This window comes from Salmo salar, chromosome 24 (assembly GCF_965601325.2).
Source record: "Salmo salar chromosome 24, fSalSal1, whole genome shotgun sequence".
In the NCBI taxonomy this organism is placed as follows: domain Eukaryota; kingdom Metazoa; phylum Chordata; class Actinopteri; order Salmoniformes; family Salmonidae; genus Salmo; species Salmo salar.
Genome location: NC_138314.1, coordinates 4,720,805 through 5,009,162, shown reverse-complemented (window position 1 = coordinate 5,009,162; position 288,358 = coordinate 4,720,805). Strand labels below are relative to the sequence as shown.

General features: G+C 42.4%; 1 protein-coding gene across 2 annotated transcripts; it reads right to left on the bottom strand.

Moving 5' to 3' along the window:
• Positions 1-85,790: 85,790 nt before the first annotated feature.
• Positions 85,791-208,621, bottom strand: LOC106585228 (reticulon-4 receptor). 2 transcript variants are annotated; one of them, XM_082968436.1, is made up of 3 exons: positions 208,062-208,621; positions 188,096-188,218; positions 85,791-87,932 (listed from the first exon to the last, which is right to left on the bottom strand). In XM_082968436.1, the coding sequence occupies exons 1-3, from the start codon at positions 208,081-208,083 to the stop codon at positions 86,518-86,520; spliced, it is 1,560 nt and encodes a 519-aa protein (XP_082824562.1). In that variant the 5' UTR covers positions 208,084-208,621; the 3' UTR covers positions 85,791-86,517. The 2 variants fall into 2 exon arrangements, with proteins under 2 accessions (XP_082824562.1, XP_082824563.1); XM_082968437.1 differs by lacking the exon at positions 188,096-188,218.
• Positions 208,622-288,358: the final 79,737 nt, after the last annotated feature.

Sequence of the window (288,358 nt, the reverse complement as noted above, 5' to 3'; positions counted from 1 at the left end):
AAGAAACAAGAATAGCAAAGAGCAATTGCTCAAGCAAGAACTTTGCTAAGACTGTCTGGGAGTGGCCTGAGTGAGGAGTGGAAAACTAAAGACTTGCTGTAATTGGTAACTCTCTTTCTTATTGGTCTATTAACTAATTAACTGCCTTGTGATGTCACCAGGTAGGACAAAAGTCCATCCCAATAAAACAGGATGAAATTTCAGGCAGTCGTTTCAAACAGCTTTTACACTAAAACGGCATTATCATCATTTTCATAATTTCACAGTATTATTCCAACCTCGTGGTGTGGAAATATATACAGTGCGTTCGGAAACTATTTAGACCCCTTGACTTTTACCACATTTTGTTACGTTACAGCCTTATTCTAAAATTGATTAAATGTTTTTTTCCTCATCAATCTACACACAACACCCCATGATGACAAACAAAAACAGGTTCAGATTTTTTTGCAAAATGTATATAAAAAGAAAAACAGAAATACTTTCTTTACATAAGTATTCAGACCCTTTGCTATAAGACTCGAAATTGAGCACAGGTGCATCCTGTTTGCATTGATCATCCTAACGATGTTTCTACAACTTCATTGGAGACAGTGAATGTGAGAGTAAAAACCAAGCTATGAGGTCGAAGGAATTGTCCGTAGAGCTCTGAGATAGGATTGTGTAGAGGCACAGATCTGTGGAAGGGTACCAAAACATTTCTTAGGCATTGAAGGTCCCCAATAACACTGTGGCCTCAATCGTTCTTAAATGGAAGCAGTGTGGAACCACCAAGACTGGCCACCTGGCCAAACTGAGCAATCGGGGGAGAAGGGCCTTGGTCAGGGAGCAGACCATTAATAGAGTTGACAGAGCTCCAGAGTTCCTCTGTGGAGATGGGAGAACATTCCAGAAAGACAACCATCTCTGCAGCACTGCACCAATCAGGCCTTCATGGTAGAGTGGCCAGACGGAAGCTACTCCTCAGTAAAAGGCACATGACAGCCCGCTTCAAGTTTGCCAAAAGGCACCTAAAGGACTCTCAGAACATGAGAAACAAGATTCTTTGGTCTGATGAAACCAAGATTGAACTCTTTGACCTGAATGCCAAGCGTCATGTATGGAGGAAACCTGGCACCATCCCTACGGTGAAGCATGGTGGTGGCAGCATCATGCTGTAGGGAAGTTTGCCAGCGGCAGGGACTGGGAGACTAGTCGGGATCGAGGGAAAGATGAAAGGAGCAAAGTACAACGAGATAATTGATGGGAAACTTGCTCCAGAGCGCTCAGGACCTCAGACTGGGCCAAAGGATCACCTTCCAACTGGACAACGATCATAAGCACACAGCCAAAACAATGCAGGAGTGGCTTCGGGACAAGTCTCTGAATGTTCTTGAGTGGCCCATCCAGAGCCCAGACTTGAATCTGATTGAAAATCTCTGGAGAGACCTGAAAATAGCTGTGCAGCAAAGCTCCCCATCAAACCTGGCAGAACTTGAGAGGATCTGCAGAGAAGAATGGGAGGAACTCCCCAAATATAATTGTGCCATGCGTGTAGTATCATACCCAAGAAGTCCTGAGACTGTAATCACTACCAAAGGTGCTTCAACAAAGTACTGAATAAAGGGTCTGAATACTTATGTAAATGTGATATTTCCTTTTTTTTGCTTTGTCGTTATGGGGTATTGTGCATAGATTGATGAGGGGAAAAAACAATTTAATCTCATTTAGAATAAGGCTGTAACATAATGTGGAAAAAGTCAAGGGGTCTGAATACTTTCCAAATGCACTCTATATAAAACACAGGGAAATATAGTTTTTAACTACACTGGGCCTTTAAGAGGAAAGCTTCTGCATGTTTCTATCTAGATTTAGAGAGTTTCATGGGTGCATCCGTTCAATATTCCAGTAACTGAATAACAGATTGGGGCCCCATGTTCATGGATCTTAGTTTCAACAGTGGGGGAAAAGTGTGTGAGACTTATATTACTTCTCTGGCAATCTAAGAGCAAGACAGTGGTGCAGGGTAATTGAACCATTAATTATGCCTGGTCACAGTGATAATGGCAGTTCAGATAGAAAGGAAGGTTCAGCCAACAGCAGCATGTACTATATCAAAGGGAATAATAGCATTGCATCCACTTGTGCTGCCACCACAGTGAGACAGACAGACGGTTGTGTTGGCAGGCTGTGCGTGGTTAATATTTCACTCAGAACAGCACCACTGTAATTTCGATGAATTATCTCTGCAATGGGAAAACAATAATTAAACTGCCAATGATACCTATTGGGCTGAGAAAATGACGGCGGGCGGGTTGCAGCTTCTGCTTTTGTTGGATTGCCTTTTAATTTCTCTCAACTCTAGCTCTCTAACATGTCACAGGTGTGACAAAAGCCCTATAATTACTGTTAATTGAGAAATTTGATTGACTGCCATTGTGATTGACTCCCTTTTTAAACGTTTTTGAGGGTCGCCCAGGGGAAGGTGCAGGTGGTAGAGAAGTGACGTGTGTGCACTGAAGCGTGTGCACTGAAGCCTGTTTTTGTTTGATTTTAATTGTTTGTGCTGTATCCTCCCTCCATTTTGTGTTGTGCTTAAGCTAATGCTAACGTGGTTCTTGAAAACTGAGAAAATAAATGAAGTTGTCAACTGTCTCTGACCCTCCCATGCTCTTCCACTCAATCCAAAACTAAAATAACATGTTTTGCCTATGGTAGAGCTGTTATTCAGAGCTCCCTATGCTCTTGGTGTAACCCGAGGCCGGCGTAGTCGGATCTATGGTACCAGGTGAGTTTAGTCACAGCCCCTTTCGGCCAGGGTGTGACACACACACAAGTTTATTTATGGATGCTGTTGTAGGCTACAACCACCCAATGAGTGTCAAATAGATACCCATACGTATGTCTATCAATGGGATGTAAGGTCATGTTTGTGTCCCAGGTCTTCCTTGGGGAAGAGGTCTTCTGACCTAAATGCAATTGGTTCAGTAATGGTAAATAAAGGATGGCAGATCAGCTCACAGTCAGATCTTGATTGCTGTCAGGGCTTTCAGTTTGCATGCACTGTCCTTTTTAGGATAGGACAGGACATGGTAGGATGTAGGAGATGATTAGACAGAAGTAGTTTCTTCCAATTTTGAAGCTTGGTAGAGAGGATGTTTCTCCCTCCCTCTCGCTATCTCCACTCATCTCTCAGGATTATAGTGTTTGAACCATGACCCGGTCGCCTGGGGATGATGAGAACACTTAAAATCTCTTCCACTATGTTCTCTTTTAGACTTAATGATCCTTGCATCACAGCATCTCCACGGCACATGTTGTCCATCAGGAGGACTTATAGTTAGGGACGGACAGTTTTTTTTTCAATTCCGTAAGTAACCTAGATATTGGACTGACTCAACACCACAGATATTGATTATGACATGGCAAATATATTTTTTTCCTGGTCAGGAAAACTATTGACCCTATGACTAGGGCCCATAATTTTCCATGGTAAGAACATACTGTATGGTCAGAACTCCTAGTGTCAGGAACTAAAAGCAGCAGGAGGGGTGAAGTCAGGCGCAGGAGACCAAGGTCCGTGAACACACGTTTTAATAGGCAACAGTCCAAAACCGCCAACAACATGTAAGGCAGGGCGAAAATACAATAACAGTAAGAGCCCGGAAACAGAGTAGGGGCGCAGCCCAGAAGAACTCGTATGCCTTAACGCACAAAAATGCAGAGGGAATGCCCAAACCTAACCAAACCAGACAAAAACAATCCCGCACAATCCCCAAACCTAAACAGACAGATTAAATAACCCCCCCACTAACGATCTAACACAATACAGGTGCACACATAAACCAGACCTCACCAAAAGAAAATGAAAAGAGGATCGGTGGCAGCTAGTAGGCCGGCGACGACGACCGTCGAGCGCCGCCCGAACGAGGAGAGGCGCCACCTTCAGTCGACGTTGTGACACCTAGCCCTAAAGAAAAGGCTATAACTACGGGACTAGAGTTTTTCCTGATCAGGAATAACTACTGTCCCATTATACAAAATGGAATAACAAAGTACATCAAATCTTATCGGTAGGAGACAAATGAGTTGTCAGCACCAGCTAAGTAGGACATGGCATGGCCTTTATTGAGCTTCCTCGCCTTCTCAGATGCTCTTCTCATGTAAACAAAAAGGTGCATGCTGCTGCCTCTCCTCCTCAGAGGTGTGTTTTGATGTTGTGTATAGTTATCACTATCTACTGTCTCGTGTGAGCACAGCACTCAAATGCCACTGTCATCTCAGGCCATTTGCTTGGGGTGTGTAGTAATATAATATTATGATATGATGACATTGAACTTTGCTGAGTGTAATGGGTACTTAATAATAGGCAAATCCCTCAATTGACTAACATTTGTACAGTAATTTGGGTTAAGATCTCATGTCTTACCAGCTGTAAGCTTGCCAGAGCTTGTTTGATAAAACAGCCTTGGCAGAAAATGTGCCCGGAGAATTATACAGTACTGTATGAGATACAGTTTTAGTGCTGTGGTGTTTTATCTTAATACTGCCATCTGTTAAGTATAAACTGTAGATCCACATCACAAGTATCTCTTGACAACAAATGAGGATGTTAAAACTTTGGTGTGACTATATAATATCTTTGTGACTGTATGTTATTAGTGCCTTTGCTGCATTATATATTCTCCATGTGTCCAAAGTCCTTCATGGTCGGTGGTTTCCAGGAAACTATCTCCGAGGCAAAAAGTGATTTAATACTTCAGTGGTTTGACATTACTACCTCCTTGCCTTCACAAACCTATATACATCAGGCCTTCCTTTAGCAATTCACTGTGTACAAAAATGTGCCAGTCGCACTGATACTTTTATTCTTATGTTTCCACATCTCATATGAAGAAATAAAAAAATAGCAATTGTCACTTTCATTCGTTTCAAGGACCTGTATTCAGTAAGATGTAGTCCTGTTACATGGTGGTACAATATAATGAAGACATATGTTTTATAGTACTTAGTCTCCAGTTTGTATGGCAACATCCTTTTACCTGACCGTGAAATATTTTCTGAACAACACAACCTTTATTATGTGTGTATTTTCAGTGCCTTCAGAAAATATTGAACCCCATGACTTACTCCACATTTTGTGTTACAGCCTAAATTCAAAATATTTGTTTTTTGTATTTATGTTTGTCAATGTACTGAAAATGAAATGCAGAAATAGCTCATTTACAGTTGAAGTCGGAAGTTTACAAACACTTAGGTTGAAGTTATTATAACTCGTTTTTCAACCACTTCACAAATTTCTTGTTAACAAACTATAGTTTTGGCAAGTCGGTTAGGACATCTACTTTGTACATGACAAGTAATTTTTCCAATAATTGTTTACAGACAGATTATTTTACTTATAATTCACTGAATCACAATTCCAGTGGGTCAGAAGTTTACATAAACTAAGTTGACTTTGCCTTTAAACAGCTTGGAAAATTCCAGAAAATGATGTCATGGCTTTAGAAGCTTCTGATAGGCTAATTCACATAATTTGAGTCAATTGGAGGTGTACCTGTGGATGTATTTCAAGGCCTACCTTCAAACTCAGTGCCTCTTTGCTTGACATCATGGGAAAATCAAAAGAAATCAGCCAAGACCTCAGAAAAAAATGGTAAACCTGCATAAGTCTGGTTCATCCTTGGGAGCAATTTCCAAATGCCTGAAGGTAACACGTTCATCTGTACAAACAACAGTACGCAAGTATAAACACAATGGGACCACGCAGCCGTCATACCGCTCAGGAAGGAGACGCGTTCTGTCTCCTAGAGATGAACGTACTTTGGTGCGAAATGTGCAAATCAATCCCAGAACAACAGCGAAGGACCTTGTGAAGATGCTGTAGGAAACAGGTACAAAAGTATCTATATCCACAGTAAAATGAGTCCTATATCGACATAACCTGAAAGGACGCTCAGCAAGGAAGAAGCCACTGCTCCAAAACCGCCATAAAAAAGCCAGACTACGGTTTGCAACTGCACATGGGGACAAAGATTGTACTTTTGGGAGAAATGTCCTCTGGTCTGATGAAACAAAAATAGAACTGTTTGGCCATAATGACCATCGTTATGTTTGGAGGAAAAAGGGGGACGCTTGCAAGCCGAAGAACACCATCCCAACCGTGAAGCATGGGGGGGCAGCATCATGTTGTGGGGGTGCTTTGCTGCAGAAGGGACTGGTGCACTTCACAAAATAGATGGCATCATGAGGGAGGAAAATTAGGTAGATCTATTGAAGCAACATCTGAAGACATCAGCCAGGAAGTTAAAGCTTCGTCGCAAATGGGAGTTCCAAATGGACAATGACCCCAAGCATACTTTCAAAGTTGTGGCAAAATGGCTTAAGGACAACAAAGTCAAGGTATTGGAGTGGGCATCACAAAGCCCTGACCTCAATCCTATAGAACATTTGTGGGCAGAACTGAAAAAGCATGTGTGAGCAAGGAGGCCTACAAACCTGACTCAGTTACAACAGCTCTGTCAGGAGGAATGGACCAAAATTCACCCAACTTATTGTGGGAAGCTTGTGGAAGGCTACCCAAAACGTTTGACCCAAGTAAAACAATTTTAAAGACAATGCTACCAAATACTAATTGAGTGTATGTGAACTTCTGACCCACTGGGAATGTGATGAAAGAAATAAAAGCTGAAATAAATCATTCTCTCTACTATTATTCTGACATTTCACATTCTTAAAATAAAGTGGTGATCCTAACTGACCTAAGACAGGGAATTTTTACTTGGATTAAATGTCTGAAATTGTGAAAAACTGAGTTTAAATGTATTTGGCTAAGGTGTATGTAAACTTCCGACTTCAACTGTACATTCTGTAGGTATTCACACTCCTGAATCAAAACATGTTAGAAGCACATTTGGCACCGATTATAGCTGTGAGTCTTTCTGGGTAAGTCTCTAAGAGCTTTGCACACCTGGATTGTACAATATTTGCACATTATTCTTTGCAAGTGTGTTGTTGATCATTGCTAGACAGCCATTCTCAAATCTTACCATAGATTTTCGAAGCTGATTTTAGTCAACTCTAACTAGGCCACTCAGGAACATTGTCACGTGTGCTCCCTCTCCGGCCTCTAGGTCACCAGGCTGCTCGTTAGGGCGTACACCTGTCACCAACATTACGTGCATAATGACACTCACTTGGACTCCATCACCTCCTTGATTACCTGCCCTTTATATGTCACTCCCTTTGGTTTCTTCCCCAGTCGTCATTGTTGCTGTTTCATGTCGGTGCGCTGTTTGTGTTTCTTGTTTTGTTCTGTTCATTTATTTATTAAACATATTCACTCCCTGAACTTGCTTCCCGACTCTCAGTGTACATCGTTACAAACATTTTATTGTTGTTTTGGTACAGTAAGCAACTCCAGTGTATATTTGGCTTTGTGTTTTTGGTTATTATCCTCTTGAAAGGTGAATTTGTCTCCCAGTGTCTTTTGGAAAGCAGACTGAACCAGGTTTTCCGCTATGATTGTGCCTGTGCACAGCTCTATCCAGTTTCTTTTTATCCTAAACGGTCCCTAGTCCTTGCCCATGACAAGCATACACATAACATGATGCAGCCACCACCATGCTTGAAAATATGAAGTGGTACTCAGTGATATGTTGTGTTGGATTTGCCCAAAACATAAGACTTTGTATTCAGGACATAAAGTTTATTTATTTGACAAATGTTTTGCAGTTTTCCTTTAGTTCCTTAATGCAAACAGGATGCATGTTTTGAAATATTGGGATTCTGTACAGGCATCTTTTTACTCTGTAATGTAGGTTAGGTTATTGTGGAGTAACTACATTGTTGTTGATCCAGCCTCAGTGTTCTCATATCACCGCCATTAAACTCTGTAACTGTTTTAAAGTCATAATTGGCCTCATGGTGAAATGAAATACATGAGTGGTTTCCTTCCTCTCCGGCAATGGAGTTAGAAAGGACGCCTCTATTTGTAGTGACTGGGTGTATTGATACACCATCTAAAGTGTAATGGAATAACTTCACCATGCTCAAAGTGATATTCAATGTCTTATTTATTTTATTTGAATCCATCTTCTGTATTTCATTTGAAATACATTTGTTTTCACAGAGGGGCACCGTTTAGCTCGCTCGGATGCTCTCTCTGGTGAGATTGAGTCTTGCTGTTGGTGCGTGTCCTGGTCCAAATAATCAATATCTATTCAGAGACTACCTATCATATCTCAAAATGTATGGTGGGGCCACTGGGGTGGCACATCAGATTTTAGGGGGGCTGTGGCCACCCTGTGCCTCCCCCTGGACATGCCACTGCCCATGACGGAGCAGCTCTAGCTGGATGGGTTTCAACTACTCTCGGGGATGTCTGAGATGAGTGATATTTTCACTGCTAACTGGGAAAAGACCGAGAGGGAGGGGATGCATTCAGCAAGAGTTTTTATTGGAAGCAGGCCATACATCTTTTTTTACGGCAAGTTTATATTTATAAGTACTACCTTAATCCCCTTTTGAATAGAAAAATAATAGCAACTATATATCAAGACACACATTACATACAGTACATCTACATCACTGCAGGGCATTTACAGTTGAAGTTGCCTTTAAACAGCTTGGAAAATTCCAGAAAAGTATACATTGGCTTTAGAAGCATCTGATAAATGTATTTGGCTAAGGTGTATGTAAACTTCCGACTTCAACTGTACATCTTACCTTTACAATGCTTATTTGTCTTGTGTGAAACCTAGACACCAGTGTTTTTCAGTTTTTTAAAAATATATTTACAACCCTGAGTCCCAAGGCCGTAGCATGGAGTCAACATTGGGGGGAACCAGATCTGCCAAGGGGTCTGGGCCCCCCCCCCCACAGAATTTTTAAATGTTTTATTTGAAAACAAATTTCCTGCCGTTCTAAAATATTTTGAAATTCACTAACACATGGAATTAACTTTTTATTCGTTTTTTACAATAATGTCTAATAGTGTATTGTTTTACATTGCTCTGTTTTTTATTAAAAACCTTTTTTTTTACCTTTTCTTGTTTCATTGTATGTAATGGCAGAGATTAGGGATTAATAAAGTACAACCATAACCATAATCATATATACAGAAATATATGTATTGTTATATGAAGACAAGTCCAGATATTGTGGCCAAGGTTGATCAAATTGTTGTTTTTATTTACAAGTAAACTTGGGTGGGCAGCAGGGGCATTTGCTCTGCTCTGCTTTCCTCTCGTCCTCTCACCTCCTCTCCTCTGGTCCTATATTCTCCTCCCCTCTCCAGTCATCTCTTATCCTCTCCTCTCCCCTGCTCTCCGGTCATCTCGTCTCCTTTCCTCTCATCTCCTCTCCAGGCAATGACATGTGTTTTGACTTGCCATTCTTCAAGCAAAAGATCCAAAGGCCTCTTTGCGCTTTTCATTGACACCGATAAAACACTGGCATATTCCTTCAAGGTCCAGTCTGTCCAGTTTCTCCTGGTGCATGTGACACATGGCCACATTATTCAGCCTTGTTTGACTCATCAATGATCTAAGCCATGTCGTAAGCCTCCTCAGGGCACTAAAACTCCTCTCAGCCTCTACAGAGGAGGCAGGCCTTACTGAAGCTTCCACCTGACTGAAGACATCTCCCACCTCTGGCACCATTTCCTGAATAATGCTAGCAATATCTGAGCTTGTTTGATATGTGTAATTAGCCCCAAACATTGCCAGCTGCATCTGCAGTAGTCTTGAATTCAATTCAGGATACTCGTCTACCACCTTGTCCATGTCTCTGTGTAGCAGCACATTTTCAAGCTGCTGCAGCTTGTGGAATCCAGCTTGATCAAACCTCTCTATGAATTGAGTAGTCACTGTGTCCAAGGCGTTGTAGAATTTGGCTCTGTACAAAGACTGGGCATCCGGATGGATATGGACTGACCGATGTAACGCTTTGTAGGTTTGCGGATATGAGACATCTGAATAGGTTGTAGATCCAACATTGTTGCCATAGCAGTTGCTGTTGTGAACAAGACATCAAGGTGCTCCTCCATTCTTTTGTCTTGCATGCTTGTTTTATAATGGTCCACAGCCTCCAACATGCCTGAAATGGTATGTTTCCTAAGCTGCAGGGAGGTGTTCAGGCACTCCAAATCAGTTCAGGCACTCCAAACCCCCATCAGGTCTTCAGCTATTACAAGGCATTACAAGGCATTACAACACTAGCACAGTGTTCCCTTTTAGAAATGTTCCACGAAGACCATTAGCCTTAGTTGAAGTGTCAGATGAGCTGCATGATGCCATTTCTTCAAGGGCTGTCAGCACTGACTCATACTGGCTGAGAACTGAGGGGATGGCAGGGGTGCGAACAGTTCACCTATTGGGACAGAGATGTTTCAACCAGGTGAATCCATGCTTTGATTTTGCGATTTCCTAGAAAATCACCTTGAACTTTCCAGATTGATTAAAGAAGCCCCCCTATTCAAGCACCAGACCCATTGAATCTCTTACTAGTGGAGAGGCTACACAGGCAGCCTGCGTAACTAAGTTCATGCTGTGTGGACCACAGTGACAATACATAGCCAGCAGTTGTTCTTTCCTTAAAATGGCTTGCACCCCCTGCAATCGTCCAGCCATGTGTCATGCCCTGACCTGAGAGAGACGTTTTTCTCTGTTTGGTTAGCTCAGGGTGTGACATGGGGTGAGCATTCTATGTGTTGTATGTCTATGTTTTTTTTTTTCTTTGATTGGCCGAGTATGGTTTCCAATCAGAGGCAGCTGTCATTCATTGTCTCTGCTTGGGAATCATACTTAGGCAGCCCTTTTTCTCAACTTCAGTTGTGGGATCTTGTTTTTGTATTGCTGTTAGTAGCCTGCAAGACTTTGTTCGTTGTGTTGTTTATTGTTTTGTTTTTTGCTGGTTCACCGTCAAATAAAATATGATGAACCCAACACACGCTGCGCCTTGGTCTCCTCCTAACGACGAACGTCACACCATGTTTGCGGCACGGTCATAGGGTTGTCCTCGTAGTTGAAACAGAGGAAGGCCTAGACGCATCACATCACATGCCATCTTGGCAATATTTTTCCCTGTCGTTGATGACACTTCGTAGAGTCCCAGGAATTCTTCCTTTGGTTGTAGATCTGCATCTACAAAGTGCAAACATATTGACTCCTGCTCAACTCCTGATATATCCTGGGTGCCATCAATGATAAGTGCGAACTGGAACACTGCCATTGATGTTTTTCCCGACGCAATTTCTTTGACGATTGTATTGCCCACCAGCTTCCAAATTTCGTTTTGCATTTGGGGACTGGGGAAGTCAAAGTGACCTTTCAGCCAGGTGGTCAGCTCTGCATCGCCCTTTGCCTTGTACTTTAGAAGCTGGCTGAAATTCCCACTCTCCTTATCAACGCCTCGAAAAGCCTGACCTTGTCATGCCAAGTACTTCACACGCCCAACAATCTTCATAAGATTTCTCCTCGCTTGTTGCTGCTGTCTTTCAAGCTCACGTGAAAGTTGCACATTAACAGGCTTTGGCTCCTGAATCCGAGACATCAGAGCTAATTTGTAACACTGGCTGTCTTTATGCGCATTAACATTTCTCCAGTGCCTTCTAATTTTGAGATTCCACAGCCCCGTGTGTCACGCCCTGACCATAGAGAGCCTTTTATTCTCTATGTTGGTTTGGTCGGGGTGTGACTAGGGTGGGTAATCTAGGTTGTTCTAGTTCTATGTTGGCCTGGTATGGTTCCCAATCAGAGACAGCTGTTTATCATTGTGTCTGATTGGGGATCATATTTAGGCAGCCATTTCCCCACTGTGTTTTGTGGGATCTTGTTTTGTTTTTGTGTAGTTGCCTGTGAGCACTCCAGAACATCACGTTTCGTTTGTTCGTTTATTGTTTTGTATTTGCTGAGTTTCACTTTATAATAAAGATGTGGAACGCTACGTACGCTGCGCCTTGGTCCAGTTCTTACGACGACCGTGACAGAAGATCCCACCACAACGAGACCAAGCAGCGTGCCCAGGAGGAGAAGGTATCCTGGGCTTGGGAGGAGATCAAGGAGGAGAAGACATCCTGGACATGAGGACATCATGGAGGGACACAAAAGCCTTCCTTGGAAGCAGACGCACGGAGATAAGGGAGGACAGCGAGGACGCCGGGGTTCATGGCCACAAGGAAAGCCCAAAGGACAGCCCACACAGGGTGGTTGGCGAAGCCGAGGAGGGAACCAGAGCCAATCTGGGAGAAGAGGGAGAAATTGGAGGAGAGTGAATGGAGAGAGTCAGAGACCGTCAGTGAGTTGATGGAGAAATTGGAGGAGAGAGAAATGAGAGATTTGTTGTGTTGGTGTATGATGCACGACATTCGCCCTAAGGAGCGTGTTATCTGTTTGATGCCACCTGAGTCAGCTCTCCGTACTCGTCCTGAGGAGCGTGCTAGCAGTCTGGTAAAAACTGTGCCAGCTCCACGCACCAGGTCTCCAGTACACCTCCACAGCCCTGTACATCCTGTGCCAGCTCTCCGCACTCGCCTTGAGGAGCGTATCATTTGTCCGGTACCATATGTGCCGGCTCTACACACCAAGTCTCCAGTGCGCCTCCACAGCCCAGTATGTCCTGTGCCAGCTCCCCGCACTCGCTGTGCGAAGTGTGCCATCGTTCCGGTACGATTTGTGCCGGCCTTACGCACCAGGTCTCCAGTGCGCCTCCACAGCCCAGTACGTCCTGTCCCAGCTCCTCGCACTCGCCCTGAAGAGCGTGTCACCAGTCCGGTGCAACCTGTGCCGGTCCCACGCATCAGGTCTCCAGTGCGCCCCACCAGTCCGGCATGTCCAGTGCCTGCTCCTCACACTCGCCCTGAAGAGCATGTCACCAGTCCGGTGCAACCTGTGCCGGTCCCACGCATCAGGCCTCCAGTGCACCTCCCCAGTCTGGCATGTCCTGTGCCACGGACATACAAATCATTAAAATCCAGACGGAAAATATTTACAAAGGAAGCACCCTAATATCACACAGTCAAACTCTCAGTGATTTAGTAAGTTCACCATTCTGCCATTCTCATTGCACTTGTGAAGGTGGTAAAGTACCTTTTAATGATGTCAGACCGAGGCTCTGCATCTGTCCTCGTGCTCCTAGATCTTAGTGCTGCGTTTGATACCATCGATCACCACATTCTTTTGGAGAGATTGGAAACCCAAATTGGTCTCTACACGGACAAGTTCTGGCCTGGTTTAGATCTTATCTGTCAGAAAGATATCAGTTTGTCTCTGTGAATGGTTTGTCCTCTGACAAATCAACTGTAAATTTCGGTGTTCCTCAAGGTTCCGTTTTAGGACCACTATTGTTTTCACTATATATTTTACCTCTTGGGCATGTCATTAGAAAACATAACGTTAAATTTCACTGCTATGCGGATGACACACAGCTGTACATTTCAATGAAACATGGTGAATCCCCAAAATTGCCCTCGCTAGAAGCCTCTGTTTCAGACATAAGGAAGTGGATGGCTGCAAACTTTCTACTTTTAAACTTGGACAAAACAGAGATGCTTGTTCTAGGTCCCAAGAAACAAAGATCTTCTGTTAAATCTGACAATTCATCTTGATGGTTGTGCAGTCGTCTCAAATAAAACTGTGAAGGACCTCGGCGTTACTCTGGACCCTGATCTCTCTTTTGAAGAACATATCAAGACTGTTTCAAGTGCAGCTTTTTTCCATCTACGTAACATTGCAAAAATCAGAAGCTTTCTGTCCACAAATGATGCAGAAAAATTAATCCATGCCTTTGTTACTTCTAGGTTGGACTACTGCAATGCTCTAGTTTCCGGCTACCCGGATAAAGCACTAAATAAACTTCAGTTAGTGCTAAATACGGCTGCTAGAATCCTGACTAGAACCAAGAAATTTGATCATATTACTCCAGTGTTAGCCTCCCTACACTGGTTTCCTGTTAAGGCAAGGGCTGATTTCAAGGTTTTACTGCTAACCTACCAAGCATTACATGGGCTTGCTCCTTCCTATCTTTCCGATTTGGTCCTGCCATACATACCTACACGTACGCTACGGTCACAAGACGCAGGCCTCCTAATTGTCCCTAGAATTTCTAAGCAAACAGCTGGAGGCAGGGCTTTCTCCTATAGAGCTCAATTTTATGGAAAAGTCTGCCTACCCATGTGAGACATGCAGACTCGGTCTCAACCTTTAAGTCTTTACTGAAGACTCATCTCTACAGTGGGTCCTATGATTGAGTGTCGTCTGGCCCAGGAGTGTGAAGGTGAACGGAAAGGCACTGGAGCAACGAACCGCCCTTGCTGTCTCTGCCTGGCCGGTTCCCCGCTCTCCACTGGGATTCTCTGCCTCTAACCCTATTACAGGGGCTGAGTCACTGGCTTATTGGTGTTCTTCCATGCCGTCCCTAGGAGGGGTGCGTCACTTGAGTGGGTTGAGTCACTGACGTGGTCTTCCTGTCTGGGTTTGGCGCCCCCCAATGGGTTGTGCCGTGGCGGAGATCTTTGTGGGCTATACTCGGCCTTGTCTCAGGATGGTAAGTTGGGGGTTGAAGATATCCCTCTAGTGGTGTGGGGGCTGTGCTTTGGCAAAGTGGGTGGGGTTATATCCTTCCTGTTTGGCCCTGTCCGGGGGTATCGTTGGGTGGGGCCACAGTGTCTCCTGACCCCTCCTGTCTCAGCCTCCAGTGTTTATGTGTCGGGGCGCTAGGGTCAGTCTGTTATATCTGGAGTATTTCTCCTGTCTTATCCGGTGTTCTGTGTGAATTTAAGTATGCTCTCTCTAATTCTTTCTTTCTCTCTTTCTTTCTTTCTTTCTTTCTTTCTCTCTCTCTCTCAGAGGACCTGAGCCCTAGGACCATGCCTCAGGACTACCTGAGCCCTAGGACCATGCCTCAGGACTACCTGACTGACTCCTTGCTGTCCCCAGTCCACCTGGCTGTGCTGCTGCTCCAGTTTCAACTGTTCTGCCTGCGGCTATGGAACCCTGACCTGTTCACCGGACGTGCTACCTGTCCCAGACCTGCTGTTTTCAACTCTCTAGAGACAGCAGGAGTGGTAGAGATACTCTCAATGATCGGCTATGAAAAGCCAACTGACATTTACTCTTGAGGTGCTGACTTGTTGCACCCTTGACAACTGTGATTATTATTATTTGACCATGCTGGTCATTTATGAACATTTGAACATCTTGGCCATGTTCTGTTATAATCTCCACCCGGCACAGCCAGAAGAGGACTGGCCACCCCTCATAGCCTGGTTCCTCTCTAGGTTTCTTCTTAGGTTTTGGCCTTTCTAGGGAGTTTTTCCTAGCCACTGTGCTGCTACACCTGCATTGCTTGCTGTTTGGAGTTTTAGGCTGGGTTTCTGTACAGCACTTTGAGATATCAGCTGATGTAAGAAGGGCTATATAAATACATTTGATTTGATTTGATCCCCTCACTCACCCTGAAGTGTGTGTCACCAGTCCGGTTCCACCTGTACCGGCTCCACGCACTAGGCCTCCAGTGCACATCAACAGGTGGCACCGGACTGGTGACACGCACTTCAGGGTGTGTGCGGGGAGCAAATCAAATCAAATCTATTTATATAGCCCTTCTTACGATGAAGTGGTGACATGCACTTCAGGGTGAGTGTGGGGAGCAAATCAAATCAAATGTATTTATATAGCCCTTCTTACGACGGTCCACAGTCCGGAACCTCCTACGACGGTCCACAGGCCGGAGCCCTCCTTTGCGCCGGTGCCCAGTCCAGGCATGGCGTCCAATCCAGCTCCAAGGCCGGAGCCTTCCTCTGCGCCGGTGTCCAGTCCAGGCACGGCGTCCAGTCCCGCTCCATGGCAGGAGCCTTCCTCTGTGCTGATGTCCAGGCACGGTGTCCAGTCCCGCTCAAAGGCCGGAGCCTTCCTTTTTACGCCGGTGCCCATTCCGGGTGCGGCGTTCAACCCAGCTCCATGGCTGGAGCCTTCCTCTGCGCCGATGCCCAGTCCAGGCACGGCGTCCAACCCAGCTCCATGGCCGGAGCCCTCTTCTGCACTGGTGCCCAGTCCAGGCACGACATTCAGCCCGGCGCCATGGCCGGATCCGGGGTCTGGGCGTGAGTTACGACCTGCACCGGAGCCGCCACCAACGCTAGATGCCCACCCAGACCCTCCCCTATTGAGTCAGGTTTTTCAGAAGGAGTTCGCACCTTTGGGGGGGGGTACTGTCATGCCCGGACCATAGAGCTTTTTATTCTCTATGTTGGTTTGGTCGGTGTGACTGTGGTGGGTAATATAGGTTGTTCTAGTTCTCAATTAGAGGCAGCTGTTTATCGTTGTCTCTGATTGGGGATCATATTTAGGCAGCCATTTCCCCACTGTGTTTTGTGGGATCTTGTTTTGTTTCTGTGTAGTTGCCTGTGAGCACGTCACGTTTCGTTTGTTCGTTTATTGTTTTGTATTTGCTGAGTATCACTTTATAATAAAGATGTGGAACGCTACGTACGCTGCGCCTTGGTCCAGTTCTTACGACGACCGTGACACAGTAGCTGAGTTTCACATCATAATCACATGTGCCTGCCTGTACACAAAAATTAAGAGGAAAATAAGCTATAATTTACCAAAATTATTGCAGAAATGTGTCAGTTGTCTTCCTGCGATATCACAGCATCATCAATCAGAGCAACACAAAAGAGACTTTCCTTCAGGATGAACACATGGTAACTGTGTACCTCTCAGAGAGAGAAAGAGGTAAACAATAATATCAAAAGTTAATGTGAATATAAAACACAACATAAGATCTGAGTGGAACTCTACTCTCTTTCGTGAGTGCCACATTCACTAGAACAGGTAGCACCTTGACATAGCGCAGTGTAGTAATAGTTACAAGTGATTCTGTTATTTTACGATTTTAAAAAGTTAAAGGCTTTCTCCATGAAAGTGAACTTTGTAACATAAGCACAATTCCATCAATGGTAGTTTAAGGAGTCCCCCACGACCAATAGACGGATTGGTTGGCTTACATTGATGCGGTTGGCTTACATTGTTGACAACATGTAAGATGTATTTCATCTCCAATGTTTATTGAAAACAAATACATTTGCACAATGAGCACTTGTTGTCTCAAATACATTGTTACAGTTTTTGGTTAGCTAGCTAGCCAATTTTTGCCAAATTAGCATTGACATGAAATCAGTCAAAACACCTCAAAACGAGACATTGTATCAAGAACAAGCATGAAACGAGCTGAAATGAGCAACTTACGATTCCCCAGATGGCAATTTCTAGTCATTCTTGCTAGCAATCTGGCCATCCAGAATCCCAGTGACTTCTGCCCCATGGAAGCGCACACATCGTTTTTGTCCCTTTGCTGTTCATTTTTGCAGTTTTACCTTATCTTGCTATCTGGTGTGCTATTGTGATCAACACACACAGTTCCTGAGCCTGTTAAATATAGCTGACAGATTTGGCAGTGCAGGATTCAGTCTCTCTCTCTGTGTCTCTCTCTCTCTCTCAGTACTGTACAATAAGTGACTTTTGTTAAACTCAGTTATCATTTATTCATCTGAGAAAAAGCTAAAACATTGAGACACAAAGCCAAATACAATAAGTGACAAAGGAACCGCTGAGCAGACTTGACAAAGTCATTGTACACTTGCAGGAAATCTGCTAAAGTGAATAAAGACAGTCTAAACATCAGTTTGATTTTGACTCAGCGGAAGACTGGGAAAGCAGCTCATCTAACTAGTGATTAAAGGGATTTACTTTTTAATATGATGCAGAATGTATCTCTGCCAGACCAAAGATGATTAGTCAACTCAACATTTAATCGACTGATTTCCATAAGTCTTGCTATCGAAGGCCAAATTTCTATAGATCTGAATTACTTTACCTCCCCTCGGCATTTACTGGTGTCCAATGTTATCAACTGGCCCTCAAAAGTCTAGAAAATAAATGCTTAATTCTTAGGAAACAAGCTTAGTAGTGAGGAAAGTTGGATAATCAGATGCTGAACTGATTTAATCCGTTTGAAAGCACCCCTTTCAAGTCCTTTAGTACTTTGATAACCCCCGCCTTTGCCTACTCTATCCCTCCCTTCCTCCTGAAATTCATGTCAGTGTTAATCAACAAGTGTGTGCCCCTGTTAGAGGATTCAGTGGGTAATGGAACTGGTAACTCCTGACAGCTTCTGTGTGTTCACAGAGCAAAAATGAATACAGGGAGTACATGCAGAAGGGCAAGCTATTAACCCTGGATGTACGAGGCAGCTAGCTGCCTGCGCATGTCTCCCGATCCAGGCTTCCCTCATTCCCTGACTGAAATGAAACCTCCATAACGAGCGACAGGTGTAATGTTCATGCTTCAATTGTCACTCAAGTCGTAGGGGCCGACCTTCATTGTTTAGTCTCTTTTTGTTTTTTAATGATACCAGTAAAGCAAATGTTTATGCAGCTTCAAAAGATTTATGTCAAATATTGGAACGAGGTCTTCTTAATGCGTGGCTTTCTCATCTCATCAAAGCCTGCTGTGAACACTTTTCAATCTCAACATGTGTGCTATACTATACTAAAGCATGTTTGCAGTAGCGTCTGTAATCCACTCTGATACACAGTGCCTTCGGAAAGTATTCATAACCCCTTGACTTTTTCCAAATTGTGTTACGTTACAGCCTTATTCTAAAATGGATTAAGTTAAAAAAATCGTCAGCAATCTACACACAATACCCCATAATGACAGAGCAAAAACAGGTTTAGACATTTTTGCAAATGTATAAAAATTTATAAAAAAACAGAAATACCTTTAACTATTCAGACCCTTTGCTATGAGACACGAAATTGAGCTCAGGTTCATCCTGTTTCCATTGATCATCCTTGAGATGTTTCTACAACTTGATTGGAGTCCACCTGTGTCGAGGCACAGATCTGGGGAAGGGTACCAAACAATTCTGCAGCATTGAAGGTCCCCTAGAACACATTGGCCTCCATCATTCTTCAATGGAAGAAGTTTGGAACCAGCAAGTCTCTTCCTGGAGCTGGCTGCCTTGCCAAACTGAGCAATCGGGGGAGAAGGGCCTTGGTCATGGACATGAACAAGAACACAATGGTCACTCTGACAGAGCTCTAGAGTTCCTCTATGGAGGTGGGAGAACCCTCCAGAAGGACAACCATCTCTGCAGCACTCTACCAATAAGGCCTTTATGGTAGAGTGGCCAGATGGAAGCCAGCCTCAGTAAAAAGGCACATGACAGCCTGTTTGGAGTTTGCCAAAAGGAACCTAAAGACTCTCAGACCATGAGAAACAAGATAATCTGGTCTGATGAAACCAAGATTGAACTCTTTGGCCTGAATGCAAAGCGCCACGTCTGTAAGAAACCTGGCACCATCTTTACGGTGAAGCATGGTGGTGGCAGCATCATGCTGTGGGGATGTTTTTCAGCAGCAGGGACTGGGAGACTAGTCAGGATTGAGGCAAAGATGAATGGAGCAAAGAACAGAGAGATCCTTGATGAAAACCATCAGGACCCCAGACTGGGGTTTAGGTTCACCTTCCAACAGGACAACAACCCTAAGCACACAGCAAAGACAACACAGGAGTGGCTTCGGGACAAGTCTCTGAAAATCCTTGAACCCGACCGAACATCTCTGGAGAGACCTGAAAATAGCTGTGCACCAATGCTCCGCATCCAACTTGACAGAGCTTGAGACGATCTGCACAGAAGAATGGGAGAAACTCCCCAAATACAGGTGTGCCAAAACTGCATCGTCATACCCAAGAAGACTCAAGGCTGTAATCACTGCCAAAGGTGCTTCAACAAAGTCCTGAGTAAAGGATCGGAATACTTATGTAAATGTGATATTTAATTTTTTTAATTTTTATGTATAAGCACAAATTTTGAAACTTCTTTTTGCTTTGTCGTTATGGGGTATTGTGTGTAGATTGATGAGGGGGGAAAACAATTTAAGCAATTTTAGAATAAGGCTGTAACCTAACAAAATGTGGAAAAAGTAAAGGGGTCTGAATACTTTCCTAATGCACTGTGCACAGTGCACTGTCAGTTATGGATTGTCATATTGCAATGTATGTATGGACTGCAATGTTTAATGGAGTGATGGTAGCTATAATTTCCAATGGGAATCTGCATCTATTGGCTTCAATGCACCAGATTTCGGTCTGGTATTAACTATTCTAATCTACACAGTAGGAGTCAATGTACAGTACTGACCTGAGATGAACCCAGTCAGGATGCAGTCAGCTGCTAATTCAGCTGTGGTCGCTTCTAATTCAGCTGTGGTCACCCCCATTGGTTAGACATGGAACGTGAACATAATGGACATCATTATACATCCAACGCTTATGCAATGAAACTACACTAAACATAAATATAAATGCAACATGCAACAATTTCAAAGATCTTACTGAGCTCCAGTTCATATAAGGAAATCAGTCAATTGGGATAAAAAATAATAATTAGGCCCTAATCTATGGATTTCACATGACTGGGAATACAGATATGCATCTGTTGGTCACAGATACCTTAAAAAAAGGTAGGGGTTTGGATCGGAAAACCAGTCGGTATCTGGTGTGACCACACTTTGCCTCATGCAGTGCTACACATCTCCTTTACATAGAGTTGATTAGGCTGTTAATTGTGGCCTGTGGAATGTTGTTCTTCAATGGCTATGTGAAGTTTCTGGATATTGGCGGGAACTGGAACACGCTGTCGTACACGTCAATCCAGAGCATTGCAAACAGGCTCAATGGGTGACATGTCTGGTGAGTATGTAGGCAATGGAAGAACTGGAAAATGTTCATGAATTGTGTACAGATCCTTGCAACATGGGGCTGTGCATTATCATGCTGAAACATGAGGTGATGGCGGCGGATGAATGGCATGACAATGGGCCTCAGTATCTCATCACGGTATCTCTGTGCATTCAAATTGCTATCGGAAAAATGTAATTGTTTTCATTGTCCGTAGCTTATTCCTGCCCATGACATAACCCGACACCATGGGGCACTCTGTTTACAACGTTTACATCAGCAAATTGCTCGCCCACACAATGCAATACACGCTGTCTGCAATCTGCCCGGTACAGTTGAAACCAGGATTCATCTGTGAAGAGCACACTTCTCCAGCATGCCAGTGGCCATCGAAGGTGAGCATTTGCACACTGAAGTCAGTTACGATCCCAAACTGCAGTCAGGTCAAGACCCTGGTGAGGTGACGAGCACGCAGATGAGCTTCCCTGAGATGGTTTCTGACAGTTTGTGCAGAAACTCTATGGTTGTGCAAACCCACAGTTTCATCAGCTGTCGTAGTGGTTCATCTTAGATCATCCCGCAGGTGAAGAAGCTGGACATGGAGGTCTTGAGCTGTTGTGGTTACACGTGGTCTGCAGTTGTGAGGCCGGTTGGATGTAATGCCAAATTCTCTAAGGTGACTTATGGTAGAGAAATTAACATTAAATTCTCTGGCAACAGCTTTGGTGGACATTCCTACAGTCAGCATGCCCATTGCATGCTCCCTCAAAACTAAAGATATCTGTGACATTGTTTGGTGTGACAAAACTGCCCATTTTAGAGTGGCCTTTTATTGTCCCCAGCACAAGGTGGACCTGTGTAATGATCATGTGGTTTAATCAGCTTCTTGATATGCCACACCTGTCAGGTTTATGGATTATCTTGGCCAAGTAGAAATGCTCACAAACAGGGACATTTGTGCACAACATTTGAGAGAAATAAGCTTTTTGTGCATATAGAACATTTTGGGGATCTTTTATTTCAGCTCTTAAAACATGGGACCGCACTTTGTATGTTGGTTTATATTTTTGTTCAGTACCTATATGGGTCTTTAACATTCATTAGACACCATAGTATTGTTTTCAAAGGGCCACATGACCTCAAAAAGAAAAATATGTGGTTAAGATTGTGGTCCTGCCACTAGACAGAAACCCTCTAAAAAGCATAACTTCATGTAGACACCTGCTCATCCTCCTTCCCCCCCCCCACACCTATCCCACTCCATTGTTTGCCACAGACCTGTTTGCAGCTCCTCTGTGGCGGGTGAATGGGCCAGTTTGCAGCTCTTCTGTGGCGGGTGAATGGGCCAGTTTGCAGCTCTTCTGTGATGGGTGGTGAGTGGGCTAATGCTCCTCATTAGAGAGGTGAATTTTCCTGAAATTGCAACTGCGCTCTCTCCTCACAACACCCCAATTACCTCTGTTACTGCAGCTCAAATCAAATACCCCCGTTGACTCGCTGGTTGTAGCTCTCATAGACAAGAAAATAAAAAACTTTCATTGATGCTTCTCCTGGCACGCTGCCTGGCAATGTGTGTGTGTTGGGTGGGGTTAGAGGGGTGTGTGTGTGTGTGCGTGCATTCATATGTGTGGATGGCTGATAGTGTTGGCAGTACTGGGAGGTAATCATTCTACAGTACATAATAGACCTGGACTGCATGGAGTATTTTTGTTCTACTACTGGATGTACTTAAGCACTTTAAATTAGATCGGATCATTAGCGGTTCCCAAGCACCAAAAGGTGAAGAAGTCATTGGACATTTTTTAACACTCAAAGCACCGGAATTCCATAACTACTAGAATGGCTGTGACATCATTCTGACCGTTGCTATTTAAATTGTATAAATATTCCATAAAAAATTGCCAAATGAATAGGTCATAAGAAACCACAGGGCAACAAATGCTAATTCTAATCAGTCAGACAATGTATTGATTGATCCAGAAGCGCAGACTGTAAATAATAAAATGAGAGCATATTTTCTGTCTGTAAGACAACAGTTGCCCGCCCAACTGGCCCATCCAAACTACACATATACTATATTGAAATGAATTTCACACATATAAATAAAAATAATAATAGATGTGGCCTAATAATTATATTGACAATAGTCTGATAGGTGACAATATTATCAATTGTTGAATAGAGAATGAAGAGACTGATGACCTGCTCAGCGTGCATTGACAAATAAGCAAGGAGTCTACCAGATAGCACTTCATCCATATCATCCTAAAGAGGTCCATGCAAGCCAGACATTTTGATTGCTATACCCTATCAGGGTTGATTGATTGACTCTGTCAATCACCACATTCTTATCGGCAGACTCAACAGCCTTGGTTTCTCAAATGATTGCCTCGCCTGGTTCGCCAACTACTTCTCTGATAGAGTTCAGTGTGTCAAATTGGAGGGCCTGTTGTCCGAAACCTCTGGCAGTCTCTATGGGGGTGCCACAGGGTTCAATTCTCAGGCCGACTCTCTTCTCTGTATACATCAATGATGTCGCTCTTGCTACTGGTGATTCTCTGATCCGCCACTACGCAGACAACAACATTCTGTATACCTCTGGCCCTTCTTTGGACACTGTGTTAACTAACCTCCGGACGAGCTTCAATGCCATACAACTCTCCTTCCGTGGCCTCCAACTGCAAGTAAAACTAAATGCATGCCCTTCAACAGATCGCTGTCCACACCTGCCCGCCCGTCCAGCATCACTACTCTGGACGGTTCTGACTTAGAATACGTGGACAACTACAAATACCTAGGTGTCTGGTTAGACTGTAAACTCTCCTTCCAGACTCACATTAAGCATCTCCAATCCAAAATTAAATCTAGAATCGGCTTCCTATTTCGCAACAAAGCATCCTTCACTCGAGCTGCCAAACATACCCTCGTAAAACTGATCATCCTACCGATCCTTGACTTCAGTAATGTCACTTACAAAATAGCCTCCAACACTCTACTCAACAAATTGGATGCAGTCTATCACAGTGCCATCCGTTTTGTCACCAAAGCCCTATATACTACCCACCTCTGCGACCTGTACGCTCTCGTTGGCTGGCCCTCGCTTCATACTCGTCGCCAAACCCACTGGCTCCAGGTCATCTACAAGTCTCTGCTAGGTAAAGTCCCGCCTTATCTCAGCTCACTGGTCACCATAGCAGCACCCACCCGTAGCACGCGCTCCAGCAGATATATCTTACTGGTCACCCCCAAAGCCAATTCTTCCTGTGGCCGCCTTTCCTTCCAGTTCTCTGCTGCCAATGACTGGAACGAACTGCAAAAAGCACTGAGGCTGGAGACTCATATCTCCCTCTCTAGCTTTAAGCACCAGCTGTCAGAGCAGCTCACAGATCACTGCACCTGTATATAGCCCATCTGTAAATAGCCCATCGAACTACCGCATCCCCATACTGTATTTGTTTATTTATCTTGCTCCTTTGCACCCCAGTATCTCTACTTGCATATTCATCTTCTGCACATCTAGCATTCCAGTGTTTAATTGCTATATTGTAATTACTTCGCCACCATGGCCTATTTATTGCCTTACCTCCCTTATCCTACCTCACTTGCACATACTGTATATAGACTTTCTCTACTGTATTATTGACTGTATGTTTGTTTATTCCATGTGTAACTCTGTGTTGTTGTATGTGTTGAACTGCTTTGCTTTATCTTGGCCAGGTCGCAGTTGCAAATGAGAACTTATTCTGAACTAGCCTACCTGGTTAAATAAAGGTGAAATAAAACATTTACATCAGAAAGAGCAGATTCCAAGGTTTCTAATAAACATATTTTTGGATGGTCTGTTTTTAACATGTAACTTCTTCCTAGAATAACCATGGTTCCATCCTCATTTGAGTAGGCTACTGGTGACAATCAACAATAGCCATTAGGATATTCCATTATAGTCTTACTGTTAAATATGTGTATTGACTGTGGAAGTACAGGGCCTGTGATGTCTGCTAGACATGTTGCAGCCATAGCCTTGGCTACGAAGCACGGCTAAATACAACTCAAAACATGCTATTCTGTTCTTTTGAAATAAATTTCCTTGAATAATTTTTTTCATGACCTCCCTAAATGAAATATTAATGGATTTATTTGTGATTGTGTATATTAACACGAAAAGGCAGAGAGCATCATAATTATCAAAAACTAATTTAAATGTTTAATTACTCTGCCATTTTTAAAGTCATGTCCCCCTTGTCCTTGACTTTTCTTGAATAAGTCTATTTAACAAATTGTCTTTGTTAGAATCTTAATAATATCACAAAAATAACTGGAGCTATAACCAGTTTTAGGAGGGCATGTACCTTTTTTATAATGGTTTTCCCCGGCCTGCTCTGCTCCTTCTCAGAGAGTTTGTGCCATGCCCAGTTGATAAATTCCTAGAAACTGAACCTGAACTATACCAAAACTAATTTCACACATATAACATATTAAATAAACAAAGTATAGTATGATGGGGAAGGAAAGGGGAGAATGGGTGAGCTGATGAGTGAGGGGAAGTGAACGATGCATAATTATGTAATTACCAATTGTGAATAAAGAACAGGCCGGGCAATTCTATTGTATTAATCTATTCTATTTATAATCTCAAAACGGTGTACCCTATATCAGTACACCGAATCTAAGCAGTTTTATTAGTCTACTCTAGGCCTACTTGGAATAAGCTACACAGTGAGAGCATGCACAATTTACAATGGCAAGAGCAAGCGGAATGGATGCACATGCTTTGTTAAGGTGTCAGCATGCTTCAGTTTGGCTGGTGGCTAGACGAACCGAATGAGTGTGCTCACATACTCAGCTTGAAAAATGAGAATAGTACGTCCAATCAAAGCTACTGTAGATATAACGTGATTTGACGTGATTTTGTCTGTGGCCAATGACCTTTGAGCCTTCTTGGAAGGGCACTTCAAATGTAACTTTATGGCAGCACCCAAAGGCCTCACATTCTTGATGTCTACCCTTACAAAAGGCGGGTGACGTAGTGACCCCATGAGTGACAGAACACAGCCAATCACGGTGCAATGCTCCTATTTTCTGCCCGCCTGCGCCAGCACCACAGAAAGCACTGAGCTAGGCTGAAACACCTACATTTTGGAGCTGGCTGAAGGTATGCGGCTTCATTAAGTCAAAGATGTGTATTTTTTTCATTGTTTGTAAACTAATGTAAGGGCTACAGGTTAGCATTGAACCACGAGACGGGATTGCTAACAAGGCTGGAAATTCAAAACATCAAAAATCTAATAATTTCAATTTCTCAAACAATCAACTATTTTACACAATTTAAAAGATAAACATCTCCTTAATCTAACCACATTGTTCGATTTTCAAAGAGGCTTTACGGCAAAAGCATAAAGTTAGATTATGTTAGGACAGTACATAGCCACAAAAGTACAAACATCCATTTTCAATTCAAGGTCAGGCGTCACCAAAAGCAGAAACCAGCTAGAATTATGCACTAACCTTTGACAATCTTCCTCAGATGACACTCCTAAGACATTATGTTATACAATACATGCATTTTTTGTTCCATCAAGTTCATATTTATATCCAAAAACAGCATTTTATGTAGGCGGGGAAATTCAGATTTTTTTTCTTCTCTCAAATGCTTCCGGTGAACAACGTTACAAATTACAAAATTACTATTCGAAAACATTGGTAAATTATAATATTGTCATTCAAATAATTATATTTTAACATTTCGTAAATGCTACTGCATTGCCATATTTCAAAATAACTTTACTGGGAAATCACAATTTGCAATAAACCGGGTGCTGTGCTAAGAACAATAGGCTAGGCTATACAGGTTAGCACCATCTTGTAACCATGTAATATCAAAATTACTATTGTCAATATTCCCTTAACTTTGATTATCTTCATCCATTGGCACTTCCAGGAATCCCAGGTCCACTACAAATGTGGTTTCTTTTGACAAAGTTCATAATTGATGTCCAAATAACTCCAAGTTGTTCCATGTTGTTAGCGCTTCGGTGGCTACTCAAAAGTAGCGCGGGCGGGGGGGAGGGAAGTCACGGCGAAAAGTTAAAAAAATAATCTATTTACGTTCGTTCAAACACGTCAAACGTTGTTTAGCATCAATCTTTAGAGCCATTTTTAACGTGAAACATCAGTACTGTTTCAACCCGACCTCTCCTCTGTCTTGAAAAATGTATTTTTAAATTGTCTCACATCACATGATTGAGCAGGTGCAGGCAATAATGGAAGTGACGACATCCCAGGGAAGTCAACTTCCCTTCCTTGTCATCCGGTCTCTGTTGATCATAGACGCTTCAAACAACTTTATAAAGATCGCTGACATCTAGTGGAAGCCGTAGGAGTTGCGAAATGAATCCTTTCTCACTGTGTTATCTATAAAACAATGATTTAAAAAAATAGTACAGCCACAAAATTCTTTTTTTCTCTCAGGTTTTCTCAGGTTTTTGCCTACCATATGAGTTTTGTTATACTTACAGACACCATTCAAACAGTTTTAGAAAATTCAGAGTGTTTTCTATCCAAATCTGGTAATAATATGCATATCCTAGCTTCTGAGTTGGTGTAGGTGGCAGTTAAAAATGGGCACATATTTTTTTCAAAATTCTCAATACTGCCCCCTAGCCCCAACAGGTTAATGCCAAAATAACGTGCAAAACAGGCAAGCCCCACCCCCCCAAAAAATAAATATATACATTTAAATTACATTTTTGCAAAACATTTGTGGCTCAAAACAGGATAACAGATCGCCACTGTTCACGACATCTCTGATGATTATTATTCTGATTCAGGTTGAACGGCTTTCCATATCTTGGAAAGGATCCATATCGGGCAGCAAGTGTTGGATAACATTTCGTATCAGATGGCACGCCTTTACTAGGTGAAAGGAGGAACACTCCGCTGGCCTGCTGCTGTGTTCAACAACATGCTTGAACTTGACTACAATCAACGTACACATGTTGTTCAAGCAGTGCATGAACAACACGAGTAGGACTTCATAATGAGTCTGGCACACGGACTATGTGAGAAAGATATCAGGTACAAGACAGCAGCAAAGATTCACGGGAGCCATTGCGCGAGCCAAATTGCGTACAGCTCCTGGGGAGGAGAAATTGCAAGGTGGGCAGATGCAGAACAGAACCCATGATACCTGTTTCAACTGCAAGCAACTTTTTTGTAGGAAGTGTTGCAATCAAGTGAAAATGACGAAGATTTGTGACGACAGGACAAAGGATAACAGCTAAATGAGAGCCAAAATTTTCCAATGTTCTCACAAAAATGTGCATTTTATATTCTAAAGTTACCTAACACTGTCAAACTCAACTAAGTGACGTTGGCACAAAGGGGGGTCCAATGAGGCCAGGCTTTTCTAATTCAATTGATTTATTAGACTGGTGGCTATTGGTACTCGTTGAGGCCCGGCATTATACTGTTAAATATACATATGGTTATTTTGACCATCATGGTGCTTTGAGGTTGAAATGCTCAGTATTTATTTCATGACATTTCAGACGTTTAAAAATGTTAAATTGTGTTTTTTACATTGGATAAAATTGTATATCATACACTACAGTTGAGGAACAATGGGAAAGTAATTCTGGTTTGAAAGTTGATACACTTTTGAGAAAAAGGTCATTGAATGTTTTGGTACCTACTGGAGAGCTCTTCTTTGTCTACACCCACTCAACATCATTCACACCCACTTAAGCTTTAGCCCCACCCATCTCTTTAAGGATACACATGTGAGGCTATTGTCACGTCCTGACCAGTAGAGGGTGTAGTTGGGTCAGGACGAGGTAGAAGGGAGTGTGTGTTTTTTATTGTTTCATTGATTTTGGCCGTGTGACTTCCAATCAAGCACAGCTGTAGAGGGTTGTGGTTGATTGGGAGTCACACATAAGTTGCCTACGTTTCCTTTGTGTTTCGTGGGTAATTGTGCTTGTCAATGTGGTTGCACCTGACAGGACTGTGTTGGCTGTCAGTTTTTGTTGTTTTTGTAAATGCATAGTGTTCGTGACATTAAATATGACGAACCCTAACTCCGCCGCATTTTGGTCCACTTCTTCCATAGACAGCCGTTACAGAATTACCCACCAAACCCGGACCAAGCGGCGGAAGAGGAAGGAGTAGCAGGAGTATAGCGTTATGGACCAATGGACTTGGGAACAGATCCTGGACGGAGAGGGACCATGGACTCAGGCTGGGGAATATCGCCTCCCTCAGTGGGAGATTGAAGCGGCGAGAGCGGAGAGGCGCTATTACGAGGAGAGAGAGCGCAACGAGCGTGAGAGGCAGCCCCAATAATTTTTTTGGGGGGGGCACACGGGACAGTCGGTGGAGCTGAGTGCGGAACCAGAGCCAGTCGGGATGACATTGGAGGTGAGCGAGGGATATGAGACAGAGACTGTGACGGGATTAATGGGGAAATTAGGAGAGAGAGAGATGAGAGAGCTGCTAGTATGGTGCATTAAGTACGGCATTTGCCCTAATGAGCTTGTCGTGGGAATGATGTCACCTGAGGCAGCTCTCCATACTCGTCCTGAGGTGCGTGCTGGTTGTCTGGTAAAGACTGTGCCTGCGCCCAGAAACAGGCCTCCTGTATGTCTTCCCAGCCCTGCACGTCCTGTGCCTACGCCCAGAACCAAGCCTCCTGCATGTCTTCCTATCCTGGTCAAGCCCGTGTCTCCTCCACGGACCAGTACTCCAATGGGTCTCCCTATCCTGGTCAAGCCCGTGTCTCCTCCACTGACCAGTCCTCCAGTGGGTCTCCCTATCTTGGTCAAGCCCGTGCCTCCTCCACGGACCAGTACTCCAATGGGTCTCCCTATCCTGGTCAAGCCCGTGTCTCCTCCACAGACCAGTCCTCCAGTGGGTCTCTCCACCCTGGTCTCTCCTGTGCCACCTCCTCAAACCAGGCCTCCAGCGGGTCTTCCCAGACTGGTGAGTCCAGGGCCTGCGCCCAGAGCCAGGTCTCCGTTATGCCTCCCCAGCCTGGTGAATCCTGAGCCGGAACTGCCAGAGTGGCCAGACTGCCCGGAACTGCCACAGTCACCAGAGCTGCCCGCCAGTCAACAGTCGTCAGAGCTGCCCGCCAGTCAACAGTCGTCAGAGCTGCCCGCCAGTCAACAGTCAGACTGCCCTGAACTGCCGGAGTGGCCAGACTGCCCTGAACTGCCGGAGTGGCCAGACTGCCCTGAACTGCCCGAGTGGCCAGACTGCCCTGAACTGCCCGAGTGGCCAGACTGCCCTGAACTGCCCGAGTGGCCAGACTGCCCTGAACTGCCCGAGTGGCCAGACTGCCCTGAACTGCCCGAGTGGCCAGACTGCCCTGAACTGCCCGAGTGGCCAGACTGCCCTGAACTGCCCGAGTGGCCAGACTGCCCGGAGCTGCCCGAGTGGCCAGACTGCCCGGAGCTGCCCGAGTGGCCAGACTGCCCGGAGCTGCCCGAGTGGCCAGACTGCCCGGAGCTGCCCGAGTGGCCAGACTGCCCGGAGCTGCCCGAGTGGCCAGACTGCCCGGAGCTGCCGGAGTGGCCAGACTGCCCGGAGCTGCCGGAGTGGCCAGACTGCCCGGAGCTGCCAGAGGTGCCCGCCTGCCAGGATCTGCCAGGGTGCCCTGCCTGTCCTCCGGCCCAGCCCGAGTGGCCCTCCTGCCCTCCGGTACAGCCCGAGGGGCCCTCCTGCCCTCCGGCCCAGCCCGAGTGGCCCTCCTGCTCTCCGGCCCAGCCCGAGTGGCCCTCCTGCCCTCCGGTACAGCCCGAGGGGCCCTCCTGCCCTCCGGCCCAGCCCGAGGGGCCCTCCTGCCCTCCGGCCCAGCCCGAGGGGCCCTCCTGCCCTCCGGCCCAGCCCGAGGGGCCCTCCTGCTCTCCGGCCCAGCCCGAGGGGCCCTCCTGCTCTCCGGCCCAGCCCGAGGGGCCCTCCTGCCCTCCGGCCCAGCCCGAAGGGCCCTCCTGTCCTCCGGCCCAGCCCGAGTGGCCCTCCAGTCCTCCGGCCCAGCCCGAGTGGTCTGTCTGCCAGGGTCAGCCCGAGTGGCCCGTCTGCCCGGCGCAGCTATCGGCGCAACCAAAATGGGCGACGCCGAAGGTGGAGCGAGGTCCACGTCCTGCACCTGAGCCACCTCCAGGATAGGTGGGTTGGGGAGGGAGGGTGTAGCACAGTGCCGTCGGTGACGGCAGCCACCCTCCCTTCCCTCCCTTATTGTTTAGGTGTTCCTTTTTGTTGGGGATTTTCTTGTGTGTTCTTTTTTTAGGTGCATCCCGGGGTCTGCACCTTGAGGGGGGGGTACTGTCACATCCTGACCAGTAGAGGGTGTAGTTGGGTCAGGACGTGGCAGAAGGGAGTGTGTGTTTTTTATTGTTTCATTGATTTTGGCTGTGTGACTTCCAATCAAGCACAGCTGTAGAGGGTTGTGGTTGATTGGGAGTCACACATAAGTTGCCTACGTTTCCTTTGTGTTTCGTGGGTAATTGTGCTTGTCAATGTGGTTGCACCTGACAGGACTGTGTTGGCTGTCAGTTTTTGTTGTTTTTGTAAATGCATAGTGTTCGTGACATTAAATATGACGAACCCTAACTCCGCCGCATTTTGGTCCACTTCTTCCATAGACAGCCGTTACAGCTATGTACTGAACAACCAAAGTTTTCAAGACTAAAGGCTGTCTTATACTACAGGTGAGGAGTAGGGTTGAGCCGAGCGTTCTGACCTCACAACTGCACCCAAGCTAACTGGCTAACATTGGCAAGCTATTTCCAGAGACAAATGAGAGAACAGCTCACTCTGACCATTTTACTCCCCAAGCTGGTTAGGTTATTTTTATTTTATCTGTGTCACGACTTCTGCAGAAGTCGATTCCTCTCCTTGTTCGAGCGGTGTTAGGCGGTCGACGTCACCAGTCTTCTAGCCATATATTTTCCCTCTGTTTCCCCCATGTCCTTGTCGGGAATTGTTTATTTTGTAAGAGTTTGTGCTATGTGTTACTGGTGCGCTACGGGTTTTGTACCCATATGTTTGTTGTTTTGTATGCCGTTAGTTTTATATATTAAACTGCTCCGGCTATTCACCAAGTTCTGTACTCCTGCGTTTGACTTCCCTGCCACCAGTTACGCACCCCTTACAATCTGGAGCTTTGGTGACTGCAACGGTGAGGCAGGCAAAAATAATTTCTGCCAACGTATACTGACACTGGCCATACTTAATGGGTGTTGAGCGTTGGTAAATTTGTCAGTTATTCTGCGCTCTGGCACACTCAAACGAGAGATCTGAAATCGGAGTAGATAGCCAGAGCGAATGTAATAGTTACGTCTATTGACAGTTGTCACAGTGACATCAAACATTCTATTCAATAATAATATTTCTACACAGATCATATACTTAACCTCTATGGGCTAGGTGGGACGCTAGCGTGCCACCCGTGGTGCACTCCATCAACAGCAGGTGCATTTCAAGAGCGGCAAATTTGAATCCAAATAAATGTCAAAATTCAAATTTTTCAAACATACAACTATTTTACACCCTTTGAAAGATAAACATCTCCTTAATCTAACCACGTTTTACGATTTCAAAAAGGTTTTACGGCGAAAGCATAAATTTAGAGTATGTTAGGACAGTACATTTACAAGAGTTGTGTGTAATGTTTTGTCAAGTCAAAGACAGGGTCACCAAAACCATAAAACCAGCTAAAATGATGCACTAACCTTTTACAATCTCCATCAGATGACACTCCTAGGACATTATGTTAGACAATGCATGCATTTTTAGTTCTATCAAGTTCATATTTATATCCAAAAACAGCGTTTTACTATGGCATTGATGTTGAGGAAATCGTTTCCCTCCAATAACCGGCAGTCAAGTCAGCGTCACAAATTAAATAATTAAAATTAGAAAACATTGGTAAAATATTATATTGTCATTTAAAGAATTATAGATTTACATCTCTTGAACGCAATCAACTTGCCAGATTTAAAAATAACCTTACTGGGAAATCACACTTTGCAATAATCTGAGCACTGCGCCCAGAAAAATACGCGTTGCGATACAGACTAGACGTCATGTTGGGGAGATCTAAAATCGAAAATAATATGTAAATAATCCATTACCTTTGATTCTCTTCATCAGATGTCACTTCCAGGTATCACAGGTCCATAACGAATGTAGTTTTGTTCAAAAAAGCTCATCATTTATGTCCAAAAATCTCCGTCTTGTTAGCACATGATCTAAGCCAGCCGGACTTCTCGTCATGAACGAGGGGAAAAAATATATTTCCGTTCGTTCAAACATGTCAAACGTTGTATAGCATAAATCATTAAGGCCTTTTTTAACCAGAACATGAATAATATTCAAGGTGGACGAATGCATACTCTTTTATAACGTATTGGAACGAGGGTACCCAACATGAACTCGCGCGCCAGGTGTCTAATGGGACATCATCGTTCCATGGCTCTTGTTCGGTCAGATCTCCCTCCAGAAGACTCAAAACACTTTGTAAAGGCTGGTGACATCTAGTGGAAGCAATAGGAAGTGCCAAAATATTCCTCAGCCCCTGTGTTTTTCAATGGGATAGGTTTAAAGTCAATACAACACATCAGGTATCCACTTCCTGTCAGAAAATGTCTCAGGGTTTTGCCTGCCAAATGAGTTCTGTTATACTCACAGACACCATTCAAACAGTTTTAGAAACTTTAGAGTGTTTTCTATCCATATATAATAAGTATATGCATATTCTAGTTACTGGGTAGGATTAGTAACCAGATTAAATCGGGTACATTTTTTTTATCCAGACGTGCAAATGCTGCCCCCTAGCCCTAACAGGTTAACATTAGCTAGCTAGCCAGCCAGCTAATGTTAGCTAGCTAGTTAACTTTAACTTGAAATGAAAACGACTTTCTGACAAAATTAGCTAGCTAGACTCAACCGTATACATGGGTGGACACTTCTCCCTCTGTCACAGATGCCATGGTTGCCCTTAGTTTGAAGATGTAATCCGGAGACAGGTGTTTTATACAACAGCCTTCTGGGTGTTCTTTTTTTTTACTCCGTCTGCATATTTGCAATCAAACGCCAGAATTTCTTCATCTCCTTAGCTGTTATACTCTAATTCCACTGATTTCAAAACTCAGTCCTCCAGAAAGTGAAGAGCAACACTTATGTAGTTCTACCACGTGATGTCTTTCAAAAAAGCTGTGTTAGAAAGGATTACCTACACATACTGACCAGCCCATACTATAGACAGAAGCATGCTACATATCAGACCAATCCAAACTCATCTCTCGGCATGTTCAGCCCACTCATTGGCTGAGATAATCATGTCTAACGGGAAGGTTGATGACTTTTTCCGTGGCTAAACCAACGGGCAGTGGTGAAAAAAGTACCCAATTGTCAGATTAAAAGTAAATATACCTTAATAGAAAATGACTCAAAAGTGAAAGTCACCCAGTAAAATACTACTTCAGTAGAAGTCTAAAAGTATTTTGTTTTAAATATACTTAAGTATCAAAAGTAAATGTAATTGCTAAAATATACTTAAAGTATCAAAAGTAAAAGTATAAATAATTTCAAATTCCATATGTTAAGCAAACCAGGCGGCATCATCTTCTTGTATTTTTTACATTTACGAATAGCCAGGCGCATGCTCCAACACTCAGACATCATTTACAAACAAAGCATGTGTTTAGTGAGTCTGCCAAATCAGAGGCAGTAGGGATGACCAGGGATGTTAACTTGATAAGTGTGTGAATTCGGCATTTTCCTGTCCTGCTAAGCATTCACAATGTAACAAGTACTTTTGGGGGTCAGGAAAAATGTATGGAGTAAAAAGTACAGTTTTCTATTGGAATGTAGTGAAGTAAAAGTTGTCAAAAATATAAATATTAAAGTAAAATACAGATACCCCAAAAAACTACTTAAGTAGTACTTTCAAGTACTTTTACTTAATTACTTTATACCACTGCTAACTAGGCTCGTAATTTGACAATTTCATTTGTATTTACAGATCCTAAGATGGCACTTGAGGGGATGGCTGCAGTTTTATGGGCTCTTCGTTTTTTGTAACTTATTTTGTACATAATGTTGCTGCTACAGTCTATGACCAAAAATAGCTTCTGGAAATCAGAACAGCGATTACTCAACTTGAACTGGACAAAGAATATCTTGTTAATGAGTCGGACGAGAGGGATTTACTCCAGACACCCCAACAGGCCCTCATCCCCGTCATTCGCAGGAGAAATAGACAGAAGAGGTATCCCGGAAAGAAATTGTGGTGCCTTGTGAGGATCCACTGACGAGTGGCAAATCTGCCTTTGCCATCCATACTATTGGCGAACGTACAATCGCTGGATAATAAATTGGACGAACTAAAAGCACGCACATCATACCAACGGGACATTAACATCTGTAGTCTCTTATGTTTTCTACCAGTGTGTTAAATGTGCAACCAGAGGGAAAGAAACTCTGGACCACCTTTACTCCACACACAGAGACACGTACAAAGCTCTCCCTCGCCCTCCATTTGGTAAATCTGACTATCCTCCTGGTTCCTGCTTACAAGCTAAAATTAAAGTGGGAAGCACCATCGACTCGGTCAATAAAAAAAGTGGTCAGATGAAGCAGAAGCTAAGCTACAGGACTGTTTTGCTAGCAGAGGCTGGAATATGTTCCGGGATTCTTCCGATAGCATTGAGGAGTACACCACATCAGTCACTGACTTCATCAATAAGTGCATTGATGACATCATCCCCACAGTGACACTACGTACATACCCCAACCAGAAGCCATGGATTACAGGCAACCTCCACACTAAGCTAAAGTGTAGAGCTGCCGCTTTCAAAGAGCTGGACTCTAACCAGGAAGCATATAAGAAATCCTGCTATGCCCTCTGACGAACCATCAAATAGGAAAAGCATTAATACAGGACTAAGATCGAATCGTACTACAACGGCTCCGACGCTCGATGTGACAGGGCATGCAAACTATTACAGACTACAAAGGGAAGCACATCCGAGAGGTGCCTAGTAACATAAGCCTTCCAGACGAGCTAAATTACTTCTATGCTCGCCTTGAGGCAAGTAACACCGAAACATGCATGAGAGCATCATCTGTTCCAGACGACTGTCTGATCACGCTCTCAGTAGCCAATGTGAGTAAGACCTTTAAAACTTCGGGATCAGTGTCTCTTCCACGGGACGGTTGAGCTAACATAGGCTAATGCGATTAGCATGAGGTTGTAAGCAACAAGAACATTCCCCAGGACATGGACATATCTGATATTGGCAGAAAGCTTAAATTCTTGTTAATCTAACTGCACTGTCCAATTTACAGTAGCTATTACAGTGAAAGAATACCATGCTATTGTTTGGGGAGAGTGCACAGTCTTGACCAAGTAATTAATTAACAGATTAGGCACATTTGGGCAGACTTGATACAACATTTTAATCAGAAATACAATGGTTAATTGCATCAGTCTTAAACTTTCTACATCAACTGCTGCCATCTAGTGGCCAAAATCTAAATTGCAGCTGGGCTGGAATAATACATTATGGCCTTTCTCTTGCATTTCAAAGATGATGGTACAAATAAAATACAAAAGAACGGTTGTTTTTTTCTTTGTATTATCTTTTACCAGATCCCTTGTGTTATATTCTACTACATTCCTTTCACATTTCAATAAACTTCAAAGTGTTTCCTTTCAAATGGTACCAAGAATATGCATATCCTTGTTTCAGGGCCTGAGCTACAGGCAGTTAGATTTGGGGATGTCATTTCAGGCGAAAATTGGGAAAAAAGGGCGAAACAGGTCAACATTCACAAGGCCGCAGGGCCAGACGGATTACCAGGATGTGTACTCCGAGCATGAGCTGACCAACTGGCATGTGTCTGCAATTACGTTTTAAATCTCTCCCTGTCTCAGTCTGTAATACCAACATGTTTCAAGCAGACCACCATAGTCCCTGTGCCCAAGAACACTAACCTGCCTAAATGACTGCCTAAATGACTAACCTGCCTAAATGACCACTGACCCGTAAGCACTCACGCCTGTAGCCATGAAGTTCTTTGAAAGACTGTTCATGGCTCACAGCAACACCACTATCCCAGAAACCCTTGACCCACCCTAATTTGCATGCCGCCCCAACAGATCCATAGATGATGCAATCTCTATTGCACTCCACACTGCCCTTTCACAGCTGGACAAAAGGAACACCTATGTGAGAATGCTATTCATTGACTACGGCTCATCGTTCAACACCATAGTGCCCTCAACGCTCATCTCTAAGCTAAGGACCCTGGAACTAAACACCTCCCTCTGCAACTGGATCCTGGACTTCCTGACAGGCCACCCCCAGGTGGTAAGGATAGGTAACAACACATCTGCCACGCTGATCCTCAACACAGGGGCCCCTCAGGAGTGCGTGCTCAGTCCCCTCCTGTACTCCCTGTTCACTCATGACTGCACGGCCAGGCACAACTCCAACACCATCATTAAGTTTGCCGATGACACAACAGTGGTAGGCCTGATCTCCGACAACAGTGAGACAGCCTATAGGGAGGTCAGAGACCAGGCCGTGTGGTACCAGGACAACAACCTCTCCCTCTACGTGATCAAGAACAAAGGAGATAATTCTGGACTAAAGGAAAAGGAGGAGCGAGCACGCCCCCATTCTCATCGACATGGCTGTAGTGGAGCAGGTTCAGAGCTTCAAATTCCTTGGTGTCCACATCACCAACAAACTATCATGGTCCAAACGCACTAAGACAGTCGTGAAGAGGCCACGACAAAACCTATTCCCCCTCAGGAGACTAAAAAGATTTGGCATGGGTCCTCAGATCCTCAAAAGGTTCTACAGCCGCACCATTGAGAGCATCCTGACTGGTTGCATGCCTGCCTGGTATGGCAACTGCCTGGCCTCCGACCGCAAGGCACTATAGAAGGTAGTGCGTACGGCCCAGTACATCACTAGGGCCAAGCTTACTGCCATCCAGGACCTCTTTACCAGGCAGTGTCAGAGGAAGGCCCTAAACATTTTCATGCAGGGGCGAAAATCTGATATCAACTTTGGAGGGGACAATTACATGAAATTTTCTCAAGAGCAATTCCTGAGGGGGACACCAAAAGTAATGCTGTAACACATAGCCTACGTTGTAATATGGTAAATGTATATTGAGGAACCAAAGAAATAAGGTGTTTGCCGTACTCCTAACTACCGGTACCCAAAACTACACAACTAATCACAACAGCAATACCATTGCCTTTAACAAATCTTAGTTCAGTCACCAGTTTAAGTTGAGAGTGGGGGTATCCATGGCATTTTCCAATTATGTTCCTATTTTACAAGTCAAAAAATTGAGAACCTTTCATAATGTTGCCAAACAAAGACTCAACAAACTTACCTGAGACTCCCTGTCTCTGCCAGTCTGTCCCTGCATATCTGTCCCCAGCTCTGCTGTCTGTGTGCCATCTGTTGCCTGCTCTGCCTAATGACATCATTGTGAAACATTTCCATTAGTATTTCACTTCTTTCTTATGAACATTTTATCAACTAGTCTTTGAGATATTAGGCTACTAGGGTTCTTACTTTGCGTTTTGGTGTACTGAAAAATACTCTGATGTCCGTCTTTTTTCTGCCATTTTTCTACCTGGCTGGCTACACACACACACACACACACACACACACACACACACACACACACACACACACACACACACACACACACACACACCGTGTGCAGGTTATTTACAGTAGGAGATGGGCTTCTACCATCTTATCTTCTATCATTCTATATGGGCTTCGATCTAAAAGGTAGCTAGCAAATGTGAAACGGATTGCAGTGACAAGAGTTGACAGCTGTATGAGTTCACCATTTACACAACATATGCTGCAACCTTTTGTCATTTTAATCGTTTGTTTCATATTGGCTAGCTTCCAACAATAGCTGAATTTGTCAAAGCTAGCGAGCACCAATTCCGTTTCAGTGGTGTTTGCTATAATCTTTGCTACCCGGGTTAAATAAAGGTGAAATAAAATAAATAAATAAAAGTTCCCTTGCGACAAGTTAGCTTTTGCAACGAGACCATTAAATATATTTAAGACAATGGTAGAACAGAGTGTAGTTCTGTTCAGTTTGGACTTCAGTTTATCACTAACCTTATCACAGCGACTTTGAAGCACTAATTTACAGTAGATACGAACCCTCTGTTACCTTGCCAACTAAGGAACTGGCAGTGGATCAAATCATTGTGAGGCAAAGGGTGGGGGGGCGCAATATTTTGAAACTTAAAAACGAGCTATTAAGTGTCTATAATCAGCACAATTGCTTTCATTGCATATTAGTAATATTATTTAAATGACATAGTTATGTTTACAGTGATATATTGGGGGGGACAACTCATATTTTTCCCAGGATGGGGGGGTCGTGTCCCCCCCGTACCCCCTGGGATTTCCGCCCCTGTTTTCATGTACATATTATCTCAATTACCTCGAGTAACCGGTGCCCCCCAGGCGACCGCCTCCCTGTATATAGCCTCGCTGTTATTTTACTGCTGCTGTTGAATAATTTATTACTTAACACATATTTTTCTTAAAACTTCTTAACCTGATATGGCTAGGGGGCAGTATTTTCACGGCTGGATAAAAAACGTACCCGATTTAATCTGGTTACTACTCCTGCCCAGTAACTAGAATATGCATATAATTATTGGCTTTGGATAGAAAACACTCCAAAGTTTCTAAAACTGTTTGAATGGTGTCTGTGAGTATAACAGAACTCAAATGGCAGGTCAAAACCTGAGAGATTCCTTTACAGGAAGTGGCCTGTCTGACCATTTCTTGAACTTCTTTGCCATCTCTATCTTTTACAAAGGATCTCTGCTCTAACGTGACACTTCCTACGTCTTCCATGGGCGCTCAGAGCCCGGGAAAAACCTGAATGTCGTCATCCCAGCCCCAGGCTGAAACACATTATCGCCTTTCTCAAATGGCCGGTCAAGGGACTGTGGGCTTAGGCGCGTGCCCTGGCTGACCCCGTCTTTGTGATTTTTCCTATGTTTGCCGAAAAGGAGATTCCCGGTCGGAATATTATCGCTTTTTTACGAGATTAATTGCATAAAAATTGATTTTGAACAGCGGTTGACATGCTTCGAAGTACGGTATTGGAATATTTCGATTTTTTTTGTCACGAATTGCGCCATGCGCACGACCCTGATTTACCATTTCGGATAGTGTCTGGGACGCACGAACAAAACGCCACTATTCGGATATAACGATGGATTATTTTGGACCAAACCAACATTTGTTATTGAAGTAGCAGTCCTGGGAGTGCATTCTGATGAAGACAACAAAAGGTAATCAAACTTTTATAATAGTAAATCTGATTTTGGTGAAGGCTAAACTTGCCGGGTGTCTAAATAGCTAGCCCGTGATGGCTGGGCTATGTACTTAGAATATTACAAAATGTGCTTTCACCAAAAAGCTATTTTAAAATCGGACATATCGAGTGCATAGAGGAGTTCTGTATCTATAATTCTTAAAATAATTGTTATGCTTTTTGTGAACGTTTATCGTGAGTAATTTAGTAAATTCACCGGAGGTTTGCGGGGGTATGCTAGTTCTGAACGTCACATGCTAATGTAAAAAGCTGTTTTTTGATATAAATATGAACTTGATTGAACAAAACATGCATGTATTGTATAACATAATGTCATAGGTGTGTCATCTGATGAAGATCATCAAAGGTTAGTGCTGCATTTAGCTGTCTTCTGGGTTTTTGTGACATTATATGCTAGCTTGAAAAATGGGTGTCTGATTATTTCTGGCTGGGTACTCTGCTGACATAATCTAATGTTTTGCTTTCGCTGTAAAGCCTTTTTGAAATCGGACAGTGTGGTTAGATAAAGGAGAGTCTTGTCTTTAAAATGCTGTGAAATAGTCATATGTTTGAAAAATTGAAGTTTTTGTATTTTTGAGGAATTTGTAATTCGCGCCACGCCTATCATTGGATATTGGAGCAGGTGTTCCGCTAGCGGAACGTCTAGATGTAAGATTAACCTGTTAGGGCTAGGGGGCAGTATTGACATGGCCGGATAAAAAACGTACCCGATTTAATCTGGTTACTACTCCTGCCCAGTAACTAGAATATGCATATCATTATTGGCTTTGGATAGAAAACACCCTAAAGTTTCTAAAACTGTTTGAATGGTGTCTGTGAGTATAACAGAACTCATATGGCAGGCCAAAACCTGAGAAGATTCCATGCAGGAAGTGGCCTGTCTGACAAGTTGTGTTTCATCTTGGCTCTTTTTATTGAAGACTGAGGATCTTTGCTATAACGTGACACTTCCTACGGCTCCCATAGGCTCTCAGAGCCCGGGAAAAAGCTGAACGATATCGAGGCAGCCTCTGGCTGAAACACTTTATCGCGTTTGGCAAGTGGCCGATCAGAGTACTATGGGCTTAGGCGCGTGCCCGAGTCGACCCCATGCTTTATTTTCTTTCGTCTGTGTACCTAAACGCAGATTCCCGGTCGGAATATTATCGCTTTTTTATGAGAAAAATGGCATAAAAATAGATTTTAAACAGCTGTTGACATGCTTCGAAGTACGGTAATGGAATATTTAGAATTTTTTTGTCACGAATTGCGCCATGCTCGTCACCCTTATTTACCCTTTCGGATAGTGTCTTGAACGCACGAACAAAACGCCGCTATTTGGATATAACTATGGATTATTTTGAACCAAACCAACATTTGTTATTGAAGTAGCCCATATTATAGCCCATATTATAGCCCACATGGGTTTTCCTAACATTTTTCTTATAGTAAATCTGACTTTGGTGAGTGCTAAACTTGCTGGGTGTCTAAATAGCTAGCCCTGTGATGCCGGGCTATCTACTGAGAATATTGCAAAATGTGCTTTCACCGAAAAGCTATTTTAAAATCGGACATATCGAGTGCATAGAGGAGTTCTGTATCTATAATTCTTAAAATAATTGTTATGCTTTTTGTGAATGTTTATCGTGAGTAATTTAGTAAATTCACCGGCAGTGTTCGGTGGGAATGCTAGTCACATGCTAGTCACATGCTAATGTAAAAAGCTGGTTTTTGATATAAATATGAACTTGATTGAACAAAACATGCATGTATTGTATAACATAATGTCCTAGGGTTGTCATCTGATGAAGATCATCAAAGGTTAGTGCTACATTTAGCTGTGGTTTGGGTTTATGTGACATTATATGCTAGCTTGAAAAATGGGTGTCTGATTATTTCTGGCTGGGTACTCTGCTGACATAATCTAATGTTTTGCTTTCGTTGTAAAGCCTTTTTGAAATCGGACAGTGTGGTTAGATTAACGAGAGTCTTGACTTTAAAATGGTGTAAAATAGTCATATGTTTGAAAAATTGAAGTTTTTGCATTTTTGATGAATTTGAATAACGCGCCACGGGATTACACTGGCTGTTGAGTAGGTGGTACGCAAGCGTCCCACCTAGCCCATAGAGGTTAAAGCATTGTTGGTTAAGGGCTTGTAAGTAAGCATTTCACTGTAAGGTGAAATACAGTGAAATACCGAATACCTGTTGTATTCGGTGCATGTGACAAATAACATTTTATTTGATCAAACACAAAACTTAGGAGTGAACCCAGCCAACATTTCCATGTGGGGCCCATATGGGTTAATGAAGGGCTGTTCCACGGGCCCCATGAGGGAATCTCAACAAGGACCAAGAAAGTTGTCCTCAGCATCCATGCTGTGTCACACCCTGATCTGTTCCACCTGTCTTTGTGCTTGTACCACCCCCCTCCACGTGTCGTCATCTTCCCCATTATCCCCAGTGTGTTTATACCTGTGTTCTCGGTTTGGCTGTTGCCAGTTCGTCTTGTCAAGTCTACTAGCGTGTTTTCCATGCTCCTGTTTTTCCTAGTCTCTGTTTTCTAGCCCTCCCTGTTCCGACTGGTTCTGCCTGCCCTGACCTCGAGCCTTCCTGCCCCCCCTGTACCTTTTAGACTCTGACCTGGTTAATGAACTTCTGCCTGTCCTCGACCTGCCTATTGCCTGCCCCTTGTAATCTAATAAATATCAGAGACTCAAACCATCTGCCTCCTGTGTCTCGCCCTGTGTCGTTAAATGCTGGCCCCACATGTGGTTACCATGTTGAAAACTTGATTGCTAACATTCACAAAACACTACAAGAATGTTTTTTAGTAAAAAAAATCCTTTCATAGCACTTACCACTCATATCACCTCCACATCCTGGACAGTATTCATATGGATATCAGCCTCGGGTAGTGTTGCTGTGTCACCACTGTCAGGTCCTGACTCGTCTTCATCCATGTCTGAGCGTCTGCAGATCAGAAGTCTACCCTGCCTTTTTAAGTTTAATCTGGGCCTGTTCATAGGTAGCTGTGAAAAGAACACATCAAGTATTTAGGCTACTGATCTAGTGCAACATTTCAGACTTCATCCAAGGGCTCTAAAAACTAATTTAGCTGGTACCTAGTTGGGTTAATCTCTTGGGCCAGACATTAACAAACCTAACAGACCAGCTCTTTTGCCAGATTAACAGTTATAGCCCTCAAGGGTTTACCCATGTGTGACCCAGGTAGTAAGCCCGACTTGGTCCCAGAGACAGTCCCGGACCCTATTCACACCAGGTAGCCCACTTACAGCCCATAAAAACATTGGTAAAGGGCCCAATTGGGAACCATATTATAGCCCACATGGGTTTTCCTGTTTGTGACCTAAATGGTTAACACGATTGGGTCCCAATCATTATTCCTGAAAAAAATATCAGATTGCCCATTTACAGCCCATGAAAAAAATTATCAAGGGCCCATTTGGGGCCCACATGGGTTTGTCCATGTCCGGTCCAAATGTTAACTCAACTGGCACCAGCTAAGAACCATTTAGAGCCCTTACCCAGTTGAAACCCAATAAGCCCAGTTGCGGCCCAGTTATCATCCATTTTGTGTTTTCATAGCTTGTTACGGGCCTGGTTTTCTTTTGGACAGATCTGGATAAAGTTTTGGCCAATCATAACTTTCCTGACATATGGTATTATTTGAGCTTATAAAAAGCCCCCAAATCTGCTTTCAGAGTGGAGACTCATCCCTCTTTAATGTTGCCTATTCCAAGTAGAGTTCTTGGGCTCATCCTTTCGAGCTGACTTTCCATGAATTATAAATATAGGCTCTAAAGCAGCACTTTAGTATCCCTGCAGCAAGAACAGCAGGCAGCTGTCTTATTGAAAAGACATGTTCTGTCAGAGCAGAGTAGACCTATCCTCCATTTGTTTTTTATCTCAATATCAAATCATGTCTGGGTATCAATAAATTACCTCGCTGTGATTTTTTAAAATTAAAATGGTAAAAAAGAAACAAAAATGGCTTCTTAGCAAAGAGCAATTTCTCAAGCATCAATTTAGCTCTGTCTGGGAGTGGTCTGAGTGGGGAGGGGAAAACTGGCTATTATTGGCAGAGAAGTATGGAACTCTCTTTCTTATTGATCTATCAACTGATTTTCTTGCAGCTTTACTTGTGTAGTTACAGGAATACAATTCTAGGTAGGCACAATGAGACCATAACACCACCTAGAAACAACAAATCATCTACAGTGCCTTCAGAAAGTATTCAGACCCCTTGACTTTTCACATTTTGTTACGTTACAGCCTTATTCTAAAATAGATTTGAGCATTGTTGGTCTCAGGTGGTTTGTCCAACTGCAACTCTGGGGAACGTTACATTTCTTTGGAAAACGCTCCGTTTCTTTGGAAGATAGCTTGTGCAGATGACACCCCGAAAGGTAAGTGTTTTTAGGTAAACATCCCTCTGTGGGTGTTTATGGTCAAGTACTTCTGTGAAGCTTTGCCCATTAGCACTTGCTGATATGCGTGACTCGTCCAGTTTTGTGAACTGTTTCCCTCCAGGTAACGTTGAAAGCAAATCCTCCACTTTGGGTATGGGGTACTGCTCCAGAGAGGAAACAATTTACAGTCAGCTTATAGTCACTGCATAATCTGATTGAACCATCTGGTTTTGGTATGGGAACAACTGGTGCTGCCCACTCAGAGAACTTGACAGGTATAATTATATCCTCTGCTAAGAGTCTGTCAATTTCCACATCCACTTTAGGCTTCATGGCATATGGAACTTATCTTGGCCTACAGAATCTGAGAGTAGCATCAGCAGCAATATGGATGTTAGCTGGGACCCCTTTTAATGTCCCTAGCCCATCTTCGAAAACACACTCATGCTTTGAAAGCACCTGCTGCAGTGTCAATGTCTCTGTGGTGACATGTTCGATTTCATCCCAGTTCAAATTTATTTCCTCCAACCACCCTCTCCCTAGTAAACTGGGGACAGTACCTTCCACTACTAAGAGAGGCAGACTTTTCTTTTGTCCTTGATATTCCACTGCAGCGCGTGGCTTTTTTTATTGCTGCACACCCTTGCAATGTGGCCTATTATACCAAATGCATAACACTTTTCATGTTTGAATTTACAGTCAAATGCTGCGTGTTTGCCTTTCCAACAATAACAGTCTCTATTAGCTTTCTATTCGCGGACTCCATGACCTGGGCCAGTTTGAGTGCATTCTCAAACATGAGATTGGGCTCTGATAACAAGCGTATTTGTATCCGGTCATCATTAATCCCACACACCAGCCGATCGTATAGCATTTGCGATAATGTATTCCCATAGTTACAATCCATTGCTAGTTCTCAACTCAGCCACATATTCGCCCACTGATTCGGTAGGTTCTCTCATGCGTGAGTCAAATGTGAATCTCACTGGGTTTGGGGATGAAGTGATTTTTTTTTATAGATCGACTAGATCTATGAATGACTTTTCTCCTGGTTTATCTGGGCTCAACAGGTTTCTCATTAAGCTGTACGTCTGTGCACCGACAACGTTTATGAGTATGGATTTCTTTATAGCGGCATCAGTTATTTCATTAGCAGCAAAGAAATGTTCCATTATTTCACAGTACTCCTCCCATTCCTGATTTTTAGGATCATATGGTGGTGGCGAGCTTATTGTTGCCAGAGCCATCTTTTCCGATTCTCTCTCCTCACACAGTCAATAATTTGTCCTACCCGTAACCAGGGAATCAAGCCTTCAGAATCTTCCACCGCTCACTTGAGTCTCACGTCAGGCATCACACGCCAAACACACACTCGTTGAATTCATGGCAAAAAAAATCCAACGCAGTCCTCCATAATTATCCTCATCGCCAAATATGTAGTATCCTTAGAGGCTCCTTAGATTGATGACTCATAACACGTAAGTATGGGTTAGTATTTAATTGTAACTTAGAATAACATTCTCTAATGCACCTGGCTTAAGCTACCTGAAGCTTTCTTAAATCACGGTTAAATAGGCAGACATAGGATACAGCTACGGATAGAGGAAAGCAAACCCCGTCTTGAGTCAATACCGCCATCTATTGGTAAACATAAATATCCCAGGTTACTACATTTTTTAAATGTCAATACTCAGCAATCTACACACAATACACCATAATGACAAAGTGAAAACAGTTTTTTATAAATGTTTGCAAATGTATTACAAATGAAAAACAGAAATACCTTATTTACATATATATTCAGACCTTTTGCTATGAGACTTGAAATTTTGCTCAGGGGAATTTTGCTTCCATTGATCATCCTTGAGATGTTTCTACAACTTGATTGGAGTCCACCTGTGGTAAATTCAATTGATTTAACATGATTTAGAAAGGCACATACTTGTTTATATAAGGTCCCACAGTTGACAGTGCATGTCAGAGCAAAAACCAAGCTATGAGGTCGAAGGAATTTTCCCTATCGCTCAGACAGGATTGTGTCAAGGCACAGATCTGGGAAAGGGTACCAAAACATTTCTGCAGTATTGAAGGTCCCCAAGAACACAGTGACCTCCATCATTCTTAAATGGAAGAAGTTTGGAAACGCCAAGACTCTTTCTAGAGCTGGCCAAACTGAGCAATCGGGGAGAAGGGCCTTGGTCAGGGAGGTGACCAAGAACCCGATGGTCACTCTGACAGAGCTCCAGAGTTCCTCTGTGGAGATGGGAGAACCTTCCAGAAGGATAACCATCTCTGCAGCACTCCACCAATAAAGCCTTTATGGTGGAGTGGCCAGATGGAAGCCACTCCTTAGCTTGGAGTTTGCCAAAAGGCACCTAAATGACTCAGACCATGAGAAATTGGTCTGATGAAGCCAAGATTGAACTCTTTGGCCTAAATGCCAAGCGTCACACAAATCCTAATTTTGGTGGGCATAGAAAGTAGTCATGAGTGCATTCAGATGCATAGACAAACATAGGCTCATTCTGTTCAGAACAACCCATGTCATCTTGTAACTCTACATAAAACAGTGCTAAAAAAAACGTTGACACTGTATATGACATGAGTTTTATGATATGGAAATGTGAAGTTCACATTTGGACTCACATTTGGCTTGCTTGTATGACATCAAAGCAGTATTTACTATAATCCTCAACGTCTCTTCTTTCTAAATACGTAGAGTCCTCCTGATGTACAGCATTTCCCTCACTCAGACGTCAAAACACTTGCAAAAGTTGCCTAATTAGTGGGAGAGATGGGGGCAACTTCTTGTAACGCGAGTTGCTCAAGTTCAAAACGGCTGTCAGTCAAAACCTATACAGCGCTGTGAAGTGCAGAGAAGGAGCTCTGACATAATGTATTGCATGTTACTGTATAGAAACTGTTTCAATCAAAGAGTTTTTCAGTGAAATTTTCAACCCATATACGGATACAAGTGTAAATGTGGTTGCATAAAAACCTGAGAGATTTTACCGTAATTCCATTACCAAAGTTTGAATCTACACAGTTCTTCCACTAAATTTGTTTTTGTACATTTTTCTGTGGAATTTGTTAGAAGTAGTCCTTGTGCATAGAGTTGTATGGTTTGTAAAACTTTTAAATCAATGTTTTTTGTTTGGCATACATTTTAAAGTAAAAAATAAAACGTAACTAAAAAATGTAAACCGTAATTACGTTACCGTGGAATTGCTCTTATGATTTTGATGCGCCCCCTGAGTGAAGCCAACCAGAGCACGCCATTTGAATAGGCCTACGTCAAGTAGCATCCATAGGCCTAGCGTTGGAAAGTGTAACGCCCTGGCCATAGAGAGGGGTTTTTGTTCTTTATTTTGGTTAGGCCAGGGTGTTACATTGGGTGGGCGTTCTATGTTCCTTTTTCTATGTTTTTGTATTTCTTTGTTTTGGGCCATGTGTGGCTCCCAATCAGGCACAGCTGAAGCTCGTTGTTGCTGATTGGGAGTCACACATAAGGAGCATGTTTTTCCTTTGGGTTTTGTGGGTAATTGTTTCTGTTCAGTGTGTTTCCTGTCAGTACTGTTTGGCTGTCAGTTTTCCTGTTTTTTTGTATAGTGTTCTCTTTGTTTGAATTAAATGTCAAGATGAACACTAACTCCGCTGCACCTTGGTCTTCTTCCGACGACAGCCCTTACAGAAAGTTTTTTTTTTACTGAACGTTTAGTCAATTAGCGTAAATCATTATCTAGCAACATGATAATATTTAGAGTTAGCAATCTAGCTAAGTGTTTTGAGTTCCTGTGATGCACGCAAATGATGGTCATAATTATAATCAAGACATGGGTGGAATAAATCATGCTTATATTGAACAAATATATATGAAACAAGGTTTTCATCACTGTTGATGCTTATTGATTTGAACTGAACAAATTGGAAGGACAAATGTGACCCGTTTAAATAACTAGGCGTATGTTGCGGGTCACTACTTCACAGGAGAGCCATTTGAATGTGATTTTTTTTATTTTTATCAAAATGCTTTTTTTGGACAGAAATGCCTTCTCGAACATGTGAACTTCCATGTGCCTTAATAACAAACTTGTATGCCATCTGTAAATACGAATAAAACATTTTAATTACGAGCCTAGTTGGTTTAGCCACAGAAAAAGGGGGAAACCTTCCCGCTAGCCATGACTGGCTGAGATAATGACATGCTGAGAGATGAGTTGGGATTGGTCTGCCATATATGACACTTCTGTCTATTTGAGCTGGTCAGTATGTCTAGGTTATCCTGTCTAGCGCGGCTTTTTTAAATGTATTGTGTATTAAAACTGCATAAGTGTTGCTCTTCACTTTCTGGAGGACTGAGTTTTGAAATCAGTGGAATTCGAGTATGATAGCTATGGAGATTGAGAAAACATTTTCTCGGATTACATCTTCAAACTAGGGGCAGTCATGGCATCCAACATGAGATGCGTGCAACCACAAATGATGTCTAGCTAGCGACATTTTCAGATATGACACCTTTCTAATTTTGAACCTGGTTGTTTAGCTACCTCCAGATTCATGTAGAATAGTGATGACATGAGTTGTGATTATGGTTAATTGTTTACCTAGCTCGAGGGCTAAGGTTAGCTGGCTGGCTCGCTAGCTAACATTATGTGTATGACCTTATTATTCGTACCTCAGAGATATTTGTTTGGCTAGTTATAGCCTAATGTAATCTAGCTAACATTGAACCTGGTTGTTAGCTACCTGCAGAGCTAGCTAGCTACATGTCTTTAGAAAATACTCCACTATGCAAGAAACCATTTAAGGGTGCGTTCGTAAAATTTCGTCTGGCCATCTATTCTGATTTCAGAGCACTCTCGCCTGACTGTGCCAAAGAGTGCAGAATAACTGATGAATTTACAAACGCTCAACACCCGTTGAAAATAGCTGGTGTCAGTAAACATTGGCAACAAAGAATAATTAAAATGTTGCCAGCAGCACAGTTACTGTCACCAACGGTCTAGATAACATGACAACTGCTTAACCAGCTCTGCTAGGGCGAGTAAAATTGTCGGAGTGGGGTGTTCGCTCATTATGCGTATTGAAGTAGCTAGCAAGCCAGCCAATGTTAGCCAGTTAGCTCGGGTGCTTGCCTGCCGTTGTGAGGTCAGAACATTCAGATTAACCCTACTAATCGGCCAGAGCATCCGGTGTGAGCTCTGAACGCGAAATAATGTTAATAATGGCGAGTAATGTTCAGTGAGCTGTTATCTCTCACTTAGATGCCTGGAAGTAGCTAGCAAGTTAGCTTGGGGGCTTAAATGCTGTTAGTACATTCAGATCAACCCTTAAAGAGATGGGCGCGGCTAAAGCTTAAGAGGGTGTGAACAATGCTGACTGGGTGTAGACAAAGAAGGGCTCTCCAATAGTAGTACCAAAACATTCAAAGACCATTTTCTCAAAAGTGTGTTTGCAAGTTTATTAACTTTCAAAGCAAAATTACTTTCCCATTGTTCTTCAACTGTAGTGTATGACAAAACATTTTGTAGTCTCTACTTCTATGCAATGTAAAAAACGCAATTTCAAATTTTGCTACAAGTTTACATACACTTAGTAATTAAAACATCTACTTTGTGCATGACACAAGTAATTTTTCAAACAATTGTTTACAGACAGATTAATTCACTGTATCACAATTCCAGTGGGTCAGAAGTTTACATACACTAAGTTGACTGTGCCTTTAAACAGCTTGGAAAATTCCAGAAAATGATGTCATGGCTTTAGAAGCTTCTGATAGGCTAATTGACATAATTTGAGTCAATTGGAGGTGTGCCTGCGGATGTATTTCAAGGCCTACCTTCAAACTCAGTGCTTCCTTGCTTGACATAATGGGAAAATCAAAAGAAATCAGCCAAGACCTCAGATAAAAAATAGTAGACCTCCACAAGTCTGGTTCATTCATGTGTACAAACAATAGTACCTAAGTATAAACACCATGGGACCATGCAGCCATCACACCGCTCATCTACGAAGTAGATGTCTGCTAGAGATGAACGTACTTTGTAGCGAAAAGTGCAAAGCAATCCCAGAACAACAGCAAAGGACCTTGTGAAGATGCTGGAGGAAACGGGTACAGAAGTATCTATATCCACAGTAAAACGAGTCCTATATCGACATAACCTGAAAGGACGCTCAGCAAGGAAGAAGCCACTGTTCCAAAACCTCCATAAAAAAGCCAGACTACGGTTTGCAACTGCACATGGGGACAAAGATGGTACTTTTTGGAGAAATGTCCTCTGGTCTGATTAAACAAAAATAGTACTGTTTGGCCATAATGACCATCGTTATGTTTGGAGGAAAAAGGGGGATGCTTGCAAGCCGAAGAACACCATCCCAACCGTGAAGCACAGGGGTGGCAGCATCATGTTGTGGGGGTGCTTTGCTGCAGGAGGGACTGGTGCACTTCACAAAATAGATGGCATAATGAGGTAGGAAAATTATATGGACATATTGAAGCAACATCTCAAGACATCAGTCAGGAAGTTAAAGCTTGGTTGCAAATGGGTTTTCCAAATGGACAATGACCCAAAGCATACTCCCAAAATTGTGGCAAAATGGCTTAAGGACAACAAAGTCAAGGTATTGGAGTGGCCATCACAAAGCCCTTACATCAACCCTATAGAAAATGTGTGGGTGGAACTGAAAAACCGTGTTGAGCAAGGAGGCCTACAAACCTGATTCAGTTACAACAGCTCTGTCAGGAGGAATGGGCCAAAATTCACCCAACTTATTATGGGAAGCTTGTGGAAAGCTACCCGAAATGTTTGACCCAAGTTAAACAATTTATAGGCATTGCTACCAAATACTAATTGAGTGTATGTGAACTTCTGACCCACTGGGAATGTGATGAAAGAAATAAAAGCTGAAATAAATCATTCTCTCTACTATTATTCTGACATTTCACATTCTTTAAAATAAAGTGGTGATCCTAACTGACCTAAGACAGGGAATTTTTACTTGGATTAAATATCAGGAATTGTGAAAAACTGTGTTTAAATGTATTTTGCTAAGGTGTATGTAAACTTCCGACTTCAACTGTATATGTTACACTGTCTGGTGGTTAATTTCTTTACTATCAAATGAGGTGAGACAAACTTATCACACAAGTCAGAGTTATACTTAAACTAAATCTTTACTCACTTATTAATAAAGGAGTAGGTCACTACAACACACACATATGAAGTGAATTGATTGAGTGCTATACGTTAATAATGGCTGGTCGACAAATCACTCTCAGACAAACGTACAAAGGTATTTTATAAACAAGATACACCCCCTTCAGGCTACAACAGATGTATGGAATGGGTCACAAGGTTAAGACTAGTATGAAAGATACTTATAATTCACAGCAGACAGAATATCATTGTGTGTAGACCAGGGTCTGGCCCTGGAGTCATCTCTCCCTGCTACCTTATAGAACAGAAACATTAACTCATGCTCTGGAATGCAGTATCACCCAAAGACATTGTAAATCTACCAGAGGCCCATCCTCAATCGAACACTCACAGATAAGCATTCTAACAACCCCTTATTCTGTTGCATAAAACAACCATTTGATGCAATAACAGCATTATAACATAATCTTGTCATTTCTGTTCTGACAACTGACTACCTAAGTGTTACTCAAATTGTGTACTACTGTGCTTGGGATTTAAAAGTTAATATTGGTAGAAAATGTGTAGGTTTCATTGCCAGGCTATAGAATAGCATTGTTCAGGGTTATCATTAACTTTTGGTCATAGAACAGGTATCCTCACACATGGGTTCTCAACGCCTGTTTAGAAATTGCAGATATTTTGACAATAACGTTATAATGTATGTAATAGAACTGCCTAGTAGGTAATTACTAGTTTGTATGTATGAGAAAGGGATAGTAAATCAAATCAAATTTAATTTGTCACATGCGCCGAATACAACAGGTTCACCTTACAGTGAAATGCTTACTTACAAGCCCTTAACCAGCAATGCTTTAAAAATAAGTGTTAATAATGATCTGACCCTTTTTTTAATTTTCACCTAAAATTACAAACCCAAATCTAACTGCCTGTAGCTTATGACCTGAAGCAAGGAAATGCATATTCTTGATACCATTTGAAAGGAAACACTTTGAAGTTTGTGGAAATGTGAAATGAATGTAGGAGAATATAACACATTAGATCTGATAAAAGATAATACAAAGAAAAAAAGCTTATTTTTTCATCATCTTTGAAATGCAAGAGAAAAGCCACACTATTATTCCAGCTTAGGCACAATTTATATGTTGGCCACTAAATGGCAGCAGTTTATGTGCAACGTTTTAGACTGATCCAAAGAACCACTGCATATCTGTTCAAAATGTTGTATCAATTCTGCCCAAATGTGCGTAATTGGTTTATTAATACATTTTCAAGTTCATAACTGTTCAAGTTCAACAAACAAGTTCAAACAATAGCATGGTATTCTTTCACTGTAATAGCTACTGTAAATTGGACTGTGCAGTTAGATTAACAAGAATTTAAGCTTTCTGCCCATATTGTCTATGTCCTGGGAAATGTTCTTGTTACTTACAACCTCATGCGAATCACATTAGCGCATGTTAGCTCAACCATCCTGTGGGTGGGGGGTGGGGGGTAACTGATCCCGTTGAGGTTTAAGTAAGAAGTAGATAAATAAAAAATAGAAAGTAATTGAGGTAATATGTACATGTAGGTAGAGTTAAAGTGACTATGCATAGATAATAAACAGAGAGTAGCAGCTTGGGGCGATATGTTAATAAACAGAGAGTAGCAGCTGTTTGGGCGGTATGCAAATTAGAGTGGGTCTCGGGTTTCTGAGATAATGGTGTTGATGTGAGCCATAACCTGCCTTTCAAAGCACTTCATGGCTAGTAATTGACAATCGTAATGTATTTTTGTATTGTTGAGATACTGGTCTATATGTGAGCCACCACCTGAATTCGGTCCTATGTAGCAACATTTAAAAACTTTTTTTTTTTTACATTGGGTAAAAGTTGAGGAACAATGGGAAAGTAGTTCTGCTTTGAAAGTTGATAAACTTGTAACCCCACTTTTGGGAAAATGGCCCGTGAATATTTTGGTACACCTACTGGAGAGCTCTTCTTTGACTACACCCATTCAGCATCGCTCACACCCTTTTAAGCCTCACGCATCTCTTCTGTTTGGGCAAGGCATCCCGCTAGCAGGACAACTTCCGGTGAAGCTGGAGGGCGCGCTATTCAAATAAATAATAATGAAAATGATGGATATGAAACATTTAGGTACATACAAGTGTCTTATATCGGTTGAAAGATTAAATTCTTGTTAACTTCTCTAGGGCCAGTGGGACGATTTCGTCCCACCTACGTAACAGCCAGTGGAATCCCGTGGCGTGTTATTCAAATACCTTAGAAATGCTGTTACTTCAATTTCTCAAACATATGACTATTTTACACCATTTTAAAGACAAGACTCTCGTTAATCTAACCACACTGTCCAATTTCAAAAAGGCTTTACAACGAAAGCAAAACATTAGATTATGTCAGCAGAGTACTCAGCCAGAAATAATCAGACACCAATTTTGCAAGCTAGCATATAATGTCACATAAACCCAAACCACAGCTAAATGCAGCACTAACCTTTGATGATCTTCATCAGATGACAATCTTAGGACATTATGTTATACAATACATGCATGTTTTGTTCAATCAAGTTCATATTTATATCAAAAAACAGCTTTTTACATTAGCATGTGACGTTCAGAACTAGCAAACTTCCGGTGAATTTACAAAATTACTCACGATAAACGTTCACAAAAAACATAACAATTATTTTAAGAATTATAGATACAGAACTCCTCTATGCACTCGCTATGTCCGATTTTAAAATAGCTTTTCGGTGAAAGCACATTTTGCAATATTCTAAGTAGATAGCCCGGCATCACAGGGCTAGCTATTTAGACACCCACCAAGTTTAGCCCTCACCAAAGTCAGATTTACTATAAGAAAAATGTTATTACCTTTGCTGTTCTTCGTCAGAATGCACTCCCAGGACTTCTACTTCAAAACAAATGTTGGTTTGGTTCAAAATAATCCATAGTTATGTTCAAATATCCTCTGTTTTGTTAGTGCGTTCAAGACACTATCCGAAGTGTAAAGAAGGGTGACGCGCACGACGCGTTTCGTGACAAAAAAATTCTAAATATTCCATTACCGTACTTCGAAGCATGTCAACCGCTGTTTAAAATCAATTTTTATGCCATTTTTCTCGTAAAAAAGCGATAATATTCCAACCGGGAAAGCGTGTTTACGTTCAAAGAGAGAGAAAATAAAAATATGGGGTCACCTCGTGCACGCGCCTCAATCAGATTGTCCTCTGATAGACCACTTACCAAAGGCGCTAATGTTTTTCAGCCAGGGGCTGGAATTACATCATTCAGCTTTTTCCCGGGTTCTGAGAGCCTATGGGATCCGTAGGAAGTGTCACGTTACAGCAAAGATCCTCAGTTTTCAATAAAGAGAGTCAAGAAGAACAAGAACTTGTCAGACAGGCCACTTCCTGTAAGGAATCTTCTCAGGTTTTTGCCTGCCATATGAGTTCTGTTATACACAGACACCATTCAAACAGTTTTAGAAACTTTAGGGTGTTTTCTATCCAAAGCCAATAATTATATGCATATTCTAGTTTCTGGGCAGTAGTAATAACCCAATTAAATCGGGTACGTTTTTTATCCGGCCGTGTAAATACTGCCCCCTAGCCCTAACAGGTTAATCTAACTGCCCTGTCCGATTTACAGTAGCCATTACAGCAAAAGCATACCATGCGATTGTTTGAGGATGGCGCCCCACATCAAAATATTTTTCCACCGGCACAGGTTTCATAAATTCACAAATAGCGATTAAATATTCACTTACTTTTTGAAAATCTTCCTCTGATTTGTCATCCAAAGGGTGCCAGCTATAACATGTAGTGTCGTTTTGTTAGAAAAAATCCTTCTTTATATCGCAAAAAGTCTTAGTTGGCGCGTAATCCACTTATTCAACATACAGAGAAAGGACTCCAAAAATCTACCGCTAAACTTTGTTTCAACTTGTCAAAATATGTTTCTATTGACTCCTCAGATACCCTTAAACGTAATCAAACTATAATATTTCTTACGGAAAGAAGTATGTTCAATAGGAAACCGATTTTAGCAGGTGCGTCTTGTCTTCATCATGCACCCAAACACGAATTTCCAAGACTGTGTCCCTGTACTAAAATTCATATTTCTTATTCGTGCTGGAAGTTACAAGCCTGACACCTTGAACATAGACTGCTGACACACTGTGGAAACCATACGAATTGTATCCTGGGAGCTAGAATTCAGTATGCCCCTACACTTTCCATTGTAAGATCATGGGCTCTCCCCAAAAAAATTCAGGTTGGTTTTTCTTTGGATTTTCTCCTACCATATCTATTGTGTTATAGTCTCCTACATTATTTTAATGTTTCTACAAACGTCAAAGTGTTTTCTTTCCAATGGTACTAATTATTTGCATATCCTGGCTTCAGGGACTGAGCAACAGGCAGTTTAATTTGGGCACGTCAGTCAGGCGGAAATTAAGAAAAAAGGGGCCTAGCCCTAAGACGTTTTAAGGATTCACAGTGTAGTAAACAACCATAGATTTCAAGACTAAAAGTGGTGAAAGTAGTAGCAAAAAGCATTAGTAAAAATATACTTTATCTAGTCCTTGGCCTATATCCTAATCAGACTTTGGTGCAGATCATGTTGTTCTTCACATTACCGTCTCTGGTAAACACACACACTATATCAAATAAAATCTATTATAAGTATTTGTCATATGCACAGGATACAGAAGGTGTAAACGATACAGTGAAATGGCTACTTGCATAGTGAAGTCTTTTGTTTAGACATATAGCTCGTTAGCTAAACAATTAACCATAATAACAACTCCAAAGCCGCGTTCAAAACATCTAGGGACTCGGAAATCTTCGTCTTCCTAGCGTTCAAAACAATTGGGAACTCAGGAAGAAAATGAACTCCAACTCTGAAAAATCGATTTGAACGGTCATTCAACACGAAATTCCAACTTAGGAACTCGTGCCTCTTACTAGAGCAGACTTTCCAACCTGAAGATCTTTGACGTCATGATTTGACCTCGTATTTTTCTGAGTTCCCAGTCATTTTGAACGCGGCAATACTACCATTCATGAATCTGCATGTAGCTAAACCTAACCAGCTAGGTTCAGCATTAGCTATCTAGCTATCATTAGGCTATACCTAGCAATGCAAATGGGTTTCTGAGATACAAATAATATTACTACACAGATCATACACGTAATGTTAGCTAGCGAGGCAGCCAGCTAAAGTTAGTTAGCTAGCTAACAGTACGCTTTAACTTGCAATGAAAATGACTTTCTGACTAAATTAGAAACATATATCTGAAAGTGTAGCTAAACTCTTACCTGTATACATGAATGAACACTTTTTTCTCTCTGTCATGGATGCCATGTTTGCCCATAGTTTGAAGTTGTAATCCGGAGACAGGTGTTTTATAGAACAGCCTTCTTTCTGTGTTCTCAACAACCTTATTCTGAAATGGATTAAATAGTTATTTTCTCCTCATCAATCTACACACAATACCCCATAATGAATTTTTGCACATTTCTGAAAATATTTAAAGTTTGTTTTAGTTTGTTTTAGGGTTAATAGTAATGACACCTCAGTTCAAAGTTTCTCATTATGAGTGGATAATTGTCCGGAACTTTGCACTAGCAACAGGGGTACATTGACCAGCCAATAGACAATGGATGTACAGGCTTCTTCTTACAGGCTTCTATTTAACTTCTCAGGGATAGGATTCCCGTCAGTGGGACACCTGTCGACAATTGGAGGGTTGCTCCAATTGTGGTGCTATTGGAGGGTGCGCAATTCAAATAAATAATTGTAATATTAAACAGTAAAAAGCTTAAATTCTTGTTCATCTAACTGCATTGTCCAATTTACAATAGGCTTTACAGTGAAAGCATACCATGTGATTGTTTGAGGACGGCGCCCCACATCAACATGCATAGTCGTTTTGTTAGATAAAATCCTTCTTTATATCCCAAAAAGTCTGTTTAGTTGGCGCCATTGATTTCAGTAATCCACTCGTTCAACATGCAGACAAAGGATTCCAAAAAGCTACGCTAAACTTTAAAACAAGTCAAATATTTTTCTACTTAATCCTCAGGTACCCTAAGACGTAATTAAACTATAATATTTCATATGGAAAGAAGTATGTTCAATAGAAAAGTAAAATTAGCAAGTGCGCGTCCTCTTCGTCTCGTGCTTAGACTGATTTCCAACTGTGACTCTCAGTACCAAAACTCAAAATTCTTCCTTGTTTTGGAAGAAACAAGCCTGAAACCTTTTACAAAGACTGACATCTAGTGGAAGCCATAGGAATTGCAATCTGGGATCTGGAATTGCATAGGACCCATAGCTTTCCATTGAAAGAGCATGGGATCTCAAAGAAAAAATGTACAGTTGATTTTTCTTTGGATTTTCTCCTACCATATCAAATTGTGTTATAGTCTCACACATTATTTTAACATTTCTACAAATTTCAAGAGTGTTTTCTATCCAAATCTACCAATTATATGCATATCCTGGCTTCTGGGCCTGAGTAACAGGCAGTTTACTTCGGGCACGTCAGTCAGGTGGAAATTCTGAAAAAGGACCCTAGCCAACTTGATTGCACAAGTTTAGTTTACTTATCTTAATTTCACAAAGTCTATAATTTGACAGGGAATAGTATTTGTAGTATCTCAAGCTTATCCTCTCCAACGCTGCATTTTGGTCTGATTTCTCTTCCCCTTCATCCGAGGACGACGAAGACCTTTACAGATCTACCCACCATAAGAGAACCAAGCAGCGTGGGAACAAGGAGCAGAGGATTCAGGATTCATGGACTTGGGAGGAAATTCTGGACGGAAAGGGACCATGGAGACAAGCTGGGGAATATCACCGCCCGAAAGAGGAACTGGAGGCAGCGAAAGCTGAGAGGCGGCGGTATGAGGCAAGGGAGCGCAGCAGGCACGAGAGGCAGCCCCAAAAAATGTTTTGGGGGGGCACACGAGAAGGTGGCAGGAAGGAATTCTGAACCAACTTCCCGTGCTTACAGGAGACAGCGTAGTACTGGTCAGGCACCGTGTTATGCGGCAGAGCACACGGTGCGCTACATCCCAGCTCCTAACATCTGCCAGGCGAGAGTGGGCATTGAGCCGGGGCGGAGTGTTCCAGCTCAGCGCATCTGGTCGCCGGTGCGCTGTCTCGGTCCAGGGTATCCTGCACCGGCGCTGCGTACAATGTCTCCGGAGCGCTGGGAGGAATCAGTTCGTCCTGTGCCTGCGCTCCACCCGCGCCGGGCTAGGTTGGTTATTCAGCCTGGAAGATGGGTAACAAGCCTACGCACCAGATCTCCAGTGCGACCTCACAGTCCAGTATGCCCTGTTCCTGCTCCTCGCACTAGCCCTGAGGTGCCACCAGTCCGGAGCCGCCAGGGCCACCCGCCAGTCCGGGGCCCGCTGCGAGGGTCCCCAGTCCGGTGTCGGCGGCAGGAGATCACGCTCTGGGGGAGCCATTGAAGTGGGGTGAGCCAGTGGTGGAGCGGGGTCTGTGTCCCGCTCCAGAGCCTCCACCACGGAGAAATGCCCACCCAGACCCTCCCCCATAAGTTCAGGTTTTGCGGCCGGAGTCCGCACCTTTGGGGGGGGGGGGGGGGTACTGTCACTCCCTGACCTGAGAGAGCCTTTTTATGTCTCTATTTAGGTTTGGTCAGGATGTGATTTGGGTGGGCATTCTATGTCCTTTTTTCTGTTTTTGTATTTCTTTGTTTTGGCCTAGTATGACTCTCAATCAGGGACAGCTGTACATCGTTGTCGCTGATTGGGAGTCATACTTAGGCAGCCTGTTTTTCCTTTGGGTTTTGTGGGTAGATATTTTATGTTTAGTGTTTTGCACCTGACGGAACTGTTCGGTTGTTCTTTTGTTTTGCTTGTTGCTTTAGTGTTCAGTTGTACATTAAAATGACGAACACTTACCATGCTGCATTTTGGTCTGATTTCTCTTCCCCTTCATCCGAGGACGACGAAGACCGTTACAGTTGATTATTATGCTTACAACTCCAAGACTTATGGTCTCTGTTCTATAATCACACTGTGCACACTCTTATTTCCATTTCTCGTCAGATAACTGAGAATGACATTTCAGCTGGGGCTTTTGACTTTCTCCATTTCCTCCTTCTGGTTCCCAACAGAGTGATAGCACATGACTTAAAAAGCATAGAGAAACACAAAGCATAGCAAATATGAATAATGTGTTTAACTATGCATCATTATATATGCAAAGGAAAAACAAAGTTTGATAACATGATGATTCCCACTCTCTCTTCGCCTGACTCAATGGCTTCAGGAAACTTTTCTGCTGGGTTCCAAAAAAACGAAGGCCCTAAAAAAAAAACTCCTCATGCTTTCACCCAGTCTTCTCCTGTCCGGCCACAGGTTTCAAGAGGTGTTCCTATGCCATGTCATTTTCACTTTGATCCCCATCTCCTTACTCCTCCATGGCCACCCGATAAATACATGCGTGGCTTTAATCAACTTTACCTCATCTTGAAGTAACTCAGCACTGTATATACACGTTTCAACATCAATGGTCTCAGAATATGATATCCCAACAATGTTATCGAAGTAACCCCTGCTACTACTAACACTGCCCATGACGCATACTTCACAACACCCCTCATTTGTGTGCAGTTAATTTCTGTGCTTTTACTATAGCATCCTTCAGTTACTGTCCCTACATCAACTGTCGTGAGAATAACTATTGCATGGAGTCTGTCTCCTGTGCTCCTATTATTTTCATGGTTCACTGATAGATCTAGGACTGAACCTTTCAGATACTCCCTACCTATGTCCCAACTCATACCCAGTCCCCTAGCCATCAACATCTCCAATGACTTCCTGTGTTCTCCTACAGTCTGTATCTGTGGATAATACTTTCTTGTGCTCAGATTAGGTCGTTCCCAATCTTCTGGGAGATATGTCAAGCATTTGCTGGCTGTTAGAAATGGGGAAGAGATTAGTGGGGTTGAAAGAGTATACAACCTAACAAAACTCTGAGTCACATGTTTTTTAATCACACTCTGCAGGAGATGTGATGTTATTATTACAGCAAACCACCCTTCCGGTGATGTGGCCTCCTGTAAACATGAATCTGTGGCTATCCTTTCAAGCGTTGTACCTCATTGAAAGTTGACAATAGTGTCTGAAATGATAACACTATCTCTGCTACTCTTACCATGATCTGGGTATGTGTGATGTTCAATGTATCTTCCTAAGAGTCTCTATATTGTGCACAGTTAGCTGTACTCCCTCTATTACAAACTATCTCCTGTAACAATATACATAGAGGAGTGGTATCATTCCCCATAGGCTATCACCCCTTCCTTAATTTATGAGCCTCACAGATCTCTGCCTCAGTCACATTCCATCCCGCTCCAGTCACATTCCATCTAACCCATAACACATTAGTCACTACTACTAATCCACTTCTATAGTTATAAACATACTAAAACATTCTCAAGACAATTAGTAAATTCCCACCAATCCCTCAGATTCCGATGACATTGTAAAATGAAACTCCTCAACCTCATGATTGGCCCAAGCTATCATCTAGTGGGTTCTCTAATAACCTCCCTCTCAGAGGACACTTAAGGATAAGGTTTCTAGGGAGAAAAACCCTCCCTAGACCCAATACATTTGTGCAGTGCAGCCTCCCCTCACTTTGTGCTCTCCTCACAGCTGAGGGCAGCAAGCGACACAGGGGAACGAAGCGGAGCGACACAGGGGAACCCAAGACTAGACTCAGATCAGGAAACAGGGATGAATGAACCAAAGTATTTATTGTTACACAGAGATATGGGGTGCAGATCTGGGGAAGCTCGGAGGAGTTGCAGAAAAAACAGATGTGGAGACTGAGGTTGGAGTTATCTGAGTAGAACAGGGTAAACAGGTCCTGAGGGTAATCCAAGGTAGTGGTGGTGAGTAAAATCCAGAGCAAGGTAGTTGGGTGGTGAGATGTGGAACAGGAGACCAGAGACAGAGACAGAGAGGAAATGAGCAGAGATTACGATCTGCCAGAGTGGAAGTGGCAGGACTGAATATTTGTAGAGGTCTTGATTATGGAACGAGTTGCAGCTGGTAGGGATCTGCTCTGACTCCAGCACACCTGTCTCCAACCACACAATCACACAGAGAGGGAGAGAGAGAGAGAACGAGAGTGTACAGGGGGAGTAACTGCAGGTCAAGAAGACACCGGATGAACACCAGAGGGCGTTGCAGGAGCAGATGTGACAAGCACTCTCTCTCTTATCTCCTTTCTGAATCATAATTAAAACATTTGATAAATTATCCCACCCAAATATAGAATGACAGACTTTAGACTCAGCTTGAAGTACTATCACTCAAATTCGAGCCCCTCAATCTAGCACACATCGTCACGGTTAGAATGTACATTTATAAACGGGTCCATATATTACCTGTATTAACTTTTCTCACTACAACCCCCGTTTGTCCCTGTTTTACTGTCGCGAGTGGCAAATTAATGGCTTCCTTGCTGAGCGGCCTTTCAGGTTATGTCGATATAGGACTTGTTATACTGTTGATATAGATACTTTTGTACCTGTTTCCTCCAGCATCTTCACAAGGTCCTTTGCTGTTGTTCTGGGATTGATTTGGACTTTTCGCAACAAAGTACGCTCATCTCTAAGAGACAGAACGCATCTCCATCCTGAGCGGTATGAAGGCTGCGTGGTCCCATGGTGTTTATACTTGCATGCTATTGTTTGTACAGATGAACACGGTACCTTCAGCCGTTTGGAATTTGCTCCCAAGGATGAACCAGACTTGTGGAGGTCTACAATTATTTTTCTGAGGTTTTGGCTGATTTCTTTTGATTTTGCCATGATGTCAAGCAAAGAGGCACTGAGTTTGAAGATAGTCCTTACATTTTCCAAGCTATGTAAAGGCACAGTCAACTTAGTGTATGTAAACTTCTGACCCACTGGAATTGTGATACAGTGACTTATAAGTGAAATAATCTGTCTGTAAACAATTGTTGGAAAAATTACTTGTGTCATGCACAAAGTACATGTCCTAACCGACTTGTCAAAACTATAGCTTGTCAACAAGAAATTTGTGGAGTGGTTGAAAAACAAGTTTTAATGACTCAAACTTAAGTGTATGTAAACTTCCGACAACTGTATCTACAGCATAACACAATCATCCAACTGGAAAAATGTAGGCTACATTTGTCCTAGCGGTAACTGATTGACATAACACAAGCGGTCAAATTTGTATAACTCTCGGCTGAAAATCTACAATATGATTTAGCTAATAGAAATTACTATTTATAATTAATCACATTCCGGGTGAGCTCACCATTGATCGAAATAATTGAGTAAAACACTCTCTAGAACGAAATAATTGAGTAAAACACTCTCTATAAATAGAAAATAATCTGACGATGGGTAGTTTCTCCGCGCTGCCATGCTTTTTTCCCTCACAGAAACCAAAGATAATAAGAGAAGACAAGACGAGTTTGGTCTGTTTATAGTATGCATGTTCAAGGGGGTGTGTCGTCAACCATCGATCACATCCCACAATTAATTTCCGGAAGTTCTCAAAAAACAAGTAAACCCTTACTCACCTCGTTTTGTTATAACGTCTTTGGTCCACCAGATGATTACGTGAAACCCAGAATGCATTGTATGGCTTCACACACAGCTGGAATTAGCTTAGCTCATCATAATCAGTACAATCTTCAAAAAAGTATTTTACACACATAGTATGTGCCCATTACAATCTATGCAAGAATCGGAATGCATGATATGTCACAGGTAATTGAAAACATATGCATAAAACAGTAAATATATAAATAATTACCACACAAAACATTTTCTGATAGTGATTTATTGATACAAGTGGCATGTGCCGGCAGTCAATCACGTAACCTCTCACTCCCACTGTGAGCCATTCAGTGTTGTTGTTTATGTATGTAGCTAGTGAGCTAAGTTGTAGCAATAGCAATGTCTTTCAAAAGGTGACAACTGACGAATGCAGAAATTCTGTAGATTTTTTTAAAATTCTGACAATGAGTCTTAGTATGAAAGTCAGGAATCAGATTCTAACAGCGACAGTGAGTAGCTGAACCGCAACCTTGTAGCCATTGAGAACCCTGAATCTGAGGACCCCTTGTCCACTGACGAAGTCCCAGGTCCCTTTGAAGATGCTGGTGGTGATGGAGGTAGACAGACAGTGGATAAAGTACAGGAGTTCTGTGGTAGCTGGAAGGCCGCCAGCCATTTCACCCCTCCTGGCCCTGCTGTTTGCTTTGATGAGTCCCAGTCTGGAGTGCAACGCCCCTTGCCATTTCCATCTGAGGCAGAGTGTTTCAAGTTGTTTCTAACAGAGTAGCTGGTGGGAGACATAGTAGAGGAGACCAATCGCTATGCCTTGGAACTACAAGAGAATAGAGAGCCAGGAGTGGGGGACGGGACGGGACGGGACTCGCTAAATGGATGAAAACCGCAATTTGTGAAATGTATACCTTCCTGGTGACAGTCCTTCTCATGGGGATAGTAAAGAAGAACTCCCTAAGAGAATACAGGAGCACAGATCCTATGTTTGCAACTCTTCTTTGCCACCCTCTTTTCCCAAGTCCACTTCCTAGTTCTGCTGTGATGCCTGCATTTTGTCAACAATACTAATTACATCCTAAATGACCAATTATGCAAAATAAGAAATGTTCTTACCAGCCTGACATCAGCATTTGGTCGGGATCTTTGTGCCATACAAGGACCTATGCATTGATGAGTCCGTGATGTTATGGAAAGGTAGGCTGGCGTTCCGTCAATATATTCCCTCCAAAAGGCACAGGTTTGGGGTCAAGGTCTTTGTCATGTGCGGCATGAAGACAGGATTTGTCCAGGATATTATAGTTTACACAGGGTCCACCACTGACATCCAACATTATGAGGGGCTTGGGGTGTCCGGGTCCGTGGTGATGACCATGCTGGCTCATCATCTCAGCAAGGGATACACTTGTATGTGGACAATTGGTACAGCAGTCTCACACTCTTCCAGCATCTGATCTCCAACAGCACAGGGGCCGGTGGCACAGTCAGGTCAAACAGGAAGGGGATGCCGGCATTTGGATGCAGGAAGATGCAGAGAGGGGAGGTGGAGTTCAAGGAGAATGGTCAACAGCTGGCAGTAAAGTGGCATGCCAAATGAGATGTCCATGTCCTCTCCACTATCCAGACAGCAACCATGTCGGCCACATGGAAGGTGGACCACCTGACGGGAGAGAGAAAAATCAAACCAGACTGTGTGCTAGACTATAACCTCAAAAGGGGGACAGTGGATAAGGCGGACATGATAAACAGCTTTGAGGAATGCACTTGGAAAACGACCAAGTGGTCTAAGAAGATATTTAACCTCATGAGAGAGCTGCTGGAGAAGCACCACACTCCTCGGCGCCCATCCACTGGGGGTCGTCCTGCTGTGGACAATCCCCTACTCCTCACTGCACTGCATTTTCCCTGCAAAGTCACTCAAACTGCTGCTCAAGGTGGTCGCACAGAGGCACTGCAAAGTCTGCCTGTCTGGCACCAGGAGAAGTAAGCAGAGGAAGTTGACAAAATACAAGTGTTTAGCTTGTGATACAGCTCTATGTATTTCACCGTGCTTTCATATGCTCAAGCACAATTGAGCACTTCTGCAGCAATTAGTGACTGACTGACCTGACAGGTGACTTGACAAGTGACCTGCCATGATACTATGCCTTTAGAGGTGGGGGGTGGAAATGCAGTTGTTGTTCAGTCACTGCATAAATTTTAAATATGGGTTATGCATATTCAGTTTTTTTCCCTCTAGTAAAACAAGTAGTTGTTGTTGTTCAACCAACTACCACCAATACTGCAACAAAATAGACAACTATTACATATTGGCCTATGTGTTTTCTTGCTGTGTTTTCATCCAGTAAAACTGATCAGGAGTGTACGCTAGTATACAAAAGCTGGCCTCAATCTTCAGCTCAAAAGATGTCCAGCTCCAGTTCCAGTTATGATATTGTCAAATACTGTTTGTGGTTTCTGAAAGTACAGAATAAAGAGGAATTAATAAGTAGAATACAATATAAGGATATAGCAATAAAACAATATTACAAAGAAGTACCAGAATAAACACTACGACAAAAATAGTATATTGGATTGACAAAATCACAAATTTGAGTTATAACAGTAAGAAACTAACTTTTGAGCTCCACAAGCTTTTATATTTTTCTTAACCTCAACTTCAACATACTCTACTGCAACCCGCCTCACCCAATGTTGTATGGATCTGCTATTTTCTTTACTTTAGAACCGGAACCCCCAACAGAAGCTAGCCAGCTAACTAGCTATTAGCTAGTAGTCAGCTAGCCACTGCTAGCGGTCATCAGCTAACCTTTAGCCTGGACAACTCCTGCCAGTCTGCACAGCGCATATCAGACTTCTTCTTCTCCATATCTCTGCAAGCTCTGCAAGCTCTGAACCTTTTCACCTGGATCATCGCAGCTAGCTAGCTGTTATCCGAGTGGCTACTTCTGGCTAACGTCTCTGTCCCGAAGCAAGCACCAATTAGCCTGGAGCTAGCCTATGCTAGGCCCATCTCCCGGATAGCTGAAGAGGTCCATCAGCCACTCCTTGGGCTACAATACCTATTTTGCCAATTGGCCTGGACCCCTTTTACTGCCGATACAGAGCCCCGCCGATTCATCACTGCTAGCCGTGGCCCGCTAGCTGTCTAGAGCATATCAGACTGTTAGCTGAAGAGGTCCATCAGCCAATTTCTTGGGCTACTATACCTATTTTGCCAATTGGCCTGGACCCTTTACTACACGGAGCCCTGCTGATCCATCACGACTGGTCTGCCAACGTCCCTCTAAGGCCCTTCTGCCAGCCTGCTAGTTCTGGCCTGCTAGCTGTCTGAATCGCCTTGTCTCCAGGCCACCTAGCTACTCACTGGACCTCTATGATCACTCGGCTATGCATGCCTCTCCCTAATGTCAATATGCCTTGTCCATTGCTGTTTTGGTTAGTGATTATTGTCTTATTTCACTGTAGCACCTCCAGCCCTGCTCATTATATCTTAGCTAACCCTTTTGTTCCACCTGCCACACATGCGGTGACCTCACCTGGTTTAAATGGTGTCTCTAGAGACAATACCTCTTTCATCGTCAATCAATGCATAGGTTTACCTCCACTGTATTCACATCCTACCATACCTTTGTCTGTATATTATGCCTTGAATCTGTTCTACCGCGCCCAGAAACCTGGTCCTTTTACTCTGTTCTGAACGCACTAGACGACCAGTTCTTATAGCCTTTAGCCGTACCCTTATCCTACTCCTCTGTTCCTCTGGTGATGTAGAGGTTAATCCATTTGTTGCTCTCATTTGTTGACTTCTGTAACCGTAAAAGCCTTGCTTTCATGCATGTTAACATTAGAAGCCTCGTGTCCGCGGTTATAAGGAATATACACAAATATGTTATGCTCCATACATACAGTAAGCTACAGTAGAAACGACATACAGAAACTATTATAATGTAATAAGGCAGTTACTTTGATAGAAATGCACACATTTCCAAAGTTATTATTAGTAACAAAAACAACAATGACTGCGATGCGGGCAACAGACGGAAAATGTGAACGCGTGTGTGCAGATCCTGTTCTGATGGGAGATGCGCAAATGTCTGCAGACTTGAACTGCACAAACAATTGGGAAGTGCTTGGGGAATTTTGTCTGGGTCAGAAATGTCAAAAAAATGTATTGTCCGCAAAAGTAAAAATGACTATTTTTACGTGAATGAATGAGGAGGCGGAACACACCTCAATTCAAACTGTTCTTAGAAAACAAAAACTTGTTAGAAAATCATTTGAAATTCTAGTTGAAACAGCCTATAAATAAAAACAGGCTAAGTGCCTTGGTTTGAGGGCAGCGCAAATTAAATGTACTGTTGCGTAACAATCACATTCTGGAGTGGAGAGAATGTTCTAACATCACGTGTATAAAAAACCTCACGCTGGGGCAACCGTTAGAGATATTTGGAACTCACGCATGAAAGGGTTAATCCCGTATTGTCGCTTTGCCTGTTTGATGGTTCATCTGAGGGTGTAGCGGGATTTCTTAAAAGTGTACGGATTAGTGTCCCGCTCTTTGAAAGCGGCAGCTCTAGCCTTTAGCTCAATGCTCAATGGCTTCTGGTTGGGATATGTACAAACGGTCACTGTGGGGATGACGTCATTAATGCACTTATTGATGAAGCCGATGACTGAGGTCATACACTCCTCAATGCCATTGGATGAATCCCGGAACATATTCCAATCTGTGCTAGCAAAACAGTCCTATAGCGTAGCATCCGCGTCATATGACAACTTCTATATTGATCGAGTCACTGGTACTTCCTGCTTTAGTTTTTTCTTGTAAGCAGGAATCGGAAGGATATAATTATGGTCAGATTTGCCAAATGGAGGGCGAGGGAGAGCTTTGTATGCGTCTCTGTGTGTGAACTAAAGTGGTGGTCGAGAATTTTTTTTCCTCTGGTTGCACATGTGATATGCTGGTAGAAATTAGGTAAAAATGGATTTAAGTTTTCCTGCACTGAAGTTCCCCGGCCACTAGGAGTGCCGCTTCTGGATGAGCATTATCTTGTTTGCTTATGGCCTTATACAGCTGGTTGAGTGTGGTCTTTGTGCCAGCATCGGTTTGTGGTGGTAAATAGACAGCTGCAAATAATATAGATGAGAACTCTCTTGGTAGATAGTGTGGTCTACAGCTTATCATAAGGCACTCTACCTCCAGTTAGCAATACCTCGAGACTTCTTTAATATTAGACATTGCGCACTAGCTGTTATTGACAAATAGACACACACCCCCGCCCCTCGTCTTACCAGACGTGGCTTCTCTGTCCTGCCGAAGAATGACAAATTCCGCCAGCTCTATATTATCCGTGTCATCGTTCAGCCACAACTCGGTGAAACATAAGATATTACAGTTTTTAATGTCCCGTTGGTAGGATAGTCTTGATCGTATGTCATCCATTTTGTTTTCCAAGGATTGCACGTTGGCCAATAGAACGGATGGTAGTGGAGGTTTACTCACTCTAATTCTCAGAAGGCAGCCCAACCTCCGCCCCCTTTTTCTCCATATTTTCTTCACGCAAATGACCAGGATTTGGGCCCGTTCCCGAGAAAGCAGTATATCATTTGCGTCGGACTCGTTAATTAAAAAATCTTCGTCCAGTTCGAGGAGACTAACCGCTGTTCTGATGTCCTGAAGTTCTTTTCGGTCATAAGAGACGGTAGCAGCAACATTATGTACAAAATAAGTAAAAAAAAGAAGTTACAAAGAACGTGAAAAAACAAACAAAATAACACAGTTGGTTAGGAGCCCATAAAACGGCGCCATTTTCACACTTTTGGAGTTAACTTCCAAACAACAACGTGGAGTTTTGAAGAGTGCACATTCACAAGTACGTAATTAGAGCCTAGTGAGCCTCCAACATTTCTAATCTTGGACACCCAGCGCATCTGTCCACAAGAAATTATATCCTTGTGACAGTTGTTACTCAATCGGATAGAGCTAAGATGAAACAAAACAATAAACGTGTGAATTTAGTGGAAACTTGCCCATTTGTAACAAGCATGGTAACAAGCATTTGTTCTTACACCTCTGTAATTGACACATGTTGTTGTTAAGGTGTAAGTGTGAGTTATTACACTGTAACAAGTACTGTAGTTAATTGTAATTACACATGTAAATGCACTGTCATAAGGACTCCTTAAAATGAAGTGTTACCCATTTTATAACAGTTTTTCTCCTTTATTGGAAACAGTTCTGTTAGTTTCAATTAAAGTTTACATTATAGGGACTATGGTACAAATTTACCTGTCTAGCTTAGCTGGTCACATTTGCGCCTTAGCATTGTCAAGTTGTTGACTTTTGTACATTGTCCCTGTCAAAATACAAGTACATAAACATTTATGTTGGTGAGAATGAATGTCGTTGTTGGTACATTAAGCATGCATGGTGTTATGGTTTCTGTCATGCCCTCAGACGTTCTATCGGGCATCTGGTTTAGAGCAGATTTGAGTGCTGCCTGGTTACTGACTGTGTGCTGCCGGCCTGCCTCATCAGGATTTACAGCTGTGAGATTGAGAGCTTTCCAGTTGCACTGAGCCCTCTGCCCTCTGGCAGGTACACAGTCAGAGAGGGTGTGTGTGTGTGTTTTTCCACATGTGCACGTGTATGTGTGCACATGCATGTGTGTGTGTGCGTTCGTTCGTGCGTGCGTGTGTCTGTCCGTTTAAGAGTGTGCGCATGTGTGTATGATTTATTATTTTTAATCATTCTCAAATGGATCATTAGATGTACCAGTTTTACAGTGGCCAAATCCTTTTGGATATCAGCCTAATATAGCGCAAATGCTTTGCATCCTCATAGTGTAGCTTTTCAGTGGTTGCTCTGTTCCTAACTAGTAGGAATGGCTCTAAAATAGTCTATTAATGTAGGGAATTGGGATAGAGAACAAATTGCCACTCTACATTCCAAAATCCTAACTGATTGAGAAATGATGAGCAGCTCATCTCTCTATAAATGGTTCATGGTATTATCCCTGTTGGATACTACACATCCCCTGTCCAATGAGTGGAATAATGTTGTTTCATAACGTACATAGATACCATATGCAGATAAAGGCTGTCATACCAGATCTAGCCTAAGCTACTAACGTTAGCCATCAAGCTAACGAAGTTAGTCCTCGATGAGTATTCCAATGGAGCCCTCTTTGTCTGGAGAGGTAAATGAACGGTTCCAGTGCTGTAAGAGCTGTATCTACTATGCCTTGTTTTTGGGACAAACTGGATCACACAGAGTTCCAATGCGGCAATTGTTTGCTTGCCGAAGATTATAGACTTGAGGTGGCTTCCTTGATCACGCAGGTAGGAAGCCTACATAAGAAACTGGGGAAAACGCAGAGTGGAATGTTGACCATTTCTACGCCGGTTGCTGGATGTCATTCGCACATGTTGAATACATCTCTGTCTTGTCGGTTGTTGTTATCCGACTGGCCGGTGTTGTCCGTAGTTCATTTGCCTGGGGAGCCATCTCTTGCCTCTTGTCCCCCATCTGATAGGGGAGTCGAAGGAGCACAGCAAGAGGAGCATGGCGATCAACGATGATCGCATGTCATGAGCCATGCAAGCCGAAGACAGCGGCCTGTCGCAAAGCAGCTTACACTCCCAATGAGATGTTCGGAGCGGAAACAAACAACGAATAGTTTAGCTTCCCTAGAGCCTGATCTTCCTGCACCTTTGTCGCTGGGGGTACCTGTGTCTGCGGCCGCTGTGCCTACTCCTACTCCTTCCCCTACGGATCCATCCCTGCTCTGGATCGAGCGGGGCTTCTCCATCTGTCGGAGGCCTGCACCATCCTGTGAAGCGTGGGAGAGGATTTCCTCGTCCTTTTTGCAAGCCGTGATTTTGGGTAGCTCCATGGTAAGAAATGTGACTGTTCCTGGTGCAAAAACGATGTCCTATCCCGGAGCTCGAGTAAATTACATTACTAAACTGCTTCCGAATGTACTACGCCTGGATATGGATATTGATTCTATCGTAGGCCACGTGGGTTTTAATGACATTATGAAGGGCAGCTCTGAACAGTTGAAACTGGATTTCAAAGAGCTGATTGACGATCTGCTAGACACTAATAAAAAAAACATTGTATGAGGCCCTGTGCCCTCTCGGAATCGTGACATTGAACACTTTAGCAGGATTATTTATCTTCACAACTGGCTATGTGATTATTGCAGCTCAAGTTGACAATTTTGGGACCTTTTGGAAGCAAAACACGTTTTATAAGGAGGATTGGATCTACCCAAATCATTTGGGTTCCTGGATCCTTTCACAGCATTATACGGCTGCGTTGAGACAATGACTTATCAATGACCCAAGTCCAGCTCAGTTAATCCCTACCATTGTGTCGCTAAGTCATCATACTGCTTTAGCAAATGTACATTATACCAGGGGCATTGGTCGACACAATGTAAGTAACCTAAATGATGTCCCTCTAACTGCCCTAAATGCCTCTGCTAATCCTACAGCTATTGTTTGCTGCAATCATGTGTCTGTGAACCAGATTTATGCTGTTAGCACTGAGGTGGTGTGCCCTAGTAGGAAGTCCACTGTATGCAGCTCACCCTGCACTAACATAAATAACATGAGAATATCTACTTCTGCTACGCTTCCCAGTAAAGCAATGAAAACAAGCAAGCATCCCAGAAAAGTGCTCAAAACAGCCCACGTTAATGTATGTAGCTTCAGAAACAAGGTTCATGAAATTAATAACTTGCTAGTAACAGATGACATTCATATTCTGATTATCTCTGAAACTCACTTAGAGAATACCTTTGATGATACTGTGGTAGCAATACAAGGTTATAATATTTACAGGAAAGACAGAAATGCCAGTGGTGGAGGTGTTGCTGTTTATATTCAGAACCACATTCCTGTAAAGATTAGAGAGGATCTCATGTTAAATACTGTTGAAGTAATATGGCTACAGGTTCATCTGCCTCACCTAAAGCCCATTCTTGTGGGAAGCTGCTATAGACCACCAAGTGCTTACAGACAGTATCTGGATGACATGTGAATGCTTGATAATGTATATGATATCAACAGAGAGGTATATTTTCTGGGTGATTTCAATATCGACTGGCTTTCATCAAGCTGCCCACTCAGATAAATCTTCAAACTGTAACCAGTGCCTGCCGCCTGGTTCAGGTTTTCAGTCAACCTAGTAGGGTAGTTACAAACAGCACAGGAATGAAATCATCAACATGTATTAATCACATCTTTACTAGTGCTGCAGAAATGTGCTTGAAAGAAGTATCCAGATCCATCGGATGTAGTGATCACAATATTGTAGCCATATCTAAGAAAACCAAAGTTCCAAAAGCTGGGCCTAATATAGTGTATAAGAGGTTATACAATCCGTTTTGTAGTGATGTTGATGTAAAGAATATTTGTTGGTCCGTGGTGTGTAAAGAGGAACAAACAGACACTGCACTTGACACATTTATGAAATTGCTTATTCCAGTTACTAATAAGCATGCACCCATTAAGAAAGTGACTGTAAAAACGGTTAAATCCCTGTGGATTGATGAGGAAAATAAAAATAAATGGCAATTAAGTCTGACTGCACATATGACTGGGAAAGTTACTGCAAATTGAGAAATCATTTGACTAAACTGAATAAAGATAAGTGACATAAATAATTATTTTAAAAAGCTTTGGAGCACCTTCAATGACATTCTATTACCAACCCTTAGTAAAGTTTGGGGAAAAAAATGTGTTTGATCAGATATAACAGTAAATGAATTGACAACTGAATTTAAGCCCACTTTTTAGGGAAGGATATTCAACAAGCACAGCACCTACACAAATGACTGATGACTGGCTGAGAGAAATTGATAATAAAAAGATTGTGGGGGCTGTTTTGTTAGACTTCAGTGTGGCTTTTGACATTATCGATCATAGTCTGCTGCTGGAAAACGTATGCGTTATGGCTTTACACCCCCTGCTATATTGTGGATAAAGAGTTACCTGTCTAACAGAAGACAGAGGGTGTTCTTTAATGGAAGTCTCTCCAACATAATCCAGGTAGAATCAGGAATTCCCCAGGGCAGCTATCTAGGTCCCTTACTTTTTCAATCTTTACTAACGTGGATGACTCAACCCTATACACGTCTGCTACTATAGCGACTGAAATGACTGCAACACTAAACTAAGAGCTGCAGTTAGTTTCAGAATGGGTGGCAAGGAATAAGTTAGTCCTAAATATTTCAAAAACTAAAAGCATTGTATTTGGGACAAATCATTCACTAAACCCTAAACCTGAACTAAATCTTGTAATAAATCATGTGGAAATTGAGCAAGTTGAGGTGCTTGGACTAACTGCTTGGAGTAACCCTGGATTGTAAGCTGTCATGGTCAAAACATATTGATACAACAGTAGCTAAGATGGGGAGAAGTCTGTCTATAATAACGCGTTACTCTACCTTCTTAACAGCACTATCAACAAGGAAGGTCCTACAGGCTCTAGTTTTGTCACACCTGGACTACTGTTCAGTCATGTGGTCAGGTGCCACAAAAAGGGACTTAGGAAAATTGCAATTGGCTCAGAACAGGGCAGCACGGCTGGCCCTTGGATGTACACAGAGAGCAAACATGAATAATATGCATATCAATCTCTCCTGGCTCAAAGTAGAGGAGAGATTGACTTCACTATTTGTATTTGTTAGAGGTTGACATGTTGAAAGCACCAAGCTGTCTGTTTAAAAGACTAGCATACAGCTCAGACACCCATGCATACCCCACAAGACATGCCACCAGAGGTCTCTTCACAGTCCCTAAGCCCAGAACAGACTATGGGAGGCGCACAGTACTACATGGACCCATGACTAAACATAACTCTATTCCACATCAGGTAACTAATGCAAGCAGTAGAATCAGATTTTAAAAAATGATAAAAATGCACCTTATGTAACAGTGGGGACTGTGAAGCAACACAAACATAGGCACAGACACATGCATACACACACATGACAACATACGCACTATACACACACGTGCACATAGATTTTGTGTTGTAGATATGTGGTAGTGGAGTATGGGCCTGAGGGCACACAGGTAGTGTGTGTTGTGAATTCTGTAATGAATGTATTGTAATGTTTTTGAAATTGTATAACTGCCTTAATTTTGCCTGGACCACAGGAAGAGTAGCTGCTGCCTTGGCAGCAATGGGGATCCATAATAAATACAAATACAAAAAGGTAAAGACTGGTTTGAGATATGTATTGGATGTTTGTTATCCTTAGGTGGCACCAACATATGTAGGGTTAGGTTAGGATTTGCTTTCTGTTTCTGTAAACGCACCTGGATGTCTCCTATATTGTTCTACAGCAACAGAAGCCATATAGTTGTTGTTGTTGTTCTTACTGTCTTACCTGTAAGTCCCATTGTGAAGGAGATGGTGGAGAGATGGTCTCTGATGGTACAACCTCTAAAATATGCTTTGGTGCAATTTTCACAGGTATGTGGTACATTTTGACTACCTTCATGTACAAAACTTAAAACAGATCATCAAAAAGGCAGTTGTTTCACATACTGTAATATATACCATTTACATTGCAGACGCTTATATCCAATATGACAGCATATTTTTGTATATGACCCCACTGGACATCGAACCCACAACTCTGGTGTTGCTAGTGCCATGCTTTTATTAAATGAGCCATGTACAGGACTACTACAATAGATAAGTACAATATAATACTGTAAAATACAATACATGATTACAATACAGGTGGAATATGTATGATTGCCATCCCCATGAGTGTACCACTCTCCTTCAGGCCATGAAAAAGGCATGCAATGACCTCCATCCAGACCTACACTGAGTATACCAAACATTAGGAAAGCATTCCACAGGGATGCTGGCCCATGTTGACTCCAATGCTTCCCACATTTGTGTCAAGTTGTCTGGATGTCATTTGGGTGGTGAAACATTCTTGATACACACAGGAAATGTGAAAAATGTGTTGAATGTGAAAAACCCAGCAACATTGCAGTTCTTGACACAAACCGGTGTGCCTGGAACCTATTACCATACCCCACTCATCTTTTTGTCTTGCCCATTCACTCTCTGAATGGCACATACACAAGTCTACATTGTCTCAAGGCTTAAAAATACTTATTAAACCTTTCTCCTCCCCTTCATCTACACTGACTGAAGTGGATTTAACAAGTGACATCAATAAGGGAATCAAAGCTTTCACCTGGATTCACCTGGTCAGTCTATGTCATGGAAACATAGACTGAAATGAAAGAGCAGGTGTCCTTAACGTTTTGTATACTCAGTGTATGTCGGCTTGGATTCGGTTTTTCCCCAGGTGCATGAACAATGAGGACATTTACTGCGATGTCGATGTATTTTTTGCTATTGGATTACCTGTTTGTTAAAATAACTAAATTGAGAAGATATCATTATGTCTTGTTTTGGTATTTAAATCAATGTTCTCATGGTATTTCACAGTGGGTGACAGGTAGACTAGTGGTTAGAGCGTTGTGCCAGTAACCCGAAAGGTTGCTAGATCAAGTCCCTGAGCTGATAAGGTAAAAATCTGTCGTTCTGCCCCTGAACAAGGCAGTTAACCCATTGTTCCTAGGCTGTCATTGAAAATAAGAATTTGTTCTTAACTGACTTGCCTAGTTAAATAAAGGAAAAATTGAAAACATATACTTTGGATCAATGGTTGTGTGGCAAAAGATGTCTTCAAACAAAATGAATACACAATAAAGCATTTTGAATATGAGACTTGCTGTGTTACAAGTGTTACCAGTTTGGAGTTTTGTACTAAGAGTTTAGAAAATTCACCACATCCTTGTGAAAATAGCACCAAAAAAACGAACACTATATTCCAGACTGAGAACCGCCGAAGGTCACTGGATTTCCCGATTGATTCTAGCAAATGTTCACAAATGTGTGAAATGCTCACAAAGTATTTAAATTAGGCTACATATTCCACTGTGCCGCGCCGTGTGACCGTCAGAGAGGAGAAGGGTGACATTGATGAACCATCTGCTAGCCAAGCATCACCGTAGGCAGCTGTACTGATGGACAGAGCCCTATGCTTTCTGACACTCTGCACTAGAAAATGCCAGCTCAGCAAATTTGGCGTAATAATTATGTACCAACTCCAGTGAACCAGAATCATCAGAGTACAGTGTGCCCTCTCCTCTCTCTGGATTACATAAAGAAAGGCAGAAAGAACATTTTCGGAAGTCTGAGTGATAAAAATTGCTTGTGAAGGCTGGATTTTTTTTTTTTTTTGCACTGGTTTATGACATCACTGAACCTTTCAGGGCCTTTCCTAAAGGATGAATGTGTGTTTGTGTATGTGCGTGTGTGTGTGCGTGCGCATGAGTGTGTGCTGTACGTGCACATGTATGTGGGTGTGCATGTACTGTAGGTGCGTTTGTCAGAGAAAGATTGTTAATATGCAGACCGAAAAGCAAGCAACTATTTTAGCCTTCTTTATATGTCTGAGGTCCTTCAGTGGTGAGCAGTGAGCAGCATAAACCTTCTCATATAGCCTTCCCTGTAGCTCAGTTGGTAGAGCATGGTGTTTGCAACACCAGGGTTGTGGGTTCGATTCCCACGGGGGGCCAGCAAAAACAATTATGAAATTGTATGAAATGTATGCATTCACTACTGTAAGTCGCTCTGGATAAGAGCGTCTGCTAAATGACTAAAAATGTAAAATGTAATATATGCCTACGCTGAGAGAAATGTCTTATTACTCATGATCAAAGGGTGCTGTTCTGTTAAGGAGATGTGGAGAGTCAAACAGAATATGCATGAAGAAATGTAGGCAGGTCACTTTTATAGAATCTTGGAGAATTTTCTGTCTGGACTGCGGACATTTATTCTTTGTCATTGTGACTGCTTGTTACTGTGTCTTTGAAGCAAACTGGATTAAATGAAAATATGTTAAAATATCACCAAATTAGGAAATATAAACATCAAATAACAGCTAAAATTATTTCTACTAAAAATGCAATGCCAAATGTGACTGAATTCAGGAAGGTGAGCTTTGTTTTATATTTTTATTTTTTTACAGGTATATCACACTGCAGTTGGAGGAAACATGGGAAAGTTATGCTTCTTTGAAATGTGATAAACTTGTTATGCCACTTCGCAGACAAGTAGGAGGAAAATGCCCTTGATTGATTTTCACGCTTTCTAGAGAGCTCTTCTTTATTTAGGCGTATTCAACATTGTTCACGCCCTCTTAAGCCTTAAACCATCTCTTCAAGAATTCACATGTACTAAACAATAATATAAACGCAACATGTAAAGTGTTGGTCCCATGTGTCATGAGCTGAAATAAAAGATCCCAGAAATGTTCCATCTGCACAAAAAGCATATTTCTCTCAAATGTTGTGCACAAATTTGTTTACATCCCTGTTAGTGAGCATTTCTCCTTTGCCAAGATCCACCTAACAGGTGTGGCAAATCAAGAAGCTGATTAAACATCATGATCATTATACAGGTGCACCTTGTTCTGGGGACAAAAAAATGCCACTCTAAAATGTAAAGTTTTGTCACTCAACACAATGCAACAGAAATCTTATGTTTTGAGGGAGCATGCAATTGGCATGCTGACTGCAGGAATGTCCACCAGAGCTGTTGCCAGAGTACTGCATGTTAATTTCTCTTCCATAAGCCGCCTCCAACGTCGTTTTAGAGAATTTGGCAGTACTTCCAAGTCGTTAGTATCACCTTCTCAAAGTTTTTCCATTACATTTGTAATTAGTCAGATTTTCTAATCCTCTCTTTTGCTTCCGGGTGAGGTAGATCCAGGATTGGCGACAAGTTCTTCATTTAATTTGGCACAGATTATATGCCCTCGGGGGTATTTTGCTAGAGGCTAGAGGCTGTTTTCCTTGTCAAAGTACTCTGGGATGAGTCCATGGATGACATTCAAATTCCACATCACTGTACATACACTTTATGTGCATTTTACATACACTTTATGTGCATTTTTGGATGTGTAACGATTACTGTACATAACCACTGTCAAGATTAAAATAGCTATGTGGGTGTCATTACTTTGAATATTCGGCCAATTTATCATATACACTGAAATCATTAGCAATATAGAATTCATGGATTGCAATATACAGTGCACTCTGAAAGTATTCAGACCCCTTGACTTTTTCCACATTTTGTTATTGTCATGGGCGTTGTAAGGATTGGACCAAGGCGCAGCGGGTAAAGTGCTCATCTTCTTAATTTATTTAAAGAAAACACTTAAACAAAATAAACAAATGTTGAGAATAAACAAATTAACAGTTCCATAAGGCTCCCAGGCTATACAGAAAATAACCACCCACAAAACACAAGTGAAACAAACACAACTAAATATGGCCTCCAATTAGAGACAACGACAACCAGCTGCCTCTAATTGGAGGTCATTGCCAAAAACCCAACATAGAAAACTAGATATAAACATAGAAATAGAGAACATCGAACCTAAACCCAAAAACACCGAAACACACAAAACAAACACCCCCTGCCACGCCCTGACTAAACTACAATGACAAATAACCCCTTTTACTGGTCAGGATGTGACAGTACCGGAGGTGGCTCTGGCTCTGGGCGTAGCTCCCGTTCAGAAGACTCTGGGCTGCGTGGCATCGCTGGAGGCCCCTGGCTGAGAGGCGTCGCTGGAGGCCCCGGGCTGAGAGGTGTCGCTGGTGGCTCAGGGCTGTGCTGGGGAATGAGGGCTGCCGTGCGTAGAGCAGGCGCAAGGTAAACTGGGCCGAGGAGATGCACTGGAGACCAGATCCGTTGTGCCGGCACACTTCTTCCTGGCTGTCGGCCAACTCTTGCCCGGCAACGCTGTGGAGCCCTTACTGGCCGCACCGGACAGTGCGTGCGTATGGGCGATACCGTGCGCATTTCTGCGTAACAAGGTGCTTGCTTGATCCGTCGCTCCCCATAATAAGCACGGGGAGTTGGCTCAGGACTCTACCCTGACTCTACCCAACTCCCCGTGTGCCCCCCCAAATTATTTTGGGGGGGATGCCTCTCGGCCTCATGTAGCTCCCTTAATTTTCTCTCCCAGAAACATCGTTCTGCCTCCCACGTCCATCCTTCTCCTCGGTGCTCCAATCCCCGCTGCTTGGTCCTTGTTTGGTGGGTGGTTCTGTCATGGGCGTCGTAAGGATTGGACCAAGGTGCAGCGGGTAAAGTGCTCATCTTCTTAATTTATTTAAAGAAAACACTTAAACAAAATAAACAAACGACGATAACAGTTCCATAAGGCTCCCAGGCTATACAGAAAATAACCACCCACAAAACACAAGTGAAACAAACACAACTAAATATGGCGTCCAATTAGAGACAATGACAACCAGCTGCCTCTAATTGGAGGTCATTGCCAAAAACCCAACATAGAAATAGAAAACTATATATAAACATAGAAATAGAGAACATAGAACCTAAACCCCAAAACACCGAAACACACACCCCCTGCCATGCCCTGACTAAACTACAATGACAAATAACCCCTTTTACTGGTCAGGACGTGACAGTTATGTTACAGCCTTATTCTAAAATTGATTAAATTGCTGTTTTTTTCCAATACAATCTACACACAATACCCCATAATGACAAAGCAAAAACTGTTTTTTTAGAAATGTTTGCTAATGTATATATAAAAAAATGAAATATGATGTTTACATAAGTATTCAGACCCTTTACTCAGTACTTTGTTGAAGCATCTTTGGCAGTGATGACAGCCTCGAGTCTTCTTGGGTATGACACTACAAGTTTGGCACACCTGTATTTGGGGAGTTTCTCCCATTCTTCTCTGCAGATGTTTTTTTTTCACCTTTATTTAACCAGTTGAGAACACGTACACATTTACAACTGTGACCTCGCCAAGATAAAGCAAAGCAGTGCAACAAAAACAACAACACAGAGTTACACAGGGGATAAACAAACGTACAGTCAATAACACAATAGTAACATCTGTATACAGTGTGTACAAAATTAAGTAAGGAGGTAAGGCAATAAATAGGCCAATAGTGGCGAAGTAATTACAATTTAGCAATTTACACTGGAGTGATATATATGCAGATGAGGATGTGCAAGTAGAAAATACTGGTGTACAAAAGAGCAGAAAAACAAAAACAAATATGGGGATGAGGTAGGTAGTTGGTTGGATAGAATATTTACAGATGGGCTATGTACAGCTGCAGCGAACGGTAAGATGCTCTGACAGCTGACGCTTAAAGTTTGTGAAGGAGATATAAGTCTCCAGCTTCAGTAATTTTTGCAATTCGTTCCAGTCATTGGCAGCAGAGAACTGGAAGGAAAGGTGGCCAAAGAAGGTGTTGGCTTTGGGGATGACCAGTGAAATATACCTGCTGGAGCACGTGCTACGGGTGGGTGTTGCTATGGTGAGCTGCTATTGTGAGCTGAGATAAGGCGGAGCTTTACCTAGCAAAGACTTATAGATGACTTAGAGCCAGAGGGTTTGACAACAAATATGCAGCCAATGAGAGCATACAGGTCGCAGTGGTGGGTAGTATATGGGGATTTGGTGACAAAACGGATGGTACTGTGATAGACTGCATCAATTTGCTGAGTAGAGTGTTGGAGGCTATTTTGTAAATTACATCACCGAAGTCAAGGATCGGTAGGATAGTCAGTTTTGTGAGAGTATGTTTGGTAGCATGAGTGAAGGCTTTGTTGCGAAATAGGAAGTGGATTCTAGATTTAACTTTGGATTGGGGATGCTTAATGTGAGTCTGGAAGGAGAGTTTACAGTCTAGCCAGACACCTATGTATTTGTAGTTGTCCACATATTCATAAGTCAGAACCGTCCAGAGTAGTGATGCTAGTTGGGGGGGCGGGTGCAGGCAGCGATCGGTTGAAGAGCATGCATTTAATTTTACTAGCAATTAAGAGCAGTTGGAGGCCACGGAAGGAGTGTTGTTTGGCGTTGAAGCTCGTTTGGAGGTTTGTTAACACAGTGTCCAGAGAAGGGCCAGTTGTATACAGAATGGTGTCGTCTGCATAGAGATCAAAGAATAACCCGCAGCAAGAGCGACATTGATATATACAGAGAAAAGAGTCGGCCCGAGAATTGAACCCTGTGGCACCCCCATAGAGACTGCCAGAGGTCCGGACAACAGGCCCGCCGATTTGACACACTGAACTCTATCTGAGGAGTAGTTGGTGAACCAAGCGAGGCAGTCATTTGAGAAACCAAGGCTATTGAGTCTGCCGATAAGAATGCAATGATTGACAGAGTCGAAAGCCTTGGCCAGGTCGATGAAGACGGCTGTCTTTTATTGATGGCGGTTATGATATTGTTTAGGACCTTGAGCATGGCTGAGGTGCACCAGTGAGCAGCTCGGAAACCAGATTGCACAGCAGAGAAGGTACGGTGGAATTTGAAATGGTCGGTGATCTGTTTGTTCAATTGGCTTTCGAAGACTTTAGAAAGGCAGGGCAGGATGGATATAGGTCTGTAACAGTTTGGGTCTAGAGTGTCTCCCCCTTTGAAGAGGGGCCACTTTCCAATCTTTAGGAATCTCAGACGATACAAAAGAGAGGTTGAACAGACTAGTGACAGGGGTTGCAACAATATCCCTGGATGATTTTAGGGAGAGAGGGTCCAGACATGTCTAGCCCAGCTGATCTGAAAGAACATCAGCTGTCTGGATTTGGGTGAAGGAGAAGCGGGGGGGGCTTTGTTGGCCAGGGTTGGGGTAGCCAGGTGGAAAGCATGGCCAGCCATAGAGAATTATTGAAATTCTCGATTATCGTGGATTTATCAGTGGTGACAGTGTTTCCCTGGGAGGAGGTACTCTTATTCTCCATGGACTTTACGGTGTCCCAAAACTTTTTGGAATTAGTGCTGCATGATCTTGAAAGGTGAACTTTCACTCCAGTCTGAGGTCCTGAGTGCTCTGGAACAGGTTTTCATAAAGGATCTCTCTGTACTTTGCTCCTTTCATCTTTCCCTCGATCCTGACTAGTCTCCCAGTCCCTGCCGCTGAAAAATATCCCCACAGCCTGATGCTACCACCACCATGCTTCACAGTGGGGATGGTACCAGGTTTCCTCTAGATGTGACGCTTGGCATTCAGGCCAAAGAGTTCAATCTTTGTTTCCTCAGACCAGAGAATCTTGTTTCTCATTGTCTGGAGTCCTTTAGGTGCCTTTTGGCTAACTCCAAGCGGGATGTCATGTGCTTTTTACTGAGGAGTGGCTTCCGTCTGGCCACTCTACCATAAAGGCCTGATTGGTGGAGTGCTGCAGAGATGGTTGTCCTTCTGGAAGGTTTTCCCATCTCCACAGAGGAACTCTGGAGCTCTGTCAAAGTGACCATTCAGTTCTTGGTCAACTCCCTGACCAAGGCCCCTCTCCCCCGATTGCTCAGTTTGGCAAGGCGGCCAGCTCTAGGAAGAGTCTTGGCGGTTCCAAATTTCTTCCATTTAGGAATGATAAAGGCCACTCTGTTCTTGGTGACCTCCAATGACCTCAAGGCTTGGTTTTTGCTCTGGCACGCACTGTCAACTGTGGGTCCTTATATAGATAGGTGTGTACCGTTCCAAATCATGTTCAATTAATTGAATTTACCACAGCTGAACTCCAATCAAATTGTAGAAACATTTCAAGGATGATCAATGTAAACAGGATGCACTTGAGCTCAATTTCGAGTCTCATAGCAAAAGGTCTCCTTGTCATTATGGGGAATTTTGTATAGATTGATGAGGGAAAAAAAATGTTTAATCCATTTTAGAATAAGACTGTAACGTAACAAAATGTGGAAAAAGGGAAGGGGTTTGAATACTTTCCGAATGCACTGTACATAAATCTTATTTTAGCTTCCTGTCAGTTGCCCCAAGGCATTTAATGCAAGTGGCATACTGTGTCTGCAGTTAATGCTCAAGCAAGATCTTGACACATGCAGGGCATATGAACAAAGAAACAGTGGTATAGCTATTCCAAATGGGCTTTTATGACCTATTATTCTGTGTAGAGCTTTTTCAAATAGCTTTTAGAGGTCACACCAAAAGCATATTTTGAGAAAAGTGCTAAGGGTAGGCCTACTCTTTACAGACATATCAACTTTGATGACATTAGACCAGATAAACTTAGACCCCCCACAATGTTAAAAAGCTGAGAATAAAATAGCTTTTAGAGATCATAATAAAAGCATGTAGGGCAGGCCTATTGACGAAAGGTGTATGGGCACTCACTTTAGACATAGCAGTGTTGGTGACATTAGACCTTTAGCCCCCCACAGAGTAGAGAAAGAAAAAATAAAAAACAATGTAAAAGACAGAAAAAGAGTGAAAGGTGAAAAGTATGACATGTGGTCTCCAGGCTATGACCCCCCCCCCCCCCCACACACACACACACACACACACACACACACACAAACACAGTGGAGCCAGCATGTCACTCATCCGGCGGCGGACGCCAGTATCCCGTAGAGGACTGAGAGGAGAAAGAACTAAATGTGGAGTACTACAATACTGGGGCTTGAGATCAGGCCACCTTTGACAAAGCACTCTGTAATCAGCCACAAACAATGAGCCTGCCTTGCCACAGAAGGTCTGGGCCAGAAACGGACTGGCAATAGAGCTGGTCCATCTTTACGCAGTGGGCCTTTCTAAGTTGGGGCTCTTGCACAGAACGATCATTGTTTGGCTAATAATGGGGGCCTCAAGGAAGAAAATGGGCCAGAGTGTGGGCCTGCCATCTGTTTAGAAGGAACTGAGGGAGAGATTACAGATGAACTGAGGGAGAGATTATGGTCTATTTACTGTACACATAGGTGAAGGGTAATGTGAGGTTTCACTAGCTGTTGTTCACTATAGATCTGAGGGAAGTTTTTGCATATACAGTATTACATTACATTCGTAAGCATTAGTCTGCGGAAGCAATATAAACTCAGCAAAAAAATAAACGTCCCTTTTCAGGACCCTGTCTTTCAAAGATAATTTGTAAAAATCCAAATAACTTCAGAGATCTTCATTGTAAAGGGCTTAAACACTGTTTCCCATGCTTGTTCAATGAACCATAAACAATTAATGAACATGCACCTGTGGAACGGTCGTTAAGGTACTAACAGCTTACAGACAGTAGGCAATTAAGGTCACAGTTATAAAAACGTAGGACACTAAAGAGGCCTTTCTACTGACTCTGAAAAACACCAAAAGAAAGATTCCCAGGGTCCCTGCTCATCTGCGTGAACTTGCCTAAAGGCAATAAATTGCAATGTCCGTACTGTGAGACCCCTAAGACAGCGCTACAGGGAGACAGGACGGACAGCTGATCGTCCTCGCACTGGCAGACCACGTGTAACAAAACCTGCACAGGATCGGTACATCCGAACATCACACCTGCGGGACAGGTACAGGATGGCAACAACTGCCAGAGTTACACCAGGAACGCACAATCCCTCTATCAGTGCTCAGACTGTCCGCAATAGGCTGAGAGAGGGTGGACTGAGGGCTTGTAGGCCTGTTGTAAGGCAGGTCCTCACCAGACATCACCTGCAACAACGTGGCCTATGGGCACAAACCCACCGTCGCTGGACCAGACAGGACTGGCAAAAAGTGCACTTCACTGACGAGTCGCGGTTATGTCTCAACAGTGGTGATGGTTGGATTCGCGTTTATCGTCGAAGGAATGAGCGTTACACCGAGGCCTGTACTCTGGAGCAGGATTGATTTGGAGGTGGATGGTCCGTCATGGTCTGGGGCGGTGTGTCACAGCATCATCGGACTGAGCTTGTTGTCATTGCAAGCAATCTCAATGCTGTGCGTTACAGTGAAGACATCCTCCTCCCTCATGTGGTACCCTTCCTGCAGGCTCATCCTGACATGACCCTCCAGCATGATAATGCCACCAGCCGTACTGTTTGTTCTGTGCGTGATTTCCTACAAGACAGGAATGTCAGTGTTCTGCCATGGCCAGCGAAGAGCCCAGATCTCAATCCCATTGAGCACGTCTGGGACCGGTTGAATCAGAGGATGAGGGCTAGGGCCATTCCCCCCAGAAATGTCCGGGAACTTGCAGGTAGGTGCCTTGGTGGAAGAGTGGGGTAACATATCACAGAAAGAATTGGCAAATCTGGTGCAGTCTATGAGGAGGTGGCCACACCAGATACTGACTGTTACTTTTTATTTTGACCCCCCCCTTTGTTCAGGGACACATTATTCCATTTCTGTTAGTCACATGTCTGTGGAACTTGTTCAGCCTATGTCTCAGTTGTTGAATCTTGTTGTGTTCATACAAATATTTACACATGTTAAGTTTTCTGAAAGTAAACGCAGTTGACAGTGAGAGGACGTTTCTTTTTGTGCTGAGTTTATGATTGAGTAGTCATGAGTGATTATGTTAAATGCTGTTGAATTCTGTGTGATTATTAGTTATACTTGAGAGCTATCCTACAGTGCCTAAAAATAACACATCAATAACCAACCAGCTATATGAAAGGATAACTTTTATTCATAATATATTCATACTTGTACACAAGTAAAATAAAATGCATATCTATGATTCCATTGCAATCTCTGTGAAACATTTAGACAGCATTATTTTAGCCAACGCTACCCGTACCCATACTGTGATGAAAACATAACTCAAACTGGGGAGAGAATAAACATTTGTCTTTACTTATAAACATAAAAAACATAACAGTACCTGACAAATGCAACACTTTTTGAATAAATAATGGGGAGTGAAAATCTATTTTTCAACAAACAGACCCTAAACTTTCTTTGTGTGCGTTCAGACCCTCTGAATTAATGTTATTTTTTATTCATTTTTTGTGGTCTGTCTAAGCAGTCACTGTCTCAGCAGTAAAAGCTTTTGAGACAGAAAAAGGAATAAGGAGAGTCTCCAAAGTGGTGTAGCTTAGACACGGTACAGTACATACAGAACGAACAATTTTGGGCACTGATTTGTTATATACATTAGATCTGACATGTTCTGCAAAGGCATCCTTTTTTGTTAACTTCTTTATTATCATAAGTCCTTGTTACGCTGGCGATGCGTCCAAACCTGACTTCCTGGGTTATCAGTCTCTGGGCTATTAGTGGAGGTCAGAGATCACTGCAGATATATTCTGTATCATTGTCATGAGCATTAATAACAATCTGTGAGTCCCAACAATGTTTATTTAGCATGAATCCCATCCCAGGCCCTAAGGTCCTAAGACATGACCAACGAGAACCAGAACCAGATTATGGACATGAAGAGAAAACTCAGCTCCGCCTGCATTGTAGATCCATGGCCTTTGAGACATTGTGCATCGGATTTGGGTTTTTTAGTGCACTTCTTTTTCTTCCTGGTTGGGGCTGTAGAAGGTTCCAGATCTTGCAGTTGGACTAAGGACTGGTCAAGGTTGTTGGACAGAGTCCCCAGAGGCCCGTCGTTGAGACTCTGCTTATTCCGGATGGTCTCATTTTTTGTTCGCTCCTGCTCTCTGAATTTGGTCTTTGATATGTTCTCCTTCTCCTTGAGGGGGTTATTGGTGATCTGGCGGCTGTTGTAGGATGAAGGGTCAGGGATGGTTTTCCCGGAGATGATAGAGGACTTATCATTATCTGGAAGACAACACTTGGGAATTCCATTTCCCAGAGGATTTTCCGTGGAGGCAAATTTTCCAGACCACGGCTTGGAGCTGAAGAACTGGGTTTGGATCTGAGGAGTTTCCACACACCCTTCCAGATCATCACTCTTCAGCCGTTTCAGGTCCTTCCCAAACAACTCCAGTGGGACGTTACACTCAAGCTCTGAGCTGGAGCCCTTGAAGCGTTTGAACCAGTCCCACAGGGTCCTGGCCCGACAGTCACAGACCCACTGGTTCCCGTTGAGACGCAAGTACTGGAGGGACCCCAGTGGGTCCATGGTCTCCCCAGTCAGCATGGTCAGGTTGTTGTAGAACAGGAAAAGTGTGGTCAGTTTTCCTAGGTCACTGAATGCTCTTGGTTGGACGTAGATCACCCGGTTCTGATGCAGCAACAGGCGGTCGAGGTTAATGAGGCCACGCAGCATGTGGTCCGATACGGTCTTGATCTTGTTGTTGTGCAGGAAGAGATAGGTGAGGTTGGCCAGGTCCAGGAAAGTGTCGTCGTGCAGGGCCAGTAGGTTATTGTCCTGCAGGTAAAGGTACTGCAGGGAGCACAGTCCCTGGAACGCTCCGACAGGTAACTCCGACAGGCCGCACCTGTGCAGGTGGAGGGTGTGGAGCTTGGACAGGCCCCTGAAGGCCGTGGGGCTGATGATTCTCAGGTTACTGTTGTCCCCAATGTCCAGCTCCTCCAGCCGCTCCAGACCATAGAAGGCCCCGGCTTCGATGTGGCTGATGTTGTTGGAGTACATCCAGAGGACGGTGAGGTTGTGCACAGAGCTGAAGCTGGTGGAGCGGACAACGGTCAGCTTGTTGCTCTGGAGAAATATCCGCTGGCTCTGCACAGGGATCTCATTGGGGATGGAGAACAGTCCTTGTTGCTGGCATGCCACGGTGGGCCGTGGCTCACTGTAACACACACATTTGACCGGGCAGCCCTCTGCTCCTCGAGGCACCAGGTTTAACCACAACACAAGGAACAGGAGTCGGCCCCCTGGAGAGAGAGAGGAGAGAGAAGAAGAGATGAGTGGGTCAGTTCTACAAGTACATAAAAATACTTAATCTTAATTTCAATGTACATGTGGTTTGTAAATGTGAACATCTCTGCCTATCTCTTGATTGGTTTTTGATTTTGCTTTCCTCTAAAGCAAAACAAAAACTTTACAATATTGTTCCCTGATTTTTGTAATTAGACACTGGCCTAATATTGAACTTCAATACATATACCTTCTATCCAATCACCATTACAGCACTTTCCTTTACATTTACAGTAAGTAATCACCGAATATTCTGCAGCATAAAAAGGCAGTGGAACACCCTCTAGGCCATGGCTCTCCAACCCTGTTCCTGGAGAGCTACTGTACTGAAGGTTTTCAGTCCAACCCTAATCTAGAACACCTGATTCTAATAATTAGCTGGTTTATAAACTGAACCAGTTTAGTTACAACTGGGGTAGGAGCGAAAACCTACAGGACGGTAGCTCTCCAGGAACAGGGTTGGAGAACCCTGCTCTAGGCTCTCACCTAGTCCTCTCCTAACTAGTGATGCAGTGTGTCTTTAAAGAGAAAACCGTCAGTGATTATTTGCCCCTGGGGACCCATTTCCTCCTTACTGCTAACGCAAGCATGAAGACCCGGACGATTGAGGAGAGGGGTCCCGAGAAGCTGATTCATTAAATATGGGTGTGTAGCTTTTAAGCAGAATTAACCAACGCTAATAGGGCAGATGGAACTAATGTTTGACATTTAGCCTGTCACGTAAAGATAAGTGTAGTGGGAGCCTGGACCCTTTCGTGCCTGGCTGAGAGGCTGAGATCTTGATGCTAGTTTTCAGGGTGGAGAGCAGAACTGGGTTCAAATAGTATTTGAGATCACTTAAAATAAGTTATCTGTGATAACTGTTGTGTTTCTAATTGTTTCCAGAAGTAATTCATTTCCGCTTGAGTTATAGGAATGCAATGTGTTATCGCTAACCTAACACCGAAACATGCAGATACAGCACAGATACAAGTATAGCGATTTCACTAACTCATCAAATGCAGATCAAGATTTCAAAGTGTGACAGCAGGAGATGCCAAATCCAATATGTCATGTCAGGTGTCAGGTGTTATTGGCAGATATTGTCCAAATCTCAGTGAATCCAGCCCTAGCTCCTGTCCTAAGTGAGGATTTCCATCCCCAGCTGTCACAGCCATCACTGGAATCCCAGGCTCTGCCGTGACAGGTAGTGAAGTACTGGAAAATGCATGAGCTTTACCCTCCTTCACTCACTCCCTCCCTCTCTCCACCACTCTCCACCACTCCTGTTTTTCCTCCCCTGCCTCCCTCCCTATCTCACTCCATCTCGCTTTCTTCCTCCTCCCCTCCCTCCCTCCCTCCCTCCCTCCCTCCCTCCCTCCCTCCCTCCCTCCCTCCCTCCCTCCCTCCCTCCCTCCCTCCCTCCCTCCCTCCCTCCGTCCCTCTCTTCCTCCCTCCTCCCTCTCCATCGCTTTTAATCCATCCCTCCCTCACTTCATCCCCCTCCCTCATCCCTCCCTGTTCTTCATGCAGCAGTTGTAGCAGCCCATCCCTGGCCATTGTTAAGCGGGGGCTGTGGTGTGGCTTGACAGCAGCCCCCTGCTGCACTTTCCCTGCACTTTCCCTCCAATCTCCCTCTTCAGCCTTCAGCCAGACACACTATACCACCAGAAAGCTGTTACGTTTCCTTCCACTACTCTGTATTTCTGCATCACAACACTTTTCCCTCCCAGTTCCCAGCCACCTGCTTCTCTAACAATAGCAATATATTTTTTTTGTAACTGCAGCATCTCTGCTCAATGTCTTATTTCCACCCATGCGTTGTATGTTGGAGACCTGGTTCTCTCAGCTTCCGGTATAATGTTCTATAATGGTTTTCATTAGCATCTTTTGAATGACAGCATAGTCTAAGCCAATCAGGTGTTATCAGTTTTTTATACAAATTTTTTTATACTAATTATTGCCTGCTGACTAGTTTCTTTATATACCGATGTAGGATAATAATTAGACAGTTTGCTACAGCAGGAAAATAATCATTCAGAAATAGGAAATGTGAATTATTATTATGTGGATTATTATTAGTGGACAATTTTGTAAGGGTTGATACATGTTTCAAGTCTGAAATGTAAAGGTGGAAATTGCAAAACTCAGAAGCCTTTTAAAAACCTCATACACTACAAGTTTTACATTTCCTGCATTGCGTATAGTTGTCCTGCAACAGGGTGATCAAATTAAGATCCTACATCTATAGGACTGTGTCAATTGCCTTGCCATTAGTGTTGTCAAACAGAATTAAGAAATCCAAAGCCGTTTTTGCCCTCATCACGTTGAGCCCTTGCACCTTGTTTTTACTGTGCTTACACTTCCGTGATGAATAACTGTGTAATAATAACAACACAACATAGTTACATATGTTTTACTATGTAATTACATGGTAATAGGGTTGTTGAGGAATCAGTTACACAATTTAAACAAGGAATGAGTAATTTACACCATTCACTTGATGAAGGTTATCCCACATGTGTAACTACTGATGTTATTACACATTTTCTTGTTCCACTATGTAATTGTTTTGTAATTACACATTTGAACATCACCTGTGAATTACCATGTTAATAACTGAAACCAAAATTGGACCTTGTTACATGTAACAACAATTGTAACAAGACACTCCCTGTCATTAACTACTGGCTATTTTTCAATTAGTTTATTTCTGTTTTGGAAAAAGCAACAATATAAAGTGAAGGGACATTTGAATTGCTTTGTAGTTACAATGTAACAACCTTTGCAGACAATAGGCTAACCAAGGGAAATAAGGAGAGAGGAAAATGTTTTTACAGTTTGACTTTTCTTGAATGGATTTGACAAAGATTCATATTCAAACAATTTAACCATTTCAGACTCAAAGCAATAACTATTTTAGTTAGTAAAAATACAGGGTGGTAAAGCTAGCTAGCTAGCATTTCCCCATAATTCACTAATGTAGCTAGCTAGCTAGGCACTGGCAGCCTAATGTCAACACGTTTTCCAACTCAGTTAATAAACTTTACTAAATCATCATAAAACTCATAAAACATTTAGTTTTCAATGTTATTTCACTATTTTGGAGACTTACATTGGACTTTGCACATTAAAAACCTTTAAAAACATGACCAATTAAGAGACAGAAATAACATGTAACTTCCACTTGGCTGCATAGGAGAGTTGTGAGAGGTCAGTGTGATGTTAGTGTTCTTCTGGCTTCTTTTTTATTTATTTATTTATTTAATGTTCTTTTGAATGTACAAACATGTAAATAAATAGTGAACAAAAAGGTTAAAAGGACAAGACCCTTTTTTAATAAAAATGTTGCCCAAAATGACATACCCAAATCCTGTAGCTCAGGACCTGAAGCAAGGATATGCATATTCTTGATACCATTTAACAGCTTCTACCCCCAAGCCATAAGACTCCTGAACAGTTAATCAAAGGGCTACCCAGACCCCTCTTTTACGCTGCTGCTACTCTCTGTTTATTATTTATGCATGGTCACTTTAACGCTACCTACATGTACATACTACATCAATTAACTCGACCAACTGGTTCCCTCACACATTGTATTTTCTTAACTTGTCTATTTTTTACTTAACACGTTTTTCTTCTTAAAATATTGAATTTGTTTTTTAAAACAATTTTGTATGAGTTCACCAGGAAATTATGTCACACTGACCTATCACCTCTCAAACTGTCCTCTGCAGACAAAATGGAAGTCACATACTATTTCTGTCTCTTAATTTGTCATTGGCATTTCATTGAATGTCCTCCTGTCTCCAAATTTCTCCTGGATAGCCTTTGATCTGCAAATGTTGTTTCATTGTAAATACAAAGGTTGTTACATTGTAACAAAGTCATTATAAAGCTTATACACTACTGGGTTTCACTTTACGTTAAGTTAGGTACATGATAATGACAAGTATATCCTATGTAACTACATTGTTCTTACAATACATTTGATTCGGAAAAGCCTTTGAGCCAGGTCATGGCACACATGCGGAATAACCTTCAGCAAGTGAATGTGTAATTACACATTCCTTGTTCCAATTGTTTAATAACTGATTCCGCAACAACCCTATTGCCATGTAGTTACATAGGTTTTACTATGTAACTACTATGTTAACACAATTATGAATGTGCTAGTTACATAGTAATAGGGGCAACTTAATGTAAAGTGTTACCTGAATACATACAGTATATAACATTGTTATTGTTTTGGTGCCAACCTTCATATCAAACAATCACAAAATGTAGCATAAATCCACCAAAAAAAATGTATTTTGCTTTGCCAGCTTTGGTTTCAACATTGAATCTCCCCTATTTGGTGTGTCGAAACACAGCCCAACACAGCACAATGTCACACATCCACATCTCCAGAAACTGGTGTTTCAGAAACTGGCATCCCACGAGAAAAGTCCATTATGGTCCAACAGCAATCTTAACTCTGTCTAAGATGAGCCAAGAACCTCTTTGTCTTATGGCGACGATACAAAGTCAAACATCCTCCCAAGCTCTTAGTAAACTGAAGCTCATTGACTCAGGCTCGCTTCCGTGTTTGAGAAGCAATTGTCCTCACAAAAGGACAAAGTGAGTCCCAAGTGGCACCCTATTCCCTATATAGTGCACTACTTTTGACCAAAGCACTATGCCATTTGTGACACAGGCAGAGAGGCGGACAGGGAGACAGTGGTGGAGATATGCCCAGACAGTTAACAACCCGGTAATGAACGGCAGACATCAAGCATAATCCTCACTTGTCTAATTGTATTATTTGCCAAAACAAAACAAAAGACTATGAACAATGTGGGAGAACAGAGAACACTCCAGATAATAGCGAGGGGTGAGGAGGGGTAAGGAGGACATAAGTGGGAGCAGCCAGAGAGCGCTGTTTACTTAGCGCAGCAGTGCATGTCAAGCCTGACACCCTCCAGCTCATTTGCATACATCCCTGACTGTGTGTGTATGTGTGAACTACTTCACTACTCTAGCCCCATCCGTGGCTTTCTCTCAGCATGATAAAGGCATCCAATCCCAACCCTGGCAGCACCTAGAGAGCACACAGGGCATGCAAACAGGGGATTCAGGGGTTCTGCAATCCATCATTCTGGCTTCACTCTGAAGAGGCTTGGATTGGGCCCGGATGGGTAACATGACAGTATTATCCTTCAGCTGAGAGGAGAGGAGTGTGGAAAGGAAGGGAAGAGAAGTGATGTCTCTCTCTGAGATAGATGGCACAGAGCATCTCAAGGGATGCAATGGCCTCTTTCTTTACTCACACAACATTAGTGATTGTTGTTTCTATGTGGATTTCAACATGTTCTTAATATATTCAAGATGTTTGTACGTTAGGCTGTTTGTTGTAAATGCATTCATGCATACAAATGCAGCCTTATATCATGTAGAAATGAATAACTTAGATCTGTCATATCAGGTGATGTGGTGTTATTTTCCCAAAACGCTGTCACAAAGTGGTTGTAAACCCAAGTGATTGTGTATGGTGATAGATTGCATTAAAACCTCTTCCCTACTATCATCTAAGGACCTACATTTTGACTTAAAGGTGACTGGATTTGAAAAGTTGGTACCAGTCCTAAATGCTTCCCCCCAGGAACATACAGGCATGGAACTACTTTTCCTAAATGTTTTCCCCAAATAACATTATGCAGGGATGAAACAGATGCTCTCTTGTAACAGTAAATAAAGATGTGTTCATCCTGATCAAACCCGGGTGTTTAGGACAAGATGCCACATAACTAGCATTGGAGTCACTACCTGGTCCCCGCCTGCTCTGTGTGTGTTTGTGTGTGCATATGTGAAAGTGTGTGTGTGCATTTGCATTTGTGTGTGCATGTGTGTGTGTGTGTGTGTGTGTGTGTGTGTGTGTGTGTGTGTGTGTGTGTTTCTGGGGGACACCATGGTCTAGCATGCAGACGAGGACACAATTAGCGGGAGGGGCAGAGGGACAGATCAAGTTCTGTCTGCCACACATCTGAAAGAAAGAAAGAAAGAAGAAGCAACAGTGTGTGTGGCTGGGTGTGTGTGTGAGGGGAGGGGGGGCGTTATGTGTGGGAGAAGTGAAAATATGTAAACAATACCAGATTGTGAACTACTTCTGGCCTCAAAGCACTGTATTTTCAGATGCACGACTCTTCACTTGTAAAATGGGAAACATTACAAGAAAAAAAGAATACAACACTGACACAATATAATCTAGCAAGTCACTGGGTGAAGGCCTCAAAGCTCAGCATGTTTAGAATGCTTGTCATCATTTCTAAAATGGTCAACACAATGCCGAGACCAACTTAAAAAAACGGTGACATAATTTATTCCAGCAAATCACTTAAAGTCTGGGACGAAGTTATGAAAACCTGAGACCACTTGTCCTGTTTTGTAGTTGGAATCCAACCAACATGCCCTCAATACAACCTCATGTCATCATGGTAAAATGGGAAGATTGTAATAGATGTCATTGAAGTCCCTGTGGGAGGTTTTTAGAGGTTTCTTCCATACAGTTATCTCTCTGCACCCCCAAACCCAAAGCCCTTGCCACTTAGCACATTCAATTGTGTGGAATGTTTTATGCAAGTAATGTAAGCTGAAAATAATGTAGGCCTCAGCTGAGAAAGTGTGTGTGGGAGCCATATCTGTCACGTCCTGGCCAGTATAAGGGTTAATTGTCATTGTAGTTTGGTCAGGACGTGGCAGAGGGTATTTGTTTTATGTGGTTCGGGGTGGTGTTTTGGTAAAAGGGCATTTGATTTAGTATTTCCGGGTTTTGGTTTATGGTCTATGTTTATGTATTTCTATGTATAGTCTAGTGAGTGTGTTTCTATGGTTGATTAATTGGGGTTGGGACTCTCAATTGAAGGCAGGTGTTTTCTCTTTGCCTTTGATTGAGAGTCCCATATATTAGGGTGTGTTTGTGTTTTATCATTTGTGGGAGATTGTTCTTTGTCTAGCATGTATGAGCCTGAGAAGACTGTCAGTATATCGTGAGTTTGTGTTGTTGTTTTTGGTAATCATTTTGAGTTAATAAATGTTCAAAATGAACAAAACCAGTCCTGCTGCATATTGGTCCTCCTTTTCCGACGATGATTTCGCCATATCGTCTGACGACGACGAAATCCCTGACAATATCAGATGAGTTGGCCTACTTTGTGTTTTACCATATGGTTCGTCCATATCCTTTATGGCCCATAGCATAGCACATCTATGTACTGTAACAGCAAGCGTCATTCTGCATGGGCATATTTTCTTCAGCTAAAGTAACTTAATTATGCCATGTAGAAGCACATAAGTATAACGTAGATATGCCAATCGGAATAAGTAGCACAAATGCTACTGTATATAGTGCGGTTGCCATCTTTCAGATGTGACGTGACACCAGGTAGCTCATTACGGTGATACTAAGCACAGGTGTTTGTCCATCTAAGAGCATCATTCTGCATAGGTGTAGTTATTTTCTGCATACAATTACACCATAGTACAAAAGTATGTGGACACACCTGAAATTAGTGGATTCGCAATTTCAACCACACCTGTTGCTGACAGGTGTATAAAATCGAGCATTGGCAGTAGAATGGCAGTAGAATGGCCTTACTGAAGAGCTCAGTGATTTTCAACGTGGCACCGTCATAGGATTCCACCTTTCCAACAAGTCTGTTTGTCAAATTTCTGCCCAGCTAGAGCTGCCCCGGTCAACTGTGAAGTGGAAACGTCTAGGAGCAACCATGGCACACACTACCGAGCTCCAAACTGCCTCTGGAAGCAATGTCAGCACAATAACTGTTCGTCTGGAGCTTCATGAAATGGGTTTCCATGGCAGAGCAGCTGCACACCAGTCTAAACTCACCATGTGCAATGCAAAGCACTGGCTGGAGTGGTGTAAAGCTCTCCATCATTGGAGTCTGGAGCAGTGGAGTGATGAATCACGCTTCAACATCTGGCAGTCCGATGGACAAATCTGGCTTTGGCGAATGCCAGGAAAACGCTACCTGCCTCAATGTAGTGTCAACTTTAAAGTTTGGTGGAGGAGGAATAATGGTCTGGGGCTGTTTTTCATGGTTCGGGCTAGGCCCCTAAGTTCCAGTGAACGCTATACATAGCGTTACATTACATAGCGTTTCAGTGAACGCTATATAATTCATACAATGAATTACATTCTGGACGATTCTGTGCTTCCAACTTTGTGGGAACAGTTTAGGGAAGGCCCTTTCCTGTTTCAGCTTGACAATGCCCCTGTGCATACAGAAATACAGAAATGGTTGGTCAAGATTGGTGTGGAAGAACTTGACTGGCCTGCACAGAGCCCTGACCTCAACCCAATCGAACACCTTTGGGATGAATTGGAAAGCCAACTGCGAGACAGGCCTAATTGCCCAACGTCAGTGACCGACCTCACTAATGCTCTTGTGGCTGAATGGAAGCAATTTCCTGCAGCAATGTTCCAACATCTAGTGGGAAGCCTTCCCAGAAGAGTGGATGCTGTATAAGCAGCAAAGGGGAGACCAACTACTTTTTAATGCTCATGATTTTGGAATGAGATGTTCATGTAGTGTACTTCAATATATCACTGAACTGTATAGAAGCTATCGTATTTAGATTAGTGTTGCCAGATGCTTAAAATTATTCACTAGGTAACTTAACATAACATAATGGACTAGGCACAAATGTTGGTCCTTTTTTATCATGGAACCTCCGTTAATCCGAATTTAGATGAAGCCATCATAACTAAACTGTTTAAAAACCATGCCCCTCCTTCCCGTCAGAAATGTCATCACTGTCTCGCATTTGGGCCTTTTATTAGCAATAAAGCTTAAATTTGAAATCTGTGAAGTTACCATCACTGCAGGGTTGAGAGAATGCATTACCCTGAAATAAAAGAGAATGAGGACTAATGATTCACCACTGTATTATCAGACTGCTGTGCCACACCGTTAGTGTTGGATTAGAGCTGTGATAGGATAGGATGCTTTCTACCCAGACCTAAACAACCAAGCAGCCCCAATTACAGTGGTTATTCATGCTAAAAGGAACCATGTCAGACCTCTAACGTTATCTACTCTGTACACAATCGCAACATCAGTCTGACAGGTTCATAATATTACATTTGAGTGTTTTGCAGCAGACTGTTTCAGACTGGTACTTGTTTAATTGTTGTCAGTTAGAGCCATTTTTTTTGTGTGCCCTAAACAACCCAGTGGCCCGCATTATCTACTCTCCTGGCAATCTCTGCATCCCCATAACAGTTTCATTATGGTACAATTGTAGTGTTTGACACCATTTTAGACTGGCACTTGTTCTTTGCTTTTTTGTCTTGGCCATAGTTACGCAGTCAGTTTGGCTATTTAGAAATTGTTTAAGCCCCAGCAGCTCAATAAAACAGTCGTTTGTACTTAAAAGGCACTACAGTCGGACTACAGTCGGACTACATGTACTCCATCCACATCACTTGGACAGGATCATTACGGAAAAATTCTAGTCTTAGGCGTTTGGCATCTAGACGTTTAAGAATGGCAATTGTTTTCTGCTCGTCAACAACAGAGGCAAGTTGTGATGAACTCTTTGCAAAGGGGGTTACAATTGGAGGAAAACAAATCAAACAAGGTTCTCTCTTACTCTCGACCTCTAGAATAAATCCCATCCACTTCTTAAATTATCCATTTACAGAGCATTGTGAGCGATAGACGGTGGTAGAAATCGCCTGGTAGCAAGCTGCTGCAAAGGGGGAACTTATAGGGGATTTCGATTTTCTTCTAACGCCTCTGGGTTTTGAACTATTTATGTTGAGCTCAACGTGACCTTCCAACTACTTTAAAAGCATGCACCATTTGCCATTGTCAAAGTTTCTTGCATAGTCTTCTGTATCATGCTTTTCAATGTGACTACAGTAGGGTTACAAAGCCACCGGTAATTTACCAAAGTCAGCAGAATTTTCAGTAATTTTAGTAATTAAGAAGTAATCTATGGCAATGTATGGTCACTCTGGTAATTTATACTCGAATAACTTAAAGAAATAAAAAATAATTATGGTTAGAGCGTTGGTCCAGAAATCCGAAAGGTTGCTAGATCGAATCCCCGAGCTGACAAAGTCATAATACCTATACAACCTAGCGGTCAAACAGGGAAATGGTTCCAATCGTATTTCCACCATACATTTTTCCCATAGGGGATTTTAGAAACTGTCCGAGACAGATTTACAGTGGGAAAAAAGTATTTGATCCCCTGCTGATTTTGTATGTTTGCCCACTTACAAAGAAATGATCAGTCTATAATTTTAATAGTAGGTTTATTTGAACAGTGAGAGACAGAATAACAACAACAAAAATCCAGAAAAACACATGTAAAAAATGTTATAAAATGATTTGCATTTTAATGAGGGAAATAAGTATTTGACCCCTCTGCAAAACATGACTTAGTACTTGGTGGAAAAACTCTTGTTGGCAATCACAGAGGTCAGACGTTTCTTGTAGTTGGCCACCAGGTTTGCACACATCTCAGGAGGGATTTTGTCCCACTCCTCTTTGCAGATCTTCTCCAAGACATTAAGGTTTCGAGGCTGACGTTTGGCAACTCGAACCTTCAGCTCCCTCCACAGATTTTCTACGGGATTAAGGTCTGGAGACTGGCTAGGCCACTCCAGGACCTTAATGTGCTTCTTCTTGAGCCACTCCTTTGTTGCCTTGGCTGTGTGTTTTGGGTCATTGTCATGCTGGAATACCCATCCACGAAGCCATTTTCAATGCCCTGGCTGAGGGAAGGAGGTTCTCACCCAAGATTTGACGGTACATGGCCCCATCCATCGTCCCTTTGATGCGGTGAAGTTGTCCTGTCCCCTTAGCAGAAAAACACCCCCAAAGCATAATGTTTACACCTCCATGTTTGACGGTGGAGATGGTGTTCTTGGGGTCATAGTGTCACGTCCTGGCCAGTATAAGGGTTAATTGTTATTGTAGTTTGGTCAGGACATGGCAGAGGGTATTTGTTTTATGTGGTTCGGGGTGGTGTTTTGGTAAAAGGGTGTTTGATTTAGTATTCCGGGTTTTTGGTTTATGGTCTATGTTTATGTATTTCTATGTGTAGTCTAGTAAGTGTGTTTCTATGTAGAGTTAATTGGGGTGGACTTCCAATTGAAGGCAGCTGTGTGGTGTTGCCTTTGATTGGAAGTCCTATATTAGTTGGGTGTGTTTGTCTGTGTGTTTGTGGGAGATTGTTCTGTGTTTAGCCTTGTCAGACTGTCTGTATATCGTTCGTTCACTTGTTTTGTTATTTTGGTGTTCATTTTGGGAAGTAAATAAACCTCAAGATGAGCTTACACATACCTGCTGCGTTTTGGTCCTCCATTACCGACGAAAACCGTGACACATAGGCAGTATTCCTCCTCCTCCAAACACGGCGAGTTGAGTTGATGTCAAAGAGCTCCATTTTTGTCTCATCTGACCACAACACTTTCACCAGTTGTCCTCTGAGTCATTCAGATGTTCATTGGCAAACTTCAGATGGGCATGTATATGTATTCTTGAGCAGGGGGACCTTGCGGGCGCTGCAGGATTTCAGTCCTTCACGGCGTAGTGTATTACCAATTGTTTTCTTGGTGACTATGGTCCCAGCTGCCTTGAGATCATTGACAAGATCCTCCCGTGTAGTTCTTGGCTGATTCCTCACCGTTCTCATCATCATTGCAACTCCACGAGGTGAGATCTTGCATAGAGCTCCAGGCTGAGGGATATTGACAGTTCTTTTGTGTTTCTTCCATTTGCGAATAATCGCACCAAATGTTGTCACCTTCTCACCAAGCTGCTTGGCGATGGTCTTGTAGTCCATTCCATTCTTGTGTAGGTCTACAATCTTGTCCCTGACATCCTTGGAGAGCTCCTTGGTCTTGGCCATGGTGGAGAGTTTGTAATCCGATTGATTGATTGCTTCTGTGGACAGGTGTCTTTTTTACAGGTAACAAGCTGTGGTTAGGAGCACTCCCTTTAAGAGTGTGCTCCTAATCTCAGCTCGTTACCTGTATAAGTAACCTGGGAGCCAGAAAACTTTCTGATTGAGAGGGGGTCAAATACTTATTTCCCTCATTAAAATGCAAATCAATTTATAACAGTTTTGACATGCGTTTTTCTGGATATTTTTGTTGTTATTCTGTCTCTCACTGTTCAAATAAACCTACCATTCAAATTATAGACTGATCCTTTCTTTGTCAGTGGGCAAACGTACAAAATCAGCAGGGGATCAAATACTTTTTCCCCCCACTGTACATGGTTATCAAAATGTCATGCCAGAGTAAGCCTACACGAAACACAGCCCTTATTTAAAGTGTTTTCCCCCATGGGAGAAATGTATTCTGGAAAAATGATTGGAACCATTTCCCTGTTTGATCGCTAAGTTTTATGGGTATTTTGATACCCCCACTATGGGGTTCTATTGTCCATGAGTTTCTAGTGCATAGACCATATGTTTAAAGAGGAAATAGCCTAATTAAAGAGATTCTCCTGAACTTTTGTATACTTTTTAGCCAGTAATTTTGAAGTAGCACTCAAGCAACAAAACGGGTCCCCGGAAATTCTGTACAATGTCATCACGTCATTGTTCTTGAGCCTCTGTAGTGTGCACAAAGAGTATACAAATAATAATTGTGGTGTGCATGTGGGGTGAGCATGTTGATCTCACCCTGCAACATCATTGAACAATACTGTGCTGACCTGATCCCACCTCACACTTTAATTCTTAAGAGTCGATTGATCCATGTGTCAATCTAATTAACATAACACACCCCCATCAAAATCTTGGTAGCCCTTTCTGGAAAGTAAAATAACCAAATCACGCTCTAGTGGCCTCATTCAGTGGAATGTTATTAATATTTGTCATAATTAATAAACATATACACTGCTCAAAAAAATAAAGGGAACACTTAAACAACACAATGTAACTCCAAGTCAATCACACTTCTGTGAAATCAAACTGTCCACTTAGGAAGCAACACTGATTGACAATAAATTTCACATGCTGTTGTACAAATGGAATAGACAACAGGTGGAAATTATAGGCAATTAGCAAGACACCCCCAATAAAGGAGTGGTTCTGCAGGTGGGGACCACAGACCACTTCTCAGTTCCTATGCTTCCTGGCTGATGTTTTGGTCACTTTTGAATGCTGGCGGTGCTTTCACTCTAGTGGTAGCATGAGACGGAGTCTACAACCCACACAAGTGGCTCAGGTAGTGCAGCTCATCTAGGATGGCACATCAATGCGAGCTGTGGCAAGAAGGTTTGCTGTGTCTGTCAGCGTAGTGTCCAGAGCATGGAGGCGCTACCAGGAGACAGGCCAGTACATCAGGACACGTGGAGGAGGCCGTAGGAGGGCAACAACCCAGCAGCAGGACCGCTACCTCCGCCTTTGTGCAAGGAGGAGCAGGAGGAGCACTGCCAGAGCCCTGCAAAATGACCTCCAGCAGGCCACAAATGTGCATGTGTCTGCTCAAACGGTCAGAAACAGACTCCATGAGGGTGGTATGAGGGCCCGAAGTCCACAGGTGGGGGTTGTGCTTACAGCCCAACACCGTGCAGGACATTTGGCATTTGCCAGAGAACACCAAGATTGGCAAATTTGCCACTGGCGCCCTGTGCTCTTCACAGATGAAAGCAGGTTCACACTGAGCATGTGACAGACGTGACAGAGTCTGGAGACGCCGTGGAGAACGTTCTGCTGCCTGCAACATCCTCCAGCATGACCGGTTTGGTGGTGGGTCAGTCATGGTGTGGGGTGGCATTTCTTTGGGGGGCCGCACAGCCCTCCATGTGCTCGCCAGAGGTAGCCTGACTGCCGTTAGGTACCGAGATGAGATCCTCAGACCCCTTGTGAGACCATATGCTGGTGCGGTTGGCCCTGGGTTCCTCCTAATGCAAGACAATGCTAGACCTCATGTGGCTGGAGTGTGTCAGCAGTTCCTGCAAGAGGAAGGCATTGATGCTATGGACTGGCCCTCCCGTTCCCCAGACCTGAATCCAATTGAGCACATCTGGGACATCATGTCTCGCTCCATCCACCAACGCCACGTTGCACCACAGACTGTCCAGGAGTTGGCGGATGCTTTAGTCCAGGTCTGGGAGGAGATCCCTCAGGAGACCATCCGCCACCTCATCAGGAGCATGCCCAGGCGTTGTAGGGAGGTCATAAGGGCACGTGGAGGCCACACACACTACTGAGCCTCATTTTGACTTGTTTTAAGGACATTACATCAAAGTTGGATCAGCCTGTAGTGTGGTTTTCCACTTTAATTTTGAGTGTGACTCCAAATCCAGACCTCCATGGGTTGATAAATTGGATTTCGTTGTCAGCACATTCAACTATGTAAAGAAAAAAGTATTTAATAAGATTATTTCTTTCATTCAGATCTAGGATGTGTTGTTAAAGTGTTCCCTTTATTTTTTTGAGCAGTATATTTTTTTAAAACCTTGAAAATCCTGTTTCTATGTCAAACATTTTTGTTATATTTCAAACTTATGTGATGTATATAAAGTGTAATATTGAGATGCAAACTCAAAATGTAATACATTTGAACTCTATATCTGACATGGTATAGGTGTCTTCTTTTTTAAGGCCATAACTATGTGTGTGAGGTGTATACTTTTGTTTCAAAGTAGATTTGTTTAAGACTACCAAGAAATACTCTGTGAGACCCTGATTTAACCCACTACAAGGAATGTGCAAAGCTGTCATCAAGGCAAAGGGTGGCTACTTTGAAGAATCTAAAATATAAGGTATATTTTGATTTGTTTAACACTTTCTTTGCTTACTACATGATTATATATGTGTTATTTTATAGTTTGTCTTCACTATTATTCTACAATGTAGAAAATAGTAAAAAAAAAAAAAAAAAAAATTGAAAGAGTAGGTGTGTCCAAACTTTTGACTGGTACTGTATATTAATTAGTATATGTAAAGACAAGATTAAATTAAGAATAGTCTGATGGGTGACAATATTAACCTATCACTTGTGAATGAGGCCCAGCATAAGAAACAACACCTTTTTTTGCTAATTTTTCTAATCATAGACGCACACCTCATGTAGCCTAGCCCATAGGCCTTTATATTTTAATAAGGTTTGTATCACAACTAAAGTAGCCAAATATCTTCTTAAAATTAAGCACATTAATCCAGTTTACAAGGGGTGTAGAGCCTAACTGGCATATATAAGTAGTGTGTGAGTTTCAAATTTGGGGAAGATAATTTTCACCATAAAAATGCATCTTTATAATAAAAGAATTACATGCGTAAATGCATTTGTGGTCACTTTTGATAATGGTGTTTTACGCTAATGGAACATTGGCGCTTATAGCCTACTACCATGTGCGTATTGCTGCGCTTATAATGTTAAGAAATAGCCTAATAGTTTATCAACATTATAAGCTAAACATTCTGATCTGTTGCATCAGCCACATTGCATAAAACAGTTTCTTTGATGCTAGTGGTTGAATTAATTTGGGATCTATCTCATCCCACAACTGTCCCAGACTATGTTTGGAATATTTATTTCTTGCACAAAATAGAATAGGTCGACTTTTGTACTATGGGGGATAGTAGATTGACATAGGCTAGTGTTTTTGCTGTTCATTAGGCCGACCTATCTTGTTAGCTAACGAAAAGTAAATGTGGGCATTTCTTCCAATATCTTCAATATGTACCTCGGAATTGGATAACGGCGCGTGCAGTTGTGACCCCGATGTGTCTGTCTTCACTTGTAGCCCGTGAGAAAGACTCGATTACGTGACGGAGAGCCATGTGAGTGAGAGGCGCTTCGGATTGCGCACAAAAGGCATGGATTTATTTGGGTGCATTATGGCTACCAAGTGGATGCCGCCGTGAAATTTGAGGCATTATCAAGTGCTTGTCAAATTGTGAATGACAGACTACTGGAGTGTGTACAGCCTGTGCAAAGAACAAAGCAGAGCCATGCCTTTCAAGCAACTTTTTTCAAATCATCATTAAAGTCTCATCATGCAGACTTACAATGTATTATAAATCAAAACATATGCTTGTAGAACAACAAAAGTTACAATTAAAACTCGAAATTAAGCATATAGGAGTACCAATTTCTTTGTTAACAGCTTAACACAGAATAGTCGCATGTGCACACTCCCTCAAATCGTTTGGAGAAAATATTTTTTATTTTATTCAGCTTAGTATTCTTCATACTATAAAATAATATAAAATAATGCCATGGAATTATAAGCAAATCTTGTCTACTAAAAATTAACTAGTGTAGCCCGCACTCATTGGGCATAACCACATCAGGACCTAACATAAGGACAACTCAGAGTATGCCATAATTTTCTTCTGAAACGGACTACATTTTCATCATATCATGCTTCTTTAGACCTGTCTAAAATAAATAATGGATTTATTGGGAAGGTGTAGGCTATATTACATGGATTTATTCAACTTTTTAAAATAGCTTGTAGGCTTTGTGTGGAAGACATTACCATGAGACAGACAGTTATTTGCTTGACAATCACTGGCTGACAATTGTTTTTAATTTTGAATAAACTGAGATGATCCAAGATGGCGTAGCAGTCGGATGTATGTTTTTGTCTTGTCCTGTCCCATGTATATATCGTTTTCTTCGTATATATTTCGTACATATTTTAATCTCACTTTCCATCTATGTACTGAACATACCCTCCTGCAACCCGCCTCACCCAATGTGGTACGGATCTGCTAGTTTTATACTTTAGAACCGGAAACCCAATCAGAAGCTAGCCAGCTAACTAGCTACTAGTCAGTTAGCCACTGCTAGCCGTCCTCACCGTTAACTCGGACATCAGCCAGCCTCAACCCGGTCAATTCCTGCCAGCCTGCACGATATCAACCCAGAGCATATTGGACTGCTTTTTCTCTACCACATCTCCGGATTCCTACTCTGAACCTTTACACCGGATCATCGCAGCTAGCTAGCTGCTATCCGAGTGGCTACTCCTGCCTAACGTATCTGTCCCGAAGCAAGCACCAGTTAGCCTGGAACTAGCCTTGAGCTAGGCCCATCTCCCGGCTAGCCAAAGAGGTCCACCAGCCAATTCTTGGGCTACAATACCTCTTTTGCGAATTGGCCTGGACCCTTTACTGCCGACAGGGACCCCCGCCGATCCATCACGACTGGTCTGCCGACGTAACTGTCCGAGGTGGTTTCAACAGGTTCTTCTGTTGCGACGTCGTCAGATGCCCATCTGCTAGCCCCGGCCCGCTAACTGTCTGAATTGCCGTGTTTCCAGCTCGCCTAGCGTAGCAGCGACTTTGGAATTGGCTCCCTGACTCATCTAGTCCTACTCATTGGACCCTATGATCACTCAGCTACACATGCCTCTCCCTAATGTCAATATGCCTTGTCTATTACTGTTTTGGTTAGTGATTATTGTCTTATTTCACTGTAGAGCCCCTAGCCCTGCCCAATATGCCTTAGATATCCCTTTTGTTCCACCTGCCACACATGTGGTGACCTCACCTGGCTTAACTGGTGCCTCTAGAGACAATACCTCTCTCATCGTCACTCAATGCCTAGGTTTACCTCCACTGTACTCATATCCTACCATACCCTTGTCTGTACATTATGCCTTGAATCTATTCTGTTCCTCTGGTGATGTAGAGGTTAACCCAGGCCCTGCAGCTCCCAACACCACTCCCATTCCCCAGGCGCTCTCATTTGTTGACTTCTGTAACCGTAAAAGCCTTGGTTTCATGCATGTTAATATTAGAAGCCTCCTCCCTAAGTTTGTTTATTCACTGCTTTAGCACACTACGCCAACCCTGATGTCCTAGCCGTGTCTGAATCATGGCTTAGGAAGGCCACCAAAAATCCTGAAATGTCCATCCCCAACTATAACATCTTCTGACAAGATAGAACTGCCAAAGAGGGCGGTGTTGCAATCTACTGCAGAGATAGCCTGCAGAGTTCTGTCATACTATCCAGGTCTGTGCCCAAACAAGAGCTTCTACTTTTAAAAATCCACCTTTCCAAAAACAACTCTTTCACCATTGCCGCTTGTTATAGACCCCCTTCAGCCCCCAGCTGTGCCCTGGACACCATATGTGAATTGATTGTCCCCCATCTATCTTCAGAGTTCATACTGTCAGGTGCCCTAAACTGGGTATGCTTACCTGTCCTACAATCTAAGCTAGATGCCCTCAATCTCACACAAATTATTAAGGAACCTACCAGGTACAACATTAAATCCATAACCATGGGCACCCTATTAGATATCATCCTGACCAATTTGCCCTTTAAATACACCTCTGCTGTCTTCAACCAGGATCTCAGCGATCACTGCCTCATTGCCTGCGTGCGTGATGGGTCCGCTGTCAAACGACCACCCCTCATCACTGTCAAACGCTTCCTAAAACACTTCAGCGAGCAGGCCTTTCTAATTGACCTGGCCAGGGTATCCTGGAAGAATATTGACCTTCATCCCGTCAGTAGAGGATGCCTGGTTGCTCTTTAAAATTGCTTTCCTCACCTTCTTAAATAAGCATGACCCATTCAAAAGATGTAGAACTAAGAACAGATATAGCCCTTGGTTCACTCCAGACCTGACTGCCCTTGACCAGCACAAAAACATCCTGTGGCGTTCTGCATTAGCATGAAATAGTCCCCTCGTTACGCAACTTTTCAGGGAAGTCAGGAACCAATATACACAGTCACTTAGGAAAGAAAAGACTAGCTTTATCAAACAGAAATTTGCATCCTGTAGCACTAATTCCCAAAAGTTTTGGGACACTGTAAAGTCCATGGAGAATAAGAGCACCTCCTCCCAGCTGCCCACTGCACTGAGGCTAGGAAACACTGTCACCACCGATAAATCTACAATAATCGAGAATTTAAATAAGCACTTTTCTATGGCTGGCCATACTTTCCACCTGGCTACCCCTACCCTGGCCAACAGCTCAGCACCCCCTGCGACAACTTGCCCAAGCACCCCCCGCTTCTCCTTCACCCAAATCCAGACAGCTGATGTTCTGAAAGAGCTGGAAAACCTGGATCCCTACAATTCAGCTGGGCTAGACAATCTGGATCCTCGCTTTCTAAAATGATCCACCAAAATTGTTGCAACCCCTATTACTAGCCTGTTTAACCTCTTTCGTATCGTCTGAGATCCCTAAAGATTGGAAAGCTGCCGCGGTCATCCTCCTCTTCAAAGGGGGAGACACTCTAGACACAAACTGTTATAGACCTATATCCATCCTGCCCTGCCATTCTAAAATCTTTGAAAGCCAAGTTAACAAACAGATCACCGATCATTTCGAATCCCACCGTACCTTCTCCACTATGCAATCTGGTTTCTGAGCTGGTCATGGGTGCACCTCAGCCACACTCAAGGTCTTAAACGATATCATAACCGCCATCAATAAAAGACAGTACTGTGCAGCCGTCTTCATCAACCTGGCCAAGTGTTTCGACTCTGTCAATCACCGCATTCTTATCGGCAGACTCAATAGCCTTGGTTTCTCAAATGACTGCCTCGCTTGGTTCACCAACTACTTCTCAGATTGAGTTCAGTGTGTAAAATCGGAGGGCCTGTTGTCCGGACCTCTGGCAGTCTCTATGGGGGTGTCACAGGGTTCAATTCTCGGGCTGACTTTTTTCTCTGTATATATCAATGATGTCGCTCTTGCTGCTGGTAATTCTCTGATCCACCTCTACGCAGACGACACCATTCTGTATACATCTGGCCCTTCTTTGGACACTGTGTTAACAAACCTCCAAACGAGCTTCAATTCCATACAACACTCCTTCCGTGGCCTCCAACTGCTTTTAAATGCTACTAAAACTAAATGCATGCTCTTCAACCGATTGTTGCCCGCACCCGCCCGCCCGACTAGCATCACTACTCTGGGCGGTTCTAACTTAGAATATGTGGACAACTACAAATACATAGGTGTCTGGCTAGACTGCAAACATTCCTTCCAGACTCACATTAATTATTTCCAATCCAAAATTAAATCTAGAATCGGCTTCCTATTTCGCAACAAAGCCTCCTTCACTCATGCTGCCAAACATACCCTCGTAAAACTGACTATCCTACCAATCCTTGACTTCAGCGATGTCATTTACAAAATGGCCTCCAACACTCTACTCAGCAAACTGGATGTAGTCTATCAAAGTGCCATCCGTTTTGTCACCAAAGCCCCATATACTACCCACCACTACAACCTGTATGCTCTCGTTGGCTGGCCCTCACTACATATTCGTCACCAAACCCACTGGCTCCAGGTCATCTATAAGTCTTTGCTAGGTAAAGCCCCGCCTTATCTCAGGTCACTGGTCACCATAGCAACACCCACCTGTAGCTCGCGCTCCAGAAGGTATATTTCACTGGTCATCCCTAAAGCTAACATTTCATTTGGCCGCCTTTCCTTCCAATTCTCTGCTGCGAATGACTGGAACGAATTGCAAAAATCACTGAAGCTGGAGTCTTATACCTCCCTCTCTAACTTTAAGCATCAGCTGTCAGAGCAGCTTACCGATCACTGTACCTGTACACAGCCAATCTGTAAATAGCACACCCAACTACCTCATCCACATATTGTTATTTATCCTCTTGCTCTTTTGCACCCCAGTATCTCTACTTGCACATCATCATCTGTACATCTATCACTCCAGTGTTAATGCTAACTTGTAATTATTTCGCCTCTGACCTATTTATTGCCCTACCTCCCTACTCTTCTACGTTTGCACACACTGTACATTGTTTTTTCTATTGTGTTATTGTCTGTACGTTTGTTTATGTGTACCTCTGTGATGTTGTTTTTGTCGCAATGCTTTGCTTTATCTTGACCAGGTCGCAGTTGTAAATGAGAACTTGTTCTCAACTGGCCTACCTGGTTAATTTCTGCAACAATTTCTAAACACTTGTTTTTGTTTTGTCATTATGGGATATTGTGTGTAGATTGATGCATTGGACATTTCTCGAGTGCATCAAAGTTGTGTGTTGTGTCGCGATTGAACAGGATAAATGGATGAACACATGCCTTGTAAAAACCTAATAGCGTATGGCACAATATATTCAAAAATTCTAACAAAATACACCAGCGGCACCATTTAGAAGATACAGGTTGTGAGCATAGTGTTTCTGATCGGGTTGACGATCATCTTTGAATGCATTGGTGTGGCTACAATGCCATCTTTAGCACACAACATTTTCTGGTTTGCAGACAAATACAATAAAAAAGATCAATTTACTACTACAGAGGTCTAATGGATCTAACTTCTACTTTCAAATATTTTTTCTAAGTTATGATGCATGGGTTTGATCAATTTATTTTTCTGTTGTCAAAACAACCTACTGGTAAGCCACTCATCCCACTTGCTCAGCAACTCTTCCAACTGTTGACTTTTTAGACAACTGCCACTAGTTCGGCACCAAAACATTTACAACAAAGACATATTGACAAAGCAAAATAAAAAAAGTGTGAAAAAAATGGTTTTGAGCAAAGGAGTAGGGCATTCAAAGAGTTGGTCTGATCGTCAGATGTGATGTCATCAGCCTCCCTCCCTCTACTAGTTTACTAGTTTGTAGGCCAATGCTTGGATGCTACAGACGTTTTTCATGGGTCTGGGTCTGCCAACCACCGCTGTAGCTTGGCCACCTTCCACCGCAGATGGTGTTGGATATAAGAGCAACGTCAACTTACCAACATTACGACCAGCAATACGACTTTCCCGAAGCGGATCCAGGACAATGGTGCTAATACCAGTAGGCGATCCAAAACAACAACGTCGCAGAAGGGGCAGATGAAGTGGCCACCTGGCCAGGCTCCGTACATCGCACACCGCTCCCAAGTATACTACTAGACAATGTCCAGTCTCTTGACAACAAGGTAGAAGAAATTCGAGCAAGGGTTGCCTTCCAGAGAGACATCAGCGATTGTATCATTCTGTTTCACGGAAACATGGCTCTCTTGGGATATGTTGTCGGAATCGGTTCACCTACCGGGCTTCTCCATGCATCGCGCCGACAGAGATAAATACCTCTCTGGGAGAAGAAAGGGCGGGGGTGTATACTTTACGATTAACGACTCATGGTGTAACCATAACAACACACAGGAATTCAAGTCCTTCTCCTCACCCGATCTAGAATTCCTTACAATCAACCATTTTACCTACCAAGAGAATTCTCGTCAGATATAGTCAAAGCTGTGTACATTCCCCCTCAAGCAGACAGCAAGACGGCCATCAAGGAACTTCACTGGACGATATGCAAACTGGAAACCATATATCTTGAGGCTGCATTTATTGTAGCTGGGGATTTTAACCAAGCGAATTTGAGAACAAGTCTACCTAAATTATTTCAGCATATTGATTGCCCTATGCGTATGCGCAACACCCTCGACCGCTGCTACTCTAACTTCCACGATGCATACAAAGCCCTCCCCTGCCCTCCCTTTGGCAAATCCGACCACGACGCTATCTTGCTCCATCCATATTATAGGCAAAAACTGAAACAGGATGTACCAGTGACGAGAACCATTCAACGCTGGTTAGACCAATCGGAAGCCATGCTTCAAGATTGTTTTGATCACGCGGACTGAAATATGATCCAAACAGCCTCAGAGAACAACATCGACCTATACGCTGACTCTGTCAGTACATTTATAAAGAAGTGCATTGGAGATGTTGTACCCACTGTGACTATTGAAATCTACCCTAACCATTCGCGCAAAACTGAAAGCGCAATCCACCGCATTTAACCATGGAAAGAGGTCTGGGAATGTCTGAATATTAACAGTGTAGCTATTCCCTCCGCAAGGCAATCAAACAAGCGAAATACCAGTACAGGGACAAAGTGGAGTCGCAATTCAGCAGCTCAGACACAAGACAGATGTGGCAGGGTCTACAGGAAATCACAGACTACAAAAAGAAATCCAGCCACATCACGGACACTGACGTCACGCTTCCAGACAAACTAAACACCTTCTTTACCCGCTTTGAGGATAATACAGTGCCACCGTCGCAGCCCGCTAACAAGGACTGTGGGCCCTCCCTCTCCTTCTCTGTGGCTGACGTGAGTAAAACCCTCACAAGACTGCTGGCCCAGACGGCATCCCTAGCCGCGACCTCAAAGCATGCGCAGACCAGTTGGCTGGTGTGTTTACGGACATATTCAACCGCTCCCTATCAAGTCTGTTGTCCCCACATGCTTCAAGATGGCTACCATTCTTCCTGTACCCAAGAAGGCAAAGATAACTGAAATAAATGACCACCGCCCCGTAGCACTCACTTCTGTCATCATGAAGTGCTTCGAGAGACTAGTCAAGGATCATATCACCTCCACCTTACCGGCCACCTTAGACCCACTTCAGTTTGCCTTCCGCCCCAAAAGGTCCATGGACGACGCAATCGCCATCACACTGCACACTGCCCTATCCCATCTGGAGAAAAGAATGCATATGTAAGAATGCTGTTCATTGACTACAACACCATAGTACCCTCTAAGCTCATCTTCAAGCTGGAGGCCCTGGCTCTCAACCCCACCCTGTGCAATTGGGTCCTGGACTTTCTGACTGGCCGCCCCAGGTGGTGAAGGTAGGAAACAACATCTCCACTTCACTGAACCTCAACACTGGGGCCCCTCAAGGGTACGTGCTTAGCCCCCTCCTGTACTCCCTGTTCGCACACCTCCAACTCAATCATCAAGTTTGCAGACGACACAACAGTAGTGGGCTTGATTACCAACAACGACGAGTCAGCCTACAGGGAGGAGGTGAGAGCACTCAGAGTAGGGTGTCAGGAAAACAACCTCTCACTCAATGTCAACAAAACAAAGGAGATGATCGTGGACTTCAGGAAACAGCAGAGGGAGCACCCCCCTATCCACATCAAAGGTACAGCAGTGGAGGAGGTGGAAAGTTGCCTCGGTGTACACATCACAGACAAACTGAAATGGTCCTCTCACACAGACAGTGTGGTGAAGAATGCGCAACAGCAACTCTTCAACCTCAGGAGGCTGAAGAAATTTGGCTTGTCACCCAAAACCCAGACAAACGTTTGCAGATGTACAATCGAGAGCATCCTGTCGGGCTGCATCACAGCCTGGTACGGCAACTGCACCGCCCTCAACCGCAAGGCTCTCCAGAGGGTGGTGCGCTCTGCACAACGCATCACTGGGGGCAAACTACCTGCCCTCCATGACACCTAAAGCACCCGATGTCACAGGAAGGCCAAAAGATCAATGACATCAACCACCCGAGCCACTGCCTGTTCACACCGTTACCATCCAGAAGGCGAGGTCAGTACAGGTGCATCAAAGCTGGGACCGAGACTGAAAAACAGCTTCTATCTCAAGGCCATCAGACTGCTAAACAGCAATCACTAACGCAGAGAGGCTGTTGCCTACATTGAGACCCAATCACCGGCCACTTCAATAAATGGATCACCAATCACTTTATAGAATGCACTCTAAATAATGCCACTTTAATAATGTTTACATTACTCATATCACATGTATTGTAACGGCTGTCAAAAGGAGTAGACCAAGGTGCAACATGGTACGTGTTCATCTAGAATTTATTGTAACTCAGAACACTTCAACAAAAGAATAAACATTGACAAACGACCGTCACGTCTTGCAGGCTACAACGAGCAGTACAAAAATAAGATCCCACAACTACAGGTGGGGAAAGGCTGCCTAAGTATGATTCCTAATCAGAGACAACGATAGACAGCTGCCTCTGATTAGGAACCATACTCGGCTCAACACAAAGAAATAGACACCATAGAATGTCCACCCCACACCCTGACCTAACCACATAGAGAAACAAACCGTCTCTCTCAGGTCAGGGCGTCACATGTATATACTGTATTCTATACCATCTACTGCACCTTGCCTATGCCGCTCGGCCATCGCTAATCCATATACTTACATGTACATATTCTCATTCACCCCTTTATATTTGTGTGTATCAGGTAGTTGTTGGGGGAATTGTTAGATTACTTGTTAGATATTATTGCACTGTCGGAACTAGAAGCACAAGCATTTCGCTACACTCGCATTAACATCTGCTAACCATGTGTATGAAAATAACATTTGATTTGATTTGACATAGGCGGATGCGTCGGATTTGAGACGCAGCCCAGATATCTCAGCTTAAATTGACGGATTTTGATGGGGATTTTTATATCATGTTACTTAGATTGACGCGCTGGTCTCCAATCTTCTTATTGGATTATTTTATATATTTTACATGAGATAAAACCACACAGAGGGCCAAAGATACTTACAGACCCCTGTGATAATCTGAAGTACCCAAAAAGGCCAGTAGATTTCATCTGATAGAATTCCCTCCCAAACTGAAAGTTAACAAAATTCTGGTAGTTTACTGGTAAACTTAAAAATGTCTAGTAATATACTCTCCCTTTGAAATCCTAAATGTGACAGACAGACAGAGCTTTTGCAGTCGGGTAGAAATCTGAACTGTGAACGGTTTGAGAGACAAACCACTATAGACCCCTCTCTTATCTCTTGAATATGTCATGTAACCTCACGCTATCTGCTCTGGTTCTGCAGTCTCTGTACTTTGGTGGAGGGCTGTGCTCTCTCGCTGTCTACGCAGGCAGTCGACAAATGTGTCATCCACAATCATCTCAGGCTTAGCTTGATTGGGTGAGGGCCAAAGGGTGTGCTTCAATTGATAAACCAAAGTACGTCAGCAAGTCTAACAAACAGAATGGGCTAATCCTTCAGTGATGCGTTATAGTGTTGTGCTGGAGTTCAACTTAGAAGCCACATGAATGACTTGAAAGCACAAATAGAATCAACATGCACATTCACACACACACACACACAGAGAGAGAGAGAGAGTTCCATATGGGTTAGCATTCTGTAGCTTCCACAAGCATCTGCTATTCCAACCTCCATATGCAAGGCAGCAAATTAATGATCAAATCAAATCCCATTTTATTTGTCACATGCACCGAATACAAGTGAAAAGTGAAATGCTTACTTACCAAGGGCCTTCCTTGGACACCGCCTGGTAAATGAAATGCTTGTAATTATACTTCAGTATTCCATAGTAACATCTGACAAAAATATCTAAAGACACTGAAGCAGCAGACTTTGTGAAAATGTATATTTGTGTCATTCTCAAAACTTTTGGCCACGACTGTACACCATTATAATCAACAAGGCTCGGATCACACAACATATTTGTTTACTCAAGTAGCATCTCAAGTGACATCCATTAGCTACCCATTAACTCACCTAATGAGTTCTAATCTGAATGCAAAGCACACCTGGACTCATAGCATAACTCATCACTAAAGGGGAATTGGGTAGAGAAAACTATGCAACTCTGTGATTTGTAGGCTACATCCATTTTTGGTATTTAAAAAAATATATATATATCTATTGATTCTTGAAATGGATCATCTCATAAATGCCTCATGAGCTAAGGCCAACACCAGTCGACTGCAAACACGCCTGGACAATCATAATAGAGACATGAAGATGGAGGAGTGATTCACACAAGGCTTAGCCCATAAGGATACAGTAAGCTCCCATCACAGAGCAGTCTCTACTAATAACCAAGCTTTTTGCAGATCCATCTATTTTCGATGCTTAGGCACCCTTGAGGAACGTTGACCTGAAAAAGACAAACCCTCTCTCTACTTTCATCTCTGAAATCTAACGCATTAGGGCCACTGCCCAGTGTGCCTTATTTCTCTCCTGTGATTCTGCCCAGTAATAAGAGGAGAGCTCTTTTCTACTCTCCTCTTCTGTGCTGTTCGGTATAAGATATTTCCACCCAAGAGAATTTGTGAAATTTTAACCCACATTTCTACAAATAGAATGTCAGGCCATATAGGCCACACATAGGCCACACATTTTTATTCTGAAACTAAGTTCACCTTTTCATCTTGTTCTATTCTGTGATTCTGACCAGTTCAAGAAGGGCGCTGTAACTTCTACTCTCTGTTACTGCGGTGTTTTCAGTCAGTTTCTCTTTTCAAAAAAGCTATGTCAAAGAGATACATTTACTGCTTAGTGACTGTAAATCCCATTTGCTTTGCCTCCATACTGAGCTGTGTGTGTGTGGGTGGAGAGCTGAAATCACGGGGGCATGCAGTCTCATATCTTACTTTTATGCTTCCACATATCGCAAAGTATAGGTAACTCATTCTACTCTAAACCCTTCGCATATCCTGGACTCCATTGCACAATGTGAAATACAGTACTCAATTCTTTACAGTCTTTATCCTAAAACTCTGGGTTCATCGTTACCATGCTGAAACTATTTTGAGGAAGTCATAAAAAGGACCACCTAGTGAATCAGATGATAACATCTTTATTAATTTATGATGTACACACTTCAGAGTGATGATAAAGAGGGATTTTGCTGGCGAGAAAGAGAAGGGGAGCAAAAGACAGAAGAGTCATGGCATTGGGCAGAAATCCCCCTCTTCGTGCAGAGAGAGATACTGTATGACATGCAGGCAGGCAGAGGGTTTGAGTCCCAAACTTTGAATTCAATCAGGCCTGCTCTGCTCTGAATCCCTTCCAGAGAAAGTTGCCTGCATGCCTTCATGGACGTACGTCACATTCCCCATCTGCTCCTCTGCTTGATGTTTGCTGCTGTCAACACTGTAAGCCAGCAATTACACAGCAAAGAACCAAGTTGGCCTACAGTGGTTCTTCCTTTAAAAGTTGCGTCATACTGCAGCACAGCTTGCGGGCTGCCGCAGAATTCTATGGCACGTTATTTGTCAGCCATTGTTGCCATTAATGGTAGTTAGTGCTAGTTTGACCACCAGAGGGTGAACCACTGATCTTTGAGAAGCATTTGACTGTTTTTAATATTGGCTGTACTAGAGAATTTAAAACTTTTTTTTGTAAGGACATAGTATATAGGGTTGATTTTATGAAATGCAGCTTAATTAATTTGATTCATATTATGGTGTTTCTATTCCAAGAAAAATGTAAAAACAAAACCCTCAGGGTTTCCGTTAATAAAATATGGCGCTGTACAACATGACTGGTCGGGAGTAGGCTACTAGTGCGAGAGAAGAGAGACTCTCAGACTGAAAACGGCTCCATTAATTTACGAAAATAATGTTAATTTGTGACACAGTTTAGACAATTGATAGATCAGCATTCTAACTCCCCCTTGTGATATTGTGGTGCAATGACAGAATGCTGCCATCTACCACTAACGGTCATGGCATAAGCTCGTAACTTTTAAAGGAAGAACCACTGTAGCTAGCCTATGATCTGGGAAGAAGACCCTATTTGCACCGGGATGGACAAAGGCTGAGTTCTGGGGTCTCTTCTGTGCTGCATTCACAACATCTCCGCAGTCCATTACAGTAGGGACACAGGGGGGCCCTTAGGAGGCAAAATGGGTCCGGAATGTACAGCACTCTGAACCACAGATTCTGATGGGGGAAAAAAGTGAGGGGTGTACACACTAAAAAGGGTAATTTGGCTCGTAACGATAGCGGATCCCTCTATGGTGCTATATAGAACCCTTTTTCAAAGGTGCTATAAAGAACCATGCTCATATGGTTCTAAATGAAACCTTTATTGTGCTATAAAGAAGGGTTTCCCAAACTCAGTCCTAGTTAGGCATATTATATTGTTAAAATTCCATAGGTTTTATTATTATGTTAATTGACAAGTTGAATCAGGTGTGCTAGACGTGGAATAGCTAGGTGTCCTTGAGGAGAGGTTTGAGAATCACATATTTAGACATATACGTTTTCTTAATTGTCACAATGCCTTTCACAAGACACTTTCACTGGCCATAGTCATATTTAACATGTAATGGCATAACACAACAGATTAGATAAACTGGAATGACACTCTTCACCCCTTTTTCTCCCCAATTTCGTGGTATTCAATTGGTAGTTACAGTCTTGTCTCATCGCTGCAACTCCCTTACGGACTCGGGAGAGGCGAAGGTCGAGAGTCATGCATCCTCCGAAACACAACCCAGCCAAGCCACACTGCTTCTTGACACAATGTCCGCTTAACCCGGAAGCCAGCCGCACCAATGTGTCAGAGAAAACACGCCCCATGGGTCTTCCGGTCGCGGCTGGCAGCGACAGAGCCTGGACCCGAACCAGATCTCTAGTGGCACAGCTAGCACTGCGATGCAGTGCCTTAGATCACTGCGCCACTCGGGAGGCCTGGAATGACAGTCTTACTCACAGTTGCACAAAAAGAGCTGAGCGCAAAGCATTCCCATAAATGTTCTGAGCCGTTGTCCCTACATTTTAATTATCACTAAAAGAGCAAAGAACCCTTTTATGTACTGCAAAGAAAGATTGAACATCTCAAAGGGTTATTTTAATCATTATTGATCCACATAGAACCATAACGCTTCCAAAGAACCCTTGAAAAATATTTTTTTCTTAGTGTGTGTTTAATGGCCTCCTTTGGCACACATGCTGTGTGCAACTTGGATTATTTTGCTACCCTACAAAACAAAAAGAGGAGGAGAGCGAGAGTGAGAGAAAGAGATGGAGAGGGAAAGACAGGGCAAGAGAGAGTGAGTGAGTATGTGTGAGAGAGACAGAGAGAGAGATTTAAAAAATTGGAGGCCCCTCACCGTTCAATGATGCCACACTAAATGATTTGCTCAGAGAATAAAAAAGTTCGTAACGGACATTAAAATCAACTCGAATCAAAGTTTATTTGTCACGTGCGCCGAATACAACAGGTGTAGACCTTACAGTGAAATGCTTACTTACAGGCTCTAACCAATAGTGCAAAAAAGGTATTAGATGAACAATAGGTAGGTAAAGAAATAAAACAACAGTAAAAAGACAGGCTATATAGAGTAGCGAGGCTATAAAAGTAGAGAGGCTACATACAGACACCGGTTAGTCAGGTTGATTGAGGTAGTATGTACATGTAGATATGATTAAAGTGACTATGCATATATTATGAACAGAGAGTAGCAGTAGCGTAACAGAGGGGGTTGGCGGGTGGTGGGTGGGACACAATGCAGATAGCCCGGTTAGCCAATGTGCGAGAGCACTGGTTGGTCGGCCCAATTGAGGTAGTATGTACATTAATGTATAGTTAAAGTGACTATGCATATACGATAAACAAAGAGTAGCAGCAGCGTACAAGAGGGTTGGAGGGGGCACACAATGCAAATAGTCCGGGTAGTCATTTGATTACCTGTTCAGGAGTCTTATGGCTTGGGGGTAAAAACTGTTGAGGAGCCTTTTGTCCTAGACTTCCCACTCCGGTACCGCTTGCCATGCGGTAGTAGAGAGAACAGTCTATGACTGGGGTGGCTGGGGTCTTTGACAATTTTTAGGGCCTTCCTCTGACACCGCCTGGTGTAGAGGTCCTGGATGGCAGGCAGCTTAGCCCCAGTGATGTACTGGGCCGTACGCACTACCCTCTGTAGTGCCTTGCGGTCAGAACCTTTTGAGGATCTCAGGACCCATGCCAAATCTTTTGTGTTTGGACCATTCTAGTTTGTTGTTGATGTGGACACCAAGGAACTTGAAGCCCTCAACTTGCTCCTCTACAGCCCCGTCGATGAGAATGGTGGCGTCCTCCTTTTCCTGTTGTCTACAATCATCTCCTTAGTCTTGGTTGTGTTGAGGGATAGGTTGTTATTCTGGCACCACCTGGCCAGGTCTCTGACCTCCTCCCTATAGGCTGTCTCGTCGTTGTCGGTGATCAGGCCTACCACTGTTGTGTCGTCTGCAAACTTAATGAGGGTGTTGGAGTCGTGCCTGGCCATGCAGTCGTGGGTGAACATGGAGTACAAGAGGGGACTGAGCATTCACCCCTGGGGAGCTCCAGTGTTGAGGATCAGCGTGGCAGATGTGTTGCTACCTACCCTCATCACCTGGGGGCGTCCTGTCAAGAAGTTCAGGACCCAGTTGCAGAGGGAGGTGTTTAGTCCCAGGATCCTTAGCTTAGTGATGAGCTTTGAGGGTACTATGGTGTTGAACGCTGAGCTGTGGTCAATGAATAGCATTCTCACATAAGTGTTCCATTTGTCCAGGTGGGAAAGGGCAGTGTGGAGTGCAATAGAGATTGCATCATCTGTGGATCTGTTTGGGCGGTATGCAAATTGGAGTGGGTCTAGGGTTTCTGGGATAATAGTGTTGATGTGAGCTATCACCAACCTTCCAAAGAACTTCATGGCTACGGACGTGAGTGCTACGGGTCTGTAGTCATTTAGGCAGGTTGCCTTTGTGTTCTTGGGCACAAGGACTGTGGTGGTCTGCTTGAAACATGTTGGTATTACAGACTCAATCAGTGACATGTTGAAAATATCAGTGAAGACACCTGCCAGTTGGTCAGCACATGCCCGGAGCACACGTCCCGGTAATCCATCTGGCCCCGCAGCCTTGTGTATGTTGACCTGTTTAAAGGTCTTACTCACGTCAGTTACGGAGAGCGTGATCACACAGTCGTCCGGAACAGCTGATGCTCTCATGCATGCCTCAGTGTTGCTTGCCTTGAAGCGAGTATAGAAGTGATTTAGCTCGTCTGGTAGGCTTGTGTCACTGGGCAGCTCGCGGCTGTGCTTCCCTTTGTAGTCTGTAATAGTTTGCAAGCCCTGGCACATAAGACGAGCATTATTCATCACGATCAGACAGGATTCTTAATAGGAAAATAATCTCAGCAAAAAAAGAAACGTCCCTTTTTCAGGACCCTGTCTTTCAAAGATAATTTATACAAATCCAAATAACTTCACAGATCTTCATTGTAAAGGGTTTAAACACTGTTTCCCATGCTTGTTCAATGAACCACAAACAATTAATGAACATACACCTGTGGAATGGTCGTTAAGACACTAACAGCTTACAGACGGTAGGCAATTAAGGTCACAGTTAGGAAAACTTAGGACACTAAAGAGGCCTTTCTACTGACTCTGAAAAACACCAAAAGAAAGATGCCCAGGGTCCGTGCTCATTTGCGTGAACATGCCTTAGGCATGCTGCAAGGAGGCATGAGGACTGCAGCTGTGAATAGGGCAATAAATTGCAATGTCCGTACTGTGAGAAGCCTAAAACAGTGCTACAGGGATACAGGACGGACAGCTGATAGTCCTCGCAGTGGCAGACCACGTGTAACAGCACCTGCGCAGGATCGGTACATCCGAACATCACACCTGCGGGACAGGTACAGGATGGCAACAACAACTACCCGAGTTACACCAGGAACGTACAATCCCTCCATCAGTGCTTAGACTGTCCACAATAGGCTGAGAGAGGCTGGACTGAGGGCTTGTAGGCCTGTTGTAAGGCAGGTCCTCACCAGACATCACCGGCAACACCGTCGCTGGACCAGACAGGACTGTCAAAATGTGCTCTTTACTGACGAGTCGCGGTTTTATCTCACCTGAGGGGATGTTCGGATTCGCGTTTATCGTGGAAGGAATGAGCGTTACACCGATGCCTGTACTCTGGAGTGGGATCGATTTGGAGGTGGAGGGTCCGTCATGGTCTGGGGTGGTGTGTCACAGCATTATCAGACTAAGCTTGTTGTCATTGCAGGCAATCTCAATGCTGTGCGTTACAGGGAAGACATCCTCCTCCCTCATGTGGTACCCTTCCTGCAGGCTCATCCTGACATGATCATCCAGCATGACAATGCCACCAGCTATACTGCTCATTCTGTGTGTGATATCCTGCAAGACAGGAATGTCAGTGTTCTGTCATGGCCAGCGAAGAGCCCGGATCTCAATCCCCTTGAACCCATCTGGGACCTATTGGATCGGAGGGTGAGGGCTTGGGCCATTCCCCTCAGAAATGTCCGGGAACTTGCAGGTGCCTTGGTGGAAGAGTAGGGTAACATCTCACCGCAAGAACTGGCAAATCTGGTGCAGTCCATGAGGAGGAGATGCACTGCAGTACTTAATGCAGCTGGTGGCTACACCAGATACTGACTGTTACTTTTGACCCCCCCTTTGTTCAGGGACACATTATTCCATTTATGTTAGTCACATGTCTGTGGAACTTGTTCAGTTTATGTCTCAGTTGTTGAATCTTATGTTCATACAAATATTTACACTTGTTACGTTTGCTGAAAATAAATGCAGTTGACAGTGAGAGGACATTTTTTGGCTGAGTTTATATTGAAGACAACAGACAACTAACTACAAAGAAGAAAATGTGGGTTCCTCAATGGTTCTTTGGGAAGGGTGATGGTTCGATGGGTTCGATAGGGAACCATACTGACCCAAAGAACAAAGAACACTTTGAACTCTTCAAAACGGGTTCTTTCCTCTTTTAGTGATCATTAAAATATAGGGGCGGCGGCTCATTAGAATATTTCTGGGCAAAGTTTGCTCACAGATTGTGAAAGAATCGTATGACTTTGTATCAATATAGAACGGTTGACTAAGTCAGTAGTTCTCCATTTTGGTACTATACAGAACCTTTTGAATGGTTATTTATATAATCTTAGGAAGGGGTTCTTTATAGCACCTTTCAGGTATTGTACATCAATCCTTTATGTAAAATAAAACATAATGGTTACTTCTATGAGACCTTTGAATTGTCAAGAGGCGAAAAACAAAGTTGCCCTCCATCACCATACCTATTTATAATGGATATTAAAAAAATCAGATCTAATGACAACATTAAGGCAAAACATTTATGAGGACCTGGATAATTTCTCCAGTTTCTCTGGACTAAAACCCAACTATGATAAGTGTACTATATTACGGATTGGGTCTTAAAAAAGAAACAAACTTTAAATTGCCATGTGGTCTCCTGATTAAATGGGTGGATGGTGAAGTCGATGTGCTTGGTGTACATATCTTGGAAAAGTTGAGCGATCTTGCAGCTATTAATTTCGATAGAAAACCTAGCAAAATATTATGAATCTTGAAGCCTTCGAGCGGGAAACACCTATCCATTTACGGGACCCTGATTAATTCTCTAGTGATATCGCCGTTTACATATTTATTCACGGCTCAACCGACTCCAGGAGAATCCTTAAAAAAAGTTAAATGACCATATTTATATAATGAACATGTGTTATAATAAACCACTCTTTCTAAGGCTTCATTGTACTGAAATTGAATCTATATCCACACTGGTTTTCTAGCTACTAAGAGTGGACCATCCTATGTTTAAGAGTGGGCTCTTTGCCTTTTTGCAGATTAAAACCTTACATTTTCAGTGGATTGACAATGGATCCGTGTTTAAAGTATCCTCCTTTATAAATGAAGTCATACACAGTTGGCTACATTTTAAATTTCATCCTCCAGAAAATGCAGATCTAACATTACAGCAAACAATACAATGTACTGATAGAGAAAAAATATATATTTTCTTTGTAAAAATTTATAAGAAGGGTATAATATTAATGAAGGACTTTGTAAACAAGGACGGTAAAATTTAATACAAGCAACTAACAATAGTGTATGGAGGTGTATTCTTGATACAAACACGGCTCTGCCCAAAAAATTGGAACAGACAATTACTTGAAGAAGAAATTAAAGAATGAGTCTGTCTGCCACCCATTATAATAATTGGCTTAAAATGGTTAGTATAAATCAAAAAATTCTATCAGTTTCACTTAAAGTCAAAAGGGTTGACAGCAATTGCCTATCAAATTCAAGTCAGTTGGGAACAGGTCTTTGATATGAACTGAAATATAAAACAATAATTGACACATCTATCCATTCATTCCAATTTAAGATATTATATAAAATACTTTCTACAAAAATAATTCTCAATACAGTATATGAGGAATTGAACAGTCAGCCTTGTGCAGACCATATTTTCTGGTACTGGTGGCTTGCTTTTGGAGTCAGGTCCAGGAATGGTTGTTATGTTATAATATCAGGATTCAAATGGACCTGCAAATTGTATTGTTAGGGGATCTGAAAACCACAATCAGACAATTTCATTATACTCTTGAGTAAAGTATTTATTTTTAGGGGAATATCATTTTCACAAATGGGAAGATTAAAAAACCTCTTAAAACATCACAGTAAAATGGAGGGACATTAAGTGGGAACTACATGTACCGTACATGTGAGCGAAAATAGCTGTAAGTCGCAGTAGAAGTACTGATGTTTGTTAGTTTAAATCAATCAGGGGATGAATGGTAGGGTTGGGAGGAAAAATTATAAAGAAAAATAATATTAAGGGGGGAAAGAAATGATGCAAACAATTCAATTGATAGAACCCAAAATCTATCTGCAATATAAAAAAAAATATTCTGGTCCATTTTCTCAGTTGCACGAATCGACTGATGTCAGTGGGGAAGCCCAGTTGATTGCATTTGTGCGATACACAGACATTTGGGAAATAAATAAGCACATTCTGTTCTGCAAGAAGCTAACGGTGAGAACTACTGTTGAGGAAACGTTTCACATTATTGACAGCTTTTTCTCAGAGCACAATCTGGATTGGAAATCCTGTGTTCATGTGTGTACGGATCGTGCTACATCAATGCCTAGGAGAGTGAAAGGATTAATTGCCCACATAAAGAAGGTCAATCCCACTGTATCATTCAAAGAGAGGCATTGGCCAGCAAGAGAATGAGTCCTAAGTTACATGATGTTTTGAATGATGCAGTGAAAGTGATTAACTTTATCCATCCAGTCCAGGCCTCTGAATCACTGACTGTTTGAAAGGCTCTGTGATGACAGTTGGACTGAGCACCAGCAGCTACTGCTTCACACCAACATCTGTTGGCTATCCAGAGGGAAAACGCTACAGAGGCTTTTTGAGCTGCACGCCGAAGTAAGTGATTTTCTGTCTGAGCACTCACACCCCCTTCTGGCTGTGTTCGAGGACACAGACTGGGGAGCCCGCCTTGCCTATCTTGCTGATGTGTTCAGCAAACTGATCATCCTGAATCTAACTCTGCAAGGTAAAGACACACACATTCTAAACATGTATGACAAAGTGTGTGGATTCCTGAAGAAGATCAAACAGGAAATGTGAAGATGGGGATATAAGTCGTTTCCAGCAGCTTGACACCTACCTTTCTACAGGTGATGTTCACAGAGCTCCTAGGGTGCTCTATAACCTGCTAATATCATATCATATTCCTTGCAACTGTGATATATAGGCCTACAGGCCGAGACAAAGGAAGACACAGTGGCAGAATAAATTCAACCACACCTTTGTTTTATAACCAAGCCGGATAGCAACCTCTGTCTAGTGAAGTCCACATTGCATATTGCATGTACATTAACAGACAGTTGCATGGTCAAGCAAATTAATGTTTCTGACATTTTCGGACCACTAAACAACTACTGATTTACAACCACAGAGAGTTACCGCAAGTTATTAAAAAAAAACAGAAGCTGCCTGCACTATTCCAGCATAATTTCAACATCACCAAATCCCCACTACTTAGTCTAATACAGTGACAACTAAAACACTTTAGTCCAATCAACGTAAGCTAAATATGATGTGGCTGTCCATGGTTCTGATTTAAGTGTGTGTGTGTGCTGTGTGTGTGTATGTTGACGAAATGGTCTATAATTCTGTCATAGAACACACGCTTTCATTTTTTGTTGTCCTAGGCTACCTGGATGAAATGCTTACTCAGTAACCTAACTTCCATTCATGGGCAACGTAAGCTAGTTAACATTAGCCTTCTACATCTATCTACAACATAATGCATTTCCATCCTACCAGGCTAGGGGCACAACAATGTATGAATTAATGGTTGGATCAGTTATATATACTGCTCAAAAAAATAAAGGGAACACTAAAATAACACATCCTAGATCTGAATGAATGAAATAATCTTATTAAATACTTTTTTCTTTACATAGTTGAATGTGCTGACAACAAAATCACACAAAAATAATCAATGGAAATCCAATTTATCAACCCGTGGAGGTCTGGATTTGGAGTCACACTCAAAATTAAAGTGGAAAACCACACTACAGGCTGATCCAACTTTGATGTAATGTCCTTAAAACAAGTCAAAATGAGGCTCAGTAGTGTGTGTGGCCTCCACGTGCCTGTATGACCTCCCTACAACACCTGGGCATGCTCCTGATGAGGTGGCGGATGGTCTCCTGAGGGATCTCCTCCCAGATCTGGACTAAAGCATCCGCCAACTCCTGGACAGTCTGTGGTGCAACGTGGCGTTGGTGGATGGAGCGAGACATGATGTCCCAGATGTGCTCAATTGGATTCAGGTCTGGGGAACGGGCGGGCCAGTCCATAGCATCAATGCCTTCCTCTTGCAGGAACTGCTGACACACTCCAGCCACATGAGGTCTAGCATTGTCTTGCATTAGGAGGAACCCAGGGCCAACCGCACCAGCATATGGTCTCACAAGGGGTCTGAGGATCGCATCTCGGTACCTAATGGCAGTCAGGCTACCTCTGGCGAGCACATGGAGGGCTGTGCGGCCCCCCAAAGAAATGCCACCCCACACCATGACTGACCCACCGCCAAACCGGTCATGCTGGAGGATGTTGCAGGCAGCAGAACGTTCTCCACAGCGTCTCCAGACTGTGTCACGTCTGTCACATGTGCTCAGTGTGAACCTGCTTTCATCTGTGAAGAGCACAGGGCGCCAGTGGCGAATTTGCCAATCTTGGTGTTCTCTGGCAAATGCCAAACGTCCTGCACGGTGTTGGGCTGTAGTAAGCACAACCCCCACCTGTGGACGTCGGGCCCTCATACCACCCTCATGGAGTCTGTTTCTGACCGTTTGAGCAGACACATGCACATTTGTGGCCTGCTGGAGGTCATTTTGCAGGGCTCTGGCAGTGCTCCTCCTGCTCCTCCTTGCACAAAGGTGGAGGTAGCTGTCCTGCTGCTGGGTTGTTGCCCTCCTACGGCCTCCTCCACGTCTCCTGATGTACTGGCCTGTCTCCTGGTAGTGCCTCCATGCTCTGGACACTACGCTGACAGACACAGCAAACCTTCTTGCCACAGCTCGCATTGATGTGCCATCCTGGATGAGCTGCACTACCTGAGCCACTTGTGTGGGTTGTAGACTCCGTCTCATGCTACCACTAGAGTGAAAGCACCGCCAGCATTCAAAAGTGACCAAAAACATCAGCCAGGAAGCATAGGAACTGAGAAGTGGTCTGTGTTCACCACCTGCAGAACCACTCCTTTATTGGGGGTGTCTTGCTAATTGCCTATAATTTCCACCTGTTGTCTATTCCATTTGCACAACAGCATGTGAAATTTATTGTCAATCAGTGTTGCTTCCTAAGTGGACAGTTTGATTTCACAGAAGTGTGATTGACTTGGAGTTACATTGTGTTGTTTAAGTGTTCCCTTTATTTTTTTGAGCAGTGTATAACCAATTAATGGTTATAATCATTGGCTAGTACGGAGAATTAAGTAAAACCACAAGTCCAAATCCCTATATCAATCCATGTATGTAGGTAAGGGACAATTTTAGCTAGATGGTTAGCTAGCCAGTGGAGGACAACAACACGAGATGCAACAATTCAAGTTTTTCTGTCAATGACGTATGCTCCCAATGGGATTTGATAAGAGTGACACCAAATCCAAGCTGGCTTCCCTTGACACTTTATTTGGTGCACCAGGACCAATCACAGTTGAGCTCGCTCAGTTTAGCTCAAAGCTTTTTTATCAAGGGAGGCTGGCTTCCCTTGCCTTCAATGCTACGGGCGGCAACAATGTCATACTTGTTTGGACCAGACAGCATCACATAAGGCCTACACGTAGAGACAGAGGGGCACTGTTTTGGTCGCTCGGATGCTTTCTCCTGTGAAATAAATTCAGCCAATTGTGAATTGAAGGAAAATTATGAAACACAGAGAGACGAAAGATACATCATTTTTTGTTTTTATTTAATTTTATTGGTCAATCCATGAATACACACCACTGCTTCCCTGACACTGAAAAGAAGTCTGCCAAACTTGACTGGGTGCGTAAACCACATTTTTGTCAAATGTACACCTAATCTAGGAATCACGCTGGTCGCACACACACTTCAGGCAGGTCAAAGTGTTTTAGGGGTACAGTACCCAAAAAAGGTTGGGAACCACTGTCGTTGCAAGCCGAGCTGAGCAGTTGTTCTCCTTTAGAGGAATGAAGAGAGAAAGGCCTGTGCATTATTTAACAGATGTATCACTGTACCCTGTGCAGACAAAGAGCCCTGCAGCAGGAAAATTGATTTTCTGCAGAGGAGACGCCGTGATAAGGAGGAAAAGAAGGAGAGAGCGACAGAGAGACAGAGTCTTACTTCCACCTACACCAATATACTATTCTGCGCTCGGCTATCTCCTCTGCCTCCTCCCTGTCTCCTGATAAGGCCGATAAATGTGTTCTTTACATTAGAGCCCTCCATGGATCAGTCACCTTTTTCATTCCAAAGTTTGAGCCCTGGCCCACTGCATGTCCACACTGGGAAGCTATCATCCCTCTTCTCTTTATCTCCAGCGTAAAGGATGAGCCCAGACCCAGGGAAACGCCACATCACCTCCTCTGTCCTATGGAGTGATTTCAGCGCCAACAGAAACTGTATTTGAATTCAATATTTCTGTAATGCACACATTGAATTCATAAATGTTAATTGTATTTCATGATTTGAAACTGAATTGAATGACTATTGCATTCAACTTAGAATTCAATTAAAATGTACAGTTGAAGTCGGAAGTTTACATACACCTTAGCCAAATACATTTAAACTCAGTTTTTCACAATTCATGACATTCAATCCTAGTAAAAATTCCCTGTCTTAGGTCAGTTAGGATTACCACTTTATTTTAAGAATGTAAAATGTCAGAATAATAGTAGAGAGAATGATTTATTTCAGCCTTTATTTCTTTCATCACATTCCCAGTGGGTCAGAAGTTTACATACACTCAATTAGTATTTGGTAGGATTGCCTTTAAATTGTTTAACTTGGGTCAAATGTTTCAGGTAGCCTTCCACAAGCTTCCAACAATAAATTGGGTGAATTTTGTCCCATTCCTCCTGACAGAGCTGGTGTAACTGAGTCAGGTTTGTAGGACTCCTTGCTCGCACACACTTTTTCAGTCCTGCCCACAAATTTTCTATGGGATTGAGGTCAGGGCTTTGTGATGACCACTCCAATACCTTGACTTTGTTGTCCTTAAGCCATTTAGCCACAACTTCAGAAGTATGCTTGGGGTCATTGTCCATTCTGAAGACCCATTTGCGACCAAACTTTAATTTCCTGACTTATGTCTTGAGCTGTTGCTTCCATATATCCACATAATTTACCTCCCTCATGATGCCATCTATTATGTGAAGTGCACCAGTCTCTCCTGCAGCAAAGCACCCCCAAAACATGATGCTGCCACCTCCGTGCTTCACGGTTGGCATGGTGTTCTTTGGCTTGCAAGCCTCCCCATTTTTCCTCCAAACATAACGATGGTCATTATGGCCAAACAGTTCTATTTTTATTTCATCAAACCAGAGAACATTTCTCCAAAAAGTACGATCTTTGGACCCACGTGCAGTTATAAACCGTAGTCTGGCTTTTTTATGGCGGTTTTGGAGCAGTGGCTTTTTCCTTGCCCAGCGGCCTTTCAGGTTATGTCAATATTGGACTCGTTTTACTGTGGATATAGATACTTTTGTATCTGTTTCCTCCAGCATCTTCACAAGGTCCTTTGCTGTTGTTCTGGGATTGATTTGCACTTTTCACACCAAAGTACGTTCATCTCTAGGAGTCAGAACGCGTCTCCTTCCTGAGCGGTTTGACGGCTGCATGGTCCTATGGTGTATATACTTGCATATAATTGTTTGTACAGATGAACGTGGTATCTTCAGGATGAACCAGACTTATTTTTCTAAGGTCTTGGCTGATTTCTTTTGATTTTCCCATGATGTCAAGCAAAGAGGCACTGAGTTTGAAGGTAGGATTTGAAATACATCCACAAGTACACCTCCAATTGATTCAAATGGTGTCAATTAGCCTATCAGAAGCTTCTAAAGCCATGACATAATTTTCTGGAATTTTTAAAGCTGTTTAAAGGCACAGTCAACTTAGTGTATGTAAACTTCTGACCCACTAGAATTGTGATACAGTGAATTATAAGTGAAATAATCTGTCTGTAAACAATTGTTGGAACAATTACTTGTGTCATGCACAAAGTAGATGTCCTAACGGACTTCCAAAACTATAGTTTGTTAATAATACATTTGTGGAGTGGTTAAAACAAGTTTTAATGACAACAACCTAAGTGTACGTAAACTTCCGACTTCAACTGTAATTAAATATTCAAATTCAATATTTATATATTAAGTTTCAAGATGGTAGATATTGCATTCATTCTCTGTGTATCAAGTTAACCTCTTTGGGCTGGGGGGCAGTATTTCCACGTTCGGATGAAAAGCGTGCCCAGAGTAAACTGCCTGCTACTCAGGCCCAGAAGCTAAGATAGGCAAATAGTAGATTTGGATAGAAGACACTCTGAAGTTTCTAAAACTGTTTGAATGATGTCTGGGAGTTTAACAGAACTCACATTGCAGGCAAAAGCCTGAGAAAAATCCAACCAGGAAGTGGGAAATCTGAGGTTTGTAGTTTTTCAAGAGATTGCCAATCCAATATACAGTGTAAATTAGGTCAGATTGCACTTCCTAAGGCTTCCACTAGATGTCAACAGTCTTTAGAAGTTGTTTCAGGCTTCTATTGTGAAAGGGGAGTGAATAAGAGCACTCTAAGCAGATGGCCCATGTGAAAGCCTTTAGTTTAGTCACGCGCACGTCCATGGGCACGAGCTCCGTTCCCTTTCATTTCTAAAGACAAAGGAATTGTCCGGTTGGAATATTATTGAAGATTTATGATAAAAACATCCTAAAGATTGATTCTATACATCGTTTGACATGTTTCTACAAACTGTAATGGAACTTTTTTGACATTCCGTCTGGACTTAGTGCCGCGCCTTGTGCATTTGGATTAGTGTAATAAACGCGCGAACAAAAAGGAGGTATTTGGACATAAATTATGGACTTTATCGAATAAAACTAACATTTATTTTGGAACTGGGATTCCTGAGAGTGCATTCCGATGAAGACCATCAAAGGTAAGTGAATATTTATAATGCTATTTCTGACTTCTGTTGACTTCTGTTGACACAACATGGCGGGTATCTGTATGGCTTGTTTTGGTGGCTGAGCGCTGTACTCAGACTATTGCATGGTTTGCTTTCGCTGTAAAGCTTTTTTGAAATCTGACACAGCGGTTGCATTAAAGAGAAGTATATCTTTAATTCTATGCATAACACTTGTATCTTTCATCAACGTTTATGATGAGTATTTCTGTAAATTGATGTGGCTCTCTGCAAAATCACCGGTTGTTTTGGAAGAAAAACATTACTGAACATAACGCTCCAATGTAAACAGATTTTTGGATAAAAATGAACTTTATTGAACAACAAATACAGTGGGGGGGGAAAAGTATTTGATCCCCTGCTGAGTTTGTATGTTTTCCCACTTACAAAGAAATGATCAGTCTAGAATTTTAATAGTAGGTTTATTTGAACAGTGAGATACAGAAAAACGCACGTCAAAAATGTTATAAAATTATTTGCATTTTAATGAGGGAAATAAGTATTTTGACCTCTCTGCAAAAATATGACTTAGTACTTGGTGGCAAAACCCGTGTTGGCAATCACAGAGGTCAGACATTTCTTGTAGTTGGCCACCAGGTTTGCACACATCTCAGGAGGGATTTTGTCCCACTCCTCTTTGCAGATCTTCTCCAAGTCATTAAGGTTTCGAGGCTGACGTTTGGCAACTCGAACCTTCAGCTCCCTCCACAGATTTTTTATGGGATTAAGGTCTGGAGACTGGCTTGGCCACTCCAGGACCTTAATGTGCTTCTTCTTGAGCCACTCCTTTGTTGCCTTGGCCGTGTATTTTGGGTCATTGTCATGCTGGAATACCCATCCAGGACCCATTTACAATGCCCTGACTGAAGGAAGGAGGTTCTCACCAAAGATTTGACGGTACATGGGCCCCGTACATCATCCCTTTGATGCAGTGAAGTTGTCCTGTCCCCTTAGCAGAAAAACACCCCCAAAGCATGTTTCCACCTCCATGTTTGACGGTGGAGATGGTGTTCTTGGGGTCATAGGCAGCATTCCTCATCCTCCAAACATGGCTGTCACGTCCTGACCAGTATAGAGGATATTTTGTTATTGTAGTTTGGTCAGGACGTGGCAGAGGGTAGTTTATTTATGTATTACGGGGTTTTTTGGTCACTGGTTTATGTTTGTATTTCTATGGGTATGTTCTAGGTTAGTTTTCTATGTGTAGGTTGGGTGCTGGACTCTCAATTGGAGGCAGGTGTTTCTAGTTGCCTCTGATTGGGAGTCCTATAAGTAGGTGTGTGTTTTGTTTGTTCACTGGTGGGTAGTTGTTTGAGAGCACTGATTCTGTTGAGCCTACTTCTCTGTTCCTGGTGGGAGATTGTTTCTTGTTTAGCTGTTTTTGCCTGACAAGACTGTCGTTCATCATTGTTGTTATTTTTGTATACGTGTTGTTTTGGTTTTCCTTCTTTCTCCGATTAAAAGAAGATGAGTATACAACTCGCTGCGTATTGGTCTGACAGTGATTTCTCCTTGTCGTCAGACGATGAGGACTGTGACAATGGCGAGTTGAGTTGATGTCAAAGAGCTCCATTTTTGTCTCATTTGACCACAACACTTTCACCAGTTGTCCTCCGAGTCATTCAGATGTTCATTGGCAAACTTCAGACGGGCATGTATATGTATTCTTGAGCAGGGGGACCTTGCGGGCGCTGTAGGATTTCAGTCCTTCACGGCGTAGTGTGTTACCAATTGTTTTCTTGGTGACTATGGTCCCAGCTGCCTTGAGATCATTGACAAGATCCTCCCGTGTAGTTCTAGGCTGATTCCTCACCATTCTCATGATCATTGCAACTCCACGATGTGAGATCTTGCATGGAGCCCCAGGCTGAGGGATATTGACAGTTCTTTTGTGTTTCTTCCATTTGCGAATAATCGCACCAAATGTTGTCACCTTCTCGCCAAGCTGCTTGGCGAAGGTCTTGTAGCCCATTCCAGCCTTGTGTAGGTCTACAATCTTGTCCCTGACATCCTTGGAGAGCTCTTTGGTCTTGGCCATGGTGGAGAGTTTGGAATCTGATTGATTGATTGCTTCTGTGGACAGGTGTATTTTTTACAGGTAACAAGCTGCGGTTAGGAGCACTCCCTTTAAGAGTGTGCTCCTAATCTCAGCTCGTTACCTGTATAAAAGACACCTGGGAGCCAGAAATCTTTCTGATTGAGAGGGAGTCAAATACTTATTTCCCTCATTAAAATGCAAATCAATTTCTAACATTTTTGACATGTGTGTTTCTGGATTTTTTTGTTGTTATTCTGTCTCTCACTGTTCAAATAAACCTACCATTAAAATGATAGACTGATCATTTCTTTGTCAGTGGGCAAACGTACAAAATCAGCAGGGGATCAAATACTTTTTTCCCCCACTGTACATGTATTGTGTAACCTGAAGTCCTATGCGTGCCATCTGATGAAGATCATGAAAGGTTAGTGATTAATTTTATCTTTATTTCTGCTTTTTGTGACTCCTCTCTTTGGCTTGAAAATGGTTGTATGTTTTTTTGTTACTAGGCGCTGACCTAACATAATCGCATGGTATGCTTTCACCGTAAAGCCTTTTTGAAATCGGACACTGTGGTGGGATTAACAAGAAGTTTATCTTTAAAATGGTATATAATACTTGTATGTTTGAGGAATTTTAATTATGAGATTTCTGTTGTTTGAATTTGGCGCCCTGCACTTTCACTGGCTGTTGTCAAATCGATCCCGTTAACAGGATTTGATCTCTAAGAAGTTTTAATAAGTTGAAAGGACTCACTCTGTGCAACAATAGTGTTTAACCTCTCTAGGCTAGGCGGGACGAATTCGTCCCACCTACGTAACAGCCACTTGCAGCCTGTGGCGTGATTTTCAAAACATTAAAAATCCTATTACTTCAATTTCTCAAACATATGACTATTTTACAGCTATTTAAAGACAAGACTCTCGTTAATCTAACCACACTGTCCGATTTCAAAAAGGCTTTACAACGAAAGCAAAACATTAGATTATGTCAGCAGAGTACCAAGCCAGAAATAATCAGACACCCATTTTTCAAGCCAGCATATGTCACCAAAACCCAGAAGACAGCTAAATGCAGCACTCACCTTTGATGATCTTCATCAGATGACAACCCTAGGACATTATGTTATACAATACATGCATGTTTTGTTCAATCAAGTTCATATTTATATCAAAAACCAGCTTTTTACATTAGCATGTGACGTTCAGAACTAGCATACCCCCCGCAAACTTCCGGGGAATTCGCTAACATTTTACTAAATTACTCACGATAAACGTTCACAAAAAGCATAACAATTATTTTAAGAATTATAGATACAGACCTCCTCTATGCACTCGATATGTCCGATTTTAAAATAGCTTTTTGGTGAAAGCACATTTTGCAATATTCTAAGTACATAGCCCAGGCATCACGGGCTCGCTATTTAGACACACGGCAAGTTTAGCACTCACCATAATCATATTTACTATTATAAAAGTTTGATTACCTTTTGTTGTCTTCGTCAGAATGCACACCCAGGACTGCTACTTCAATAACAAATGTTGGTTTGGTCCAAAATAATCCATCGTTATATCCGAATAGCGGCGTTTTGTTCGTGCGTTCCAGACACTATCCGAAATAGTAAAGAAGTGTCGCGCGCATGGCGCAATTCGTGACAATAAAATTCTAAATATTCCATTACCGTACTTCGAAGCATGTCAACCGCTGTTTAAAATCAATTTTTACGCCATTTTTCTCGTAGAAAAGCGATAATATTCCGACAGGGAATCTCCTTTTCGGCAAACAGAGGAAAAAATCCCAAAGGCGGGGGCGGTCGGGTCACGCGCCTAAGCCCAGTGTCCCTTGATCGGCCACTTGAGAAAGGCGATAATGTGTTTCAGCCTGGGGCTGGAATGACGACATTATATTTTTTCCCGGGCTCTGAGCGCCTATGGACGACGTGGGAAGTGTCACGTTAGAGCAGAGATCCTTAGTAAATGATAGAGATGGAAAAGAAGTTCAAGAAATGGTCAGACAGGCCACTTCCTGTAAAGGAATCTCTCAGGTTTTGACCTGCCATTTGAGTTCTGTTATACTCACAGACACCATTCAAACAGTTTTAGAAAATTTAGGGTGTTTTCTATCCATATGTAATAAGTATATGCATATTCTAGTTACTGGGTAGGAGTGGTAACCAGATTAAATCGGGTATGTTTTTTATCCAGCCGTGTCAATACTGCCCCCTAGCCCTAACAGGATAACATGATTTGTTGATGACTACCTCATCTTTGTACCCCACACATACAATTATCTGTAAGGTCCCTCGGTCGAGCAGGGGATTTCAAACACAGATTCAACCACATAGACCAGGGAGGTTTTCCTATGCCTCGCAAAGAATTTCTCTTTGAGCATGGTGAAGTTATTAATTACATTTTGGATAGTGTATCAATATACCCTTGAGCCCAACGGTGACTTTAAAACAGTGTTTAATGGCTGTGATAGAAGAAAACTGAGGATGGAACAACAACATTGTAGTTACTCCACAATACTAACCTAAATGACAAAGTGAATAGAACGAAGCCTGTAAAAAAGAAAAAAAATAACCAAAACATGCATCCTGATTGAAATAAGGCCCTTAAGTAAAATGTACTTTATATCCTGAGTAAAAAGCATATTTGGGACAAATGGAACAGAACACATCACTGAGTACCACTCTTCCTTTTTTCGAGCATGGTGTTGGCTGCATCATGTCATGGGTAGGCTTGTTATCGGCAAGGACTAGGGAGTTTTCTTTGATAAAAATAAACGTAATAGAGCTAAGCACAGGCAAAATCCTAGAGGAAAATCTGGTTCAGTCTACTTTCCAACAGACACTGGGGGACAAATTCACCTTTCAGCAGGACAATAACCTAAAACACAAGGTCAAATATGTGACTCAACACCTGGATTCGGTCTTACGTTGCAAAATGTGAAACTGTGTTTTTTTTAAATGGATAAACATAGAGACTCAGTGCAACTACATGGTATATCATACACTGCATTTTAGGAACAATGGGAAAGTAATTCTGTTTTGAAAGTTGATCAACTTGGAAACTCACTTTTGAGAAAATCGCCTTTGAATGTTTTGCTATCTAGTGAATAGTTCTTCTTTGTCTAGACCCATTCAGCATCGTTCACACACTCTTAAGCTTTAGCCCCACCCAACGTTAGCTAGTTAAACAACAATAAAGTACAAACCATAACATTGTTTTCCACTGACCGCATTAACAAAGCTATGTCAACCACTTTTGAGATATGGAAAATGGCTGCTCCAAAATTTCTGAACTCTTGGTGTGAGGAAAAAAATGCTATCTTAGTGTTGATAGGCAATCAATTTTATGGTTTGTACTTATTGTAATCTATTTATTGATTGTATTGTATTTGATCTAATAAAAATATATTCTTTACAAAAAAAGAAAAGTTGCATTGTATGGATCACAGGAGACCTGGGTTAGAAGCCCATTAATCAAACTAAGGCATGTCTTCAGGTCTTAGGCAAGGTTTCTCATCACTGTCACGTCCTGACCAGTATAGGGGTTATTTGTATTTGTAGGTTGGTCAGGACGTGGCAGAGGGTATTTGTTTTATGTGGTTCGGGGGTTATGTGTATTGTAGAAGGGTGTTTTATTTATGTATTACGGGGTTTTGGTGTATGTTCTGGGTTTTGTATTCTAGGTTGGTTTTCTAGTTTGTTTATTTTCTGTGTGGTCTGTGTGGCTCCCGATCAGGAACAGCTGTACGTCGTTGTTCCTGATTGGGAGTCATATATTAGTTGCGTGTTTTCACCTGGGGATTTGTGGGTCGTTGTATTTCGCACTGCTAGTGATTATTGTAGCCTGTGAAACTGTCACCTGTCGTTCTTTGTTTATTGTTTTGTTTCGCGTTATCTTTATTCATTAAATATAATGATGAACATGCAACCCGCTGCGCCTTGGTCCTCTCTCCTACGACAGCCGTGACAATCACACTGATCACCAAACCACCTCCATTGAAATATCTTAAATGGGGTGCACAGATCCTTTTGTTTTTGTTTGCCACACTTTCTGAAAAAAACAAACAGCACAGACCATCATATGCTGGTGACTAATGCTGTTTTTGCTAGTGAACAGTCCTTTGATGCTGGTATTCTGGTGACCAGCTTATGCTGGTGATGCTGATATGATGGTGCAATACAATACATTACATATATACAGTATCAAGGGCTTACTTTGATGGCCAAATGTTTCCCCTAATACAGTTGCCACATCAGGCCTGCAGGTCACATTATGTACGCTTGCAAAGTTATGTTCAATTTCTATTGGAATCCAACCAGAGAGGGGATATCCAATCATTTGAATTTGGTCAACCAGCATAACCAGCTAGACCATTCTGGTCAGACCAGCTTGACCAGCTAGACCATGCTGGTCAGACCAGCTTGACAACCGTCAGAGCAGCACTGACCGGCATACACCAGCATGGATCAGAATGAAAGTTATACTGGCTGTGCTGTTTTTTTTCAACATGGACATAAAGTGTTGTTGTTGTGCAGTTGGCCTGAGTTCGAACAGAGTCAGCCCACCAAGGCCAGCCCCTTCCCAGGTTGACTTCAAAGTGCCAATGGAAACAAAGCTTAGGGCACTTTTCAACCTCATATTAATCATCTCCAGAACCAAACAAGTGTCTATGTCTATATTCATCTGATCTGTGGTTAAAAAAAGATAAGAAGAAAGTTCCTTAAAAAATTACATCACAGGGTGGGATTAAAAGTAAAAACTGTAACAATCTTGCTCTCCATGTCACCGCAAATCTCATAGCGTTTGAAAATCATTGTTTTTAATGTCTTAACTTTTGATGATGTCATCAGGTATAACTTTTTAACTTAATATTTTTTTCTACAAAACTTAAAAATGCATCATTTTCACATATGTTGACCCTGGTATTCTTCTGGAGATAATGAACACGAAGTTGCCCTTTAAGTGCCTAGGACATAACGTCAGCGCATTTAGAGTGCTGATAATGGAGGTCAAGTGGGTCACCTCGGGTATGGAGTAAGTTGAGCCCTGTTGGGGTAAGTGGGTGCTGGTGTCCTGTGACAGTGGGTGATGGCGCTGGTAGGTCAACGTTTAATGATGATGTCTGCCCTGTAACAATAAAAATGCACTTGAGTTCATACGCATGACACATTGTAAAAGTACTATACATATTATGCATAAAACTGACATAATGTAATCATAATTTGTATGTGGTGGTGACCATTGGCTCAACTTACCCCATGGCCATTTCCTCAACTTACACCAACATTTGATGCACTTTCATGCTAGGTTTATGACCACATATTGTAGCTTATAGAGACCTCAACGGATGCATAAAACAATCATACATCTATCTACTTTGGTTTAGATACAAGCATCATGAAACCTATAACACAAAAAATGTATTTGACTCTTTGAAAATCATTGAAAATCGTTTTTTACATAACTTGTGTTTCTTCCTTCACCCCTTGTTTCTGGGAAACCATACACAAAATGAATCAGGTGACTAAATATTTAGGAAGCGGTCATAATTTCATAGAGTCTGTGAAGGAAGAAACCACAGACTATGAAATTATGACCACTTCCTAAATATTTAGTCACTTGATTCATTTTGTGTATGGTTTCCCAGAAACAAGGGGTGGTGTCTCAACTAATCATTTTGCTCAACTTACCCCACTCTCCCCTACAGTAAAGATGGATGAGCTACAGTACTGTTCCTAAGCAGTACTTTAATGTGCAGAGGGGCATGTGAATCCAATTCCAAAGTCATTAGAACTGTCATCTAACCTCTGAATTCAATACTTTGAAGTTAATTGCACCCCCTGCTTGGCAACCATCAGCACTTGACATTGTTTGATTGTGTGTGCATCAATGAGATATTAAAAAAGATATATATTTAACTAGGCAAGTCAGTTAAGAACAAATTCTTATTTACAATGACAGCCTACAGGGAACAGTGGGTTAACTGCCTTGTTCAGGGGTAGAACGACATATTTTTACCTTGTCAGCTCAGGGATTTGATCCAGCAACCTTTCAGTTACTGGCCCAACACTCCAACCACCAGGCTACCCGCCGCCCCTATGAAGCCAGCAGCAGAGACACACAGAGCGACTAAGCCCACTTGATCTCCCCTCTGCTGAGAATTCTGCTTACAAAGACGGTCTGCCTGACCGCCTCATCACCTGAGCAGACATCACCTGTAGGGCTAAACTCATTTAGTCAACTGGTCGATTGTTTGGTCGATAGACTGTTGGTCAACCGAGATTTCATTAGAAGAGTATTAGCAAAACAATAATAATAATAATAATAATAAATATATATATATATATATCATGGTGTACAAGACACCTGTCTGATTCGCGTGGACTGATCCATTGTGGACGCCGTGGGAATGGCACAGTCCATCAGTCTAAGACATGTGCTACTGAAATTGTATATGGTTATATTACATAAGAACAATGGTACAACACTAATAAAAATAATATTATTTTATAACAAATGCGCTTTCTCCTTCGTTGGATAGCGGCCGCTGTCCACGGTTCTGAGCCAAATCAGTACGCTGTTTAATTGGCCTTTTCCTAGACCATGTTGCTGTATGCATAATAGCAAAGTTAACCAGCATATTGGTGTTGAGAACAATGCCTCGAAGGCAGCAGCAGAATAAGGAGATGAGAAAACAGACATTGCCTTAAAGGAAACCTCAATTTAATTAGGTCTATAATCAAAAGCCTAACTGTTAAATGCACCTGGCTTTATAAATCATCAATATATCTACAGAAATAAGACAGATCCTGCTTCTGTTGCCAGTTTGAGTGTTGGATTAATAGCCTACTGATTCTGTGTGCACCAAACCTCACGCAACGACATGTCAAGTAAACAATTTCACTAATTAGGCTTTGCTGTAATAAAGGCTTGACCCTTTTTTTCATTAGTACAGCCTCGCTGGCATGGGTGCAACTTTGGTTTTAGAAGTGGGTGGGACATTATTATATTTTAATCAGTCGGATAAAAACTTCAAACAGCCTAACCGACCGCTCGGAGGCGTTTGCATGGTCCTAAAGCACACCATTGCATCATTTTGTATCACATTAAAATTATAAAACGGGGGGGCATATCCCCACCGTCCCCAGTGAAAGTTGCGCCCCTGCTCCTTGGTATTATTTCTAATGTATTTAATGTTGTATAAACTGTTCCAAATTGTCTGAAATGATATTCATAATAATAATCATGCTTTTTCTTGATCTCCTTCTTATTGTTATTATTACTATTATTATTATGGTAATAAGTAATGTCATTATCATTAGCAGACTTAGTATAGCAGCATTGTATGACCACCATTGAGCTGTAGGCCTAAGAGCACATCCTGTTTAGTCTTAATACCGTAACTTTCTTAGGCCTATATTTCAATACTTCTATAGCCTACTGTATCAATGAATCATTCATTTGTTCATGTCATCACATAGCATAGGAGTCATTCATGATCTGAAATGCAATCAAGTGTTTGTTTCAAAATAATTAGCTTAAATAATAAATAAACCGTTCCATTTTAGAGAGAATGGTGCTGGAGGAAATGGCTGCCGTTTTACGGGCTCCTAACCGATTGTACTATTTTGTGTGCTTTTTCGCGTTGTTTGTAACTTATTTTGTACATAATGTTTCTGCCACCATCTCTTATGACGAAAAGAGCTTATGGATATTACAACAGCAATTACTCGAACAAGATTAAGATTTTTTCTTTAACGAGTTGGGCATGAAGGATTTACTCCAGATAGTCGACCAGGCCCAAATCTCAGTCATTTGCATGAAGAGAAGATGCCGATAAAGAGGACGTAGGTCTGGGTGCCTTGTGAGAATTAGTCGGCGAGTGGGTAACCCTCCTCTACCATCCGTCCTATTGGCCCATGTGCAATCATTGGAGAATAAGCTGGATGAGCTCTGTTCAAGACTATCCTACCAACAGGACATTAAAAACTGTAATATCTTGTGTTTCACTGAGTCGTGGCTGAACGACAACATGGATAATATACAGTTGGCTGGTTTTTCAGTGCATCAGGAAGACAGAACAGCTGCCTCCGGCAAGACAATGGGTGTCTATTTTTCAATAACAGCTGGTGCGCGAAATCAAATATTAAAGAAGTCTCGAGGTTTTGCTCACCTGGTGTAGAGTATCTCATGATAAGCTGTGGACCACACTATTTACCAAGAGTTCTAATCTTAATTTTTCGTAGCTGTCTATTTACCACCACAAACTGATGCTGGCACTAAGACCGCACTCAACGAGCTGTATTCAGCCATAAGCAAACAAGAAAATGCTCATCCAGAGTACCGGGGACTTTAATGCAGGGAAACTTAAATCTGTTTTACCAGCATGTCACATGTGCAACAAGAGGAAAACAAACTCTAGACCATCTTTATTCCACACAAAGAGACACATACAAAGCTCTCCCTCACCTTCCATTTGGCTAAAGTCTGACCATCCTCCTGATACCTGCTTACAAGCAAAAACTAAAGCAGGAAGAATCAGTGACTCGTTCAATACGGAAGTGGTCAGATGACATTGATGCTAAGCTAGAGAACTGTTTTGCTAGCACAGACTGGAAAATGTTCCGGGACTCATCCGATGGTATTGAGGAGTATGCCACATCAAGTCACCGACATCATCAATAAGTGCATCGATTACGTTGTCCCCACAGTGACCTTACCCCAACCAGAAGCCATGGATTACAGGCAAAATTCGCACTGAGCTAACGGGCAGAGCTGCCACTTTCAAGGAGCGGGACTCTAACCTGGACGCGTATATGAAATCCCGCTATCCCCTCAGATGAACCATCAAACAGGCAAAGCTTGACAGTACTAAGATTGAATCCTACTACACCGGCTCCGATTCTCGAAGTTTACATACACTTAGGTTGGAGTCATTGAAACTCATTTTTCAACCACTCCACAAATTTCTTGTTAACAAACTATAGTTTTAGAAGTCGGTTAGGACATCTACTTTGTGCATGACAAAAGTCATTTTTCCAACAATTGTTTACAATTTCACTTATAATTCACTGTATCACAATTCTAGTGGGTCAGAAGTTTACATACACTAAGTTGACTGTGCCTTTAAACAGCTTGAAAAATTCCAGAAAATGATGTCATGGCTTTAGAAGCTTCTGATAGGCTAATTGACATAATTTGAGTCAATTGGAGGTGTACCTGTGAATGTATTTCAAGGCCTACCTTCAAACTCAGTGCCTCTGTGCTTGACATCATGCGAAAATCAAAAGAAATCAGCCAAGACCTCAGAAAAATAATTGTAGACCTCCACAAGTCTGGTTCGTCCTTGGGAGCAATTTCCAAACGCCTGAAGGCACCACGTTCATCTGTACAAACAATAGAATGCAAGTATAAACACCATGGTACCACGCAGCCGTCATACCGCTCAGGAAGGAGACGCATTCTGTCTCCTAGAGATGAATGTACTTTGGTGCGAAAAGTGCAAATCAATCCCAGAACAACAGCAAAGGACCTTGTGAAGATGCTAGAGGAAACAGGTACAAAAGTATCTATATCCGCAGTAAAACGAGTCATATATCGACATAACCTGAAAGTCCGCTCAGCAAGAAAAAAGCCACTGCTCCAAAACTGACATAAAAAAGACAGACGACGGTTTGCAACTGCACATGGGGACAACGATACTTTTTGGAGAAATGTCCACTGGTCTGATGAAACAAAAATAGAACTGTTTGGCCATAATGACCATCGTTATGTTTGGAGGAAAAAGGGGGAGGCTTGCAAGCCGAAGAACACCATCCTAACCGTCAAGCACGGGGGTGGCAGCATCATGTTGTGGCGGTGCTTTGCTGCAGGAGGGACTCGTGCACTTCACAAAATAGATGGCATCATGAGGGAGGTAAATTATGTCGATATATTGAAGCAACATCTCAATACATCAGTCAGGAAGTTAAAGCTTGATCGCAAATGGGTCTTCCAAATGGACAATGACCCCAAGCATACTTCCAAAGTTGTGGCAAAATGGCTTAAGGACAACAAAGTCAAGGTATTGGAGTGGCCATCACAAAGCCCTGACCTCAATCCCATAGAAATATGTGGGCAATACTGAAAAAGTGTGTGCGAGCAAGGAGGCCTACAAACCTGACTCAGTTACACCAGCTCTGTCAGGAGGAATGGACCAAAATTCACCCAACTTATTGTGGGAAGCTTGTGGAAGGCTACCTGAAACGTTTGACCCAAGTTAAACAATTTAAAGGCAATGCTACCAAATACTAATTGAGTGTATGTAAACTTCTGACCCACTGGGAATGTGATGAAATAAATACAAGCTGAAATAAATAATTCTCTGTACTATTATTCTGACATTTCATATTCTTAAAATAAAGTGGTGATCCTAACTGACCTAAAACAGGGAATTTTTACTTGGATTAAATGTCAGAATTGTGAAAAACTGAGTTGAAATGTATTTGGCTAAGCTGTATGTAAACTTCCAACTTCAACTGTATATATTTATATTTTATTTTATTTTACCTTTATTTAACTAGGCAAGTCAGTTAAGAACAAATTCTTGCTTTGCCTTGTTCAGGGGCAGAACGACAGATTTTTTAACTTGTCAGCTCGGGGATTCAATCTTGCAACCTTTTGGTTACTAGTCCAATGCGCTAACCACTAGGTTACCTGCCGCCAAAGAAAGAAAGTATTACAGGGGGCAGTTTAGAAAAAACGAATCCTATCCGAATCGTCCTCTGGAATAACGGACATTCTGGAATAATAATTACATAACCAACATTCTCTAGTAATACTAGTCCCGTGCAAATTGGTCTTTGGTCACGTGCATGTGTCTACTTAAGTTGTAGAGTTTTCCCAGTGCCCCCATTACAAACATGCAATTAAGAAAAAATGGCGTTGACAGAGAGGGCTGCCATGCTTCTAGCTCTTACAAGCATTTCGCTACGCCCTCAATAACATCTGCTAAACACGAGTATGTGACAAATAAAAATTGGATTTGAAGGGATCTGCATGGATTGAAACTTGCTCTAAGGGATAATGTCTATCCCTCATCAAAACCTTGTTAAGAAGTATTTTTAATGACCAAGGTGGTTATGTTATTTATGCATGTTTTTCTTTGCAGGAAATAGCTTCTTGACCAAATTAGGGACAATATGAGGGAGAATCATACAGTTAGGACCTGCTTTATAACACTCACATACCATGAAACTGTATGTCTGTGTATGAAAAGAGCAACCTTGCAGTATCTGGTGTTAATAATATAATGCATTAGTTGGCTATCTGGGGAAATAGGAATGAATATTATTCACCTGATAAGCTTGAATAAGATAAGAATCACTACAGTTTTGCATTCAACAGTATATCTATAAGAGCAGCCTCACTGTACGGTATCTTGGGATAACAGTAGAACATAATGTTTCCCTTTTCCTTACTACACTCCCTGTGGCTCAGTTGGTAGAGCATGGTGTTTGCAATGCTAGGGTTGTGGGTTTGATTCCCATGGGGGGCCAGTACGGGGAAAAAAATAAAAAAATAAACATATGAAATGAATTGAAATGTATGCATTCACTACCGTAAGTTGCTCTGGATAAGAGCGTCTGCTAAATGACTAAAATGTAAATGTACATTCATTATCTTTGCTGGAGGTTTCTCACCACAAACTGTCTGCGGTCAGATATACGACAAACAAGTGAAGATGGTACAAGAGATAGTACATTACAGCGTGCACAAATATCATAAATTATTGTGCATCAGCGCACAGACAAACAACAAAAACAAAGACTTAAAATGTATATTTACAGTGATCAGCTAAATAGTTACTCATCCAACTTCTGTTAGTTTACTAGCCTAGCATTATAATCTCACAGTTGCCTATGAAACTAACAACTAATAAACTTCCATGACAACAAAATCTCTGTTGATGATTATATTTGTTAATAAGAAAAACAACTGAGCGAATACATATGCCACAGTACTGCTTTGCTACAGCCTATACATTCAAAATGTGCTACACTGCTTTGTTAATTCAGAAAATCCAAAAGTCATACTTTATAATCACAGTGATGACCTGGGTAACCTCGATACATAAAAGGAGCCTGACAAGCAAGTTATGATTCATGAGACCTTACCCTCTGGGCCTGGATGAGAGTTATATTAGCTGCCGGGGCTAGCAGGGCTAAGACCTTGACTTTAGCTCCAATGGCTAATCCCATATCTTTTGTTAGACTTAGTAACGCAGGTTGACTTTTAATGTCATTGGTTTTGTCCTAGAGGCAGAACTGAGCAATTTCCTCTTAGATAGGCCAGCTGCAAAGTCAAATTGATTATATTGTAAAAATTAATGAAAACAAAAGTTAGTATTTTGTTGTTAATTTAAGGTTAGTGTTAAGGTTAGGTTTACAATTTGATGACTTTGTGGCTGTGCCAGCTAGTGACCACTCTGCAGAGCTGCTTCCAGAACAAGATTCATGACGAAAAACGTTAACCTGCCTTGGCTAACCGCAGGGGGTTATTGCTGTTGTCCAACATCAGTTAAATACACAGCCTAACCTACTTTTTATATGAACAATTATTCAACAACATATGATCTGATTTCGTAGCATAATCCTTGTAGATTAATAATCCTCTCATCTTTTTAAGTGGGAGAACTTGCACAATTGGTGGCTGACTAAATACTTTTTCCCCCACTGTATATGATGGTGGACTGACTGTGTGAAGACAATTTTGACCAATCTTTCCCATCTGGCATTGCTGTCCTTTGCCCTTGAGGGCTGCCCGCCTGTGACAACACTCATTGAGAGGAATTAAATTGAACTATTTTTAAACTCCATGGTGTTAATATTTGATGGGGGCTGGACCTCCGTGGCCTCCTGCGAGGAATCTGCCATGCTTAAAGGTAGACTCAGCAATATGACTTACAGTCATGACCAAAAGTTTTGAGAATGACACAAATATTAATTTTCACAAAGTCTGCTGCTTCAGAGTCTTTAGATATTTTTGTCAGATGTTACTATGCAATACTGAAGTATAATTTCAAGCATTTCATAAGTGTCAAAGGATTTTATTAACAATTACATGAAGTTGATGCAAAGAGTCAATATTTGCAGTGTTGAAACTTCTTTTTCAAGACCTCTGCAATCTGCCCTGGCATGCTGTCAATTAACTTCTGGGCCACATCCTGACTGATGGCAGCCCATTCTTGCATAATCAATGCTTGTCAGAATTTGTGGGTTTTTGTTTGTCCACTCGCCTCTTGAGGATTGACCACAAGTTCTCAATGGGATTAAGGTCTGGGGAGTTTCCTGGCCATGGACCCAAAATATCAATGTTTTGTTCCCCGAGCCACTTAGGAAACATGGATTACCACAGATAACACTGCTACTCCTACTGCTCTCTCCTCGTCTGACTACGTGTTCTCGCATACCCCTAGAGCATCGAGCCAGCGGGGTGGTGGCACTGGAATCCTCATCTCTCCCAAGTGGACATTCTCTCTTTCTCCCCTGACCCATCTGTATCTCCTCATTTGAATTCCATGCTGTCACAGTTACCAGCCCTTTCAAGCTTAACATCCTTATCATTTATCGCCCTCCAGGTTCCCTTGGAGAGTTCATCAATGAGCTTGACGCCTTGATAAGTTCCTTTCCTGAGGATGGCTCACCACTCACAGTTCTGGGTGACTTTAACCTCCCCACGTCTACCTTCGACTCATTCCTCTCTGCCTCTTTCTTTCCACTCCTCTCCTCTTTCGACCTCACCCTCTCACCTTCCCCCCCTACTCACAAGGCAGGCAATACGCTTGACCTCATCTTTACTAGATGCTGTTCTTCCACTAATCTCATTGCAACTCCCCTCCAAGTCTCCGACCACTACCTTGTATCCTTTTCCCTCTCGCTCTCATCCAACACTTCTCACTCTGCCCCTACTCGGATGGTATTGCGCCGTCCCAACCTTCGCTCTCTCTCTCCCGCTACTCTCTCCTCTTCCATCCTATCATCTCTTCCCTCTGCTCAAACCTTCTCCAACCTATCTCCTGATTCTGCCTCCTCAACCCTCCTCTCCTCCCTCTCTGCATCCTTTGATTTCCTCTGTCCCCTATCCTCCAGGCTGGCTCGGTCCTCCCCTCCTGCTCCGTGGCTCGACGACTCACTGCGAGCTCACAGAACAGGGCTCCGGGCAGCCGAGCGGAAATGGAGGAAAACTCGCCTCCCTGCGGACCTGGCATCCTTTCACTCCCTCCTCTCTACATTTTCCTCTTCTGTCTCTGCTGCTAAAGCCACTTTCTACCACTCTAAACTCCAAGCATCTGCCTCTAACCCTAGGAAGCTCTTTGCTACCTTCTCCTCCCTCCTGAATCCTCCTCCCCCTCCCCCCCACTCCTCCCTCTCTGCGGATGACTTCGTCAACCATTTTGAAAAAAGGTTGACGACAGCCGATCCTCGTTTGCTAAGTCAAACGACACTGCTGGTCCTGCTCACACTGCCCTACCCTGTGCTTTGACCTCTTTCTCCCCTCTCTCTCCAGATGAAATTTCGCGTCTTGTGACGGCCGGCCGCCCAACAACCTGCCCACTTGACCCTATCCCCTCCTCTCTTCTCCAGACCATTTCCGGAGACCTTCTCCCCTACCTCACCTCGCTCATCAACTCATCCTTGACCGCTGGCTACGTCCCTTCCGTCTTCAAGAGAGCGAGAGTTGCACCCCTTCTGAAAAAACCTACACTCGATCCCTCCGATGTCAACAACTACAGACCAGTATCCCTTCTTTCCTTTCTCTCCAAAACTCTTGAACGCGCCGTCCTTGGCCAGCTCTCTTGCTATCTCTCTCAGAATGACCTTCTTGATCCTAATCAGTCAGGTTTCAAGACTGGGCATTCAACTGAGACTGCTCTTCTCTGTGTCACGGAGGCTCTCCGCACTGCCAAAGCTAACTCTCTCTCCTCTGCTCTCATCCTTCTAGACCTATCTGCTGCCTTTGATACCGTGAACCATCAAATCCTCCTCTCCACCCTCTCCGAGCTGGGCATCTCCGGCGCCGCCCACGCTTGGATTGCGTCCTACCTGACAGGTCGCTCCTACCAGGTGGCGTGGCGAGAATCTGTCTCCGCACCACGTGCTCTCACCACTGGTGTCCCCCAGGGCTCTGTTCTTGGCCCACTCCTATTCTCGCTATACACCAAGTCACTTGGCTCTGTCATATCCTCGCATGGTCTCTCATATCATTGCTATGCAGATGACACACAATTAATCTTCTCCTTTACCCCTTCTGACAACCAGGTGGCGAATCGCATCTCTGCATGTCTGGCAGACATATCAGTGTGGATGACGGATCACCACCTCAAGCTGAACCTCGGCAAGACGGAGCTGCTCTTCCTCCCGGGGAAGGACTGCCCGTTCCATGATCTCGCCATCACGGTTGACAACTCCCTTGTGTCCTCCTCCCAGAGTGCTAAGAGCCTTGGCGTGACCCTGGACAACACCCTGTCGTTCTCCACCAACATCAAGGCGGTGACCCGATCCTGTAGGTTCATGCTCTACAACATTCGCAGAGTACGACCCTGCCTCACACAGGAAGCGGCGCAGGTCCTAATCCAGGCACTTGTCATCTCCCGTCTGGATTATTGCAACTCGCTGTTGGCTGGGCTCCCTGCCTGTGCCATTAAACCCCTACAACTCATCCAGAACGCCGCAGCCCGTCTGGTGTTCAACCTTCCCAAGTTCTCTCACGTCACCCCGCTCCTCCGCTCTCTCCACTGGCTTCCAGTCGAAGCTCGCATCCGCTACAAGACCATGGTGCTTGCCTACGGAGCTGTGAGGGGAACGGCACCTCCGTACCTTCAGGCTCTGATCAGGCCCTACACCCAAACAAGGGCACTCCGTTCATCCACCTCTGGCCTGCTCGCCTCCCTACCTCTGAGGAAGCACAGTTCCCGCTCAGCCCAGTCAAAACTGTTCGCTGCTCTGGCACCCCAATGGTGGAACAAGCTCCCTCACGACGCCAGGAGAGCGGAGTCAATCACCACCTTCCGGAGACACCTGAAACCCCACCTCTTCAAGGAATACCTGGGATAGGATAAAGTAATCCGTCTAACCCCCCCCCTTAAAAGATGTAGATGCACTATTGTAAAGTGGTTGTTCCACTGGATATTATAAGGTGAATGCACCAATTTGTAAGTCGCTCTGGATAAGAGCGTCTGCTAAATGACTTAAATGTAGTTATCACTCTCACCTGCCTGCTGCCATTCCTGAGCAAGCTCTCTACTGGTGGTGCCCCGATCCCGCAGCTGAATCAACTTTAGGAGAAGGTCCTGGCGCTTGCTGGACTTTCTTGGGCACCCTGAAGCCTTCTTCACAACAATTGAACCGCTCTCCTTGAAGTTCTTGATGATCCGATAAATGGTTGATTTAGGTGCAATCTTACTGGCAGCGATATCCTTGCCTGTGAAGCCCTTCTTGTGCAAAGCAATGATGACGGGCACGTGTTTCCTTGCGGGTAACCATGGTTGACAGAGGAAGAACAATGATTCCAAGCACCACCCTCCTTTTGAAGCTTCCAGTCTGTTATTCGAACTCAATCAGCATGACAGAGTGATCTCCAGCCTTATCCTCGTCAACACTCACACCTGTGTTAACGAGAGAATCACTGACATGATGTCAGCTGGTCCTTTTGTGAAATGCAGTGCTGAAATGCAGTGTAAATGTTTTTGGGGGATTCAGTTCATGTGCATGGCAAAGAGGGACTTTGCAATTAATTGCAATTCATCTGATCACTCTTCATAACATTCTGGAGTATATGTAAATTGCCATCATACAAACTGAGGCAGCAGACTTTGGAAAATGTATATTTGTGCCACGACTCTAGATGCAGAAAGTAAACAGCATAGTGGATCAATTTCTGCAACTACTAAGAGCGTTGAAGCACAAAGCTCAACTTCTCCGCTGTTTTGGTGCCCTGGCTACCACGTTATGAACAGCGTGAAGCGAACCCATACCCATGCACAGATACTGTTTGTGACTATGTAAGAGCAAAGTCTTGCATCTCGCTCATCTCAATATCTGTGGTGTTGCTCGTGGCAATGTCATTTCGCTGACAGTCTAGTACAGTCTACCCTTATAGTCTACCTTTAACCCACACTCCTCCTCCCTGTGGTCTGGCCGCGCTGATTTAAGTAATTTTATACTTCTTATCAGGCCGGTGGCTGAACACTTTATATACAGTTGCTACAGTCCTCTAAAGCATGCATACAAGGACATCTACATCACATCACTGGGGGCCAGTATACAGTACAGGGACCACTGGTTGAAGACTTCATATACAGTCAGAGTCATGCATATATTTAGATATACCTCTGACTACAATGCTCAAAGGCAACGATACAAGGACATTTAGTATATCACATCACAGAGAGCTTGCTAACAGTACAGTACAGTAGCTACAGTACAGTGTGTGCTGTTCTCTCTAGTGAGAACTATGCCCTCAATGGGCAAACTTGGGTCTCCATCTGTTCTACCTGCCTCTGTGGAAACAAGAGGGACAGACAGACAGACAGAGATTTAGAGAGCAAGATACAGAAAGGGAGACAGAAAGACAGACAATGCAGAGAGAGACAGACAGACAGACAGACAGACAGACAGACAGACAGACAGACAGACAGACAGACAGACAGACAGACAGACAGACAGACAGACAGACGTAGAGAGAGATAGAGACAGACTGATACAAAGTGACAGATGGACAGTCAGACGCAGAGAGATAGAGAGACGGACAGAAAGGTGTAGAGATACAGACAAACACAGAAAAAGAAAGAGCGAGAGCGAGAGAGAGAGAGCACCACTCCCATCCCAGACCAGTCAGAGCTGCTGGGAACAGATTTCAGTGGCACAGGTACACGGCAGATAGCTAAACGCAGGATGAAAAGAGCTGTCAGTGGGAGAGGAGAACAGTTGATCGGGGGGGCTGACACTTCAAACCCACAACTGATGCAAATTAAGGCAGGCACTGCAAAGGAGCCGCCATGCGATGTGGGAAAGAGCTGAGGCATCGGATACAATACATTTTTAATTCGAGAGAAGAGACACCAGAATAAAGTCCACACAACTTGCCTCAATCAGAATACTAAGTACCCTGCTGACATTATTTATAGATTTAAATGAATGCGGGAGGACTGACTGTGCATGCATGCACACACAAATGCACACATGTAAGCATACACACACCCACACACGCACACCTACACACACCTGCACACACACAAACACACCTACGCACATTACGTAGATACCAGGACAGTATTAGAAACAGTGAAAGAGATCCAAGCTTCTCAATATGTCATGTAGTATAGTTGCGTGAGAAAAGCTTAAGCCTGCCCCCTAGTGTTCATCCCAGTCCCACATGACACCAGATCAACTCTAAAATGCTGTTACTAGTTTATACTTAAATACCCTAAGTATGTCTGTGCTCACATCTCTGATTGAACCCCTATTAAGCATTCTGTCTTCTGTAGAACCAAATCCCCACTCTCCAAACCCCTATATCAGTTAAGATCTTGTATGATTTCATATGAGACACCATTCCATGTCTGTAGTATACAGTAGTTAATAAGTCCTCCTTGGCCAAGAAAATCTGTGCAGTAGTACAAGATGTGTGAGAGTCACTGTGACTGTGTAATCACACTGTCTCTGTAGCTAGTCTAAAAACAGGTTGCTCTGTCAGGAGGAAGGTAGGAGTGTGGATGTGTGTGTGTGTGTGTGGAGGAGGAGGGAGGGATCCACCAGAAATGTCCAAAGCTCATTAAATGGTCTGCGATGAATCCTTTAGAGACGGTATTCATTGAACTCATGATTTGCATGACATATCTCTATGAATACATTTCTGCAATAAATGGGGCTATCAACAGCACTAAAACACACACACACACAAATGTTCTGGCATCAAAAGGCATTAAAATAGAGGACAGAATGTGCTAGGCTACAATATTTAACAACAGTAGAAAGATACAATAAACTGTCAAGAGAGTGCCGTTGGTAATAATAGTGTATGCTAATGTATTGTCCTTTGTGGATCTACATCAAAGTCTAGCAGATTGCATTAAGAGGAAGATGAATCCTATGACAAATAGAATTCATAAGAAACAAAATAAAGTGATCTACTGTATTAATAAGGAACACCATCTTGTTTTGAAAATCCTCCATATTTCAACAACACATTGTTTTTTGGCTACTGAAATGCTGTTATATAGCCATTTGCAGCAGATCACTAAAATACTCAAATGAATAAATAAGGAATTTCACCCCAACATCTCTTCCCCCTGATACATAGGGATTCTGGCCCTCACGTACGTTTCTTCCCACCGGACGGTAATCCGACGGTATAAGTTAAACACTGCTTGTCTCAACCATCAGCAGTACGTATGATCATGGTCTCTTTGTTTAAGAATCCAAGCTAGCAAATAGCTGACGGCTCAAATCCCAGCAGCCAATGGACTGAATAACAAACAGCATCGAACCACACCATCCAACCGTCGTTATGCAGAAGGAATGTCTTCGCTAGCTGCTATGTAAATGATTTCCCGGTCAATGAAAGCTTCCGATTGTCAATAGAGGATGTCAACAGCTATAATCAAGCTGTGATATCTATAATCGACATGTCAAAAGTAAAAAAAAAATCTTTCTGGATAGGTGATTCTGTTTGTTGACAAGGGTATTAACTGAAACCCAGACTTGTTTAATTTAGATTTAAACCGAGCCTCAATGAATGGGCTATAGCTGTCATGGTAGGAACTCTTCTGTCAACAGTTGTGTAAACTGTAATTACCTGCTGTCAAAATATAAACCAGTAATCAAAGATACAAGAGGGAAAAGAGAAAACATACAATCAAATGGTGATATTTGGAAGAGTTGGGGACTTGAAGTCGGTACATAGCCTAAAGTGAAGTCTAATATTTGGTAACTGAGCCTGAAGTTGGACTATTACTGTGCAAGTGTGCCATGTTTCACCTCAGTCCCCAAGCAGTATCGTGCATAAGCCTTATAGATGGAAATCCCCACCAATTTGGAGACCTGGCTGTCTACAACATTGGCTTCAAGTCAAAGTCTGCCTCAGAGGCCAAGTCTTGGCAGGGGTGGAGAATAGCTATAGTAAGTTCAACAGGAGTCTTAGCTTGTTGGTTTGTTGTTTTATTCAATTGACTTTAAGGGTTGACAAGAGGCATACATATTTTTGGTATTTGGTATTTTATTATGATCCCCATTCGCTAAATACTTCTCTTTCTTATTTCCATGAGTCTAATTGGGTATAAAAAGTCTAGGGCCAAAAGTATTTCCTGACCACAGGAAATTGACCCCAGTTATCAGTCCAACAAGGGCCCAGAGTTCTCCCCTGGTCAGGTCGTGTAGTCCAAACAAAAAAATCACAATTCTTACAAGATTATTATTTAAAGTCCAATGATTTCTTATCTTCTCATGTGGAAAACAAGCAATGATTAATGGATATGAATCATAACCAAATGGTCTGATTGCCGCCTCCCTCAGAATCCTTCTCCTAAACTTTAAGAGTTCTCCTCCTGCTTCGCCTCCTTCTCATTATGGTTTAATAAGGCATGGCAAACAATGCTGACTGACAAACTCCCTGATACTTCAACCCATTATCTTAACATTTGTTCTTCCCTTGGCAGAACAAATTGATTTTTTTAGACCACCACACTCATACAGAATGCAGTATAAAAGAGGATAAAAAGGAGGAGGGAAAAAACATATGTTTTGTGGAAGGAAGCTGCAGTTCCATCCATTTGACCAATTTGTTTTTGTGGATTTTTTTCCTCAGACAATAGCACTGTGCATACATCCTCCCATCGCAACAAGGACGTGTTTATCAGACAGGCACCACTCTAGAAATGACCAATTTACATAGTAGCCTACCAGACATGAAGGTGATGAACATATGTCTACACGGAACTCAACACCTGCTTAATATTCTGTCAGACAGGGATCAAATCATATGGAAACAAATAGGATCAGTACCTGCCCTTTACAGTTCAAGTGCCCATTATACAAGGTTACTACCCAGATAGCACAGAACATTCTGAGAACCATATGTTTCTTAGAGCTTGGTGAGTGCATGGTTGTTGTCACGTCCTGACCATAGTAAGATGTTATTTTCTATAGTAGAGTAGGTCAGGGCGTGACAGGCGGTGTTTTTCTGTTTTGTATTTCTATGTTCAAGTTCTAGTTTTGTATTTCTTTGTTGGTTTTGTTTGGGATGATCTCCAATTAGAGGCAGCTGGTCCTCATTGTCTCTAATTGGAGATCATACTTAAGTCGTTTTTTCCCCCCCCACCTGGTGTGGTGGGATCTTGTTTTTGTATTGCTCAGTGAAGCCTGCAGAACGTGACGGTCGTGTTTCTTTGTTTATTGTTTTGTATAGTGTTCTGAGTAAAATAAATATTTATCATGAGCACTCAACACGCTGCACCTTGGTCTACTCCTTACGACGATCGTCACAGTTGTCCTATGGTTATTTTGCATACAACCTTCCCACAACTTTCTAGGAATGGTGCAGGATAGTTGCCTATATATGGTACATTCTCAGCATATATTTTCTTGGTATTTCATTACTTTAACAGAACCTTTTCTTAAAGTTCAAACATGGTTACATTTCAATTTTGGTAATATTCTAGGAACGTTGTCCAACCAATTTGACATTGGGAATGTTCTCAAATAGTTAAGAGAACATTAAGAAACATCATTCTTCTGTGGGAATTTCAGTACTTCAGCATAAAGTTTCCTACAGGTTTCCTCATGGTTCTATTTAAAGTCATGTTCTCAAATTGTTCTGAGAACGTTAATAAAACTTTCCATAAACACCATAAGAAAACACACCTGATCTTAATGAGTGCTTGTCTCTTTTGAAATGGGGTCTGTTTGAATAGACAAAAATTAACAGCTTTGTATATGTAAAAAAAAAACATGGCATGCTAGCTCCATGCTAGTTGCGCAGTAGACTATTTCCATGGAATAGAGGATTATAGGTATGAATCTCACAGATACCATGTCAATTAAAAAAGTTAATATGTTTGCATGATTAATGCCTAAGAAAATGAATTTCCATGTGTCTTATCTGTGCTTGGAGAAAAAAGTTAACCCAAAATAAGCTAGCAGTGTTAATAAAAGTAGTATTGAAACATTCAGTGAAAGTTCTAAGGAAGTTATTAAAAAACCTCAAACTAACCTATAATTTCTGTTCTCAGAGCATTAAAGGGATACTTTGCGATTTTTGCAAAGAAGCCCTTTATCTATTTTCCCAGATTCTGATTAACTTGTGGATACTATTTTTTTGTCTCTGTGTCCCATATGAAGGAAGTTAGCGATAGTTTTGCGAGCCAATGCTACCTAGCATTAGTGCAATGACTGGAAGTCTATGGGTATGCTAGCAGTGGATAAAGGGCCTCATTACCAAAATCCTGAAGGGAAACGTTCCCAGAACCTCCCTGCAACCTAAACATTTTTTTTTCCCAGAACAGGTAAAATGTTCACTTCTGTTCTCAGATCATTTCAAAAACCATATGGCTTCATTCCCACAACCAATTTGAATCCAAAAACATACAGTACCAGTCAAAAGTTTGGACACACCTACTCATTCAAGGGTTTTTATTTCTTTTTACTATATTCTACACTGTAGAATAATAGTGAAGACATCAAAACTATGAAATAACACATATGGAATCATGAAGTATTTATACCCAGATATGGGTGAAGTATCCTCCTTCCATCTAAACATTCCATCTTTATTGCTAGGCAGGAAGTTAACCTGTTATGGCTAGGGGGCAGTATTTTCACGGCCGGATAACAAACGTACCCGATTTAATCTGATTATTACTCCTGCCCAGAAACTAGAATATGCATATAATTATTAGCTTTGGATAGAAAACACTCCAACGTTTCTAAAACTGTTTGAATGGTGTCTGTGAGTATAACAGAACTAATTTGGCAGGCCAAAATCTGAGATATTCCATGCAGGAAGTGCCCCGTCTGACAATTTCTTGGCCTTCTTGATTATCTCTATCCATTACAGGGGATCTCTGCTGTTACGTGACACTTCCTACGGCTCCCATGAGCTCTCAGAAGGCGGCAAAAAGCTGAATCGTGGCTTTGCAGGCTCTGGCTGAAAAAAAGTAGCTCGTTTGGTAGTGGCTGGTCACAGTACTGTGAGACTCAGGCACATGCACGAGGGGACTCCATGTTTTATCTTTGAACGAAAACCACCGCTCCCGGTCGGGAATATTATCGCTTTTTTACGAGAAAAATGGCATAAAAATTGATTTTAAACAGCGGCTGACATGCTTCGAAGTACGGTAATGGAATATTTAGAATTTTTTTGTCACGAAATGCGTCATGCGCGTGACCCTTATTTACACTTCGGATAGTGTCTTGAACGCACGAACAAAACGCCGCTATTTGGATATAACTATGGATTATTTTGGACCAAACCAACATTTGTTATTGAAGTAGCAGTCCTGGGAGTGCATTCTGACGAAGAACACCAAAGGTAATCAAACTTTTCTAATAGTAAATCTGACTTTGGTGAAGGCTAAACTTGCTGGGTGTCTAAATAGCTAGCCCGTGATGCCGGGCTATGTACTCAGAATATTGCAAAATGTGCTTTCACCGAAAAGCTATTTTAAAATCTTGTCTTTAAAATTGTGTAAAATAGTCATATGTTTTTAAAATGGAAGTTTTTGTATTTTTGAGGAATTTGTCATTCGCGCCACGCCAATCATTGGATATTGGAGCAGGTGTTCCGCTAGCGGAACGTCTAGATGTAAGAGGTTAAGTGATGAAGGGCAATAAACTGTTCTATCTCCCTTAACATGACCTGACTTGACCCCGGCCCCCATTCCTCACTAAACCACCTCTCTCCACACTTATCAGTGACTGCAACCATGTGATTGCCTTTCCTCTACTCAGTACATTCCAAGCTTAACCATATCAACTCATCAAAAAAAGAAACGTTCTCTCACTGTCAACTGCGTTTATTTTCAGCAAACTTAACATGTGTAAATATTTGTATGAACATAAGAAGATTCAATAACTGAGACATAAACTGAACAAGTTCCATAGACATGTGACTAACAGAAATGGAATAATGTGTCCCTGACCAAAGGGGGGTGCAAAATCAAAAGTAACAGTCAGTATCTGGTGTGGCCACCAGCTGCCTTAAGTACTGCAGTGCATCTCCTCCTCATGGACTGCACAAGATTTGCCCGTTCTTGCTGTGAGATGCTACCCTACTCTTCCACCAAGGCACTGCAAGTTCCCGGACATTTCTGGGGGGAATGGCCGTAGCCCTCCCCCTCCAATCCAACAGGTCCCAGACGTGCTCAATGGGATTGAGATCCGGGCTCTTCGCTGGCCATGGCAGAACACTGGAATTCCTGTCTTGCAGGAAATCATGCACAGGCACAAGCAGTATGGGTGGTGGCATTGTCATGCTGGAGGGTCATGTCAGGATGAACCTGCAAGAAGGGTACCACATGAGGGAGGAGGATGTCTTCCCTGTAACGCACAGCGTTGAGATTGCCTGTAATGACAACAAGCTCAGTCTGATGATGCTGTGCACACCGCCCCAGACCATGACGGACCCTCCACCTCCAAATCGATCCCTCTCCAGAGTACAGGCCTCGGTGTAACGCTCATTACTATGATGATAAAACGCAAATCCGACCATCACCCCTGGTGAGACAAAACCGTGACTCGTCAGTGAAGAGCACTTTTTGTCCGGTCCTGTCTTGTCCAGCAACGGTTGGTTTGTGCCCATAGGCGACGTTGAAGCCGGTGATGTCTGGTGAGGGCCTGCCTTACAACAGGCCTACAAGCCCTCAGTCTAGCCTCTCTCAGCCTATTGCGGACAATCTGAGCACTGATGGAGGGATTGTGTGTTCCTGGTGTAACTCGGGCAGTTGTTGTTGCCATCCTGTACCAGGTGTGATGTTCGGATGTACCGATCCAGTGCAGTTGTTGTTACACGTGGTCTGCCACTGCGAGGACGATCAGCTGTCAATACCAAGAGTGAGCAAAGCTGTCATCAAGGCAAAAGGTGGCTACTTTGAAGAATCTCAAATATAAAATGTATTTTGATTTAACATTTTTTTGGTTACTGAATGATTCCAAATGTGCTATTTCATAGTTTTGATGTATTCACTATTATTTCCAAAGAACCAAATGTGCTAGCTGGGTATCAACCTCGTGCAGCAGCCTGCTGCTGCTCTACCATTGAGCAAACAGGGCTTAGTGGGGGGAAAGCAAAGTTAGCTATTGCATTATTGGGAGGAAATAAGGGACTTTAGGGATTAAAGTTTATATTTTTTGAATTGAATATCAGAACGTCGGAGCAAGCCGGGATAAATAAACAAAGGCAATGCAATCCGATGAAATCCTCTTGTACCTTTGAATATATTATATTATCATGTCTGCTTGTGTGTAAAACAGATTTCTTTGTTTTGTTTAGTGTTGTTGTGTGTGTATGTGAGTGTGCCTGACAAGGGATTTTGTTCTTGGAAGGCTTATAAAATTGATGTTTCCGGTATAAGCTGACCGGGTAGATCATATTGGGCGAGAGAAAGCGGGAGAGAGAGAGAGAGAAAGACAGAAATCATGAGAGAAAGAGAGGTATTCAGCATAACATACATGGGTAAAGGGAGACGGGTAATAGAGCAATAAACAGTTAGAGAATTGGATCAATTGTGAGTAGGACTGCATTACGGTGAATAGAAATAAAAGGTCTGTATAGGTCCTCTAAACAGAGTTCAATGGCTGTGATGGGAGAACTGTGGATGGATCAACAACATTGTAGTTGACCCCCACAATAATGACTTAAATTACATAGTGAAAAGAAGAATACACATATAGAAAACCTGCATCTTGTTTGCAACAAGGCTCTATAGTAATACTGCAGAAAAACACTACAAAGGAATACACTTTATGGGTTAAAAGGAGGACCGAGCACGCCCCCATTCTCATCGACGGGGCTGTAGTGGAGCAGGTTCAAGTTCCTTGGTGTCCATATCACCAACAATCTAACATGGTCCAAGCACACCAAGACAGTTGTGAAGAGGGCATGACAAAGCCTATTTCCCCTCAGGAGACTGAAAAGATTTGGCATGGGTCCTCAGATCCTGAAAGTTCTACAGCTGCACCATCGAGAGCATCCTGACTGGTTGCATTACTGCCTGGTATGGCAACTACTCGGCCTCCAACCTCAAGGCGCTACAGAGGATTGTGTGTACTGCCCAGTACATCCCTGGGGCCAAGCTTCCTGCCATCCAGGACCTCTATACCAGGCGGTGTCAGACGAAGGCCCTAAAAATTGTCAGATTCCAGCCACACGAGTCATCAACTGTTCTCTTTGCTACCGCACGACAAGTGGTACCGATGCACAAAGTTTGGTACCAACAGGACCTTGAACAGCTTCTACCCTCAAGCCATAAGACTACTAAATAGCTGACCAAATAGTCACCCAAACTATCTGCATTGACCCTTTTTGCACTAACTCTTGACTCATCACATATGCTGCTGCTACTGTTTTATCTATCCTGTTGCCTAGTCACTTTACCCCAACCTATATCTACCTCAATTACCTTGTAACCCTGCACATCGACTCGGTACTGGTACCCCCTGTATATAGGACAGTTATCGTTACTCATTGTTTGTTTATTTGTTATTTGTCTATTTTTCTCTCTGCATTGTTGGGAAGGGCCATAAGTAAGAATTTCATTGTTGGTCTTCACCTGTTCTTTACGAAGCATGTGACCAATACAATTCGATTTGATTCTGAAAGTAACACTCACATTGTTTGACAACGTAACCATTATAGTACGGGGGGGAAAAAATGTATCAAATGTATGCATTCACTACTGTAAGTCGCTCTGGATAAGAGCGTCTGCTAAATGACTAAAATGTAAATGTAAATGTAAACAAAATTAGGCTATTCAAACATGAGTATTTGCCTTTAAGCCTGGGTAAATGTCCATTGGGATAAAACACCACCATGCAGAACTATGAGACGACATGACGAATCTCAGACAGTCTCTCTTCTTTAAGCCCCAGATCCTATCAGGACGACAGAGGACTTAAAGTAAACGTATCTTTAAAGATGTTAAACTTAAATCAACACTTTGAATATGAAGGCTTGGGCAACTTGTGTGTGTCCGTTGCACGATGCCAATGTGAGTCAGCCAGGCCTGCTACTTCAGTCAGTCCCCTAGAGGTGCAAGAAGGGCCCAGGCCCACAAACCTGAACATGTAAGATATCTCCTCTGCTCTTCAGAAGGAGGGGACAGCTTGAAGAGAAAGTGACATCATTCAGCCAGACCTCAATGGTGGCTGTGGTCAGCGGCTCAGATAAGAGGCAGAATGGAGCTGTGCAGCTGGAGTGGTGACTGGCAGCTCCTTGAGTAGGCAGATAAGGAGGTCTGGAGACATTAGCTGTCTCTCACATTTGGGGAGAGGTTGAAAAGTTTCCCTTATACACTCCAAGGAATCCAAGCATTGATAAGCTGTCTGAGAGAGTGATATAACACTGAATTAATTTAAAGATGTCTCTCAGACTATGCTTTAGCATTTCCTTTTACAGCTGTATTGCTTTCTTAGTGATTGCTCCAAGCAATATGTACAAACTCACATAAGCACAATTTCAAATAGCATTTTCAAACAAGATTAATCATTTTCTGAATTCAATGAGAAACTAATGCTCCTTTCTCTGCACCCTCTGTATTGTCATTACCACAGCAACATACAGTACATCTGAGGGATTACAAAATGGAGGGCACCAAAGGTACAGCAGTATGGATCCAAACTAGAGGTCGACCGATTATGATTTTTCAACACTGATACCGATACCGATTATTGTAGGGCCAAAGGAAGCCGGTACCGATTAATTGGCCGATTTTAAAATGTTTTATTTGTAATAATGACAATTACAACAATACTGAATGAACACTTATTTTAACTTAATATAATACATCAATAAAATCAATTTAGCCTCAAATAAATAATGAAACATGTTCAATTTGGTTTAAATAATGCAAAAACAAAGTGTTGGAGAAGAAAGTAAAAGTGCAATATGTGCCATGTAAGAAAGCTAACGTTTAAGTTCCTTGCTCAGAACATGAGAACATATGAAAGCTGGTGGTTCCTTTTAACATGAGTCTTCAATATTCCCAGGTAAGAAGTTTTAGGTTGTAGTTATTATAGGAATTATAGGACTATTTCTCCATATACCTTTGACTATTGGATGTTCTTATAGGCACTTTAGTATTGCAAGTGTAACAGTATAACTTCCGTCCCTCTCCTCGCTCCTACCAGGTCTCGAACCAGGAACACATCGACAACAGCCACCCTTGAAGCAGCGTTACCCATGCAGAGCAAGTGACGTTTTAAACACTATTAGCGCGCACCCCGCTAACTAGCTAGCCATTTCACATCGGTTACACCAGCCTAATCTTGGGAGTTGATAGGCTTGAAGTCATAAACAGCGCAATGCTTGAAGCATTGCGAAGAGCTGCTGGCAAAACGCACAAAAGTGCTGTTTGAATGAATGCTTACGAGCTTGCTGGTGCCTACCATCGCTCAGTCAGACTGCTCTATCAAATCATAGACTTAATTATAACATAATAACACACAGAAATACGAGCCTTAGGTCATTAATATGGTCGAATCCGGAAACTATCACATTTATTCTTTCAGTGAAATATGGAACCGTTCCGTATTTTATCTAACGGGTGGCATCCATAAGTCTAAATATTCCTGTTACATTGCACAACATTCAATGTTATGTCATTATTACGTAAAATTCTGGCAAATTAGTTCGCAACGAGCCAGGTGGCCCAAACTGTTGCATATACCCTGACTCTGCGTGGAATGAACGCAAGAGAAGTGACACAATTTCACCTGGTTAATATTGCCTGCTAACCTGGATTTCTTTTAGCTAAATATGCAGGTTTAAAAATATATACTTCTGTGTATTGATTTTAAGAAAGGCATTGATGTTTATGGTTAGGTAGATTCGTGCAACGATTGTGCTTTTTTCGCAAATGCGCTTTAGTTAAATCATCCCCCGTTTGACGAAGTCGGCTGTCTTTGTTAGGAAGAAATAGTCTTCACACTGCATATACCCTGACTCTGTTGCAAGAGAAGTGACACATTTTCCCTAGTTGAAAGAAATTCATGTTAGCAGGCAATATTAACTAAATATGCAGGTTTAAAAATATATACTTGTGTATTGATTTTAAGAAAGGCATTGATGTTTATGGTTAGGTACACGTTGGAGCAACGTGTACCTAAGCGATTATATGCAACGCAGGACAGGCTAGATAAACTAGTAATATCATCAACCATGTGTAGTTAACTAGTGATTATGATTGATTGATTGTTTTTTATAAGATAAGTTTAATGCTAGCTAGCAACTTACCTTGGCTTCTTACTGCATTCGCGTAACAGGCAGGCTCCTCGTGGAGTGCAATGTAAAGCAGGTGGTTAGAGCGTTGGACTAGTTAACCGTAAGGTTGCAAGATTGAATCCCCGAGCTGACAAGGTAAAAATCTGTCATTCTGCCCCTGAACAAGGCAGTTAACCCACCGTTCCTAGGCCGTCATTGAAAATAAGAATGTGTTCTTAACTGACTTGCCTAGTTAAATAAAGGTGTAAAAAAAATTAAAATGTTAAATAAATCGGCCAAATCGGTGTCCAAAAATACCGATTTCCGATTGTTATGAAAACTTGAAATCGGCCCTAAATAATCAGCCATTCCGATTAATCGGTCGACCTCTAATCCAAACCAACAAAAGCTCCAGCGACTCTAGGGCAACACCCAAGCGGTGGCGAGTCACAGCAGTAGCTGTTGCATTTTGGCAAACACTGAACCCAACATGTGTATGAGAGTTATTTCAGAACAGTATGGTGCTCCTGAATGTCTCTGAACTTGCCTCCGTGTTCATTGGTGTTTTGACTTGACTTATTCCTTTTACCTCCTGGAGTAAATGCACCAATGCATCTCCAGAATTGAAGTTCTAAGGAGTCAAAACTTTTCTGTTCTGCAGGTAGAAAGATTATGATTGGTTCTTGAACCACCGAGAGACTCCTCTAGGTTCACAGGGCACAAACAAGCTACCTCAGCTTTGTTTTGATCTCATCTCATAAAAGCAAAAGCAATTTGTGTAGCTACTCAAGCATTCACTGAAGTACAGTAGTAACTAATGACATGATGCTACGTCTGACAGCTTTTCATCATTCATCATGCCATTCCAATTACCTGTAAGTCAATTAGCTGAGCCAATAAGTTGTGTTAATTATCACTAGGGTTGCAAAGATTGGTTCGTTTTTCTAACAATAATATCTGTGTCAATATTGCAAAATTAACTTGCTAACAACTTGTTACTGTATTCTCATGGCTGTTATCATCAACCAGAAACCCGGAAACATGGTATGCTGTCATTTAACTTTTCAAAGTTTTTTTTACTTCATTAATCAAAATGACAGCGCCAAAGCAGAGACGACTTTTCACTGTGAAATAGGCTTTATTTATGTTGGTTGGTAATACGGATTTGCACACTTTGAAAAGTGATGATATCGAGGTGAGTGAAATAAGTAAACAGCAGATATATGTTTGGTGTTGTTGATGTTTTATGTTGTTAAACTTGGGGAATAGCTCACAGATTAGCAAGTCCTGTTATGTCATGATAACTTGGTTGGTATAGGCTAGCACATTAGTGGTGGAGCTCGATTGATTGCTCTCTGACTCGGAAATATTTGCCGTGTTTAGCTGTTTATAGTCAGCTAACTAGTTGGTTGTTTTGTGTTGTTTCTACCGATGTAATTCATATGTAAATGGCCCAAGCTGCTAGCTAGCTAACTAACTAACTAGTTAGTCTGTCAGGCAAAAAAAGTTGTGTGATGTAGCAATTTTGGGCTGCGCTCACGAACCTCTGCTGTCACTTTCACTAGCTTGCCATACAGACAACCAGCTAACTATCCACTGAAATGAAGGCTAGAGTAATTTGTGTTTAGCTGTTGGGCTTATGTTATGGTTTGTCATGTTTGCTAGGTGCAGATAGTCATGGACCTCATTTTCCTATTATTTGGCAGCTTAGCTGTCATGTTAAAGTAGTAGATGCCCGCACAGTGGAGCTAACAAGTTGCTTGTTTTGTCCTGTTTCTACCAATGCAATTCATTTGGAAGCTGTCCCAGTTTTGTAATTAATCAGCTAACATTGGTGAACTCTATAGTTAGTCTGTCAGGCAAGGTAGCAAGAGTTTATTGGAAGAGAGAGAGAGTGTGTGTGTGTGTGTGGTCTGTACTAAATCTTATTGAGAGAGGTTACCTACACTTAGAAATAGTCTCTGAATAGTTGTTAGCATTCTATTTCGCATTTTTACATTGTTACAGAAACAAAATCGCTGTCAATCGAATAGCCTACTTTGTGAGGGTTTTGAAATACATTCTGAATATTTTCCTCTGGACACACTTTGGATCATTTATTTATTCACATGTAAATATAAATATAACTATAATATATTCCTATTGACATGAATGTGGTGTCATATTAAAGAAGAAGTTGTGCTCTTTAAAGCTAAGCGGAAGTCCATTTCCCCTGAAAACAGGAACATCAAGTTGTTGGGGATTCGGCAGAGGCTAGGGCCAAGGAAGTGAAAGATATTATGACATTGAAAAAAAGGGAGGAAGACCCAGTGCTGCCTTATAACTTGTAATTGTTCTTTGTTTTTGAGCTATGTCTGTTTGAACTGTGTGGGAAAATTAGCTTTATCTTGAAAATTCTCAGTAATCTACAGCAGCATTCTCAAATCAAATCAAATTGTATTGGTCACATACACATTTTTAGCAGATGTTATTGCAGGTGTAGCAAAATGCTTGTGAAATTGTATTTCAGAATTGTATTCTAGAATTCTATTGGGGTCTAAAGGGTTAACAGAAAATATCTGGCAATTTCTGGTAATTTAGGTAATTTGTACTTGAATAATAATAATGTAGTCATATATATTATACATGTTGTGTCCATTCGTTTCTAGTAGATAAACCATATGGTTCAAGAGAAAATAGCCGAATTAATTTTAAAAGGATCTAATCAACAAAGCCATTATTGCCTTTTTTCTTAGTTTTTTGTGTTAAAGGTATTTCTTATTTGACAAAGTTAGAGTCGATCAAGTGAAGACCGCCATGCCATGAAGGCGTCGCTCTCTGACAATTCAGTGTCCTATAGGATATACTACACCCCTAATGATATAGTGAAGTCTGGTTACGTTCTAGGATCTCTGAGGAATAGATACGAATGTGATTTGACTGGTTGAAACAATGTTTAGGGTTAGATTTGTTAGGAGCTCTCCTCAAACAATAGCATGGCATTTTTTTGCAGTAATAGCTACTGTAAATTGGACAGTGCAGTTATATTAACAAGAATTTAAGCTTTCAGCCAAAATAAGACACTTATATGTACCGACATTTGTTGTTTCAATAAAATCTGCAATCGTGACACAAGGCGCTGCATGATTTACAACTGTCCAGTTGACGGGATGCCTGTCCCTAAGAATTAAACTGTACCTTTAAAAAGCCAGCCAGATAAATGGAGTAAGTAAAACAGAATACGAGTGGCCACAGGTATAACTGGATAACATACAAATAAATGTATAAATGAACAGAACAATACATATTATTTCCATGTGTCAGGCTAGAGGAGAGAAAAAGAAAGAGAAAGAAAGAGAGACAGAGAGAATACTGTAGTACAGAGAGGGAGACCTAGAGAGTATGTGTGTGAGAGAGAGATCATCCTTAGCTCTGGCATCTTCCCCAATATTTGGAACCAAGGACTGATCACCCCAATCCACAAAAGTGGAGACAAATTTGACCCCAATAACTACCGTGGGATATGCGTCAACAGCAACCTTGGGAAAATCCTCTGCATTATCATTAACAGCAGACTTGTACATTTCCTCAGTGAAAACAATGTACTGAGCAAATGTCAAATTGGCTTTTTACCAAATTATCGTACGACAGACCACATATTCACCACGCACACCCTAATTGACAAACAAACAAACCAAATCAAAGGTAAAGTCTTCTCATGCTTTGTTGATTTCAAAAAATCCTTCGACTCAATTTGGCATGAGGGTCTGCTATACAAATTGATGGAAAGTGGTGTTGGGGAAAAAACATACGACGTTATAAAATAAATGTACACAAACAACAAGTCTGCGGTTAAAATTGGCAAAAAACAAACATTTCTTTCCACATGGCAGTGGGGTGAGACAGGGATGCAGCTTAAGCCCCACCCTCTTCAACATATATGCTGTATCAACAAATTGGTGAAGGCACTAGAACAGTCTGCAGTACCCAGCCTCACCCTACTAGAATCTGAAGTCAAATGTCTACTCATTGCCCTTTGTGGTTGTGAGGTCTGGAGTCCGGTCACCAACCAAGAATTCACAAAATGAGACAAACACCAAATTGAGACTCTGTGTGCAGAATTCTGCAAAAATATCCCCTGTGTACAACTTAAAACACCAAATAATGCATGCAGAGCAGAATTAGGCCAATACCCGCTAATTATCAAAATCCAGAAAAGAGACGCTAAATTCTACAGCCACCTAAAAGGAAGCGATTTCCAAACCTTCCATAACAAAACCATCACCTACAGAGCGATGAGCCTGGAGGAGAGTCCCCTAAGCAAGCTGGTCCTGGGGCTCTGTTCACAAACAGACCCCACAGAGCCCCAGGACAGCAACACAATTGGACCCAACCAAATCATGAGAAAAGAAAAAGAGAATTACTTGACACATTGGAAAGAATTCACAAAAAAACTGAGCAAACTATGTGATTTGGCCCTAAACAGAGTACACAGTGGCAGAATACCTGACCATTGTGGCTGATCTAAACTTAAGGAAAGCTTTGGCTATGTACAGACTCAGTGAGCATAGCCGTGCTATTGAGAAAGGCCGCCATAGCCTGTCTTCTCTTGAGAGCCAGGTATGCCTATGTGCACACTGCCCACAAAATGAGGTGGAAACTGAGCTGCACTTCCTAGCCTCCTGCCAAATGTATGACCATATTAGAGACACTTATTTCCCTCAGGTTGCACAGATCCACAAAGAATTCTAAAACAAACCCAATTTTGATAAACTCCCATATCTACTGGGTGAAATACCAGTGTTCAATCATAGCAGCAAGATTCGTGACCTGTTGCCACAAGAAAAGGGCAACCAGTGAAGAACAAACACCATTGTAAATACAACCCATATTTGTTTATTTATTTTCCCTTCTGTACTTTAACCATTTGCACATTGTTACAACACCATAGAAATGTCTTTATTCTTTTGGAACTTCTGTGAGTGTAATGTTTAATGTTCATTTTTATTGTTTATCTAACTTTTGTTTATTATCTACTTCACTTGCTTTGGCAATGTTAACATACGTTTCCCATGCCAATAAAGCCCATTGAATTGAATTGAATTGAATTGAGAGATAGACAGAGAGAGTGTGTGAGTGAGTGTATGAGTGAGATCTGAGTCCTGTTCCACATAAGCCACGGGGTACTGTGTTGCCTCGCTGAGTCTGCAGTATCTCCTCTCCTCAACATGTTCAACACAGGAGGAGAGGAAAAAGGGCTAGGCATTCTACTGGCAATTTGACTGCCTCTTCAAAGAGATATTAACATAGTGCCGGATCCCTTTTATCTTCCGTTAATTTTAAGGATGCCAGCCCAAATTTAAATTCCATGAGAATGAAAGGGCCTAAAAATATCAGATGGAAAAATAATTTTAAAAAGATAGGGACGTGAAAAAAGAGGAGAGTAAAACAGGTTGAGGACAGACAGCTGGGAGGAATGAAAATGCCTTCTCACTAATTAACTGCACCGTCGGAAAGACAGACAGACGCTCTCACAACCGTCGCTATGTCAGCTGTAGTATACAGGTGCCATACAGTCTTAAGGACACAGGTGTAACCCTATTGAAATAACTGGAATGTAGTGTTTGGCAGAAAGGACAGCTTGCTGGTTTGTGATTTGAATTAAATTCCCGAGTGGAATTGTTAGCGTGTCAGTGTACTACTATCATCTCAATGAGTAGCACTCTACTCTATGATAATGATAATCATAGTCTCTGTAAGCAGCAACAGTCAGGCTGAGAACGGTGACCTCCCAGCTTCTGCCTGCCTGCTGCCTCCTGCCTGCCTGCCTTCCTCAGCTCAGTTCAGTGGGTTGAGCTGCCGTGGGAGGGCTGTTAGGATCGGAACTAAAAGTGGCATGAGAATAGGGGGAGAGGAGTGAGAATAGCAAAACTCTAAATGCGTGTAACACAAACAGCAATACAGTGTGCCGTGCCTCCCTCCCACAGCATCAAGGAGATGGGAATATCATCTATTTCAGTTCATCTATATTTTGCCCGAATACAGCAAAACACACATCCCATCTCCGCCTGCCACAGACAAAAACCTCTCTCCCTCTCTCCCCGCCCAGTAGCAGAAGCCCTATGTATTTGTCTTCACTATAGCCTTTCTTTGAAGGTTTTCTAGCCAACTGTTGTTGTTTTTCTTTCTTTAAATTGGAGTACATTTCAACCACATCCCTAGCTAAAACAGGCGAGGCACAAGACTCCTATATGGGGCCCACACAGTCAGTCAGAGTAAAAAGTTTCCCAGGTTTTCAGTGAACTTCAACCATTCAACCCTCTCCCTTCCTCCCGCTCCCACCAACTTTGCTGTCACTTTGTATACCATGTTTAAGATGCACCAAACAGTGAAGTAAAAAAATAAGAATCCTGAAGCAGGAGGATGATGTGAAGTGGTGCTATGTACTAAGGCAAGAGAGAAAAGAGGGAGAGAGAGATCAGGTAGAGAAAAAGAGGGAGAGAAGGAGTAGATGAGTTGTGGGAAGAGAGAGAGACAGAGTGGTATGTACTGTAAATACTGATGCCCTCATCAGATTTGTCCCCATTTCTTTCTCCCTCTCCACACACAGTCTTCTTCTTCTACCACTGCATACTACTTTACACACACTATATACACTCCTACACACCCTGGTACATACCCTTTAGCTTTAACTATAGGATGCTCCAATCTATTCCCACTCATTTTTCGTTGCCTACCTTTTCTTTTTTTCTTTTATTTCACCTTTACAGTGCCTTGCAAAAGTATTCACCCCCTTGACGTTTTTCCTATTTTATTGCATCACAACCTGTAATTTAAATTGATATTTTATTTGAATTTCATGTAACGGACATACACAAAATAGTCCAAATTGGTGAAGTGAAATGCAAAAAAAATATTTTCAAAACGGAAAAGGGTGGTGCATATATATTCACCCCCTTTGCTATGAAGCCCCTACATAAGATCTGGTGCAACCAATTACCTTCAGAAGTCACATAATTAGTTAAATAAAGTCCACCTGTGTGCAATCTAAGTGTCACATGATCTGTCACATGATCTCAGGATATACAGTTGAAGTCGGAAGTTTACATACACCTTAGCCAAATACATTTAAACTCAGTTTTTCACAATTCCTGACATTCAATCCTAGTAAGAATTCCCTGTCTTAGGTCAGGTAGGATCACCACTTTATTTTAAGAATGTAAAATGTCAGAATAATAGTAGAGAGAATGATTTATTTCAGCTTTTATTTCTTTCATCACATTCCCAGTGGGTCAGAAGTTTACATACACTCAATTAGTATTTGGTAGGATTGCCTTTAAATTGTTTAACTTGGGTCAAATGTTTCAGATAGCCTTCCACAAGCTTCCCACAATAAGTTGTGAATTTTTAAGGGGTGAATTTTGGCTCATTCCTCCTGACAGAGCTGGTGTAACTGAGTCAGGTTTGTAGGCCTCCTTGCTCGCACACGCTTTTTCAGTTCTGCCCACACATTTTCCATAGGATTGAGGTCAGGGCTTTGTGATGGCCACTCCAATACCTTGACTTTGTTGTCCTTATGCCATTTTGCCACAACTTTGGAAGTGTGCTTGGGGTCATTGTCCATTTGGAAGAACCATTTGCGACCAAGCTTTAACTTCCTGACTGATGTCTTGAGATGTTGCTTCAATATATCCACATAATTTTCCTCCCTCATGATGGCATCTATTTTGTGAAGTGCACCAGTCCCTCCTGCAGCAAAGCACCCCCACAACATGATGCTGCCACCCCATGCTTCACGGTTGGGATGGTGTTCTTCAGCTTGCAAGCATCGCCCTTTTTCCTCCTAACATAACGATGGTCACTAAGGCAACATAGTTCTATTTTTGTTTCATCAGACCAGAGGACATTTCTCCAAAAAGTATGATCTTTGTCCCCATGTGCAGTTACAAACAGTAGTTTGGCTTTTTTTATGTTGGTTTTGGAGCAGTGGCTTCTTCCTTGCTGAGCGGCCTTTCAGGTTATGTCGATATAGGAGTCGTTTTACTGTGGATATAGATACTTTTGTACCGGTTTCCTCCAGCATCTACACAAGGTCCTTTCCTGTTGTTCTGGGATTGATTTGCACTTTTTGCATAATCTGTCTGTAAACAATTGTTGGAAAAATTACTTGTGTCATGCGCAAAGTAGATGTCCTAACCAACTTGCCAAAAATATAGTTTGTTAACAAGAAATTTGTGGAGTGGTTGAAAAACGAGTTATAATTTCTCCAACCTAAGTGTATGTAAACTCCCGACTTCAACTGCATACACCTGTTCTGAAAGGCCCCAGAGTCTGCAACACCACTAAGCAAGGGGAACCACCAAGCAAGCGACACCATGAAGACCAAGGAGCTCTCCAAACAGGTCAGGGACAAAGTTGTGGAGAAGTAGGGTTGGGTTACAAAAATATATCCGAAACTTTGAACATCCCACGGAGCACCATTAAATCCATTATTAAAAATGTTTAAGAATATGGCATCACAACACACCTGCCAAGAGAGGGCCGCCTACCAAAACTCACAGACCAGGCAAGGAGGGCATTAATCAGAGAGGCAACAAAGAGACCAAAGATAACCCTGAAGGCGCTGCAAAGCTCCACAGCGGAAATTGGAGTATCTGTCCATAGGACCACTTTAAGCCGTACACTCCACAGAGCTGGGCTTTACGGAAGAGTGGTCAGAAAAAAAAAACATCAGCAAACACGTTTAGTGTTTGCCAAAAGGCGTGTGGGAGACTCCCCAAACATATGGAAGAAGGTACTCTGGTCAGATGAGACTAAAATGTAGCTTTTTGGACATCAAGGAAAATGCCAAGTCTGGCGCAAACCCAACACCTCTCATCACCCCGAGAACACCATCCCCACAGTGAAGCATGGTGGTGGCAGCATCATGCTGTGGGGATGTTTTTCATCGGCAGGGACTGGGAAACTGGTCAGAAATGCAGGAATGATGGATGGCGCTAAATTCAGGGAAATTCTTGAGGGAAACCTGTTTCAGTCTTTCAGAGATTTGAGACTGGGACGGAGGTTCACCTTCCAGCAGGACAATGACCCTAAGCATACTGCTAAAGCAACACTCGAGCTTTAGCAGTATGGGATAGGTTGTCCCGTCAACTGGACAGTTGTAAATCATGCAGCGCCTTGTGTCACGATTGCAGATTTTAGAGAAACAACAAATGTCGGTACATATAAGTGTCTTATATCGGCTGAAAGCTTAAATTCTTGTTAATATAACTGCACTGTCCAATTTACAGTAGCTATTACTGCGAAAAAATGCCATGCTATTGTTTGAGGAGAGCTCCTAACAAATCTAACCCTGAACGTTGTTTCAACCAGTCAAATCACATTCGTATGTATTCCTCAGAGATCCTAGAACGTAACCAGACTTCACTATATCATTAGGGGTGTAGTATATCCTATAGGACACCAAATTTGGTCAGAGAGAGATGCATTCATGGCACGGCGGTCTTCACTTGATCGACTCTAACTTTGTCAAATAAGCACCAAAGCTAGCTAGATAGCCAATGAGCTAGGCTTTATGGGAGTATCCGGAAACCCTGTATCTGTTGCAAAATATAGCTGCTAACCTTGTGCAACAGCATGCTTTTTCCTTTTGGACAAAAATTATAAGAATATTCAGAGTGATGAAGTTATGAAAACTGGTTGTTTTGCAAATGTTGAACTTAGAATATGGCTACTAATACTGGAAAAGCTAAATCAAAGTCCAAGAATACAGATTTGACGATATGCTTGCAGAAAAATGTAGTATGAATGCAAATGTCTCCTTCACGATTTCCCCAAATGTACCTGGGTGACTTCACACTAAATGTCATATAGTTCGCTCATACTTCAAGTTACACTGCTGCCATCTTGTGGACACCATTGGAATTGCAACCTGAGTGCTGGCTGGAAGTGGGACCTTTCTGTTGCATTTCAAAGATGGTACGTAAAAAAAAAATGAAGATGTATTTTCTTCTGCCAGATCTATTGTGTTATATTCTCCTACATTCAATTCACATTTACACAAGCATCAAAGTGTTTCCTTTCAAATGGTACCAAGAATATGCATATCCTTGCTTCAGGGCCTGAGCTATAGGCAGTTAGATTTGGGCATGTCATTAGAGGCGAAAATTAAAAAAAACGGGGCTATCCCTAAGAACTCCATATAACTTTGCCCACACAAGTCACAAATTGCACATTTATCATACTGAGAAAGTATGAGAAAGTCCATGGCCACACTATCTGGGGCTGAATCTAACAAAAACCCTTTAATATTTTTCTTTGACACCCATTTCCCTGTTTCCTCTCTCTCTCTCCCACATGTTGTATTTATTCTTGAGTGTCGTGTCATGACACCCCACCAATTTGTCTGTGTTAAATCTCTAAAAACCCAGATAAGAAGTCTCAGAATACGGCACAGTCTAAAATGACTTTATGGATGGTTCAACAGATGTGCTAAATACACATCCTCTCATGTGGTGTGATGTCCTGCAAGATCCTCGAAAAGAGCTTGGAATTAAAGTATAGGAACCACTCCAGAAGAATCTCCTCTGCTTCTATCAATTCCACTGTATGGGCCCTGGTCAAAAGTAGTGCACTACATAGTGAATAAGGTTCCATTTGAGACGCAGCCTCTCTATATCAGCGCTCGGCAGCCTGGCCTAGCCCGTCCTCCATCTCCTCCAGTCTGAGAGAGAGAGCTGTTAAACCAACCAACGCAGCATTGCACCTCCGCAGCATCGGACCACGCTGCGACTTTAATACTCAGTTAATTACTCTCATCTTGACATAAATGCAGTTATCTAGCATTGAAAATACATTAGCTCACGCTCTTTTTAATAGCTTTAATTAGCTGTTTAAAGGAAGCCGGTTCGCCACTAAGTGACCGATGAAGTCGATACTGTAATATGTTTCTAATATGCATAGCTATAGCCCTCGATGCCTGTTTAAAGAGGTGGTGCATTGGGATTTTGTATGGTGATAGCGGTGATGATATGCCGGATGAATCGATCCAATTATAACAAACTAATAGGCCTATCCTGTCGCAGGCAGCGAGGCAGCAACCCAGACAGGCCATATCAAATGAGCATTAATTCTTAGCAGTGATAATGGAATGAAATTAATCCGCCAAACTATTGACAATGGAATCCTTTTCAGAGGAGCTGTTTCAATGTCAGCTTCATCTTGATGATGAAAAGTTAACCTCTCATTAAAGCGAGATGCAACATAGACATTATCTATCGATGGGGAGTTTTGTTTTTCTTTCATATCAGATTAAACAGAAAGGACAGGGCCTGTATTCATACAGTTTCTCAGAGTATGTGTGCTGATCTAAGATCATTTTTGCTTTTCAGATCATAATGAATAAGACGCTTTGTGAATACAGGTCCAGACCTTTTTGCTCTTGCTTGAACAAAACCATTTTCAGATAATAATGAATAAGACATTATGCTCTTGCTTCAACAAAACCCCTTACAGATTGTGTGGTGTTGATAGCAGAACCTCTACTGCACTAACCTTCAACAGTAATATAGTTCCAAGTCTATAATTTATACATTTGCTGAACAACCGCCTGCCTAAGTCCAGTCAGTGTGGGCTGCCCCTCACAGTGGAGTATGGACGTAATGGATACTCATGGTTTTTAATGTAGAGTCATATTCCACTCAATACAGGGCAGAAGCACCACTGTTATTGTTAGAGGGTTGGGCCTCTGAAAATGATTCAGCGAAAATCAACAAGAATTGAATGATGGGAATTTAACAGCACTTGTGTCAATTTCTGTCTCCACCCACAGTGAAGCATAACATTGGGACTGGAGATGTTAGCTGTCTATTGACGTCAAATGTCTAATGACATTTTTAGGAGAAAATATAACTGCTACTGAATCATTTAAATTCTGCGGTAACCGCCCCCAAAAGCAGCCAAGCTTTTGTTTTGGAGTCAGTTAACACAGACGAGAAAACAAAAACTATCAAGGTCTCAATGCATGCAGAAACAGAGCTTGAGGAAAATGAAGCTCTAAATGAAGATGTCCTCTTACAAAATAAGTAGTCTACCTGTTGCCTGGCTCCAGTAGCTGGATAAACACCCATAAAACAGAAAGAGAAGCCTAGAAGTAAACTGATGAATGAGTCATAACACCTTTACTACACAGAGGATGGTGCACCTCTTTCATGGGGGTTTCTCCTGAGGAGTCAACAGACACACACATGCATGCACAAATACGAGGGTGCTCCTATTTCTGGCAGTTTTTCTTGACTCTGAGGAGGCAGTAGGAGACGCCAACATGATGCCCAATAGTATTTACAATACACCTCCTTCTCACAATATGTTCTTTCTTTCTGCCACCTAACCAGTGTGTGAGTCAGTGTGCAGCGGGGAGTGTGACAGTTGGCATGTGTGTGCGCTTGCTAGTGCAAGCCTGTGAGTGTGTGTAGGAAGACAAGAGAAGAAGAGGCATGTATGCTCTCTCTCCGGGCTCATATTTCTCTGCAGTGTAGAATAGTGTGCCGACTGGCAGGCCGCCTATTCAAGCGCCACATTTTAAAGGCATGGTGGGAATCGCATCACAGTCAGGCACGGAACTTAATATGCTAAAACTTCCCAGGGAGCGATGGAGAGAGAGAAAACATAACCTGTCAATTACCCAAGGCACAAGTGCTGGAAGATTAATTGGAAACCGCCAGAATTTTCCACAAGACAAAGCAGGTCTCGGAACAGAGAGTAAAGATCAGCAGTCCTGTAAGGCTGGGGTCGCTAGCTGAATAACTACAATCTTAAAGCTGAGATCCGCATTAGGAGAAAAAGCAACAGGTGGAGTTCTTATTGTTTTAGTTTTGTTTATTGAATGACGGAGAGGAGCTCTGCTGTTCTAATGCGTGTGCAATAGACCAACTCTAACTTCTGCCATGCATACAAGGCCCTCCCTCACCCTCCCTTCAACAAATCCGACCATGACTCCATCTTGCTCCTACCATCCTATAGGCAGAAACTCAAACAGGATGTACCCGTGACTAGAAACAATCAACGCTGGTCTGACCAATCGGAAGCCACGCTTCAAGATTGTTTTGATCACGCGGACTGGGAAATGTTGCGGGTAGCCTCAGAGAATAACATCGATCTAAACTCAGTGAGTGAGTTTATAAGGAAGTGCATTGGAGATGTAGTACATACTGTGACTATTAAAACCTACCCTAACCAAAAACCATGGATGGATGGCGGCATTCACACAAAACTGAAAACAAACCACAGCATGTAACCATGGAAAGAGGACTCGGAATATTGCCAAATATAAACAGTGTAGTTATTCCCTCCGCAAGGCAATCAAACAAGCAAAATGTTGGTATAGGGACAAAGTGGAGTTGCAATTCAACGGCTCAGACACGAGACATATGTGGCAAGGTCTACAGGCAATTACGGACTATAAAAAAGAAAACCAGGCACGTCACGGACACTGACATATTGCTTCCATATTGCCCGCTTTGAGGATAACACAGTGCCACCGACGCGGCCCGCTAACAAGGACTGCGGGCCCGTGGCCGACATGAGTAAGACATTTAAACGTGATAAACTTCGCAAGGCTGCTGGCCCAGGTGGCATCCCTAGCTGCGTCCTCAGAGCATGCGCAGACCAGCTGGCTGGTGTGTTTACGGACATATTCGCTCCCTATCCCAGTCTGCTGTCCCCACATGCTTCAAGATTGCCACCATTGTTCCTGTACCCAAGAAGGCAAAGATAACTGAAATAAATGACTATCTTTTGTCATCATGAAGTGCTTTGAGAGACTAGTCAAGGATCATATCACCTACACCTTACCTGCCACCCTAGACCCACTTCAGTTTGCATACCACCCCAATAGGTCCACAGACGATGCAATCGCCATCACACTGCACACTGCCCTATCCCATCTGGACAAGATGAATACCTATCTAAGAATGGTGTTCATTGACTACAGCTCAGCATTCAACACCATAGTACCATCGAAGTTCATCATTACGCTGGTGGCCCTGGGTCTCAACCCCGGCCTGTGCAATTGGGTCCTGGACTTTGACAGGCCGCCTCCAGGTGGTGAAGGTAGGAAACAACATCTCCAATTCGCTGACCCTCAACACTGGGGCCCCACAAGGGTGCGTGCTCAGCCCCCTCCTGTACTCCCTGTTCACCCATGACTGCTTGGCCATGCACGCCTCCAACTCAATCATCAAGTTTGCAGACAACAGTAGTGGGCTTGAATACCAACAATGACGAGGCAGCCTACAGAGAGGAGGAGAGAGCACTTGGAGTGTGGTGTCAGGAAAACAACCTCTCACTCAACGTTAACAAAACAAAGGAGATGAACATGGACTTCAGGAAACAGCAGAGGGAGCACCCCCCTATCCACATCAAAGTGACAGTAGTGGAGAAGGTGGAATGCTTCAAGTTCCTCGGCGTACACATCACAGACAAACTGAAATGGTCCACCCACACAGACAGTGTGGTGAAGAAGGCGCAACAGCGCCTCTTCAACCTCAGGAGGCTGAAGAAATTTGGCTTGTCACCTAAAACCCTGATAAACTTTTACAGATGCACAATTGAGAGCATCCTGTCGGGCTGTATCACCGCCTGGTACAGCATCTGCGCCGCCCTCAACCGCAAGGCTCTCCAAACGGTGGTGCAGTCCGCACAATATATCAGCTGGGGCAAACTACCTGGCCTCCAGGACACCTACAGCACCCAATGTCACAGGAAGGCCAAAAAGATCATCAAGGACAACAAACCACCCGAGCCACTGCCTGTTCACCCCGCTACCATCCAGAAGGCGAGGTCAGTACAGTACTTCTATCTCAAGGCCATCAGACTGCTAAACAGCAATCACTAACTCAGAGAGGCTGCTGCCTATATAGAGGCTCACTAGTCACTTTAAACAATGCCACTTTAATAATGTTTACATATCTTACAGTATATACACATATGAGATGAGTAATGTATCTTATTCCATTTATTGCATCTTGCCTCTGCCGCTCAGCCATTGCTCATCCATATATTTATATGTACAAATTCCATCCCTTCAAATTTGTGTGTATTATGTAGTTGTTTTGGAACTGTTAGATTACGTGTTAGATATTACTGCACTGCCGGAACTAGAAGGACAAGCATTTCGCTACACTTGCATTAACATCTGCTAACCATGTGTATGTGACCAATAAAATTTGATTTGATGATGTGCAATGATGTCCGCCGGGAAAAAAATGTCTTTGTTGTTGTAATATCGCAAACGGACATGGCAGTTTCACCGCTACGGATTCTACCTTTAAGTCAATGGCATTGACTTTAGATCTTACATAATAATAGTTTGGGTGAATTATATATATATAATAGAATAAAGTTGATAACTTGAATTATACATATACATACAGTACCAGTCAAAAGTTTGGACACACCTACTCATTCAAGTGTTTTTCTTTATTTTTACTATTTTCTACATTGTATAATAATAATGAAGGCATCAAAACTATGAAATAACAGAGTAAGTGAATGGATAATCTCCTGTGTGGTTCCCACCGTGAAGCATGGAGGGAGACTTGAGATGGTGTGGGGGTGCTTTGCTGTTGACACTGTCTGTGATTTATTTAGAATTCAAGGCATACTTAACCAGCATGTCTACCACAGCATTCTGCATCGATACGCCATCCCATCTGGTTTGCGCTTAGTGGGACTATCATTTATTTTTCAACAGGACAATGACCCAACACACCTCCAGGCTGTGAAAGGGCTATTTGACCAAGAAGGAGAGTGATGGAGTGCTGCATCAGATGACCTGGCCTCCACAAACACCTGACCTCAACCCAATTGAGATGGTTTGGGATGAGTTGGACTGCAGAGTGACGAAAAAGCAGCCAACAAGTGCTCAGCATGTGTGGGAACTCCTTCAAGACTGTTTGAAAAGCATTCCAGGTGAAGCTGGTTGCGAGAATGCCAAAAGTGTGTAAAGCTGTCTTCAAGGAAAAGGGTGGCTACTTTGAAAAATATAAAATATATTGTATTTGTTTAACACTTTTTTTGCTTACTAGTTGATTCCATATGTGTTATTTCATAGTTGTGAAGTCTTCACTATTATTCTACAATGTAGAAGATATAAAAAAATAAAGAAAACCTGTGGAATGAGTAGGTGTGTCCAAACTTTGGACTGGTCCTGTGTGTGTGTGTGTGTGTGTGTGTGTGTGTGTGTGTGTGTGTGTGTGTGTGTGTGTGTGTGTGTGTGTGTGTGTCTATATACACTGCTCAAAAAAATAAAGGGAACACTTAAACAACACAATGTAACTCCAAGTCAATCACACTTCTGTGAAATCAAACTGTCCACTTAGGAAGCAACACTGACTGACAATAAATTTCACATGCTGTTGTGCAAATGGAATAGACAACAGGTGGAAATTATAGGCAATTAGCAAGACACCCCCAATAAAGGAGTGGTTCTGCAGTGGTGACCACAGACCACTTCTCAGTTCCTATGCTTCCTGGATGATGTTTTGGTCACTTTTGAATGCTGGCGGTACTTTCACTCTAGTGGTAGCATGAGACGGAGTCTACAACCCACACAAGTGGCTCAGGTAGTGCAGCTCATCCAGGATGGCACATCAATGCGAGCTGTGGCAAGAAGGTCTGCTGTGTCTGTCAGCGTAGGGTCCAGAGCATGGAGGCGCTACCAGGAGACAGGCCAGTACATCAGTAGACGTGGGGGAGGCCGTAGGAGGGCAACAACCCAGCAGCAGGACTGCTACCTCCGCCTTTGTGCAAGGAGGAGCAGGAGGAGCACTGCCAGAGCCCTGCAAAATGCCATCCAGCAGGCCACAAATGTGTATGTGTCTGCTCAAACGGTCAGAAACATACTCCATGAGGGTGGTATGAGGGCCCGACGTCCACAGGTGGGGGTTGTGCTTACAGCCCAACACCGTGCAGGACGTTTGGCATTTGCCAGAGAAATCCAAGATTGTCAAATTCGCCACTGGCGCCCTGTGCTCTTCACAGATGAAGCAGGTTCACACTGAGCACGTGACAGACGTGACAGAGTCTGGAGACGCTGTGGAGAACCTTCTGCTGCCTGCAACATCCTCCAGCATAACCGGTTTGGCGGTGGGTCAGTCATGGTGTGGGGTGGCATTTCTTTGGGGGGCCGCACAGCCCTCCATGTGCTCGCCAGAGGTAGCCTGACTGCCATTAGGTTCCGAGATGAGATCCTCAGACCCCTTGTGAGACCATATGCTGGTGCGGTTGGCCCTGGGTTCCTCCTAATGCAAGACAATGCTAGACCTCATGTGGCTGGAGTGTGTCAGCAGTTCCTGCAAGAGGAAGGCATTGATGCTATGAACTGGCCCGCCCGTTCCCCAGACCTGAATCCAATTGAGCACATCTGGGACATCAAGTCTCGCTCCATCCACCAACGCCACGTTGCACCACAGACTGTCCAGGAGTTGGCGGATGCTTTAGTTCAGGTCTGGGAGGAGATCCCTCAGGAGACCATCCGCCACCTCATCAGGAGCATGCCCAGGCGTTGTAGGGAGGTCATACAGGCACATGGAGGCCACACACACTACTGAGCCTCATTTTGACTTGTTTTAAGGACATTACATCAAAGTTGGATCAGCCTGTAGTGTGGTTTTCCACTTTAATTTTGAGTGTGACTCCAAATCCAGACCTCCATGGGTTGATAAATTGGATTTCCATTGATTATTTTTGTGGGATTTTGTTGTCAGCACATTCAACTATGTAAAGAAAAACATAAAACATAAGACATAAGAGTTAGTCAATTGTTAAAACACTAGTTTTCTTTGAATAAGTTATTTCACACATCATATATGCAATCATTCCATGAGTTTCTGGGAATCCAGAATGTTTAGGGATCCCTTCCATCCAACATCAAAATACATTTCTGATGACTGAAATGATTCCCTTATATTTGAAGCCTTCATAGTAATTTGTTCACTGGGAGGATATTAAGTGTCGGCAGGGCTTGTCTCTCTCACTGATGTTAATTGCTGAGATGATTGGGTTTACTCGAAACATGAACAGACAAGCAAAAACAAGTTCAGATTCTGATTAGCGATATGAATATCTGAGCAAGGCACCCAGACATCTCTGAATCTCTGCTCTCATTAGATCGATTCTCCCAGCGTAATCATCACAGCACAGAACCCAAAATGGATGTCAGAATAATCCCACGCAGCATGTCATCAAGCCCTCACATACACACATACACACGCACGCACACACACAGAGACGCGTACTCACACATGGAAATGGCTTGAAATGGACACACAAGATCATCTTCATAGTGTTCCAGCAAAACTGTTGACCTGGACGAGGGTTCATGACCCAGGCTTTGGATCAGGAGGACCTGGGCATTGGTTCCCATGTAGAGGGCAAAACTGTTTGAAATTATGTCATTTCAACCAGATTTGCCTGCTGAGTTGGAAGTGATGTTGGATGCGATCTGACTCTGGCCAGGGCATGGATGGGATCAATGTGTGAGGTGTAGACATGAGGTCAGTGTGAACAAAACACGCACACACATGCACACACACACAAGCACATGCGCGCACACACACACACACCATCTGCTGAGGGAAAAGCCATAGCTCTGGTTGGTTGCTGATATCTACACTAGATAGTCTGCCTTTACACCTGAGAGAGAAGAAGTGGGAGTGGGCTAGAGAGAGAGAGAGATGGAGAGAAAGAAAGACAGATTTAAGAGAGCAGGAGCGAGAGAGAGAGAGAAGAAGAGAGACTCACTTTATTTGGATAGTTCGGATAGTCTACCTGTAGAAGCTCTACAGATGGTCATACTATCAACAAACCATTTGTTAATAAGCAACTACTTGTTAAGGTTAGGTTTAGAATAAGGGTAAGGGTTAAGGTTAGGGCTAGGGTTAGGATAAGAGTTAAGGTTAGGGTTAGTAGATCGTTAGTTCAATTGTTACTGATAGTCCATCTGTAGATGCTCTACAGACTATCCAAATAAAGTGCTACCGAGGAAAGACTGTGTGTGAGAAGAAGAGAGCAAACATACAGCAGGGACAAAGGGAGTCTGGCGACAGAGCTGCACTTGTCAGATTTGCATTTTAATAAGTGTAACCTACTGTACTTTAAGCTGCTCAGAAGATGCAATAGAACCTGATTCACTTGGAAAACTCTCAACACTGTTGTAACATTTAAAAGGTAGATTCTGCAATATTTACACCTGTTTAATAGCTATTTCAATCAACGATATACACCTGTAGATTTTTTAAGAATATAAATGATGTAACTCTTATCTTTTTTAAAACTGCATTGTTGGTTAAGGGCTTGTAAGTAAGAATTTCACGGTAAGGTCTACACCTGTTGTATTCGGCGCATGTGACAAATACAATTTGATTTGAAGTGTTGGAGCTGCCATTTGGCTGATATTGAATTATGGATTGTTTCTTTAAAGGGGGGCTGGTGTTTGCTTCCTGTGATATTGCATCTGTTCAGGAAGTATCCAAGTACCAACACAGAGATCCTATAAATATGTAATTATATACTGTAGGAAGGGTTGGGGAGTAAAGGATTACATGTAACGGATTAAGGGAACGCAAAAAACGGTAACTGTTATCAATTACATTACCAGCAAAAATATTGTAATCAGATTACAAATATTTTTGAAAAACTAGATGATTACTTCAAGGACTACTTTTAGATTCAGAAAGGACGTTCGTGAAAAAAAATCTTTGACACTTCTCTGTTTTCTCAATGACATTCAAATCAGCATCAGCCTTCCCTGTAGCTCAGTTGGTAGAGCATGGTGTTTGCAACACCAGGGTTGTGGGTTCGATTCCCACGGGGGGCCAGCACAGAAAAAAAATAAAATGTATGAAATTGTATGAAATGTATGCATTCACTACTGTAAGTCGCTCTGGATAAGAGCGTCTGCTAAATGACTAAAATGTAAAATGTAAATGTAAAAAAGGTGCATGTTTACGGTGGTTCCACCTGAGCGAGTCTGACCACAAGTCAGCGACCAGTATGATGACATACCAAATGTGTTTGATGGATCGTGGGAAAAGAGCAGGAATAGGCTTTTGTAGGATACAGTCCAAGCTATGTCTTCTATTTATATATTTATATTTTAGTCATTTAGCAGATGCTCTTATCCAGAGCGACTTACAGTAGTGAATGCAAAAGTTACGTTACTGATTACAATGTTAGACAGGTAACTAGTAACTAACAGATTACATTTAGAAAGTAACCTACCCAACCCTGACTGTAGGTACCAATATCACACAAACATATAAAATCTGATTTCATATGTGATGTTTGGGCTGGATGGCTTACTGTTTACATAATCTGACTTCATTCAATGTACTTCAATACTTGGACTTCCAGGATGTGTATTTAGTTTGTGTATTTAGCAAACTCCATCTATTCCATTCTCCATCTAAACTATTCCTCAAATCCCTCTGAAAGAGTTTAAAAGAAGACATTCAGACTGGCTTAAGAAAGTTATTTCACCAACCATGAGTCAGTCAGTGGAAAATACTGGCCTCTACGTATTGCCGTTAGGCTCCCTTCCGGAGAATGGGCTTTCAGATTAATTTCTCCAGAGCAGCCGAGTGACGGCCTGAAATGCTATTAGCATCAAAGAAATTGAGTAGTGTATACTTAAACATCTCCGACAGTCAGCAGAACTCAAATCATAAAAGTGGTTCAAACTCAGATATCAATAAGATTTCTTATCACTTAACATTCATGAGTACTGTTAACAAATATTAGGTTATTGAGTAAATATAACTTTATTTATTTGTGTTCTACTAATCTAAAGTTATTGAGTTTTCACAAGTTATGATTATTTAATATTTACATTCAATCTAACATTTATTAAAGATGCATAAATTGCGTCGCCATTTCCTGGTTGTTAAAATTAGAATAGTTAATTTCAGTTTGTGTGACAAAACAAGCATTTATGGTGTAGAGAATCATTGTACCATCTAAACCACAGTGAAATGTATTTTCCATTACCAAAAATATAGTATTTTCAGCTGTTTGAAGGTGGTGTACATAACCAAAAGTAAAAGTTAATAGCGGGAAGCATAGACATAGCGCACATAGAACAGATCAGATGTACTTGTGTGTATGTACTGTACTGGCATGTACACTACTGTTCAAAAGTTTGGGGTCACTTAGAAATGTCCTTGTTTTTAAAAGCAAAGCAAACTTTTTTGTCCATTAAAATAACATCAAATTGATCAGAAATACAGTGTAGACATTGTTGATGTTGTAAATGACTATTGTAGCTGGAAACGGCAGATTTTTTTATGGAATATCTACATAGGCGTACAGAGGCCCATTATCAACAACCATCACTCCTGTGTTCAAATGGCATGTTGTGTTAGCTAATCCAAGTTTATCATTTTAAAAGGCTAATTGATCATTAGAAAACCCTTTTGCAATTATGTTAGCACAGCTGAAAACTGTCGTGCTGATTAAAGAATCAATAAAACTGGCCATCTTCAGACTAGTTGAGTAGCTGGAGCATCAGCATTTGTAGCTTCGATTACAGGCTCAAAATGGCCAGAAACAAAGACCTTTCTTCTGAAACTCGTCAGTCTATTCTTGTTCTGAGAAATGAAGGCTACTCCATGCGAGAAATTGCCAATAAACTGAAGATCTCATACGCTGTGTACTACTCCCTTCACACGATAGCGCAAACTGGCTCTAACCAGAATAGAAAGAGGAGTGGGAGGCCCCGGTGCACAACTGAGCAAGAGGACAAGTACATTAGTGTCTAGTTTGAGAAAGACGCCTCACAAGTCCTCAACTGGTAGCTTCATTAAATAGTACCCGCAAAACACCAGTCTCAACGTCAACAGTGAAGTGGCGACTCCGGGACGCTAGCCTTTTAGGCAGAGTTGCAAAGAAAAAGCCATATCTCAGACTGGCCAATAAAAAGAAAAGATTAAGATGGGCAAAAGAACACAGACACTGGACAGAGGAACTCTGCCTAGGAGGCCAGCATCCCGGAGTCGCTTCTTCACTGTTGATGTTGAGACTGGTGTTTTGTGGGTACTATTTAATGAAGCTGCCAGTTGAGGACTTGTGAGGCATAATTATAACAATTTAGTAAACTTTGAAAATAAATGTAGTCCTGCTTTGTGGCATTTTGCAAAGACTCTATGTTATACTGATCAGAATGTGAGTTTTTGTTTTGTTTTGTGTAGTCATGGTTGTCCTTGTCTGATATAGCCATTGGACGTCTTTCAGCGAAATTCCTATCGGCAGAGTCATTGCTAAATATACAAGGTGACAATTTTTTTCCCAGTCACTGTTAGACTACAACTGGGCGGTGCTTCATGCTCTGGCTCCGTCCCTCCCCCAAGGTGGGCTTTTTTGAAAGGGAGGCAGACACAAACGACACAAAATGCTTTGGGCAAAACTTATAGAACTGTTATTTTATTTACATGGTGACATTCAAGATTCAACCATACACGTTTCAACCGGAATATAGCGAAGTAGATTTGAAACAAAGAGTTGGATTTAGCTACAAGCTCAGCTACAGACAATGCCAGCACTAAGAAGGCAGATGACAAATATGGTTGCTAGCTAGCTAAGTAAGTTATTTTCATGCAAGCCACTTACCTAGCTAGCTAACTTTAGTGTATCTACTGAAACCAATAATGAGTATGATTGCATGCACACAATAATGTGATTATTGTAGATAGATATATATAATAGTTTGATTAAAATGTTTATATGCTTTGCAATAAGAACAATTTCCCTAATAATCCTGTTTATATGGAAATCAGGCTACTTGATGGCACTGTGATAAATGTATAAAATTGCCAATTATAATACATGTTCTACCACTGCAACCATGTTATTTTTGGGAAGCATATTTGATTCTGAGTTTGGACATATAAAGTTTCTATGTGGAAACTACCTCTAAGATGCATATATTTAGCTGTTCCAAACTCACTTCACTCACGCTAAAGATGGAAGCTCACTAAGCTGGTGGTACCATATGCACGCAGATCAAATACATAGCTGGAAAGCCGATTAAGGTGTTTAAATGTCTTAATAATTTGAAAGATTGCTCAGAAAACCAGGTGTTTTAAGCGGCATATGCTTACTTTGATTTTGACCTTACGATGATTAAGATAAGCAGAGTAAGGTGTTTACATGACAATTGCATAATCTGTTTACTGCCACAATCAGTTTAATTTTGAATTATTACTGTGCATGTATCATTGTGTATTGCTGGCTGACATACTACTGTGTTACAGTGGGGGGAAATCAAAATCTTTTTCAGTTTTCTAACTTAGTTAGTCTAGCGAGCTAGCTAAGTTAGCTAAACAACTACCATATCAATGACTAAAAAGAGAAGAGGTTTAACAATGTGAGATCTATTGTATTGTATTGTATTGTACAAAACATTAAGTACACATTTCTAATATTGAGTTGCACCCACCATTTCAGAACAGCCTCAATTCGTCAGGGCATGGATTTTACAAGGTGTCAAAAACATTGACTCCAATGCTTCCCACAGTTGTGTCAAGTTGAATGGATGTCCTTTGGGTGGTGGACCATTCTTGATACACATGGGAAACTGTTGAGTGTGAACAACCCAGCAGCATTGCAGTTTTTGACACAAACAGGTGCGCCTGGCACCTACTACATTTACATTTTAGTCATTTAGCAGACATGCTTATCCAGAGCGACTTACAGTAGTGAATGCATACATTTCACACATTTTTTCCCCGTACTGGTCCCCCGTGGGATTCAAACCCACAACCCTGGTGTTGCAAACACCATGCTCTACCAACTGAGCCACACGGGACCATACTACCATACCCCGTTCAAAGGCACTTACATTTGTCTTGCCCATTCACCATCTGAATGGCACACATACACAATCCATGTCTCAATTGTCAGAAACAGCAGGGGTCCTTAAGGTTTTGTAAACTCAGTGTATATCGCTACTAAACAGCAAGCTATAACCAGCCACCTAAAGCTAAGTTTACCAGCAAATGTTAGCACATGACTGAAGTTGGCTAGCTAGTTAGCCTGGCTCTTACTAACTTGCTATGTGCCATGCCTCTCACATTTCTAACATGTTAGCAAGCATGTGTAACATCAGCAACTGTAAATAATTTTACTAGCTAGCTATGTAAAGACCACAAAGGTCTGCACACTCTTTAAGCTCTTAATTTACTGCTTTATTGACTACGTAATATAATTAACAAGGGTTGACATTGGTTATGATTATGACAGTGGATGCATTTCAGTCTCACAAAATGCTAGGCATGAAGAAAGATAGTATTCCAAATAGACGCAAATGAAATTATTGGCTACACAGCAAGCCAGCTAGCTAAGTTCACTAACAGTGAGGAGAAACAATAATGCTACAACTTACTGTTATTGATCTCTAAAACTGATAAGTTGGTGTTACTAGAAAAATATTTGCCTATACATGGCTGTAGATAGATACTGTCTGCCTACCTAGGTAAGTTTGTACAATCTGGTCACTGTGCAAAGGTTGAGGGTTTTGCCATATTTCTTTTTTATTTGGCTAGATATTGTTCTAAATGTAATCTCTGTGCCTGTGCACATGTATGCATGTTCAACTAGCCTACCCTAATGTTGATGTTATGCTGGCACAGTTCAACTGTAGCTCAAACTGTACAATAGAGTATCATTTATTATACTATTTTGTCTTACAGACAATACCGTGTGGTGCCTGGGCTTCTTTCTGGAGTGGATTATAGGTGAGCAACATAATTATTTTGCTTGTGTGTGTCATTGTAGCATAACTGTATCCCATGAACTGTATCCCTCTCGATGGATTGGACATTATGCTGGATCACAAGCAGTAGATGACTCAAGAGGAGCTGAATGGTAGTTTGATCATAACAACACCCCTACCATCATTTGCTGATCAACAGTCTGCACATTACACCTTAGACACACTCAAACACAATGCAGCAGCTGCTGCTAAATCACACAGCTGTACAAGTATTCCCTGAACTTTACTACACCGATCACACTGTATTTTCTTAATGTATGTTTCTTTGTGAATGCCAATTTCATCATGACCACCTCTCCTGCTGATCACCAGTTATCTTAGCTACAGACACACACCTGTCTCAGTCAATGAGAGAAGGCTTGAAATAGACAAGACGGAGGCATTTTCAAACCGTGCAACTGGACATTTTATGAGACTCCTGTTTCCAAGAATTGAGGACAGTATTGCCAAGCTAAGATTGGTCGAAAATGCTCTGTGCTACACCAAACAGTACCTGTCCTATAACTCCCAGTAATGGATACCAAAAATATTTTATTAAATCACATTATCTGGTGTAACAATCTTTAGCTACAGTTCTCTCCAATTTACTACACCTGAGATACACTGAACTGTACTACACAGGTCATACTGTATTTTATTAATGTTACTTCTACCATATAACATTCTTGTTGAATAACCAGTTCTCTTTTTGAATTAGTGTTAAATAGTGTACATTTCCCTGTATTTTAGATTTTGACAACCCTGTTTTTTAGATTGACAAATAACATTCTTTGGATATATCTCGTCTAACATCTGTTGGAAGATACAGAGCCCTTGTCACGATTCCCACCGACGGTGGCGCCCCCTCCTGCTCGGGTGGCGCTCGGCGGTCGTCGTCACCGGCCTATTAGCTACCACTGATTCCCTTTTTGGTTTTCCCTTCTTTTTGGTTTTGTGCACCTGTGTTAGTTTGGTTAATTAGCGGGGCTATTTATGTTAGCTGGTCCGCTTCCGTGTTGTGCGGGATTATTTCTATTGTGACGGCTCATGTTCGTGTCGGCGCTATTTTACGCCGTGTGTATTTTCTCCCCTGTGTTTGGGAGTATTTGTTTGATGAGTGAGTGTAAATTAAATACGCCACTACCCTGTGCTCGCTGCGAAACGTCTTAGGAGGGCAGTTCTTACACAGTATGTATTGTTTTTTTAATTTGTATTTATTTGTATTTAACTAGAAAAGTCAGTTAAGAACAAATTGTTATTTACAATGATGGTCTACCAAAAGACAAAAGGCCTCCTGCGGGGACGGGGGCTGGGATTAAATAAATAAATAATATGTATATTATATAGAACAAAAACACACATCACGACCAGACAACACAACACTACACAAAGAGAGACATAAGGTAGCAGCACATGGTAGCAGCACAAAACATGGTACAAACATTATTGGGCACAGACAACAAAATATCACACAAAGCAGCCACAACTGTCAGTAAGTGTCCATGATTGAGTCTTTGAATGAATAGCTGTATGGGAGATTGAGGAAAAATGGCACCTCTCAATCGTTATCATACACAACAATACATTTACTGTCTCTAAGCACAACTCTGCACAACCAAAACTCCCTTCCTCATCTCAAAGACCTGTCTGTAAACCTCCCCCAGCCTATTGACTTTGACAGATAATTATTGTCAATAGTAGCCCTTGACAGGGGATTTCGTAGACATGTCTTTGTATTGTGTTTTGAGAATCTGCAGAGGGAAGAATGATGTGGTTGTGTCAGTACTGTTGTAGTCTTGATTTTATACCTTTCAGTGTGCCTTGCTGGTTTCTGTCCCACAATCTTGTTGTGCTCTTGTTGTGTGTCCGCTCCCTCATGCTGCCGCTTTGGGTATTTTTCAGCAGGGCACTGTGGAAGGACTCGAAATAACCTGAGTTTTACAAAGACAAAAGGTGTAGACTAAATTGATTACATGGTCTGGAAGGTACTCTGTGGTCCTCAGGCTACCTCTTACCACCTATAAACACAAACCCATACAAACACTACCCAATTCATGTTACTGTACATTGAGCAATCTTAGCCGTCAGCTTGTAAATATTTTTTCCAATTTACCTTCATCTTCTGCAGAGCTAGGGGTTGGAAGCACAGGCTGGTGGAATCAGATTCTGTACTGCCTACCCCAATAAACACAACAGCACACAATTTAAACACCCCACCAATTGTATTGATATCTATTAGACTGACTAGCTTAGCACACCTAGCATGGACATGTCAATGTTTTCAGCTTGCTGTTAGCTAACTAGCTGGCGTCACTAAATTGCTAGCCAGCGGAGAACCAACTAACCAACCGTATACGAGTTATACACATTCATCACTGCTACCAACACACAAACAGAGAGTGAGTTAGATATATCGACATTTCTATTTTTAGTAACAGTGTGTTTTCCAGACAAGGGTGGAATAGATGGCTACCATATTGAGCTACACATATTTGCTAATGTTAGTCAAAGATAGAACGAACAAGCAAACATCTTTAATCTGTCTCAGGTAGCTACCAGTCTACCAGTGACTACCATGGCATAGGTGAAATTGATTGGCAGTGTGTAGGCAAAAGATTAGCTAGTTATATGATTTAGCTGATGTCTTTCAGAGATCGATAGAGGACTGTAATGTTAGCTAGCTAGCTAACTTACATAGTCCCGCTAGGCAAGCAAGCTAGCTGATGTAAGTCACCTCCAATCGAGAATCTTCTATTTTGTTGCGAAGAAAAACATTGACGGTATCACATCATTTCTCAGCTGTCGTCGAAATGGATTACCGATCAGTTCAGCCTGAAAATTCCTCTGATAATCTTTGGTCACCATAAGCATCATTCTTGATAGCTGCAAGCCACTGGCAGCATCGGGGTAAATCTCTGGTAGGTAGAAAGGAGAAAGATAACTTATTTTTGCACTTGTTTGTAATTAGCACAGCAAGGCACAGAACATCACACGGGCATGATGACACACGTTAGTGAAAAACAAACGTTTTCAAAAAATACATTGCCTAGAGAAGTTCTGAGTTTGTGGCACGCCCCATCTACCTACTGGGGAGATATCTGCATTCGCTATAAATGCCGGACTTTGTCATTCACTATGAGCAGACGAATACACAGGAAGTCAATACTTCCTGATTCTACCAGTGAAATTAAAATGTGCTCGTTTTAGCTTGTGGTATAGAATTTTTTTTAATGTTTATGACAAAAACGTAATGTTGTTAATATAGTCATGACTATATGCCGTGGCAGAGACACGACATATGTTGGAAAGATTTTCATGGTTGTGCATTTTATCTGTGCAATGTGGTTATTTTCTTTTTTTTTAAATATACGAAAAAAAACTAAAACAGAATGGACCCTAAAATATTCATGTTCAAGTAACTTTCATTGTTATAGTTCAGAATAAATAATGCAAGTTAGTGTCAAACAGTTAAATATTTACAACTTAAAAAGATAACCATATGGGTGGTGATGTCACTTTATTACTTTAAGTATTGAACACTGAAATACTTTGAGTTGGGTTATTTGAATGGTTCTAAGCAACAGGTTTTCACCCCAAAAATGTTTTTGCGGAACTAATTACTTTTTACAGTGACTGTGATTCTATTCATCCTAGCTGAGTATCAATCTTTTGATTAATCTATTTACAGTGTCTCTCTGTATCTGTCTGTATGCTCATCTGTCAGAGATTAGGTCTAAAGACTTGAAAGCTACCTTTTTACATATGTAATAGAAGATACAATCACTGAAATCAGCATACAAAACTGCTGCAATATATGGAAGTCAAGAATTCCCTCTGAATCTTTTAAACTTCAGTTTGAATGAAGATGAATAGAACAGAATGCAGAAACTGAACTAAGAATGAATAGAAAAGAACAACTAGAACAGTGCAGAGTTCCACACACAAAGAGCACATACAGGATTCTAAAATTTAAAAAAATTCACCATCCATATCCAATTCCCTTCAGTCTCTTTATTTTCCAGTAACTACAAGTAACAATTGATACAGAATAGAGGAAACAGATCAGAGAAATTCATTGAGACCAACATTTTCCCTCAAATACTAATGAGATAAACATTGCCAGAAATATATATAAACTCAGCAAAAAAAGAAACGTCCCTTTTTCAGGACCCTGTCTTTCAAAGATAATTTATAAAAATCCAAATAACTTCACAGATCTTCATTGTAAAGGGTTTAAACACTGTTTCCCATGCTTGTTCAATAAACTATTAATGAATATGCACCTGTGGAACGGTCGGTAAAGACACTAACAGCTTACAGACGGTAGGCAATTAAGGTCACAGTTATGAAAACTTGGGACACCAAAGAGGCCTTTCTACTGACTTTGAAAAACACCAAAAGAAAGATGCCCAGGGTCCCTGCTCATCTGCGTGAACATGCCTTAGGCATGCTGCAAGGAGGCATGAGGACTGCAGATGTGTCCAGGGCAATAAATTGCAATGTCTGTAACTGTGAGACGCCTAAGACAGCGCTACAGGGAGACAGGACGGACAGCTGATCATCCTCGCAGTGGCAGACCACGTGTAACAACACCTGCACAGGATCGGTACAGCCGGATATCACACCTGCAGGACATGTACAGGATGGCAACAACAACTGCCCGAGTCACACCAGGAACACACAATCCCTCCATCAGTGCTCAGACTGTCCGCAATAGGCTGAGAGAGGCTGGACAGAGGGCTTGTAGGCCTGTTGTAAGGCAGGTCCTCACCAGACATCACCGGCAACAACGTTGCCTATGGGCACAAACCCACCATCGATGGACCAGACAGGACTGGCAAAAAGTGCTCTTCACTGACGAGTCGCGGTTTTGTCTCACCAGGGGTGATGGTCGGATTCGCGTTTATCGTCGAAGGAATGAGCGTTACACCGAGGCCTGTACTCTGGAGCGGGATCAATCTGGAGGTGAAGGGTCCGTCATGGTCTGGCACGGTGTGTCACAGCATAATTGGACTGAGCTTGTTGTCATTGCAGGCAATCTCAACGCTGTGTGTTACAGGGAAGACATTCTCTTCCCTCGTGGTATCCTCAACCTGACATGACCCTCCAGCATTACAATGCCACCAGCCAAACTGCTCGTTCTGTGCGTGATTTCCTGCAAGACAGGAATGTCGGTGTTCTGCCATGGCCAGCGAAGAGCCCGGATCTCAATCCCATTGAGCACGTCTGGGACCTGTTGGATCGTAGGGTGAGGGCTAGGGCCATTCCCCTCCAGAAATGTCCGGGAACTTGCAGGTGCCTTGGTGGAAGAGTGGGGTAACATTTTACAGCACTGCAGTACTTAATGCAGCTGGTGGGCACACCAGATACTGACTGTTACTTTTGATTTTGATCCCCTTTGTTCAGGGACACATTATTCAATTTCTGTTAGTCACATGTCTGTGGAACTGGTTCAGTTTATGTCTCAGTTGTTGAATCTTTTTATGTTCATACAAATATTTACACATGTTAAGTTTGCTGAAAATAAACGCAGTTGACAGTGAGAGGACGTTTCTTTTTTGCTGAGTTTATATTCATATCTATCTCTCTGAAATGTTGTTGTTGTTGATCCCTTAATCCCTTTCCTATCAGATCTAGGCTGATCATCAATTCACAGCCGTCTTGTTGCTGGAAATATCACAGCTACTAAAATACAACCACCATTCAAACACCCAGGACTGCCTGGGCTGCAAAACCTGTCAAAGCATATCAACTTTGATATTAGAAATGGAAATTCTCTACAGCTGACCACTAACACTCATCCAATAACATATCTTTCCACCATAACAAACAGAGATTGACAATTCTAAACCATGATTGGTATTGGAAAGATAGTTTTAATATCGGGAACATAGATCAATAAACACGATCAATTGGATATGAAGGGCACGATATACACTGTATGAATGCTCTACAGTCTACACAGGACCAAACACCACGGTAGAGCAGGAATATTAATTCCTGGTTCCATTGCCTTTCTGGTTTTAATTCCTCCCTGGTGCTTAATTGATTGATTACTGTAAAGTTATTAATTGGCCATGCAGAGGGTCCATTCCCTAGCACCTGATCAGAGGGAAAGGTGTTTCAGACCTCCTTGCTGTAGAGTATGGGTTGAAGTTACACTCTGGTTACTACTCTTAACAGCTAACTTGTCCTAATTGAAAGTACCAACCCAGGCCCTGGACTAGTAGCGACACTAAGGACATTATCACATGAAGTTTGGTACCTGGAGCGTTTGTGAGAATTTAACAGAAAAATAACAATTGCAGGGTGCGATTAGCAAGACACACATTTTACATGACGTTAGATACAGTAGCTAGCTTGTTTAGAAAGGGTAAAAAAGTTCCAGGCCTCTCGCGCTGCCGTGCCACAATACCTGGTATTTTGGTCCTGTATCTTGGACCCACTACTCACGCTGGTCCAGGATTCATTTCAACCAGGGTTCGTTTGTGTTTCACAGATGCTTTATTGCATGGATGAGGGCACCGAACGCTCTAGGACCTGGATCATAAGTGGATATGTGAAAGCGCCCTAAGAGCAGAGCAGTATACCCAGGCTGACAAGAGAAAGAACAGCGCTAGGCCATGTGCCTGAGTTATAAGCCTGACAAAGGCTCTGTTCTACCATCTAATTTAAGAGCTGCTTCTGCTCTGTCTTATTAACAATTTACTAGACATCAGTCAGCCCCTCCATTGTGGCATAATCTGCGTCACAAACTGAACACACCGGCGCGCTGAAATGCACCCTTTCATGTCTGGGCACTTATACATTAAACCATGCAACTTTCATAAGAGGGAAATCAGGACATGCACCGTTCAGTCTAGATAGGGTTGACTTGACTTGTCATACTTTTCATTGTATGTGCTCGTGCCAGTACAAAAAACATAGCATTAACGAACAGGTCCCGATAGGTCTGGTTGAGTTTACTTATCCTGGTATTGACTTGGTTGACATGGCAATGTACTATATGTGCCTCAAATAAGTGGATTTGACTATTTCAGTCACACCTGTTGCTGACAGGTTATAAAATCGAGCACACAGCCATGCAATCTCTGTAGACAAACATTGGCAGTAGAATGGCCTTACTGAAGATCTCAGTGACTGTTATCGTGGCACCTTCATAGGAGTCACCTTTCCATCAAGTCAGTTTATAAAATGTCTGCCCTGCTAGAGCTGCCCAGGTCAACTGTAAGTGCTGTTATTGTGAAGTGGAAACGTCTAGGAACAACAACGGCTCAGCCGCGAAGTGGTAGGCCACACAAGCTCACAGAACGGTACCGCCAAGTGCTGAAGCACGTAGCTTCTAAGAATCGTCTGTCCTCGCTTACAACACTCACTACCGAGTTCCAAACTGCCTCTGGAAGCAACGTCAGCACAAGAACTGTTAGTCGGGAGCTATATGAAATGGTCTTCCCTGGCAGAGCAGCTACACACAAGCCTAAGGTCACCATGCGCAATGTGAAGCGTCGGCTGGAGTGGTGTAAAGCACGCTGCCATTGGACTCTGGGGCAGTGGAAACGCGTTCTCTGGAGTGAATCACGTTTCAACATCTGGCAGTCCAATGGATGAATCTGGGTTTGGCTGGATGCCAGGAGAACGCTACCTGCCTCAATGCATAGTGCCAACTGTAAAGTTTTGTGGAGGAGGAATAATGGTCTGGGGCTGTTTTTCATGGTTTGGGCTAGGCCCCTTAGATCCAGCGAATGGAAATATTAATGCTACAGCATACAATGACATTCCTGTGCTTCCAACTTTGTGGTAACTGTTTGGGGAAGGCCCTTTCTGTTTCAGCAAGACAACGCCACCTGTGCACAAAGCAATGGTTTGTTAAGATCTGTGTGGAAGAACTTGACTGGCCTGCACAGCAAGCCCTGACCTCAACCCCCTTTGAACACCTTTGTGATGAATTGGAACGCCGACTGCAAGCCATGCCTAATCACCCAACATCAGTGCCCGACCTCACTGATGCTCTTGTGGCTGTCCCAGCAGCAAAGTTCCAACATCTAGTGGAAAGCCTTCCCAGAAGTGTGGAGGCTGTTGTAGCAGCAAAGGGGTGACCAACTCCATATTAATGCTCATGAGTTTGGAATAAGATGTTCAACGAGCAGGTGTCCACATTCGTTTGGTCATGTAGTGCATTTCTGATACAGTATTACCATGATAGGAGCATCAGATGCAACAGATGTGATGGATAGTGGAGATAATGAGATAGTGGATACCCCCGGGGGCTTTTTGTGGTTGGTCGGATGGTTGGCTGTATGATGTATCATATCTGGCGTGTGAAGTAAATTGAGCATCTGATCTGCATATTGATCCACATACTTCCCTTGCATGTGACCTGAGTCATAATATTGCATGATGTTGCTGTGAGCACATTGGTGAGGTTTTGATCTTGCCTGCCATGCGTAGGCTTCTTTAAAGGATTATGATACCGTTTATGTTAGAGTGGTTTTTTTAAGCACATAAATAAATCTGTTGCGTAACTCAAATTTCATTCCGGTTCTTGGAGGGGTTATAGGCCCTACCCTGAAGAAAGAGACAAGTAAAAAAATGTATCCTATGTCGGTCGATTGAGGGAGGAACTACATTTTTCATAGGCTGTCGCTGTAGCATCCCAGAACCTTGTCCCTTCCAAATATAAAATTCCAACAGTCAGGCGATAACCCAAAGAGGGGATTAGAACCATATAATCTAAATCACATTACATTTTCTCAGCAGGCTTTGTTTTTTCTCTACTTATTTTCTGTATAAACTAATATCATTTTCTTAATTTATCCACCAAGTCTCTCTGTCTACTGATTAGTAATGACGGGTTTGAAAGACATGGGCTAACCTGCTGAGATGGTTCTGGGGCCTTTCTTTCTTTCTCTCTCTCTCTCTCTGTAAACATCAACACAGCGCTTCATGAGGGCTAGCCTGCCGAGCCAATTACAAAGGCTTCCCCTGAAGAACTGAGGTTAATCAGGATTCACTAAACATGCTTTGTCCCAAATGGTACCCTATTCCCTATTTAGTGCACTACTTTTGACCAGGGGATAGGGTGCCATTTGTGACGCAACTATTACCCTGAAGATTCACAATCAGTGGAGAGTTCCTTCCAATGCAATCCAATACTATCCACTAACTAACACCTCTAGCACCCCGTTGCAGTATTCTCTATGGAATCTGTGGTTGATTCCTGTGAGAGGGTATCTCCTTGATGGTAATTTAGGCACTTGGCGTGAAGGATGTCTCTTGTGTCCAATGTGTTGCTGTTCCTTAGAATTTAGGTCAGGTTTAAAGATAATTTTTAGACACCGCTAAGATAAACGAGCTATCAACTTCTGGTGGCGACAAACGGTTGCGAATCAACATGTAGAATCATCTTAAAACGAACAGAAAAAGGTCCCCCGGTGCTGTAAACCGTTTGTCGTCAGTGTGTTTTGTCTATTATAGCCATCAGAGACGTTGATGGAATTACTCAGACTGTGTCAATTTAGGAACTATAAAACCTGGTGTATACTGTACTTGAAAAAATAAAAGAAGAATGCTTGACGTTACCTTGCTTTCAAGACAAGGTGCACAAACAGAAGAGCAAACTGAAGAAAGGAAAATACTCAGCCACTCTTGGATAACAATGGAAGTTCACTTCAAATTAACTTCTTTATTGTTGAAACGTTTTGGCATTTAGCCTTCATTAGGGTTGACTTCACTTATACTGCAATTGTACATGGTGGTTGTGTTCTCCTCTAACTGTTGTAGATTATATACTTCCCACTATGCAAAGGCGTCATTTCAACCTCCAATGTTGGCAAATATGACTTCAATTTGAAATCAACCAAACCATGAAAAATGCTGTTGTCAAATTTTGCTGGAAACCAAGGATAAAAAAACAATTTGTTGATGCATTTTAACAAATTAAATCAAAAGGCACATTGATGCAATGCAAATCGTTAGAAAAACTCTGGAGAAATAACGTGAAGTGGTAACAATGTTGACTCAACCAATCTTTCCCTGGCAGGTTTGTTTATGATTTTTTAATTGCGTACAGTTGGATTCCCTCTATCGGGCTAAAGTGTTTTCTTCCTCTATCTGTAATTGGGTCTTGGGTTGCGTATCAGCTTAACACCAAAACATATGTTGTGCTGACTGTAATTGACCCCTGGGAGGTTTATCTTAAACCTCATGGGAAGAGTTCTGCCACTTTTTTGGGGGCCTAATGCCAATCACGGCCAATCCAGTTTAGCATGCTGCCCTATCTGGAGAACCTCAATTAGATCATCCTCGGTAGGAGCACACACACGCAACACCTTTTATCAGCACTACTGTATCCAGATGGGCAGAGCCTTATCTGTGTGGCTGATTACGCCTGTCGCATTCTTCCCAGTCAAAATATACTGCTCAAAAAAATAAAGGGAACACTTAAACAACACAATGTAACTCCAAGTCAATCACACTTCTGTGAAATCAAACTGTCCACTTAGGAAGCAACACTGATTGACAATACATTTCACATGCTGTTGTGCAAATGGAATAGACAACAGGTGGAAATTATAGGAAATTAGCAAGACACCCCCAATAAAGGAGAGGTTCTGCAAGTGGTGACCACAGACCACTTCTCAGTTCCTATGCTTCCTGGCTGATGTTTTGGTCACTTTTGAATGCTGGCGGTGCTTTCACTCTAGTGGTAGCATGAGACGGAGTCTACAACCCACACAAGTGGCTCAGGTAGTGCAGCTCACCCAGGATGGCACATCAATGCGAGCTGTGGCAAGAAGGTTTGCTGTGTCTGTCAGCGTAGTGTCCAGAGCATGGAGGCGCTACCAGGAGACAGGCCAGTACATCAGGAGACGTGGAGGAGGCCGTAGGAGGGCAACAACCCAGCAGCAGGACCGCTACCTCCGCCTTTGTGCAAGGAGGAGCAGGAGGAGCACTGCCAGAGCCCTGCAAAATGACCTCCAGCAGGCCACAAATGTGCATGTGTCTGCTCAAACGGTCAGAAACGGACTCCATGAGGGTGGTATGAGGGCCCGACGTCCACAGGTCAGTCATGGTGTGGCATTTCTTTGGGGGGCCGCACAGCCCTCCATGTGCTCGCCAGAGGTAGCCTGACTGCCATTAGGTACCGAGATGAGATCCTCAGACCCCTTGTGAGACCATATGCTGGTGCGGTTGGCCCTGGGTTCCTCCTAATGCAAGACAATGCTAGACCTCATGTGGCTGGAGTGTGTCAGCAGTTCCTGCAAGAGGAAGGCATTGATGCTATGGACTGGCCCGCCCGTTCCCCAGACCTGAATCCAATTGAGCACATCTGGGACATCATGTCTCGCTCCATCCACCAACGCCACGTTGCACCACAGACTGTCCAGGAGTTGGCGGATGCTTTAGTCCAGGTCTGGGAGGAGATCCCTCAGGAGACCACCCGCCACCTCATCAGGAGCATGCCCAGGCATTGTAGGGAGGTCATACAGGCACGTGGAGGCCACACACACTACTGAGCCTCATTTTGACTTGTTTTAAGGACATTACATCAAAGTTGGATCAGCCTGTAGTGTGGTTTTCCACTTTAATTTTGAGTGTGACTCCAAATCCAGACCTCCATGGGTTGATAAATTGGATTTCCATTGATTATTTTTGTGTGATTTTGTTGTCAGCACATTCAACTATGTAAAGAAAAAAGTATTTAATAAGATTATTTAATTCATTCAGATCTAGGATGTGTTATTTTAGTCTTCCCTTTATTTTTTTGAGCAGTGTAGTTTGCGCATATATTATATGACCAAAAAACGATTACGTTTTTGTTTGTTATAGTGTTCGAAACCGAAGTCTACGCCCCTGCGTCAGTGATTGGTCAACAGTACTACTCCTAGTAGGAGTGGAAATTACGGACAGGATTCTTCAATTATGTGTTTGTTGTCATTCAACAAGAGACGACTAGTTTTCCACTTGAGAAATACTGCACCAAACATCTTATTTAGATGTAAAATTGCCCGACTAAGACCACTGCAAATATTTTTTTTTACAGATTTCTTGATTTATCTTGGATTAATTCTGGCTATGTTGTTGCTACAGTGACTCAACAGTAACATTAATATTGTTATATTGCTGCTTTTTTTTAAGCGAAGGTCTTTTGAGAGAGTATGTGAGGCAGAGACGTTCTCTTCGCATAGCTGAGTTTCTGCTAGGAGCAAACCGAACCTAGTATGCGGGGGGGGGGGGGGGGGGGGGGGGGGGGGGGAGTCAGTCAGAGTCTCAACCTACTGTTAGTTAAGATAGTAGAATACAAAATGTACAATTTCTAAATTTAGTAGCAGTCACTGTCAATTGTTTCAATTTTTATTTAACTAGGGAAGTCAGTTAAGAACAAATTCTTATTTATAATGATGGCCTACCCCAGCCATACCCTAACCCGGATGACGCTGGGCCAATTGTGCACCGCCCCATGGGACTCCAAATCACAACCGGTTGTGATACAGGAATCGAACCAGGGTCTGTAATGACACCTCTAGCACTGAGATGCACTGCCTTATACTGCTGCGCCACTCAGGAGCCCATATCAGCTAACATTTTCTAGATTAATAACTATCTAAACCTTGTAGTAACGAGGGGCCCTGACCTCCAGGGGGCCCCCATTGATTTCTCACTCAGATATCATATGAACATGGCAAAATTTCTGGAAATTATCTTTTAAACTGCAATTTTTTCACAAAACCCCATGGCAAAATGTGTAGAACTGCAGGAAATTAACTTTTAAACGGCAAATTTCTCTCAACCTTATGGCAAAATGTGTAGAACTGCAGGAAATTACATAGGATCTTAATTTGAGAATTTTCAATGCAGAAAATAAATTCATAATTCGCTGAAAACTTGCACTAACAAAAGGTTATATTAACACTATTGCATTTTTCATGTAGGCAAATTTTGGCCAGCTAATAGCTAAAATAACTAGCTAATAACTACCGATCAAGCAACATTATGGACTAAATGTTAAAATCCTGTTGTTGAATGATTATTTTGCTGCGACAATACTGGTCAAATGAAGATCCATGTTTGTAGCTTTAAAATTGTAATATTTTCTCTCCTTTCCATGGCAAAATGTGTAGAATTTCAGAAAATGTATTTTAAAACTGCAACATTTTCTCTGCACCCCCATGGCAAAATGTGTAGGAAAATATACTTTAAAACTGCATATTTGTCTCTCTGCCGCCATGAGTGGGGCTACTAAATGTTTTTACCCCCCAACCAAATCTCGCTTAGGGCCCCTTCGAAACGTCCCTGCACATGGGACTGCATTGCATGGAGGGGAAATGTGGAAGCTACTCTTGTTTGTTTTCTCTCTGTCTGTCTCTCTTGGTGTTACATACTCCTGCACTCTCTCACTCAGCCCGCTCTCTCTCTCTTTTTCTCTCACTCTTCTTCATCTTGTCTCTCTCTCTCTCTTCCTCCCACTCTCGCTCCTTCCCTCTTACTACCTCCTCCTCTCAACCTCATCTTTCATAATATGCACCCTCCAAAGCTTTTAGATGCATGACTAATACATTGGCAGTATGTGTTGTCTTCTAATAGGAAACAATTGAGGAGAATTCACTCAAATAGAAGTTGGGCTTGGAAATAATCATTCTCTCTCACACACACACTCTAACTGCCTGCCCCCCTTTCCTGTCTCTCTGCCTTTCCCTCCAGGCTCTCTATCTCTATAACCCTCTTGCCTCATTCTCCTACCTCTCTCCCAGTACCTCTGAAACACGCCCATTCAGAAATCTATTTTAAATTCCCTTTTAGAATACAGAAGCTGCCATGTCTTAGTGTGCATTTATACCAATATGATGTTTGATCATACCTATTGCAGTGTATATGCTAATCAAGCTTTGTTTTTCATGTTTCTCTTCCATCATTCTTTCAGCTCTAATATTCCAAACATTCTGCTACCTCATATCTTGTCACTTCAAGCAGCCTATTTACAAAAATAGAGCAAATGGCAGATTGTTGCCAAAATATTAGCAGAGTCCTCATTGTTTGGGTTTAAAAGCTCATGAAATTAAAGCATTCTGCTCCATATAATGATTTTATCCATTAGTTTGTCCGACATTGGCTTTGATTGGCAATTGACAGGAAATAAAAGAAAGAAGCCCCAGAGCAACAGCAACTCCAGGGAGGTGGTTGGTATTTGATCATATGCTGGCTGAATGAGAAATAGCATACATTAAACCTGCTTTGGCTGTGACAGAAAAAACATGACAAGACAGTCTATTTCATGTATCCATTCACAGTAAATGCTTTTGAAGTGTACAATTTACAACTGTACAACTCATTGACATATCAGCACATTTGGTTGTGTGTCATTATGCATAATACTAAATCACAACAGAAAGTGAATGATGAACATTTGCTTATAGAGCACTGGGGAGCCATTCCATGTTGCATGCCAATGAAATGGGGATGGGACAAATGATTTTACATCAGCTGTGGACATATCAAATGGAATACACAAATAGATGTTTGCCGTTTGATTTGGAGTTGTGAAACACAAACACAGTATAGGCTACTGTAATCTGATGCTTTCTTACTATAATCCTGTGTTTTTAGGAGTGTACACAACATATTGCGTGAGCAGAGTGGCCTTGAACACACACACACACACACACACACCCCTGAGTGGGGTCCCTCAGGGGTGCGTGCTTAGTTCCACATCCACATCGACGGGGCTGTTGTGGAGCAGGTCAAGTTCTTTGTTCCCACATCAGTAAGGAATTACCATGGTCCACACACACCAACACAGTCGTGAAGAAGGCACAACAAGACCACTTACCCCTCTGGAGGCAAAAAAAATAATGTGGCATGGGCCCTCGCCGCTTGGTATGGCAACTGCTTGGCATTCGTTCGCAAGGCGCTACAGAGGGTAGTGTGTACGGCCCAGTACATCACTGGGGCTGAGCTTCCTGTCACCCAGGACCTCAACACCAGGTGGTGTCATAGGAAGGCCCTAACAATTGTCAAAGACTCCAGCCACCCAAGTCATAGACTGTTGTCTCTGCTACCGCACGGCAAGCGGTATGGATGCGCCAAGTCTGGAACCAACATGACCCTGAACAGCTTCTAGCCCTAAGCCATAACACTGCTAAATAATTAACCAAATAGCTACCCGGACTATCTGCATTGACCCTTTTTGCACTAACTCGTTTGACTCATCACATATGCTGCTGCTACTGTTTATCATCTATCCTGTTGCCTAGTCACTTTACCCCTACCTATATGTACTTATCTACCTCAATTACCTCATACCCCTGCACATCGAAATGGTACTGGCACCCCGTGTATATAGCCAAGTTGTGTATGTATTCACTCATTGTGTACGTATTCCTCATGTTATTGTTTTTCTATGTTTCTCTCTGCATTGTTGGGAAGAGCCCATAAGTAACCATTTCACTGTTACTCAACACCTGTTCTTTACGAAGCATGTGACAAGTAAAATGTGATTTGACACACACACAATATTCAGTCATCACATACCAAATTATGCCCTTTACCTTACTGCTACAAGATCACCAACACAAATCTGGACCACAATTCCAACCCACAATCATTAGAATCACCCTCCCTGCCAACCCCAGTGACCTCTTTTGTCACTCGGGTTACAGCCTTAGTCCGTCATTATAAAAAAAAAAACATGTCAAATTTGCAGTTTCTCGCGAAAATCGTGTGACATTGCTCTTTTCACTTGAGTTCCAAATATCTCTAACGGTCGCCCCAGCTTGAGTATTTTATGTGCGTGATGTCAGAATGCCCCTCACTGTTCCAAAATGTGATTGTTAAGCAACAGGACAGTTAACCCGCACTGCCCTAAAAAATCTATCATAATAATCTAATAATAAGCTAATAGTCTGTTTCAAATTGTACATTTCAAATTATTTTTTAACAAGTTTTACTTTCTAACAACAGTTTGAAATGAGGTGTGTTCCGCCTCCTCATTAATTCACATAAGAAGTAGCCCGTTTCAATGTTGCAGACAATTTATGTTTGAGGCTTTACTGAGCCGGACAAACTTCTCTTTTCAACGAGAGCCCAAGCACTTCCCCAGTGTTTCCCCAGATCAAGTATGAAGACATTGCGCATCTCTAGTCAGAACAAGCCTTGCACTAACTTTTTCCCCTGGCACATTTTCTAGCAGGAGCCCGCATTGCCTTCATTGTTGTGTGTTCCTATCAAAGTAAGTGGCTTATTTTCTGTATAACGTGTTGTCGTTTTTACTGTAGCACACAATAAGTATGTACACTACCGGTCAAAAGTTTTATTTGAGATTCTTCAAATAGCCACCCTTTGCCTTGATGACAGCTTGGCACACTCTTGGCATTCTCTCAACCAGCTTCAAGAGGTAATCACCTGGAATGCATTTCAATTAACAGGTGTGCCTTCCTAAAAGTTAATTTGTGGAATTTCTTTCCTTTTTAATGCGATTGAGCCAATCAGTTGTGTTGTGACAAGGTTGGACCAAGTCCATATTATGGCAAGAACAACTCAAATAAGCAAAGAGAAACCTCAGTCCATCATTACTTTAAGACATGAAAGTCAGTCAATACCGACAATTTCAAAAACTTTTTTTCAGTGCAGTCGCAAAAACCATCAAGTGCTATGATGAAACTGGCTCTCATGAGGACCGCCACAGGAATGGAAGACCCAGAGTTACCTCTGCTGCAGAGGATAAGTTAATTAGAGTTACCAGCCTCAGAAATAGCAGCCCAAATAAATACTTCAAAGAGTTCAAGTAACAGACACATCTCAACATGAACTATTCAGAGGAGACTGTGTGAATCAGGCCTTCATGGTCGAATTGATGCAAAGAAACCACTACTAAAGGTCACCAATAAGAATAAGAGACTTGCTTGGGCCAAGAAACACGAGCAATGGACATTAGACCGGTGGAAATTTGTCCTTTGATCTGGAGTCCAAATTAGAGATTTTTGTTCCAACCACCATGTCTTCGTGAGACGCGGTTTGTGTGAACGGATGATCTCTGCAGGTGTATTTCCCAACTTGAAGCACAGAGGAGGAGATGTTATGGTGTGGGGGTGCTTTGCTGCAGGAGGGACTGGTGCACTTCACAAAATAGGGAGGAAAATGATGTGGATATATTGAAGCATCTCAAGACATCAGTCAGGAAGTTAAAGCTTGGTCGCAAATGGGTCTTCCAAATGGACAATGACCCCAAGTATACTTCCAAAGTTGTGGCTAAATTACTTAAGGACAACAAAGTCAAGGTATTGGAGTGGCCATCACAATGCCCTGACCTTAATCCCATAGAAAATGTGTGGGCAGAACTGAAAAAGCTTGTGCAAGCAAGGAGGCCTACAAACCTGACTCAGTTACACCAGCTCTGTCAGGAGGAATGTGCCAAAATTCACCCAACTTATTGTGGGAAGCTTGTGGAAGGCTACCCGAAAAGTTTGACCCAAGTTAAACAATTTAAGGGCAATGCTACCAAATACTAATTGAGTGTATGTAAACTTCTGACCCACTGGGAATGTGACGAAAGAAATAAAAGCTGAAATAAATAATTCTCTACTATTACTCTGACATTTCACATTCTTAAAATAAAGTGGTGATCCTAACTGACCTAAGACATTTTTACGAGGATTAAATGTCAGGAATTGTGAAACTGAGTTTAAATGTATTTGTCAAAGGTGTATGTACACGTCCGACTTCAACTGTACATGTATACACACACTGCATATATACACATACATACATACATACATACATACATACATACATACATACATACATACATACATACATACATACATACATACATACATACATACATACCATAAACAGACAAATGTCTGTGATTTGTTTAGAATTGAAGGTGCACTTAACCAGCATGGCTACCACAGCATTCTGCAGCAATACGCCATCCCATCTGGTTCGCGCTTAATGGGACTATCATTTGTTTTTCAACAGGACAATGACCCAACACACCTCCAGGCTGTGTAAGGGCTATTTGACCAAGAAGGAGAGTGATGGAGTGGTGCATCAGATGACCTGGCCTCCAACATACCTCAACCAAATTGAGATGGTTTGGGATGTGTCGGACCGCAAGTGCATAGCATATGTGGGAACTCCTTCAAGACTTTTGGAAAAGCATTCCAGGTGAATCTGGTTGAGAGAATGCCAAGAGTGTGCAAAGCTGTCATCAACGCAAATGGTGGCTTTTGAATCTCAAATATAAAATATATTTGGTTTTTGGTTACTTCATGATTCCATATGTGTTATTTCATAGTTTTGATGTCTTCACTATTATTCTACAATGTAGAAACTAGTAAAAATAAAGAAAAACCCTTGAATGAGTAGGTGTTCTAAAACTTTGTATGGACATAATGTATTTACTTATTTATTCTCATTTTCAAGTATAGGTGACAAATCATGCATTCCGATTCTTGCATAGATTGTAACAGACACATATGATGTGTGTAAAATACTTTTTTGATGGTTGTACTGATTATGATGTGCTAATGCTAAGCTACTTGCCGGCTATGTGTGGCACCATGTTTGTTGACATCATTCAATGCTTTCTGGCTTTCACGTAAGCGTATGTAAGACCAAAGATGTTATAACAAGGAATAGTTCACTCGACTGACTTATGGTGCTTTCAAGACAACTGGGAACTCAGAAAAATATTAGGTCAAATCATGACATCAGCGATCTTCAGGTCGGAAAGTCGGCACTCTAGAAAGAGGCCCGAGTTCCCGAGTTGAATGCCGTTCAAAAGATTCTTCCCAGTCAGAGCTCGTTTTTTCAGAGTTCCCAGGTGTCTTGAACGTACTGAAGTCGGAAGTCTGAGATTTCCGAGTTCCCAGTTGTTTTGAATGTGGCATCAGATTGTAACTTTGGAACCTCAGGGTTGCCAGCTCAGACCCCCATTCCAGGGGTATTTATTTTTATTTAGAGTATAAACTTCTCCTGTGTTTGCCTCCGATTGATAAATCACCCATCATAGTAAAATTTCCTGCATCATATCCTCACACGATACCTTCCCCCCATGGACTTGAAAACCCCCCACAAATGAAATGATCCCCCCGCAAACCCCCCTAAAATGGTTTCATCCCTGTTTAGCTTTCGCGCTATGGTTAAGCTAGGCAGTAGGCTTGTATTTGGGGTAATGGTAAATGACTTGTCAAGTTATATGCTCCAGTTTTTTTATTTTTTTTTATTTAATTTTTCATTATTGAATATCCGAAACATACAATATACTTGCAGTGAAGCCGCTCAACGACTACACCACACCAGTCATCCAACAGACTCCCATTCAGAGCGACACACAGAAGCATCCAGGGTCAATGCCCTGCTCAAGGGCACGTTGACGGATCTCCCACCAGGCCAAAAAACGTGAACCCGAACCCGACAAGATCCCCCCACAGTTCCGCAATAGCTGTCCCTCAACCATTCGAGACCCCCCCAGAAGAAAAATTAAAATTAAAAATACAATTAATTCCATTCCCCACCCCCAAGAACCCCCCAATGCGCCTACAACCAAGAGAATGAACTATAGAGAAAAAAGAAAAAGAAAGAAGAAAACAGCAAACAACAATGCAAAAAACAACAACAAAAAACAAAGGACATCAAGGACAACTGAAATCATAACAGCAATGCCAACTGTATATGTTTGTGTGCACGTCTGGCACTATTACATGTATGTGTGTGTTCTTGTATGCGTTTATTTGAATGAGAGTGTGTGTATATGCATGTGCTCCAGTTCTTGTATACACTATAACAAGTACATTGAAGATTTATAATATGCTGAAAAGTAGCTAAACTAAGTTAACATTTTTCAGGCAAATGGGAGTAGCCATCTTTGACTTTGTTCATTTGCATCTAATATTGAATGGCATTCTAGGATTAGGGAGTTTTCACCAAATCAAACATAAAGAAACATGGCTGCCATCATAAAAATGTTGCTGTTGTTATCTTAGCCGACACGCATCTCTTCTCTAAACAATATTACATTTCTCACTTGTGCTCACCGGAGATGTGGTACATTGTAAACAAGTCTAGCTGTTAGTTGCTAACTTGTCTTTTGGTTTTTGTCAGCGCAACCTGTTATTTAGACTGGGTTATGGAAAGAGTTTAGCTATGGATGTGTTCCATGTGATGTTTGGATGATGAAGTTTGCAATTATGTTTTACAATAAAAGGTGAAATTGAGGAATACATTTGTGAAGACCTTTATTTCCCATCAATACAAAACATTGTTCAGATGCTTTTCCGACAACAACGCTGCTTAGACGCGTTTGTTGCATCATACGTTCTGTTGCTACTGTTCCAATCACATATTCGTGATCATAAGCTGCAGGGACCACTCAACAATGATCACAAATATGTGATTGTATGCGTCAAAGGGTTAACCATATTTTCACATGTATTACACTGTGAATTGTGAAACATTCGTTTCACATGTAAAAAAAAAACTCCACATGACAATCTCACTTTCACATGTGGAATTGCATGTTCACATGTGAAAGTGAAAATCAAACTTGCAGTTCCACATGTAAGAAAACTCCACATTTACACCAATATTTGTAAACAAACAGTGTAGAGCCTTCTTTCTTTTTAAAACTAAAATTTTTACATTATGGATGGTCAGTCCTTGCATCCATAGTGTAGTCTATGGATTTGAGAGTGTTTGCAATTTTCCCTATCTTTGGTAATGTTACTCTGGCCTTCGCTTTTACTGCTCTTTTTCCAGTTGTAAGTTTTAGCACATTCATTCCAGCAACATAGCACCCTGCATCTCACTGCTGGTTTGCCTCTGAAGCTAAGCCTAGTCGGTCCCTGGATGGGTGACCAGATGTAGCGGGAAGTGGTGTAAATAATGTGAAAAATAAACCAAAAAAAAAAATGTTAGTGTGAAACTTCAACATGTGGCCAAAAACCAAATGTCTGACTTTCGTGAACGGTTAACATGATTTATTATTAGTTATGTTTTACATCTGAAATTGTTCATGATGATTTTTATAAGGGCGGGCCACCAATACACAATCAATCATTGGTAAAGAAGCAGTTATAGAGCGATATCATTCGATCGGTCTGAGCATCCAAGCAGACCATCTGCAGACTTCATCAAAGAGCAGCTCCTAATGGCCATGGCAGCAACGGGGCAAAATAGAAGGTGTGGACGAAGTTACGAAATCCCATCGGCACATTGTTATTGCAAGCTTTTTCTAAATATACTGATGCAACTGTCCTTTGGTCAAATAGGCTAGTGGTAGAATGTCAGATATATCATCATTATTGATACCATCAAAGTCACTCGGTGTGAGGTTGTTTGTTACTGCAATGAATGAATGACTATCCATAACAGGAGATATACAAATCAATTGTCCCACTGAAATTTCATTTTCAATATTATTGATCCTATAGTGTCAGAGTTAGACGAACAGAGACTATTTTATTTTGTAAATAATGTTTATGTAGGTAAGAGGTAGCCTAAATATAATGATAACTTTGCTTTCACAAAGCACTGGGTCAAATTGCATTATGTTTAGTATGCTAGTTTGAAATTCAATAAGAAATATTTCATATTTGTCCAAATGGTCCCCTCCACGTTACCTTCTCAATGTAGCAGCAGCATGCGGAGCGCAATGACCTTGCTCTATTTCAATTGTATTAGTCCATAGCCTAATTTACAATCATGCACCTGCACCATCCTAGTCAATGCAGCCTATAAACAACTTTCTGGGCGGTTGGTTATCTGTGTACTTACCCTCAACAAGACTGGTCTTCATGATTTATGAATAAATCCAGTAGTTGAATAAATCCAGCAGAGGGAACTCTGTTTGCGGAGACTGTATATCCGCTCTCGGTTGCAATCGATAGATAATTGCAAATCCAGTTCACTATGTAGTCACGGACCCCCTAAACCACGGTTATATTCAAACTTTAGACGGAGGTTTTCCTGCTGAAGCCGACAGAAGGCTGGAACAGCGCTCAGTCATTATGGCCAGTGTGAGCGAAGACAAAAACTAGAGTGTAATATCCAAACTGGGACCTTTCAACCAACACACAACGTACGGGAGCGCAGAGCACCCTTCCAAAAGGATGCACAAACAAGCAACAAAAAACACACAAAGAGCTCAAAGTTCCAGAAATTGGAAAATCAGAAATAGACAGAAAATTGTAAAAATAAATCCATGGATACTGTGGTACATATCCTGTCTGATATCTACCCGGCTGTAATCCGAACGAGATAGGCCTAAATGAAAAGAAGCCGCTGTGTATGGTTGTATATTGGCTGCACTGCCATGCACGATACAGTATGCGTTTGCATGGAGTCGTGAAAAAAGTGAGGGCGGGGCAGGAAGAGAGAGGCATTCAATCGAGAGAGAGAGAGTCCAAAAATGTTTTATGGGTCTGGATCAGGGATTGCGCGCTAATGAATGTTTTATAAGATTCGGGTGGTTTGACGTGCTGGGAATCTATTTGGATCAGACATGTTCAAGCACACACATGCATACAAAAACACAATAAAAAAATTACACTGTGTAGGTGAATGGCTTTATGGGACCAGGCTTTACGGGACCAGGCAAAATAAACTATGGTAGGGAAGTGGCAACGCAGTTCTGACTGTCAAACATTCTAGACGGAATGGATCTTGACGACTTGCCAATAAGAACTGCATTGAGAATGAGCTTTTGACTGAACATAATTCTATAGCCTACATGTAAAAATATAAGATTTTGTTATTTCAGTAAAAAGTAGAACAGAATTATATTCTGATAGAAATCTCCCAAATCGTCATCCCCGTTTAGCATTCACCAAGTGAACCATCGAGGTCTTATTTTTTTATTTAGATAGTATAGCCTACTGTCAGATACATTTTCGCACCGTCATTAGGTGTAGGCTACACAAGTGCACAAAAAAGCTTCTGGGGATCATGCGAAACGTTTGAGTGGATGCGGCCAACAGCTATTTGATGTAATCAAACTGCAGTTAAAAAGTGATTGAATATTGAGCACAATCGACTCATGCTGCTGAGACTGATTGGACCGAGAGAGAACCAAATCCCTGTGCTGTGCGCAGGCCTACTGAAACCCAAGGGATTTTGATCAGTAGACTCACTGTCATTTTTAAGTACCATGCGCCTCCTAGCGGTAGGCCGAGTTATAACGTGGTCCTTCACCACTCCGGACAACATCAGAGATGCTGTGGTAGATGTTCTCTCTCACCTTATAGTCTTGGGGCAACAAACTGGATATGGTGCAATTGAAGCTACCAGATGTCATAACATACAACAAATTTTTTAAAACAGCCAAGGACTTTTTGGTACATCTTATAAAGGAGACCAAATTCAATAGAAGATACAAAAGAGAATAGCATATTTTTTTTAACCTTTATTTAACTAGGCAAGTCAGTTAAGAACAAATTCTTATTTTCAATGACAGCCTAGGAACAGTGGGTTAACTGCCTTGTTCAGGGGCAGAACGACAGATTTGTACCTTGTCAGCTCGGGGATTTGAACTTGCAACTTTTCGGTTGCTAGTCCAACACTCTAACCACTAGGCTACGCTGCTGCCCCGGCTGCCCTGACGTCTGATTTGCATCTGATAAACAAGGCACTTCTGATGCCAGTGTTCGAGCATCAGCCATAATGCCATCATATGTGGTTTTAGTTTACTTCTGGCCACAGTACAGGTCATAGTGTATTTTAAGCTACAGACACTAAAACCAAGAGATATTATATCTGACAGGTGAGGTGATGCAATGATGGATTGCTGAATACAATTTAAGTGGGTAGATTGGGCTTATCCCCCCGGTTTACAATCACCTTTGGTATTGAATCACACTAATAGAAATACCCTGCAGAACCTTCCATGAAACGCTTTGCAGTACAGGCCAGATAGGTTGGCAGTTGGCATGGGTAACATGACTTATGTAAACTGGAAGAGCAAAGGTCACCCATTGTACTGAAGCAATGAGAGACTTAAACCTCAGTTAACACCTGTCTGGGGCTCAAGTCATACCCATATTACATTTTTAACACTGTAGCTCTTTTTCCCATGGTCAAATAAAATCACAGAATGGCAGCAGGTAGCTAGTGTAGCCACCAGGTAGTCTCCCCGCACATATACAGTACCTTCAGAAAGTATTCACACCCCTTGACTTTTTCCACATTTTGTTGTGTTAGAGCCTGCATTTAAAATGTATTAAATTGAGATGTTGTGTCACTGATCTACACACAATACCCCATAATGTCAAAGAGGAATTATGTTTAAATGGTGATTTTAAAACAGTTAGTTTAATGGCTGTGATAGGAGATAACTGAGGATGGAACAACAACATTGTATTTACTTCACAATACTAACGTAAACAACAAAGTGAAAAGAATGAAGCCTGTACAAAATAAAACATATTCAAAACATGCATCATGTTTGTGTCAAGTGTCAGTTGTGCAGAGGTGAGGACGGAGTCAGGCGCAGGACACAGAACTGAGTAAAATAACGTACTTTACTCAGACAAAATAGTCAGCCAATAAATCCACGCAGGGATAACAAACCCTAACACAAAAGACTAACACAAAAACCAAGAAACAATCATGCACAAAACATAATGACAACCAGAGGGTTAAATAGGGAAATAATAATAACGTAATGGGTACCAGGTATGAACAATCAAGACATAACAAATGGAAAAAGAAACGTGGATCGGTGGCAGCTAGAAAGCCTGCAACGACGACCGCCGAACGCCGCCCGAACAAGGAGAGGCCCCAACTTCGGCGGAAGTCGTGACAGTTTGTAATAAGGCATTAAATGCTACAAAAAATATGGGAAAGAAATTCACTTTTTTTCCTGAATACAAAGTGTTTCATTTGGAACTAATCCAACACACCATACCACTGAGTACAACTCTTAATATGTTCAAGCATAGTGGTAACTACATCATGTTATGGGTATACTTGTCATCGGCAAGGACTAGGGAGGTTTTTTTCATAAAAAGAAACGGAATAGCGCTAAGCACAGGCAAAATCCTAGAGGAAAACCTGGTTCAGTCTACTTTCCAACAGACACTGGGAGACAAATGTACCTTTCAGCAGGACAATTACCAAAAACATAATGTAAAATACACTGGAGTTGCTTACCAAGATGACATTGAATGTTCCTGAGTGACCTAGTTACAGTTTTGACTTAAATCGGCTTGAAAATCTATGGCTGGACTTGAAAATGTCTGTCTAGCATTGATCAACAACCAACTTGACAGAGCTTGAGGAATTGTTTTAAGAATAAATGGGCAAATATTGTACAATCCATGTGTGCAAAGCTCTTAGGGACTTACCAGAAAGACTCACAGCTGTCATCGCTGCCGAAGGTAATGTATTGACTCATGGGGTTGAATCCTTATCTAATCAAGATATATTCGTGTTTTATTTTCCAATAATGTTTTTAAGATTTTAGACATTTTCTCCCACTTTGACATTACAGAGTATTTTATGTAGATCGTTGACAAAAAAATTACATTTACATCCATTTTTATCCTACTTTGTAAGACAACGTGTGGAAAAAGTAAAGGAGTGAGAATACTTTCTGAAGGCACTGTAGTTTTCAGAATATCACTGTGGAGATCTTGAATTAATTCCAGCCTCCTTTTATGTCCATATGTCAGTGTGTGGGTGGGGGATATATCATTACTGATTCTACTGCTTCCTCTCACCTCATTATAGAGTACAGTCTCTAATCTCCAAGACACCCACATTACCACTGCAGTGCATTATTCATGAATATGCATCCCAAATGACACATTATTCCCTTTATAATGCACTACTTTTGACCACAGCCCTATGGGTCCTGGTCAAAGGTAGTGCACTATATAGGTAATAGGGTGCCATTTGAGAAACGGACACTGATATACAGGACTGAAAAGGATAGGTATATTGTGTGGGAGGTTGGAGGCTGTAGTATCCTCCGTACAATATGAGACTGTAAATTACTGCAGGTGATCACCATCACCATATGGTTGAACTTTAAGAAGATCATCTAAAAATCTTTAATTCATGACTAATGAAATGAGTGAGTCAAGCTGTTGGAGTTTCAAAGCCGAAAGTTCTGGTTTCTATACTATCCTTTCATCAAGAACCAGAAGGATCAAACATGGGAGCTGGGTCAGATCAATTACATCCTTTGGTAGGAGAGGAAATTTGCAGGTGTTGCCAATGGAGGGATATCATAAATTAAATGACATGAGCAGGACTAGCTTACATTCATAACCAGAATGATTAGTGTCCCGTCTAGTGGTAATAGCTATGCAACAGTGGTAAGTTGTATTTGGACATTGTCGTTCCCTACCGCCATCAAAAGCATCACAGGTGCATCTTAAATGAACGATGGCTGTTCATGCCGTCAATATCAATATTTTACAAGATACCCTGAATGTATTACATGCCAGGCTTCATAAAGAAACACTCTACATTGCATTGAGGAAAACCAATCAAGATTCCCTTTATCCAATCCCTTTTTCCACAGCTGCTGTCATTATTAGGAACAGAATGTGAGACAGATATCACACATTTTTTTCAACTTGTAGGACATAGTGTTCACTCACAATGCTGCTGGGTCTTCATTGAGGTGACACTAGGAGTGCCTCCCAACTTGCACCCTATTTCCCATATAGTGCACTTCTTTTAACCAGACCCCTAGCTGGACAAAATAAGTGCACTAAATAGAGAACAGGGTACCATTTGAGATGCATACCTAGTCAGATATCATTTCTGCCCTTGCAGACCTCATGACAGGTAATTTTCCCTCAGTGGCCTGGAGAAGACAATAGCAGTGATGGAAATGTTTTCACACTCTGTCCAGAACCTTATTAACTCATTGGAATTAATACAATGTTGACTTGTTCACATTAAGTTGTAATTACGCTGTGTCCCAACTGGCACCCTATTCCCTATATGGTGCACTACCTTTGATCAAAGGCCCATAAGCTCTGGTCAAAAGTGACGGCCACTACATCTAGAAGGAGGGAAATGCAAACATGTCATGTCATCCTCAACGGCGGTAAAGTCATACGTTATCGGCCCACAAGGCTATATTCCTTGAAACGGTCACTCTCTCGCTCTCTCACTCTCTCACTCTGCATCTTAATGTGCTCTGTCTGTCTGTTGACTCTGGGATTCTTATACAGAGTAGAGGATGTTTGGGTGAGCAGTACAGACCCAAATCATTAGTCTCAAAGTATAGCTTTGGTTTGATGCTGTCTTTTGGGTGATATGGGGACACAATGACAGATGTCAGTGGGTGTATTTCTCCCACAGTAGCAAAATCAATTGAACTTTTCATAAGCTGTCTGTAAGTTGAGAGTTATACAGTGAACTCAAGGACTTATGGTCCACTGTATAGGCCTACTGTGTGTATGCACTTCACATTATCAGCATTTATTGGATATCAGCATGAATTGGTTCTATAAATTGTTTGAGACTTTTTGTGATTGTAGGTCAGATAGAATATAAAACCTATTTGATGTTAGTTTCAGTGTAACAGATGGAACACAACAAGAGTAAAAAAGATTACATTGGACAATCAACTCCACAACAGCACAGAACCTTACATAATAAAACATTTGTTTGTAGCTGGTATTTACAGCCCCCCTTCTGCACTGACGGATGCTGAATATTCAAAACCTTTCAATCTGAATCAGTTATTTTAAAAGGTTTTTTAACTGGATTGGTTTACCCCGGGCCTCTGATCATTTGAAGAATATTTGTCTTGACATTAACCTGACTCAACTAAGATTCAAACCTACACCGGATTAATGTAAGAAACTCAGCAAACTACTCACTGATTTACCTAATTTTGACAAATTGCCCCCACAAGTACTTATTGAGTGGTGTCTTTGCTAAGGACACCAGTGATCACTGTCCTACTGCATGTATTAGAGATACCAAACAGAAAAACATTGATTCTCATATAATTATAAAGAGAAATGTTAAAAAAAAACCTCCCCTGACGTTTTTCATGATATGCATTGCTCTGAGCTTTCCTCTGTCAGCTGCATGCCTGACCCTGAAAAGGCTATTGAACATTTCTCATCTATTTTTATATCTCTAGCAGATGCTCCCTTTAAACACCTTAGAGTTAAAAATAGAACAAAACCAACAAATTGGTTCTCTATAGAACTTTCAGATCTCATTATGATGAGAAATCAGGCCTGGGACAAGGCTAGAGAAACTGACTCTGTAGCTGATTGGCCGCACTTCAGGCAATTGAGAAATATATGTACTTCCTCAATTAAGAAAACAAAATCAAGCTACTTTCTATGTTCTCAGACTCTGCTGGTGATCCGTCTACATTTTGGAAAACAGTTAATGCACTGAAGCGTGGAATCTCCTCTCCTTCCCTCTCTAAGTAGACTCTGGCATCATTAATGAGAAAAAATATGCTTTTAAACAGCATTTTATCTCGTCAGGTTTTTTATTTTAAAGAAATAGTGGTTTAATTAACCCTGGTCAGTCAGTCGACTGCTCTTCCCTCTCCCAACCTCCAGTTGGCTCAATGGCAGATCAGTCAACTACTAGTGAAGCTTTGTTTTCATTTCAACATATTTCTTCTTGTGATATGCTATATGCCTTGCTTAAGATTTATGGTTTTTTTTTAAATCCCCTGGGACTGATTTGCTTGATCCTTTCTTGTTGCAGCTTTCTGCTCTCCTGATTGCTGAGTCATTGACGTGTATTTTTAATCTGACGGTGATCTCTAGTGCTATCCCCAGAGTTTGGAAGGTGGCCCATGTGCTCCCTCTCCACAAAGATGCTCACGCCTAGCCTCTCTAGGGTAGGGGGCAGTATTTTCACATCCGGATAAAAAACGTACCCGATTTAATCTGGTTATTACTACTGCCCAGAAACTAGAATATGCATATAATTGTTTGATTTGGATAGAAAACACCCTAAAGTTTCTAAAACTGTTTGAATGGTGTCTGTGAGTATAACAGAAGTCATATGGCAGGCCAAAACCTGAGAAGATTCTGTACAGGAAGTACCATTTCTTGGCCTTCTATACTCTCTTTATCGAAAACAGAGGATCTCTGCTGTAACGTGACACTTTCTAAGGCTCCCATAGGCTCTCAGAAGGCGCCAGAACGTTGAATGATGACTTTGCAGCCCCTGCCTGAAAAACAGTAGCGCATTTGGATAGTGGTCGATCTGAGAACAATGAGAGGGGCGCACGCGTGCACATGAAGAGGCCATTTTACATTTTCAGTCTTTGAACGAAAAAGACGGCTCCCGGTCGGAATATTATCGCTATTTTACGAGAAAAATCGCATAAAAATTGATTTTAAACAGCGTTTGACATGCTTCGAAGTACGGTAATGGAATATTTTGCAATTTTTTGTCACGATACGCATCCGCGCGTCACTGTTCGGATAGTGTCTTGAACGCAAGAACAAAACAGAGGATATTTGAACATAACTATGGATTATTTTGAACCAAAACAACATTTGTGGATGAAGTAGAAGTCCTGGGAGTGCATTCTGACGAAGAACAGCAAAGGTAATCCAATTTTTCTTATAGTAATTCTGAGTTTAGTGAACGCCAAACTTAGTGGGTGTCAAATTAGCTAGCCCGTGATGGCGAACTATCTACTTAGAATGTTGCAAAATGTGCTTTTGCCGAAAAACTATTTTAAAATCTGACACCGCGATTGCATAAAGGAGTTCTATAATTCTTAAAATAATTGTTATGTTTTTTGTGAATGTTTATCGTGAGTAATTTAGTAAATTCACCGGAAGTTTTCGGTACGTTTGCTAGTTCTGAACGTCACATGCTAATGTAAAAAGCTGTTTTTTGATATAAATATGAACTTGATTGAACAAAACATGCATGTATTGTATAACATAATGTCCTAGGAGTGTCATCTGATGAAGATCATCAAAGGTTAGTGCTGCATTTAGCTGTGGTTTTGGTTTTTGTGACATTATATGCTAGCTTGAAAAATGGGTGTGTGATTATTTCTGGCTGGGTACTCTCCTGACATAATCTAATGTTTTGCTTTCGTTGTAAAGCCTTTTTGAAATCGGACAATGTGGTTAGATTAACGAGAGTCTTGTCTTTAAAATGGTGTAAAATAGTCATATGTTTGAGAAATTGAAGTAATAGCATTTCTAAGGTATTTGAATATCGCGCCACTCGATTCCACTGGCTGTTGACTAGGTGGGACGATTTCGTCCCACATACCCTAGAGAGGCTAGCAAAGATTTTCGAATCATTAATCCACTGTCAGCTTAGATCCTTCCTAGCTACGAGATTTATTCTAAATGTTCATCAGTCTGGTTTCAGGAAACACTGGATGCTTGCTTTATTCACATATCAAAAGCTTTTTATACTGTTAACCACTCTTTATTAATTCATCATTTGTCTGCAATCAGTATGGATCAGGTGTCATGTAATTGGTTAGAAAATTACTTGACAGACAGGACACAATGTGTTTTTTCTGATGGTGTTTCATTGATATTACGAAAGGTGTCCCACATGGATTGATCTTAGGTCCTGTCTATATAAATAATGTTGCTCAATCAAATATATATTTTTTTACATGACACTGTTGTGTATACTATTGCCCCCAAGGTTGACCAGGCTTCAGTCTGCCTTCATTGCTTTGCAGAAAGCCTTTGTTGAACTGAAATTGGTACTTAATGCTAGTAAAACCATGTATATGTTATTCTTCAAATCACATAATTGATTTATGCATATGTACATTGGATGGTGCCCTCATTGATTGTGTCCCGCTTATAAATATCTGGGTATCTGAATTGACGAAAGCTATATTTCAAAAAGCATGTTGATGAGTTAGTTAAGAAATTAATCCTTAATTAAAATAGGCTTATTTTATAGGAATAGGTCATGTCTTTCATTAAATAGCAGAAAACAAATCATTTAGTCGACATTCATACCGGATATAGACAATGGCGAAATTATCTATATGAATGCAGCAGCAACTGTATTGAAGCCAATAGACACAGTTTATCATAGCGCACTACGCTTTTAATGGGCAATAAGTTCAGTACACATTATTGCATTCTGTATCAGCAAGTAGGCTGACCCTCTTTGAAGTCTCGTAGATGAATGCATTGCACTCTTTTTGTTTATAAAGCCCTCCGGGCATAAACTACCGCCATGCCTTACCTCATTGTTAACTTACAGACGTACGACATACTGTACCCGACCCGGCCTCAGGGATGGCTAACTCTGGAGATCCCTTTGATCTCCACTGAATTAGGTAAATCTGCTTTTAGTTTTTTTGCACCTTACTTGTGGAATAATCGCCAAGGCTGGATGAATTGGTTGATGACCTTTTAACTAAAGAATGTGTTCTATGATTGTGTTTTGCTTTTCTTGTGTTGATGTAATTATTGATGTGCATAGTGTATATGGATGTGTATACGGGCTCATCTGTAAAAGAGACATTGGGTTTTGCTTGGGTGTTGTGGACAGGGGTGGTGAAAAGACAATCTCATGACTCTGGATCAGAAGGTTGTGTCTTTGATCCCAGTTGTGGACACTGGGGGCATGTTAAATCCATGGGGGAGCCCTAATAAAACAAGGTAGATTGGTCCTACTACTGTTCAAATGTACAAAAATGTAGCCGTACAAATCAACAACTGACACAAGAAAGATAGGCCTACATGAAATTTGTGCCCATCAACACGCACAGATCAGCTCGACAGAATGAGCACCACAAGGCTATCAAAGATTCTTACAGGCTTCACAGCTTGAACTTCAATCATTAGAACTATAGGCTACATTGCTGTCGGATTTGTGACACTACGCAATGAGTGTAACCAAGCCTCCACTTCTCCAGGTGCGTTTCTGTGTTGGAGAGTTTCACATACTGTACAGATACAGAGAGAACGTTTGCCTACTTCTGTTAGTAGGCTACACATAGTATTGGTCGTACTACTGCGACATACAAAATGTTCAACATTTTAAATCTAGGCCTATCTGAAATGCAGCCATATACACAAGTGTAATTTTACACACAAAAAAAGCACACAGTGTTGTGGAGAAGCCCCACAAAGACTGGAAGCCCAAGATTCGCTCATTAACCTGTTAGGGCTAGGGGGCAGTATTTACACTGCCGGATAAAAAACGTACCCGATTTAATCTGGTTACCACTCCTACCCAGTAACTAGAATATGAATATACTTATTACATATGGATAGAACACACCCTAAAGTTTCTAAAACTGTTTGAATGGTGTCTGTGAGTATAACAGAACTCATTTGGCAGGCAAAAAACTGAGAAGGTTTCATGCAGGAAGTGGCCTGTCTGACAAAGTGTCGTTCTTCTTGTCTCTGTTTATTGAAGAGTGAGGATCTTAGCTGTCCCGTGACACTTCCTACGGCTGCCATAGGGTCTCAGAAGGCGGTAAAAAGCTGAATCGTGGCTTTGCAGGCTCTGGCTGAAAAAAAGTAGCGCGTTTGGGTAGTGGCTGGTTACAGTACTGTGAGACTCAGGCTCGTGCCCGCGTCGACCGAAAGCTTTGTTTACTTTCCTCTGTTTAGCTAAATGGACATTCCCGGTCGGAATATTATCGCTTTTTTACGAGAAAAATGGCATAAAAATGGATTTTAAACAGCGGTTGACATGCTTCGAAGTACGGTAATGGAATATTTAGATTTCTTTTGTCACGAATTGCGCCATGCGCACGACCCTGATTTACCATTTCAGATAGTGTCTGGGACGCACGAACAAAACGCCGCTATTTGGATATAACGATGGATTATTTTGGACCAAACCAACATTTGTTATTGAAGTAGCAGTCCTGGGAGTGCATTCTGACGAAGACAACAAAAGGTAATCAAACTTTTATAATAGTAAACCTGATATTGGTGAGTGCTAAACTTGCCGGGTGTCTAAATAGCTAGCCCGTGATGCCTGGGCTATGTACTTACAATATTGCAAAATGTGCTTTCACCAAAAAGCTATTTTAAAATCGAACATATCGAGTGCATAGAGGAGTTCTGTATCTATAATTCTTAAAATAATTGTTATGCTTTTTGTGAACGTTTATCGTGAGTAATTTAGTAAATTCACCGGAGGTTTGCGGGGGGTATGCTAGTTCTGAACGTCACATGCTAATGTAAAAAGCTGGTTTTTGATATAAATATGAACTTGATTGAACAAAACATGCATGTATTGTATAACATAATGTCCTAGGGTTGTCATCTGATGAAGATCATCAAAGGTTAGTGCTGCATTTAGCTGTCTTCTGGGTTTTTGTGACATTATATGCTAGCTTGAAAAATGGGTGTCTGATTATTTCTGGCTTGGTACTCTGCTGACATAATCTAATGTTTTGCTTTCGGACAGTGTGGTTAGATTAACGAGAGTCTTGTCTTTAAATAGCTGTAAAATAGTAATATGTTTGAGAAATTGAAGTAATAGCATTTCAAACGTTTTGAAAATCGCGCCACAGGATTCAACTGGCTGTTACGTAGGTGGGACGAATTCGTCCCACCTAGCCCAGAGAACAGGACACACCGCACAACGTAACCATCATTCTTGACCATAGACAGAAGGCTTCCTACACCAGTTAGCGCGATAAATGGATAATGTTAGATGTGCTGCCAATTTCAGCACCACTGGAGTTAACAGCCAGGACAACAGGAACATGGCGGCAGGGCTCACCTCAGAGCACAACCAATTAGGCTACATTGGTCATTGTCCCTATACCCATCAAATAACGCAAAGCTGTATATCTATCAAAAGCAATTAGACCCGCAAAAGCAAGTAGCCTAATGACATTAAATTTAAAACAATTGTATATACCATTTTTTTTACCCCTTTTTGTGATATACAATTGGTTGTTACAGTCTTCTCCCATCGCTGCAACTCCTGTACGGACTCGGGAGGTGAAGGTTGAGAGTAATGCGTCCTCCAAAACACAACCCCGCCAAGCTGCACTGCTTCTTGACACACTGCTTGCTTAACCCAGAAGCACCAACATGTCAGAGGAAACACCGTACAGCTGGCGACCGAAGTCAGCCGGCCGAACCCTCCCCTAACCAGGACAATGCTGGGCCAATTGTGCGCCGCCTTATGGGTCTCCTGGCCGCGGCCAGCTGCGACACAGCCCAGGATACACTAAGTTGACTGTGCCTTTAAACAGCTTGAAAAATTCCAGAAAATTATGTCATGGCTTTAGAAGCTTCTGATAGGCTAATTAACATAATTTGAGTCAATTGGAGGTGTACCTGTGGATGTATTTCAAGGCCTACCTTCAAACTCAGTGCCTCTTTGCTTGACATCATGGGAAAATCTAAAGAAATCAGCCAAGACCTCGTAGACCTCCACAAGCCTGGCTCATCCTTGGGAGCAATTTCCAATGTCTGAAGGTACCGCATTCATCTGTACAAACAATAGATTGCAAGTATAAACACCATGGGACCACGCAGCCGTCATACCGCTCAGGAAGGAGACGCGTTCTGTCTCCTAGAGATGAGCAAACTTTAGTGCGAAAAGTGCAAATCAATCCCAGAGCAACAGCAAAGGACCTTGTGAAGATGCTGGAGGAAACAGGTACAAAAGTATCTATATCCACAGTAAAACAAGTCCTAGATCGACATAACCTGAAAGGCCGCTCAGCAAGGAAGAAGCCACTGCTCCAAAACCACCATAAAAAAGCCAGACTACGGTTTGCATCTGCACATGGGGACAAAGATGGTACTTTTTGGAGAAATGTCCTCTGGTCTGATGAAATAAAAATAGAACTGTTTAGCCATAATGACCATCATTATGTTTGGAGGACAAAGGGGGATTCTTGCAAGCTGATGATCACCATCCCGACCGTGAAGCATGGGGGTGGCAGCATCATGTTGTGGGGATGCTTTGCTGCTGGGGGGACTGGTGCACTTCACAAAATAGATGGCATCATGAGGGAGGAAAAGTACGTGGCTATATTGAATCAACATCTCAAGACATCAGTAAAGAAGTTAAAGCTTGGTCGCAAATGGGTCTTCCCAATGGACAATGACCCCAAGCATACTTCCAAACCATTCTGAAACTAACTGCAGCTCTTTGTTAAGTGTTGCAGTCATTTCAGTCGCTGTAGTAGCTGACGTGTATAGTGTTGAATCATCTGTGTACTGTACATAGACACACTTGCTTTACTCAAAACCAGTGGTATGTCTTTTGTAAAGATTGAAAAATATAAGGGGCCTAAACAGCTGCCCTGGGGAATTCCTGATTCTACCTGGATTATGTTGGAGAGGCTTCCATTAACGAACACCCTTTGGGTTATGTTAGACAGGTAACTCTTTATCCACAATATAGCAGGGGATGTAAAGTCATAACACATACGTTTTTCCAGTAGCAGATCATGATCGCTAATGTCAAGAGCCGCACTGAAGTCTTACAAAACATTCCCTGTAATTTCTTCAACCCTCACCTCAGTCACCATGACAGTAGCAGACTTGATGTTTCACCTCACCATTAACACTGGCAAATCAGTATTATTAGAAATACGGAATTTTAAGATGAAGTGAAGTTCATAATTATTGGCACCCTTGATAAAGATGAGCAAAAAAAGACTATATAAAATAAATAATACAAAAACTGAGCTATATTGCATTCTCCAAAAAATGGGGAAATTATATTATTTTATACTAATACCAGGAATGGACAACTTTGATGGGTGTGGGGACCACGAAACATCTGAACTCATCATGAGGGGCCGCAGTGGCTCGCGGTTCTGCATACCAACATCCATACCCACACATGCAGTGTCCTCAGCGTATTTAAAATATATATATTTAACCTTTTTTAACTAGGCAAGTCATTTAAGAACAAATTCTTAATTACGGCCTAGGACCAGTGGGTTAACTGCCTTGTTCAGGGGCAGAATGACAGATTTTTACCTTGTCAGTTCGGGGACTCAATCTAGTAACCTTTCAGTTACTTGGCCCAACGCTCTAACCACTAGGCTACCTGCCGCCCCGTTTTGGGGGCCCTAAGCAACATTTTGTCATGAAAATAGAGCTCTTCTTTGGTCACACACACCAGTGCAGTGATGGGTTTGATGTTGAAAAACAGAAGCATATGCAGAAAAGTACCCCATGCATACGGTAAAATATTGTGGTGGATCTTTGATTTTATGGAGCTATTTTGCATCCACTGGACCTGAGGCCCTTGTTAAGGTCATAAACTTTATCAAGTGCCAGGACATTTTAACCAAAAACCTGGTTGCCTATTCCAGGAGGATGACACTTGGCAGCAAGTGGATCTTCCAGCAAGACAATAACCCAAAGCATTCCGAGATAATATACAGTATGCTGGTTTTAATCTCATTATAGTTTATATTCAGATAGGATTTTGAGGATTATTCTACTTTTATAATTTTCTATTTGGTTGTTTTATTGGTTTCTGTCACATTTTGTCTTAACTCTAGAAATAATTCAGGACAGGGCCAGGATCTGTTTTATTCCAGGAACAATACATTCCTCCCCCATCCATAAATAACTCCTTCCCTCTCCATCCTTCTCCCCTCTCCATCCCTCTCCTCTCCTTCCCTCTCATTCCTTCTCCTTATCTCCATCTTTCTATTTCCTCTCCTTCCCTCTCCTCCCCTTTGATTCCAGGAACATGCCCATGTCTTCGAACACTGATCAGGCAACTCTTACATCTCAATGAGCTGGCGGCAACCCTGTGCTGGATATGAAAGAGAAGCAGAGAAGCCCCAGTCCAGGGTGACAAGGCAGAGGAAGGCATGGCTAGGGATCAGTCAAGGATCTCATCTGATCTCTTTCTTTTCTAAGTCTCTCTCTCTTTATCTCTGCTTTGCCAGCTTTGCATAAGACGTTGATGTAAGGTCAGAAGAGAATGAGTGAAGCCTGAGGATTTGAGCTTGTTAGACAGCTGAGACAAGGACGCAGGGAATTGGAGCTCCTGACACTATCTACTGTATATTATGCATAGGGGTTACTGTCCATATCTGCTTTTTAATCTACAGCAATCCATTTTGTTATGAGTTATATTGTGTTGAGAGAAGTTTGGGTTTCTGTGTTATTCACTTAAATGAAAAAGCTTTATGGGCTCTAATCAGTGATTAGTTTAATTCCATTGCAATTGTATTCATTATTTTACACCCCAAAAATGTAGCCCTATACATGTAGCCCTATGCAGTGACACATGGTATTATATCATACAAACGTGAGCTTTGGATGTGAAGCTTATGAGCTTAGCGCTTAACAGGAACAAATTAACAATTTGACATAGATTAAATCGCTTTAGTTCATAAAGAAAGCACTGTTTAACCATTTATTATAATAGATTACAATGCATGATCTTGGCGTGGCGTTAGGTTCTGCTCCTTCAGGGTAGCTGCTGAAAAAGACTGCATAGACCAGCATGGTCTGGAGACCAGCCTTCGTTGTGTTTTCGCAGGAGACCAGCATTCGTTGTGTTTTTGCTGATGACCAGACTTTGTTGTGTTTTTTGTTTTTCTTTCTTTATTTCTATTGTGTTATTGACTGTACGCTTGTTTATTCCATGTGTAACTCTGTGTTGTTGTTTGTGTCACACTGCTTTGCTTTATCTTGGCCAGTGTCACGACTTCCACCGAAGGTGGCTCCTCTCCCTGTTCGGGTGGTGCTCGGCGGTCGTTGTCGCCGGTCTACTAGCTGCGACCGATCCTTTTTTCTTTTTAATTTGGTCTTGTCTGTTTTGATTGTGCACCTGTTCCTTGTTTAGGTTGATTCGTTTGGGTATTTATTTTCTCCTTACCCGCTTTGTTTCGTGCGGGTTTATTTTCGTTTCCCTGTGTTTATGTTGGGTGATGTGATTTTGTTCATTCAGGTGTTTTCCCTAGAATTTTTGTTCTAGTGGTGTTTTTGGACTGTGTATTTAGTCCTGTGCCTGTATGTTTTTGGATGGACTTTATTAAACATTTTTGATTGCATTTACTCCTCTCCTGCGCCTGACTCCTACACCCACCTCTCGTAGAGAGCCGTGACAGCCAGGTCGCAGTTGTAAATCTGAACTTGTTCTCAACTAGTCTACCTGGTTAAATAAAGATGAAATAAAAAAAGTCTAATTACTATTGGAATCCAGCCTGACTGTGGATAATTAAAAAAATGATATTCACCCACAATCTTGTATTCAGAATAATTGCCAGGGTTAGAAAAAATAATAAAGTAGAGTACCTAAACCATCTAAACTGGAACAAACATTTCAGTAACGGGTGCAATAAGTCCAACAGATTAGTTTAGTAAAATGTATGCTATTTATCTTTGTGTAGCATGAAAGGTGAAATTAATACCTATGTAAATGTCTAGTAGTTATGTCTCGATATTTTTTTTTGCCCTGGCTAGCCTACAGATACTATAAACAGGGTCTCTTGTGGACCACAATTGCATTGCAGAATGTTCAGGGTTTCTATCAAAAGCGAGTCAGTATGCCGAATAAACTAGATATCCTAAATAGTGTTGTGTTTGCATTGGCTCAAATAGGCTATACGGCACTAACTCAGCCAGCCAGGAGTACCTGTAGATGGGGATGGGGAGAGTGACTGATCAATTGTTTCATCAAGGAGAGGTTTCATCTGAGCAGGGGTTCAAAATCATCAGTAAAATAGAAAAAAGGAATTATTCAAAAAGCTCTAAAATGCCATAAATCCAGCACAGGTCTACACAATATGGGAAAGGGAAAGGGAAAGAATGTGCAGGATAATGTAGTGTTAGCCAACCCTAAGCCAGATAACATTATTATAACAAGAACATGTTATGGGGCAGAGAGAAACATTAGCAGTTTTATACTGTTTGCAATTCTCATGCTATTTGACATATTTAAACATGACATTGAGAGAAAAGTATAGTGTTTTAGAGCAAATTTCCGGTCACAACAAATCTGCTTTTGATGGGGCGCCGAGACGCCTCACTTCCTCAAGCCATATATGCTGATACCAACCTCGTTGGCACAGCCAGATCTTGGTTGACCATTTCTGGGTCTGATTAATTGGGATTACCTACCAAGCCTACAGCACAGAGGGAAATTGCAGAGAGAAAAGGCCAGCCTGGACACTGGCCAGGTAGTAATGATGCTGGACCCTCAACTGCCTCGAGCCTCCTGGCCGGTGGGCCATATCACCAAGACCATGCCTGGGGCCGACGGTTGTGTTAGATCAGTGGAGATCCAGGTAAAGAACCGGACATATATCCGGCCAGTTGCTCGATTAATTCCTCTCCCTGAGATGAAAGAGGACGTGGAGCGATGAGCCTTTTGAGGAGTGTGGAATTTAACACATTTCCGGGGTGCCTGTAGAAAAGGCCCATGGAGTTGGTAGAATCGCCCTTTAATTCATGGCCACTTGCGCAGCTTGGCCAGTGCTCTTTAATTAGGTCAGGTGGAAATGTCCGACAGATCTCAACTCATTAAAAGGACTATTTGAGATGTTGTACCCACTGTGACTATTAAAACCTACCCAAACCAGAAACCGTGGATAGATGGCAGCAATTGCACAAAACGCGAACCACCTTATTTAACCATGACAAGGTGACTGGGAATATGGCCGAATACAAACAGCGTGGTCATTCCCTCCGTAAGGCAATAAACAAACAAAACGTCAGCACAGAGACAAAGTGGAGTCGCAATTCAACGGCTCAGACACGAGACGTACTGTACCAGTCAAAAGTTTGGACACACCTACTTATTCAAGGGTTTTTCTTTATTTTTACTATTTTCTACATTGTAGAATAATAGTGAAGACATCAAAACTACGAAATAACACATATGGACTCTTGTAGTAATGAAAAAAGTGTTACTCAAATATAAAATATATTTTGATTTGTTTATCTTCAAAGTAGCCACCCTTTTCCTTGAAGACAGCTTTGCAGACTCTTGGCATTCTCTCAACCAGCTTCACCTGGAATGTGATCACATTGGAGAAGCATGTAGAGCTGCTTTCTCAGACTCCACTGCTGCTACCCACTTCAAAATGCACAGGACAAAGTTCACAGAAATGATTAATGGTGTTCTAGCACCATACTTTCTGAAAAAGTTGGTCACCGATGTGGGTGACCAGCGTTTCAGCCTCCTCCTCGATGAGTCCACGGATGTAAGTGTTTCTAAGTACCTGAGGGTTGTGATAAGGTACTTTAGTGACACCAAGCAGACAATTGTATCAACATTTCTGGGACTTGTTGAGTTGGAGGGAGGAGGTGCTAAATCTATAGCCCATGCTGTTGTGGCTTTCCTCGAGAAGTGTTGTCTTAAAAGAGAGAAACTCCTGGGGATAGGGACTGACAATGCCTCTGTTATGACGGGGATTAACAATCGGGTCCATAAAGTGTTGAAGGAGGAGTATGGCCTAAAATATCTGGTTCTTATTCGCTGTGTGTGCCACTCTCTGCAGCTTGCTCATTTGTAGTTGTAAACATATTTAGGGTGTTTTTTACTCACTTTTTGTCTCTCCCACGACGGTATTCCTCTCTCCTACAGCGTCCATCACAATTACATGAACATGGCCAATTATGCAAACTAGGTGATGACATCATTTAGTGACTTCTAGCGAATTTTAGGACAGCCAATAGTTACTTTCCTTACTGAGGAGTTGGCAACACTGCTCAACTATTGTCTCATTTATACTCGCTTGTGTGTCCAATTCGGCTCGCAGGCCTGGTGTTTGACACATGTGCGCTAGCCTGTTAGCCACATTATGACTGACTTGTGATCAATGCCCTTGCTAGTTTGATTGTATTGACATTCCCAGCCTTAGTTACAGTCGTTCATTTTTGTTAATATTGAGTTATTGAAACTGAAACGGTGCATCCCAAATGAGTGGCGGCAGCAAACAATGTACGAGGTCAGCTGTGAATTACAACCTGATAGCAATATATTTTGGACTACCAAAAAATGTATTGGTGAATTATATTAATCATGCATTGAACTGCATCCATCTATTCTGCCAACAATGCCTTACTGAATGTCATGGAATTTTGAGTCAAATAGAACCTGTTTTTAGAACCTAACCTAGGAATTTGGTATTTGTGACTGATATTATGATTGTCTGTTTGTTTCATATCCGCAAAGTAGTTAAAACGCTGTCAATTACACTTTAATTATGTTTGTTCTAAATCTATTGATGCAACCCAGTCGTTCATTATAAATGTTCCGTTTTCATGATGGCTGACAACGTTCTTATCCCTTGCTTGCCTGCTAGCTATTCAACTTTGGCTAGTACAGTCACGTCAAACAGTGCAGCCAGAAAAACAGCAGAGTAGCTACATTTGTGTTTGTTTAAGCTGTTTTGTAGTGATTTGGGGGCGGGATACAACCATAACAATTTGCTAATGATGCACGATTTCGCCTGGCATAGAACATTTGCTCTCTAGCCAGGACACTGTTCAGAGGAGCTAGGCAAGTGTGTTGTGAGGATTTTGTGTTTTTCTATTGGTATTTATTTGTATATATCCATAAAAAGTATGCTGACTCATGATTTCGACTGGCTGAGAAAAGTTGCCAGACTCTGTCTCTTCCCGACACGTTCATTACTATGGAATAGCTGGAGATGGAATTTCAATATTGAAACAATGTTGCAAATGTCCTAGAAACAGACAGCAAGGTTAATAGAACTCTCCGCTGTTGAAAACCAAATGCTAGTCTAAAATAAATGGTAATGTCTAGATGTTTTTTTTAAGGTCTCTTTTACAGATGAATTACATACAGTAAATTACAGAAAATGCACACGTCAAAATATAAAAATAGAAAGCAAAACATGTTCATATGTTCATCATAAGGTCCTCAATCAGCTTTCTGAATTGCCCTAGAGGCACCAGAACATAGATTTTTTTTAACATTAATGGTGCAAGAAAACCAAAAGCTGGTTTACCTAACTCAGTAGAGATCAAAGGAATTTCCAAAGTTAGCCATGCCTGAGACCAGATGTGATAACTTGTATGTCTGAAGTTTATTAAGGATGTTAAGTACAGTGGGACTTTTTGTAAAAAGGGCTTTGTAAATGAAAACATAGCAATGTATCAACCTACGTGACATAAAAGAGGGCCAACCAACTTTCTGGTGGAGAATGTAGTGATGTGTACTAAAATTATCTCCCGTAATAAAGCGCAGTGTGCTATGATAAACTGCTTCTAACGGCATTAAAGAATTGGGAGCTGCGTTCATATAGATGATGTCGCCGATAGGAACGTTGACTGAATAATCTACTTTCTACTATTTAACGAGAGGCATGACCTATTTCTATTGAAGAATCCCATTTTTATTCTCAGCTTCTTAACTAACTCATCAATATGCTTTTTAAAAAAGACAGTTGAGATCAAGTTTATAAATTGCTTGGCTGGGCTGATGAGACAGTGGATTGCGCAGTCAGATGGAATGGTCAATAGGCATTTCAATGTCATAGCCTTAGCCGGTGGTAACTTGTGGAATAGACACAGGTTGGAACACGGTTTAACCAATCAGCATCTAGGATTAGACCGACTCATTGTATAAACTCAAATAGGCTACACGGTTGTTGTCTTTTCACTGTTGATCAACAATGCAATTACGGGGAAACATTGGACATTATAAAATAATGTAATGTCTTTCTCCTACAGTACCCAACAAACAATTTTAATAAATGACAAATTTTATGCATTTATATTATTTGGGAACGGAGAGTAGGCCTAACTCCGTGATAAGAACCGCCTGAGATCAAGTCAATAAAACATGTTGCTTGTTTTTTCTTAGCCCAGTTTAAACCGAGTGGAACTAGTCTTATAACACATAGGCCTACCCACCTGGCAAGTTATTTGCCGACCCGTGCCTCTGCCTGTTTTGTATTACTTTTCTCATGTCCGAATGTATATCAGTAATCGGTACATGGTTCTGATTATGGGGTCGCCATTTGCATCGTCGAGCAGTGCCCAAGAAACAATTGAATCCAATTACGAGATGCTACCAACCCCCTCCAGAACCAAACCAAACACAGATTCCATGTTGTCTTCTCATCTTGCTCGCACACCTGTCTGTGTTTTACACCTGTTTGTCCAAGCTACTCAGCCTTGCAATAGACCGCCACAGTGGAAGCTCCATAATACCCATAAAAACACGAAAATGGTTCAAATGGTTTTTTCACATTGTGAATTTTACAAAAAAATTCAAATGAATTGTGTTTGGTGTAGGCTTACCTTGGCATGACGTTTTGATAGCCGTGTAATTCTCTCTCGGACAAGGTGAGTTTTATCAATATATTTGCCTCAATTTACTCAATTTTTTTTTAACGCTAACTATTGATAAAAGTTACCTGGTACAAGAGAGATTTGCACGGTTTTCAAAACGTCACACCAGGGTAAGCCTACATGAAACACAAACCTTATATGAAGTTGTTCTAAAATCCCTGATGAAAAAATGGATGGGGAAAAAAAATTATTGGAACCATTTCCAGGTTTTATGACTCATACTGTGGTATTCAATATGGGCATTATGTTGCTGCAGCCAGGAAGCAGACAAGAAGTAGAATGGACATGTGCGCACTAACATTGACATCCATGTTGGGTTTTGATTTGGAGGGTGGTGATACTGTAGCATCTAACTATTGGATAAAATGATTTATTGGGCACTGCTTGGCGATGCAAACCAGGACATTTTAATCAGAACCGTCTACCGATTGTGCACATATATTCCAACGTCAAACACATGCTGCTAAAAAGGTAGTCATTTGCCGCATCCTTAACTCAAACACTTATCCAATGTTATGCACTAAGACGGAACGTTACTTTTAAAATGGCTGTACTTAATGTTATTAATTGTATATGTGAGGGTGATAAGGGAGTAATTGGTTTAAAGGTAAATGATTAAAGAATCCAACCCTGAAACGTAACTAATTAGTAATTAGTAGTTATATAGCATGTATAATGAAAAATTAAAGTACTAAACGTAAGTCCCATAAGGTCTAGTAGAGACCCGGGAGGAAGAGTAATGTATGAGTGGGCCTAAGGAACAGACAACGCTGGGTAGTGATTAACAGTGGTGAGAACTCTGGGGAGGGATACAACTCACCTACTGTTCGTGTGTATGTATGTGTGTAGGACATCTACTGTTTGTGTGGAGGTATGTGCGTAAGTAGGGAGTGAGCATAAAATGAATATCTTTGTATTAGGGACTTCAGAACGTTCTCTGAATAAACTGTACAGACCTTTTGCAGAAGCTGAGTCTTTGCCTAATTATTTGCCTAATTCTTCTTAACCCAGTGTCTTACAAACCTTGGGGATTAGTCAAAGCTTATTGATTGTTAGTTATTATCATTGGGATAGAAAATTATTCTGACAGAGGGTGATGTCTATTTTGTCTATGTGTTTTATAGCCTACTCGCAGGTATTTGCTTAGCCCTTGTTGGTAAGTGTTACCACACAGGTTAAGATTAACAGACAGACACAATTACCTTTTTGTTGTAACTTATACCAAAGAACATGTGTACCTAGTTACTGTGAAAGCCAGTCTTACTTCAGGGAGTCAGGTCAGGTGAAGCCTACATGGCCTTATTACTAAACACAATGTGAGGACAGGTGAGGTGAAGCTAGCACCTCTGGTAGGCTTCTTCTTACAGATGGACGGGGGCTGTTATTTGATGAGCTCCCCAACCAGTTGAGCAGCACATTAACATGAAAGAGCGCCTCACCCATGACCCGGGGGCTGAAACATGGTTCTGAGATGGAGGAGAGGTTAGAATAAAAGAAGGAGAGGGACGGGAGAGGAAGGGTCTCTGTCTGTGTCCCAAATGGCACCCCATCCCCTTTAAAAGTAGGGCACTGTAAAGGGAAGAGAGCACCATCTGGGATGCATCCAGTAACTTTGACCTCTCCCGCTAGCTGTATCAACCTGATGTTATTGATGATGAACTCAGAATATTAGACTTTCACCAGTGTGGATAGAGTGGGGAGACAAACAGGTAACTGTCAAAATACAGGAAACACCAACATAAAGTGTCTTAACCCCCTAGAGTCTAGGGCCCTGGGGCTGGGCTAACGTATGGAATTTTTAAGATGGTAATACCAAGGATAATTTTGCTATTTAATTTAGAATTGTTGGACCCATGTAGGTATCAAAAATGTATAAAGTACTAGGAAAAAGTTTGGACACACCTACTCATTCAAGGGTTTTTCTTTATTTTTACTATTTTCTACATTGTAGAATGATAGTGAAGACATCAAAACTATGAAATAACACATATGGAATCAATTTTCCGCATTGACTGACCATCATGTCTTAAGGTAATGATGGACTGTCATTTCTCTTTGCTTATTAGAGTTGTTCTTGCCATAATATTGACTTGGTCTTTTACCAAATAGGGCTATCTTCTGTACACCACCCCTACGTTGTCACAACACATTTACATTTACGTCATTTAGCAGACGCTCTTATCCAGAGCGACTTACAGTAGTGAATGCATACATTTCATAAAATTTTTTTCTTCTGTGCTGGCCCCCCGTGGGAAACGAACCCACAACCCTGGCGTTGCAAACACCATGCTCTACCAACTGAGCTACAGGGAAGACAACTGATTGGCTCAAATGCATAAAGAAGGAAAGGAATTTCACAAATTAACTTTTAACAATGCACACCTGTTCATTGAAATGCCTTCCAGGTGACTACCTCATGAAGCTGGTTGAGAGAATGCCAAGAGTGTGCAAAGCTGTTTTCAAAGCAAAGGTGCCTACATTGAAGAATCTAAAAGATAAAATATATTTTGATTTTCTTAACACTTTTTTGGTTACTACATGATTCCATATGTGCTATTTCATAGTTTGGATGTCTTCAACGTTATTCTACAATGTAGAACATAGTAAAAATAAAGAAAAACCCTTGAATGAGTAGGTATTTTCCAAACTTTTGACTGGTACTGTTGAAGTGGGAAGGTTACATACACTTAGGTTGGAGTCATTAAAACTCCTTTTACAACCACTCCGCAAATTTCTTGTTAACAAACTATAGTTTTGGCAAGTCGGTTAGGACATCTACTTCGTGCATGACACAAGTAATTTTTCCAACAACTGTTTACAGACAGATTATTTCACTTATAATTGACTGTATCACAATTCCAGTGGGTCAGAAGTTTACATACACTAAGTTGACTGTGCCTTTAAACAGCTTGAAAAATTCCAGAAAATGATGTCATGGCTTTAGAAGCTTCTGATAGGCTAATTGACATCATTTGAGTCAATTGGAGTTGTACCTGTGGATGTATTTCAAGGCCTACGTTCAAACTCACTGCCTCTTTGCTTGATATCATGGGAAAATCTAAAGAAATCAGCCAAGACCTCAGAAAATATAGTAGATCTCCACAAGTCTGGTTCATCCTTGGGAGCAATTTCCAAATGCCTGAAGATACCGCGTTCATCTGTACAAACAATAGTACGCAATGATAAACACCATGGGACCATGCAGCCGTCATACCGCTCAGGAAGGAGACGCGTTCTGTCTCCTAGAGATGAACGTACTTTGGTGAGAAAAGTGCAAATCAATCCCTGAAACACAGCAAAGGACCTTGTGAAGATGCTGGAGGAAACAGGTACAAAAGTATTTATATCCACATAAAAATGAGTCCTATATCGACATAACCTGAAAAGCCGCTCAGCAAGGAAGAAGCCACTGCTCCAAAACCGCCATAAAAAACCCAGACTACGGTTTGCAACTGCACATGGGGACGAAGTTCATACTTTTTGGGGAAATGTCCTCTGGTCTGATGAAATAAAAATAGAACTGTTTGGCCATAATGACCATTGTATGTTTGGAGGAAAAAGGGGGATGCTTGCAAGCCGAAGAACACCATCCCAACTGTGAAGCACGGGGGTGGCTGCATCATGTTGTGGGGGTGCTTTGCTGCTGGAGGGACTGGTTCACTTCACAAAATAGATGGGATCATGAGGGAGGAAAATTATGTGGATATATTGAAGCAACATCTCAGGACATCAGTCAGGAAGTTAAAGCTTGGTCGCAAATGGGTCTTCCAAATGGACAATGACCCCAAGCATACTTCCAAAGTTGTGGCAAAATAGCTTAAGGACAACAAAGTCAAGGTATTGGAGTGGCCATCACAAAGCCCTGACCTCAATCCTATAGACAATTTGTGGGCAGAACTGAAAAAGCATGTGCGATCAAGGAGGCCTACAAACCTGACTCAGTTACACCAGCTCTGTCAGGAGGAATGGGCCAAAATTCACTCAGCTTATTTTGGGAAGCTTGTGGAAGGCTACCCAAAAAGTTTGACCCAAGTTAAACAATTTAAAGGCAATGCTACCAAACACTAATTGAATGTATGTAAACTTCTGACCCACTGGGAATGTGATGAAAGAAATAAAAGCTGAAACAAATCATTCTCTCTACTTTTATTCTGACATTTCACATTCTTAAAATAAAGTGATGATCCTAACTGACCTAAGACAGGGAGTATTTACTAAGATTAAATGTCAGGAATTTTGAAAAACTTAGTTTAAATGTATTTGGCTAAGGTGTATGTAAACTTCCGACTTCAACTGTATATACTGAACATGGAGTAGTCATATTAGTGTGTAGCCCAAACTGTTCAGAAGCTAAAGACAGAAGTTGGGACATTGGCGGTATCGACTTTAGACGAGTCACATGATGCTTTTGGAGGTCGTAGCACAAAACGGAGAACACCATCATGTATTAGTTTGTAGCCCAAACGGTCTGGACGGAACAGACTTTTTGTTTTGAAGACCGATTTTCAGGATGTCTCCTAGGTCTGACAAACACAGCTGTAGCTCTGTTACCTTCCACCGCAAATGCGGAAGGCCAACATTGGTGGATGTGGTGGATTGCGATGTCCAAACAGAGATCCCTAGCTTAATCAGACAGATTGATTTGAATTTTTGTATTATGCTACGGCGTTGGGTGACCACGAGCCGCCAGCACAACTTCAGTGCGCTTTGACGTTGATTCTACAAGTGTCCGGAAGTCTTTTTCATTTTTTGTAACTTATTTTGTACATAATGTTGCTGCTATCGTCTCTCTGACCGAAAAGAGCTTCTGAACATCAGAACAGCGCTTACTCACCTCGAACTGGAAAAATATTTGTTTTAATGAGTCCGACGTGAAGGATATACTGCTTTGTCGTGACAATGCCAAAATCCCTGTCATCCGTGTGAAGAAAAGACGGAGAAAAAGGGGGAGGAGGGCGGGGTGCTTTGTAAGAATTCACTGACGAGTAGGTAAACCACCACAACCCTCCATATTATTGTCCAACGTGCAATCATTGGAAAACAAACTGAATGATCTATGACTAAGACTATCCTACTAATGGGACATTAAAAACAGTCTCGTTTGAGAAACAGATGCCTCACAAGTCCTCAACTGGCAGCTTCATTAAATAGTACCCACAAAACACCGGTCTCAACGTCAAAAAGTGAAGAGGCGACTCCGGGATACTGGCCTTCTTGGCAAAGAAAAAGCCATATCTCAGAATGGCCAATAAAAATAAAATATTAAGATGGGCAGAAGAACACAGACACTGGACAGAGGAACTTTGCTTAGAAGGCCAGCATCCCGGAGTCGCCTATATCCTGTTGACTGTTGAAATTGGTGCATTCACCATATGATATCCAGTGGAACAACCACTTTACAATAGTACATCTATATCTTTTTTGGGGGGGAGAGAGTAGGTTGGGAGGGTTAGAAGTATTACTTAATCCTATCCCAGGTATTCCTTAAAGAGGTGGGGTTTCAGGTGTCTCCGGAAGGTGGTGATTGACTCCGCTGTCCTGGCGTCGTGAGGGAGCTGTCGTGATGTCTCTGTTTCTCAAACTAGACACTCTAATGTACTTGTCCTCTTGCTCAGTTGTGCACCGTGGCCTCACACTCCTATTTCTATTCTGGTTAGAGCCAGTTTGCGCTGTTCTGTGAAGGGAGTAGTACACAGCGTTTTATGAGATCTTATGTTTCTTGGCAATTTCTCATATGGAATAGCCTTACCAGTTTCAGAAGAAAGTTCTTTGTTTCTGGCGATTTTGAACCTGTAATTGAACACATAAATGCTGATGCTCCTTATGCTCAACTAGTCGGACAGTTTTATTTCTTCTTTAATCAGAACAACAGTTTTCAGCTGTGCTAACATAATTGCAAAAGGGGTTTCTAATGATCAATTAGCCTTTTAAAATGATAAACTTGGTTGGATTAGCTAACACAACATGCCATTGGAACACAGGAGTGATGGTTGCTGATAATGGGCCTCTGTACGCCTATGTAGAAATTCCATAAACATTTCCAGCTACAATAGTCATTTACAACATTAACAATGTCTACACTGTATTTCTGATCAATTTGATGTTATTTTAATGGACAAAAAAAGGTGCTTTTCTTTCAAAAACAAGGACATTTCTTAGTGACCCTAAACTTTTGAATGGTAGTGTATTGCTCACCTGAGGTAGAATACCTTCATAATAAGCTGTAGACCGCACTATCTACCAAGAGAGCTCTCATCTATATTATTCATAGCCATCTATTTACCACCACAAACTGATGCTGGCACTAAGACCGCACTCAATAAGCTGTATAAGGCTATAAGCGAACAATAAAACAGGTTACTCCACACACAGAGACACGTACAAAGCTCTCCCTCGCCCTCCATTTGGCAAATCTGACCATAATTCTATCCTCCTGATTCCTGCTTAGAAGATAAAACTAAAGCAGGAAATACGAGTGACTCGCTCAATACGGAAGTGGTCAGATGCTACGCTACAGGACTGTTTCGCTAGCACTGACTGGAATGTGTTCCGGGACTCATCCAATGGCATTGAGGAGTATACGATCTCATTCACCAGCTTCATCAATAAGTACATAGCCTGTTAGGGCTAGGGGGCAGTATTGACACGGCTGGATAAAAAACGTACCCGATTTAATCTGGTTACTACTCCTGCCCAGTAACTAGAATATGCATATAATTATTGGCTTTGGATAGAAAACACTCCAAAGTTTCTAAAACTGTTTGAATGGTGTCTGTGAGTATAACAGAACTCAAATGGCAGGTCAAAACCTGAGAAGATTCTGTACAGGAAGTACCCTGTCTGACCATTTCTTGGCCTTCTTTGCCATCTCTATCCATTACAAAGGATTTCTGCTGTTACGTGACACTTCCTACGGCTGCCATGGGCTCTCAAAAGGCGGCAAAAAGCTGAATCGTGGCTTTGCAGGCTCTGGCTGAAAAAAAGTAGCGAGTTTGGGTAGTGGCTGGTTACAGTACTGTGAGACTCAGGCGCGTGCCCGCGTCGACCGAATGCTTTGTTTTCTTTCCTCTGTTTACCTAAACGGAGATTCCCGGTCGGAATATTTTCGCTTTTTTACGAGAAAAATGGCATAAAAATTGATTTTAAACAGCGGTTGACATGCTTCGAAGTACGGTAATGGAATATTTAGACATTTTTTGTCACGAATTGCGCCATGCTCGTGACCCTGATTTACCATTTCGGATAGTGTCTGGAACGCACGAACAAAACGCCGCTATTTGGATATAACGATGGATTATTTTGGACCAAACCAACATTTGTTATTGAAGTAGCAGTCCTGGGAGTGCATTCTGACGAAGACAACAAAGGTAATCAAACTTTTGTAATAGTAAATCTGACTTTGGTGGGTGTCTAAATGGCTAGCCGTGATGGCTGGGCTATCTACTGAGAATATTGCAAAATGTGCTTTCATCGAAAAGCTATTTTAAAATCGGACACCTCGATTGCACAAAGGAGTTCTGTACCTATAATTCTTAAAATAATTGTTATGTTTTTTGTGAACGTTTATCGTGAGTAATTTAGTAAATTGTTAGTAAATTCCCCGGAAGTTTGCGGGGGGTATGCTAGTTCTGAACGTCACATGCTAATGTAAAAAGCTGTTTTTTTTATATAAATATGAACTTGATTGAACAAAACATGCATGTATTGTATAACATAATGTCCTAGGGGTGTCATCAGATGAAGATCATCAAAGGTTAGTGCTGCATTTAGCTGTCTTCTGGGTTTTTGTGACATTATATGCTAGCTTGAAAAATGGGTGTCTGATTATTTCTGGCTGGGTACTCTGCTGACATAATCTAACGTTTTGCTTTCGTTGTAAAGCCTTTTTGAAATCGGACAGTGTAGTTAGATTAACGAGAGTCTTGTCTTTAAAATGCTGTAAAATAGTCATATGTTTGAGAAATTGAAGTAATAGCATTTCTAAGGTATTTGAAAATCGCGCCACGGGATTCAACTGGCTGTTGCGTAGGTGGGACGAATTCATCCCGCCTAGCCCAGAGAGGATAGACGACGTCGTCCCTACAGTTACCACACGTACATATCCCAATCAGAAACCATGGATTACAGGCAACATCCACCCCGAGCTAAAAGCTAGAGCTGCCACTTTCAAGGAGCAGAACACTAATCTGGAAGCTTATAAGAAATCCCCCTATGCACTCAGATGAACCATCAAACAGGCAATGCGTCAATACAGGACTGCAATTGAATCCTACTACACACATCCTACTGCTCTGACGCTCATCGGATGTGGCAGGGCTTAAAAACTATTATGGATTACAAAGGGAAACCCAGCTGCTAGCTGCCTAGTGACACAAGCCTACCAGATGAGCTAAATGCCTTTTATGCTCACGTCGAGGCAAGCAACACTGAAGAATACATGAGAGCACCAGCTGTTCCGGGCAACTGTGTAATCACGCTCTCCATAGCCATTGTGAGCACGACTTTGAACTTTTTAGTGACGGGGCAGTATTTGGAAATTCAGATGAATGACGTGCCGAAATTAAACTGCCTGCTACTCGGGCCCAGAAGGTAGGATATGCATATTATTAGTAGATTTGGATAGAAAACACTCTGACGTTTCTATTTATAATGTTATTTCTGAGTTTTGTTGACTCCACAAAATGGCAGGTTTGGTTTTGTCTCTGAGCGCTGTACTCAGATTATTGCAAAGTTTGCTTTCGCTGTAAAGTTTTTTTTTAAATCTGACACAGCAGTTGCATTAACCTCTAGGGGACCCCTTCCCGGGATTGATTTTGACAACAGCCAATGGAAAATCAGAGCGCCATATTCAAAACAGCTAAAATCTCATAATTCAATTTTCTCAAACAATCAACTATTTTACACCATTTTAAAGGTTTACGGCGAAAGCATAAAATTTCATTATGTTAGGAGAGTACATTGACAAAAATAATCACACAGCCATTTTCAAAGCAACTAGATGCATCACAAAAACCCAAAACACAGCTAAATGATGCACTAACCTTTGACGATCTTCATCAGATGACACTCCTAGGACATTATGTTACACAATACTTATGTTTTGCTCGATAAAGTTCATATTTATATCCAAAAACAGCATTTTACATTGGCGCGTAACGTTGAGAAATGTTTTCCCTCCAAACCTTTTGGTGAATCAGTACAATGAGCACACATATTACAGAAATACTCATCAAAATGTTTGATCAATATAGAAGTGTTATGCACAGAATTATAGATACACTTCTCCTAAATGTAATCGCATTGTCAGATTTCTAAAAAGGTTCACGGTGAAAGCACAATTTGCAATAATCTGAGTACAGCCCAGATGACACAAACAACAAGCAAACAGAAACCCGCCATCTTGGAGTCAATAAAACTAAGAAATGACGTTATAAATATTCACTTACCTTTGATTATCTTCATCAGAAGGCACTCCCAGGCATCCCAGCTCCACAATAAATGTTCGATAAAGTTCATTTATATCTCCAAATAATCCATTTTGTTCGCGTGTTAGGTTCACTATCCAAATCCACAACGCGCATGCTTACTTAGTCCAGACGTAAAGTCAAAAAAGTTATACTACAGTTTGTAGAAACATGTCAAATGATGTATAGAATCAATCTTTAGGTTGCTTTTATCATACATCTTGAATAAAATTCCAACCGGACCTATACGTTCTCTTTAGCAGTGAATATGAACTCAGCTCGCTCCCAAGTCATTGCGCGTGACTGAGCCCATGCCTTATAATGGGACACCTACTTCCTAAGGCTGTAATTCCCATCAAATTCACCATAGAATCCTCAAACACCGTTCTAAAGACTGCTGACAATCTAGTGGAAGCTTTAGGAAGTGCAAAATTAACCCTAACTCACTGTATACAGTCAAGGCAATCACTTGAAAGAACTACAACCACAGACTTTCCACTTCCTGCTTGGAATTGTCTCAGGTTTTTGCCTGCCATATGAGTTCTGTTATACTCACAGACACAATTCAAACAGTTTTAGAAACTTCAGAGTGTTTTCTATCCAAATCTACTAATAATATGCATATTCTAGTTTCTGGGCCAGAGTAGTAACCTGTTTAAATTGGGTACGTTTTTCATCCGGCCGTGAAAATACTGCCGCCTATCCCCAAGAGAAGTGTATCTATAATTCTTTGAATAACAGTTTAATATTCTATCCATGTTTATGATGAGTATTTCTGTAAATTGATGTGCTCATTCACCGGACGTTTTTGGAGGCAAAACAAACATTTCTGAACATTACACGTCAATGTAAAATGGGGTTTTTGGATATAAATATGAACTTTATCGAGCAAAACATACATGTATTGTGTAACATGAAGTGCTATGAGTGCCATTTGATGAAGATCATCAAAGGTTAGTGATTAATTTTAGCTGTATTTCTGGTTTTTGTGACGCCTCTCCTTGCTTGGAAAATGGCTGTGGTTTCTTGTCTAGGTGCTGTCCTAACATAATCTAATGTTATGCTTTTCGCCGTAAAGCCTTTTTGAAATTGGACAATGTGGTTGGATTAACGAGATGTTTATCTTTAAAATGGTGTAAAATAGTTGTTTGTTTGAGAAATTTGAATTATGCGATTTTTGTTGTTTAGAATTTGGCGCCCTGTTATTTCACTGGCTGTTGAATAGCGTCCCACATTTCCCAGAGAGGTTAAACAGGTCAACATTCACAAAGCCGTGAGGCCAGACAGATTACCAGGATGTGTACTCAAAGTATGCGCGGACCAACTGGCAAGTGTCTTCACTGACATTTTCAACCTCTCCCTGACTGAGTCTGTAATACCCACATGTTTCAAACAGACCACAATAGTCCTTGTGCCCAGGAAAGCCAAGGAAACCTGCCTAAATGATTACCGCCCCGTAGCACTCTAGTCGGTATCCATGAAGTGCTTTGAAAGGCTGGTTATGGCTCACATCGACACCATCATGCCGGAAACTCTAGATCCACTCCAATTCGCATATCGCCCCAACAGCTCCACAGATGACGCAATCTCAATCGCACTCCACACTGCCCTTTCCCACCTGGACAAAAGAAACAGCTATGTGAGAATGTTCATTGACTACAGCTCAGCGTTCAACACCATAGTACCCACAAAGCTCATCACTAAGCTAAGGACCCTGGGACTAAACACCTCCCTCTGCAACTGGATCCTGGACTTCCTGACGGGCCACCCCCCAGATGGTAAGGGTCAGTAACAACACATCTGCCACGCTAATACTCAAAAATGGGGCCCCTCAGAGGTGCGTGCTTAGTCCCCTCCTGTACTCCCTGTTCACCCAAAACTGCATGGCCAAGCACAACTCCAACACCATCATTAAGTTTGCTGATGACACCGACAACGATGAGCCAGCCTATAGGGAGGAGGTCAGAGACCTGGCAGTGTGGTGCCAGGACAATAACATCTCCCTCAATGTGTGCAAGACAAAGGAGCTATAGGAAAAGGAGAGCCGAACATGCCCCCATTAACATCAACAGGATTGAAGTGGAGCGGGTCGAGGGTTTCAAGTTCCTTGGTGTTCACAAATACCAACGAACTATCATGGTCCAAACACACCAAGAAAGTTGTGAAGAGGGCACGACAACACCTTTTCCCCCTAAAGAGAATGAAAAGATTTGGCATGGGTCCCCAGATCCTCAAAAGGTTCTACAGCTGCACCATCGAGAGTATCTTAACCGGTTGCATCACCGCCTAGTATTGCAACTGCTCGGCATCTGACCATAAGGCGCTACAGAGGGTAGTGCGTATGGCGTATTACATCACTGGGGCCAAGCTTTCTGACATCCAGGACCTATATACTAGGCGGTGTCAGAGGAAGGCCCAAAAAATACCTGCTGTATTCGGCGCATGTGACAAATAAAATTCGATATGATTTGATTTTGTTGATGGTGATGGAAAACACTGTCTCAGGCACCACTCCAGAGTCTCCCATAAGTGTTCAATTGTGTTGTGATCTGGTGACTGATAGACCCCCTATGCTATTTTGAGACCCCTCTTTCAAAGACTCTGGCCGTAGTAGCCAAAATAATGGAGAACTGGGAATTACATTACCCTAAGCATGATGGGATGGTAATTTTTGTTATTAACTCGGTAACCACACCTGTGTGGAAGCATCGCCTTTCAATATACTTTGTATCCCTCATTTACTCAAGTGTTTCTTTTCTTTTGTCAGTTATCTACCTGTATCTTCCTTTCGCTGTCAGACTGCTTTTTGGGTAGTTGATGCTCAAATGTTGTTCACTGCTTACAGAATTGATGATCAAAACAGTCAATCAAGTTTGGGGAATTTGTGCTGAGGGCAAATTCACATTATGACAAGCATGGGTTTGCCCCATTATGGTAATTTGCGCATGAAATGTGAAGGTGATAGTTGATTCATGTATTACAAGAAAAATCTATTATTACCTAAAATTAAGTAAAAAATGTATTCCGCTATGTTGAAAGACAAAAAGATAACCTGCGTACCATGACATTGCCCTGATGAGATTTACCGTCTTGTTGAAAGTCAAAAGTATGCCCACTGTGCCTTGCATTTTAATGTATTCGTTCAAGCAGAAGTCTCTTCCTCTCTCTCCCCCCACTTCCTTCATCATAGTGCCGTAGTGATTCATTACTTGCAGGCTAAATATGGCCTTGACTTTCCAGTTGTTACATTAGACTTCAGCACCAGTCTCACCGGCCTCTATAAATCAACCAGTACTGCTAATAGAGGTTTTACACCATTTGTAATTCCTTCTTAGCTGCTGCATAGTGGGGCATTGTCTGTCCTCAGATGACGGCCGTGAAAAAAACTGTTGGTCACTAAATCCGGCAATAACTAGGTGTGACGAGGAGCGGAGCAGGTGAACCCAAGAGCAGACGAGGACGAGGAGATTGGGATAAGGTATCCAAGGTTATTTATTGAAAAGCAGGGGAAAGATGGGGTGCAGGTCAGGGGAAGCTTGGGCGGGTTGCAGGAAGCCAGGTTCTGAGGCTGAGGCTGGAGCGAGGGGAGTAGGGGCTGGGTAAGTAGGTCCAGGGTAAGTAGGTCCAGAGCAGAATCCAACTAAGCAGTGGAGTGGGTTTTCTGGGCAGGGTGGCAGGACTGACGAGACGTGGGGTTGGAGACAGGGACCAGAGTCAGAGCGGATGGAACTGTAGCGGGGAGAAAACAGCGTCAGGCAAGGGAAAACAGGCACAACATGAAAACAGGATCTATGCATGAGCCAATGGATAAAACACAGACTGACTGAGCAGAGGCTACGATCTGGCATTGTGGAAGTGGCAGGGCTGAGTATTTGTAGAGGTCTTGATTATGGAACAGGTTGCAGCTGGTGGGGATCTGCTCTGACCCCAGCACACCGGTCTCCGCACACACACACACACACACACACACACACACACACACACACACACACACACAGAGGAAGAGAACACTGGGGGAGTAGCGGCGGGTCAAGAAGATGCAGTAGAGGGTGTGGCAAGAGTAGATGTAACAGGAGGAACATGAAAAAAAATGTAGCTGGAGCTCCTCTGAGCGGTTGGCTGGATATGCCCTCACCCGCTATATACCTAATGCTGATTGGTTTTGGTTCTGCCCACAATTATATACTTGTCTGTCACTACCACACACACGCAGACACAGCTGTTTCCAATAGGGAGTTCTTTATGTGGTCATAAAGAAAGACAGAACATTACATGATTAGGATCTATGTATAAGAGACTAAATTAATATACATGCACTAAAACAGGCAATGAATGTAATAATATAGCAGGCTAACACAGGGATATTTACACACATTAGCATTATAAACATATTGCCAGAGAAGGAGAGGCCTGGCTACATATCTTATTAGGCAATCAGTTACAGTGCAAGGGCACGATGGAGGCTATATATTGCAGAGGTAGCATGTGAACAATACAAGATTTGCTAATACACATACTGTGTATTTAGTAGGCTAGTTGCACTCAGACACACGTAGCAGTGAATAACAATATGAACTAGGTAGCATGCATGGGGTGTACATACTTAAACAATTCTAGAATTAGGTGGGAGCTAGCAAACAACATTGCGAACTTATCTTATCTTACAACGATACCCAGCGCCAGGCAGGTATACAATGCCTTCAGAAAGTATTCACACCCCTAAACTTTTTCCACATTTTGTTGTGTTACAACCTGATTAAAAAAAATCTTAAATTGAGATTTTGTGTCACTGGCCTACACACAATATCCAATGATAAAAGTATGTTTTTCAAAGCAGAAATGTCTTGAGTCAATAAGTATCCAACCCCTTTATTATGGCAAGCCTAAATAAGTTCGGGAGTAAATATTTGCTTAACCTGTTGGGGCTCGGGGGCAGTATTGAGACATTTTGAAAAAAATATGTGCCCATTTTTAACTGCCTCCTACACCAACTCAGAAGCTAGGATATGCATATTATTAACACATTCAGATAGAAAACACTCTGAATTTTCTAAAACAGTTTGAATGGTGTCTGTAAGTATAACAAAACTCATATTGCAGGCAAAAACCTGTGAAAAATAGATTTAAAAAAAATGTGAATTTTGTGACTGTACTATTTAGTGTCATTGTTTTATAGATACCATAGTGAGAAAGGATTCATTTCGCAACACCTACGGCTTCCACTAGATGTCAACGATCTTTATAAAGTTGTTTGAAGCGTCTATGATAAACAGAGAGCAAATTAGAATGCAAGGAAGTTGACATGTCATCACTTCATTTTTTTGCGCCTGCGCATAAATCTGAGAAGCGTGAGTTTGTCATTAATTGTTTATCAAGACATAGGATAGGTTGTGTGAAAATATTACTGATGTTTAACATGAGTTTTAAATTACCTCATCTGTATCCCACACATCAGTTGAGCAGTGAATTTCAAACACAGATTCAACCAGAACGACCAGGTAGGTTTTCCAATGCCTCACAAAGAAGGGCACCTATTGGTAGATGGGTAAAAACATAAAAAAGCAGACATGGAATATCCTTTTGAGCATGGTGAAGTTATTAATTACACTTTGGATGGTGTATCAATACACCCAGTTAAAGTGCCTTGCAAAAGTATTCATCCCCCTTGGTGGTTTTCCTATTTTGTTGCATTACAACCATTTGGATTTCATGTAATGGACATACACAAAATAGCTCAAATTGGTGAAGTGAAATTACTAGTTAAAAAGTTTTTTTATAAAAAATTAAAAACGGAAAAGTGGTGTGTGCATATGTATTCACCCCTTTGCTATGAAGCCCCTAAATAAGATCTGGTGCAATCAATTACCTTCAGAAGTTGTGTCATTTGTTAAATAAAGTCCACCTGTGTGCAATCTAAGTGTCACATGATCTGTCACATACACCTGTTCTGAAAGGCCCCAGAGTCTGCAACACCACTAAGCAAAACACCACTAAGCAAGGGGCACCACCAAGCAAGCGACACCATGAAGACCAAAGAGCTCTCCAAACAGGTCAGGGACAAAGTTGTGGAGAAGTACAGATCAGGGTTTGGTTATAAAAATATATCCGAAACTTTGAACAACCCACGGAGCACCATTAAATCCATTATAAAAAAAATGGAAAGAACATGGCACCACAACAAACCTGCCAAGAGAGGGACACCAGCCAAAATTAATGGACCAGGCAAGGAGGACATTAATCAGAGAGGCAACAAAGAGACCAAAGATAAACCTGAAGGAGCTGCAAAGCTCCACAGCAGAGATTGGAGTATCGGTCCACTTTAAGCTGTACACTCCACAGAGCTGGGCTTTATGGAAGAGTGGGCAGAAAAAAAAAAAAAAAAAAAGAAGCAAACACGTTTGGTGTTTGCCAAAAGGCATGTGGGAGACTCCCCAAACATATGGAATGTACTCTGGTCAGATGAGACTGAAATTGAGCTTTTTAGCCATCAAGGAAAACGCTATGTCTGGTGCAAACCCATCACCCCGAGAACACCATCCAAAAACATCCCCGAGAACACCATCCAAAAACAACCAAAAACATCCCCACAGCATGATGCTGCCACCACCATGCTTCACTGTGGGGATGTTTGTCATCGGCAGGGACTGGGAAACTGGTCAGAATGGAAGGAATGATGGATGGTGCTAAATTCAGGGATATTCTTGAGGGAAACCTGTTTCAGTCTTCCAAAGATTTGAGACAGGGATGGAGGTTCACCTTCCAGCAGGACAATGACCCTAGGTATAATGCTAAAGCAACAATCGAGTGGTTTAATTAAGGGGAAACTGAATTGAAAAGGGACAGCCTTTTTTTACATGCCATCGTAACTGATCTGTCTGATAACTCGCAAACATTTTTGGGATAGCTGAAAATACGTTTAGCTACAATATGCTGTCCTAACATTCGAAAATGTTACCAAGATGACATCATCCTTTCATCCTCAAAAGAGTGAGTTAATCTTACCAAAAACTATAAAGCTATAATAAAGCCATATAAAGCTATATAAAGCCAATAATAAAATAAAATAATAATGAGCAAGTCTTCACTAGCTTTATTTAACTAGGCAAGTCAGTTAAGAACAAATTCTAATTTTCAATAACAGCCTTGGAACAGTGGGTTTGTTCGGGGGTAGAACAACAGATTTGTAACTTGTCAGGTCGGGGATTTGAACTTACAAGCCCAACACGCTAACCACTAGGCTACCCTGCCGCTACAGTAATTAGCTAAGGTGTTTTGAGGTAGTAGAATCAGTATTTATCACATTTGAAATGGGCATGAAAATGTGTGTCTGCTTGCTGGCTGAACCAGTATCTAATCAATCCATATGAAATTAAAGGCAGGAATGCTAACAATGGCAGTCCACACAATTGATGCTGAATAATCCCTTTAACTAGCTAGCTAGAGTAGCAAAGTTCTAGCTAATGCATACATTCATTTTCATTATCTGTTTAGGCTGTGATTATAGTGCCTAGTTCTACAGCACAGCTTACTGTTTTGTTACAAAGTAAGGACAGAACATTCATCTCTCCCTCTCCAATATTCACAGAGGAATGTATTTTGTTTCAACAGACTTTTCCCGACGGAACTCTAACATGTTCTAATTTCTAACATAGAATGTGGGGAACAGTCAGAGGCGACTTATGTCATTTTGTTTGTTATTTTGTGATGTTATTAAAAATGTTATAAAGGAAAGACTAACTTAGAAAGTATACTCACTACATGTGGGAAGTGTCCATCTTATGTGCTGTGCATAAAATATGAAAAATAATGAAAGTGTTTGAGGGGGGTGATTTGAGAAACTATAAGAGATAATACTTTGACATAACTGTACAAATGACAAGTCACACCCCCAAGTGCGGTCAGAGAGCATGTCAGGCTGATGGAACCGCCCCTCTCGAACAAACTGCATAAATGATTGGTAATGAAATTAACATATTAGACCAGAGAGACGTAGAGCTGCAGCTTTACGTTTAAAATGGTTTGAACTCTGAATCTCAAAACGAGGTAGAGATGATAAACTCACTTCCCGGACAATCACTGGTACGGCTGATTAGCTGTCTTAAGTAAAGTATTGTAGGCATTCCCGTGATTGGCATTCCTGTGATTGGCAGATAGCAGGTTGATTGGCATGACCCCGCGAACACTGGTAAGTACGACACAACCCACTAATAGCCTAACACATAACCCACAGCTGTCTGTGCGGGTCGCTACACAGCCCCCCCACCACAAAGTCCCTCTTCCCCGAGGGAACAAAGTCTCTGAAGCGACCCGGAGGTCTCCTTTGCCTGCGTGGCTGTGATGGTCGCAGAGTGTCCAGATGTGAAACAGGGGGCTCCATCCGTGGCAGGGGGCTGCCCCTCTGGGACCCAGGGGATGAAGGAAGGGATATGGGGGACAAGGAAGTGGGAACGGGGAATACAGTCCGTGGCTCCGGGGAACCACGCGGTGACACAGGGAGGGAGACAGGGGGAGTGGGCCGTCTGGAGCCTTGTCGACGGCACCTGGGGGTGGGTGCCTGGAGAATGTCATTGCCAGAGAGGGGAATTGTGGGGGTCCCTGGGGTTTGGGGAGAAACGGCCCCTCTGTATGGGGCTAACCTGTCCCGGTGCAGTGCCACCTTTCTCTCCCTGGAAGGAAGCTGCACCCGGTACACAACCTCCCCTACCCTCTCCAGGATGCTGCAGGGTCCCACCCAGTGACTGTCCAACTTGGGGCATCTGCCTTTTTTCCTTAGGAGGCTGTAGACCCAGACCAGCTCCCCAGCCACAAAGTGCCTTCCCCGGGTGTGCACGTCATAGTTCCTTTTCTGCCTCACACCTGCATTCACCAGCTGCTCTTTGGCGAAGTTGTGGGCTGTCTCCAGGCGGTCCTGGAGTCTCCGGGCATACTCCGGCCCCAGGAGAACAGGAGGGCTATCCAGGGGCCGACCAAACGCCATCTCCGCAGGGGTGCGGATCTCTCTCCCCAGCATGAGGAGGGCAGGCGTGCAGGAGGTGGAGTCTTGGACAGCGGAGCGGCATGCCATGAGGACCATAGGCAGGTGCTTGTCCCAGTCACGCTGGTGTTTGGCAGAGACGATGGCCAGCTGCTGTCCGAGCGTTTTGTTGAAGCGCTCCACAAGGCCATCACTTTGAGGATGGAGAGGAGTAGTGCGGGTCTTGTGCATACCCAGCCTCTCACACATGGTGGCGAACACACGGGACTCAAAGTTCCTGCCTTGGTCGCTGTGGATGGACTCCGCAGCTCCAAACCTGCTGAACATCCCCGCTGTCAGGGCGTCGACGATGGTCTCTGCCTCCTGGTCAGGCAGAGCATAGGCCTCAGGCCATTTTGTGAAATAGCCCATGGCCGTGAGCACCCAGCGGTTTCCACTGTCTGTGGTGGGGAATGGCCCAACTACTCCCACCCTCTCCATGTTAGCCCACACTGGGAACTGTTGGAGCTGAGCATGAGAGTGGCCTGGGGGGCCCTTTCTCGCTGTGCAGTTGTCACAGCGGTGGCAAAAGTCCTCCACATCCCTCTTGTGCTGCTCCCAGTAAAAGCCCTGACGGACCCCAAAGTGTCCAGTCCCCACCCCCCCATGAGTACTCTGGAGCACCACCTCCCGCAATGCTTTTGGGACCACCACCTGCCACCTCTCCTCTCCCGTAGCTGACTCCTTCCATGCACGCCATCAGCCAGCCGCAGTCTCTCAAACTTTGACCACAACCCTTTGGTCGCGAGTGAGAGCGCTGTCACCTCTTCCCATGGTGGCCTCACCTGCGCCTCTACCCACTGTAGCACTGGCTGTAGGTCTGTGTCCCGTCCCTGCTGCTGCCCCCATTCAGCCAAGTCGACAGTCTGCAGCTCACAGCAGACAGGCCCGCTCACCCGACACACTGTGGCACAGACCCCCTCCTCTGCACTCAGCGCTCTCTCCCGTCCCTCTCTCCGCTCACAGTGGCGGCAGCCATCTGCAGTACAGGGCAGACGGGACATGGCGTCGGCGTTGGAGTGGTGTGCCCCTGCCCTGTGCACCACTGTGAAGTCATACAGCTGAAGCTCCTCCAACCAGCGTGCCACCTGCCCCTCTGGCTCTCTGAAATACATGAGCCACTGGAGAGCAGATTGGTCAGTCCTTACAGTAAAGGGCAGGCCACCCAGGTAGTACTTGAAGTGTTTGATGGAAGCCACAACAGCCAGGAGCTCCCGCCGGGTGACACATTAGCGGCGCTCATGTTTGGCTGAAGTACGCCACCACTCTCTTCCCCTCTGGTCCCACCTGGGCCAGCACCCCGCCCATGCCCACATTGCTCGCGTCTGTGTCCAGGATAAAGGGCAAGGTGAGGTCAGGGGGGGCGAGCACAGGGGCCCCGATCAGTGCACGTTTGAGGGTTTTGAAGGCCTCCTCACACTCCACTGTCCAAGTGAAAGCCTTGTCCTTTGGCAGCAGGCAGTTCAGGGGAGCAGCGACACTTGAGAAGCCCCGTACAAACCTCCTGTAGTACGAGGCCAGGCCCAGGAAGCTCTTCAGCTGACGCTGGTCGGTGGGGGTCGGCCAGTCTCGGACAGCCCCCACCTTGTCCTCCATGGTGCTGATCCCCTCCTTCCCCACTCGGTGGCCCAGGAAGGACACCTCTCTCCTCATGAAGTGGCACTTCTCGGGGTGGAGCTTCAGACCTGCGGTAGCCACCCACTCCAGCACACTCCGTAGCGCCACCGGGGCAGACTGGAAGGAGCTGCCATGGGCCAGGATGTCATCGAGGTATACCAGACACTGCTGTTGGGGGATGCCATCCAGCACCCTGTCCATCAAACGCTCAAAAGTAGCTGGAGCGTTGCACAGGCCGAAGCACAGGACCTTGAACTGCCAGTGTCCTCTGTTAGTGGAGAACACAGTTTTGGCTCTGGCCTCTGGGGAGAGGGGCACCTGCCAGTAGCCACTGCGGAGGTCTAGTGAGGAGAACCAGGAGGACCCCCTAACCAGGTCCAGCGACTCATCGATATGTGGTATGGGGTATGAGTCCTTCCTGGTTACCTCATTCAGCCGCCTGTAGTCCACACAGAACCTCAGCTTGCCCCCCTTCTTAGGAACCATGACAACTGGTGCCGCCCAGGGGCTGTCTGAGGTCTCGATGAAGTCTGCCCGCTGCATCTCCAACACAGCCTTGTCTGCCGCCTCCTGGCGTGCCAGCGGGATACGGCGGGGACGCATCTTGATGGGTCGAGCATCACCTGTGTTGATCTCATGCTGCACCAGATGAGTCTGACCCACCTCTTCCTCACTCAGCGCAAAGCTGTCTCTGAATTCAAACAGCAACTGCCACAACCGTTCCTGCTGCTCGGGGTCAAGACCAACACAGTTCCTCCCCCATATCTCCCTCACTGCAGACAATGTCCTCTCCTCTCCCATCTGGGGTAGCTGGGCTGGGGGGGTGCGGCCCGGGCTCACGGAGGGAAGTGTCGTGGAGGTAGCTGGGGGAATGTAACACACAGATGTGGGGGAGGGGGGGCAGCCATGAGTCTCTGCTGCTTTAACTGTTGGAGTAAAGGGTTTGTTGGGTTGAGTGTATGTGATATTAGGGGGTGCCATGGTGACTGCCGGCCCTCCCTGGAAGCTCAGTGTGCCCCCATTTAGGTCTAACTGGCAGCCTGTGCTCCTAAGACAGTCCAACCCCAGGATACAAGGGTCCTGCACAGCCACCACCCACACAGGATGACGCACAGACTTGCCCCCTACTGTCAGAGTCATTATTCCCTTCCCTTTCATGGGTGCCAGCTCACCTGTGACTGTGCGGAGCTGCACAGTTGTGGGCTCACACTGAGTCCAACCTGGTACAATATCTGGCCTCACCAGGGTTACTGTGGACCCAGTGTCCACCAGGGCAGAGCAGGGCACCCCCTCCACAGTGACAGGGACATGACAAAAGTCCCCAACACAGGTCCGGCCCACCACAACAACAGGCTCCGTCCGCTTGCCCTCGTCTGCTTCTGGGGGAAGTGGAGCCTTGCTTCCCCGTCTGGGCCGGTGGGGTCCTCCTGAAGAAGATGGTGGTTGGGATAGAAAGCCAGGGGTCCGCACTACCCGGTCTATGCAGACCCCGAGCCGTTTCCCTGAGCTCCGGGGGACTTGGGGCAATCCCGGCGCAGATGGCCTGGCTGGCCACAACCCCAGCAGACCCGGGGACCACGGCGTGTGTTTTGTTCCACCTGTAGCGACACAGCATGAATGAGTTCTGTCATATCAGCCACGCATGCAGGCTTTTCCGGCTCTGGGCTGCTCTGCCCCCCAGCTCGCACAGAGGGTCTGCCTCCCTGCACCCCCACCAAAGACCCAGCTGAAGCCCCAGCCCACACCAGCTCCCTCTCCAAAGCCATCTCCAAGGCTATCTGCAATGACTCAGGATGAGCCAGCTGGGTCTGTATGCGCAGCTCCGTAGGAGAAAGCGCCTGTATGAACTGGTCCCGTGCTAGCTCGCTCTGCACGTAGGGGGGCATGTGAGCATATGCCCACCGAGAGAGGCTCTCAATGTCATTAGCTAGCACCCGTAGAGGCTCTCCAGGCTGCCCGCGTCTATTACTCAGTTCGGAGTGCAGCAGCCCGGGCTGTACACACTGTCCATAGCGCCTCCTCAGTGCTCCCACTAAGGCACCATAATCGCGTCTGTCCTCGGGGCTAATCAATATTAGACAGGCCAGAGCATCATCTGTGAGGCATAAAGCCAACTGCACTGCCCTATCTTCATTCGTCCACCCCCTAAAATGAGCTAACAGTTCAAACTGAGCATGAAAAGCTTCCCAATCCGCCTTACCGGAATACTTTGGGGTCTTAACGGATACGGACGCAGCCGGGGGCTGGGCGCCGCCATGTTTGTTTACATCCTGAGCCCCAGATTCCTCGTCCCGCCGCGTTGACGTCATCCCTTTGGTCCGCCCACCAGAATCAGAGCGAAACACAGTAGACGAGGCACTCATGCCCGCTTCAGCCGCCATCACTCTAACGTCCTCCCTCAAGCGGCCTCTGGGATCCGACGCCCTGGCAATCTCCTCAGCCAGATCCTCCGACGTCCATGCACACGCACCTCCTTGGCCATAATCGTCCCCTACCTCCACCTTCACTTTTGGATTCCCTCGAAGCATTTTCAACCCCGTTCTCACCTACGTTAGCTAGCCACTGAAGTCAGCTAGCTGGCTAACTTTTATTCACGTTTTTACTTCTGACACCAATGTAATGACCTGACTAGATCATAAAGGAACAATTGTCCAGACAGAGGATGGAGTTAACGAATGGACGGTTTATTAACCCAACTTAACACAGGCTACTGTTTGGCCATAGCCCACGCCAAATTAATGAAAGGTACCCTACAAACCAACCGTGACCTTCTCTTGTGAAGCCCAGACGTAAGAGAGAGAACAAGGGCTAAACCCGGTCTTAACTTCCAATGCTCCATCCCCCTGCCCAACCCCCTTCCACGCCACTCCGCCAACCACCAGGCTACCCGGTATCAGAACATTCCAGGCATTCCCGTGATTGGCATGACCCCGCGAACACTGGTAAGTACGACACAACCCACTAATAGCCTAACACATAACCCACAGCTGTCTGTGCGGGTCGCTACAGTATCTTCGAAAGTGAATTGAAGTGGGACCATTCTACTACTCTGTTCAAACCATCGTTTTACACTACTCTTATCACCCCACTGGGAACCATCAACACGGCTGGCTAGCCTATCTTCAAATAAGCATATTTCAGAACGAATTGAAGTAGAATAAACTCTATCAGGTTAGAAGGTAAGACCCAGATGCAGACTGTGTCGAAGTAACAATGTTTATTATAGCAACAGGGGCAAGCAAACAACAGGTCAAGGCAGGCAGGGGTAGATAATCCAGAGTAGTGGGGCAAAGGTACAGGACGGCAGGCAGGCTCAGGTCAGGCAGAGATCGGTAATCCAGAGGTGGTGCAAAGGTACAGGACGGCAGTTAGGCTCAGGTTCAGTGGCAGGCAGAGTGGTCAGGCAGGTGGGCTCAGTCAGGACAGGCAAGGGTCAAAACCAAGAAGGTGAGAAAAAGAGAGACTGGGTAAAAGTAGGAGCTGAGACAAAACGCTGTTTGACTTGACAGACAAGACGAATTGGCAACAGACAAACAGAGAACACAGGTATAAAAGAGGGGTTAATGGGGAAGATGGGCGACACCTGGAGGGGGTGGAGACAATCACAAAGACAGGTGAAACAGATCAGGGTGTGACACTGTAGTTCTGTTCTGGACTACACTGTTCAGGGCTACATGATAAGGTGTACTGCAGAGGAAACAAAAGTAGAAGACTTGTTGGAACCCCTTTAAGACAATCAGAGCCTTACAGATGTGCCGCGAAAAGGCCCAACTCCCTTTCCAAGGTGGCCCGGTTCCGAGAGAGACACAGCGAACCAAGGCATTTCACGTAAATACATTCATGATTTCTTACTCCAAGCGGGCGGTGGTTCGTGTGCAAATTGTAGGAGTACTATAAGTGAGAGTAGTTTCTAAACATACCAACATTAAGTGTCTCTGTCCCGCTCTCTCTCTCGCCCTCTCCATGTCTTTTGTAACAAGCATATTGTTGTCAGTCCTCTAGGGACATGTTTTTAATGTATTAAGAGTGTATGTTCATCCTGTGTTACCATTTAATGCAGGCCTAGTGTGTAGGGTAATGTACTACCAAGCTGTAGTGCTGCACATAACACATAAATAACCAATGTTTATCTTGTCTTGTAAGTACTAGTAACAATGCCATTGCCCTTAAGTGCTTTTTCACCAGTCCTTTGGCAGTAGATTCAGTACTAAACAAATTGGGTTAATTATTTATTTACTAGCTAATTAACTGAACTTGCTGAACCCATGCCAACCCAAGTTTCCCAGTTCAAGTTTCAGTATTGTGTGATACAGCATTTGTTAAGTGGGTAAACCACCATGCTTTTATTTGATGTCACATTTCTCACAGTGAAATTTATTGGAACCGTAATAGGAGAGGGACCCAGCAGGCTTCCACCAACTGACTGTTGATGGGATCAATACTTTTGATGTGTGTAAGTCTGAAGTGAAACTAGCATTAGCTGTCTCCCAAATGGCATCCTGTTCCATATATTGCACTAGGGGCCCTGGTCAAAAGTACTGCACTATACAGGGAGCCATTTCAGACACAACTAATGCTAGTTTCACTTCAGACTTACAGGCATGTGTCGGTATGTGTGTGTGTGGTATGTGTCTGTGTATATAGCATATACAGTGTATTCGTAAAGTATTCAGACCCTTGACTTTTATCACATTTTGTTACGTTACAGCCTTATTCTAAAATGGATGAAAATGTTTGTTTTTTCCACAAAACCCCATAATGATGAAGCAAAAATAGGTTTTTGGACATTTCAGCACATTTATAAAAAATAAAAAACAGAAATACCTTATTTACATAGGTACTCAGGCCCTTTTCTATGAGACACGAAATTGAGCTTGGTGCATCCTGTTTCTATTGATCATCCTTGAGATGTTATTACAACTTGTTTGGAGTCCACCTGTGGTAAAGGCACACAGCTGTCTATATAAGGTCCCACAGCTGACAGTGCATGTCAGAGCAAAAACCAAACCATGAGGTCAAAGGAATTGTCTGTAGAGCTCCAAGACAGGATTGTGTATAGGCACAGATCTGGGGAAGGGTACCAAAAAATATCTGCAGCATTGGAGGTCCCCAAGAACACAGTGGCCTCCATCATTCTTAAATGGAAGACGTTTGGGACCACCAAGACTCTGCCTAGAGCTGGCTGCTCTGCCAAACTGAGCAATCGGGGGAGAAGGGCCTTGGTCAGAGAGGTAGGTGCTCAAGAACCCAATGCTCACACTGACAGAGCTCCAGAGTTCCTCTGTAGAGATGGGAGAACCTTCCAGAAGGACAACCATCTCTGCAGCACTCCACCAATCAGGCCTTTATGGTAGAGTGGCCAGATGGAAGCCACTCCTGACCAAAAGGCACCTAAAGGACTCTCAGACTATGAGAAACAAGATTCTCTGGTCTGATTAAACTAAGATTGAACTCTTTGGCCTGAATGCCAAATATCAAGTCTGGAGGAAACCTGGCACCATCCCTATGGTGAAGCGGGTGCTGGCAGCATCATGCTGTGGGGATGTTTTTCAGCGGCAAGGACTGGGAGACTAGTCAGGATTGAGGGAAAGATGAACGCAGCAAAGTACAGAGAGATCCTTGATTAAAAACCAGCTCCAGAGTGCTCAGGACCTCAGACTGGATAACGACATTAAGCACACAGCCAAGACAATATAGGAGTGGCTTCGGGACAAGTCTCTGAATGTCCTTCAGTGGCCTAGCAAGAGCCCGGACTTGAACCCGATCGAACATCTCGGGAGAGACCTGAAAATAGCTGTGCAGCGATGCTCAGCATCCAACATGACAGAGCTTGAGAGGATCTGCAGAGAAGAATGGTAGAAACTCCCCAAATACAGGTGTGCTAAGCTTGTAGCTTCATACCCAAGAAGACTCAAGGCTGTAATCGCTGCCAAAAGCACTTTAACAAAGTACAGAGTGAAGGGTCTGAATACTTATGTAAATGTGATATTTAAGTTGTTTATTTAAAAAGATGGCTAAAATGTCTAAAACCAGTTTTTGCTTTGTCATTATGGGGTATTGTGTGTAGATTGATGAGGGAAAAAAATATTTAATACATTTTAGAATAAGACTAACGTAAAATAAAAAAGTCAAAGGGTCTGAATATGCACTGGATAGTCTTGTGAGTGTGCATTGTGTCATTGTAAGATCAATGCAGATTGTTCTGGTAACCTTTGAAATATCAATTTTGCAGTCTTATGGCTTGGGATAGACGCTGTCTGGGGGCCTGTTACCGTTTGCCTGACAGTAAGAGTGTGAACAGTCTAATGCTTGGATGTCTTTAGCAATTTTAGGTCCTTCCTCTGCCTGAGAAGTTCTGGATGACAGTTAGCTCGGCCCCAGGGATGTACTGGGCTTTCCGCACCACACTCTGTAGTGCTTTGCGGTCGAGGGCGGAGCATTTGCCATACCAAGCGATGATGCAGCCAGTCATGATTCTCTCGATGGTGTAGTTGTATAAAATGTTGAGGATCCAAGGGCCCATGCCAAATCTTTTCAGCACCCTGAGGGGGAAGTGGCTCTTGTGCCCTCTTCACGACTGTGCAGGTGAGTGTGGACCAGGTTAAGTTCTTAGGGATCTGGACACCAAGGAATTTGAAGCTCTCAACTCGCTCTACTGCAGCCCCGTTGATGTGGATGGGGGCGTGCTCTCTTTTCTTTCCCCTGTAGTCCACAATCAGCTCTTACTGAACTTGAGGGAGAGGCTGTTGTCCTGGTCAGTTCTACCACATTCGTGTCATCAGCAGTAAACTTGATGATGTTGTTGGAGTCGTGCGTGGCCACACAGTCGTGGTTGAACAGGGAGTACAGGAGGGGACTAAGCACACACCCCCGAGGAGCACCCGTGTTGAGAGTCAGTGTGGGGGAGGAGTTGTTGCCTACCCTGACCACCTCGGGCCGTCCCGTCAGGAAGTCCAGGATCCAGTTGCAGAGGGAGGTGTTCAGTCCCAGGGTTCCAAGCTTGGAGGGGACTATGGTGTTGAAAGCTGAGCTGTAGTCTATGAACAGCATTCTCACATAGTTATAGAGGGAAGTGTGAAGTACAATTGAGATTGCGTCATCTGTGGATCTGTTGGGACGGTGTGCGAGTTGGGTGTCTGGGATGATGGTGTGTGTGTTATCACCAGCCTTTCAAAACACTTCATAATTACAGATTTGAGTGCTACATGGTGATAGTCATTTAGGCAGGTTAGCTTGGAGTTATTGGGAACTGGGACAATGTTGGTAATCTTAAAACATGTTGGAAATACATATTGGGACAAGGATAGATTGAAAATGTCTGTCAAGACACTTGCCAGCTGGTCTGCACATGCTCTAAGAACGCACCCTGGTATTCCATCTGGCCTTGTGGCCTTACGAGTGTCAACCTGTTTAAAAGTTTTACTCACATCAGCCATAGAGAGCGAGATCACACAGTAATCCGGAACAACAGGGGCTTTCATGCAAGACTTGGCTGTGTTTTCCTCTCAGCGAAAATAAAAGGCATTTGTCTCATTTTGGGAGTTCTGGTCACTGGGCATCTAGCGGCTGGGTTTCCTTTAGTCATCCGTTAACGTCTGCATGCCCTGCCACATCCGACGAGCATCGGAGCCGGTGTAATAGGATTCCACCTTCCTCCTATATTGTCCTTTTTCATGTTTGATGCCTTGTCGGAGGTAGTAACGGGCTTCTTGTATTTGTGCATGTCCCGTCTAAATGTAATTGCTTCCTACTTCCTGTCCACTGACTTCACCCACTAACAGATTTCTGTTTAGTTATGATATACAATGCCTTTAGAAAGTATTCATACCCCTTGACATATTCCACATTTAGTTGTGTTACAACCTGAATTCAGAATGGATTAAATCAATTTTTTGTTCTCACCCATCTACACACAATACCCCATAATGACGAAGTGAAAACATGTTTTTAGAAATGTTTGCACATTTATTGAAAATGAAATACAGCAATATCTAATTTGCTAAAGTATTCCATCCAGAGTCCATACTTTGTAGAAGCATCTCTTGTGGCGATTACAGTTGAGTCGTCTTGGGCATGTCTATCAGCTTTGCACTTCTGGATTTGGGGATTTTCTCCCATTCTTCCTTGTAGATTTTCTAAAGCTCTGTTAAGTTAGATGAGTAATGGCAGTAAACAGCAATCTTCAAGTCTTTCCACAGATCTTCAATGGTATTCAAGTCTGGGCTTTGGCTGGGCATCTCAAGGACTTTCACATTCTTGTTCTAAAGCTATTCCAGCGTTGATTTGGCTGTATGCTTGGGGCCACTGTCCTGTTGGAATGTAAATCTTCACCATAGTCTAAGGTCATTTTCACTCTGAAGCAGGTTCTCATCAAGAATTTGCCTGTATTTGGCTCCATTGATTGTTCCCTCTATCCTTACCAGTTTCCCAGTCCCTGCCGCTGAAAAGCATCCCTATAGCATGATGCTGCCACCACCATGCTTCATGGTAGGGATGGCGTTAGACGGGTGATGAGCTGTGCCTGGTTTTCTCCAGACATAGCGCTTTGCATTCAGGCGCTCTTGGAAAATTTCAACACTCTAAATATTTTTATTATAGCCTTCCCCATTTACACTATGTATGTGGACACCTGCTCGTCAAAGATTTAATTCCAAAATCATGGGAATTAATATGGAGTTGGTCCCCCCTTTGTTGCTATAACAGCCTCCACTCTTCTGGGAAGACTTTCAACTAGATGTTTGGACATTGCTGTGGGGAATTGCTTCTATTCAGTCACAAGACTATTAGTAAGGCTTTCCACTGATTTTGGGCGATTAGTCCTGGCTTGCAGTCAGCGTCCCATTTCATCCAAAAGGTGTTCGATGGGGTTGAGGTCAGGGCTCTGTGCAGGCCAGTCAAGTTTTTCCACATTGATCTCCACAAACCATTTCTGTATGGTTGCTTCGTGCATGGGGGGCATTGTCATGCTGAAACAGGAAAGGGCCTTCCCCAAACTGTTGCCACAAAGTTGGAAGCACAGAATAGTCTAGAATGTCATTGCATGCTGTAGCATTAAGATTCCCCTTCACTGGAACTAAGCCCCAAACCATTATTCCTCCTCCACCAAACTTTACAGTTGGTACTATGCATTTGGGCAGGTAGAGTTCTCCTGGCATCCGCCAGACACTGTCAGATGGTGAAGCGTGATTCGTCACTCTAGAGAACGAGTTTCAACTGTTCCAGAGTCCAATAGCAGCGAGCTTTACATCACTCCGGCAGAGGCTTGGCATTGTGCATGGTGATCTTAGGCTTGTGTGCGGCTGCTCAACCCATTTCATGAAGCTCCCGATGAACAGTTGTGCTGACGTTGCTTCCAGTGGCAGTTTGGATTTTACGCGCAACGCGCTTCAGCACTCGGCAGTCATGTTCTGTGAGCTTGTGTGAACAATCACTTCGCGGCTGAGCCATTGTTTCTCCTAGACGTTTCCACTTAACAATAATAGCACTTACAGTTGACCATGGCAGCTCTAGCAGAGCAGAAATTTAACAAATTGACTTGGTGGAAAAGTGGCATTCTATGATGTTACCATGTTGAAAGTCACTGAGTTCTTCAGTAAGGCCATTCTACTGCCAATGTTTGTCTATAGAGATTGCATGACTGTGTGCTCGATTTTATACACCTGTCAGCAACGGGTGTGGCTGAAATAGCTGAATCCACTCATTTGTAGAGGTGTCCATATACTTTTGTATACACTACCGGTCAAAGGTTTTAGAACAACTCATGGGTTAGAGGGTTTTTCTTTATTTTTACTCTTTTCTACATTGTAGAATAATAGTGAAGACATCAAAACTATTAAATAATACATATGGAAGCATGTAGTAACCAAAAAAGTGTTAAACAAATCAAAATATATTTTATATTTGAGATTCTTCAAATAGCCACCCTTTGCCTTGATGACAGCTTTGCACACTCTTGGCATTGTCTCAACCTGCTTCACCTGCAATGTTTTCCAACAGTCTTGAAGGAGTTCTCACATTTGCTGAGCACTTGTTGCTGCTTTTCCTTCACTCTGTGGTCCGACTCATCCCAAACCATCTCAATTAGGTTGAGGTCGGGGGATGTTGGAGGCCAGGTCATCTGATGCTGCACTCCATCACTCTCCTTCTTGGTAGAAAAGCACTTACACAGCCTGGAGGTGTGTTGGGTCATTGTCCTATTGAAAAACAAATGATAGCCCCACTAAGCCCAAACTAGATGGGATGGCGTTTCACTGCAGAATGCTGTGGTAATCATGCTGGTTAAGTGTGCCTTGAACTGTAAATAAATCACAGACATTGTCACCAGCAAAGCACCCACACACCATAACACCTCCTCTTCCATGCTTTATGGTCGGAAATACACATGCGGAGATCCTCTGTTCACCTACTCAGCGTCTCACAAAGACACGACGGTTGGAGCCAAAAATCTCCAATTTGGACTCCAGACCAAATGCTGCTGAGATGTGTCTGTTACTTGAACTCTGTGAAGCATTTATTTGGGCTGCAATTTCTGAGGCTGGTAACTCGAATGAACTTATCCTTTGCAGTAGGGGTAACTCTGGGTCTTCCATTCCTGTGGCGGTCCTCATTAGAGCCAGTTTCATCATAGTGCTTGATGGTTTTTGTAACTGCACTTTTATATAGTGTGTTTCTAAATCATGTACATATAATTGAATTGCCCGCAGGTGGACTCCAATAATGTTGTAGTTACATCTCAAGGATGACCAAAGGAAATTGGATGCACCTAAGCTCAATTTGATGTGTCATAGCAAACGGGTGTGAGTACTTATGTAGATGAGATATTTCTATATTTCATTTTCAATAAATGTCTAAAAACATCTTTTCACTTTGTCATTATGGGATATTGCTTGTAGATTGGGTGACAAAAATAATCAATGTAATCCGTTTTGAATTCAGGCTGTAATACAACGGAATGTGTAATAAGTAAATGGGTATGAATACTTTCTGAAGGCACTGTACTGAAGGCACGTGCCCTGCTCTATGCCTTACACATTTACTGCTTTAACAGTTACTCATCGTGCTGACTTCATATGTGGTGACTGAATATTGCAGTAGTACACTACGTAAGGGAGGCCAACATACAGTACAGTATGTTGAGGTATTGTTCCTTGGTCACTAATTGAAGTGGAATCCAAACTAAGATAACTATAAGTACTGCTCTTTACTCTGAGCACACTGACATCCTATAGTAAGTATGCTATCAGTGTAGTATGCAAGGCTAGTGCAGTTAAAATGATTCACTATGTGTTGCTAAGGCAGACATATGGGGTACGCTCGTTCCCTCCCATGTGACAGCTACCCCTGCCTTCATTACTTCCCCTCAGAGTGAGAATGGATGTGTGAATAGGGGAACTACATTTTTTCTCTATTCTTCAGGTTTTAAGGGCCTGCATGGTCTGTCTATTGGGGTGAAATTAGTAATCGCTCCACCATCCATCATACACTGACCTGCTATTGATCGCCACTGCACCCCTTCTCTTTTAAACAAAATTGAATTCCAGAAAAATAATACCAAATGTAGGGTGGCCCAGCCCCGAAGTGACTTATCAACTATATGCAAGGATTCCTTTGTGTTGTCTTAGGAATGCTGTAGTATCACTCCAACACCCATTCTCCAACCCCCACACCTCTGAGAAGCAGAGGTTATGTAGTCTTTACATCCTGAAGGTTTGGTATCTGATTGGAAGTTAACTGAACAGTAATGCTATTGATCAACAACTCAGTTTGAATCCCAAACAACTCACATGCTTATAAAAGTGTCTTAGATTCATTGTCTCGCTCTCTGTTCTTTGTTTCTGACCTGTGCTGGTGAAATACACTCTCTGTCCTTGTTTCTCAGCCCCAGGGACTATTCTGTCTCTCTCCCTCTCGCCTAGAGTAATGCTTGTTAATGCTTGTAACTTAAGCTTATGCCTTTTATAATGTTATCATTCATTTTACAAAGTAATACAATACACTTGCATTTAGAATTCCATTCTCAGACCTTTGTTGACATTCCAATTCCTGTAACTCAACTATAGTTTATTGCATATTGCTAAATCATCTTTATGGAATCAGGAACATTTTTAATAGGCTTTGTTAACATACACATTGCATAGTCTTATCACAGGTTGCATGTGTGGTATATATAATATATGCTTAGGCTACTGTATATGATAAATTACACTACATAAAATGATATATCATTAGGAACTTGTGGATTATATTGATAACTTTAGATGTCCGGCGCAGGTGTGTAATGTAGAGGATTGACATATCCTTCAGTGTTCAATACCCGCTGGTCTGCACAATCATTTCACAGACAACGAGAGTTGACTGAAGGCTTCATACTTACTTTCTCATAACATTTCCAAGTGCCAGGTTCCTTTCACTATAGTTGAAAAGCTTGTCATGCTCTCATTCATGGATGCTTGCCAAGAGGTTTTAGCCCAACTGCTGCCACAAAGATCAGTGAAATCCCACTTTCCAATGACACTGTCACAAGTAGAATCCAGGATATGGCCGATGATACTGAATGACTTGTAGGTGTAGACAGAGCCTGCACATGAAATTGGTTTGCAATCCAATTAGATGAGACGACTGACATTTCAAATGCCCCGCCTTGCCCTGCTTCTTGTATATATATTCGCTACATATATGAATAATTTATTTGTTGCAAAGAGTTGCCTCAGAATACAACTGCAGGTAAAAGATTGTGTTCTGAACGAGTACAGACTGTAATGGACATGGATTATGATGGGACTGTTGTATCAGGATTTGTAGCTCTACAGACTAGACTGCTGCCTAACCTATCCATGCGGGGATGCGCAAGTGACATTTTCCAAGCAAATTATACAATTGCAGAAAAAGCTGGTCCTCTGGAGAGAGAGTGAATAGAGGCATTTTCGATATGCTCCGCCAATTCTCAACTCTGTCTGACGTGGGTGATGTAGACATAGATAAAATGATGGGGTCACATCTGAGCAAAATTTGAAGAGTCCTTCCTCTCACAATCTGATCCACACCCGGAAAAGCAGTGGATGTGTAATCTGTTTACCAGAACCGAAGAGACTCACAGCTTGTCACCGGTTTCTGATGATAAAATATTGGAGCTGACCAGTGACTAAGGTCTGCATGCTTGTTTTAATAAGGTGCGCCTGTCCACCAGGGGCGCAACTTTGGTTTTAGAAGTGGGGTGGACTTAACCTGGCAAGGATCTGGGGGTCCTACCCCAGAATTTTATGGGCATCTGAAGATCATTTCCTGCATTTGTACACAATCCAATATGACCCATGGCCCTTCAAGATGTCTCTATTTAGAACAACAAAAAGTAATTAAAAATGCCCACAGTCATCAAGCTAGGTAAGAGATCATTATTAAATATGTTTAAGTGATTGATAAGACTGAACTAGATCAAAGGTATTTCAATAATCAATATAGTGTTGCACCTTCAACCAATAGCCTAACAAATGAACAACTCTTTAAAAATTGAAGTACAAAGAGAAATACTCTATATCAAATTTCAGCCAGACCGCCCCGAGCTGCCTACACGCCCGACACCCACCAGTCTAGTCAATGGAGCGACAGGTAGCTTAGTGGTTAGCACATTGGGCCAGTAACTGAAAGGTTGCTAGATCGAATCCCTGAGCTGACAAGGTAAAAATATGCTGTTCTGCCCCTGAACAAGGCAGTTAACCCACTGTTCCTAGGCTGTCATTGTAAATAAGAATTTGTTTAAAATTGATTAAATAGTTTTTTTCACCCTTGTCAATCTACACACAATACCCCATAATGACAAGAAAAAACTGGTTTCTAGAATTGTTTTTTTTTTAAAAAATGAAATATTACATTTACATAAGTATTATGACCCTTTACTCAGTACTTTGTTGAAGCACGTTTTGCTGAGATTACAGCCTCAAGTCTTCTTGAGTATGATGCTACAAGCTTGGCACACCTGTATTTGGGGAGTTTCTCCCATTCTTCTTTGCAGATCCTCTCAAACTCCGTCAGGTTGGATGGGGAGCGTCAAAGGTCACAGCTATTTTCAGGTCTCGCAAGAGATTTTAGATCGGGTTCAAGTCCAGGCTCTGGCTGGACCACTGAAGGATATTCAGAGACTTGACCCAAAGCCACTCCTGTGTTGTCTTGGCTGTGTGCTTAGGGTCGTTGTCTTGTTGGAAGGTGAACATTTGACCCAGTCTGAGGTCCTGGGCACTCCGGAGCAGGTTTTCATCAAGGATCTCTCTGTACTTTGCTCCGTTCATCTTTCCCTCGATTCTGACTAGTCTCCCAGTCTCTGCCGCTGAAAAAATCTCCACAGCCAGGGTTGGGGAGTAACGGATTACATGTAATCCGTTACTCCCATGTAAGGGATTTCAAAAACCGCTAACTGTAATCCGTTACATTACCAGCAAAAATATTTTAATCAGATTACAGATACTAGATGATTACTTTGAGGATGAGTTTTAAATTCAGAAAGGATGTTTGCGAAAAAAAATCTTTGACAAATCTGTTTTCTCAATGACATTCAAATCAGCAAAGAAAAAAGGCGCAAGTTTAAGTTTGTTCCACCCGAGTGAGTCTGACCTCATGTCAGAGATCGCTATGATGACACACCAAATGTGTTTGATGGATCGCAGGAACAGGTGTTTATAGGCTACAGTCCAAGCTATGTCTTCCAATGGTTCGACTGCTGTCGGCATCCAATGATTATCCAATTAAAAAAACGCTTGGAGGTAAGGATGACAGCAGTGGTGTAGTCTACGGCGATAGGGATATAACTTATTATTGATATCTACGTAGTGCATTCATGTGAATCACACTGCTGCTCTCTCATTTAACTATTTGTGCCTTACGGATTGTGGTTGTTGTGGATGGCTGTTCACGAATCTAAATGTGTATTTGAACCCAATAATGGTTGAATTAAAGAAGTTTAAGCTGCCTATCAGTAATTAATGCTGATATAGCACAGCTGAAAACTGTTGTTCTGATTTAAAGAAGCAATAAAACTGGCCTTCTTTAGACTAGTTGAATATCTGGAGCATCATCCTTTGTGGTTTGATTACAGGCTCAAAATGGCCAGATACAAAGACCTTTCTTATGAACTTGTCACTCTATTCCTGTTCTGAGAAATTAAGGCTATTCCATGCAAGAAATTGCCAAGAAACTGAAGATCTCGTACAACGCTGTGTACTACTCCCTTCACAGAACAGCGCAAACTGGCTCTAAACAGAATAGAAAGAGGTGTGGGAGGCCCGGTGTACAACTGAGCAAGAGGACAAGTACATTAGAGTGTCTAGTTTGAGAAACAGATGCCTCACAAGTCCTCAACTGGCAGCTTCATTAAATAGTACCCGCAAAACACCAGTCTCAACATCAACAGTGAAGGGGTGACTCCAGGATGCTGGTCTTCTAGGCAGAGTTGCAAAGAAAAAGCCATATCTAAAACTGGCCAATAAAAATAAAAGATTAAGATGTGCAAAGGAACACAGACACTGTACAGAGGAACTTTGCATAGAAGGCCAGCATCTCTGAGTCGCCTATTCACTGTTGATGTTGAGACTGGTGTTTTACGGGTACTATTTAATGAAGCTGCCATTTGGGGACTTGTGAGACATCTGTTTCTCAAACTTATGATACAACTGGAGGGGGGTGGGGGGGCAGTGAAGACGTTAATCCCATTTCATTCTACCTAATTATGTGAGCAGCTTCTCCTCTCTTAGTGCAACAAAATGTAAATATTGCAACAGACTGGCTGTTGAAAACACCTTGACACCACTGGGGTGTCCCTGGTACAATTAGGCTAAAGGCCTAGGCTATACGAAAAGCATGCTTGAGAGAAATAAGCTTTTTGTGCTTATGGAACATTTCTGCTATATTTTATTTCAGCTCATGAAACATGTGGCCAACACTTTACATGTTGCATTTATATTTTTGTTCAGTATTAAATAAAATCTCATTATGGCTGTTCCATCATTTTATAAGGATTTCCGATTTGGAACGTAAAGGTATTATGTTTACCGACTGTGTTTCAGAGAGGAGGAAATTGCTTTTGAAATCTGACCTCTCTTTGTTCCAAGTCCCTCCAGAGATTTGTCATCTCTGCTCAGACTGAAAATAGTCTGTGGTTTAGGTTAAATCCTATTGTAGAGAACTCAATGAGGGCCGAATAATACCATTTGCAGACAAATTCAGGACCGTCACAACATGCACGCGCACACACAAACAAACGTGCACACACACACATTCAAACACATGCTCGCTCATACACACACACACACACACGTGCACACACACCCGCACACACACTTTATGGAGCATGAAGTTATTTAACAGTCAGATTAACACTGGAGTGTAATCTGTTGTCTGGGGAGACACGGCAAAGGTGAGGGTCATCATTCACACTGTAGATAAATAAATACAACACTGCCCAACAACCTTTTTACAAGGTTAATTAGGCTTTGTAGTTTTGCGAAGACAGACAATCTCCAGGTCTGACCAGGCTGTGTTAGTGGACTGGAGGTCTGGGAGAGAATTGTGCTCGTGCTTCTTAGGAGAGTGAGTGGGTGGAGGAGGCTGGAAATAGAACGGTCTGTGTAGCATCCTAATTACAGCAGCTCCATACTGCTGACTACTGTTGTTTCTCTGTCTGTGGCAGCCTACGAAAGGGAACGCCGAACACGTTACCGCTTTTTGGATTGAGGCGACACTACATAATTAAAGAAACAGTCTGAGATTTGGGAAGCTGTTCCAAAACCAAAATAAGTGGTTTGAATCAGCAGCTATCAGTGTTTAACAGAACTGCAATGGACCATCATTACCACAGATGGAGTTATGTTATCAGAGTTAGCATGGTATTATTCTGGACACATACTGTAGTAGTTTCATAGTGCATTCAGTGCATCATCTATTTTCTAACTTAATGGGTATTTTAACACATATACTCAGAGAATGGGATGGAATGGGAGGTCAAATCAAATGGGATGCCCTGAGCTGTCCAAATGCCACACAGCTGGATCAATCATTTCGATTAAAGTTACCTTTTCCATCTTACTCCATGGCATAGCAGATCTCCTTTAACACGTTTTACAAGGTGAAGGATTTCCTGTAGGTTGGTGAAACTGTACTGTACATGCTTATGATCTCTGGGAAAGTTAATCTCGTTAAATTCCTCCCTTCACACACACAATGAGATGAGCGATAATGAAAGTGAGTCAGTCACATGGGGAGGTTTTGATATTTTGCCAAACTGGAGATGTAAGAGAGAGCGGACATCCCAAATACTGTAATGAAGTTCTTCATGAAGACTCACTAAAGTCCACTTTAATGCTCAAAGCGAAACCGTGTTACAGAGGAATAGCAAGGGGGAACATGAATGGGGAGACATTTTGTTCCACTTCTGTAATAAATGACTGTGTCAAATCCTATAGATCCTCTCGTCTGTCATCTCGCGGCTAGAATCCACAGCATTTACTCTACAATATAACAACTTGGCCATGACTTACCACACATCCAATGCTCAGATTGAAATTAATTAATTAATAAAGGGTGAGATTCCAACACTGTTAATATTTTTGTATGACATTTGCGACCCGTTTCAAGAAACTAGGCGTTTGACGCGGGTCACTACTTCACAGGAGGGCCGTTTGAACGTAACCTTTTTATTAAAATCAAAATGCCTTCTCGAACTGGTGAACTTTCATGTGCCTTAAAAATACATTTGTATGCCATCTGAAAATACAACTAAAATTGTTTAATTATGAGCCTGGTTGGTTTAGCCACAGAAAAAGTCAGCAACCATCCCGCTAGCCATGATTAGCTAAGATAATGAGTTGGCTGGACATGCCGAGAGATGAGTTTGGATTGGTCTGCCATATAGCATGCTTCTGTCTGTTTGAGCTGGTCAGTATGTCTAGGTAATCCTGTCTTAGGCGGCTTTTATTGAGTAGTAAAACTTCATAAACCTAATGTCAAGTTAAAGTGTATTGCTAGCTAGCTAATTTTAGCTGGATGGCAACCAACCAGGTTCAGGTAGCCAACATTACGTGTATGCTCCCCACTTTCTGGAGGACAGAGTTTTGAAATCATTGGAATTTGAGGAAAAAAGTAGACCATGATGTATACGGGTAAGATAATCTAGCTAGCTACATTTTCAGATATTACACATTTATAATTTTGACAGAAAGTGGTTTCATTTCAAGTTAAAGTGTACTGTTAGCTAGCTAACGGTAGCTGACTGGCTAACATTATGTGTATGATCTTATTTTTTGTATCTCAGACACATTTTCTTAACTAGTTATAGCCTAATGTTAGCTAGCTAACATGGAACCTGGTTGGTTAGCTACCTGCAGATTCATGCAGGGTAGTAATGTCATGAGTTGGGATTATGGTTCATTGTTTAGCTAACTAGCTAGCTAGCTCCATGTCTTAACAAAAGACTCCACTATGCAAGTATCCATTTCAATAGAATGTCACTGCAACAACTGTTGATAGAAGTACTAGCTGGTAAATTCGCTATGGCTATCTACTCCGATTTCAAACCACGGGTAAGATAGTCTAGCTAGCTACATTTTCAGATATTGCACATTTCTAATTTTGACATAGTCTTTTCATTTCAAGTTAATAACTGATGAATTTACGAATGCTCAAAACCCGTTGAATATCGCCGGTGTAAGAATACATCATCAAACATTTTTAATTCAATTGTTGCCAGCAGCGCAGTTACAGTCACCAACACTCTGGATAACATGAAAACAGCCTAAACAGCTCTGCTAGGGCGAGTAATGTTCAGTTTGCTGTTCTCTCTCACTTAGATGTCTGGAAGTAGCTAGCAAGTTAGCCAATATAGTAAGCTTGAGCTTAACGCTCGGATCAACCCTAAAAAGGGTTGGGTGGGCTAAAGCTTAAGAGGGTTTGAACGATGCTGAATGGGTGTAGACAAAGAGGGACTCTCCAATAGTAGTACCAAACAATTCAAAGGCCATTTTCTCAAAAGTGAGTTTACAAATGTATCAACTTTCAAAAGCAAAATGTATTTCCCATTGTTCCTCAAATGTAGTGTATGATATACAGTACCATTTTGTAGCTCTGCGTCTCTACTTTTATCCAATGTAAAAAACAATATATATCAAATTTTGCTACATAAGACCGATTTGAGCCGGTTGGTCACATTTCATTATTTTCTTGTAACACTAAATGGTAACATTCTTTATGGATACACATTAGAATTGTCCAGGAAAATACAGTGGCAGGTATACAGTACGACCCATTGTCTTTCAAATGTCAAATGTTTTATGTCACCTTTTGACACCACCAGTTTCAGATCAGCAACATGATCTTGTCCCTTTAGCACTAATGCAAGTCTGGATGTGCTACTGGTAGCTAGGGATGGTGGACATTTTTTTTTGGCAGACAACACTGAAGAGGCGACTCCGGGATGCTGGCCTTCTAGGCAGAATTGCAAAGAAAAAGCCACATCTCTGTTCTTTTGCCAATCTTAATCTTTTATTAGCCAGTCTGAGATATGGCTTTTTCTTTGCATCTCTGCCAGCATCCCAGAGTCACCTCTTCACATTGAGACTGGTGTTTTGCAGGTACTATTTATTTAACTAGGCAAGTCAGTTAAGAACACATTTTAATTTTTGATGACAGCCTAGGAACTGCAAAGAATGACAGTTTTGTACCTTGTCAGGTCAGGGATTTGAACTTGCAACCTTTTGGTTACTAGTCCAATGCTCTAACCACTAGGCTACGCTGCCGCTTAATGAAGCTAGACCCACCAATTAATGAAGCTACCAGTTGAAGACTTGTGAGGCATCTGTTTCTCTAACTAAACACTCTAATGTACTTGTCCTCTTGCTCAGTTGTGCACCAGGGCCTCCCACTCCTCTTTCTATTCCGGTTAGAGCCAGTTTGCGCTGTTCTGATGAGTTTCATGAGAAAGGTCTTTGTTTCTGGCCATTTTGAGCCTGTAATCGAACCCACAAATGATGGTGCTCCAGATATTCAACTAGTCTAAAGAAGGCCGGTTTTATTGCTTCTTTAATCAGAACAACAGTGTTCAGCTCTGCTAACATAATTGCAAAAGGGTTTTCTAATGATCAATTAGCCTTTTAAAATGATCAACTTGGATTAGCTAACACAACGTGTAATTGGAACACAGGAGTGATGGTTGTTTATAATGGGCCTCTGTATGCCTATGTAGATATTCCATAAAAAATCTGCCGTTTCCAGCTACAATAGTCATTTACAACATTAACACACTGTATTTCTGATCAATTTGATGTTATTTTAATGGACAAAAAATGTGCTTTTCTTTAAAAAACAAGGACATTTCACGGTAGTGTACAAAACTTTAGGAACACCTGCTCTTTCCATGACACAGACTGACAAGGTGAATCCAGGTGAAAGCTATGATCCCTTATTGATATCACTTGTTAAATCCACTTCAATCAGTGTAGATGAATGGGCAGAGTTGGGCTATTTCAGGATTTTCAAGCCTTGAGACATGGATTGTGTATGTGTGCCTTTCAGAGGGTAAATGGGGAAGACAAAAGATTCAAGTGCCTTTGAACAGGGTATGGTAGTAGGTGCCAAGCACACCGTTTTGAGTGTGTCAAGAACTGCAACGCTGCTGGGTTTTTCAGTCTCTACAGTTTCCAGTGCGTTTTAAGAATGGTCTGCCACCCAAAGTACATCCAGCCAACACGACACAACTGTGGGAAGCATTGGAGTCAACATGGGCCAGCATCTCTGTGGAACACTTTCGACACCTTGTAGAGTATATGACCCGACGAATTTAGCCTGTTCTAATGGCAAATGGGGGTGCAACTCAATATTTGGAAGATGTTCCTAATGCTTTGTACACTCAGTGTATATGTTATTTTTTTGCTAGGTAGTTAACATTAGCTAGCGCTAGTTGGCTGTAACTGCACCAAAACTTCAGTATTTCTCATCCTATAGCTTGTTCTCCATCTTCCTTTTGAATGTTTTAAATGGTGTGCCAACGTGTTTTGAGCACTTTTATCTCCAAAATAAATTCTCATGTCTCTCTTGTTCCTCTGCAGTAGACATATACAGTAGTGAAAAATTGCAGTATCAAATCACAATACATATAGAATCTTGATACATATAATACATTTAATCAGGATAATATTGTATCATGAGGTCTCAGCCCTATTGTCAGCAACAAACACAAGTGCGTTGATACAAGGAGGAGGATGCGATTTCAAACCTCTCTCTGGATGAGTGTGAACAACTGAACAAGTTTGTGCTCACAGATATTAATAATAGTTCATAAGATAAGGTGCTCTTTGGCTTCCCAGGTTTGTGACATTAATGAAAAATTTGTAGTAACTTCGATTGAAGTTGATGAAAAACTAGTAACTTCTATACCCTCTCAAAAAAACACTGCACTCCAAAGAGATGCAGTTGCAGTTAAAAGGCCTTTATTAAGTTGGTGTATCCATGTACAGTAGGAAAGTTAAAACAAGGCAAACAATTTGTCTACTACCAAAGTGTGGCAGGGTTTTTCACAGCAGGACTGGGTGACTGGACCTCTCTGGCAGTGTAAATCTACTTTTCACTAGATACCACAGCTTCCATTGACCTAGATTCAGAGACACACAGGGTACAATAACATGAGAGGATATTGTGGAATTAAGGGCAAGCTGGGCAATTTTAGCTGAGCAGAACCCTCCAGGGAGTGGGGGCTGGCGGTGCTTACATTTCCTCCCCAAATCTCTCAGAACAATCACTTGCATTTTGTGAATACATTTTTTTGCCTGACGCTTCCTGCATGTGTCAAACAGAGATACCACAACTGTTATGGCAGCCTTCAATGTCAGCAGAACAAACCCTGATAAGTAGGTACGAGCTCTGCGAATCCATTAGGGACACAAAGAAAAATACAGATTCAAACTTTAATTGATGTTTGTCAACTCAGACTCATGTCGCATGTGACAAGGATTACAGACTACAACGGTATATCCAACTGTGTGGTGCCCACTGTAACCTTCCTCCCAGATGAGCCTTAAACCTGGTATGCTTGCTTCAAGGCAGAAAATATCGTGCCATCCAGGAAGACTCTCGCTGCTCCAGACGACAACGTGCTTTTGCACTCCGAGGCTGACGTTAGGAAAACTCTCAAAATAGTGAAAAATCACAAAGTCGCCACCCTGGCCATGTCCTAAGAGTGTGTGCTGACCTGCTGGTGTCTTCTCTGACATCTTCAACCTGTCCCTATTCCAGTCTGTAGTCCCCACCTGTTTTAAGGAGACCACAATCGTCCCAGTCTCCAAAAAAACAATGCGACATGCCCAAATGACTATCGCCCTGTCTCGCTCACCTCGGTCATCATGAAGTGCATCGAGAGGCTGGTCATGGCCCACTAGACCCACTCAAATTTGCCTACCGCTCCAACAGATCCACGGAAGATGCCATTTCCATTGCTATTCATACGGCCGTACCACATCTGGGAAAGAGGAATACCTATGTGAGAATGCTATTCATTGACTACAGTTCAGCATTCAATGCTATTGTTCCCCCCAAGCTCGACATCAAGCTCAGAACCCTGGGTCTGGACACCACCCTCTACAACTGGATCCTGGACTTCCTGACGGGGAAGACCACAGGCTGATAGGATTGGCAACAACATTACACATTGATTTGTAACACAGAGGCCCCCCAGGGATGTGTCCTCAGTCCTCTGCTGTACTCAATGTTTACCCTCAACTGCGTGGCTTTGCACAACACTAATTCCATCATCAAGTTTGCTGACGACACCACGGTTGTAGGTGGTGATAACCAACAACGACGAGTCAGTCTATAGGGAGGAGGTAAGTGAACTGGCTTTGTGGTGTCATGACAACAACCTCTCCCTCAACGTCATCAAAACAAAGGAGTTGACTGTTGACTTCAGCAAGCAGAGGCGTGAACATGCCCCGATCCACATCAACATGACAGCAGTAGAGAGAGTCACAAGTTTTAAGTTCCTCTGCTTCCACATCACTGAGAACACTACCACCAGTGGACGCTCCTCAGAGGAGGAAGGTGAGGACCATCCACCTCAGGGAAATTTCATTAAAATAAAAACATTAGAAACATTAAAAAAGTAAATTATGTCTGGGGAAGGCACGCAGCATCATCAAGGACCCCACACACCCCAGCCACGAGCTGCTATCTCCCTTACCATCGGGCAGACGGTATCGGAGCATGAGGTCTGATACCAACAGGCTCAGAGACAGTTTCTATCTACAAGCCATCAGACTGCTGAACACTTGAACTGGACTGACCACCTGCTCTGATTCTCGGCACCTTAGCACATATGCACTCACTCACGCACACACACACCCACACATATACATTCATGCTACACACACACACGACACCTGCTGCTACCATACTCTTATTATACTGCTCAGTGTATACACTGCCCCCCCGCCCATTTAAAAGCATATAATACCAGAGGTAATTATAGCATTGAATGGACTAGAATCTAACGGTTTCTTATTTGTCACAATTTAATCAACTCAAAGTTTCGTGAAAGTCACCAAACTATTTTGACACCAATTTCGTGGTATCCAATTGGTAGTTACAGTCTTGTTTCAACGCTGCAACTCCTGTACGGACTCGGGAGAGGCAAAGGTCGAGAGCAGCACTGCTTCTTGACACAATACCCACTTAACCCAGAAGCCAGCTGTACCAGTGTACACTGCGCCCGGGCCTGCCACAGAAGTCGCTAGTGCGCGATGGGACAGGAGCATCACTGCCGGCCAGGCCCTCCCCTAACCCGGACGACGCTGGGCCAATTGTTCACCTCCCCGTGGGTTTCCCCGTCGCGGCCGGCTGCAACAGAGTCTGGACTTGAACCAGGTGGCACAACTAGCACTGTGATGCAATTCCTTAGACCACTGCACCACTCAGGAGGCCTTATCGGCCTGTTTGTATCTTCCTCCTTTTTCTCTCTCTGGTTTATTAATCTTAATGCATTAACCATTTTTCCTTTAACTTTTCCATTTAATCCTTATCCCTGGTTCGGTTCTCTCCCTGGTCGACAAGGTAGGGGTGTGTATATGTTTAGTGTTTTTGCTCCACTGAGATCAAGGCAGGGTGGGTGTTAAAGCAAGGCTTGTATTCCTGTTCAGGTACAGTCCTTGTTGTTTACTCCACTCCAAGCATGTAGCATGCTTCTGTCTACAACATGAGCTATGTAGCATGTGTAGATAATGCTTGCTACTGCGGCTTTTTTTAAAAACATAACATTAGCCATGGAGAACTGCAAAAATGTTACTACTGCTCTTAACTACATTGTTGCCCTGAATTTAGCAGGCGCTATCGACAAAGATCAGTGGGAAAAAGCTGTTGACTACTTCAAGCTTCAAGCTTAAATGTCACATGCACAAGTACAGTGAAATGACCTTTTTGCAAACTCAAAACCCAACAGTGCAATAATCAATAACAATGTAATTCTAGAAAAAAAACTAAGGAAATAAGAAGAACACGAGAAGTAAGTAAGCATACTATATACAGGGTCAGTTCCAGTACCATATTGTAAGGGCTGTCGTGAGAGGGAGACCAAGGTGCAGCGGAGGATGTGTTCATCTTCAGGAATTTATTACAGCAAGAACACATTAGACAAAAAAACAAGAACCCGACAGCCAACCAGTCCTGTCAGGTGCAAACACTAAACATAAACAATTACCCACAAAACCCAAAGGAAAAACATGCTCCTTATGTGTGACTCCTAATCAGCAACAACGAGCTTCAGCTGTGCCTGATTGGGAGCCACACACGGCCCAAAACAAAGAAATACAAAAACATAGAAAAAGGAACATAGAACGCCCACCCAATGTAACACCCTGGCCTAACCAAAATAAAGAACAAAAAACCCCTCTCTATGGCCAGGGCGTTACACATATTTACAATGTGCAAGGATACTGGAGTGATGGAGGTAGATACAGTATATATATGGGTAAGGTGACTAGGCAACAGGATATACTATAAGAGTAGCAGCAGCTTGTATCAAATCAAATTGTATTAGTCACATGCGCCGAATACAACAGGTGTAGACCTTAGTGAAATGCTTACTTACGAGCCCCTAACCAACAATGCAGTTTCAAAAAATACAGATAAGAATAAGAGATAAAAGTAACAAGTACTTAAAGAGTGTGTGTGTGTGTGTGTGTGTGTGTAGAGTGAGTATACATGTATCTGCATATTATGTGAGTGAGCAGATGATGGAGTTAGTGTGAGTGTATAGGGCCCTGTGAGTGTGCATAGAGTGCAAAAATAAAAGATAAAAGGTTAACTCGGATAGTCCATGTAACTATTTTGTTTGCTATTTATCAGTCTTATTGCTTGGGGATAGAAGCTGTTCAAGAGCCTGTTGGTGCCAGACATAATGCACCGGTACCACTTGCCATGTGGAAGCAGAAAGAATAGTCTATTAGTAGGGGGGTTGGAGTCTTTAACGATTTTCTGGGTCTTCCTACCAGACTGCACGATGAAGATGTCCTGGATGGCAGGGAGCTCGGCCCCAATGATGTATAAAAAAGTCCTACAGGAATCCAGCAGGAATTCAACCTTTTGTGAAGGAATTGTGCAGGTGTCCTGCAGGAATCCTGTAGGATTGACAATATCCTGCAGGAAAAGCCCCTGATGCCCCTGCAGGACTCCTTTGAAATGTACTTCAATGTCACCTCTAACCTGAATAGGAAACAGCATCATCACGCAGCTGGCGTTAACAAAGCGAGCTTTAATGCTAGCTAGCTACGTCTGTTTACATTGTAGCCAATGTAGCAGTGTGAGCAACTAGTGCTAGAAATTCAGTGAACAACTTTCCCAGAATGGAAATATTTAACTCAAATAATAATAATAAAAGTAAAATAATTGATTCACTCAGTACAGTACCAGATGTCACAGGAAGGCCAAAAAGATCATCAAGGACAGCAACCACCCGAAGAACTGCCTGTTCACCCTGCTATCATCCAGAAGGCGAGGTCAGTACAGGTGCATCAATGCTGGGGCCGAGAGACTGAAAGACAGCTTCTATCTCAAGGCCATTCGACTATTAAATAGACATCACTAGCACAGAGAGGCTGCTGCCTACATACACAGACTTAATAATTAGTGACTTTAATACATGGAACACTAGTCACTTTAATAATGTCACTTTAGTAATGTTTACATATCTTGCATTACTCATCTCATATGTATATACTGTATCTTAGTCTATGCCACTCTGACATTGCTCATCCATATATTTATATATTCTTAATTACATTCCTTTACTTAGATTTGTGTGTATTTGGTATTTGTTGTGAAATTGTTAGATATTACTACATTCTCTACACCCGCAATATCATCTGCTAAACACGTTTATGTGAACAATAAAATTTGATGTTAGTGAATTAAGGTGACACCGACCAGAAATGTTTTACGTGGGGTCCTCTTCTTGCAAATCGCTTGGTCTGCTTCTACGTCATTGTGGATAAATGACATGTAAGCTTTCATGTGTTGTACAGAGGCTGAAGCAAAAAAAAAATTGAAATTGCGAAATAAGCTGACAGTTTAAGAATGACAAATAGCCGTAATCGTGGTGTTTCAGTGTGAAGCTAATATTACATTGCATCAGGACTGCTGGTGTTTTATTTCTAAGGAGCAGGTTTGCATCGTGATAAATTCATACAACTATAACACCTATGCATATTATTAAATGATGCTTAAGATATGTTGGTTTTATATTCACCTTATGCATTGATAACTAAATGAAAGGCGATATGATGCAATACAACTAGATTAGAAGGCCTAGACTACTTTATCCTAATGTAAGCTAAATGCATTGGATACAACACAAACACTGGCATATTAAAGAACAATGTCCACTTTAATTACATGCATGCATATCAAACAGGAATACACTGCATTCGGAAAGTATTCAGACCCCTTGACTTTTTCTACATTTTGTTACGTTACAGCCTTATTCTAAAATTGATTTAAAAAAAAGCAATACACCAGAATGACAAAGTGAAAACATGTTTTTTTTTTTTTGCAAATGTATTAAAAATAAAAACAGATAACATATTTCCATAACTATTCAGACCCTTTGCTCTGGGACTCGAAATGGAGCTCAGGTGCTCAATTTCTCTTTCTCTCGCTTTCTCATTTATCAGATGATTAGAAGCAAAAATCACCCATTATATAAACACCTCTTATTCTGGTGGGGATTAATACCATGGACTGCCCTACATAGTGATCAAACTACGTGTGTGATGATTTGTTGTGGCTATAGATGCTTTGATATTTATCCAACTATTTGGATGTTGCTTTCAACCAGCTCCTTTAGCTCTGCTGAAATATGACGGATTATCTAAATTGGGCTCATGAACTACTGAGCCGTGTACGTTGCTTCAACTTTAGAATATTTCCATTTAAATGGTTTGGCTGACATGATAGATGCTAATATGGGCCTCTGCAGTGCATTTAATATTTATCCTGGCATTTAAGTACCTGAATAAATGCCAGCTAGGAGGATACATGTCAAAGTTGCTTGTTGAAGACATTAGAAAGACACTCATACAGCAGCAGGCCCTTTGTGTTGGTTCCCAAATGACACCCTATTCCCTATATAGTACACTACTTTTGAACAGGGCTCAAAGGGCTCTATAGTGTATAGGGTGCCATCTGTGACGCAACCTCTGTTTTCTTATCTATCGTCCCTACAATGACACATTTTAAGTGGAAATTATTCAAACTAGCACTTCAGTGTGTTCCACCTCCACACAGTCATAACAAGTCCTGAATTGAGTGAATCTCCCTGATGATGAATGGTTGGTGTGTGGAGCCTGCGGTGTCTTCTAAATGTGTCTGTCCATCTTTAGACTGAATGCTAATGCACCAGTAGTGCGAGAATCACGCTCCTACATGCTATGTGTCAAGTAATCCCAGCAACACTCTGGAAACATTCACACACGCACAGACGCGCACACACACACAAGTCCAAAATAAGGCCAGCAACGCTCTCTCTCTCTGGATGGTTTCTGTCTTGTCTTCACACCCACAAGTTGGCTGGATCATATATGTGATGATTTCTGATCTGTTCTGGCTCTCTGATATTTTGTTATTGATGAACTATACTGACTTATTCTGACCGCATTGAAGAGCAGGCACCATATTTATTTACAATAACGTAAAAACGCACACAGATTCACGCACGGATACAGGCACAAATCCTTTTTTCCAAGCATTTTGATCCTCTTACACATAACTGAAGGTGACAAAATGTAAAAGGTGAAGGTTTTAGGCAAGGCTGCACTGTGTCACAGAACAAGAACAGCAGATGAGAGTTCAGTCTTACTTCCTTAAATTAGGTTACTCTGATTCCCTCCCTTAGTTACTTGATTTAAGTTACTGTAACTGTCCCCAGTCATGTTGCTGACTCCAGTGCCATGTAATGCTCTGCAGAGCCTCCCCTTTATCCAGGAGACCATATGCACTGTAGATTAAAACAGCAAACCCCAGATTAAAAGACTCTGCCATTCCAGATCCCAGATCCTAGCCTGCTGAATCCTAAATGAAGGAAATGCTAGGGCTTAGAGCGTTTTAACGGAGACAGAATTATTTCCCGTACCAAGCCCCACAAGTCTTGCACTTACCATCAGATATGGACGACACAAAGATAAATGGTTTTGGGAAGATTTCTTTGTGTAATAAAGGGAGACAGTGTGTGTGAGGAAGCGTGTGTGTGTATTTGGCACACGCTTGTTTGTATGCGTGTGAGGAAATGTGTTTGTGTGTGTACAGTTATGTGTGTTTGTGTTGGTGGAATTTAACCAGTGATTTATTGATTTAAATACATTTTAGAGCCCCCTAAGGGCAGCTCAGAATTAATGAGAGAAATTGCCACCTTGAGAGTGTGGACGTGGGGGACGTTGATATGTTTAATTTGTTTTGTGCTTGAGCTACAGCTAAGCCTATATAGGCTGCATACCAAACGAACTCTATTTCCTGTTTTTGATCAGGGCCCATAGGGAAAAGAGTGACTGTCACTCTCAACTTCCTATTGGGTTTGTCGAGTCGTTACAAAATGCATCCTGTCGAGCTAAAATGTGATAACACATTCCACCCAGCCCGCTACTCAATGAGATTAAGCCGATCCTTGAAGCTGTGGCTCCACTGTGTGTGTGTGTGTGTGTGTGTGTGTGTGCGTGTGCGTGCGTGCGCGTGTGCATGTGAGAGAGAGTGGATGAGAATTGGTTCAATGCCACCTGGTTAACATTACGGCAGAATGTGTTGAAGAATGTCAGATTAGTGCCAAGAACACTCCAATGAAATCTGTCACGATAATGAGGTGATGAGAATGTTTTCTGACTAGTAATTAAATGGTTGGCAACAATAAATGTGCCAAAATAGAGAGAGAATTCCTTGTAAGACTATGGCCATCGCTTCAGTGGTTGATTCACTAGAACATGGTGTCCATAGCACTAAGGACATAATCCAATTACGTCACTCTAATATAGGCCTACTCTACCTACACGTTCATACACTAATCTGAACATAGCGGCAGGTAACCTAGCAGTAGAGCGTTGGGCCAGTAACCGAAAGGTTGTTTTTTGAATCCTGAGCTGACAAGGTGAAATTTCTGTCGAAGTGCCCTTGAGCAACGGCATTTAACTCTAATTTCTCCAGAGTCACCGCCATTGATAAAGGAAGATAGCATATGGAATTGTTTTAAGATGGTCATACCATGGATCATTAAACTATTTGATTTAGAATTTTAGGACCTCAATGTTTCCGCAAAAAATATAAAATAAATCAAATGTTGAATTTAGCCTTTACTATTATAGCCCATTGAAAGTCATTGAATAACACATTAATTTATGGCAAAAATGACAGTACAAAAAAAATAATAAGGAATAAGGTTTTGTTGTGTCTGTACTATATTTAGGAGATATAATAAATCTAAGAAAATATATATACTTTTTTTTACAAATATTTAACCCCTTTTTTTGTTGACACAAAACTACCTCCATACTTCCATTCATTTGTATGGTTTACCTTCAGACGAGTCACGTGACACTTGTGCGGGTTGTAAAGCAAAACGGAGAACACCATCTTTCTGACGCTAGAGACGTTTTTGTGAGTAGACAAATTTTCTGAATTTCTCCTGGTCTGACAAACAGCGCTGTAGCTCTGCCACTTTGGATTGAGACACAGCCCATACAAAAAAAACAGATTACTCTACCTTAAACTGATGGATTTTGATGTGGATTTTTGTAAATTATCTTTAGATTGACGCATCAATCAATATACTCTTAATATACTATATTCAGTGGATTTTGCAAGATGATGATATTCAGCTGAGCATTCAACGTATTACTGTAAGAGAGTAATTCCATGTGTGTGTGTGTGTGCATGCGTGTTTGTGTGAGTGCTTGCGTCTGTGCTTGCTTATGTGCTTGCGTATGTGAATAGATGCACATGAGTGTGCGTGTGCATATGAAGGGATGGTTGAGGGGATAAGAGGAGAAGGGTGTGCAATTGGCTCAGATCAGCCACCCTGACAGAACCCTAGTTGTGTAACGCCGATGCAATCCCAACGTAACAAGGGAGGATTAGAAAGCACCCTCCAGGGATGTGGGTTAATTAAAACTTTTTTGTAGTAGGAGCACCGCCCCATCTGTTTGGGACATGATAAAGCCAGTCCCAGTTGTCAGCAAAGGGAGCAGATTGGGGGTAGACAGGGCTAGTTCACACAGGGGCATGCCCCCTCTCTCTCGGTACCTCGCTGTCCAGAGGAATAGGTAGGCAGGCGTTCACCACATAGAGACACAGAGCAGGAGGGGGATGTGTGTTTGGTAATTATGTTATAAGACAGGAAGTTAAAACCACAGAACCCAATTATTGCCCAAACCATTTGGGCTAATTAGTTAGGACATTTATAGTACACTATAGATGGAGTCAAAACTAGATACTATAGCAATGGCACAAAAATATGGGCTTCATCTAATTGTTCATCATCAGTATGATGAGTCATGTCAGATAAATTGGTCATCTGACGCCTCCCAAAAATCTGAGGAGGTGAATCTTTCTCTATCTGCTCCTCTCTCTCTCTTTGCACCTCTCCCTCAACGTCAGCAAGACAAAGGAGTTGATTGTGGACTACTGGAAACAGAGGGCCGAGCACGCCCCTATTCACATCGACGGCGCTGTAGTGTCAACATCACTAAGGACATGGTCCAAACACATGGTCCAAACACACCAACACAGTCATGAAGAGGGCACAACAACGCTTCTTCCCACTCAGGAGCCTAAAAAGATTTGGCATGAGCCCTTAGATCCTCGAAAATGTCTACAGCTGCACCATTGAGAGTATCTTGACTGGCTGCATCACTTACATTTTAGTCATTTTGTAGACACTCTTATCCAGAGCAACTTACAGTAGTGAGTGCATACATTTTCTTTACAGTTATTACTAGTCCCCCATAAGAATCAAACCCACAACCCTGGTGTTGCAAGAGCCATGCTCTACCAACTGAGCCACACAGGACCACTCTGCTTGATATTGCAACTGCTTTGCATCCGAGGGTATTACGTACAGCCCAATACATCACTGGGGCCAAACTCGCTGCCATCTAGGACCTCTATACCAGGCGGTGGCAGAGGAAGTACCTAAAAATTGTTAAAGACTAAAGCCAACCAAGTCATAGACTGTTCTCTCTGCTACCGCACGGCAAGCGGTACAAGAGGCCAAGTCTGGGACCAAAAGGCTCCTGAATGGCTTCTACCCCCGACCCAGAAGACTGCTGAACAGTTAATCAAATGGCTACCTGGACTATTTGCATTGACCCCCTTCTAATTTGCACTGTGTATCTTGCACCGGCACTATGCACACTCACTGGACTCTACCCACACATACAACACTGACACTCAAACACGCTCACACATAGACACCCTTTCACACACTTCACATACGCTGCTGCTACTCTATTTATTATCTATCCTGATTGCCTTGTAACTTTTACCCCTATCTACATGTACAGTACCAATCGAAAGGTTTAGACACAGCTACTCATTCAAGGGTTGTACAATAATAGTGTAGAATAATAGTGAAGACACCAAAACTATGGAATCATGTAGTAACCAAAAAAGTGTTAAACAAATCAAAATATATTTTATATTTGAGATTCTTCAAAGGAGCAAGCCTTTGCCTTGATGTCAGCTTTGCACACTCTTGGCATTCTCTCAATCAGCTTCACCTGGAATGCTTTTCTAAGAGTCTTGAAGGAGTTCCCACATATGCTAAACACTTGTTGGCTGCTTTTCCTTCACTCTGCGGTCCAACTCATCCCAAACCATCTCAATTGGGTTGAGATCGAGTGATTGTGGAGGCCAGGTCATCTGATGCAGCACTCTATCACTCTCCTTCTTGGTCAAATAGCTCTTACACAGCCTGGAGGTGTGTTGGGTTATTGTCCTGTTGAAAAACAAATGATAGTCCCACTAAGCGCAAACCAGATGGGATGGTGTATCGCTGCAGAATGCTGTGGTAGCCAATCTGGTTAAGTGTGCCTTGAATTCTAAATAAATCACTGACAGTGTCACCAGCACAGCACCCACACACATCACACCTCCTCCTCCATGCTTCACAGTGGGAACCACACATGCAGAGATCATCCGTTCACTTACTCTGCGTCTCACAAAGACACGGCGGTTGGAACATCGCAAATGTCTGATGTCCATTGCTCGTGTTCTTGGCCCAATCAAATCTCTTCTTATTGGTGTCCATTAGTAGTGGTTTCTTTGCAGCAATTCGACTGTGAAGGCCTGATTCACGCAGTCTCCTCTGAACAGTTGATGTTGAGATGTGTCTGTTAATTGAACTTTGGGAAAGCATTTACTTGGGCTGCAATCTTAACCACTGCAGCAAAGGTAACTCTCGGTCTTCCTTTCCTGTGGTGGTCCTCATGAGAGCCAGTTTCATCATAGTGCTTGATGGTTTTTGCGACTGCACTTGAAGAAACTTTAAAAGTTCTTGATATTGTCCGCATTGACTGACCATTATGTCTTAAAGTAATGATGGACTCTTTGCTTATTTGAGATGTTCTTGCCATTATATGGACTTGGTTTTTGACCAAATAGGGATATCTTCTGAATACCACCCCTACCTTGTCACAACACAACTGATTGGCTCAAATGCATTAAGAAGGAACACCTGTTCATTGAAATGCATTCCAGGTGACTACCTCATGAAGCTGATTGAGAGAATGCCAATAGTGTGCAAAGCTGTCATCAAGGCAAAGGGTGGCTACTTTGAAAAATATTAATTATATTTTGATTTGTTTAACTTGTCTGGGCTAGGGGGCAGTATTTTCACGGCCGGATGAAAAACGTACCCAATTTAAACAGGTTACTACTCTGGCCAGAACTAGAATATGCATATTATTAGTAGATTTGGATAGAAAACACTCTGAAGTTTCTAAAACTGTTTGAATGGTGTCTGTGAGTATAACAGAACTCATATGGCAGGCAAAAACCTGAGAAAAATCTAAGCAGGAAGTGGAAAGTCTGAGAATTGTAGTTCTTCTTTTGATTCTCTATCGAAGCTACAGTGTCTGTGGGGGACGTTGCAATTCCTAAGGCTTCCATTGGCTGTCTAAAGCCTTCAGAAAGTGGTTTGAGCATTTTCCTGTCACTGGGCAGAGTGTAGGAGCTCAGTTACTGAGCGGTCTGCCTGGCAACAAAGGGATTGGATATGTGCGGGCACGCGAGCACGCCGTTCCTTCTTTTTCTTCTTGAATGAATACGCTATTGTCCAGTTGGAATATTATCGCAATTTTACGTTAAACATACCATAAAGATTGATTTTAAACCGCGTTTGACGGGCTTCTAAGTACGGTAATGGAACATTTTGACTTTTTATCTCTCGTTCCGCGCTCGCGCATTATGGCTTTGGATAAGTGATCTGTACGCACGAACAAAACGGAGGTATTTGTACATAAATATGGATTATTTCAAACAAAAACAACATTTCTTGTGGAAGTAGCAGTCCTGGGAGTACATTCTGACGAAGATCAGCAAAGGTAAGAGAATATTTCTAATACTAATTCTGAGTTTAGGTTGCCCCGAACTTGGCGGGTGTCTGAATAGCTCACCGTGATGGCTGAGCTATGTACTCAGAATATTGAAAAATGTGCTTTCTCCGAAAAGCTATTTTAAAATCAGACACAGCGGTTGCATCCAGGGGTAGTCTATCTATAATTCTTTAAATAATTGTTAATATATTTAGTCAATGTTTATGATGAGTATTTTTGTAAATTGATGTGCTCATTCACCGGACGTTTTGGTGGGAATACATTTTCTGAACATCACGCGCCAATGTAAAATGCTGTTTTGGATATAAATATGAACTTTATCGAACAAAACATATGTATTCTGTAACATAATGTCCTAGGAGTGTCAGCTGATGATGATCGTCAAAGGTTAGTGCTTCATTTAGCTGTGTTTTGGGTTTTATTGACACATGTCCTTGCTTGGAAAATGGCTGTGTGATTATTTTTGTCTATGTACTCTCCTAACATAATCTAATGTTTTGCCTTCGCTGTAAAGCCTTTTTGAAATCGGACATTGTGGTTACATCAAGGAGAAGTGTATCTTTAAAAAGGTGTAAAATAGTTGAATTATGACATTTTGTTGTTTTTGAATTTTCCGCGCTGATATTTCACTGGCTGTGTCCCACCTAGCCCATAGAAGTTAACGCTTTTTTGGTTACTACATGACTCCATATGTGTTATTTCATAGTGTTGATGTCTTCACTATTATTCTACAATGTAGAAAATAGTAAAAATAAAGAAAAACCCTTGAATGAGTTAGTGTGTCCAAACGTTTGACTGGTACTGTACATATTACCTCAACTATCTCGTACCCCTGTCCATTGACTCAGTACCAGTACTCCTTGTATGTAGTCTTGTTATTTTATTGATACTATTTCCTTTTGTATTTTTTTGCATATTTCTCTTAATTTTTAACTCTGCCTTTATCATGACACTAGGCCAAACCCAAATGCAGACACAGGAGGCAAATGGTTGGAGTTTAAGATGTTTAATAAATTCAAAGGGAATAGGCAAGAGAATGGTTGTGAACAGGCAAAAGGTCATAACCAGAACAGAGTCCAGGAGGTACAGAGTGTCAGGCAGGCTCGAGGTCAGGGCAGGCAGAATTGTCAGGGAGGCGAGTACAGTCCAGAACAGCCAAGGGTCAAAACCGGGAGGACTAGAAAAAGGAGAAAAGGCAAAGCAGGAAAACAGGAAATACTGCTGGTAGGCTTGGACATACAAGACAAACTGGTACAGAGAGGCAGGAAACACAGGGATAAATACACTGGGGAAAACAAGCGACACCTGGAGGGGGTGAAGACAATAACGAGGACAGGTCAAACAGATCAGGGTGTGACAGCCTTGTTGGGAAAGCGCTCGTAAGTAATCATTTCAGGGTAAAGTCTGCACCTGTTGTAGTCGGCGCATGTGAAAAATAACATTGGATTTTAGACAGATATATGTTTTGCCTCTGTTCTCTTCACTCTTCCACAGCATAGAACTTGCACACTATATAGGGTGCCATTTGGGATGCACACCTTGTCTATCTGAGATGTGGACATAGAATGGCCAAGACGTCCTAAAGTAGCAGCAGAAGCAGCAGCACACCATGAGAAAAGCTAATAAACTGTTACTCACATGAGGCACGCCGATCCAACCACTGACTCTGTGTGATGTTCCTGTGCATCCAGAGTATGCAGTAACACCAGCACACCTGAAAAAATAGTGCATGATGATTTAAGCCACATGTGTGATGGCATTCTCAGCATCCCCAGTAGCTTTCACACGAGTGATTTGATATTTTGGTCTCATGATAAAAACAAGGCTGTGATTCAATATCTTTTCGGTCACTGTATCTTCCTCCCCATGTTTGGAATCCAATTGCATTTCAAGTGCCTTTAGTCATGGTGTGGTATGAAAATTGGTTTCTCCTCCTGGCTAAATCATGCATATTTATGCACAACAGGGCATGAAGTAAATATAATATATGTAAACAGCATATGCTGAGAAAAATGTCCAAGTGCTTATGCCAAACACGCTAAATAGAAAGGAAAAAAGATCAAATGAACAATCATCTGCTTAATTTGCCTTGACAAGTTTAGTTTATTTGCTTGAAAATTGCTCAATTTCCCAGCTGAACTTTGACTGCTCTTATGAACGTCTTAGGGCTAGGGTCCTTTTTTCAGAATTTCCGCCTGACTGATATGCCCAAAGTAAACTGCCTGTTACTCAGGCCCCAATTTTTTTTTGCATCTCAGCTCCTAGAGTGTACGGCTCTCCCTTATTTTCAAGTTTTCTACTCCGCTAGCCAGCACCTCTCCTTAATAGGTGTGCGTTTCTTTTTCTTCTAGATTACTCAGGCCCAGAAGCCAGGATATGCATATAATTGGTACCATTGGATAGAAAACACTTTGAAGTTTGTATAAATGTTAAAATAATGTATGAGACTATAAGACAATTGATTTGGTAGGAGAAAATTCAAAGAAAAACCAACCGGAATGTTATTTTTTAAGATCCCATGCTCTTTCAATGGAAAGCTATGGGTCCTATGCAATTCCAGCTCCCAGATTGCAATTCCTATGGCTTCCACTAGATGTCAACAGTCTTTGTTCAAGGTTTCAGGCTTGCTTCTTCCAAAACGAGGAAGGATTTTGAGTTTTGGTAGCAGGAGTCACAGTCTGTGGGCACGCGACGAAGAGGACGCACACTCGCTAATTTTACTTTTCTATTGAACTTACTTCTTTCCGTATGAAATATTATAGTTTAATTACATTTTAGGTTACCTGAGGATTAAATAGAAACGTAGTTTGACTTGATTTAACAAAGTTTAGCGGTAGCTTTTTGGATTCCTTTGTCTGCATGTTGAACGAGTGGATTACTGAAATCGATGGCGCCAACTGAACAGACTTTTTGGAATTATGAAGCAGAGCAGCGCTTGGTTTTCCCGATGTATGGAGAAAAACATAATAAAGGGAGTGTCGTATTGTTTTGATTTTATTTATGGCGCTGCAGGGTATAGCAGACGATTTACTGGCTCCTGTCCAGATGTGCTATTTTCAGGGGTGTTTTCGCAGATTGTTTTGTACATAATGTTTCCACCATCGTTTCCTATGACCAAAAATAGTTTCTGGTCATCAGAACAGCGGTCACTAATCTCGATTTGGATGAAGATGTTTACTTCAATGAGTCGGAGGTGCTGGACATATTGCTCACCCCAATCCAGGCTATAATCCCCAAAACTCAGAAAAGAAATAGGCGGTGTAAGAGAGGCCGACGTGCAGGCACCCTGACGAAACTACTTTGGCCAGTGCATAAACCGCCTCTACCCTCTGTTCTATTGCCAAACGTACAATCACTGGAAAACAAACTGAACGAGCTCCGTTCGAGGCTATCCTATCAACAGGACCTGAAGAACTATAATATTCTTTCTTGGGGTCGTGGCTGAACAAGGACATGGATAACATACACTGAATGTACAAAACATTAGGAATACCTTCCCTTTCCATGAAGTAGACTGAACCAGGTAAATCCAGCTGAAAGCTATGATCCTTTACTGATATCACTTGTTAAATCCACTTCAATCTGTGTTTGAAGGGGACAAGGTAGGATTTTTAAGCCTTAAGACAATTGAGACATGGATTGTGTATGTGTGCCATTCAGATGGTGAATGGGCAAGATAGAATGGTAATAGGTGCCAGGCGCACCGGTTTGAGTGTGTCAAGAACTGTAAAGCTGCTGTTTTTTCAACAGTTTCCAGTGTGTATCAAGAAGGGCCCACCTCCCAAAGGACATCCAGCCAACTTGACACAACTGTGGGAAGCATTGGAGTCAACATGAGCCAGCATCCATGTGGAACACTTTAGACACCTTGTAGAGTACAGGCCCTGACAAATTGAAGGTGTTCCTAATGTTTTTTACACGCAGTGTACATCTAGCTATTTTTCAATGCATCGGCAGGACAGAATGGGAGCGTCGGGTAAACTCAAGGGGTGAAGTGTGTGTCTCTTTGTTATTGGCAGATGGTGCGCAACCTCTAAAACTATGGAAGTCTCGAGGTTCTGCTCGCCTGAGTTAGAATATCTCATAATAAGCTGTAGACTATACTATTAACCAAGAGTGTTTTCATCCAAATTCTTCGTAGCTATCTATTTACCACCCTAAACCAATGCTGACATGAAGACCACATTGAACGAGCTGTATAGGGCCATAAACAAACAATAAAATGCTCATCTGCTCCTAGTGTCCGGTGATTTTAATTCAGGGAAACTGAAATCTGTTTTACCTCATTTCTAACAGCACATTAACAGTGCAACTAGAGTCACAAAAACTCCAGATCACATTTACTCCACACACTTTCAAGGAGCGGGACACTAATCCGGAGGCTTATAAGAAACCATCAAACAGGCAAAGTGTCAATACAGAACTAAAATTGAATCCTACTATACATGCTCTGATGCTCGTCAGATGTGGCAGGGCTTGCAAACTAGCACAGGTTACAAAGAGAAACCCAGCCACGAGATGCCCAGTAATGCGAGGCTACCAGACAAGTTAAAGGCCTTCTATGCTGGCTTCGAGGCAAGCAACACTGAACCATGCATGAGAGCGCAAGCTGTTCCAGTCAGCTGTGTGATCACTCTCC

Coding starts and splice junctions, on each gene's coding strand:
- LOC106585228 (XM_082968436.1), bottom strand. CDS start 208,083: ATGAAGACCAGTCTTGTTGAGG. Junction 188,219..208,061: donor GAAGACCAGTCTTGTTGAGG/GTAAGTACACAG, acceptor TGTAAAACTCAG/GTTATTTCGAGTCCTTCCAC. Junction 87,933..188,095: donor CCAGCAAGGCACACTGAAAG/GTATAAAATCAA, acceptor CTCTCTCTCCAG/GGGGCCGACTCCTGTTCCTT.